The sequence below is a fragment of the Ahaetulla prasina genome, chromosome 12, assembly GCF_028640845.1.
Source record: "Ahaetulla prasina isolate Xishuangbanna chromosome 12, ASM2864084v1, whole genome shotgun sequence".
NCBI classification, from domain to species: domain Eukaryota; kingdom Metazoa; phylum Chordata; class Lepidosauria; order Squamata; family Colubridae; genus Ahaetulla; species Ahaetulla prasina.
The window spans coordinates 29,297,713-29,524,378 of NC_080550.1; the positions used below are offsets into that span (position 1 = coordinate 29,297,713).

At 43.9% G+C, this 226,666-nt stretch overlaps 5 protein-coding genes across 12 annotated transcripts; 2 read left to right on the forward strand and 3 right to left on the reverse strand.

Annotated features, from left to right (window-relative positions):
- Positions 1-29,183: 29,183 nt before the first annotated feature.
- CFDP1 (craniofacial development protein 1) lies at positions 29,184-64,979 on the reverse strand. Of its 2 annotated transcripts, none has more exons than XM_058155245.1 (7): positions 64,768-64,895; positions 62,064-62,187; positions 60,472-60,700; positions 53,215-53,312; positions 47,586-47,687; positions 33,793-33,951; positions 29,184-31,082 (listed from the first exon to the last, which is right to left on the reverse strand). In XM_058155245.1, exons 1-7 carry the CDS (start codon positions 64,820-64,822, stop codon positions 30,992-30,994), a joined length of 858 nt encoding a protein of 285 aa, XP_058011228.1. In that variant the 5' UTR covers positions 64,823-64,895; the 3' UTR covers positions 29,184-30,991. The 2 variants fall into 2 exon arrangements, with proteins under 2 accessions (XP_058011228.1, XP_058011227.1); XM_058155244.1 differs by having other exon boundaries at positions 29,188-31,082; positions 53,210-53,316; positions 64,768-64,979.
- On the forward strand, positions 64,926-72,931 carry TMEM170A (transmembrane protein 170A). 2 transcript variants are annotated; one of them, XM_058155246.1, is made up of 3 exons: positions 64,926-65,573; positions 69,777-69,947; positions 70,132-72,931. In XM_058155246.1, the coding sequence occupies exons 1-3, from the start codon at positions 65,441-65,443 to the stop codon at positions 70,260-70,262; spliced, it is 435 nt and encodes a 144-aa protein (XP_058011229.1). In that variant the 5' UTR covers positions 64,926-65,440; the 3' UTR covers positions 70,263-72,931. The 2 variants fall into 2 exon arrangements, with proteins under 2 accessions (XP_058011229.1, XP_058011230.1); XM_058155247.1 differs by having other exon boundaries at positions 65,077-65,573; positions 69,840-69,947.
- Positions 72,932-78,910: 5,979 nt separating this feature from the next.
- Positions 78,911-100,068, reverse strand: CIAPIN1 (cytokine induced apoptosis inhibitor 1). 3 transcript variants are annotated; one of them, XM_058155240.1, is made up of 9 exons: positions 99,925-100,068; positions 96,615-96,791; positions 94,792-94,944; positions 92,130-92,206; positions 91,597-91,762; positions 90,961-91,034; positions 84,458-84,573; positions 81,351-81,420; positions 78,911-79,681 (listed from the first exon to the last, which is right to left on the reverse strand). In XM_058155240.1, exons 2-9 carry the CDS (start codon positions 96,769-96,771, stop codon positions 79,571-79,573), a joined length of 924 nt encoding a protein of 307 aa, XP_058011223.1. In that variant the 5' UTR covers positions 96,772-96,791; positions 99,925-100,068; the 3' UTR covers positions 78,911-79,570. The 3 variants fall into 3 exon arrangements, with proteins under 3 accessions (XP_058011223.1, XP_058011224.1, XP_058011226.1); XM_058155241.1 differs by lacking the exon at positions 99,925-100,068 and adding an exon at positions 99,762-99,910; XM_058155243.1 differs by lacking the exon at positions 99,925-100,068 and adding an exon at positions 97,060-97,211.
- On the forward strand, positions 100,062-125,895 carry COQ9 (coenzyme Q9). The gene is made up of 9 exons (XM_058155235.1): positions 100,062-100,343; positions 104,169-104,328; positions 104,842-104,977; positions 112,834-112,976; positions 113,184-113,268; positions 116,168-116,272; positions 119,985-120,140; positions 124,294-124,347; positions 125,302-125,895. The coding sequence occupies exons 1-9, from the start codon at positions 100,220-100,222 to the stop codon at positions 125,335-125,337; spliced, it is 999 nt and encodes a 332-aa protein (XP_058011218.1). The 5' UTR covers positions 100,062-100,219; the 3' UTR covers positions 125,338-125,895.
- Positions 125,896-129,773: 3,878 nt separating this feature from the next.
- Positions 129,774-214,372, reverse strand: DOK4 (docking protein 4). 4 transcript variants are annotated; one of them, XM_058155238.1, is made up of 10 exons: positions 214,180-214,372; positions 183,467-183,558; positions 182,837-183,131; positions 149,523-149,630; positions 148,281-148,395; positions 148,032-148,151; positions 145,218-145,407; positions 141,204-141,345; positions 137,854-137,977; positions 129,774-132,307 (listed from the first exon to the last, which is right to left on the reverse strand). In XM_058155238.1, the coding sequence occupies exons 3-10, from the start codon at positions 182,900-182,902 to the stop codon at positions 132,180-132,182; spliced, it is 993 nt and encodes a 330-aa protein (XP_058011221.1). In that variant the 5' UTR covers positions 182,903-183,131; positions 183,467-183,558; positions 214,180-214,372; the 3' UTR covers positions 129,774-132,179. The 4 variants fall into 4 exon arrangements, with proteins under 4 accessions (XP_058011221.1, XP_058011222.1, XP_058011219.1 ...); XM_058155239.1 differs by lacking the exon at positions 183,467-183,558 and having other exon boundaries at positions 141,204-141,342; XM_058155236.1 differs by lacking the exon at positions 183,467-183,558.
- Between the last annotated feature and the right edge of the window lie 12,294 nt (positions 214,373-226,666).

Consider the following 226,666-nt stretch of genomic DNA (forward strand, 5'->3'; position numbering starts at 1 on the left):
AGCGAGTCACCCGAAACAGGGCGGCCGGGCGGTTATCTGCCGACGCAATGAGGGAGGAGACGTAGCAATGTCTCGCTTCCCTCATTGCCACTAGGTAGGTCCTAGTATAGGACCTAACTAGTGTCTGATCAGCCTCCGAACGACTGGACCTCCAGGAACTCTCTAGGCGTCTTCTCCGGCGTTTCATCCCCCTCAGCTCCTCGGAGAACCAGGGAGCTGGTTGAGACCTACGCCAGGTCAGAGGCCGCAAAGGCACGACACGGTCCAAGGCCCCCGCCGCGGCCCGTTCCCAAGCCGCGACAAGTTCTTCGGCCGTGCCGTGAGCCAGACCCTCAGGAAACGGCCCAAGCTCCATCTGGAACCTCTCCGGGTCCATCAGGCGCCTGGGATGGAACCAACGTATTGGTTCCGTCTCCCTGCGGTGTTGAGTGGCGGTCAGAAAGTCCAGGCGAAGGAGGGAGTGATCTGACCATGACAAAGGTTCGATGACTAAATCCCTCAAATCCAGATCCTTCAACCACTGACCAGAGATGAAAATCAAATCCAGTGTGCCACCCCCACTGTGAGTAGGGCCATCAACTACTTGAGTCAGGTCCAAGGCCGTCATGGAAGCCGTGAACTCCCGAGCAATTGAAGAAGACATGCCGGTCGATGGCAAGTTAAAGTCCCCCATGACAATAAGTCTGGGGGTCTCCACCGCCACTCCAGCAAGCACCTCCAGGAGCTCGGGCAGGGCTGCTGTCACACCGCAAGGAGCCAGGTACGTGACAAACAAGCCCATCTGACATCTATGACCCCACCTCACAAAGAGGGATTCACACCCGGCAATCTGAGGTACAGTGGTCTCCCTCGGCTCCAGACTCCAAATAGTATTTGATTCATCAGGTGCCCAGATTCTAATCCTAATATTTTTATGAAAATTATTAGATTAGATTAGATTAACAGAGTTGGAAGGGACCTTCTAGGTCATCTAGTCCAACCCCCCACCCAAGCAGGAGACCCCAAACCATTTCTGACAGATGGCAGTCCAATCTCTTTTTGAAAGCTTCCAGTGATGAAGCTCCCATAACTTCCGAAGGCAACTTCTGTTCCATGGGTTGATTGTTCTCACTGTCAGAAAATTTCTCCTTATTTCCAGGTTGAATCTCTCCTTGATCAGTTTCCATCCATTATTCCTTGTCTGGCCTTCAGATGCTTTGGAAAATAGCATGACCCCCTCCTCTCTGGGGCAGCCCCTCAAATATTGGAAGACGGCTATCCTCTCTCCCCTGGTTCTTCTCTTCACTAGACTAGCCAGGCCCAGTTCATATAACCATTCATTGTATGTTTTAGCCTCCAGTCCCCTAATCATCCTGGTTGCTCTTCTCTGCACTCTTTCTAGAGCCTCAACATATTTTTTATAGTGTGGTGACCAAAACTGGATGCAGTATTCTAGGTGTGGTCTTACTAAGGCTTTATCGAGTGGTATTAGTACCTTACTTGATCTTGATTATATCCCTCTGTTAATGCAAATTAGGATTGTATTGGCTTTTTGGGCTGCCCCTACACAGTGTTGGCTCATATTTAACTAGTTTTTTTTTAATTTCATTTTGTCACAACAGTATATACAATCATCAATATAAACAATAACCCATCATGAGAGAAAAAGTATATATAAGTAAAAGTATAAGTAAAAGTATGCATATAATACTATAATGAAGAGAACAATAGGACAGGAACGGTAGGCACTTTTGTGCTCTTATGGACGTCCCTTAGTTGTCCACTAAGACTCCAGGATCCCTCTCACAGTTACTGCTATTAGACCTTTTTGTATAAATGTTTTGCTTACAATACCCCGTGTTATTTTTAATAGTGCTTTCACCAGGAGGTTTGATGCAGCCTCTGAATGACAGCCAGGTGTGACTGAGGAGTGGCACCATCTCCCTGATGTTCAGAGATCAACATGCCTCAGGCTAACAACATGAGGATATTTTTCAAAGTAAAATGCGTGGCACGTGCCAGACAACATTCTTATCATGCCAGTCTGACAGGGCCTCATGCAACCTGCGCCATCAGCCAGCTGTGCCTGACTTCCAGAGGGCCCATGATGGACAATCAGGCTGATCTGATCTGCTTTAAAGCGGCCCAGCGCAATACAGGTAGTCCTCAACTTACAACCACAACTGAGACCAACATTTCTACTGCTAAGCAAGGCAGTTTTGCTCCATTTAAAGGCCTTTCTGGCCACAGTTGAATCACGCGATTATTCCGTTTGTAAAATGGTTGCTAAATAAATCTGGCTTCCCATTTGACTTTGCTTGTCAGAAGGTTACAAAAGGGGATCATGTGATATTGGAACCATCATAAATATCAGTCAATTGCCAAGCATCTGAATTTTGATCATGTGACCAGGGGGATTCTGCAATGGTTGTGTGAAAAATGGCCATAAGTCAGTTTTTTCAGTACCGTTGTAACTATGAAGGGTCACTAAACAAACTCTTGTAAGTCAAGGACTCCCTGTACTGCTATATTTGATGAAATCTGGGGAAACTCAGTGCTTACAAGCATTTTTAGATATCGGAAAGTCTGTTTTGGGTTTCAAAGAGAGAGAAGTAGAGGCATTATTGGGGCTCCCGGCTCAAGGAGGCTGTTACAAGGTCTGGTTTTATGGGCAGAGAAATTCAGCTTTTACACCCAGAACAGCGGTGAAATCCCCCGGTTCAATTCGGTTCACTGAACCGGTAGCACCAGAGGCAGAAGGCTCTGCCCACCTGCCAGGACATCATTATGTCCTATTGTTTTACCATCTGCGCATGCGCAGAAGAGGTGTGTGCGCGCATAGCGCACATGAGCTCCCGTGTACTCCTGTTCCTGAACCAGTAGTGAAGGTAAGTGGATTTCACCGCTGATCCAGAATACTTACTTGCTTCATCCTTTTAAGGTGGAGTTAGTGGGACCTTTTTGGAGAACAAGTGGGTTTAGCTCTTCCCTTATGCCTACAATTTAAAACATTAAAACATGTTGTATATAAGTTTAGTGCAATCAGAACAGAGCTGGAAGGGACCTTGGAGTATTCTAGTCCAACCCCTTGCTCAAGCGTGAGAACCTATATCATTTCAGACAAGTGACTGTCCAGTCTCTTCTTAAAAACCTCCAGTGATGAAGTACCAACAACTTCTGAAGGCAACTTCCGTTCCACTGGTTGAGTGTCCTCACTGTTAGGAAGTTTCTCCTTAGTTCCAGGTTGCTTTTTACCTTGATTAGTTTCCGCCGGGGTGAAATCTACCTACCTTCCCTACCAGTTCGGAAGTGCATATGGCGCGTGTGTTATCTGCACGCTTGGACCCTCTGCACATGCACAAACCCTTCTGTGCATGCGCAGAGGGTAAAAAACAGGTTACTTCCTGGTTAAAACCAGGAAATGATGACCGGGGGGATGGGTGGAGCCTCGCGCTGCCATCACTACCGGTTTGGCCGAACTGGGCCGAACCGGTAGCATTTCACCCCTGGTTTCTACCCATTGTTTCTTGTCCTGCCTTCTGGTGCTTTGGAGAATAATTAGACCCTCTCTTCTTTGTGGCAGCCCCTCAAATGCTGGAATCCTGCTATCATGTCACCCCTAGTCCTTCTTTCCTTTAGACGAGCCAAACCCAAATCCTGTTTAAGCCAATTACATGCTACTCATCTCACTACTGTGACTCTGGGATGCTATTGATTATCTGCCATCAGTCAGTGTCAGCTCTTAGCAACCATATAGATTGATTTTCTGCCCGATGTTCTGTCCCTAAACTGGTCTTCTGATGATGCCCCCTCCTCACTGCAGCTGAGTCCCTCCCCCTGGCTCTGGTGTCCTTCTTGTTGTCTTCCCTTCCCCCCCTTCCCTTTCCCAGCACCACAGAGACCTGGGTCTTTCCCATGACTGATGGATTGATTATGTCCTGAAAGCCAGGGCTGACACCTAGTAACACCATACAAGTAGTCCTTGCTTAATAACTGATCATTTAGCAATGGTTCAAAGTTATGATGAACACCCTAAAAGATGATATAGAAGTTCGAACGGCTGCATTCCCCTGCCTGTGGTCACGTGATCACGTTTTGGGAACTCAGCACAGCCAGCTCACCTTCATGGTCATTTGCAGCATCCCACAGTCACATGACCGTGTTTTTCAATTTTGGGGGTTTCTTTTTTCCCCAACATCCACTTTCAGTTTTCGGCAAAACCTGCCCCTCCCCCCTTTTATAAAACAGATTTGCTTAATGAAGACAGTTGCTTGAGGATCATCACAAAAATAGTGGTAAAATCAAGGTGGTTATTTTATTTTTATTTAATTTATTAAAATTTGTCAAACAGAAACAAAAACAAGAATAATATAAAAATACAATAACAGGGACAATAGACACGTTAGTGCGCTTATGCGTGCCCCCTCTACAGACCTCTTAAGTATGACGTGAGGTCCACGGAAGTCAATTTGTGACTAAAACTGTGAAAATTTGTAGCTGAGACGACTGAAATCGGGTAAAGCAGATTTCCAGACTTCAACAGGGCCTCTGTGGCTCAGACTGGTAAGACAGTCTGTTATTAACAGCAGCTGCTTGCAATTATTGCAGGTTCAAGCCCCACCAGGCCCAAGGTTGACTCAGCCTTCCATCCTTTATAAGGTAGGTAAAATGAGGACCCAGATTGTTGGGGGCAATAAGTTGACTTCGTATATAATATACAAATGGATGACGACTATTGCTTAACACAGTGTAAGCCGCCCTGAGTCTTCGGAGAAGGGTGGGATATAAAATGCAAATAAAAAAAAACAGTTATGTCACTTATTTAATTTACTTAACAACTGCAACAACTTACTACCATAATTCCAGTTGCGGTCATATGTTAAGGACTGTTACAAAAACTTCTTGCCTGAACCTGACTGGTTGCACAGGGGTGAAAATGTGGGGTAGTTAAGGGAAGGAAAAGTTGAATTAGCAATAGCTAAGCATGTAGACTTATATACCACTTTACGGTGCTTTACAGCCCTCTCTAAGCAGTTTACAAATGTCGACATATTGCCTCCAACCATCTAGGTCCATGATGACGAGTTATGGCACAGGTGCCAGAGGTGGCATGCAAAGCCCTCTCTGTGGGCATGTGCACCATCCTCCCAGCTCAGCCAGCTGGTCGTTAGGTGTGCCGCCCAGCTGTTTGTCGGGTTTCCCTTTCCTGTCTGGGCACTCTGTGCAAAAAAGTTTCGCCATCACTGATCTAGGTCCTCATTTTACCGACTTTGGAAGGATGGAAGGCTGAGTCGACCTTTAGCCAGTCAGGATTGAACTGCTAGCAGGGAGCAGGGAGTTAACTTGCAGTAATGCATTCCAACCACTAATGATCTTGGAGGATGATTCTCAGTTCTGGCCTTGCGTATACTGCATTATGCTTGGCTTCTAATAAAACTATACCTTACTCAACAAATGTAGCCAAGGATTGTGTCTATTTAGAGGTTTGAGTGTTGGCAGTTCTGACAGCAGGGCTGATATGGCAGCTTCCACATAGGCTGCCCGATCTCCTAGAGGAGAGCTGCACAGTCAGGGAACTAAGATGAAATACGCCAATTGCCCAAGGAGGCATTCGGTCTTGCAATGAGCAGCCTTTTGCTTCTGTAAGCTCATCCCATCACCCACTCAATGGACCCAGGGAGGCAGGAGGGGGCTATCTGTTCTGCATCCCCGCCAGTGGCATGCAGCTGAAAGGGTTGCTAGCTAAGTCCTGGGTGTTGTCACGGCAACCCTCTTCGCCCCCACCACCCCTCCAGGGACCTCTTCCTGTGGGGCTTGAACAGATGCAGTGGATTGGAGCAATGAATCTGTTTGCAATGGAGAGGAAAAAATGGAGAGAACCTCTTTCTGCAGCTGGAGTCAAAAGGGCACCACTGATTCTTGGAGTCCCCCATTCTGCATTCGGTGCATTCATTAGGGGCACAAGTCCAGCCATTCTCCCTCTTCTTCCTCCGTTTTACTGCCCCAGATGGCTGCAGCTGGGGATGATCAGAGCTGGGCTGCAAAAACCCCAGTAGATGCAAGAAGGCAGCCATGGGCCGCAGTGGCACAGTGGTTAGAATGCAGTACTGCTGCTACTTCTGCTGACTGCCTGCAGTTTGCCAGTTTGAATCTCACCAGGCTCAAAGCTGACTCAGCCTTCCATCCATCTGAGGTGTGTAAAATGAGGAGCCAGATTGCTGGGGGCAAGAGGCTGACATTTGTAAACCACTTGGAGACAGATGTAAAGCACTGTGGAGCTATCGCTAAATGCTATGAGCCAGGATTTTCTATGTCTCTTTACCACCATCTAGTGACAACAGAGAGTATTGCAACTAGGATGCAGCAACCTCCAACTACTTGTATGGTAGGGATCTTAGACTTCAACTCCCAGCAGGTTGAGCAGGACTTTCAGTGGAATGCCAGGGAGAGGGGAAGTCTCTAAAAAAATAAGTGGGTGAAAGCATCAGAAAAGTGCATGAGCAGTAAACTCTAGGGCAGAATTTCTCAATTTTGTCAACTTTAAGATAGGTGGACTTCAACTCCCAGAATTCCCCAGGTTGAGAAACCAAAATAACAATAACAAAATAACAGGTGAAGGTGAAGGAATTAAATGCAACAATATCATGATGGTCCATAAATCTAATAATTGTCCTCTTTTCTTATTTTAGTGGCTACCTCTAGAGTGGAAGGGCCTTTTGTGGCCATAGACATACAGCCCCATAGGGGCTCCAAAATCGGCCAAATTTGAATGATTCAAAGATTTTGGGACGTGAATACATTTTGCACCGGCAAGATTAGCAAAAATGTATAAAGACAGATCTGCCAAATGTTGGAAATATAATCAGTCATCTGGTTCATATTACCATATGTGGTGGACATGCCCAAAAGCAAGAAAATACTGGATGAAAAATCACATGTAACTGGAAAACATGACAAAACAACATGTAGATTTAAAACCAGAGATATTTTTGTTGGGCATTCTGCCAGAAAAATATGATAAAAAGACTACATACTTGATCTTGCATATACTAACTGCAACTAGAATTGCATTTGCGCAACAACAGGAAAATGATGAGACCCTTCTCTGAGGGGAATGTAATTGAGAAAATATTAGAATGTGCAGAAATGGACAGATTAACACTTAGTATTAAGGCTAAAGAAGAAACTGAATATTTTTTAATATGTATGGCTGGATAACAGAAACAGAAGTTAGTGTTACATTCGGGCAATAACGAGGGAGGAGACCAGATGAGTAACAACAGCTCTTTAGTTTAATAATAATAATAATAATATTTTAATTTGTATGGCTGGATAACAGATAAAGTGCATTTTGCACCGGCAAGATTAGCAAAATGTATAAAGACAGATCTGCCAAATGTTGGAAATATAATCAGTCATCTGGTTCATATTACCATATGTGGTGGACATGCCCAAAAGCAAGAAAATACTGGATGAAAATCACATGTAACTGGAAAACATGACAAAACAACCTGTAGATTTAAAACCAGAGATATTTTGTTGGGCCAGAAAATATGATAAAAGACTACATACTTGATCTTGCATATACTGCATTATGCTTGGCTTCTAATAAAACTATACCTTACTCAACAAATGTAGCCAAGGATTGTGTCTATTTAGAGGTTTGAGTGTTGGCAGTTCTGACAGCAGGGCTGATATGGCAGCTTCACATAGGCTGCCCGATCTCCTAGAGGAGAGCTGCACAGTCAGGGAACTAAGATGAAATACGCCAATTGCCCAAGGAGGCATTCGGTCTTGCAATGAGCAGCCTTTTGCTTCTGTAAGCTCATCCCATCACCCACTCAATGGACCCAGGGAGGCAGGAGGGGCTATCTGTTCTGCATCCCGCCAGTGGCATGCAGCTGAAAGGGTTGCTAGCTAAGTCCTGGGTGTTGTCACGGCAACCTCTTCGCCCCCACCACCCGCCAAGCAGGAGACCCTACACCTAAACCATTTCTGACAGATGGCAGTCCAGTCTCTTCTTGAAAGCTTCCAGTGCTGAAGCTCCAACAACTTCTGAAGGCAACTTCTGTTCCATGGGTTGATTGTTCTATCAGAAAATTTCTCCTTATTTCCAGGTTGGCTCTCTCTGATGAGCTTCCACATAGGCTGCCCGATCTCCTAGAGGAGAGCTGCACAGTCAGGGAACTAAGATGAAATACGCCAATTGCCCAAGGAGGCATTCGGTCTTGCAATGAGCAGCCTTTTGCTTCTGTAAGCTCATCCCATCACCCACTCAATGGACCCAGGGAGGCAGGAGGGGCTATCTGTTCTGCATCCCGCCAGTGGCATGCAGCTGAAAGGGTTGCTAGCTAAGTCCTGGGTGTTGTCACGGCAACCTCTTCGCCCCCACCACCCGCCAAGCAGGAGACCCTACACCTAAACCATTTCTGACAGATGGCAGTCCAGTCTCTTCTTGAAAGCTTCCAGTGCTGAAGCTCCAACAACTTCTGAAGGCAACTTCTGTTCCATGGGTTGATTGTTCTATCAGAAAATTTCTCCTTATTTCCAGGTTGAATCTCTCCTTGATCAGTTTCCATCCATTATTCCTTATCTGGCCTTCAGATGCTTTGGAGAATAGCTTGACCCCTGCTCTCTATGGCATTAAATGAGAAGAATAGAGTTCCGTGAAATTCAGCAACTGACCTACTTCCATTTAAAACCAGAGATATTTTGTTGGGCCAGAAAATATGATAAAAGACTACATACTTGATCTTGCATATACTGCATTATGCTTGGCTTCTAATAAAACTATACCTTACTCAACAAATGTAGCCAAGGATTGTGTCTATTTAGAGGTTTGAGTGTTGGCAGTTCTGACAGCAGGGCTGATATGGCAGCTTCCACATAGGCTGCCCGATCTCCTAGAGGAGAGCTGCACAGTCAGGGAACTAAGATGAAATACGCCAATTGCCCAAGGAGGCATTCGGTCTTGCAATGAGCAGCCTTTTGCTTCTGTAAGCTCATCCCATCACCCATTCAATGGACCCAGGGAGGCAGGAGGGGCTATCTGTTCTGCATCCCGCCAGTGGCATGCAGCTGAAAGGGTTGCTAGCTAAGTCCTGGGTGTTGTCACGGCAACCTCTTCGCCCCCACCACCCGCCAAGCAGGAGACCCTACACCTAAACCATTTCTGACAGATGGCAGTCCAGTCTCTTCTTGAAAGCTTCCAGTGCTGAAGCTCCAACAACTTCTGAAGGCAACTTCTGTTCCATGGGTTGATTGTTCTATCAGAAAATTTCTCCTTATTTCCAGGTTGGCTCTCTCTGATGAGCTTCCACATAGGCTGCCCGATCTCCTAGAGGAGAGCTGCACAGTCAGGGAACTAAGATGAAATACGCCAATTGCCCAAGGAGGCATTCGGTCTTGCAATGAGCAGCCTTTTGCTTCTGTAAGCTCATCCCATCACCCATTCAATGGACCCAGGGAGGCAGGAGGGGGCTATCTGTTCTGCATCCCCGCCAGTGGCATGCAGCTGAAAGGGTTGCTAGCTAAGTCCTGGGTGTTGTCACGGCAACCCTCTTCGCCCCCACCACCCGCCAAGCAGGAGACCCTACACCTAAACCATTTCTGACAGATGGCAGTCCAGTCTCTTCTTGAAAGCTTCCAGTGCTGAAGCTCCAACAACTTCTGAAGGCAACTTCTGTTCCATGGGTTGATTGTTCTATCAGAAAATTTCTCCTTATTTCCAGGTTGGCTCTCTCTGATGAGCTTCCACATATTGCTTCTTGTCCTGCCATCAGTTGCTTTGGAAAATAAGTCAACCCCTGTTCCTGGGACAGCCCTTCAAATTTTGGAAGACAGCTATCACTTCACCCTGAGCCTTCATTTCATTCTACTGAGTTCCCTTAGCCATTGTTTCTACAATTTAGCCTTCAAGCCTTGAATCATCTTTGTTGCTCTGCTCTACATTCTTTCTAGGGTCTCAGCATTTTTGAGAGATGTTGAGATTGACAGATTAACACTTAGTATTAAGGCTAAAGAAGAAACTGAATATTTTTTAATATGTATGGCTGGATAACAGAAACAGAAGTTAGAAAGCAGGAAATATAAAAAGAGGAAATAGTAAAGTGGAGAGTTGTTAGAGAAGATGATGTTAAGTGTTAAGTATTAATGTTATTGAGTCACTGAAGCAGTCGGCCTTGAGCATCAATTGACTCCAGTGGATGGAAGGCTGAGTCGACCTTTAGCCAGTCAGGATTGAACTGCTAGCAGGGAGCAGGGAGTTAACTTGCAGTAATGCATTCCAACCACTAATGATCTTGGAGGATGATTCTCAGTTCTAGCCTTGCATATACTGCATTATGCTTGGCTTCTAATAAAACTATACCTTACTCAACAAATGTAGCCAAGGATTGTGTCTATTTAGAGGTTTGAGTGTTGGCAGTTCTGACAGCAGGGCTGATATGGCAGCTTCCACATAGGCTGCCCGATCTCCTAGAGGAGAGCTGCACAGTCAGGGAACTAAGATGAAATACGCCAATTGCCCAAGGAGGCATTCGGTCTTGCAATGAGCAGCCTTTTGCTTCTGTAAGCTCATCCCATCACCCACTCAATGGACCCAGGGAGGCAGGAGGGGGCTATCTGTTCTGCATCCCCGCCAGTGGCATGCAGCTGAAAGGGTTGCTAGCTAAGTCCTGGGTGTTGTCACGGCAACCCTCTTCGCCCCCACCACCCGCCAAGCAGGAGACCCTACACCTAAACCATTTCTGACAGATGGCAGTCCAGTCTCTTCTTGAAAGCTTCCAGTGCTGAAGCTCCAACAACTTCTGAAGGCAACTTCTGTTCCATGGGTTGATTGTTCTATCAGAAAATTTCTCCTTATTTCCAGGTTGAATCTCTCCTTGATCAGTTTCCATCCATTATTCCTTGTCTGGCCTTCAGATGCTTTGGAAAATAGCTTGACCCCCTGCTCTCTATGGCATGAGATGAGAAGAATAGAGTTCCGTGAAATTCAGCAACTGACCTACTTCCCATTTAAAACCAGAGATATTTTTGTTGGGCCAGAAAATATGATAAAAGACTACATACTTGATCTTGCATATACTAACTGCAACTAGAATTGCATTTGCAACAACAGGAAAATGATGAGACCCTTCTCTGAGGGAATGTAATTGAGAAAATATTAGAATGTGCAGAAATGGACAGATTAACAGAGTTGGAAGAGATCCAACCCCCACCACCCGCCAAGCAGGAGACCCTACACCTAAACCATTTCTGACAGATGGCAGTCCAGTCTCTTCTTGAAAGCTTCCAGTGCTGAAGCTCCAACAACTTCTGAAGGCAACTTCTGTTCCATGGGTTGATTGTTCTATCAGAAAATTTCTCCTTATTTCCAGGTTGGCTCTCTCTGATGAGCTTCCACATAGGCTGCCCGATCTCCTAGAGGAGAGCTGCACAGTCAGGGAACTAAGATGAAATACGCCAATTGCCCAAGGAGGCATTCGGTCTTGCAATGAGCAGCCTTTTGCTTCTGTAAGCTCATCCCATCACCCATTCAATGGACCCAGGGAGGCAGGAGGGGGCTATCTGTTCTGCATCCCCGCCAGTGGCATGCAGCTGAAAGGGTTGCTAGCTAAGTCCTGGGTGTTGTCACGGCAACCCTCTTCGCCCCCACCACCCCTCCAGGGACCTCTTCCTGTGGGGCTTGAACAGATGCAGTGGATTGGAGCAATGAATCTGTTTGCAATAGAGAGGAAAAAATGGAGAGAACCTCTTTCTGCAGCTGGAGTCAAAAGGGCACCACTGATTCTTGGAATCCCCCATTCTGCTTTTGGTGCATTCATTAGAGGCACAAGTCCAGCCATTCTCCCTCTTCTTCCTCCGTTTTACTGCCCCAGATGGCTGCAGCTGGGGATGATCAGAGCTGGGCTGCAAAAACCCCAGTAGATGCAAGTGGCACAGTGGTTAGAATGCAGTACTGCTGCAACTTCTGCTGACTGCCTGCAATTTGCCAGTTTGAATCTCACCAGGCTCAAAGCTGACTCAGCCTTCCATCCATCTGAGGTGTGTAAAATGAGGAGCCAGATTGCTGGGGGCAAGAGGCTGACATTTGTAAACCACTTGGAGACAGATGTAAAGCACTGTGGAGCTATCGCTAAATGCTATGAGCCAGGATTTTCTATGTCTCTTTACCACCATCTAGTGACAACAGAGAGTATTGCAACTAGGATGCAGCAACCTCCAACTACTTGTATGGTAGGGATCTTAGACTTCAACTCCCAGCAGGTTGAGCAGGACTTTCAGTGGAATGCCAGGGAGAGGGGAAGTCTCTAAAAAAATAAGTGGGTGAAAGCATCAGAAAAGTGCATGAGCAGTAAACTCTAGGGCAGAATTTCTCAATTTTGTCAACTTTAAGATAGGTGGACTTCAACTCCCAGAATTCCCCAGGTTGAGAAACCAAAATAACAATAACAAAATAACAGGTGAAGGTGAAGGAATTAAATGCAACAATATCATGATGGTCCATAAATCTAATAATTGTCCTCTTTTCTTATTTTAGTGGCTACCTCTAGAGTGGAAGGGCCTTTTGTGGCCATAGACATACAGCCCCATAGGGGCTCCAAAATCGGCCAAATTTGAATGATTCAAAGATTTTGGGACGTGAATACATTTTGCACCGGCAAGATTAGCAAAAATGTATAAAGACAGATCTGCCAAATGTTGGAAATATAATCAGTCATCTGGTTCATATTACCATATGTGGTGGACATGCCCAAAAGCAAGAAAATACTGGATGAAAAATCACATGTAACTGGAAAACACGACAAAACAACCTGTAGATTTAAAACCAGAGATATTTTTGTTGGGCCAGAAAAATATGATAAAAAGACTACATACTTGATCTTGCATATACTAACTGCAACTAGAATTGCATTTGCGCAACAACAGGAAAATGATGAGACCCTTCTCTGAGGGGAATGTAATTGAGAAAATATTAGAATGTGCAGAAATGGACAGATTAACACTTAGTATTAAGGCTAAAGAAGAAACTGAATATTTTTTAATATGTATGGCTGGATAACAGAAACAGAAGTTAGAAAGCAGGAAATATAAAAAGAGGAAATAGTAAAGTGGAGAGTTGTTAGAGAAGATGATGTTAAGTGTTAAGTATTAATGTTATTGAGTCACTGAAGCAGTCGGCCTTGAGCTTCAATGGACTCCAGAGGATGGTAGAGGATAGGAAGGCCTGGAGGAACGTTGTCCATGGCGTTGCGATGGGTTGGACACGACTTCACAACTAACAACAACAAATTAATGTTTGTTAACAGGGGGAGGGCCTTCTCTGCCTTGATTGGGCCTTGATTGTTCTATCAGAAAATTTCTCCTTATTTCCAGGTTGAATCTCTCCTTGATCAGTTTCCATCCATTATTCCTTGTCTGGCCTTCAGATGCTTTGGAAAATAGCTTGACCCCCTGCTCTCTATGGCATTAAATGAGAAGAATAGAGTTCCGTGAAATTCAGCAACTGACCTACTTCCCATTTAAAACCAATATATTTCATGAAAATTGTAACTTTCTGATTTTTCTTCTAGCAGCCTCTCTAGGATCCAGGAAGCAGGCAGGTCTTTTTACTGATAATCTAAAACATGCAGCTGGTTGTTGGGATAACAGATAAAGTGCATTTTTGTACCTGTTCAGCATTCCTGGCTGAAGAATAGAAGAACCTGCTGAGTCTGTCAAACACAGCCCCTTATCTGAGGCTGTGAACTCACCTGTGGAGTTCACAGCCCTCTTACCATATTTGTTTCAGATGAAAGGCTAGCATTTATTTTTATTTACAAGTCAGTAAAGAGTGGTGTAAAAGACCTGGTGGCTCAGGGGCTAGGAGGTTGAGCATGTCAATTGAAAGGTCGGCAGCTCAGTGGTTCGAATCCCTAGTGCTGCTGTGTAATGGGGTGAGCTCCCGTTACTTGTCCCAGCTTCTGCCAATCTAGCAATTTCGAAAGCACGTAAAAATGCAAGTAGAAAAAATAGGGACCACCTTTGGTGGGAAAATAACAGCGTTCCGTGCATCTTTGGTATCTAGTCATGCCGGCCACATGACCATGGAGACGTCTTTGGACAGCGCTGGCTCTTCGGCTTTGAAACGGAGATGAGCACCGCCCCCTAGAGTCGGCAATGACTAGGTTGTATGTGTGAGGGGAACCTTTACCTTTACCTAAAGAGTCTAAGTGGTTTGGAAGTAGCCAGGGTTGTAAACTATCTATAAGTACTTGCAACGCCACAGGAATTTTCTCCATTGGCTTGTAAACTAGAGCTTCACGAAGAGTAAGTAGAAGGTTGACCAACTGTGGTATCTTCCACAAATCATGAGCTGATCAGCTATAACAGCGCAAGGTGCCATTTCAGCCTCTTAACCTTGAGAGAATATTTACCTTTTCTTTTTATGGCTCAGTACTGCTTTTCATTGAAGTTGCCCCTATTTTCCAACTGTTGCCTCACCTCTTCTGGCCTACTTAAAGCGCGCCTCTAAGGAGACCTTCATGTGGGACTAAGCCTTCGTGAAGACTTTGCTCTTTATCTCCCATGTTTTTTTTTCCACTGAACCAATTATTTTATCAAAGAAGGGAAACTAAACTGGCCTAACATAATTAGTTTCTAATAAAAGCATGCTAGCAGCCTGTAATCACCTAATTTCCCTCTGGGCGCTTGGCAATTAATTGTTTTCTTATTGTATCTTCGTAGATTCCGAAGTCAGGCTAACATGCCATGACTGTTCTTGCTTTATCTTCTTCCCTTTTATAAAAAGAGATTGCTTGAGTAGATTTCTCTCTTCCCCCTGCCCTGCAGTTTCTAGGAATCAGACTGGTTATCAACACATATATATCAGTACAATGGTTTTTGAGGGTCACTGATAAAGCGTAACATCTCCCAGGAATTTCTTGATCAATTGAAGCTTCCCTTGAACAGAGGGAAAGACATGTGGGACTAAGCCAAAAATGTGCCTCTTAAAATTGGAAAGCAAATCTTTCTTGAATCCTACAAATGACTTCCTCACAGTGAGAGCAATCCAAGGGTGAACCAAATATGGTCAAGTGGAGGGTTAGGTGGCCACCTGCCGGAGATGCTTTCATGATCCTAGCTCCAGGCAAGAGTTGGACTCCACATCTCATTCTAGGAATCTCTGATTCTAGGAAAACTCAGTTTAATGCCTATTTAAAACTAATATTAGAACAGAATAGAATTAATAGAGTTGGAATGAACTTTCAAGGTCATCTAGTCTGGAGGTCTCCAACCTTGGCAATTTTAAGACTTGTGGACTTCAAGTCCCAGAATTCCTCAACCAGCTTTGCTGGCTGAGGAATTCTGGGACTTGACGTTCACAAGTCTTAAAGTTGCCAAGGTTGGAGACCTCTGATCTAGTCCAGGTTCCTTTTCTTCTTGATTAGTTTCCATCCGTTGCGTCCGATCAGAGAGGTAGGAGGAGAACCACCGATAAACGGTGCCTCCCACTCCCAACCCCTCCAACCGCCCGCAGCAGGATACCATGGTCGATGGTATCAAAAGCCGCTGAGAGGTCTAATAGGACCAGGGCAGAGGAGTAACCCCTATCCCTGGCCCTCCAGAGATCATCCACCAGCGACCAAAGCTGTCTCCGTACTGTATCCGGGCCGGAAGCCGGACTGGAACGGGTCTAGATAGACAGCTTCATCCAGGTACTGGGGTAGCTGACATGCCACCACACTCTCTACAACCTTCGCCGTAAAGCGAAGATTGGAGACTGGCCGGTAGTTCCTAAAACAGCTGGGTCCAGGAAGGCTTGAGGAGGGTCTCACCACAGCCTCTTTCAAGGCCGCGGGAAAGACCCCTCCCGCAGAGAAGCATTTGTAATCCCTGAGCCAGCCTCGTGTCACCTCCTGAGTAGCCAGTACTAACCAGGAGGCACGGATCCAGTAAACATGTGGTGGCTCAGCCTGCCCAGCAACCTGTCCATGTCCTCGGAGTCACAGGATCAAAGTCATCCCAAACCACCTCAACAAGACGGGCCTCGAACCTCGCCTGGATCTACCCAATTTTGATCCAATCCGTCCGAAGCTGAACGATTTTGTCGATAGATAACCGTTAAACTCCTCGGCACGCCTGTAGGGGTCCTCCCGCCTCCTGTTGGAGGAGCGAGCGGTCACCCAAACAGGGCGGCCGGGCGGTTATCTGCCGACGCAATGAGGGAGGAACGAGAACGTCAGAACCTCATTGCCACTAGGTAGGTCCTACTATAGGACCTAACTAGTGTCCGTCAGCCTCAGAGCGGCTGGATCTCCAGGCACTCTCTAGGCGTCTTCTCCGGCGCTTCATCTCCCTCAGCTCCTCGGAGAACCAAGGAGCTGGTTGAGACTGGCGCCGGGTCAGAGGCCGCAAAGGCACGACACGGTCCAAAGCTCCAGCCGCGGCCCGTTCCCAGGCCGCAACTAGCTCTTCAGTCGCGTCGTGGGAGAGGTGTTCGGGAAACGCCCCAAGCCCCGCCAGGAACCTCTCCGGGTCCATCAGGCGCCTGGGACGGAACCAACGCATTGGTTCCGTCTCCCTGCGATGGTGGGTAGCGGTCAGAAAGTCTAGACGAAGGAGAAAATGATCTGACCATGACAAAGGTTCCACAACTAAATCATTTAAAACCAGATCATTAAACCACTGGCCAGAGATAAAAATCAGGTCTAGGGTACCTCCCCCGACGTGGGTAGGGCCGTCAATTAACTGAATCAGGTCCATGGCGTCATGGAAGCCATGAACTCCTGAGCTGTCGAGGATGCTACGCTGATGGCAAATTGAAATCCCCCATGACCAGCAGTCTGGGGGTCTCAACTGCCAACCCGGCCAGCAACTCCAACAACTCAGGCAGGGCTGTAGTCACGCAGCAAGGAGCCAGGTACGTGATCAACAAGCCCACCTGAGTTCTACGACCCCACTTCACGAAGAGGGATTCACACCCAGCTATCTGAGGCACAGTGGTCTCCCTCGGCTCCAGACTCTCCTTGATGATAACCGCCACCCCTCCACCCCTACCCTGGGCCCTCGGCTGATGGAATGCTCGGAAGCCTGGTGGGCACATCTCCACTAGGGGAACCCCCCCTTCAGTGCCCAACCAGGTCTCCGTAACGCCCATAACGTCCGCGGTCCCTTCCTGAATAAGATCTGAAATCAGGGGGGCTTTATTAACCGCGGACCTGGCATTACATAACATCAGCCGGAGGCCCAGGTCCCGATTATCCTGGCCACTCGGGTCACAGGAAATTTCTGGGGGGCCGGAGCACGCAATCGTCAGAAACAGCGAGGGCGAGCCCCGAAACCTGATGTGGCCCCCCCCTTCCGTCATATCTGCCTCTCCCACTTACCGTAATAATAGCTCGACCCTGACAAACTGGAACGACACCCCTCGCCATAACCCCAGGACCTATTAAGTTACCACAACACATGGTGGACCTAGCCCTTCCTGATGGGCCCATCCACCCCAGAACCAAACCCGTCAGTTTCCTCCCCTTAAAATTCCCTTAAAACTCCCTGGTAAAAAACGATTAAAACAGTTCATTAAAAATCCCCTAAGCCTCCTAGATTTCGCATGCCAACTCTCGGGGTTGTTTATAGTGAACCCAGCAGCGAACAACAGAAAAACCCCTCTTTATATACAGTTCAGTCGGAGGCAGCGGCCGATCAGCAACGTGCTATTTCCTGCTCTAATTTCCCTCCAAAACTCTTAAAGATACATTACAGTTAGAAAGCAGGAAATATAAAAAGAGGAAATAGTAAAGTGGAGAGTTGTTACAGAAGATGATGTTAAGTGTTAAGTATTAATGTTATTGAGTCACTAAAGCAGTCGGCCTTGAGCTTCAATGGACTCCAGAGGATGGTAGAGGACAGGAAGGCCTGGAGGAACCTTGTCCATGGCGTTGCGATGGGTTGGACACGACTTCACAACTAACAACAACAAATTAATGTTTGTTAACAGGGGGAGGGCCTTCTCTGTGGGGGCACCAACCCTCTGGAACAAGTTACCACCAGGTGTCCGTCAACTCCCTGATCTTCGGACCTTTCGACGCGAGCTGAAAACATTTTTGTTTCACTGTGCAGGACTGGCCTAGTGGGGTTTTAATAAGGGGTTTTATTGGTTTTAAGTTCTTCAACCAACTCTAAATTTTCCTTTTAAACTGGTCCTAAAAATTGTACTAACTGTCTTTACTTTGGCTGTAAACCGCCCTGAGTCCTTTGGGAGAAGGGCGGTATAGAAATTGAAACAATAAAATAAATAAATAAATGTTATTATATTATTAATACGATGGAGATAAATTATTGCAACAAAGATGTGTAATATGATTATCTAAACATAACTAAACTCAGAGCATACACTGTTTGATGAAAAGTGAATGTTATATAAATAAAACAATAAAACGGTTTTTTAAAAAAAAGATTTTAGGGCGTGTTGCATGGGAATGTTCCACAACTAAATGAGATGAAAATGCCATCCTCATCTTTGCCTTCCCAACCCCTCTAGCAAAATTTCCACAGCCTTCCAGGCTAAGAGGCAGAACTGTGGTTCCACCATCCATTTCAGAGATTTCGACCTTCCAGGCAATCTTCGGGGTGGGTGGGCAGGAAGCCTTCAAATTGTTCTTCTAACAATTTGCTGTTGCAGTAACTATATCTGTGTTGTTTAACTTCCTTGCCTAAAACCCAAAGTTATTCTTTGCCTGACAAGATTCTCACTGAGTTTTCTTTATTGAGATTTCATAGAATTATAGAGCTGGAAGGGACCTTGGAGGTCTTCTAGTCAGGGTCTCTCCTTTAAGACTTGTGGACTTCAACTCCCAGAGTCCTCAGCCAGCAAAGGCTGAGGGACTCTGGGAGTTGAAGTCCACAAGTCTTAAAGGGACCAAGGTTGAGACCCTGTTCTAGTCCAACCTTCAGCTCAAGTCAGGTGTCCTTCTACCATCCTGGACAAATCTGTTTTTGAAAACCTCCAGAGATGGAGTTTTCACAACTGTGGAGAGAAGCTGTTCCAGTGGTGGAATTCAATTTTTTTTACTACCAGTTCTGTGGGTGTGGCTTGATGGGCGTGGCAGGAAGGATACTGCAAAATCCCATTCCTCCCCACTCCTGGGGAAGAATATGGCAAACCTCCATTCCCACCCCACCCTGGGGCCAGTCAGAGGTGGTATTTACGGATCTACTCAAAATTTCCATTACGGTTCTCAGAACCGTCAGAATTTGCTGAATAGCACTTGAGCTGTTCCACTGACTAATAGTTCTCACTGTCAGGAAATCCCTCCTTATTTCCAGGATGGCTCTCTCTCTGATGAGCTTCCACATATTGCTTCTTGTCCTGCCATCAGTTGCTTTGGCAAATAAGTCAACCCCCTGTTCCCTGGGACAGCCTCTTCAAATTTTGGAAGACAGCTATCACTTCACCCTGAGCCTTCATTTCATTCTACTGAGTTCCCTTAGCCATTGTTTCTACAATTTAGCCTTCAAGCCTTGAATCATCTTTGTTGCTCTGCTCTACATTCTTTCTAGGGTCTCAGCATTTTTGAGAGATGTTGAGATTGACAGATTAACAGAGTTGGAAGAGATCCAACCCCCACCACCCCTCCAGGGACCTCTTCCTGTGGGGCTTGAACAGATGCAGTGGATTGGAGCAATGAATCTGTTTGCAATGGAGAGGAAAAAATGGAGAGAACCTCTTTCTGCAGCTGGAGTCAAAAGGGCACCACTGATTCTTGGAGTCCCCCATTCTGCATTCGGTGCATTCATTAGGGGCACAAGTCCAGCCATTCTCCCTCTTCTTCCTCCGTTTTACTGCCCCAGATGGCTGCAGCTGGGGATGATCAGAGCTGGGCTGCAAAAACCCCAGTAGATGCAAGAAGGCAGCCATGGGCCGCAGTGGCACAGTGGTTAGAATGCAGTACTGCTGCTACTTCTGCTGACTGCCTGCAGTTTGCCAGTTTGAATCTCACCAGGCTCAAAGCTGACTCAGCCTTCCATCCTTTATAAGGTAGATAAAATGAGGAGCCAGATTGCTGGGGGCAAGAGGCTGACATTTGTAAACCACTTGGAGACAGATGTAAAGCACTGTGGAGCTATCGCTAAATGCTATGAGCCAGGATTTTCTATGTCTCTTTACCACCATCTAGTGACAACAGAGAGTATTGCAACTAGGATGCAGCAACCTCCAACTACTTGTATGGTAGGGATCTTAGACTTCAACTCCCAGAATTCCCCAGGTTGAGAAACCAAAATAACAATAACAAAATAACAGGTGAAGGTGAAGGAATTAAATGCAACAATATCATGATGGTCCATAAATCTAATAATTGTCCTCTTTTCTTATTTTAGTGGCTACCTCTAGAGTGGAAGGGCCTTTTGTGGCCATAGACATACAGCCCCATAGGGGCTCCAAAATCGGCCAAATTTGAATGATTCAAAGATTTTGGGACGTGAATACATTTTGCACCGGCAAGATTAGCAAAAATGTATAAAGACAGATCTGCCAAATGTTGGAAATATAATCAGTCATCTGGTTCATATTACCATATGTGGTGGACATGCCCAAAAGCAAGAAAATACTGGATGAAAAATCACATGTAACTGGAAAACACGACAAAACAACCTGTAGATTTAAAACCAGAGATATTTTTGTTGGGCCAGAAAAATATGATAAAAAGACTACATACTTGATCTTGCATATACTGCATTATGCTTGGCTTCTAATAAAACTATACCTTACTCAACAAATGTAGCCAAGGATTGTGTCTATTTAGAGGTTTGAGTGTTGGCAGTTCTGACAGCAGGGCTGATATGGCAGCTTCCACATAGGCTGCCCGATCTCCTAGAGGAGAGCTGCACAGTCAGGGAACTAAGATGAAATACGCCAATTGCCCAAGGAGGCATTCGGTCTTGCAATGAGCAGCCTTTTGCTTCTGTAAGCTCATCCCATCACCCACTCAATGGACCCAGGGAGGCAGGAGGGGGCTATCTGTTCTGCATCCCCGCCAGTGGCATGCAGCTGAAAGGGTTGCTAGCTAAGTCCTGGGTGTTGTCACGGCAACCCTCTTCGCCCCCACCACCCCTCCAGGGACCTCTTCCTGTGGGGCTTGAACAGATGCAGTGGATTGGAGCAATGAATCTGTTTGCAATGGAGAGGAAAAAATGGAGAGAACCTCTTTCTGCAGCTGGAGTCAAAAGGGCACCACTGATTCTTGGAGTCCCCCATTCTGCATTCGGTGCATTCATTAGGGGCACAAGTCCAGCCATTCTCCCTCTTCTTCCTCCGTTTTACTGCCCCAGATGGCTGCAGCTGGGGATGATCAGAGCTGGGCTGCAAAAACCCCAGTAGATGCAAGAAGGCAGCCATGGGCCGCAGTGGCACAGTGGTTAGAATGCAGTACTGCTGCTACTTCTGCTGACTGCCTGCAGTTTGCCAGTTTGAATCTCACCAGGCTCAAAGCTGACTCAGCCTTCCATCCATCTGAGGTGTGTAAAATAAGGACCCAGATTGTTGGGGCAATAAGTTGACTTCATATATAATATACAAATGGATGACGACTATTGCTTAACACAGTGTAAGCCGCCCTGAGTCCTTTGGGAGAAGGGTATAGAAATTGAAACAATAAAACGGTTTTTTAAAAAAAAGATTTTAGGGCGTGTTGCATGGGAATGTTCCACAACTAAATGAGATGAAAATGCCATCCTCATCTTTGCCTTCCCAACCCCTCTAGCAAAATTTCCACAGCCTTCCAGGCTAAGAGGCAGAACTGTGGTTCCACCATCCATTTCAGAGATTTCGACCTTCCAGGCAATCTTCGGGGTGGGTGGGCAGGAAGCCTTCAAATTGTTCTTCTAACAATTTGCTGTTGCAGTAACTATATCTGTGTTGTTTAACTTCCTTGCCTAAAACCCAAAGTTATTCTTTGCCTGACAAGATTCTCACTGAGTTTTCTTTATTGAGATTTCATAGAATTATAGAGCTGGAAGGGACCTTGGAGGTCTTCTAGTCCAGGGGTCTCCAACCTTGGTCCCTTTAAGACTTGTGGACTTCAACTCCCAGAGTCCCTCAGCCAGCAAAGGCTGAGGGACTCTGGGAGTTGAAGTCCACAAGTCTTAAAGGGACCAAGGTTGGAGACCCCTGTTCTAGTCCAACCTTCAGCTCAAGTCAGGTGTCCTTCTACCATCCTGGACAAATCTGTTTTTGAAAACCTCCAGAGATGGAGTTTTCACAACTGTGGAGAGAAGCTGTTCCAGTGGTGGAATTCAATTTTTTTTACTACCAGTTCTGTGGGTGTGGCTTGATGGGCGTGGCAGGGGAAGGATACTGCAAAATCCCCATTCCCTCCCCACTCCTGGGGGAAGAATATGGCAAAACCTCCATTCCCACCCCACCCTGGGGCCAGTCAGAGGTGGTATTTACGGGATCTACTCAAAATTTCCATTACCGGTTCTCCAGAACCGGTCAGAATTTGCTGAATAGCACTTCTGAGCTGTTCCACTGACTAATAGTTCTCACTGTCAGGAAATCCCTCCTTATTTCCAGGTTGGCTCTCTCTCTGATGAGCTTCCACATATTGCTTCTTGTCCTGCCATCAGTTGCTTTGGAAAATAAGTCAACCCCCTGTTCCCTGGGACAGCCCTTCAAATTTTGGAAGACAGCTATCACTTCACCCCTGAGCCTTCATTTCATTCTACTGAGTTCCCTTAGCCATTGTTTCTACAATTTAGCCTTCAAGCCTTGAATCATCTTTGTTGCTCTGCTCTACATTCTTTCTAGGGTCTCAGCATTTTTGAGAGATGTTGAGATTGACAGATTAACAGAGTTGGAAGAGATCCAACCCCCCACCACCCGCCAAGCAGGAGACCCTACACCTAAACCATTTCTGACAGATGGCAGTCCAGTCTCTTCTTGAAAGCTTCCAGTGCTGAAGCTCCAACAACTTCTGAAGGCAACTTCTGTTCCATGGGTTGATTGTTCTATCAGAAAATTTCTCCTTATTTCCAGGTTGAATCTCTCCTTGATCAGTTTCCATCCATTATTCCTTGTCTGGCCTTCAGATGCTTTGGAAAATAGCTTGACCCCCTGCTCTCTATGGCATGAGATGAGAAGAATAGAGTTCCGTGAAATTCAGCAACTGACCTACTTCCCATTTAAAACCAATATATTTCATGAAAATTGTAACTTTCTGATTTTTCTTCTAGCAGCCTCTCTAGGATCCAGGAAGCAGGCAGGTCTTTTTACTGATAATCTAAAACATGCAGCTGGTTGTTGGGATAACAGATAAAGTGCATTTTTGCACCTGTTCAGCATTCCTGGCTGAAGAATAGAAGAACCTGCTGAGTCTGTCAAACACAGCCCCTTACCTGAGGCTGTGAACTCACCTGTGGAGTTCACAGCCCTCTTACCATATTTGTTTCAGATGAAAGGCTAGCATTTATTTTTATTTACAAGTCAGTAAAGAGTGGTGTAAAAGACCTGGTGGCTCAGGGGCTAGGAGGTTGAGCATGTCAATTGAAAGGTCGGCAGCTCAGTGGTTCGAATCCCTAGTGCTGCTGTGTAATGGGGTGAGCTCCTATTACTTGTCCCAGCTTCTGCCAATCTAGCAGTTTCGAAAGCACGTAAAAATGCAAGTAGAAAAAATAGGGACCACCTTTGGTGGGAAAATAACAGCGTTCCGTGCGTCTTTGGTATCTAGTCATGCCGGCCACATGACCATGGAGACATCTTTGGACAGCGCTGGCTCTTCGGCTTTGAAACGGAGATGAGCACCGCCCCCTAGAGTCGGCAATGACTAGGTTGTATGTGTGAGGGGAACCTTTACCTTTACCTAAAGAGTCTAAGTGGTTTGGAAGTAGCCAGGGTTGTAAACTATCTATAAGTACTTGCAACGCCACAGGAATTTTCTCCATTGGCTTGTAAACTAGAGCTTCACGAAGAGTAAGTAGAAGGTTGACCAACTGTGGTATCTTCCACAAATCATGAGCTGATCAGCTATAACAGCGCAAGGTGCCATTTCAGCCTCTTAACCTTGAGAGAATATTTACCTTTTCTTTTTATGGCTCAGTACTGCTTTTCATTGAAGTTGCCCCTATTTTCCAACTGTTGCCTCACCTCTTCTGGCCTACTTAAAGCGCGCCTCTAAGGAGACCTTCATGTGGGACTAAGCCTTCGTGAAGACTTTGCTCTTTATCTCCCATGTTTTTTTTTCCACTGAACCAATTATTTTATCAAAGAAGGGAAACTAAACTGGCCTAACATAATTAGTTTCTAATAAAAGCATGCTAGCAGCCTGTAATCACCTAATTTCCCTCTGGGCGCTTGGCAATTAATTGTTTTCTTATTGTATCTTCGTAGATTCCGAAGTCAGGCTAACATGCCATGACTGTTCTTGCTTTATCTTCTTCCCTTTTATAAAAAGAGATTGCTTGAGTAGATTTCTCTCTTCCCCCTGCCCTGCAGTTTCTAGGAATCAGACTGGTTATCAACACATATATATCAGTACAATGGTTTTTGAGGGTCACTGATAAAGCGTAACATCTCCCAGGAATTTCTTGATCAATTGAAGCTTCCCTTGAACAGAGGGAAAGACATGTGGGACTAAGCCAAAAATGTGCCTCTTAAAATTGGAAAGCAAATCTTTCTTGAATCCTACAAATGACTTCCTCACAGTGAGAGCAATCCAAGGGTGAACCAAATATGGTCAAGTGGAGGGTTAGGTGGCCACCTGCCGGAGATGCTTTCATGATCCTAGCTCCAGGCAAGAGTTGGACTCCACATCTCATTCTAGGAATCTCTGATTCTAGGAAAACTCAGTTTAATGCCTATTTAAAACTAATATTAGAACAGAATAGAATTAATAGAGTTGGAATGAACTTTCAAGGTCATCTAGTCTGGAGGTCTCCAACCTTGGCAATTTTAAGACTTAGGATTGTCCCAGAATTCCTCAACCAGCTTTGCTGGCTGAGGAATTCTGGGACTTGACGTTCACAAGTCTTAAAGTTGCCAAGGTTGGAGACCTCTGATCTAGTCCAGGTTCCTTTTCTTCTTGATTAGTTTCCATCCGTTGCTTCTTGTCTAGCCTTCTGGTGTTTTGAAGAATAGGTTGTCCCTCTCTTCTTTGTGGCAGCCCCTCAAATATTGGAAGACTGCTATCATGTCACCCCAGTCCTTCTTTTCACTAGATAGTCATACCCAGTTCCTGCAACCATTCTTTGTGTTTTAGTCTCCAAGCCCTTAATCATCTTTGTTGCTTCTTTATATTCTTTCTCTACACTTTTTTATAATGTGGCGACCGAAACTGGATGCAGTATTCCAGGTGTGGTCTTACTAAAGTTTTATAAAGTGGTACTAATACTTCATGTGATCTTGATTCTATCCCTCTGTTTATTCAAATATTAATATCATAGTATGATATTTCATTTTTTCTTGGTTGTATGAAATATTGCTATTTGAGAGCCATTTGGAAGCCATCAGAAGATCACCAGAGGCGGCTTCCAAAGATAGACTAGATTGTTTATTATGTCCAAGACACTCAGTTTGTTTCGAAGAAGCCTTCAGAAACACAATCTCCCCCTTCTTCTGAGAAAAGTCATTGTTTATGGACTAAAGCTATGTCTCATTCTTTCCCATCCTGGTTCACTTATCAGCATGTAGTTTGGTTGATGATGCAATCATGTTTGTGAGAGTGTGGCTCTTGGTATGACACACCCATGGTTAACTGAACCATGGATGACTCAAGCAACCACATTTTCTGAGTTTCTACTCCACACTGAGCCGCAACCTAATCACATTGGTTATGTTTTCATAACATGCAAGAATTAAATGTGACTTGCTGGTCTCGGGACAATAGTTCAAAAATAAGTATGGGGAGCAAAGCCTTGGACGAGAAGGTATTAAAATGACTTCATTCTGGTTTGAATCTTGCCTGATGTTAAGTCAGTCCCCAAACATAATGGGCTGTTAGCAAACTATGGAAAGTGTTCTGTTGTGGGTTTTAATGACTTTCTAGAGCAGGGGTATAGGGGACATGATGGCTCAGTGGGTAAGACGCTGAGCTTGGCAATAGAAAGATCGGCAGTTCAGCGGTTCGAATCCCTAGTGCTGTGTAACGGGGTGAGCTCCCGTTACTTGTCCCAGCTTCTGCCGACCTAGCAGTTCGAAAGCATGTAAAAAATGCAAGTAGAAAAATAGGTGGGAAGGTAACAGTGTTCCGTGCGCCTTTGGCATTTAGTCATGCCGGCCTCATGACTATGGAGACGTCTTTGGACAGCGCTGGCTCTTTGGCTTTGAAATGGAGATGAGCACCACCCTTAGAGTCTGGAATGACTAGCACATATGTGCAAGGGGAACCTTTACCTTTACTTAGAGCAGGGGTGGGCAACAATGGCCTCTTTACAACTTGTGGACCAACTTCCAGAATTCCTGAGATGGTGCAATCATGGCAATTCCTGGGCATGGCTGGGACAGGAATTCTGGGAGCTGAAGTCCACAGGTCGTAAAGGGACCATAGCGGCCCACCCGTTCTAGAACAAGGATGTACTAATCAAATGGCTTCCAGGTCTCTCCCAATGGGTCTCTGTACATGACGTTGGCTACCACTTTTGAAGGTACTAAAAAATCCTGCATGCCCTCTTGCACACGTATATCCTAGGCTGGATGGGAGAACAGTAAACATCTCTGTCACAATTTCCTCCAATAGTTTCCCATAAACAGACTCAGGAAGCAAGCGTAGAAATCATAAAATCATTGGACATTGAGCAAACATAGCCAGTCGAACTAACAGGCTGAAAAATAGCTTCTATCCATAGGCTATCAGGCTGCTGAATGCAACACACCATAACTACTTAGTACGATACACTTGCAGGCCCAGCACAACGTGCAACATGTCTACACTGGTGTAATATAATATAATTTAATGTTATGCACATATGTGTATAAAAAGAATTGTGTGTCTGTTAGTATGAACTATTGCAGGGGTTTTCAACCTTGGCAACTTTTAAGACTTGTGGACTTCAACTCCAGAATTCCTCAGCCAGCTTCTGAAAATTGAAATCCACAAGTCTTAAAGTTGCCAAGGTTGGAGACCCCTGATCTATTGGGTTAGGGTTTTTTCTTTCTTTCTTCTTCTTTCACTTATGAGTCATTGAGATGTATTTTGTGTTTGGGGGGACTGCACTAAGGGAGGCTCATCCAATCTCATTGTACACATGTTGTGCATTGACAATAAAGGTTTGAATTTGAATTGAAAAGGGTAGCGTCAGAAAAGTGCAGTCTGAAATCTCGTCTAGAGTCAGGCGAAGGAAGGAAAGGGATGTGCAGAAACAAGGGAGTGAACAGGTACAGGTAGTCCTTTGCTTACGACTACAATGGAACCCCAAGTCTGTAGAGATTCTCTGTCATCCAGGTCATGGTTGTCCCAAAGGTTTTTTTTTCAAGAGGCAACTGGACTTTCTTGCTTTTTTCTTTGAAGACGTTTTGCATCCTTTGAGAGGGTCATTGAAGCACTTGGAGGTTTATCTGTGTCCTCAGGGTCACCTGTGTGGTGCAAATGGTTCCTGTAGTTCCTCTAAAAGGATGCAAATGAGCAGCTGCCTGCAAGGAATATAAATCCTTCCATTCCCCACCATCCAATCAGAGCTGAAGAAGCTTCTTGGATGAGAAGCAAAACATCTTCAAAGAAAAAACAAGGAAGTCCTCTGGAAAAAGCACCTTTGGGACAACGAAGCCCAGAATTTCTGTTGCCGAGTGAGACATTTGCTAAGTGAGTTTTGTCCCATTGTATGACTTTTCTTGCCACGGTTGTTAAGTAGAATAACCTGGTTAAGTGAATCTGGCTTCCCGCATGGACTTTGCTTGTCAGAAGGCTGTAAAAGGGGATCACGTGACCCTGGGACACTGCAACCCTCATAAATGTGAGTCAGTTGCCAAGTGCCCGAATTTTGATCACGTGACCCTGGGGATGCTGCAATGGTGTGAAGAACGACCATAAGTCACTTTTTCCAGTGCTGTTGTAACTGAAGTGATTCACTTAACAACTATGGCAAGAAAACTCATAAAATGGGGCAAAATTCTCTTAACAAATGTTTCATTTAGCAACAGAAATTTTGGGTTCAATTGTGGTCATAAGTCGAGGACTACCTGCATTAAGGCAAGCCATCCTTTAATATCCTATAGCAAAGTCACCAGAAAGGAATCCTGCCAAAACCATCTTAAATTCTCCGCTCCTCCAAGGCGATAAAATATGAAATGCATTCTTTCTGAAGTGCCCCTTTTCCTCAGCATTTTCTATTACTTCATGTTAATTGGTTGCTGTCATGGGATTGACACTCCTAAAGCTGGGTTGCAGGACTAAAGCTAGAGGAATCACTAGGGATCCTTTATCAGGTCATGGATGATTTAAATCAGTGCGGACCTGAAAGTAAACATTTTAAGCAGCCTGCATGCCCAAGGACATCCTGAGACTAAAAATAACACTTAAAAATTATAGTAGTTGATGAACTCTTTTCTTCCTAAAGGGAACTGCCACAGAGCCTGGAAAATAGGACAAGCCTTTTCATTTTTCCCAGACAGAAATGTGAATAAATTTCGACTTCATTTACACTTGCAAAGAAATGCATCCTCCTGTTGTGGCCTGTTGGCTCCTGGCCTCTCCAACAGCCCAATTGGAGGAGGAGGCGATGGTGGGGGAGTCATCAAGGCAACCTGAGAGCTTTGAGGGGAAAAAGGGAATGGAGCTGGCAGAGAGAGAGAGACAGAGACAGAGACAGAGAGATAGAGGTGGAGCCTGGGTCGCTCGTCAGCCCTCAGATGGAGAGTCAACAGCCCCCAGGTCTGGAGGTGGCTGATGAGGAAGAGGAGGAACAGCTGGGTCCAGTGCCTGACATGCATGGATGTACAGAAGGCAGAGGAGAGGAGAGCAGTGGAAATTTACGGGCCGATCCTTAGGAAGGAAGAACGACTGCTGCTAGCAAAGCCCCTCCCTAGCTCTGGGGATAAAAGGCAGGGAGAAGAGATGAATAGGTGTGGCAGACAACCATTCATCTCCCTGCTGGACAGACTTCTTAGCCTGCGGTGAGAGAGAAAGTTTTTGCCTAAATAATTATTAGGTGCTCTTAATAAAGGAATCATTGCTTCAACTACAGAGGGTTTGTCGTGTTTGGGGAGCTGGGTCAGAAAACCTCCAAGATTTAAGAGACCACTCAATCCATTTTGTTTTAAAAATGTTAATGTTTACTGAAGTCACTTATTTTATTAAAAGGTGTACAGTGATGTTCTTTCCCCCCTTTTAGACTGATACGAGAAGATCTCCCGCCATCAACTGCCCTGCAAGAGATCTCTTCTTGATCCTGCGTGCTGCACAGACGTTCGATTACTCGATGGGCAGGATCAGACTGAGGCTGGGATAGACAGGTTAGGATATAGTACAACAGACAATTGGGGGACAAACATGATAAATTAGATATTAAAAACAAACAGCCAAGTTTTCAGTAACATGTTTAAGAGAATTTCCTCAGAGTATTAAGTGAAGAAAAAACTCTGTTCAAAACTCTTTAGGGATTCAACCACAGGTAGTCCTTGATTTACAACCATTCATTCAGTGACCCTTTGAAATTACCATGGCAGTGAAAAAGGTGAGCTATGACCAGAGGTGGGCTTCAGATAATTTAACAACCAGTTCACACCAGCACCAAAATTATAGGTGTGCGCGCTTGCACACGCCTGGCTTAAAACAATGCAGCTCCAGAGGACGGCATAGCGCCTGGGCGGGTGGGCAGGCCCCCCCCACAGGTCACAACTGCCGGTTCCCCCAAACCTGTATGAACCGGCTGAATCCCACCCCCTGGTTATGACCATTTTTCTCACTTATGACCTTTGCAGCATCCCTGTGGTCATATCAAAATTCAGATGCTTTGACACCTGGCTCACATTTATGACGGTTGGTGTCCTGGGATCATGTGATCCCCTTTTGCGATCTTCCGACTAGCGAAGTCAATGGGGAATCCAAATTCATTTAACGACTGTCTCACTAACTTAATAACTGCAGTGATTCACTTATGAACTCTGGGAGGACAGGTCATAAAAATGGGGGCATAGCTGTCTTGCTTAGCCACGGAAATCTGGGGCTCATGCACGGTCATAAATCGAAGACTACCTTATGACAGCTTTCAACGCTGTCTGTCCTAGAACGAGAGATTGGGATGGAGAGAATGAGTTTGCAAAGTGCCTTCTGGGGAGGGAAGTGGAGTTCCTCTCGAGTCCCAGGAGGCTGCCTGGCCTCCTTGGCCAAGAGGGGAAGAAAGACACACTTGCCAGAACCGATTTAACACTTATTCAAGGGAAGAAAGGAGATGCTGGCTCGCCTCCCTCCCTCCCTCCTTCCCAGGCAGGCTGCTGCTCTTAGGAGATTTCTGCAGGGCCTGAGAGCTCAGAGCGGCTGCTTTAAAATTAAAAAAACACCTGGGAAAAAAGGAATTAGAAAAAAAGAAGGAAGCTTGTGGATTCCTGAATGGGAAAGTCTCTTAGGAAAGCAGGCTGGGGGTGGGGGTGGGGCTGCTACTTTACTCCCCAGAACCCGAGACTGGTCCGATGCAAGACTGCGTGTGTGCGCGTGTGTGTTGTGTGGGGCTCTTTTCAGTGGCACAAGGGGGCCACTGGTGCCAGCAACGTGGGGGATCCCAGGGCTGGTGTCATGCAGAACCAGCGCCCAGGCGACGGGCACAAGCAGGAGGGGATGGCAGCAACTCCACAATCCGAGTCTGCTGTGTTCTTCCAAACTACCAAAAACGTGGACAAGCTGGGAATCGGCCTTGCAGCCCCTTTTCCCCCGGCCGAGAAACGGGCAACAGGATGTGCCCAGTTAAACTAACTATCTGCTGCCCGGAGCTGCCCCTTGCCTGGCAAAGTCCTCAGTTCACCTATTGACTATTGCGGTGGGAGAGAAGTCCCGGAGAGGCCATGCTGGGGATGGCTGGATTCGGAGAGTCGGACTCGGCCCCTGGTTCAAGGTTTCATGTTGCTCAGGCGGAGATCTCGCTCGTGCTCAAACTGACGATAATCCACTCTTTCCAGGAAGGCTCGTCTCTCCAGGTACCTGCAGGGAGGAAGCACAGAGTCAGCTCCCCAGAGAGAAGAGGGCAGATTTTGGATGAGCCGGGAGGCAGGATAGCCAGAAAGAGGGCACTGCCCCTCCTGGGTTTATTTCCCTTCCTTCCTCTTGACTTCCCTTGCACCAGGAATTCCTTGCCACATCTCCGAATTAAGCTTCTCAACTACGCCTTTCACTGTTTCAGTTGCCCATGACCAGAACAGCCTCCCTACCTCAAAGGAGCACATGCTGGCAATACCAGCTGTTCTGACCTAGGCTACCCCAGCAGCACGAAGCTGAGTCCTCGTCCCGATAAACCCCTTTTCAGTTTTGGAAGGCAATTTTCTTTTTGCTTCTTAACTGCCACATATTTTAGCTGGGGAAGTTGGGAGGGGGTTGTTGTTGCAGCAATAGAAAGTTAGTCATAACAACATTCCGTATTCAAGGACTTTTGCCTGCGTCTGATGGAGACTGCCTGAAGACTGTATCCAATTGAGTGTGAAGAGTTGATTGGACAATGTGATGAACTTGTGGATAGGGCTGTGAACTGTCAACTGGGTGTGGAAAACCTGGAAGCTTTCAGTTTCGGGTTTTCCCAGCTGTGCTAACATGACATCTCTAATAAATTGGAACTTTGAGGAATCTCAAGCCTCAGAGCCTTATTTTGTTGGGGTGTCCCTTGGAACCCTGACATTTATTTCATGTACAGTGAATTCCTCTTCAGCAAAGTCTTTCCTCTCCCACAGTCTTTCAAGATAGTTCACAATTACCAACCTTTATCAGGTTTGGAGAGTGGCCAGGCCGATATCTTTCAGTCTCCACACTGTAATGGACAATATTTGGCAAGAATGCAGGAACAGATCTTCACCCAAATTAACTCACTGTCTCCTGCAAACACCCCTCCCCTTCACTCCTCTTTATTCCCTAAGGGAGGGGCCATTCACCATCCACCTGTGGCTTTACTGCTGTTCCCTTCTCCTGGCAGCTCTGCGCATGCGTACACTGGAAACAAGATCCAGCTGTTCTTTTGCCTCACTGATGTCCGATTCTGAAGGCAGCTGACAGCTATCAGACGGTCCTGGCCCCACCTCTGCCTCCAACGCAGAGCCCTCGTCAGCCTTCCCCAGACTCCAGGACTGGCCCACCTTCCTCCCCAACCTCCTCACTGTCTGAATCTGCTGCAAGATCCACTGGCCGGCCACAACAACCACAGGCATCTTTATATATGGCTAGAAAAGACTGAGAATGCTTCTGGAAAGCTCCTACTTTCCAGAATATAACCTGGGTTGCCCAGGTGGTTATCAGATACAAATCACTTTTTCAATAATGCCGGTGAGGGCAAATGCCATGGAAGTCAATGCAGGCACTGAGCCGTGGTGGGGTAGTGGTTAGAATGCAGTATTGCAGGCAAACTCTGCCCACTGCCTGGAGTTCCATCCTGACCAAAGACTCATGGTTGACTCAGCCTTCCATCCTTCTGAGGTCAGTAAAATAAGGAGCCAGATTGTTGGGGACAATATACTGACATTGTAAACCACCCAGAGAGTGCTGTAAAACATTATGGAGCGGTATATAAATCTAAGTGCTGTGGCTTTATGGTCCTGGGGGAAGAGCTTTCTAAGGCTCCCTGCACCCCGAAACTGAAGGTGTTCCGAAGATTTGTCCCATAGTAGGCCAGAAATGTAGGAGATGGCTGAGCCCGAGGGAGGGGTCAAGCAGGTCATCAGTCTGGAGTCCTTTCGGGCCCACAAGAGATCTAAGCCCAGCCCACCTTAAATTCTGTTGATTCTTATCTACCACCAATTTGCTTTGACTGTTAGTAGTTCAGATCCTTGTAGAGAACTAGCATGGAATAAACTTGTACTCATTTGAACAATCCTGGTTCCTAAATTTTTCCACCAAGATAAGGCTTGTGTTTCTTTTGCCATTCTGGAACATCCAAATCAGGCCACAGAAAGGCCAGGCTTGGTTTACCCAGAACAGCCAAACTATTGTGTAATATTTGTGTGTTTTACTTATAGTGTCAACTCTGAAGCTGGCCTGATTTAGGCCATCTTGGAGGCTTCAGTGCTGCCACAATGGTGCTGAGGGATGTGGGGGGGAATAGAGATGGCTGGGTTTTTGTAGCCAAAACAAAATAATTGCACCTGAGAATCAAGGACATTCCCACAGGTGGCTGAAGAGAGGAGTGAAGTTTCCAAGCAACCGGAGAGCACCTTGTGACCATGTGACTGACTGTTTGGGAAAAGGGGGAAAATTTTTACTTTTAATTAGGTGAAAATTGTGGGAACCTTTGGAGTCGGTTTTCACCAGTCTGTGCCAATATGCTATATTCAATAAACGTGTTCTTTGAAGAACCTGCTTGCATGGGAGTTCTGTTTGCTATGGGTGTATTACTTGGAACCCTGACATTAAACTGATGCCAAGGCAAGTAGGTTCCTTACATATAGGTTGCGTCAACTCAAGCAAAGGGTTAACAAACCCACGATTTGTCCCAAATTCTACTTCTGCTTGCTAAAGCCAAACCCAAGTGGAATGCCTGCATCTTGGTCCCAGAAACGTGAGGAACTGGTTGGAACAGCGAGTGGAGCATCAAGGTTCTTAAGGAATCTCACAGACATTAAAAAAAAGGGGGAAAATAATGCTGCTTCTGGGAGCATGAGCAGCGAGTGTCATTAATAAAGCAGTTGCCAAGGGAACAGAATATTTATCTTACCCATCTTTCCCTCTGTTGTGGATGGCCAGCTCATCACCGATGCCTTCTTCTTCTTTGAAGTTCTCCCAGTCCAGCTTGGACTTCTCCAGCGTGCTCATTTTCTGCTTTTTAGAGCCAATCTTCCCCAGAAGGCTGTTAATGCTGCTAGGCCGCTTCACTCTGCCAAGGTAAAGCAGAAGATAAGGACAACTCTGAGATGATGGACTGGCCCATTTCTCCAACTGTTGGACAAGATGCCACCCTGGCACTTCTGCAGAACATCCTCCCTGTTAGTTCATCACAACTCCCGTTTCCAGAGAGAAGGTTGGGAATTCCCAGTCTAGTGAAGAGAAGGACGAGGGGAGACACGATAGCAGTCTTCCAACCTTTGAGGGTTTGTCACAAAGAGGAGGGGGTCAACCTGTTTTCCAAAGCACCTAAAGGTGCTTTGACAAGGAACAATGGATGGAAACTGAACAAGGAGAGATTCAGCCTAGAAATAAGCAGGAATTTCCTGACAGTGAGAACAATCAACTTGTGGAACAGAAGTTGTGGGAGCTTCATCACTGGAGGCTTTCAAGAAGAGACTGGGCTGCCATCTGTCAGAAATGCTGTAGGGTTTCCTGCTTGGGTGGGGGGGTTGGACTAGATGACCTTCAGGGTCCCTTCCAACTCTGTTAATCTGTAACTTCAGTAACGAGGACATCTTTAGAGCCAATGCTGCACTGCGGCTCTAACTAGCTCAGCTCTACAACTGACAGTGATTCAGCTTGAGCTGAAATGCCGAGAGCAGCCTGTGACAGAGGCGAGCCAGGAGCAACCTTTGCCTTGTTCTCACACCATGTTTATCCACATCTCTGAATGATTAACCAAGACAGAGATGAGACCCAGTTCTGAACGATTCTAAAGTGTGAACTGTGGTTCGCATCATCAATTTTATGGCTACTGTATAGAGAGAATACTCTAAATTTTATTTCATGAGCTTCACCGCAAAGCAAGGGTTAATGCAAGAAATTTGATTGTTCTAAATGTTATCTAATTGTTAAGTCACACAGCCACGTGGTCAAAATTCGGGTGCTTGCCAACTGGCTCTCATTTATGACAACTGCACGGTCTCCCGGGTCATGTGATCACCATTTGTGATCTTCCCAGATGGCTTCTGACAGGCAAAATAATGGGGGAAGCTGGATTCGTTTAATGATTCGCAGTGTTTCGCTTAATGGTGGTGAAAAAGGTCATAAAATGGGGCACGACTCACTTAACAACTGCCTTGCTTAGCAATGGAAATTTTTAGATTTTGGACTCAGTTGTGATCATACATCAAGGACACCAAAGCACAAGAAGCAATAGATGGAACCTAATCAAAGAAAGAAGCAACCCAGGACTAAGGAGAAATTTCCTGACAGTGACAAAAGTTAATCAGTAGGACGGTTTGCCTCCAGAAGTTGTGGGAGCTTCATCAGTGGAGGTTTTTAGGAAGAGACTGGATAGCCATTTGTCTGGAATGATAGAGGGTTTCCTGCTTGAGCAGAGGGTTGGACTAGAAGACCTCCAAGGTCCCTTCCAATTCTGTCATTCTGTTACTTTAACTTCCTATACGTAACTCTTCAGTGTCAAAAGCCTACCATCCACAGTATCCTTTGTGAAACAGCAGCAAGATTTTAAGCCACCCAAATTGCAGTATCCATTTGTATCCAACAAGTGGATTCCTAATCCCATTGGAGAGGCTTAATATAAAAAGCAAAGCACTTGAAATGCAGGATAAACAAACCTAAAATACCATTTCTGTGGGGCCCTGCACTAAAACCGGCTCCCCACCGCTTGCCAAATGCCACCGTCGCTGATTCTTCAGCACAACTGGCTCAAGAAAGGGTAACCACGAAGGAGCTTGGCTCTTCCCTAGTGAAACATGGCCATCCTCTAAGTGACAACAGTGTAGCCCTGAGGGCAGACAGAAAGCACCACACAATCTCACAGGCTCCACTGCGGATCAATCACAAAATCCGTGAAGCGCAAAGTCGTGTTGTCCATTAGCAGAGGCTTTACATCTGTACAGTAGATTTTGTTTTGCATTCCCAGGAGAACTTCCCTTCAATCGACCTCAGGCCATTCTGAAACTCTGGAGAGGAAATGACTGGCATTCTTAAGCAGATGAAATAAGATGGGAAGCTGCGACACGCACATACATCCCCAAAGTTCAGGATATTTTAATGAACCACTCAAGGAAAAAAAAAAAGAGACTTTTCCAAGCCTAGTTTTTTCAGTTTTCAGTTAGAAACTCTTTCTCCATGAACCAGAGGCAAAGTTTAAAGGAATGAGGTCTGTGTTCAGATGAGCAGCCCGGCTAAATGTTGATAAAAAACGTTTATTTCCTCGCTTCCTTCGAGTGCCAAATAGCAAAAGCACTTAGACTTATATACTGCTTCACAATGCTTTACAGCCCTCTCTAAGTGGTTTACCGAGTCAGCCTCTTGCCCCTAACAATCTGAGTCCTCATTTTTACCGACCTCGGAAGGATGGAAGGCTGAGTCAACCATGAGCCTAGTGAGAATTGAACTTCTGGCAGTGGGCAGAATCAGCCTGCAATACTACATTTTAACCACTGCAAACTATGGATAGATGGATGGACGGAAGGATGGAAGGAAGGAAAATAGCAATAGCACTTAGACTTACAGACCGCTTCACAGTGCTTTTCCAGCCCTCTTTAAGCGGTTTACAGAGTCAGCCTCTTGCCCCCAACAATCTGGGTCCTCATTTTACTCACCTTGGAAGGTCTGTAAATATAACACTTTTCCACTCCAAAATAAGGGGAGGCCTTGATGGACAACCTTAATGGAGCCTGTCCATTACAGTTGCAGCATCATGGTTGTAAAACAGATCTACCACACAACCAACTTGTTTCTGGTAGTTGTTAAGTGAACCCATGGTTTCCTATGGGTGCAGCTTTCCTGAAAACCGGAAATGCTGGTTTGGGGCAAAACGTCTTAAAATGTGATCGTGGGACACTGCAAACAGCTGTAAATGCCGCCTGTTGGCAAATTCGGTCGGTGACTGCAGAGGGGTGGGTGGGTTTGATTGTCAGACCTTCAAATCTGGGCCTTAAGTCCTCCCTTTCAGGGCAGTCGTAACTTCGAACGGTCTCTAAGTGACCGGTCGTAAATGAAGAATTTAATTTATTTATTTATTTTGCCTGAAAAACCAGCTTCCTCCCACCTGTTGGACCATTGGGCTTTGTATCTCATGATGATGCGGTTTTATTGTCTTTGCATCTGGAGGATGCATGCCAAGAAAGGCTGAAAAGGAGGCGGATCAGATGCATCACACGGGATCTCAAGAGATTCTTGTTGTCAGCCTGGCTGCGAAGTCCTTTCACTTGCCAGGAAGAAAGCCCTCCATCTCCACTCCCAGGCTCTCTACTGCCTTCCCCCTTCCCCCTCTACCGCCACCTCCCCCAGAGAGAGATGCGTGTTTATTCTGAACTCACCAGGCGGAGTTCAGCGGGGGCTTTCCCCAAAAATTGTTCATAGGACTACAGCTCTAAACTGCAGTTCTTTAAGTGACTCAGTTAGGACGCACTGGCTCAGTGCATCCCAACGCTGAGTCACTTAAACACTGAGCTTGTCAATCAAGAGGTCAGCAGTTCAGCGGTTTGAATCCCTAGTGCTGCCGTGTAACGGGGTGAGCTCCCGTTACTTGTCCCAGCTTCTGCCAACCTAGCAGTTTCGAAAGCACGTAAAAATGCAAGTAGAAAAAATAGGGACCACCTCTGGTGGGAAGGTAACAGCGTTCCGTGCGCCTTTGTCATTGAGTCACGCCGGCCACATGACCACGGAGACGTCTTCGGACAGCGCTGGCTTTGAAACGGAGATGAGCACTGCCCCCTAGAGTCAGGAACGACCAGCATGCATGTCCGAGGGGAACCTTTTCTCCATTGACTTCGCTTTTTGGAAGCCCTAAACTCAGCAATATAGATACGTTTCTATATGTCTTTCTATACAGCCAGTCCTAGACATGTGACAGTTCATTTAGTGACCCAAGTTACAACGGCTCTGAAAAAAAGTGACTTAGGACCATTTTTCACACCTACAACTGTTACAGGCTCCTCATGGTCACGTGATCAAAATTTGGGCGCTTGAATGATACATGGATTGATTATTAATGTACAGTAATGTTTGAAGATATGAAATTAAAATTTAAAATGATACTGGGGCTGCCCGACTGCCATTTCAGAAAGAAAAGGAGAGAGGAGTAGAAGGAGGGAAGAAAGTAGGTAGGAAAGAGTTGAGAAGGAGGAGGGGAATAAGAAGGCTAGATAGGGTGGAAGAAGGGAGGAGTGGAGAAGGAGGAGAGGAAGTAGTAAAGTTAAGGAGATGAGGATGGATGTGAAAGTAGTAGAGGGTAGAGAGGGAGGTTGTGAAGAAAGGAAGTAGCAGTCGGGCAGGCCTGAATCAGTAATAAATAAAAATTAATGATTAATGATGGATAATAGTTTGTACATAAATATGATGTTGGAAAATGGAAATAAAAATTATTAAAAAAAAAAATTTGGGCGCTTGGCAGCTGGTTCATACTTATGACCGTTGCTGTGCCCCAGAGTCAGGTGATCCCCTTCTGCGACCTTCTGACAAGCAAAGTCAATGGGGGAGCCAGATCTGCTTAACAACCAGGTTACTAACTTATCAATTGCAGTGATTCACTTAACAACTGTGACACGAAAGGTCGTAAAATGGGGCAAAACTCACTTTAAAAATGTTTCACTTAACAACAGGAATTTTGGGCTCAATAATGGTTATAAGCTGAGGACCATCTGTATGATACACACAGCCTGAATTGTACAGGGAAGACAGCAAACCTCCTTCCTGGTGGCAGATTAAGAGCCATGACATGCCAAGCGACTTCGTTTAAATGCTCTTGGGCCAGTTTAAAAGCAGCAGCTCTTCACCTTTGCCACAAAGCAGAACAAAAGTGACAATTCGGCCGAGCACAGTCACAAAACAAGCAAATTGTGCAAACCCATAAACCACAGACCAAAATCTTGCAATTGCTGTGAACTCCCCAAGTTAGGACAAAGCAGGCCCTCTCAAACCTCAGCTCCTTCCTACAGAAATATTTATGGTTATTTTAATGATATTCCTGGGAAAACCATCTACTTCTCCTGGAAAACGCTGCAGGCCCCCTAACCAAATCTCTGGGTTAAAAAAGTCCCACTATGGCCTGAAATTCGGAAGGCCTGCTGTGGGCAAACCACAATAAGCCAAGTTGTTTTAACCATGGCTTGTCACATCAAGCCACAAATGGAGGAGTCCATGCACCACAATAACTAATGACAAGATGGTTTAATAGGATGCATCAAACCAGGCACAAAAACAAGCTCCCAGGTTAAAATGGTCTGGTTTTGGTATAGGGAACTTATCATGTAATTTCTGCAAAGTGCTTGGATGAGAACGATTGCAGTGATACCCTGGGATGCTCCTTTGAGGGGAAATTCATTGCGGAATCTAGTAATAAAAAAATGATAGATATCAGCTGACCCTCATGTGCACAGCTTTCTCCAGGAATGAAGCCGCTTGTCAGGATTGCCATCCCGCTATGCCATGCATACTTCCATATTTCCACCTCTCACAATACTAGACAACACAGTATCAACAGTAGAAACCTTTAAATTTCTAGGTTCGCAAGATCTAAAATGGATAGCTAACATCAAAAACATCATCAAAAAAGGACAACAAAGAACGTTCTTTCTGTGCCAACTCAGTAAGCTCAAACTGCCCAAGGAGCTGCTGATTCAGTTCTACAGAGGAATTATTGAGTCTGTCATTTGCACCTCTATAACTGTCTGGTTCAGTTCTGCAACTCAACAAGAAAAACACAGACTTCAGAGGATAATTAGAACAGCAGAAAAAATAATTGCTACCAACCTGCCTTCCATTGAGGACCTGTATACTGCACGAGTCAAAAAGTCACATCCTGGACATAAACTGTTTCAACTCCTACCCTCAAAACGACACTATAGAGCACTGCACACCAGAACAACTAGACACAAGAACAGTTTTTTCCCGAAGGCCATCACTCTGCTAAACAAATAATTCCCTCAACACTGTCAAACTATTTACTGAATCTGCACTACTATTAATCTTCTCATCGTTCCCATCACCCATCTCCTTCCACTTATGACTGTATGACTATAACTTTGTTGCTGGTAATCCTTATGATTTATATTGATATATTGACCATCAATTGTGTTGTAAATGTTGTACCTTGATGAACGTATCTTTTCTTTTATGTACACTGAGAGCATATGCACCAAGAAAATTCCTTGTGTGTCCAATCACACTTGGCCAATAAAAAATTCTATTCTATTCTATTCTATTCTATTCTATTCTATTCTATTCTATTCTATTCTATTCTATTCTATTCTAGAATACAATAGTGCAGGGTATTTCTGCTGACTGCCAGCTGCCACCATTTCAGCAGTTCGAGTCTCACCGGCTCAAGGATGACTCAGCCTTCCGCCTTTCCAAGGTTGGTAAAATGAGAAGCCAGATTGTTGGGGGCAAGAGGCTGACTCTGGAAACTGCTCAGAGAAGCACCATGAAGCAATATTTAAGTCTAAGTGCTTGTCAGCCTCCATTCCAATCCTCACTTCTATTTGTACAATCTATATTCAGTAGTTAGATTGCAATGTCATTATGTTTAATGTAAAATAGCTCACAGACTTAAGATGTATTAGTATCCTATCCAGGTTAAGAGAAGAGGGCCCTTTAAGAGCGTCGTCTGACATAAAAGAAGAATGGAGGGGGGAGGAAAGGTTTGAAATCAGCATGAATGCCAGACAGGGGGGGGGGGGGCTCTCCAACAACCCTGCATTCCTGAGATGATAAACTGCCGGAGACCTTCGGAAGAAGATTGGGGCGGGGGGGGGGGGGGGAGAAGGAGCTGGCATTGGACCAGGCCTGCCTGACCTTTTGTGGGGAGGAGGGACTAACGAGGGGATATGGGATGTTAGCCATATTTTGTCTCAGATTCGACTTTATACGGCTGCAGTCCAGATGTATTTAGTAAAAGTACTTTTCTTTATTTTCAAATGAAGTCAAGGTGTTTTCTTTCCTAAATATAATCAGAGACAGTCTGACAGTGCTATTGCTACCGTCCTTCCTTCCTCCCTCCCCCTCTTCCTGTCTATTAGAATGCAGTATTGCAGGCTAACTCTGCCCACTATCATGACTTCGATTATCACTGGCTCAGGATTGACTCAGCCTTCCGTCCTTCCAAGGTCAGTAAAATGAGGACCCAGATTGTTTGTTGGCAATAGGCTGACTCTGTAAACCGCTTAGAGAGGGCTGGAAAGCACTATGAAGCTGTATCAAAGTCTAAGGGCTATTGCTATTGCCTGCTATCAGCCTGCCATGCTTGAAGGGGAGGGAGAGCTGTGGGGTGGGATAAAGGGGAGGGGGGTTTGCATCAGAGGAAACAAAGCTATGCATCATGCCGTCCTGTGATAGTTGCTGGCTGTTGCAAGGTTGAACTATGGAATGCAGAACCATCCACCCCACAAACCCAGGGACCATTACCCAAACAACTGGTTAGCGCCTAATTGGACGCTGACCGATAACCTGGGGAGGAAGATGGTGGGAACAAGGGGATGTTAACCATGAATCTGGGCGCGAAAATCCCAGATCCGGCTTTGCTTCCACTGTAACCATTTGGCTTTAGTAAAATGCACTTTTGGCTAACCATGGGTCCGAGAGTCTTTCTTTTCGAACTGAGCGAGTGGGACGTTTGACACCACTTCTGGGGCCTTTATTAGCAACAAGAATGAAGACGGAGGCTTTGGAAAACAGGACCATTCTTCCAGATGGGAAATGGGGTTTGTTTAGATGAGGAATCTGGTGACCACCATAGATGCTGCTCTCGGGGGTGAAGGACATCCCAGCAACCTTTCTCATCCTAGGCTGCCAGGCTCCCTGGACTTTCAAAGCCCCCCAGTGAGGAATTTAGCACTTAGCATCTGGTTTGCTCTCAAAAGATCTGACAATTGGAAGAGAATGTTTTTGCCTTCCCTTACAAAGCCATGGGTTGTGGGCAGTCCTCGACTTACAACCAAAATTGAACTCCACATTTCCACATTGCTAAGCAAGGCAGTTAAGTGCAGGGGTCCCCAACCCCAGGCCCATGAAAGCAGCGGGTGAGCATGTGCACAGCTCCACTTGTACAAGCAGCGGGTGAGGGCACGCAACTCTATTTGTGGGAGTGGCAAACGTGTGCCTGCCGCTTGCGCAAATGGAGCTGTGTGTGCAGGTGTGCACTTGCCCACTGCTCACCTGTAACCATTCCCTCTCCCCTCCCCCCGGCTGGGCCGCAAAGGATGGGGATCGTTGGTTAAGTGAGTTTTGCTCCATTTTATAACCTTTTACCCCCACTACTGGTAAGCAAATCATGATAGCAGTCTTCCAATATTTGAGGGGCTGCCACAGAGAGAATGCGGGTGGGTGGGTGTCAAGCTGTTTTCCAAGGCACCTGAAGGCCAGACAAGGAATAATGGATGGAAACTGATCAAGGAGAGATTCAACCTGGAAATAAGGAAAAATAAGGACAGAACAATCAACCCATGGAACAGAAGTTCTCTTCAGAAGTTGTGGGAGCTTCAGCACTGGAAGCTTTCAAGAACAGACTGGACTCCTTCTGTCCGAAATGGTGTAGGGTCTCCTGCTTGGGCGGGGAGTTGGACTAGATGACCTACAAGGTCCCTTCCAACTCTGTTGTTATTCTGTTGTTATTGTTATTATTATTAGGTTATTATTAAATCACTGCAATTGTTAAGTGACTCAGGCCGTCGTTAAGTCAATCTGGCTTCCTCCATTGACTTTGCTTGTTGGAAGCCGGCTGGCAAGGTTACAAATTGGGATCATGTGACCGTGGCACAGTACAATTGTCATGCCAGTTGCCAAGTGCCCGAATTTTGATCACATGACCATGGGGATGCTGCAACAATCGTATGTGTGAAAACCGGCCACAATCACCTTTTTCAGCACCGTTGTAACTTTGAAAAGTTACTAACCAAATGGTTCTAAATGTAGGACGATCTGTATTGCTTCTGCCAATGCATTGCTGAACTGAGCGCCGGTGCTACCTTCCAGAACTGCTCCAAGTCAGGGTTGCCCAAACCAGCTGCAGGATTCCTGCTCTGGGGCTGCCCCTTGGAGTCTAGCACTGTGTCTTCGAGGAAAATCCCTGTAAGTACAGAAGCTGGATTTCGTTCCGAGGTGCATTTCCCAGAGCGGGTTCAAGCTCCCCTTTTGGCTGGTGATCTGTGCTTTGCAGCTGGTTCCCAGTTTCCACAAAGCGCTGAGCAGTTTAATGAAGGACAGATGCTCGACGCAGTTCCCCTCTTCCTCCTCCGTGGCTGCTACTGCTTGAATGAGTCAGCTACTCCTTGTCCAGGTTGGAATGGCATCAAGGAGTTGCAGCCCCGAGCCGAACCCACTAAATCAGAGGTGTTAAAATCAATTTCATTGAGGGCCGCATCAGGGCTGTGGTTGATCTCGGGGGGGCCAGGCGGGCATGGCCGACTGGGTGAGCGTGGCCAGCTTGGTTCCACTCCCCAAACTGAGGGCATGTTTCCTCTTCGCATTGGGTAAACCGGGCCGATGCCGCGTGGGCCATCCGCTTACATTTTCTAGGACAGCCCTGTGGGCCAGACCGAACCACATCACAGGCTAGATCTGGCCCGTGGGCCTTGTGTTTGACACCCCCGCACTAAATCAAGATTTGTCCAAGATCTGGGGATTAAGATTTGTGGACTTCAAATTCCAGATTTCCTTCTGGGAGTTGAAGTCCACAAGTCTTAAAGCTGCCAAGGTTGGAGACCCCTGCTTTAAATCCATGAAAGGCCAAGTGGACAGGATTAACTTACCTCCAGAAATCGTGGGCGCTCCATCACGGGGGGTTTTAAGACGAGACTGGACAGCCACCTGTCTGAGATGGCACAGTTTCTCCTGCTTGAGCAGGGGGCTGGACTAGAAGACCACCAAGGTCCCTTCCAGCTCTAATCTGTTCTAAATTCTAAACCCGAATCCAGCAAAAACAATGAGTGAACCCAAAGCAGTTCACAGAAGGAGCCATGGTTTGCTAAACCTACAGGAAATGAATTGCACAGATGGACACCAGCCGGGACAGCCAAAACAAAACAAAAACCCCCAGCTCCAAAATAGATTCCTCAAAAATGAAGCGAGCTCAGAATGAAACAGCTAGACTGTCTCAGAAATCCTGCAACTGGACTCTGGGTTTAGACTTCAAGGCTCTGTCCTGGGGTCTTTCCTTAGTAAAGAGACCCTCTCACAAGCTAACAAGGTGCTGCATCTCTCATCCAGAACAACCTCTTCAATTAATCAATTTTGTTCCTTTGCAGAACGGGTCCGATTGTGCAGCTGATGGACACAGAGGTCCACTCTAGCTTGACAAACACTTGGACCAACACTCTTCATATTATACATTAATGATCTCTGTGACCATATTACAAGTAATTGTGTTGTCTTTGCTGACGATGTCAAACTATTTAACACCACCAACAATACAGCTACCCTTCAAAAAGACCTTGACTTTATATCTGAATGGTCTAAAACTTGGCAACTCCAAATTTCAACCAGCAAATGCTCAGTCCTACATATTGGAAAAAAAGAACCCAAACACTAAGTACAAGCTTGATGGACATTACCTTATACATGACCCCCACCCTGTCAAAGACCTTGGAGTTTTCATATCCAATGATCTAAGTGCCAAAGCCCACTGCAACTACATAGCAAAAAAGGCTTTAAGAGTTGTAAACCTAATCTTGCGTAGCTTCTTCTCCAGAAATACTACACTACTAACCAGAGCATATAAAACATTTGCTAGACCAATTCTTGAATACAGCTCGACTGTCTGGAACCCTCACCACATTTCTGACATCAATACAATTGAACGTGTCCAGAAATATTTTACAAGAAGAGTTCTCCATTCCTCTGAATACAACAAAATACCTTATGCCACCAGACTTGAAATCTTGAATTTAGAAAACTTAGAACTCCGCTGCCTTAGACATGACCTGAGTTTAACTCATAGAATCATCCATTACAATGTCCTTCCTGTTGAAGACTATTTCAGCTTCAATCGCAACAATACACGAGCACACAATAGATTTAAGCTTAATGTTAACCGCTCCAATCTTGATTGCAGAAAATATGACTTCAGTAACAGAGTTGTTAATGCTTGGAATACAGTACCTGACTCTGTGGTCTCTTCCCAAAATCCCCAAAGCTTCAACTGTCTACTATTGACCTCACCCCATTCCTAAGAGGTCTGTAAGGGGCGTGCATAAGAGCACAAGCGTGCCTACTGTTCCTGTCCTATTGTTTCCTTTCATTATATCCAATTAATATAGTTATTACACACTCATACTTATATATATGCTTATATATTGTATAGTTATTTCATGCTTATGCTTATATATACTGTGTGACAAAAATAAATAAAAACAAAAAAACAAAAAACAAAAGAGATTTCCAATAGTAATTAAATCTGGATGGCTTGTGAGTCGTGATGTCACTGGGCCAATAGATGCCTTAAAGGCTCAGAAGACCAGGCCAGGTCTTGCGCCCCCTGGTGGCTGGCGCTTCTTTTTCTTCTTATGCCATATCCGTCATCGGACGTTGGCGATCATGTTGGTGATCCTATTTTTAACAACAGCCACACGAAAAAATGCTGCTGAGTTTTGTCCCTTAGATTTTGAAGCCATAATGTTCTTCTTCTGCCTGGACCTCACTTGCCTTCAATCTTTCCCTGGAGGATTAAGTGAAGGATGCCGTATTTTTTCAGGTGTCACATCACATATCCAATATATTCTAACTTTCGTTTTTTTATGATTTTGATGATTTCCCTTGGCCTTCCCAGGTGGCTTATCACCTCCTCTTTTCGAATTTGTTAACCCAACTTGTACGTAACAATCGCCTGTAAATCCACATTTCAGATGCTTCTAGTCTCTTCAAGTGGCTTTCTGTCAGAGACCAACTCTCCACTCCGTAGGACAGGAATGTATTCATTGCACAGACCCCACGTTCCATATGCCGTGAGGATTTCCACAAACACCTGGGCGGGGTTCCTGATAAGACTACCAGTAGCCCTTGACTTACAATGCCAAACTGGCTCTCAAATTATGTTCTGTTAATTAGTATTTGAGAGCCAGTTTGGCATTGTGGTTAAGGCCTCAGGCTAGAAACCGAGAAACCCTGAGTTCTAATCTTGAGTTAGGCACAAAGCCAGCTGGATGATCTTGGGCCAGTCACTTCTCTCGGCCCTAGGAAGGAAGCAATGGCAAACCACTTCTGGAAAACCTTGGCAAGAAAACTGCAGGGACTTGTCCCAGCAGTATCTACTGCTGGAGAATTGGATACAAGGGAATTGAAAGAAAAGAAACCTAGTATTTAGCATGCTCTGTGACCCCAGCCTTAGATTATATCAGCTAACTGCCTAAGTTATTTGCAAATTCAGAAGGTTGCAACTGTTTTAAGTTGCATTAGGACATTTGAAAACCATATTTGGTTTAGTGTTTAACGCACTGGATTAGAAAGTGGAAAACTGTGAGTTCATGTCCCATTTTAGCAAGCCAGTTGCGTGACTTTGGGCCAACCACCAGGAAACAGCGAGTTCAATTCCCGCCTTAGTCATGAAAACCAACTGGGTGACTGGGTCAGTAGCTTTTTCTCAGCCCAACCCAGAGGGTTAATGTTGTAGGGAAAATAGGAGGAAAGTCTTTGTTCACTGCTTTGAGTTTTTTGTAAAAATAATAAAGGCAGGATACAAAGAAATTCTCAGGCTCGTGCCCTACAAATATCTGGCTACAATTTCCATCAATCATAAGCAGCCGTTTGGGATAAGGATACTGGCAAATGTAAGATAGGATCCAGCACTCAGGCTAACTAGGATTATCCAAACTGAGCAGGATTAGATGGAACATGACTGAACCAGTGGTGGGCTGTCTGCAAGAACCAGTAGTAAAACCGGCAGGAGGCGCTGCCCACCAATTCGGACGTCGGCAGAAAGCTTCTGCGCATGCGTGTGCGGTCCCGTTGCGAACCGGTAGTAAAGGTAAGTAGAACCCACCCATGGACTGAACTCTTTTCCTAATTGCAATCTCATTAGTGGGAAGGTTCTACTTATTATAGAAACAGGGCCTGCGGTCGAAAGACACCTGCAATATTTGGAAATACAAATGATGAAGTCTTTGTCCTGCCTCTGAAACATTAATGATTAGAGCACTGGAGACTAAAACATAAGGTATGCCTAGTTTAATGAAAAGAAGGACTAGGGGTGACATGATAGCAGCGTTCCAGTATCTCAGGGGTTGCCACAAAGAAGAGGGAGTCAAGCTATTCTCCAAAGCACCTGAGGGTAGAACAAGAAGCAACGGGTGGAAACTCATCAAGGAGAGAAAAAACCTAGAACTCAGGAAGAATGGAAGGGAAGAAGGTGGGGAGAAGGAAAGAGTTAACCAAATGCTTTTGGTGTGAAAAACCAGATTCAGCTTTGCTTCTTCTGTAACCATTTTGCTTTAGTAAAGTGTACTTTCACTACAGATGGAATCAAGAGTCTTTCTTGTCTAACTCACCAAGTTGGGCTGGCTGACAATACCAGGGAACTACTCCTCTGCATCCATCCATTTCCTTTCTAGGTTGGGTGAGGAAGAAGGAACCGCTGGGTCTAAAGATGCCATTGCAATTCCCTCAATTCCCATATTTGAGTGATCTGCACCGGATGAACAGAGTTTCTCAGGATCTTACCCCGAAACAGTCGGATGAGATGTCTGGGTCGCCACGTTCGGCTCCAGCTGTTTCCGAAAGCGCTGGGCTTCCTTTGAAGCAACGTCAACTTCCTTGGTGACCCTGCCAGAGGGATGAAAGACAGAAAAGGAAACAGGACATTAAAGCAGAAGCCATTCCTTCCGTCCTTCCGATTCGGTCCCCATTTTGAATTCTGACTGCAGAATCTCTGGAAGTGGGGCCTGGACTTGTCTGCATTGCATGCACAATTAAAAAAAAAGCTTCAGCTAAGAAGATGCAGAATGATTCTTACCCTCCTTCAACCAGCCAAGGAAGGCGGCAAGTAAGGAAACCTATTCAATCAACTCTTGAAAGGCTCCAAGCACATCAATATATATACTGCAGATGTTACTTAATCATGAAATGTCTGCAAGAAAACAACCAAGCCAGTGGTGGTTTCACATATTCTTACTACTGGTTTGTCCTGCATGTGCACGCTCGTTTCACGCGTGCCTTCCATGTATGCGCCTGGCCTTCTGCACATGCGCTTTGCCCACATGTATGCCTTCTGTGCATGCGCCAGGCCTCAGAAACGTGGCTAAACAGAATGGCATTACACCAGAGTCGCCACTACCGGTTTGCCCAAATTGGTCTGAACTGGCTGAATACCACCTCTGAACCAAGCTCAGAGAGCATCAAGGATCCCACAGAACTTCTCGTCTTCCTCCTCCACTCTTCCGCAACCTCCTTCCTTCTAGCACTGATGATGTTACTTAGTTGGGTAATGAAACATTTGCAAGAAAACAACTAAGCTCAGGGAGCACCAAGGACACCTCAGTTCAACCCCAAATATTCTCCTTTATTTTATATACACAATCATCACGAACTTGCTTCTCAATTTCATGACTGGAATTCAAATCCCAAATGCTTATATAGAGAGGCGTGTTGGGAAAGTTGTAATATCTAGTGCCAAAATTTTTCCTAACTCTGCATTTCGCTAGTGTACTCAGGCTATCGAGTTTCTCTATACATCAGTCTGAAATTCATAAATTCCATACAGCAGAATTCTTGTATTTCTACAATCCTCATATTGAGAAACAATACCTTCCCTAAAAGTAGGTAATACATTTATTTGTAGTGAGTTGGACTTTTCACTGGGCCAATTCTATATTATGAGCCAGTTTGGCTTAGCGGTTAAAGCACCAGGCTACATAGAAACTGGCAGTTGTGAGTTCTAGTTCTAACTTAGGCACAAAGCCAGCTGGGTGACCTTGGGCCAGTCACTCTCTCTCAACCCTGGGAAGAAGGCAATGGCAAACCATTTCCAAAATCTTGCTAAGAAAACTGCAGGGACTTGTCCAGGCAGTTGCCAGGAGTCAATAATGTCTCAAAAATGAAAAAAAGAATAAGAAAAAAGAAAAAGAAAAAGAAAAAAACGCATCCACACTGCCTACTTTTAACTTCAAACTGTTTTCCAATCCCAGCTTAATGTTTGACATCCTCTGAAAACACAGCATTCACTGAAAATTCTCTTCAACAAAAAGGGAACTGTGGGATAAACAGACCAACACATGCTACCAATGGAAATAGAATAGAATAGAAGAAAAGAATGTAGACAGAAGATCAGACAGAATCTTTCCCAGGAAAGTCAAAAATGTTTGGACTTCAGGTAGTTTAAAAGTAATGGAGACATGATAGAGGGATATTCTCTATTGCACTGTGCAGAGAATACACAATGTCTGTTTTCCATGTCTAGAGAACCCAAGGACACCCAGTTAAACTGGACGATGGGAAATTCTGAAGATTAATAAAAAGGAAAATTATCTAGGACAGTGATGGCTAACCTTTTTCTCTTCGTGTGCCAAAAGCGTGTGCGTGCCGACACCCATAATGAAATGTGCGCTCCCCTGCACATGCACACACGAAACCCCCCACGCATGCAAGGGAGGGCGAAAATGGCCTCCTCTGGGCTCCAGAGGTTGGAAACAGGCCTGTTTCCAGACTTCCGGAAGGCCTGTTTTTTGCCCTCCCCAGGCTCTGGAGGCTTCTCTTGAGTCTCTGGGAGGGCAAAAACGGCCTTCCCCAGGCTCTGGAGGCCGGAAACAGCCCTGTTTCTGGACTTCTGGAAGGTTTGTTTTTTGCTCTCCCCAGGCTCCGTGCGGGCCCTGCCCTTACCTGGCATCCAAAACGGGCCGCGTGGAGACTCCTGGGAGCCTCCTGGCCACAAAAAAGGGCCGTGGGGGCAAGCCGCACCCCGCCGCCCTCCACCTATGTGTGTGTGACCCCTGCCCCCGCGTGTGACCTCCTCGTCCATGCACACACATCTCCTGCATGCACCCTGTCCCCTGCACATCCCAAAAATCAACTGGCCGGTGGGAGACGCGAGCACGCATGCGCAGTACAGCTGAGTTGGGCAATGGCTCACGTGCCCACAGAGAAGGCTCTGTGTGCCAGCTGTGGCATGCATTCCATAGGTTTGCCATCCCAGACCTAGGAGATACGTGGACTCTGGAATTTGCTATTCAGAAAACGGAACAGCTGCCAACTGGGATAACTCAGAAGTGGTATCTCTCTCTCCCTCTGTGTGTGCGTGCGTGTGTGTGTGTGTGTGTGTGTGTGTGTGTGTGTGTGTGTAGGAAATAAACCAAACACCTAGTTATGAATGCCTGCTAAGGTCACCTTCAGAGCAGAAACAGCCTGTCTCTGAATCTAGACTCTGGAGAACACAATTGGGAAAGTTTTCCGAAGCACATACCCTAATTATTGTGAGTTTCCAGATGGCTGCAGGGAAACAGAACGGCGACTGGTATATTTGTTTGATCCAACATGGTCCCTATGCTATGCAGCCAAAATACGATGGGACTTGTTTTCTTTTAATCTGCCCAAGAGCACATGCTCTCTGAGCAGATTAAAATGCACGACAACCACCAACAATAATCACACACACACACACACACACCCAAAATTACAAAGCTGTTCTAGGCGTTGAAGTTTTTCCCAATTTATAGAATGAGGAATAGCTGCCAAAAAGTGGCAGGCAGAAAGGTTTGACTGAACAAATTTGTACCCCTGGCTTGAATTCCAAAAAGGCAGAGAACGAATATATTTTTCTCCAGGAAACTAAAAAGCAGCAGTAAGTTTTGGGGCTTATCAAACGGTTGTGCTTGAAGAAGCAAATTAGCATTTCCTCTCTGTGAAGGAATGGATAACTGCCAAGGAACGGATTTGCAGAGACACAGAGCACAGGGTAAAAAGGTCAAGTTGGGGGGGAAAAAGCAGTGGTTAATCTCAAAAACATAATCTTTTTCCAATTACAAGTCAGATACTGGCTTCTGAATGCCGGTGGGAACTTGTTTGAAAAGTAATTCCTTGAGTTTAATAACCACATTTGAGATAAAGACTAAATAAACCATCCACGTAAATTGATCTTTCTCATGTTGTTTTACTCCCGTCTGTTTTTTCCTTTCTGCATGACCTTGTAAGGGATTTGCCTCACCCCTCCGTTTTCAACATCCTTAACAGATTTGTGCTTTCATTTTTCCCTGTGCAACAAAATTTCATTTTAATGTATGCCGATTAGTGGTCATTCAAAGTGACAATAAAGTTATTCCATTCCATATCATTCCATTCCATTCCTGTCCTGTCCTGTCCTATTCCGTTCTATTCCTAATTCCATTTCATTCCAATATTCTGTTCTATCCTATCCTATCCTATTTGTCCAGGGAGGAACCATAGCGTCTCTCTAGGACAGAGGTGGGCAAGAATGGCCCCTTTTATGATTTGTGGACTGCAACTCCCAGAATTCCTGAGCCAGCCATGGCTCAGGAATTCTGGGAGTTGAAGTCCACAAGTCATAAAGGGGCCATGGTTCCCTACCTCTGCTCTAGGAAGATGACTTTATCCCAGTCTGAATCTTTTATTTAGGGAACTCTGCTTAATGCAAAACTCAATACCACTTTCTTGTTACGCAAAGCCTTCACTTCCCAAAGCAACTGGCCTAGTTTCCTTCTGAAACCTCTAAGGAAGAGCAACAAGCTACCCTCTCTTCAGTCCCAGATTTTCAAGCTTCTCCATGGCCCTCATCGAGGTTGCTCTGAATATTTCTCAGAGGTTTGGGCATTTTTCTGGACTTTCAGCTCCCCAAACTGAATGGAGCCATTTCCTTCCCAGGCCTTGGAACTAAAACTGGTGGACATTTAAAGGACAGTGCAGCCCTTACCGATCAGATTCTGAATTATTTTTCAGAATTTCTGAAGGACTACTGGGATTGCTCCCCAATTTCTCACTGGGGTTTTGAAGAGCTTCCTGGTGAGACTTGAAATAGGAGCCCAAAACGGGCTCACCCACCAGCTCTGAGTATCTATGGAGATCCTCAGTCATCAAGGTCATGGTTGTCCCAAGGGTGCTTTTTCAAAAGGCAACTTGTCGTGTCCCCCTCCCCCTCCGATGACCAGGTCTAGGAAGTCCGTATCCAGCGTGGCCACGAAGCCTCTGCAGCTTTGCCAAATTCCTTTCAGATTTCTCAGGGCAGGCAGGAATCCAAGTTGTGACTTCAGCAAACCAGATGAGACTTTGCTTGACTCAAAAAGTTGCTTGACTCAAGCTGATCCTTTATATAGACTGTGGGGTGTGGCTCCATGACTCAGCACTTATCAAGACCTGCCCCTACCTTCCTTCTGCTGACGTCGCCTCTCAGATCTCCGGAAGCGGGGATCCGTCCACTGTGAATTCTCTTCCTCTGGATCTGCTGCCGGTAATTCCAGCACGTGGCTGGCTCCCTGCTCACACGCTGTAGGAGTGAGGTTTGTTTGTTCATTCCCGACATTCTGTCCGGGCATGGGGCCAGGGCTGGGGGCTGGATGCATGCCAGGCCGTTCCTCTTCATTATCAGACTCTGAATCTGATAGCAGGCCCGGAAGGCGACAGGAGGGGCCCGGCTGAGGAGAGGAGGGAGGACGAGGCACAACACAACTGGACTGTTTTTCCTTGAAGACATTTCGCTTCTCATCCAAGCAGCTCTACAACATTTCCAAAGAAAATGCTGAGAAAGTCCAGTTGCCTTTTGCAAAAAGCACTTTTGGGTCTTAAAACAGAATTTAAGGTGATCAGTTCAATCAAAAGGAGCTCCTTGGATGAGAAGCGAAACGTTTTCAAGGAAAAACAAAGTGGAGTTGCCTTTGGAAAAAGCACCTTGGGGACACCAGCTTTGCGGAAACTCAAACAGGCACTTATCTGCCTATTGTATCATCTTCTTTTAACAACCCCATAATCCCTTGAGGGGTGGAGTCTGGGCAACTGAATGGAACTAGCAGAGTGTTCTAGTGGCCAGATGCCCTTCCTGACGCCAATGTGGAGCTTTGTTCAGCAGATATATTCTCATTGTGCCCAGAGAGAGAAATATCTGCCTCTACCTAGGATCGAACTCACAGCCTCCTGATTGTGAGGTGAGAGCTCCACCTCTAGGCCACCACACCACTCCTATCTGCCTATTGTATGTGTATCTTAATACAACTCTGCTGTTTTACAATCCTGTGAAATGTTTTAAGGTTTAAATGTTTTGCAACAAAAAGCAATTTATAACACGGTCCTTGTCCCCTGCTATTTGAATGGAGCAACTGAATGCAAAGGAAAGAGGCCGAACTTACCTCACCTCTTCGCCAGCAAAGTCAAACACTTTGGTGACAGTGATTTTGTTGCTCTCAGTTTCCTTTGGTTCCCCTTGAGACTTGCACATATTCTTCTCATCGGCTGACTAAGCAAAAGAGGAAATAAAAAAATAAAAAAGACACATTTGTTTGAGCGTTGGAAGTACCTCAGGCGCTTTCAATGCATGCAACATATTAAATAGTTTAGACCTTCCACTCATCTACAATGTGATTTGCTAAGGTTTTGTCTTAGCTGGGCTTTATGATCCATTGTTGGTTTAGCACAATACGGGTAGTCTTTGACTTACAATCATTCCTTTTAGCGATTGTTTGAAGTTACAGCGTGTCTGAAGTTACAGTGGCACTGAAAAAAGTGACTTATGACCGTTTTTCACACTTACAACCATTGCAGCATCCCCAGGGTCATGTGATGAGAATTCAGCAACTGGCATAGATTTATGACAATTGTAATATCCCGGGGTCAGGGGACCATCTTTTGCAACTTTCTGACGAGCAAAGTCCATGGGGAAGCCAGATTCACTTAACAACCGTGCGACTAACTTAACAATTGCAGTGGTTCACTTAACAGCTGTGGCAAGAAAGGTCGTAAAACGGGGCAAACTCACTTAATGACCGTCTTGCTTAGCAATGGAAGTGTTGGGCTCAATTGTGGTCGAGAACCACCTGTATGTAAATCCATCTTGGATTATTCAGTAAAACCTGATCAAAAGAAAACATAGTTTAGTGAGGTACAAGAATGTCGTTCTCTTGTCAGTAGTTGCAATGGGCTGTGCGAATAACCTTGTGGGACAGGAAAAGGAGGGCTGAGATGGAGGAAGGATCTCTGAAAGAGACCTTTCCGAGTTCTCTGGAAAGTAAAGGCGAGGGAAGGTGGGTGGGAGCGTGCTTTCAGATTCTGTTACTTAGAAATTTATAATAAAAGAGGTAATTAATGTTCACAGTCTGGGCTTCCTGTCTGGGTTACCTCAGAGGGCTGACAATACGGGGCCCTCACTTAATGACAAGTGGTTCAGCGACCGTTCAAACTTACAACAGGGCTGAATGAGAGACAGTTATGAGCAGTGTCCTGGGGCCACGTGATAACCATTTGCAACCTTCTTCGACAACTTCCTGCAAGCAGTCAACGGAGAAGCTGGCAGGAGCTCACAAATGGCTGCCACATGATTGTCTCTGCTTAACAACCTGTGATTTGCTTAGTGAGGGCAACCGGGAGAGCCACAATGTCCGTCACTAAGTGGCGGGTCATGTGACATTGTGCTTTCCAACTGTGTCCCTCCACTCCCCATTGCCATAATTAACCAAATATTGCCTGAAGTCCTTCCTTGTAAATTCAACCCAGCTTTTCAATCACATTTTGTTTGATGAAACCCAGCAAATCTCATTCCTAGTTTTTACAGTTTCAGGTCCTTCCTGCCCATGTACAGAAGCACAGAGGCAGCTGCTCGGAAAACTTATTTTCAGCGAAAATGTGTCTGCATGGAGGGATTGTTACAGATCAAAGTCTCATTCTCATCACTCCTTACCATTTCATTACCATAACAGAAGAGCACTGAAAGGGACATTGTTATATGGTTCTAACAACCTGAAGTTGTTATTATACAAACCTCAAGTGATAAGACAAAGGCCCAACATTCTCACAGCCACTTTAAATTCAGTAAAAGTTGAGGTAGAAGGTAGGTATTTCTGGCTAATAAGATAGTTCTTGAGTTATGATTGTAATGGACCCTGCCCATTACGGTCATAAACCATGACAGTTGTAAGAACTGGTTGCGGCCTGGGAACGGGCCACGGCTGGGGCTTTGGACCGTGTCGTGCCTTTGCGGCCTCCGACCCAGCGTAGATCTCAATTGGCTCCCTGGTTTTCCGAGGAGCTGAGAGAGATGAAACGCTGGAGAAGACGCCTAGAGAGTACTTGGAGGTCTAGCCGTTCCGAGGCTGATCGGACACTAGTGAGGTCTTATACTAAGACCTACCTAGTGGCAATGAGGGAGGCGAAACGTTCCTACGTTTCCACCCTCGTTGCATCGGCAGATAACCGCCCGGCCGCCTTGTTTTGGGTGACCCGTTCCCTTCTTCATCAAGGGGGACGGGATGACCCCTTACAGGGACGAGCTGAGGAGTTTAACAGTTATCTATACGATAAAATCGTTCAACTTCGGGATAGTTTGGACCAAGATTGCGATGATCCAACCGAGATGACAGAGTCGCGTCTTGTTGAGGTTATTTGGGATGAGTTTGATTCTGTGGCTCTCGAGGACGTGGACAGGTTGCTGGGGAGGTTACATGCAACTACATGTTTACTGGACCCGTGTCCTTCCTGGTTAGTGCTGGCTGCTCAGGAAGTGACACGAGGCTGGCTCCAGGGGATTATAAATGCTTCTTTGGTGGAAGGGGTTTTCCCCGCCGCCTTGAAAGAGGCGGTGGTGAGACCTCTCCTCAAGAAGCCTTCCCTGGACCCAGCTATTTTGGGAAATTATCGTCCAGTCTCCAACCTTCGCTTTGTGGCGAAGGTTGTAGAGAGTGTGGTTGCATGGCAGCTCCCTCGGCACCTGGAGGAAGCTGTCTATCTAGACCCGTTCCAGTCCGGCTTCCAACCCGGTTATAGCATGGAGACGGCTTTGGTCACATTGGTGGATGACCTCTGGAGGGCCAGGGCCAGGGGTTGTTCCTCTGCCTTGGTCCTATTAGATCTCTCAGCAGCTTTTGATACCATCAACCATGGTATCCTGCTGCGCCGGTTGGAGGGATTGGGAGTGGGGGGCACCGTTTATCGGTGGTTCTCCTCCTATCTCTCTGACCGGTTGCAGACGGTGTTGACAGGGGGGCAGAGGTCATCCTCGAGGCGCCTCACTTGTGGGGTGCCCCAGGGGTCGATTCTCTCGCCTACCCTGTTCAACATCTATATGAAGCCACTGGGCGAGGTCATCAGTGGTTTCGGGGTGAGTTATCATCTGTACGCTGATGATACTCAGCTGTACTTTTCCACCCCGGACCACCCCAACGAAGCGGTCGAAGTGCTGTCCCGGTGTTTGGAGGCTGTACGGGTCTGGATGGGGAGAAACAGACTCAAGCTCAATCCCTCCAAGACGGAGTGGCTGTGGATGCCGGCACCCCGGTACAGTCAGCTGCATCCACAGCTGACTGTCGGGGGCGAGTTAGTGGCCCCAAAGGAGGTGGTTCACAACTTGGGCGTCCTCCTGGATGGACGGCTGTCCTTTGATGAACATCTGGCAGCCGTCTCCAGGAGGGCCTTTCACCAAGTTCGCTTGGTTCGCCTTCCTTGACCGGAATGCCTTATGCACGGTCACTCACACTCTGGTTACATCTAGGTTGGATTACTGCAATGCTCTCTACATGGGGCTGCCCTTGAGGTGCACCCGGAGGCTACAGTTAGTCCAGAATAGTAGTAGTAGTAACGGGAGCCGCTCATGGCTCCCACGTAACATCACTACTCCGTAGTCTGCACTGGCTTCCTGTGGTTTTTCGGGTGCGCTTCAAGATCTTGGTTACCACCTTTAAAGCGCTCCATGGCTTAGGACCCGGGTACTTACGAGACCGCCTGCTGTTAGCCTTTGCCTCCCACCGACCCGTACGCTCTCACAGAGAGGGTCTCCTCAGGGTGCCGTCCGCCAAACAGTGTCGGCTGGCGGCCACCAGGAGTAGGGCCTTCTCTGTTGGAGAATCGACGCTCTGGAATGAACTCCCCCCTGGCCTACGTCAAGTGCCTGATCTTCGGACGTTCCGTTGTGAGCTCAAAACACACTTATTCAAGCGGGACTGGCATAATAGTGTTGGATTTTAAATTTGGGGTTTTGCTAATATTTTAAAATTTTAAAATCTAAATTTTTAATTATCAGCCTTTTATAATCTGCTATGTTTTAAATGTTGTTTTAATTGTATATATTTTGTGTTTTACCTTTGGCTGTACACCGCCCTGAGTCCTTCGGGAGAAGGGCGGTATAAAAATTTAATAAATAATAATAATAATAATAATAATAATAAACTGGATCATCCATGTGACCGATCTGATTTTGCAATCTTTTTTCCCCCCAGCGGTCATAAAGTGTAAGCTGTGGCCATTAAGTGAAATAGTGGCTTCCTATGGGCTGGTTTTGCTGAAAACCAGAAGTAAAATGCCAGATTTTGGCAAAACGACTGTAAAATGGTGGGAAGCTGTTCCACTGGTTAATTGTCCACATAGTTAGAAAGTTTCTCCTTAATTGCAGGTTGCTTCTCTCTTTGGTTAGTTTCCATCGTTTCTTGTCCTGCCTTCACATGCTTTGGAGAATAGGTTGATGTGAGCCCCTCTTCTTTGTGGCAGCCCCGCAAATAGAAGGAATACTGCTATCATGTTGCCCCTAATTCTTCTTTTCTTTAGACTAGCCAGACCCAAAACGGCAGCCATTCTTCATATGGTTTAGTCTCCAGGCCTTTCATCATCTTAGTTACTCTTCTCTGAACTTTTTCCAAAGTCCCAACAGCTTTTTTGTAGTATGGTGACCAAATTGGTTGCAGTATTCCAGATATGGCCTTACTAGGTTTTGTAAAGTGGCACTAAGACATCACGTGATCTTGATTCTATGCCTCTAAATGAGGGCTGGAAGTTCTCTTTGCAGTGTCCGAGATTCCAGGATACCTTCTGGATTCTCTTTAGTACTAGTTTCATTCATCTTGCCCAGCTCCATAGGGTTTAATAGTTTCTTTACGACCATACGGGAAGCCATTAATCCAAATTCTAAACAAACGTTATCATAGATTAGAGCCGGGGGTGGGCTGCTGGGGGTTCTCAGAGCTAAGATTCTGTGCAGTTCGAAGAACCCCCAAATCCCACTCCTGGCTGGCCCTGCCCACCCCACCCATTTTGGATGCGGGTAAGTGCAGGGTGCACACAGAGGCTCGGGGAAGGAGAAAAATGGGTCTACCGGAAGTACGGGAAGGCCGGAAACAGGCCCGTTTCCTGCCTTGAGAGGGCCTCTGGAGCCTGGGGAAGCTGTTTTTGCCCTATTGGAGGCTCGAGGAAAGCCTCAGGAGCCCGGGGAGGGCAAAAATGACACACACACCCCACCGTGGTGCAGGAGGCCGACTAGGCCATGCCCACCCAGCAACTGGGCAGAGAACTTCTTGCTAAAATTTTGGAAGCCCACCCGACTAGAGCAAACAGCTAGTGTGGCTATGAAATCAGGAGAGATTTAGCTGTCTCCCCTTCTCCTGCATCCACAATAGATGTGATCCTGATGGAAGCCATGATGGGTTTAAGAAAACCATCAATTCAAATAAAGGGAAGGGAATAAAGCAAGTTTTGTAAGGCATTCACTGCTAAGGCCATTACCCAGAATTCACCTCAAAGTGCTGGAACAATTGGCTATACTTCATGGCCAAACAATTCATGGTTAGTACCAAATTTATCATGTTGTGAGAATATACAAGTGCAGATCTTTTTAAGCCAATTAACCTAATTAGGACAATACTCTCAATGCAGTGGTGCTTAAAATACCATTCAGGAATGCACTAATGGCTTGTCAGAACTCTAGTTCTCATATTTATTCCTATAATCTTTCTAGGGGAAATTAACTACATTATATCTTCATTCACAAATCAAATTACATATTTTTATTATGGTCTTTGATCAGCCTTTTATTATTAAAAAAAATACAATTAAAAAGAGAACAATTTAATATAACAATTAATATTTTTTGTATTAAAGAGCTACGGTGGTGCAGTGGTTAGAGTGCAGTACTGCAGGCTACTTCTGCTGATCACCGGCTGCCAGCAGTTTGGCAGATTGAATCTCACCAGGCTCCAGGTTGACTTAGCCTTCTGTCCTTCCGAGGTCGGTAAAATGAGGAGCCAGATGGTTGGGGGCAAGAGGCTGACTCTGAAAACTGTTTAGAGTGGGCTGTAAAGCACTGTGAAGCTGTCTATAAGTTTAAGTGCTATTGTTATTGCTAGTTTTTAGGGAAAGGGAAAAAAAGTGACAATAAAACAGCATGTTAAAATGTTTGTGCAATTATGTGACTTGGTAAAAAAAATGGCCACCTGAGGCTTAGAGTCCCTTAAAAATAGTACACGAAATTTATCTGCATGGCCCTCGTATTTGGAAATGACTGATGCAATCAAAAACCAAGCCAAGCCTAAGTAGGACAATACAGATAAGTCCTCGAGTTATGACAATTGAGCCCAAGATTTATGTTGCTATATGAAACATTGGTTAAATGAGTTTTGCCCCATTTTACAAGCTTTCTTGCCGGAGTTGTTAAGTGAATTACTTCAGTTGTTAGGTTAATAACATGGTTGTTAAGTGAATCTGGATTCCCCCTTGACTTTGCTTGTCAGAAGTTTGCAGAAGTGACCCGGACGCTGCAACCGTCATAAGTATGAACCAGTTACTATCAATCTCAATTTTGATCATGCGACCATAGGGGTGCTGCAACAGTCTTAAGGGCCTCTGGTGGCTCAGCAGACTAAGTCTGTCTGTTATTAACACAGCTGCTTGCAATTACTGCAAGTTCAAGTCCCACCAGGCCCAAGGTTGACTCAGCCTTCCATCCTTTATAAGGTAGGTAAAATGAGGACCCAGATTGTTGGGGGGCAATAAGTTGACTTTGTATATAAATATTTGTATATACAAATGGATGAAGACTATTGCTTAACACAATGTAAGCCGCCCTGAGTCTTCGGAGAAGGGCGGGATATAAATTCAAATTTAAAAAAAAGTGTGAAAAACTGTCATAAGACTTTTTTTCAGTGCCTTTGAACTAATTCAGTGTCACTAAATTAATTGTTGTAAGTCGAGGGCTACCTATACTATCCATGTAGCAATGGTTAAAATATCATTCAGGAGTTGACTAAGGACTTGCCAGAATCCTAGCAAGAATCTTTCTATGGGAGATGAAAAGACACCATTTCAACTGAATTACATTATTTTCATTCATATAATTTCATATAGCCTTAAATCCTTTTATTGTTAACCCTTTTATCATCCACAAAGGTCTCTATTTTGAGTTAACATCCTTTTAAACTAAACTAACCTTCTGATTATGATGGTGAAGGGGTAACGTCAACATACATGGACAGAAATACAGCTTATTGTAGTTCGGATGATTTCGGAGACCTTTGATTAAAGATTTGTTGAAATCCAGTCATATTCTTTGGAGCAAGGAGATACATAATTGAACAAACCGTAATGGAAATTTTCCTTTTTGTTTCAAACAGCGCTGTCTGAATGGCAATTTTCTCCTTACCGTGTGTTTCTGGTTGCAGGGAGCTGGTTCTGCAGAAATGACTTTGGGTTTCTGGCCAACATCACTGAGAAAGCTGGCCCACAATGCCTCCTCCTTTTTTCTTTCCTCGTTTTCGTTTATATGCGTGTTATGACTTTCTCCCGGTTCACTGTCCTCGTCGCTTTTATTGTCTTTCGAAGATTCTCCTTCAGCCACGTCTAAGAAAAGCCTGCCTTGTTTCTTTCTTTTCCTAGGGAAAAAGTCTATCGTTATCGGCAAATAAATTACCATTCAAGAACCTAAAATGGTGGCAAAGATTATTTGGGAGTCCTGGGAAACAACCAGAAGCGACTGCAGGGTTTGGCTAAAAAAAGTGAAGATGGCTGCGAGAACAGCACAACTGAGGTGCCACTCCTTGTGGTCGCCATGTTGATTTTTTTTAACAACATCCTGTGGACACACCTTGTGCCTGTGAGCAATCTGGTGTTAAGTAGAAAGGGCAACAGGTAAGGCACTATTGGCATTTTATACGGGCAAGAAAAGGAAACAATTTTTGAAATATGGGCTAAGACAATTAGTTTATACCTGGGTTTATATAGGTAGACCTCGACTTATGACTACAATTGAGCCCAAAATTTGGGTTACTAAGTGAGACATTTGTTAAGTGAATTTTGTTTTAATTTACAACCTTTCTTGCCACAGTTGTTAAGTGAATCACTCCAGTTGTCAAGTTGGTAACCCAGTTGTTAAATGAATCTTGCTTGTCAGAAGGATCTCAAAAGGGGATCACGTGACGCTGGGACACTGCAACCATCATAAATATGAGACAGTTTTGCCAAGCATCTGAATTTTGTTCATGTGCCTATGGGGACGCTGGTATGGCTGTAAGTGTGAAAAACGGTTATAAGTCACTTGTTTCAGTGCCCTTGTAACTTTGAATGGTCACTAAGTGAAGTGTTATAAATTGAGGACTACCTGTACATGGGCTACTTTAACTCCCAGAATTCCTCAGCTAAACATGCTGAATATAGTGCTATTCATGCTGGCTGGGGAATTCTGGGAGTTGAAGTCTGCATGTCTTAAAGTGGCCAAGGTTAGGAAACCCTGGTTTATACTAATCCCAAAGAGATAACAGGCCTATCTCAAAGCTAATCCCAAGCTTGACCAGAATTGATGCGAGTCTTCACACAGCTCTTCATCTCTTTCGATGAAACTGCTCTCCTTATTCATCACCGGGGCCGGGATAGCTCAGGCAATAGAGAAGCCTGTTATTAAAAACACAGAGCCTGCAATTACTGCAGGTTCGAGCCCAGCCCAAGGTTGACTCAGCCTTCCATCCTTTATAAGGTAGGTAAAATGAGGACCCAGATTGTTGGGGGGGCAATAAGTTGACTTTGTAAAAAAATATACAAATAGAATGAGACTATTGCCTTATAAGCCGCCCTGAGTCTTCGGAGAAGGGCGGGGTATAAATGTAAACAAAAAAAAATCACTTTCTACAAATAAAACACCTCATTGAAAAAATACAGTTTTAGACAGAATCTCAAAAAGGAAGCAAAACAATATATTCTTGTCTTTCTTTTCCTCTTATGCAAATTCCCTCTTATGCTTACCGAGGTGCGATTCCTTTAGCGTCCTTTTTGCATTTCTTCCAGTCTGGCGGCTGCTGCTTCTGCTCCTCTACTTCTTCTTCTTCTTTTATCAGCTCACTGACATCATCTTCACTGTATTCTTCCCCTGCATCAACACAACCCAAAAGGTACAGGTTGTCACTAGGAAGGTGGGGGGACTGTGTGTTACCCAAGCAGCCAAGCCTGAGCAAAAAGGGAGCACTCTCATTGGAGGGAAAGCTGAAAAAGAATCCACCAACGAAGCTTTTATCCTTCATCTATCTTTCGGCAAACCGGAGATACGCAGGGCCAGCGGGGGTGCTGCAAAATTTGAAAAAAAAAACCCCGTTTCTTGGTTTCTTTCTCCATCCTGTTGATTTAAAAATATGAAAACAGCAGCAATAAGAAAGTACGTCGCCAGCCTCGGTCTTGAGAAGTAGCTGCTTGTGACTCCATGCCACCCTCAAGAACCATGGCTCTCATTGGTCTAGTGGGGTGCCTAGAAACCAGGGGCCTTGGAGTTCTAGTTGCACCTTAGGCATGACAGCTGCCTGGGTGACTTTGAGCCAATCACCAGGAGACTCACCAGGTGAGTTGTAGTCCTGCCTTAGCATGAAAGCCAGTCCAGCTCAGTCCAACCCATTTCACAAGGTTGCTGTTGGGGGCAAAATAAGTGGAGCAAGGAATATTAGGAATGCTTGCTGCCTTGAATTATTTATTTAAAAAGATTGGATAATTTTTTTTAAAAAAAGTGCTTTCATATAGAACAGCTCTTTCCATTATTCTAATTACAAAACAGTGTTTCTTAACCTTGGGTGCTTGAAGATGTGTGGACTTGAAATCCCAGAATTTCCCAGCCAGCATGAAAAACACCATGCTAGGCAGATTGCACCAAAAAATCCCCATTGGACTCAGTTTAAGATAGCAGAAAATTCTTCAATTGCCCAAGAAATGCAATTGCCAAGAAAGAAATGCACCTCCTAAGATTACAGTTCAGGATAAAGAGTGAAATGGGAGAACTGTACAAACACCAGAGCACTACAAATAAAATAAGTAAAAACACTGAGTACAGAGACTTTCTATTCAGGAGTCCCAATTCATAACATCACTAATAAAAAGCTGCCAAAAGAAAATCCAATGAAGGCTCCGTCTCCTGCTTTAGGATTCACATTGGGAGCAAAGCTAGGGTTGATCCTGTGAAAATAGGCTGTTTTATCTTGGATGGGAGACCACCAGGAAACCCCCAAAGAAAAGCTCTGCAGTCAGAAGGAAGGTCTGGGAAATCTCCATCCCATCCCAAAGCAAGCAGCATCGCCAGAAGTCTGGCTGCAGGGAACTTTTACCTTTCCAGGGCACTTAGAAGGGAAGGGAGCCAGCAGTTCCTGCAAAGACTACACCAGGGGTTTTCAAACTTGGCAGCTTTAAGTTGGAGGCGAATCATTGGCCCCAATGGAGAGGGTGCGCAATCTGGGTGTTCTCCTGGATGGACGGTTGTCCTTTGAAGATCACGTGGCGACCATCTCCAGGAGAGCTTTTTACCAGGTTCGCCTGGTCCGCCAGTTGCGCCCCTTTCTAGACCGGGATGCCTTATGCACGGTCACTCATGCCCTCGTCACTTCTCGCCTGGACTACTGCAATGCTCTCTACATGGGGCTCCCCTTGAGGTGCACCCGGAGACTTCAGTTGGTTCAGAATGCAGCCGCGCGGGTGATAGAGGGAGCCACTCGTGGCTCCCATATAACACCGATCCTGCACAGGCTGCCCTGGCTACCTGTGGTTTTCCGAGTGCACTTCAAGGTGCTGGTTACCACCTTTAAAGCGCTCCATGGCATAGGACCGGGATACCTTCGGGACCGCCTTCTGCCACCACATGCCTCCCACCGGCCGGTACGCTCTCATAGAGAGGGTCTCCTCAGGGTGCCGTCAGCCAAACAGTGCAGGCTGGCGACCCCCCGGGGGAGAGCCTTCTCTGTGGGGGCACCTACCCTCTGGAATGAGCTTCCCCCAGGACTTCGACAACTTCCTGACCTCCGGACCTTTCGCCGCGAGCTGAAGACACATCTATTCTTTCGAGCAGGACTGGCTTAAACGGGGTTTTTTTAAATATGGATTTTAGTGGGGTTTATTTTATATTTTGTATTGTATTTTAAATTTTAGGCCATTGAATAAGTTTTTTAAAGAGTGTTTTTATTGTAATATATTGCATTATTTTATCTGCCTGTTCACCGCCCTGAGTCCTTCGGGAGAAGGGCGGTATAAAAATTAAATTATTATTATTATTATTAAGGCAAGGGTGACTTCAACTCCCAGAATTCCATGCCCAGGAAAGCTTGCCGACTTTATAGTTTGCTGCGCAGGGAATTCTGGGAGTCGAAGTCTCCCGGCTTTAAAGTTTCCGAGACACGCGGATCTATTATTTCATGCAGCCGATGAAAAGCGGTGCCGGCCTGCAATCAGGCGAGCAGAAACGGTTAGGGTGGTACATCCCTGGGCCATCCCGTGTTCCCCCCTCCTCCAGCAACCCGCGTTGGAATCGCCCATCAGAAGCGTTGCCGGGCCGATGTCACGTGACACCCTCAGCGCGTAGCCCGGATGTTGGGAGCCTCCGGACAGGCCTTGACCCGGAGGCTTCGCCATCCTGCGCCGCGTGCCCAAACCGCCTGCCCGCGGGTAGCGACGCGCTCTCTCCGAGGCCGGGAGTCCCCACCTGAGGGCAGGTAATCCTCGTCCTCCTCCGACGAAAAATCCTCCGAATCGGACATGGCTCTTCCGGCGCGACTCCGATCTTACAGATCACGCCCCGAGGCGACAACCCGGAAGTACACGCCCCCAGATCCTTTCTCCCGGAAGTAATTCCGGGCCCTACAGCACAAGCCTGCGGAAGACCTTTCTGCGCCTTTGGTGAACGGGAAGAGTTGATTATTTGAACGTTTTTAGTATTTGACCGATCCAGGCGTACGTATTCGGCGATAATTACGCCCGGACTCGCAAGAAAGACCGGTCAAGGAAAAAAAGGCGCTGCAAAAGAAGAAGTTGGGCTACTTGAGGTCCAGAAAGCCTGGAAAGATTCGGATGGCAAAGGCTACGAGAGCTTCGCGGGCCTTTGCGGGGTAACGAACGTATTGCGGGTGACCTTCCAGCCGTCGGTGAATTAACAGCTCCCGGCATCCTTCTTTCAACGGGAAGAATGGGCTTCTGGGTAGTGTAGTTTTCAAAGGGAAGGATGGAAAAAGAAGTTATTTTTTTAAACCGCAGAGCGCCGCGATCCTAGAGCGGCCGTAGCAGGCGGAAAGCGGCCCTTACCGGAAGTGCGTGTGGCGCCGCTCTGGGCGCTTTCCTCTCTGGCTTCGGCAACGGGATGCCGCGGCTGAGGCGGCGGGATGGCGGAAGGCGGCGGGGCGTCTCCGCCCGACTCCGGCGGCCTCTTGCAGCAGATCCTGAGCCTCCGCTTGATCCCGCGGCTGGGCAACGCCACCAGCCCCGCCTGCGCCGCCGCCCTCTGCCACTTCACAGGTAGGAGCTCCCTGGCTGGGGATACGACACCGCCCACCATCCCCTCCCGGTTGCCCGGAGCCTCTGGAGACTCACCTGGTCCTCGGCTCGTACCTGCAGGGGGAGGGGGGGAAAGGCCCAGACCGTCGCGGGGGGGGGCGGGTGTCTTTCCTGCCGAAGGGTGGGAGGAAACTGACCATCCCCCTCCGCGGGGAATCATGGGTGTTGGAGTCTGGAGGGCCCCAGAGCAGGAGCCTCCAACCTTAGCCACTTTAAGCCTGGAGGACTTCAACTCCCAGAATTCCCCAGCCAGCTTTGCTTTCTGGCAGTTGAGGTCCCCCTTGCCTTGAAGTTGGCAGCTGGGCAGGGAATTCTGGGAGTTGAAGTCCTCCAGGCTTAAAGTGGCTAAGGTTGGAGACAGACCCCTGCCCCACTCAGGTAACACAGAACGGCTACTCCGTTCTTTTTTGTTCTCTGGAGTCAAATTGGCATCACTCCCACAATCTAAACCAGGTAACATCAAACCTTATCTGAGGTTTTCGGTGTCTTGTTTTGGGGGTGGGGTGGGGGGGCAGTTTTCAGAAACAGCATTTACAACTGCTTCCATTTCTCCTTCTCCTGCCTCCCCATTTCTGCCCATTTGGCCATCCTGCACTGCCCCGCCCCCACAGCTGGCCTTTGCCCTCCTCCTGGGCTCACCTGCCTGGCCCTCCTGGAGGCAGCTGCTGCTGCCACCTGTCCAACCTTCCTGGAGCCCTGCCAAGGCTTCCGGGAAACAAGGTCTTAAGCATTTTTGATAGCCCGACATTAGGTGCCATGAACATACTTCAGGTTTTCAATTCAGTTCAAACCTTTATTGTCAGAGTGCAACATGTGTACTATGAGATTGGCTGAGCCTCCCTTCGTGCATCCCCCCTCCAACACAATACAACTCACAGTGAAAGACAGAAAGCCCTTATCCCAGTGAATCCTGCTAACAATCCTATTGCACCTTGTGGATTTATTGTACATCAAGCCAGCCCCGCAATGGTACTATGTTGTTATAGTTATTTCTCACTCAGCCCATGGATTAAAACTGTTCTTCAGCCTGTTTGTGCGGCTGGCTATGCTTTTCTATCTCCTTCTCGATGGCAGGAGGATAAAGAAGTGACCAGGGATCACTGAGAATTTTCCTCACTCTTCTAAGGCAGCGAGCCTTAGCAATCTCGTCTAGTGGTATCAGGGGACAGGCCATGATGTTTTGTGCTGTGCTCACAAATACTCATGCACTACACAATACTACACAAATACTCATCATACTTCAGGTTTTCCTATCTCAGATACTATTGGTTGGCTCCTATTTGGAAGGAAGAGTTATATATAATATCACATCATTAATCAAACATCAATGAGAAATGTAGATCATAGTTTGAACTGAGCACCGCTTCCAACTCTCGCTAGCAAAATTACAGCTGTAGATATAGTTAGTTAAGGTTCTTTTGAGTTGGATAAAAGAGCAGACATATCTGATAGTGGACGAAGGGGACTGAGAAAATAGCTGCAATCTATTAGTATATTTCAGCCCTCTTGTCCACCGTCCCAACTCGGTCAGTTAGAAAAGAAAGATTGTACCCATGGTTAGCCAAAGGTACATTTTACTATTTCCAAGAAGTATTTCTAGCAGGACTGCCAGATTCTGGAACAGCCATTCGTCTGGTAAACTCGCAAGATTTGTTTTTCTCGCCATATACATGTATACATCCGAACTAGACTGTGTTGTTTCTCTGTGTCATACAATGTATAAAACCATAGATTTTAGCATCTTTCTCATATCGAGATTGTATCTGCATTTGTGGCCACCATGCAGTGTCCATTCCTTGACTACTAAGTTCCTGCTTGGTTTTTAATCCTCCTTTTTCATTCAAAATATTTTTATATCTTACAATTTTTTTCATATTAATAATATTAGGATGTATCAATGCTTCCATTGTGGAAAGCCCGACTGGTATTTTCAAGTACTGTTGTTCTTTAATTTTAAGCCATACTAGTAACAGTGCATCTCTAATAATATCTAATAACGTCTTTGAAAGTAACTATGTATCTTATTCTTCCCATACCATAAAAAAGTATACCAACCTAGTTAAAGGTCATGTCCTTCTAAAGTTAATAGTATTTTATGCCTCAAATAGATGCATTCTTTCAGCCACGTAAATATTGAGGCCTGGTAGTACAATTCCCAATCTGGCAGCCCAAATCCCCTTCTTTTTTGGAGTCTTGCAACATATTCAAACCTATTCTTGCTTTTTTCCCTAGCCAAATATATCTTAATATTATTTTATTTAGTTCTTCAAAATATTTTTCCCCAATTTTATTGGAATTGTTTAGAATAAATATAATAGTCTTCGTAAAATATTCATTTTTCTAGTAGCTATTTTTCCTGTTAATGACAGTTGCAGATCTTTCTATTTCTCCAAAAACTAGTTTAATTTGTTGCATCAGTTTCATATAATTGTCCTCTTTAATTGTTGCACATTTTGCTGTTAACTGTATTCCTAGGTACTTCACTTTTTAAACTATCTATATATCAATTCTTTCCATCAATACTCTTTTGTGTATCTGAGATTTTTAACTAAAATCTTTGTCTTGTCATTTTCAGTCCTGCAACTTTCCCCATATTCTTCTATCTTTCTGATTAACTTTGGTCCAGTTTCTGATAGGTCTTCTAATATAAAGACCAAGCCATCTGCAAACACATGTAGCTTCTATTTCTCTTTTTTTATTTCCATTCCTTTTATTTCTTCATCTTGTTGAATATTTCTGGCTAACACTTCCAGAATTAGTATAAATAGCAGAGGGGACAGTGGACATCCCTGTCTGGTACCTTTTTTAATATCAAAGTTCTCTGTCATGTCCCCATTTACCATCACCTTCAAAATTTCGTTTTTAATGTATGCTGATTAGTGTACATTCAAAATTGCAATAAAGTTTTAAGTCTACTTAAGGCAAGTGGTTACAGAAGAGGCAAAGCTGGATCTGGGGTTTTCACACCCAAAGAATATGGTTAACTTTTCCCTTGTTCCCATCCAACACCCCACCATGTGTCCAATTAGGTGCTAACAAATTGTATGGGTAACGGTCCCTGTCTTCGCAGGCTGGATGGTTTTGCATTCCTTCGTGTGACCTTGGAAGGGTCAGTGATCCACAAGGCGTGATGCATAGTTTTGTTTCATCATGCTGACCCTCCCCCTATCCCACCCTGCCGATCTTTCCCCCTTCCCCATGGCAGGCTGACAGCAAGGAATGCATAATGTAGCTGAATGACAGTCCTGACACCCTCCCACTTTTCACCCCAGCAGCCTCCAGGTTGGGCTGTAGCAGCCTCTGACCTGTCCACAGAGGACTTGCTGCTTCCTGCCAGCTTCCCCATTGACACTGTGGAAAGCCGGCAGGAAGTCAGCTACTTCCTCACTCCACAAGCTCTGCTTAATGATGGTCCCTGAGCCTGCCAGGTTTGCCATTGCTTACTGATGGAAATTTCAGTCCCAATGACCAGTGTTAAACTGAGGAATACCTGTACACCAAAGTGGCTCACTAAAAGTGAGGTACCAGGAAAGACGTACAGGTAGTTCTTAACATATGAGCTTAATGGAGCCTGCTACTGACCCAATTTTACAGCTTTTTTTGCAGCGATCATTAAGCAAATGCAGCAATGGTTAAGTGAGCCCATGGTTTGCTATTGCTTCTGCTTTTGCCAAAAAGCATAAAATGCAATAAAGTGACCACAGGATGTTGCAAAGGGCAGTTAATGCTGGTTGGGGAATTCTGGGAGTTGAAGTTGAACGCATCTTGAATTTGCCAAGATTGAGAGACACTGGTCTAACCTGACTGGAATGTGGAATACCCTCCAGAACAAATCTCCTCCATCTGGAAGCTTCACCTTCTGGAATTCCCGGTTCTTCTGTCAGTTTCAAACTGTTGGAGGGTCCACCTAAGAAAAGCTAATTATGTTGCCACTTTGGAGAAATGGCTTGATCTTTGCTATGGGGAAAGCAACCACTGGAGCAGGGGTCTCCAACCTTGGCAACTTTAAGACTTGTGGACTTCAACTCCCAGAGTTCTTTGGGAGTTGAAATCCACAAGTCTTAAAGTTGCCAAGGTTGGAGACCCCTGCACTGGAAGGTTATTGGTGAAAGTCATTCCAAGGTTGTCCTTCTGAGCTCTTCTTCCCTCCTCTCCCAACTGCAGAGATGTGGTATGGAGTCTTCCTGTGGGCACTGGTATCGTCTCTCTTCTTCCACATTCCTGCAGGACTACTGTCTCTTTTCACTCTCCGGAGGCACCGATATGGCAGGTTCATGCCAGTGAGCATCTTCCTGATGGGCCTCGTTGGGCCGTTAGCTGCCGGGACCTTAACAAGTAGGTTGATTCTGGCAGGATTTGTTGGGTAGAGTTCTGGATCCTAGCAGGGGAAAGGTCTGGTTTACATGTCCCCCATTATGATCATACGTCAAGAACTACCTGTATTTGGGGAGAAATACCCCAAAGGTATGTGTCAGGCCAGTGAATATATTCTTTCTCCCGCCCCCCCTTTCCTGTACAGGTGCTGCAATTGCCGGCGTCTACCGAGCTGCTGGGAAGAAGATGATCCCCTTTGAGGCTCTGACTTGGGGAGTGGGACAGACCTTCTGCGTGGTGATGATTTCCTTCTTACGGATTTTGGCTACTCTTTAGCCCCTTCCCCCCTTGGTCCTGGAAGACCACCGCTAGAGAATCACGGAACAGGAGCTTCAAAAGTGTGAGAAAGACCACAAAATAGTTACGTGCAATACCTTTTTGAAAGAAAGAGAGCTTTGCAACAGCTTCGCTTAACTTGAGGTTGACTTGTTGAGAAGAAACCTTGCCCTGGATTGAGGCAAGGGGTCTCCCTGAAGGACCTCCCTCATCTAAGGTCAGCCAGCCAGTCAAGAGAGTGGTAGATCCTTCTACGCATCATCATCATCATCATCATCATCATCACTGACTTGGCTGCTTTCAATGTCCGCATTGTGATATTGTTGGAGGGATTGTCCTCGGGCTAAGAATAAGAAGAATGACCTACAAGGAAATGTGGAAATGTTCGTACTCACTGCTGTTGGTGAACGAGTGTTCAGGCGCCAGGTCTCAAACGAAAACTGATTCTGTGTTCATAAGTTGTGACATTTTTGTAACCTCAAGTGCCAACCTGAGCGTTTCTGTTTTTCTTTTTTTTAAAGTATGGTTATCTGATTTAGGTTGTGGGAGTGATGCCGATTTGACTCCAGAGAAGAAAAAAGAACGGGGTAACCATTCTGTTACCTGAGTGGGGTTTCTACGGGGGAGGGGATGCTTCACCCTGATGGTTTGAAGCTTTTCCTAGGGGAAAATGGGAAGGGGAGGCAGCCCGAGCAGCCGCATCAACCTGCCCCCTCCGATGGGAAGCGTTCGGCCTCCCTATTAGTGCTGAGTCCAAGAAAGAAAATTCTTTACTGCTACCTCAAGCGCACAGGACATATTTAAAATGTAATTTTGCTGGCAGGTGGTTTTACTGCAGGGGGCAGAGGAGTGGAGGCAAGGCCCGGAAACGCATTTTGAAACCTGGGAGGCTCTCTCTTAATTCGCTTCTGGTGGACTCCCAGAGAAACTGTGGGAAATTGTACAATTGATTGCTGGCTGGATTCGAAGGAAGGAAGGAAAGAAGGAAGAAGTGGCTGCACTTTTGGATATGCTTGTCTAGGAATCCTCCATTCCCTGCAGGCAAGAGGCTCGGATTGCTTTGGGGACCTCACAAGTGCCTGGGCGCAATGTTGCCCACCCTCCTGGGATCAGTTTTGCAACCCACCAGTGCCCTTTCTCAGTGGCAGCCATGCACTGTTGCCCAGGAGCTCACCAGTCTGCCTCACGGAGGCAGATCCCAGTATATTTACCCCAAGAGCATGAGAGGATTCATTTGCTGGGACTGAGGGAGGGAGGACATGTCCTTTAGGACTCAGATGGGACATACATGGTTAGACTGCCTCATTTATCAGGAATTTGACACCATCCCTCTCTCTCTCCCCAAAAGGTCCTGTCTCTGCACCCCACTTCTCCCCATCTCAATGCTTGTGAAGCCTCCTGGATGATTATCGGGGTGTCTTCTGAAACCCAATTTTCTCTGAGCTCGATTAATCCTTTTTTTAAAAAAAAAGAAATAAGTGCTGTGGACCACAGGCAGGCTACCTGCAAGCATTCCCCCTCCCCCATTTTTATCACTGTGAAGGATTCCCTCAATTGACCTGGTCAAATATGAGGTGTGTGTGAGCTTTTCCCCTCCATTTTACGAAAGGACACATGCCAAAAACGTGGTTTGTATCTTGACATAGGAGGCTTAACACAGCCCAGGGAAGCTTGCCTTGGCTCACAGGTGATGGGGCTCACCCTGCTTTGCCATATTCCCACTCACTGTGCCCCCTCCCCTAATTTAAGTGCATCTTACTGCTCTCGCAAGCTTGCCCATCAATACATTTTAAACAGTAAAGACTTAAAATGTGTGATTGTTCTCATTTTTAATGTATGGGTCGTGATTAAGTGGCCAGAATGTCAGAAAAAAAATTGTGATCTTTCAAACACTTGTCACTTTTGATGTGTTCCAGAACTGGTTGAATGTGATCACCCCACCTCTATGATCGTCCTTCCTTTGGCAAATTGCTCTCTTAGCTCTCTTATTTTATACTTTCACTTTAGTTTTGCCAGGCCTTTCTAACTTCCTTCTTGAGCCAGATGCTTGAGGAGGTAAAAACTGTCTTTTTCCCTCAGCCTCCTGAATTCACTTGATTGTTTGCCCTTGGTGGTTGGAATCCTAGCTTTAGTGAGCATGAAAGGATCAACCAAGTCAGGAAGAATTAAATCTGCAATCTCATTATTACCCAGCAGCAGGGAGCTTGGTGAAACTTGAAAAAAATAAAGAGTGAAAGCCCACTCAGACTCATCCAAATGCTAAGAACAGGATTGGCTGTTCCATTCACTGCCTTTACCAAATATCTACATTTACGAACACATTGACTTGCAATGGAGAAGGAGAGTCTCTCTCCCCCCCTCTCTCTCTTCGTACAACGGTGGAGAGGTTTGTTAGGAGCCTCCCACAAACTGGGTTTAAAGGCAGGGCTGATGGACTCCTTCCTTGCAGCAAATTTTTCCTTCGCACACCTGCCAGAGGTGCACCTGTTGTCTTGTTGGCAAATGCCCACAGCGTTTGCATGCCACTGATCCCTGAAACAAATGCAAACCAATCTTTGTACAGGGGGAGAATAAATCTCCCAATACCGGTTTTTATTTTTCTATTGACATTTCTGATTCTAACATTGGTATTTTAGCTAATAAAATCCCAGCTAAGTCTTCTAAACAAAGAGTGCTTTATATCTCATGATTTGGGGCTGTGGGGTTGGGGGTTGGGATTGATTTTAGAAGAACGTGGTTTCCTGCTGGCCGGGGACTTCTGGGAGTTGAAATCTACAAGTCTTAAAATTGCCCAAAATTGGACACTCCTGACTGACATTGTTGGCCAACACTTGTATCAGCACAAGCACAATTTATTTCAAAAAGGGGGAGTTATAAAAAGCTTAGAAGATTAAAAAGATAAACGTACCACGAGTATCTAATGAATGTTTTGGGGAAAAAATAAGTGCATGTTTTTAAAGTCAAGCTCACCTCGGATAACTCCAGTTTCCTTGGCAACATTTCCAAAATTGTCTGCTATCTTTGGGGTTTTTGTTTTCGTTTTTAAAGTTAACTTGGGAGTCCAGCCAAAATCAGATGAGAATAGAATAGAATTTTTTATCGGCCAAGTGTGATTGGACACACAAGGAATTTGTCTTGGTGCATATGCTCTCAGTGTACATAAAATAAAAGATACCTTCATCAAGATACAACACTTACAACACAAATGATGGTCAATATATCAATATAATAATATAAATCATAAGGATTACCAGCAACAAAGTTACAGTCATACAGTCATAAGTGGAAGGAGATGGGTGATGAGAATGATGAGAAGATTAATAGTGCAGATTTAGTAAATAGTTTGACATTGTTGAGGGAATTATTTGTTTAGCAGAGTGATGGCCTTCGGGAAAGAACTGTTCTGGTGTGCAGTGCTCTATAGCGTCGTTTTGAGGGTAGGCGTTGAAACAGTTGCCGATGGTTTGGTTAAAGTTCAGGATTTCCCCCATGTTCCATGGTGAACTCTTCACTTAACAGCACCTGCCAGCTGATCCAAGGTGACAATGATTGGCACTTTGGAGGTTGGAAAGGAATTTTCTCCAAGAATAGGTGGAATTTTTGGTCCTGGCAAGGATTACTTGCTTTGTGCTGGCCAATACAGCAATAGTAATATGGAAAAAAAATAATTTTTAATTACCGTAGTGCGTGCTTTTTTCTTTCTTGGGTTAATATATGCTTGGGGCTATTTATATTGTAAATATAAAGCCGATTACAGGTAGTCCTTGATTTATGACCACAATTGAGCCCAACATTTATGTTGTTAAGTGAGACATTTGTTAAGTGGGTTTTGCCCCATTTTACAACAGTTCTTGCCAGAGTTGTTAAGTGAATCACTGCAGGTGTTAAATTAGTAACAGTTAAGTGAATCTGGCTTCCCCATTGACTTTGCTTGTCAGAAGGTTGCAAAAGGTGATCCCATGACCCCGGGACACAGAGATGGTCATAAATATGAACCAGTTGCCAAACACCTGAATTTTGATCATGTGACCATGGGGATGCTGAAACAGTTGTGTGAAAACTGGTCATAAGTCACTTTTTTCAGGGCTGTTGTGACTTCGAACGGCCACTAAATGAACTGTTAGTCGACTGAACCACTAACTAGGATTCTAAGAGAAGCTGAATGACTGGGGATCCAAATTATGATCCTGCTTTTGTAACATCAGTAGACATAGAATATCTGAGTTGGAAGGGACCTTGAAGATCATCTAGTCCAATCCCCTGCTCGAGCAGGAGAGTCTACACCATTTTAGACAAATGGCTGTCCAATCTCTTCTTAAAAGCCTCCAGTGATGGATCACCCACAACTTCTGAAGGCAAATTGTTCCACTGGTTAATTGTTCTCACTATTAGGACTTTTCTTAATTCCAGATTTAGTTTCCTCCTTGTTTAGTTTCCATCCATTGCTCCTTGTCTGGCCTTCTGATGCTTTGAAGAATAAGTTGACTCCCTCCCCTTTGTGGTAGCCCCTCAAATACTGGAAAATGATGTCTGAAATATGCCTGTATGGCATTATTTCCTCCTCTCCTGGCATATGAACCCTGTAATTTTTTAAATTGCAACAATGATTGCAGAATATAATCTGGAATATTAGATGGGCTATTTGGGGATGGAATTTGCTTTTCATTCTCCTGAACTGCTGCTCCATTCTCCTGCTATTTTGTTATTTCCACTGTTTTTTTATAACTTATGCTGCTTCAGCCTGGGTTGTTTCCAGAGAATCCCCATCTTGGTATTGCATGTCTCCCAGACAATATGAACGTAAGAAAAAAAAGATTGCACTATGCCGTGAAGATAAATATCGTACTCTGCTGTTGATTATTATTAGAAACATTCTCTAAATTGAGACTAATATTTTTGCACTTGGTTCTTATTTATAAATTCAAAAAATCAGAGGTCATGAAACAATATAGGTGAAATGCTGAATGAATTCCAAAAGGGAAGCATAAAAAGAATTCCCCAAAAACAGGAGCTGTGATTTTTTCCCCTTATATCCTGCATACAGTAACAAAATAATAATTTTCCCTAAATTATAAAGTACAAAATGATGACAAACATCTAGGAAGTTCTGATCTATTTTATGTATAGTTATAAAATCAAAATAATGCAGCTTTCTTGAATGTAGCTATATCTATGTATATAAAAGCCAAATACCACTCACTCATCACGAAATATCCAGAACGGTAAAGTCTACAAATTTGAAATTTGGCATGTACGTTCTCTTGAAAAGGATTTGTCAAAATGACCACCAGATCATTAGTATTTCGTACACAGTATTATATTAACATGCTCTGATGCTAAGGAGCTAGACTTCTAAGCCCCCTCCCCATCTGAAAAGAACTCTGTTCCAACTGCCAGTTGCCTTATATTAACCCTCTCTGATGTTACCCCTTCGCTAAACCGGGTGTGGGCATGGCCAGCGCGTGACTCATCCGGCCTGTGGGCTGGGACATTCTACTCCCCCACTGTTCCAACTGCCAGTTGCCTTATATTAACATGCTTTGATGCTACGGAGTTACACATTCTACATTACATTTCAGGCTTTAAGTGTCAAGTTATCACGCCCAATCAGAGTTTCATAGCGAAGCACGGATGTCCAGCTAGTTTTCTTATAGACTGCCTATGAAATTAGATAGACTTTTGATTTCCTATTCATGCACCCACCACCAATTGTAATGCTTTGTTTTTGTTTTTAATGTGTTTTTGTTTAGAATTCTGCTCAGAGACCATAATAATTCTATTCCAATAGAAAAGAATCATACGCACAATATAAACATGTTAGGTACACGAATAGTCCTCTGTGAAGGCAGGGATGAGTAAGCTACGTACAAAGTGGTCAAATGTGATGCAGACATTCAGCCCTGCAGTCTTCCATGCTGTTCCTAGGAAGCATAAAGCCCTGATTCTCAACCTTTTGCATTTGAAATACCACTAACCGCTTTATCGAAGTAACTAGGTTCATCAGAATATGTAGAAACTCATTTTGCCAAGAAAAATATTTAAAAGTTTATAGGAGATCCGTTAGCATATTTATCCGAGAATGTGAATGTTTTGAATCTTGATTCCAAAGGAAAGTGCAAATGTTGCATCTCTCTGTTACTCTGAAACAATCTAGTCTTTTCCCAGTCAGGCATAGAAAGAAAGAAAGAAAAGCAAAGAATTCCAACACTTTGATTTTTCTTATACACAGTTAACCAAGTTGCAATTAAGATTAAATTAAAAATTTAACTTCAGAGATACTTAGAAGTATTAGAAACAAAAATATTTAAAGAAAACGAGGAAAAAAGTGACAAGTCAATAATTCATGTTTAAAGACTGGCGTCTGCATTATTTAACCTGCTAATTGGTTGCTGTTTAGATCTGCTCTTTGTAACCATGTGTTAACATGGTGCTTATTAATAATGCATCTTATGCAGCTGGTAGAGTTATGATATATAAACACACAAAGGGAGCTTTTCAAAGGACTAGCAACATTAAACAGTCATTTCAAGAGATCAGCTTGCACTGCAATGTGAACAGTTTAAAAAAACAAGAAGCAGCAAAGATCAGGTTTCTCTTGAAGTTATATCATTGTGTGGAAATTTCTTCACTCTTAATTAATCTGGTGGCCAGTATAAAATACCGCACCCAATTTTATGTCCTTTTCTGTGATCAAAAAAAAAAGGGTTCTGGGCTAGATTTTTCTGGAAAACAGATGTAAATGCTGGCTTCCAGCAAACACGATAAAATACGGTCACGACAGCTGGATGCTGCAAATAGTCAAAATGCAATTATGGGGGAGCGCCATCGGCAGGCACTAGAACGTCAAATCTGGGTTATAAGCCCCTTTTTTGGAATTCACTGTAACTAAGCAACTGGTTAAGGACTACGTACACCTAGTCACAGCACTAGCTTCAAAGCTTGTAGCCCATCTTTTGGTGTCCATCTTCAAGCCCTTATCATTTATTAGAGGGTTCAAATTATTGCAGAATGCTCTTCATTTCCATTGCTAGCAAAATGATGCTTAGACTAGATCAGGGGTGTCAAACTCAAGGCCTGTGGGCTGGATCTGGCCTGTGGGGCCAGCCTGGAAATATCAAAGGACCGGCCCATTTTTGGCCTCCCCAGCCTCCTGCAGCACTCTGCCTGCCAAAAATGGGCTGCGTGGAGGTCTCGTCTGTTTTGGCCGGTAAAGTGTTGCAGGAGGCTGTTCAGGCCGAAAACAGGGCAGACGTTGTGTGCCCCCCTGCCCCATTTTGGTCAGGAGGCATCTATGCCATCTCCCCTCCCCCTGCCGGCCCATGGAAAATTACAATGCTGATCTGGCCTGTGAAGAAATCCAGTTAGAGCCTCACATGGGAGAGGGGACAGATATTCAAGTTGGCTTTAGAAAAGGCCAGGAAACACTTTTTCTGATGCACACTGAATAATTCTTAGTGTCCTAAGGACCCTAAGCAAGATAGACAAGAAATGATCAACTCAGTAAAGTTCTCTTGTCTTCACCTTGGAAGATCAGCGTATGGACCTGTGATGACTGATGTTGCCAATGAGCAATCGCCTTGCCTCCCTCTTTGGAAGCCTTGTTCATCATCTGTTGTGTCTCGTCCGATCTCACCACAGCCGGGGTCTTCTTATCTGCTTCCGAACACGGAGGAATGTTCTAGTATGCCTCCCGGCCCCAGCCCTGGCTCCATGCCCAGACAGGCTGAAGAGGAAATACCTCCAGCCCCCAGCTCTGGCTCCATGCCCAGGCAAACGGAGCAACTAAACCCTTCCCCCTCCCCCACAGCATGTGAGCCTGAGGGAGGTCAATTGCCAACAGCTGCCGACTGGAGTGACCCTTGCGTCAGAAGACTTGATAGGCGGAGGCAACAGAAGGAAGGGAAGGGCAGGCCTGGATAAGTGCTGAGTCATGGAGCCACACCCCATGGCCTATATAAAGGATCTGCTTTCTGGCATTCTCTGAGTCAGGCAAAGTCTAACTTGGATTGCTGAAGTCACTTCTTGGTCTCCTGCCTGCCTTGAGAACTCTGATAGGACTTTGGCAGAGCTGCAGAGGCACGCCTGATTCAGATTTCCCTGACCCAGCCGTCAGCGGAGGAGTGGGACACGACATCATCTTCCATCTGGAATATGACCCATATATGGGTTTCACGCAAGAACGACGACATGTTGTGGGATTCTCATTTTTTTAAGGATCTTCCACACTTGTGATGGTCAACACAATGGAAGGCCTTTCTATAGTCAATGAAAGATATTTTTTTTTTGGTATTTGTTGGCTTTTTCAATCATTCAGTGAGCATCAGAAACAATGTTTTTGTGTTTCCTGGCCTTTTCTAAAATCAATCTGAATATCTGCCCCCGCTCCCTTCCCATGTGGGGCTCTAAGCTAAGCATTATTTTGCTCGCAATGAAAATGAAGGACATTCTGCAATAATTTGAACCCTCTAATAAATTAATCTTCTTTGGTATGTAGACTGATCCCTTACAATCTGCCATAATTAATCAACCAGCCAGGCAGCCAGCCAACCAACCAACCAACTTGCTGCTCTAATGCTCCATAATCCCCAGTCAATAGACGTCAAGCTCCAGATTGTACAAGCCTTTTCTACAGATGAGCCATGAAATAGTTTTGGAACAAACTTTTTATTACACTCACTTCAGAGACAGGATTTCCAGCAATCTGGATTCTCAAACTTTCTTAAAAAAAGGACGACGACCTGGAATAGCAACATCTGCATAAAACTCCTCAGGAAAATGATGGTCAAGAACTTTGTACGTCAAAGCAAAATAAAAGTAAGGTCAGAGTTTCACAAGTTTAATTTGGAATCCTCCCGTTGGCACAAAACTGGGAATGAAGACATACGATGCACTTTTGAGTACAAGCCAACGCCACCCACCCCGACCCACTCTTTGGGGTTTGGCAGACCCACATTTTGCAGGCAAAGTAAATGGAAAGGTTTCTCACATGCTGGCTCAGTAAGACAAGGTTGCCCTTTCAAATTCTGGGTAGTTCCAGGGCTGATGTTGATTACTAGCAAGATCTTTTTATCTGCAGGGTGCGTGATAACAGCCAAAATCTAGATGCAAACCTTTTCAAAAGAATGTCAGTCAAGGAATCTTGAAAGTGATGCCAACTGAGAAGGGAATCTGGAACACAACTTGCGTTGGTCCATCTATTTGTTTGCTGATCCCCCACCAAGTCCAGATTTCCTCTTTACTAGAGAAATGGCCGGTTGCGTCCAAACCATGAAGCACCGCCAAGGAAGCTGTGAGTTGCTGCTCCTCTTTCAGGAGTCCTGAAGGTTGTTTTCATTCAGGAGGATTTTCTCACCAGGCTTAAAGGCTGGCATGCCACGGTAAGGACAGCTGGCGCAGCGGAAGGCATCCCCCAGGTAGCACTAGAGAGAAACAAAAGTGGCGTCTGAAGAAGGCGAATCCATCAGACAAAGAGCAGCCAGCCTTCAGGGTGACCTGTGCTCTTAATTGTAGGAGACAACTAGGCTGAGCCCGAGGGTGGGGTCAAAGACATCATCAGTCTGGAGTCTCTAGGCCCTGTAAGAGACCTAACTCCAGCCACCCTTGAAGTCCACTAACTCTTATCTGGCGCCAATTCACCTGGACATTCAGTCATTCAGATTCTGGTGTATAGGTTGCATGGAATACCCTTGTAGGACTTTTGAACCCTATCCTGCCTTCTGACTTCTTGCACCAGGCATTAATGACAGGACAGGGAAATAAAACAGGCCAGATGTCTCTGGGAGCCAGATGCAAACTCGCTGAAGAGCCCAAAGGCTGCTTATGCTGTTCTTATTCCATCCAAGGAACCATCAGAGTCCTGATTTTATGCCACCCAGCCACCTTGCAGGGGAGATGGGTTGCATAAAAATGAATAAACAAATCCATGAATGAAGCAGCCCAACCATTACAGTTGGGCAGAGTGGGTGTGCTCCAGGCCCCTTCTATTAAAATGCGGTCTTCTTCTGGGAGTGAGGAAGGGGGTCTTCTCTGTCACAGCCCCCAACCTCTGGAATTGCCTCACCCCAGAGATATGGTGGCGCCGACTCTACTGACATTCTGGAAAGCCTTTAAGACTGGTTCTGGTCGTAGGCCAGGGATTAACAATGGGGAGGGGAAGGACTGTCTGATTTTACAACTTTCGTGGTGGTGGTTAAGCAAACATTGCGGTCAATAAGCAAACAGAGTAGGTCTTGAGTGAATACAACTGGTAAACTGGTTTCTGGCGAAAAAATATAGATTTCAATCATGTGTCCACGGGATGCTGCAATGGCCATAAGTGTAGGCCAGTTCCCAAGCCCCCAAATTGTGATCACGTGATGTGGGAGGGTTGTTGGAACTTTGAAACTAAGTTGTAAAAGCTCTGGAGAGGTCTGTTGTAACCGCTAAGTCGAAAACTACCTGTATTATACTGTGTAAGCCACCCAGGGCCCACTGGGGTAGGCACCTCTATTAAATTTGATTGAAAATTTGATTGAAAAATGACTAATCCAGCTAGATGATGAATGGGAGGAATACTGTCACACAGCTGCTACCTCAATGCCTCCCAACAGAGAAGGGTGTCATCCAAATCCTGCTCTCCTGGATCTATATTGTGTTATGGCACCAAGATCCAAAATCCACCATGCTCCAAAACGCATGTCACATATGCAGATGATGAATGTGGATGATGGCTGCTGATTCCTCATATCAGAAGAATGATCCCTTTTTAAAAATCTAGTTAATTGCTTGAAATGCCATCAATCAAAAGCGCACACAAATCAAACCCAGCATCTCTGTTAAAACTTGAAATTAAACTGGAAGCATTCTAATGGGAAAGGCATTTCCTCCTATGAGGCAATAAATAGCATCCTCTAAAATAGCATTTCCTCCATATCTCTTACTTACTAAAAATATATTAAACCAACAACTAAAATTAGCAATGGCCTATTTGTTCATTAATAAAAATCCTTATTCTGTAAATTATCATTGTGGGACACATAGCCGGCATTATATTATAATTGCCGTTAGACAAAACAATGTCTGGCTTGAGAGTGGGGAAAAAATAATTACGTTGCCACATGCAGATTTTGGCTGTACGCCTTTCTTCTCCTGCTCTAGTTCTTCAGCAAGGCCGCAGGTGCTGAGGAGGAAAGAGATGCGGTAAGTTTAATAGGCATAAAGAGACCCTGAAGATTGCCTTGTCCTTGCAAATCCTCGCTGATGGAGGAAACATCTATGCATGTCCTTCCTTCTTTTTTGCTCATTTGTTCTCAAAAGGGGAAAACTTCAAGAATTGCCAAATTCATGTTGTCAATGTACCCATGTTTCCCCGAAAATAAGACCCTGTCTTATATATTTTTTGCCACCAAAAAAGGCACCAGGTCTTATTTTGGGGGGATGTCAGCCACTGACTTGAGCGTGTTGCCCCTGGCCTCCTTTTCGCTGTCAGAGGCCTTTAGGAACGACTTCTGCAGCCAGCAAAGCTTTCCTGAAGGCCTCTGCAGCTGATAACAGAGCTCCGGATCGATCTTTTTGATCAGGAAAGCTTTGCTGGCGTTGCCGGCCACAGAAGAAGTAAGCTGTCAAGGCAGGTGATGGGGAGTGTGAGGCCTGGCTGCAACTGTCTGAAGGTAAGTAGTATGGCAGCTCTACCCCACCCCTACCCTAGCTTAATTTTTACCCGTCCACCCAGGAGTGGGCAGGGTCTTAATTAGGGCTTATTTGGGTTTAGGGCTTATATTGGGCATATATGTAAAAATCAAGCTAGGCCTTATTTTTGGAGTAGGTTGTATTTTTTCAGGGAAACACAGTATGGACTACCCTGTTCCCTTGAAAATAAGCCATCCCCTGATAATAAGCCCAATTGAGCTTTCGAGTGCATGCACTAAAATAAACCTCCCCCGAAAATAAGCCCTCTCCAAAAATAAACACAGACCTGGAAATCAGGTAAGATGGCAAAAGGAGCCCATCTTGCTCCACGCGCCCCAAAATAATAAGACTTCCCCCAAAATAAGGCCAGGTGCTTATTTCAGGGTTCAAAAAAAATATAAGACAGGGTCTTATTTTCAGTATTAAATCTCTCCTGTCCCTTTGTAACCTTCAATTGTGTGAAACGGAGCATTGTAGGGCAACTATTTTTGAATCAAGTAGCTCAAATGGGCTAACTTAAAGCATGCATCCAAAATCAAAGACTTGTTACTCCCGTGGGATTGAAATTTCCAGATCTTCAGACCAGTTGTACAGGTAACCCTCGATGTACTACCACAATTGAGCCCACAATATATGTTACTAAGTAAGACATGTGTTGAGTTTTGCCCCATTTTATGACCTTGCCACAATTGTTAAGTGAATCACTGCAGTTGTTAATAACACAGTTGTTAAGTGAATCTGACTTCCCTGTTCACTTTGTTTGTCAGATGGTCGCAAAAAGGGACGATCAGATGACCCTGGGACAATGCAACCATCATAAATATGAGTCAATTGCCAAGCGGCTGAATTTTGATCAGGTGACTGTGGAGACATTGCAGTGGTCATAAAATGTGAAAAACAGGCGTAAATCATTTTTTTCAGTGCTGTTGTAATCACTAAATGAACTGCTGTAAATTGAGGACTACCTGTAGTGTCAAAATTGTGCCTGTTGCAACGTCCCTGTGGCTACATGAATGGGATTTCTGACATTCCAGCAAGGTTCCCACATGCAAAGCTGATGGGGAAACTGGTAGGAAGTTGGAACTCATTCCCACTGCTTTTTTCACCTGTAGTCATTCTGTTATCGCTTTAAGTAAGCATCTTGGAAAGGATAATCCAAGGGATTACAGATCAGCTAGTATTTAAATAACTTCAACTCCTCATTTAACCCCAAAGAAATGTGTTCACCCCATCGTAAGAATAATTTTAAATCAGAGTTTCTCAAACTTGGCAAGTGGGCTTCAACTCCAATTTCTGTCTGGGAAATTCTGGACTTCCACATCCACAATTCTGGAATTCCATCCACATCTTAAAATTGCCAATTTGAGAAACACTGATTTAGAAGGTTTCAACAGGATTGCAAACTAGTCTCTATTTTCTAGAGTTATTTTCTCTGCAGCATTTTTGTTATCATGCTTCAGGGATGTATGTACAGGTAAGTCCTTGACTTACCGTATTTTTAGGTGTATAAGACACACTGGAGTATAAAGTGCACCTAAAGTTTGGGGGAGGAAAACAAGAAAAAAAAAATTCTGCCTCTGCCTACCAGCATCAGGATCAGCAGCGTCCTCACTTCCATTCGGATTTTGATAACGGGTAGCATAGATCTTTTTATCAGTTTAAAACAAATCCTATCACTCTATTTAACTGGAGTGGGTAAGGTACGGTGGGGGATGATTTTAATAATAATAATAATTATTATTATTATTTAATTTTTATACCACCCTTCTCCCGAAGGAACGCCAGAAAACGCAATGTATGGAGGCAACGCTCTTTTTCCTCCCTGATTGCCCGAAGCAATTTGCAAAGCCGCGTGCCCTCCTCCTCTTTTTCTGAAGTTGGCTTCTGCTCCTGGCCTGGGAGGCAGATCTGGCCAGGAGGAAAGAGAAAGTAAGACTGCGGAAAAGGAGGAGGGGGGAACCTAGCTTTGCGAAGAGCGTTGCCTCCATGCATTGTGTTTTCCGGCGTTTTCCTCCTCAATTCCCTGAAGCAATTCGCAGAGCCGTGCGCCCTCCTCTTCCTCCTCCTTTTCCGCAGTCTCACTTTCTCTTTCCTCCTGGCCAGATCTGCCTCCCGGGCCAGGAGAAAAAGCCGACTGCCCTCAGCTGGGGTCATCTGGAGAAAGGGCAGTCCGGGCGGCGAGCCACCTAGCCTTACACCTCTCGTGCAGAAGCGCCCACTTTGCAACAGCACTGCCTCCATGCATTGCATTTTCCTCCCCGATGCAATTCGCAGAGCCGCGCATCCTCATGAAAATGCAGCAGCGGGCGTTTTAGGTCAGTTCCAAGCAGCACCCTAATGTGAGGATCCCTGCCGCCTGAAACCGCCGGAAAATGCAATGCACAGAGGCCGACAACCTCCGAAGAGTGGGGGGCGGCAAGTGGATGGGGCTACATTCGGCGTATAACACGCACCCAGAATTTCACCCTCTTTTTTGGGGTAAAAAGGTGTGTCTTATACACCGAAAAATACAGTATTATAACACTCACCAATTCTTACAGGCTTTCCTCTTTCCAGATTCCTTACAAGAAGGTGCTTTGAGAGATGCTGGATCTGGCTTTTTCAAATCCTCAGGATCTAGAAGCTCATCTGAATCCAGGAGATCCTGAAGACAATAAGGACCCAGAGAAAACAAATCCCAATCAATCCTTGATCCACAGGAAGCAAAGATCCCTGTAGTTACATTTGGGAAAGTTTGTTAATGCTTAGAGTTGCTGAACAGCTTTAAGACTTTTTAAAGAAAAGCAACAATAATAAAACAGAGTGCTGGGGTTTCCAGTGACATCACCGCTCCTGCAGGGTGCTCTAACAGGGCACTCCGCGTTAGAAGATCGTAAAAGTCAGTGAAACAGTATAAATCACTGTTCACTGACCTTAGCATACCCCTTGGGCATAAGGGGGTTTATGCAGAGCTGTGGGGGAGTGGTAGATCTATCCAGGGGGTTTGCTCTTAAGAGCGAATTTTTTTGGATTTATGATCCCACCGAACTTCATTATCTCCGACTTCAAACGTGCTCCTGTTTTTTTCAGGAAAAAGGAGTAGGAGTCACTTCTGCTCAAAAGGACTTGTTAAATTGATTGATTTTCTAAGCAGACGGGAATTTCACAAGCGTTCGATCTTTGAAGTAGAAACAACACGGCAAGTATACCGACTCCCCTTTTGAAACTTGAAACTTCTCTTTGTCTCTGATTAATTGACTTTTAAAATGGCGTCTGAAAGTGAAAGTGAACTTTTTTAGTACAACAAAGTAGCGTTATTTGTGGATTGTTACAAATGGAGTTCTCTTATACTGAAAGGAGTAAAGGAAAGTTAAGTTTAAATTCCTGATTCTTTTGAAGACAGAATGGCAGCTAAACCTTTAAAGCCTTCTGGAAGAAGGGGATCTGAACCAAGTCTTGAGGATATATTGAAAGTACAATTAAAACTTTCTGAAGATAGGCAAAAAGAGATGATGGAGAATTTTAATGCAAAAATAAGAGAAGATATTCTCATGGCTGTTCAAGGATTGAGTAAAAAAATTGAGGGATTGGAAGAAGAAATGCAACAGATCTCTCAGTCAAATAAGCATTTAGAAGACAAAATGCAAGGTGTTCAGAAAAAAGTGGATCAAAATGAAGATCAGGTTGTGATATTACAATATAAACTTATGGAAGGAGCTCTTAGAATCCGTTGTATGCAAGAACAGCGAGGAGAGGACTTAAGAAAAATTGTATCAGAAGCATTGGCTGAACTTATTGAAGTGGAACCCCAAGAGGTATCTTACCAAATTGATAAAATATATAGAGTTCCTGGATCGCAAGACAGAGAAAGCTTCCTCGGGACATTGTGGTTTATTTTGTGAAAAGGACTATGAGAAATCAGATTCTGCAAGTTTCATATCAGACAACTTTAAAAATTGGAGAACAGGAGCTGAAGGTGCTGAAAGAGATTCCTTCCAAGATGTTAAGAGATAGGAAGGAATTTGTTTTTTTTACACAAGAACTTAAAAAACATCAGATTCAATTCAGATGGGAGGTACCAGTTGGACTGACAGTATTTTATCAAGGAAGGAGATATAGAATTGACACTGTTTTAAAGGCAAAGGATTTTCTTTCTACAGTTTTGAAAGTCGAAATAGAAGTGATAGAAAAACTTCAAGAGATTCAAGAAGGCGTGGTGATCCAAGAGGCTTCATTGCTGCCAGCATCAGAGGAACCAGAGCAAAGGGTGACAAGAGGAGCTCTTAAGCGTAAAGAAGAGCAACAGTCTCAAAGTAAAAGTCAGGACCCCAGTATGGAAGCTGTGGGAGGAGCTAGACGGAAGATACCAGAGGAGGATCTTCCGTCGTTTGCTTCAAAGCTTCAGGAGGCCAGTAATGGCAAATAGAATTTTGTCATGGAATGTTAATGGCTTGAATTCAGCTCAGAAAAGAAGGAAAATATTTCACTACTTGAAACAATTTAAAAATGATGTGATTTGCCTGCAAGAGACACATATCAAATTATCAGACCAAAAATACTTAATTAACTCAAAATTAGGTAAACATTTTGCTGCATCAGCTTTGGAAAAGAAGCAAAATGGAATTGTTGTATATATCAGGAAAGATATACCAGCTAAGTTAATTGAGGCAGATATTCAAGGAAGATTTATTGCTATTGAACTGGTGATACATGCAAAAAAGACTTTGCTGATAGGTATTTATGCACCTAATCAGCAACAAGAAAAGTTTTATAAAATGTTACACGAGAGGTTGATCCCCTGGGATTATAGTTCGTTTATTTTATTAGGAGACTGGAATGGAGTAATTGATACAAGTGATAAGAGAACCTCTTCCAAGAAGATACCTATACATGCAAAACTACCAAAATCCTTTTTTGAAATGATGGAAGACTTTGAGTTTAGAGATATATGGAGGTTACGGAATCCAGATGAGAGAGATTTTACTTTTTTCTCTGATAGGCATCAATCTTTCTCACGTATTGATTTTATTTTAATTTCTAATGACTTGCTTTCTAGGGTGAAGAAAATGAAGATATTTCCGAGGTGTTTAACTGACCATAGCCCAGTATGGATGGAATTATTACAAGGAAAAAAAGGTGGTAGAACATGGAGGCTGAATGAAAATCTGTTTAGATATGAGGATAATGTAAATCATTGTAAGAAACAGTTGGAAGAATTTTTTGATTTTAATATGCACAAGGGGACACCTATAGGAACTGTGTGGGAGGCGAGTAAAGCTTTTATTAGAGGTATATTGATATACTTGGACAATAGGCAGAGGAATAATAAACAAAGGCAGCGTAGGTACTTGGAAGAAGAAATTCAAAAGAAGCAACAGTTATTAATTCAAAACCCACAAGATCACAAACTTAAAGAGGCTATAAGAATATTACAGAGTCAATTTAATATGTTAATGGCAGACCAGGTGGCAACGAATATACAATATGCTAAACATAATACCTTCTGTAATGCAAATAAACCTGGGAGATGGCTGGCATATAACTTAAGGAAAAAACAGAAAGCACGTGTCATACAAAAAATAGAATATAAAGGTAAAGAGATATATCAACAGGATAAAATTAAAAAGGCCTTCTCAGAATTTTACACTGCTCTATATGCAAAAGACAAAATATCGAATAGGGACATTTATGATTATTTGAAAGATTATAAGGTTAATATTCTAACATTAAAACAGAGGGAGGAGCTGAATCGGCCGATAGCTACTGGAGAAATAGTGGAGGCAATTAAACAATTAAAAATGGGGAAAACCCCTGGTACAGATGGTCTTACAGCAAGTTATTATAAAAAATTACAGGATGAAATATTATACCCACTTAAAGAATTATTTAATCAGATACAACTAGGAGTGGGAATACCCCCGTCATGGAAAACATCTTTTATTTCACTGATACCAAAAGAGGAGCAAGATTGCTCTGGGTACTTACGGGACCGCCTGCTGTTACCGCATGCCTCCCACCGACCCGTACGCTCTCACAGAGAGGGACTTCTCAGGGTGCCGTCCGCCAAGCAATGTCGGCTGGCGGCCCCCAGGGGAAGGTCCTTCTCTGTGGGGGCTCCCACACTCTGGAACGAGCTTCCCCCGGGTTTACGCCAAATACCTGACCTTCGGACCTTCTGCCGTGAACTGAAGACACATCTTTTCATTCGCGCGGGGCTGGCTTAAATTTTATTGATTTTAAATTATCTATTATTAATTTTAATGGGGTTTTAGTTTTATATATTTTAATGTTTTTTAGGCCAATTATAAAATAAGTTTTTTATTTGTATTTTAAATTGTATATTGTATTGTTTGTTTTTATTTTTGGCTGTACACCGCCCTGAGTCCTTCGGGAGAAGGGCGGTATAAAAAATCGAATAAATAAATAAATAAATAAATAAATAAACCTAAACTACAGGCCGATTTCACTTTTAAATAATGATTATAAGATTTTTGTTAAAATAATAGCAAATAGATTAATGTTAGTTTTACAACAAAGAATTCATACTGATCAATCTGGTTTTATAAAAGGGAGGCAGATGAGGAATAATGTTAGACAGATTATTAATATATTGGAATATTTGGAAAAGAAGAATACTTCAGCAGCACTTATTTTTTTGGATGCGGAGAAGGCCTTTGATCGATTGCATTGGGATTTTTTTATTTAAATTAATAGAGAAAATGCAATTTGGAGATTGTTTTGTTAGAATAATTAAAGCGATTTATGGAGAGCAAACAGCTCAGATTATAATAAATGGTAGTTTGACAAAAGTATTAAGATTGCGAAAGGAACGAGACAGGGATGTCCCTTATCACTATTGTTTGTTTTGACTCTGGAACCATTATTAGATAAAATACGTGAATTAACGAAAATAGAGGGAATTAAAATTAGACAATATGAGTACAAAGTTAGAGCTTTTGCAGACGATGTAGTAGTTACTTTAACAAATCCTATAAATTCAAGTAGATCTTTGTTGGAAGCAATTGATAAATATGGAAAGGTATCAGGATTTAAAATAAATCAGAATAAAACAAAAGTGATAATCAAAAATATGTCTATACAACAGAAACAAAAACTAGAGGAAATAACAGGATTTGAGGTGGTAAAAAAGGTTAAATACTTAGGGGTTTATATTAGTTCATCGAACAAGAAACTTTATAAGAATAATTATGACTTGTTATGGCAAAAAGTTCAGAATGATATGAGTGTCTGGAAAAAATTGCAGTTGTCGCTATTGGGGAGGATTGCGGCTATTAAAATGAATGTGTTACCTAGATTTTTGTTTCTGTTCCAGATGATACCAATAATTAAGAAAGATAAAAATTTGGAGGATTGGCAGATTGGGATTAATAAATTTATATGGCAGGGTAAAAAGGCGAGGGTTAAAATGAAAATAATACAGGACTCACGGGAAAGAGGTGGCTTAAAAATGCCTAATTTTAAACTATATTATGAAGCAGTAGCCCTTTCAGTAATAAGTGACTGGTTTAATTTAACGGAGGAAAGAATTTTGAATATAGAAGGTTATGACTTGTTATATGGATGGCATGCGATTTATTTTATGAAAAAAGTGGATAGGGCTTTTAAGAATCATGTGTTGAGAAGTGCTCTTTATGGTCTGGAAAAATATTCTTATAAATTAGATTACAAGATTCCTATATGGGCGAGCTCCAGACATGCAATAGAGAATATAAATATAGAACAGAAACAGGAAATGATTACTTATAAAGAACTTTTGTATGCTGAAGGAGGTAGATTGCAATTAAAATCATTACAGGTATTAAATGAAGAAGGGAGGAATTATACTTGGTTTCAATATGGGCAAATAAGTGCTAGATGGAAAGAGGATCAAAAAATTGGTATAATGCAAAGGGAGGAAAATTTAATAAAGCAAATTAGAAATCAGACCCAGGAGCATATAAAGAGATTGTATAATGTGTTGCTTGAAATAGATTCGGAAAAGGATTTAGTAAAGGATTGTATGATAAAATGGGCACAGAATATTCAGGAACCAATAATGTTGGAAACATGGGAGAAAATCTGGGTTAGAAATTTTAAGTTTACACAAGCACAAAATTATCATGTATGTATCCTGATATCCAAGCGAAATGTTGGAGGTGTGATTGTGATGACGCTACATACTTTCATATTTGGTGGACTTGCAAGAAAATTAAGGCCTTTTGGATAAGAATTTGGTGGATTATTCAAAATGTACTGAAGAAGAAGATAAAGTTCCTGCCGCAATTTTTCCTTTTGGGAATTATAACGGATTGTACAGGGATTGAGACTAAATTGATTCTGAATTTAATAACAGCAGCAAGACTGTTGATTGGACAATACTGGAAGAAAGAAGAGGTACCTACAATAGAAGAATGGATATTGAAAGTCATTAATTTGGCTGAGATGGCTAAAATCTCAGCTTTTTAAAAAGATAATACGCAGGAAAGATATTTAATTGAATGGAAAAAATGGATTGATTATCTACAAAACAGATATCAGATTAAGAAATATCAGATTGCCTTTGAATAATTAGGAAGTATTATTTTATGTAATGGGGGGGTTGGGAAATGAAAAGATTTGGATGAGGTTAATTGGATTAGAAGGGAAAATTTTACTCTATGTTTGGTTTATGTATAACAATACCTTGTGATTGACCCGGGAAGCCGGGGGTGGGGGGGAAGGGAGGGGGGAAGGGGGTTTTCTGGGAGGGAGGGGGGGAAAAAGGGGGGGAAATGTTTTTGTTTTTTAAAACTTTTTCAATAAAAAAAACAAAAAAACAGAGTGCTGCTACTATCAAAATAGGGGAACTGTATAAAATCCAGATTTTGGGGGAGAAACTATCGACATATAGTTTTAAAATTCCTCTTGGGTGGAGCTGCCCAACTTTACTTAGTCCCATTTTCCTGGCTTAGGAGACGGTTCAGGAAAAATGTGATATACAGAAAACATAATGTTACATATCACTTCCTGTGAGGTTGTCTGTCAGCCTTTGGAGGGGCCCTTCTGCACCTACCACGTCCTCGTCATCCATATCATTGGCTGAAAGAGTCCAGAGTTTTGCAGTCGTGGGATCCACCTTTGGTTTTTCTGAAACAACCAATTGACCACAGAGAACACAATTGTAAAGATGATGCAATAAGCCTCAAAACCTCTTCTTGGTCCTGTGATACAAAACAATCTCAGGGACTTTTGACACCTCTGAGCTAAGTGTATTCTTTAATAAGCAATTTAAACAAAAAAATTATAATCATGGAAAAATCTGATCAGTATTATTCTTTTCCCCTGAAAAGGCTCCAATGAGGTCTTTAACTGAGATGGGACCTGTTAATCAGCCAGGCTTTTCAGAACTAGTTTTGTGTGGAGGTGAAATTGTTGGACTGGGAGACTGGGAGTTATAGTCTTCCCTTAGGCATTAAACCAGCTAGGTGACTTTGGGCTAGTCCATTCTCTTAACCCAACCCACAAGGTGGTTGTGGTGAAAACAGGAGGTGGGGAAATTATATTCACTGCCTTGAACTGGACAAAATAATGGTAGGGTATACATTAAATCATAATTTACCCATACTTAGGATGGTTTCTACTGATGTGCATAAGTGAACCAAGGGGCAAGATCTGAGAAGATAAAAGCATCTGTCTATGGCTTTCTTACCAGTTGTTGGTTTCTTGACAGTAGAAAGCTTGAGCTGACTTGAAGATCCAATCTCAAAATTGGGCTTTTTGCCTTCCAACTGAACTGCGAGAATTTCATTGCACTGCAGATCCAGATGCTTCTGGATAGCCTGAATTTGTTCTGAGGTTAAAGTGTCCTTCTGCAGCTGGAAAGCAAGGGGGGGAAAACAAGTTACTTTACCAGTTAATCCATTCAGGCAGGGAAGACAAAGTGAGTATTATCAACAATGGCTAATTAAAAACAAAATAACATTTTCCCCTATTAAAGGAAGATTTTTCCAGAGGCATTTTTGCTTGTTCGCTATGTAAATCCAATCTTTTGCTTCTCAAATGTATTTTGTATTTCCTTTGAAGTATGAACTGAGTTTATAAGGTTGCTGTATTGCATATTTTATATATTCTTCTAGCAACCAGCTTTATAAAGCTGTAATTTTGAACAGCAGCATAAAGGCCTTTTTAAAGCGCAGAGTTTTTTAAAACGATCTCGTGAAAACTCAACATCAAAATGCTTACCTCTTTTACCTCAACCAAACCAGAGAGTGTTGCAATTGTTTGTAGTTTGCTTACTGTCTTGAGTTTGTCATCTTTATCTGAAAAATACAACAGATAGCAAATATCCATAAATAAAAGTTATGAGGAAACAAAAAAAACCTTGAGTTTTCCAAATCACTCCAGATAAAATAGATTGATTTAATAAAGGAATGCAATAGGATCAGGCTTCTCTTATGTACTTATGTACTTCCACAATTTTCAGAGCTACTAACGGTCCTATAGTTCACATTTGTGTCAAAAGGATCAGCCATTGCAATCACCTTACCTAATGTGTCCACCAAAGTGGTACCTATCTATCTACTTGCAACTGCACGCTTTCAAATTGCAGGAGCTAGAATGAATGATGGGAGCTTATCCCGCCACGCAGCAGCACTCTGGTCTTAAATGCGGGCTTGCTGATCATCAGTTCAACATCCTAATCACGTGGGACACGTTGTTCCTGTTCTTATCTTGATCTATAATTCTTAATTGTCATTTCATTTCCTTCACCATGTTTCACAGGAAAAAGACTTATACTTGCGTCAGGAAATTAGAGGGAACCTCAAGGATTCTTCCCAGCCCTCAAAAATCTCACATCAACTGCATTACATTATTTTCTTGTCTCAACTGAACAGTCAGGTTTTAATATTCAGGTGGTAAATAGTTTGAAGTGAGTTCACCTTTAATCCTCTATCAGCTTGTCTGGAATCAAATTGTCATTTGTTTGTTATTTATCCCTACCTTCCCTGCAATTTTCTGGTAGAGACAAAAGAGAAAGCACTTTCAATTGTAACACCACTACTACGGAGCCCACATAGACCCATTTTCAGATGTGGATTAATAGTATGCTGCTATAACATAATGTATCTTAATCTGCTGTCTTTCTTTTTTTCACTGTTTAAATGAGACTGCTTTGCTTTGTATTGTATCTGAATTCAAATTTTAAATGTTAAATGTTTCATCGAGCAGGATTAGCCTAATAGTTTTTAATAGTTTTAATTAGTTTTTAATGGGATTTAGCAGATTTTTATAATTTTGGCCAATTTAAAATTAGTTTTTTAAAATTGTTCTTAACTTTTGTATTATTGTTTTTTACTTGGCTGTAAACTGCCCTGAGTCCTTCGGGAGAAGGGCGGTATAAAAGTTGAAATAAATAAATAAATAAATAAATAAATAAATAAATAAATAAATAAATAAATAAATAAATAAATAAATAAATAAATAAATAAATAACTTTCTTAAAATAGAAAAAAGGAATAAAAAATAGCCACAGTACTGAAATCCAGATATGGGAATCAGAAGATGGAATTTAGGAGAGGTAAAATCAGTAGGGGTGCAGCTTTGGGGCCAGATAGTGACAAGAGAAACCAGGGGAAAATGCAAAGGATGGAATTGTTGGGGGCAAGAGGCTGACTCTGTAAACCGCTTAGAGAGGGCTGGAAAGCACCGTGAAGTGGTATATAAATCTAAGTGCTGTTGCTATTATGATAGACCAGTTCTAACCATGGCTGGCTGATGTCCTATTTTAAAAGCTGTTTCTCCCTGTTCAGAATGAGGAATTGTAACTGGATAAAATTAAACACTGCCCCTCTTCACACAGGTGCAACCTGGGCTACATGTGGTCTCAGCCAGTGACAGCATCAGTTTAATTTTGTCTGGCCCAGAAACTAAGCAGAGTCACACCAGCCTGTTCCTTTGGAGGGAGGTTTTCCATCTTAAGGTTACTGAGGCTGAACTGGAAAGCCAAAAACAATTCTTGGAAGAGACAGTTGCAGCCTATTTGCAGCTATTGTTAGGAAAACTCCATGGATGTACAGTATCTATGTAACCATCAAAAGTTAGGCCAAACTCAGAAAGAAATGATATTTTGGAGTACATATTTCCCCTCCCAAGGGATTTCCCCAGATACCATGGTTTAAACTTATGATCACAATACAGCCCTGAATTTTTGTTGTTAAGTGAGGTATTTGTTAAGTGTAATTTGCTCCATTTTACAGCCATTCCAGCCACAACTGTTAGGTGAATTTCTGCAGTTGTTAAATTAGTGACACAGTTAAGTTGTAAACTGGTTTCCTCACTGACTTTAGCAATAGCACTTAAGACGTATATACTGCTTCACAGTGCTTTACAGACTCTCTAAGCAGTTTACAGAGTTGGCCTATTGCCCCCAACAATCTGAGTCCTCATTTTACCGACCTCACCACGGAAGGATGGAAGGCTGAGTCAACCTTGAGCAGTTCAGAATCAAGCAATCAGCAGAAGTAGCATGCTCTACTGCATTTTAACCACTGAGCCACTACTTTGCTTGTTAGAAGATCATAAAATGTGATCGCATGATTCCTGGACACTGCAAGTGTTCTAAATATGTGTCAGTTGTCAAGTGTCTGAATTCTGATCACGTGGCTATGGAGATGCTGCAATAATTGTAAGTGTGAAAAACGATCGTAAGTCCCTTTTTTCAGTGCTGTTGTAACTTTGAACGGCCACTAAATGAACTGTGGTAAGTCGAAGGCTACCTGTACAAGTGGGTACATCAAGCAAGTCTTTACTAGCCTTTTATACTCCATAAGTGGAAAAGTGAGCGTGGCTTAGGTGATAGAGCTGCAATTAATGGCCGGAGGTTAGCGAAGGATTAAAGACTTACTTGTTTCGGGGGTCACCACTTCTTTCAAAAGGACACGACCTCGAGGCTTGACAATCCGAGCTATTTCAGCAAGAAGCTCTGCACTGTGCTGCGTTAGACTGCCAGGAACCAGCCCCGAAAGAACCACATCAAAGCTAGACTCTTTGTGGGATGCTGAGAAAATAAAATGGGAAGCATATACATGTACCAATGATGCTTAGCCGTTTCAGTATATGCGTGTACCCAACATGCTAGCTATGGAATTCTGGGAGTTGAAGTTTGTACAGCTTAAGGTTGCAAGTTCAAAAAACACTGCTTTAGTCACTGATGACTTCCATGCAACAAATAACCGTTTGTGGAGTTAGAATGACTGCTTGCAAGTGACCATGCTGGAAAACTCTTGTGGAGATTGATCTCCAGCTTGTACAAACTGAGGAAATATCCAGATTCCCTTTGTATACTCTCCCAACCAAGGACCCTGAGTTCCACAAAGAAAGTTACCTTATTCTGTGCCAAATATTGCTGTGGAAGTTGTGAGTTATGTTCTGCTTTCTGAGAATATGCTTTGCCTGCCTTGATTCTGGCCTTTCTGAATGAGACAACTGAGCCTCTGTCTTCAGGTAAACCTTTTACCCATCAGTTGGATGCAGCTTACCTTGAGTTTGATTCCTTTACTAGGCCTCTTATTTTACATTCTTATAGACCACATTCTATGGCCCCTATATAAAATTATGTTTCTCATACAATTTATGAGAAACAAAATAAGAGGTTTCTCTGGTAGATCTTTGATGTAAAGATCTGCAAGAGTTTTGTGCCAGAACACATCCTCCACTCCAAAATGGGCCACTACCCTTCCTCCTCCACTCCACAATGAGCTTTAACCTACATTTTATTAGGTTCTTTTTTTTAGTTCATGTTATTTCTTTGGTAACTTTCGGTATCTATCTGCATTTATACATTTCCTTTCCCCTTCTATTGTGTGGATAGCTATCTAAAACTTCTTTGGAACCATCTCTTCAGATGGAAAAAGGAATTTATTTTTCATTATTTGGAAAGTTAATTATCATCATTAACTTTGACTTGATTGTGAATATTGCCAGGTGGTAAGATGCAGCAGAAAGGAGATGAACTGGAGTATTTCTTTCTCTTATCAGTAAACTTATTTTGGCCATGCTGTTAGGAGGATGTATTTTTGATAGACTATTTTAATTATTGTTGAATAAAAAAAGCACCCCTCCGATACTCATTTAGGGTTTCTCTCTGCTGTCCCAGACTAAAGGAGTAATCTCAATACACAGTGTCTAAGCAATTTTACCTGTAATTACAGGTAGTCCACACTTAATAACCACTGTGTTGCTAAGCAACATGGCTGTAAGTAAAACACCATATGACTGTGCCAACTTACACCATTCTTGGTATTGTTAACCAAGTCACCCACAGTCATTAAGTGGGACATCATGTGACTGAAACTTGCAATTTGACTGCTGGCTTCTCTAGACTTTGCTTGTTGGAAGTTGGCTATGAAGTGCAAAAAATGTCAATCACATGATCGTAGGATGCAGTGAGTCATGAATGCACACCGGCTGCCAAGTGCTCAAACCTCAATCACGTGGCAGCAGGGATACTTTGACAGTAACAAGTTCAAAGACCTGCTAGAAGTCTCCTCATTAGGGACCAATCATCATTTCAATGCTCATTAAACAGGGCAGTCGTTAACCAAGGATCACCTTGCACAGAGCATAGCACTTAGCATACATTAGTTTTCTAATATATTAACAATAATGAAGAATTCTCCTTTATAAATGGCACATGTTATCTTTAACTGAGTACTTTTGAACACTCACAGTAAAGCAGCTGATTGACGTTTTCTACAGAAACCTGATTTTTAGCTCCAATAGCAGTTTGAACATCCTGGACAAATTTCTGAAGTGCCTTGGGAGAGGCATAACTATCGCAAACCACAGCCACTTGTTCACCAAGAGAGATCCCATACTCTGCCATACTGGAATTAATTCCAAGATCTGAAAGAAAGCAGACATTGTTCCCTAAAATAAAAGACACAAAATGTAGCAAATATAGGTTCTAATTAACACAATATATTTGAGGTACTCTGTGAGTTGCATCCAGAAAAAGCTTACATTTAGAAGGCATCATGTTGAAGAATTGCATGCTTTCCAATTATAGAGAGAACTAGAAAACACTGTGTGAAATATTTTACAAGTAGTCCTCATTTAACAACCAGTTAAATGGTTGAAGTTACAAATGGACTTCTGCAGAGCTGCTTACGACCTTATCTGATTTCCAGGTTCCAAAAGCAGCACACATCCCTGGTCACGTGATCCCATTTTGGGAGCTTGGCATCCGGCTCACAATTACAGTCGTGTGCAGTGTTCTGCAGTCACATGATCCCAATTTTTAGTGGCTTTTGCTAGTTTCTCACCTTTATTTCTGACAAAAAAAAAAGCCCATTGGGGAAAATGGGAAGACGGAAATGAGAAAATCCAAGATGAGACAGGCAATTAAGAAATATGAAATATAAATAAAGAACATGGGTTTGCAAGATCCAATCTGGGTCGGTCTCCGGGACCAGAGGTTTACTGTTTATAGCAAAGGAAGAAGGGGACGACAGAAAATGAGGTGGCTGGATGATCACTGAAGCAGTAGGTATGAGCTTAAATGGACTCCAGAGGATGGTAGAGGATAGGAAGGCCTGGAGGAACGTTGTTGATGGGGTCGCGATGGGTCGGACATGACTTCGCAACTAACAACAAACCTCTGGACCCAGTGACCAACCCAAATTGGTCTTGCAACATTGTCCTGGGACCCGTACATTTCCCTTCACTCATAAAATGGGTTTGACTTAATGACCACAGCATTTGCTTAACTACTTCCCCAAAAAAGGTCATACAATTGGGCCCAGTCAAATGGTGACCCACTTAATGCTCATCACTGCTTACGACCATAAATCCAGGCTCAATTACAGTTGTTAGTTGAGAATTACCTGTATTTTGCTTGAGTACTCATATTGAAAAATGTATATCTGAGTCCTTTCTTAAAGTGTAGGTAAGAAATGTTTAATGCCTTAAAGCAATATGCTTTTGAATAGCCAATAAAATAATGAATAATAGGAAATCTACTATCCTTGGTTCACATCAGCTGACAGGGGGAAAGGATCTTCCATTCTCAACAGTTATTTTGCTAAAGGCAAGATATGATAATTCGGACATAAATTTTAATTTCCTCCTCTTTTAAACTAAAATCTATTTCAAAATCTTTTCTTCATTTTCTGCCTCCAGTTACTGTCAGCTACAATAAGTATCCTTAAATATTTCTTTAAAACTGTGCTGTTTAACACAGAGCCTGTTTTATATGCAAACTGAGGTTTAAGGGGATAGAGCTATACCCATGTTAACAGTAATTGCAAGAAGATGAGAACAAGGATATATGCTCAATTCTTTTTCAGTGCCCCCAAAATGGCATTTTTGTCATTATGAGCAGTATAAGTACCAGTATAAAATAGTTTTAGCTGCATTTCCTTTTCTGTCCTGTCTTTAGTTATTATTTCTTGTGCATTCCATAACAAGGGGGTGGTGTGATAAGTATTCATTTGTTTATTCAATGTGCAATCATAGCCCAAACATTACAACACTAAAAAGGAAGATAAGCCTTACAGACCACAGCACAAAAGCCAGATAGAAAGAAAAGGCTCTGCAATACTTATTCAAGAAAAAAATATTTATGTTCCTGGGTCAGACCCCTGACCTTGAGAACAGAATTTGGTCACTGCCAAGGATGCAGAATCATAGTGACCAGCCAGCAGCAGTTTAATATAAAAACAATATCTGCATTCTGGGAACTCAGCTAACGGCAGTGCAGTGCATGTTTTATTATAGATATTAACTCTACAACAGAGGCACTATAATAAAACATGACTTAAGGATTCCATTACATTTGACCTGCAATGGCATAATAAGCCATTATTTTGAATTTTCCTTCTGGACAGCAGTAGGCAAGGTGTCACAGTTAATGTATGGTACCTATGGACACCAACTAAGGGGTCGGGGCTGCCTTATACAAAAGAAACAGAGAAACAGGACACTAAATCCGACCCAAAACTCCTTGTCCCCTCCTGTTCCTTCAGCCAAGCCTAGTTCCAGGAACAAGCATCAAATGTAGGAAAATAAGAAGGAAAACAGCCAGTTTGGTCAAACTTGGTGATTTTTAAGACTTGTGGACTTCTACTCCCAGAATCCCCCAGGCGGACCTGCGGACTTCAACTCCCAGAATTCACAAGGAGCTGAGGTCCACATTTCTGGCTGGGAAATTATGGGAGTTGAAGTCCAAGTTGAAATCTTAAAAGCCAAGGTTGGAGACCCCTGGTCTGGTGATTAAGGCACCGGGCTAGAAAGCGGGAGACCTCCCGTGAGTTCAAATCCCACCTTAGCCATCTTTACATTAAACCTTTAAATCAGGGGTCTCATCTGGCACTTTAAGCCTGGAGGACTTCAACTCCCAGAATTCCCCAGCCAGCTTTGCTGGGAGTTGAAGTCCTCCAGGCTTAAAGTTGCCAAGGTTGGAGACCCCTGATTTAAATGACACCACCTTTAAATTCTTTCACCAGGTTCATCCAGCAAGGGTATCAAACACGGAGTGTTTCTCTAAATTGACCCCCAAGTCCCTCCCAGGGGTCTGTGCAATCGAAATTATTTACCAGATATTGAATATTTTCCCCCCTATAATTTAAAACAAGGTCACTCTTCTCATCGGGTTAGGGGGAGGCGTGAAAAACAGGGATTTCCAACTTGATTTGATGTTTGATGTTTGTAAAGATCAAAATTGACACTTTCGTCGTGAGATTCAAGCTCCCCCACCCCAGACTTCACCTCATCCCTCCCCTCCAGCCCAGAGAGCAATTGTTAGGGTCACGTTGGAAGCCCTGAGGAAAACAAGGCCGATCGGGGGATTAAGAGGGCCGGCACGGTCGTCCTAACCTTCGCTGAGAACGAGCGTAGCCCGGCCCACCTCTCCGGGTTGTTGTGCGGGGGTCTCGGACAGACCCTGGAGCTCCCACGGAACAGGCGAGAAGGAAAAGGCCTCCACGGCGCAACGTCCCCCAGGCTAGCAAAGCCTCCCCGCTCCTTTCTCGCTACCTACCGTTCGCCCGTCGTGCTTCTCGGCCCGGCTGCCGTCCTGGTTTTCTCCTCAGCTTGGCCTGCCCTTTTCAAAGATGGCGCCGGAGCGCCGGTGGGAAAAGCTGCTCCCGCCCCCTCCGACCCGCTTCAAAGATGGCGCCTCCTGCAACGGGGGGCCCTGGAGTTCAAAAAGAATCGAGCGGAATCTCTGATTGGGTGGAGGCCGCCTGCGGGGGAAGCCGGGAGGCCTTAACCGTCGGTGGCGCCTCGCTCCCTCCTCCCTCCCCTGCGGGAGGCGGCCCCGCCCCGCTCCATAGATGGCGCCCGCGGCGGTTCGCCCCGCCTCCTTGTCCCGTCCCCGCTCGTCGCCCGACTCAAAGATGGCGGCGGCCGCGGCGGGGCTGAGGCGATCGGCCCGGGGGCTGCTGCGCTGCCCGGCGGGTGAGGTGCTCGGGGGGAGAGCGGGGCTCGGGCCGACGGGGTGTGGGGAAGGATGTCCTCGGCTTCCCCCGCTCCGGGATAGGCGGGACCGGGCTCCCTGCCATTCAGGAGGGAGGACGGGAAGGTGAGGTGAAGGGCGAGGGAGGCCCTTCAGCCCGGCTTATTTGCATACATCAACCTAGAATGCCCTCTTGAAGGAGTCCGGGGCGAGGCGAAGTGGGACTACACCCCCTATCATCCACGGCCGAGGCGACTGCAGGGCCCATCATCCACATAGTTCCCCCGCGGGGTGCACCCCTACTGCGCCTGCGCGGTAGGTTGGACAGAGGATCCCCATTGCAACTTGTGGGCCACCAAGGCGCTCTCGAACCCTGCTCCTCTTGACAGCTTGGACTGCAATACCCATAAGTCCCAGCCAGCAGCCTGTTAGAGAGATTCTGGGTTTGGGAGTCGAGTTCTGATTGTTTCCAGATCTTCTGTCAAATCTTGGTGTTTGCTTCCCAGGGAAGGAGCTTCTCGGCCTGGAGCAAAAGTCTGGCCTTGGATGGCCCGATTTTCTTGCAATTTTTTCACTCCTGAATTTGGAAGCGGTGAGATTGCAAAATGGCATCCTGTGCCCAATGCTTTCTTATTCCATTCATTCATTCATTGATCCTATTAGGCTTCGGTCACTTAGGCTCTTTAAGAAGCTTACAGATTTTCAAAATGGCAACAAGGTTAAAACTAATGAGTATAATAACTATTCAATAAAACAACATGGTCATATATAACATCACAGACTCAAAAAAAACCAACAACACCCCTGAAGACAATCTTCATTATCCCTTTAGCTTCAAAAGATTAGTGATCTATCTCTCTCTCTCTCTTTTGCTTCCAAGTTCCTTTTTGTCTGGCCAAATGCCTGCAGTTTTGTTGGCAAGGTTTTCAGAAATGGCTTGCCATTGTCCTTCCCAGAGCTGAGAGAGAGTGACTGGTCAAAGGCCCCCCAGCTGGCTTTGTGCCTAAGGCAAGACTAGAACTTACTCCCAATTTCTGGCCAATTGCTTCTGAAATCTTGCCAAGAAACCTGCAGGGACTTGTTTAGGCAGTCTTACAAGAACCAGATATGATTGAATGGAGGGGGGGCGGGGGAAGACAGCATTTGGTAGAGCAGCCAAGAATGTCTTGGAAAAAATGCTTGAGATCCGAAGTTGTGTGCCTGGTGACTATAAAGTAAGTTGGACTTAGAAGAAGCAGGAGGGGAAGAGTATTGGCATCTTTGAACTTTGATGTTGGAGAAAACAGAACTCCATGAGCAGTCAAGAAAGCAAACAAATGGATAATTAAACAAGCGTTGATCCAGAATGCTCCCTTGAGGCACATATGACTAGGCTCAAATTTTTCAGACACATTATGCAAAAACCCACCTCCTTGAAAAAGTATATAATATGGTGAAAGGTGGGATGAGGGACAAGGGAGAGGAGAAACAACAAGGCAGATGGACTCAATTACAATAACAGTATGTGCAGTGTTGAAGGATCAGGTTGGAGACCAATCATCTTGGAGATTGCTAGGAAGAGGTGACTTGATGGATGGCAAAGAATAGAATAGAATAGAATAGAATAGAATAGAATAGAATAGAATAGAATAGAACAGAACAGAACAGAACAGAACAGAACAGAACAGAATTTATTGGCCAAGTGTGATTGGACACACAAGGAATTTGTCTTGGTGCATATGCTCTCAGTGTACATTAAAAAAAAACCTTCATCAGGGTACAACATTTACAGCACAAATGATGGTCATAGGGTACAATTTAACCCTTAATGATAGCAACAAAAAGTTACAGTCATACAGTCATAAGTGGAAAGAGATTGGTGATGGAAACGATGAGAAGATTAATAGTAGTGTAGATTTAGTAAATAGTTTGACAGTGTTGAGGGAATTATTTGTTTAGCAGAGTGATGGCCTTTGGGAAAAAACTGTTCTTGTGTCTAGTTGTTCTGGTGTTCAGTGCTCTATAGCATCGTTTTGATGGAAGGAGTTGAAACAGTTTATGTTCAGGATGTGAGGGATCTGTAAATATTTTCACGGCCCTCTTCTTGATTCGTGCAGTATACAGGTCCTCCATGGAAGGCAGGTTGGTAGCAATTATTTTTTCTGCAGTTCTAATGATCCTCTGAAGTCCATGTCTGTCTTGTTGGGTTGCAGAACCAAACCAGACAGTTACAGACAGATTCAATAACTCTGTAGAACTGGATCAGTAGCTCCTTGGACAATTTGAGCTTTCTGAGTTGGCGCAGAAAGAACAGTCTTTGTTGTCCTTTTTTGATGATGTTTTTGATGTTAACTGTCCATTTTAGATCTTGCGATGTGATAGAACCTAGAAATTTGAAGGTTTCTACTGTTGATTGTGTTGTCAAGTATTGTGAGAGGTGGAAGTATGGAAGGGTTTCTCCTAAAGTCTATCACCATTTCTACAGTTTTGAGTGTGTTCAGTTCCAGATTGTTTCGGTTGTACCACAAGGCTAGTTGTTCGATCTCACGTCTATATGCCGATTCATCATTTTCTCGAATGAGACCAATCACTGTTTTGTCATCTGTGAACTTCAGTAGTTTAACAGATGGATCGTTGGAGATGCAGTCATTGGTATACAGAGAGAAGAGAAGTGGGGAGAGCACACAGCCTTGGGGGGGCCCTGTGCTAATTGTACAGGTATCTGATGTGATCCTGCTTAGCTTCACCTGCTGCTTCCTGTTTGTTAGGAAGCTTGTGATCCACTTACAAGTCTGTTCCGGTACCTGTAGCTGGTTTAGCTTAGTTAGAAGAATGTCTGGAATGATGGTATTGAATGCTGAACTAAAGTCTACAAAGAGGACCCTTGCATAGGTCTTTGGAGACTCAAGATGTTGTAGGATGTAGTGCAGAGCCATATTAACAGCATCATCTGTTGATCTATTTACTCGGTATGCAAATTGCAAGGGGTCTAACAGCGGATCCGTGATGGTTTTCAAGTAGGAAAGCACTAGCCTTTCAAAGGCTTTCATGACTACAGATGTTAAAGCAACTGGTCTGTAGTCATTCAGTTCCTTGATGGTGGGTTTCTTCAGCACTGGGATGATGGTAGAGCGTTTGAAGCAAGAAGGAACATAGCACATCTCTAGTGATTTATTGAAAATATGTGTGAAGATGGGGGCCAATTGGTCAGCACAGACTTTTAAGCAAGAAGGAGTTATCTTGTCTGGGCCTGGAGCTTTTCCTGACTTTTGTCTGTGAAATAGGTCCTGCACTTCTTTTTCTGTGATCACTAGGGGTTGTGAACCCAATGGGATGGAGTCAGTTGAAGGAGGCTTGGCTGTTGTTGGTGTGTCTGAGATGGGGGTTATGGAGATACATGGCTGTAGTTTCCTTTCAAACATGCAGTAAAACTCATTCAGGTCATCTGCCAGTTGTTGATTTCCTTGAGCCTGGGAGGGAGGTTTGCCATAGCCGGTGATATTTTTAAGAGTAATCTTAAAGTTAAGATTTAGCATAATCAGCAGTCAAGGAGAAAGAATATTTTAATGGGACTGGGGCTTTTTAGATAATGCCAGCCTCTGTTGAAAGTTATTAGATAACTTTCTTTGGCATGTTATGAAAGAAGACTTGGATTTTTAGACAATACTTGTCTGGCATACCAGTGACATATTTTGTAAAGGCACATATCTTACTTTTAGGCAGCGTGATTTTGCACATAGGTCTGTTGTAGGCTTTGGCTTCGAATTCTGAAATGTATAAGGGGGCTTTCACAGCATACAAGATGATTCAGTAAGTTTGCTTGTTACTCAACTAATTTCTTTTTTCAGTCTTTCGAAGCCAGCTGTATCAATCTCAGCGGGCCTTCCATCCTGCAGTGGCATTGCAAAGAGTTTCAGAAGAACAGAAACAGACCCCCTTCCCGTCTCCCAGTCAGCAATATTCAGCATCTTCCCCCCTGGATGAAAAGCAACCAGGCTCACACCCCAGGTAATTTGCATAATTTCTGTCCCAAATGACCGTGAGCTTTCTTCTTTCCCCAAAGTAGCAATTCTTTGCTTTGGAAAAGTATAATGAACACATTTTAATGAGTAATTTAGCAGCTGGTATTCTTCTGTCTTACTCCGAGGATGTTGCAAAGCAGGGTTCAAATTGACAACTGAGCAATTTTGTGAACCAGGCATCTCTAGAGTGATTGGGTGTGGTGTTCATGCGCTAGTAAACATCGATAGATAAATGCTGGCTAAATTTATAGAAATGCTAAGTCATAATGTAGTTTATTTGATGTACTGTATGTCTTAACTTTTTTTCTTATCAAAGCTGCCTATAATGTAACCAAAAATATTGTGTCTAAACAAACTATGTTAATCAACCATTTATCAAGTAAAGGCATGCCCTGTTTCATGATGGCATCAGTTATAATTAGGAAAAATAATAAAAGCTTTGGACTTTTCATGTTTAAAAGTGCTTGTAAGACATGCCTTCCTATGTTTTTATCCCTAGTTACACAGATCAAGGTAGTGAAGAATCAGAGGGCTATGAGAGTGAGGAGCAGATACAGAATCGGATCCTGACAGCAGCTCTGAAATTTGTGCCCACTTATGGCTGGACAGTGGATGCAATTGCAGAAGGAGCTAAGGTTTGTATCAAGAGAAGACTCAGAAGGATCGATGCTTTAGCTTAACTGAATTCCAAATTCACATTATTACTATTACTATTACATTTTTCAGTGCCGTTGTAACTTTGAACTAAATGTCACTAAATGAACTGTTGTAAGTCAACTATTTATATTTCCTTGTAGATTTACAATACAAAACAGAATTTCCTATTTTTATGACATGAAAATTACTGAGGACCTGGATTAAAATTGCTTGGTGGGTCAAGAGTGACATTAATGCAGCTGAAAAGGGGAAAAAAATGAAGGCTCCACATGCATTATCTCTGATCTTCTGAGAAACCCCTGGCAACTTGATCATTACAAGTACAGGTAGTCCTCGACTTACAACATTTCGTTTAGTGACCATCAAAGTTAAACCGGCACTGAAAAATGTGATTTAGGACCAGTTACAATCTTTGCAGCATCCCCATGGTCATGTGATCAAAATTCAGATGCTGGCAACAGGTTCATACTTATGACCGTTGATGTCTCCCAGGGTCATGTGATCCCTTTTGCGACTTTCTGTCAAGCGAAGTCAATGGGGAAGCCTGATTTCGCTTGGACTATTGCAATGCTCTCTACATGGGGCTCCCCTTGAAGAGCACCCGGAGACTCCAGTTAGTCCAGAATGCAGCTGCGCGGGTGATAGAGGGAGCGGTTTGGAGCTCCCATGTAACACCCATCCTGCGCAGACTGCACTGGCTGCCTGTTGTCTTCCGGGTGCGCTTCAAGGTATTGGTGACTACCTTCAAAGCGCTCCATGGCTTAGGACCAGGATATTTATGGGACTGTCTACTGCCATCTTCTATCTCCCAGTGACAGGTGTGTTCTCACAGAGAGGGACTCCTTAGGGTGCCGTCAGCCAAGCAATGTCGACTGGCGGCCCCCAGGGGGAGGACCTTCTCTATGGGGGCTCCTACCCTGTGGAACGAACTTCTCCCTGGACTTCGTCAACTATCCGACCTTCGGACCTTTCGCCGCGAACTTAAAACCTATTTATTCCGTCTAGCTGGACTGGCTTGATGTTAATTTTTTAATTTGCTTTTATGGGTTTTAAATTTTGTAAATTTTATAGGGTGTTATTGTATTTTAAATTTTGGCCAATTGAATAAGTTTTTTAAGGGGTTGTTCTTAATATTTTATGTGCTGTTCTTTTTGTATTTTATTCTGGCTGTGCACCGCCCTGAGTCCTTCGGGAGAAGGGAGGTATACAAATTAAATTATTATTATTATTATTATTATTATTATTATTATTATTATTATTATTATTATTATTATTATTATTATTATTATTATTATTATTATTATTATTATTATTCACCTAACAATCATGTAACTAACTTACCAACTGCAGTGATTCACTTAACAAATGTAGCAAGAAAAATTGTAAAATGGGGCAAAACTCAATATTAATTTCTTAGCACCATTAATTCTGGGCTCAATTCTGGTTGTAAATTGAGGATTACCTGTGCCAGTATACCACATCAGCCATGGACAGTCCTGAATAGGATTTGCACCTCACACGGTGCCCACCGGGACTTTCTAGCGTATAAAAGGGGCATAGTATTCTCCCCTCAGTGTGACTGCGGGGTCCCACACCAAACTTTTTTTTTTTTTTTTTTTATTCAAAAAGTTTTACAAAAAATTTTTTTTCCCCTTTCCCCCCCTCCCCCTTCCCTTCGCAACCCCCCCCCGACTTCCCGGAACGAGCACAAGGTATAGTTAAAAGTAAAACAAACATATGCTAAAAAGTTTTCGTCCCAACTTAATTATACCCCTACAATCATCAATTCCTAACTTCCCCCAAAAGCTATCAAAAATAATACATCATAATCATTCAAAAACAGTCTGATAACTCTTAGTCTGATATCTACGTTGAATATAGTCAATCCATTTTTTCCATTCCTTTAAGTATCTTTCTTGCGTATTGTCTTTCAAAAAGGCTGATATCTTCGCCATCTCAGCCAAATTGGCAACTTTCAATATCCATTCTTGTATTGTTGGTACTTCTTTTTTCTTCCAATATTGTCCTATTAGTAATCTTGCTGCAGTTATTAGATTTAAAATCAATTTAGTCTCAATTACTGTACAATCCGTAATAATTCCCAACAAGAAAAATTGCGGCAGGAACTTTATCTTCTTTTTCAGAACATTTTGTAAAATCCACCAAATTTTTATCCAAAAGGCCTTTATGACCTTACAAGTCCACCAAATGTGAAAATATGTAGCGTCATCACAATTACATCTCCAACATTTTGCTTGCATTTCTGGATACATACACGATAATTTTTTAGGATCTAGATGCCATCTATAAAACATTTTATAAAAATTTTCCCTCAGATTCTGTGCCTGTGTGAATTTAACATTTCTAACCCAAATTCTTTCCCACGTTTCCAATAATATTGGCTCCTGAAAATTTTGTGCCCACTTTATCATACAGTCCTTTACCAAGTCCCTTTCAGAATCTATTTCAAGTAACACATTATACAATCTCTTTATATGCTCCTGAGACTGATTTCTAATTTGCTTTACCAAATTTCCCTCGTTCTGCTCTATACCAATTTTTTGATCTCCCTTCCATCTAGCATGTAATTGCTCATATTGAAACCAAGTATAATTTTTCCCTTCCTCTCTTAATACTTGCAGAGATTTTAACTGCAAATTACCTCTTTCAGTATACAAAAGATCTTTATATGTAATCATTTCCTGATTCTGTTCTATGTTTATATTTTCTACTGTATGTCTAGGACATGCCCATATAGGAACCTTATAATTTAGTTTATAAGAGTATTTTTCCAAACACATGAAGGGCATTTCTTAGCACATGATTTTTAAAGGCCTTATCCACTTTTTTGTCATAAATTAAATATGCATGCCATCCATATAACAAATCATAACCTTCTATATTCAAAATTCTGTCCTCTGTTAAATTAAACCAATCACTTATTGCAGAGAGAGCAGCTGCTTCATAATATAATTTAAAATTAGGCATTTTAAACCTCCCTTTCCGAGAATCTTGAATTATTTTCATTTTAACCCTAGCTTTTTTACCTTCCCATATAAATTTGTTAATTCCCTTCTGCCATTCCTCAAGATTCTTATCTTTCTTAATTATTGGTATCATCTGAAAGAGGAATAAAAATCTAGGTAAAACATTCATTTTAATAGCAGCAATTCTCCCCAGCAAAGATAATTGCAATATTTCCAAACAATCAACTCCTTCTGAACTTTTTGCCATAAAACCTCATAGTTATTCTTATACAATTTCACATTTGATGACGTAATATAAACCCCTAAATACTTAACCTTCTTTACAATTTCAAATCCTGTTACTTCCTCTAGTTTTTCTTTCTGTTGTCTGGCCATATTTTTTATTATCACTTTTGTCTTTTCTGATTTACCTTAAACCCTGAGACATTCCCATATTGATCAATTATTTCCAACAAAGATTTACTAGAATTTATAGGGTTTGTTAAAGTAATCACCAAATCATCTGCAAAAGCTCTTAACTTATATTCATACTGTCTAACTCTAATTCCTCTATCTCCTTTACTTCGTATTTTATCCAATAATGGTTCTAGAGTTAAAATAAACAATAATGGTGATAAAGGACATCCCTGTCTTGTTCCTTTCGCAATCTTAAAAGGTTCTGTTAAGCTACCATTGATTATAATCTGTGCTGTTTGCTCTCCATAAATTGCCCTAATTATTCTTAAAAAACCATCTCCAAATTGCATCTTTTCTATTAATTTAAATAAAAAATCCCAATGCAATCGATCAAAAGCTTTCTCTGCATCGAGAAAAATAAATGCTGCTGGAATAAAATTTTTCTTTTCTAAGTACTCCAGTAAATTAACAATCTGCCTAACATTATTCCTCATCTGTCTCCCTTTTATAAATCCAGATTGATCATTATGAATTCTTCGCTGCAGAATCAACATTAATCTATTAGCTATTATTTTAACAAAATCTTATAATCATTATTTAAGAGTGAGATTGGCCTATAATTCCCAGGTTTAGAACAATCCTGTTCCTCTTTTGGTATCAATGAAATAAAAGAGGTTCTCCATGAGGGGAATTCTCCTAGTTGTATCTGATTAAATAATTCCTTAAGTGGACCTAACATCTCATCCTGTAAATTCCTATAATAACTAACTGTAAGCCCATCCGTACCAGGAGTTTTCCCATTTTAATTGTTTAATTACCAAAATAATTTCTTCCGAGGTTATAGGCCGATTCAATTCATCCGTTTGTTCTAAAGTTAAATTTTTAACCTTATATTCCTTCAAATAATTATCAATATCCCTATTCAATATATTATCTTTAAGATATAAATTTGTATAATATTCTAAAAAAGCTTTTTTAATTTTATCCTGTTGATATCTCTCTTTACCTTTGTATTCTATTTTTTCTATAGTACGTTGTTTTTGTCTTTTCCTTAAAGTGTATGCTAACCACCTACCAGGTCTATTTGCGTTACAAAAGTATTATGTTTGGCATATTGTATATTTGTTGCCACCTGATCAGCCATTATCATATTAAATTGATTCTGTAGTAACTTTATTGCATCTTTAAGTTTTTGATCATGTGGGTTATGTATTAATAATTGTTGTTTCTTATAAATTTCCTCTTCTAAATACCTACGCTGTCTTTGTTGCTTATTTCTCTGTCTATTATTAAGATATATTAATACACCTCTCATAAAAGCTTTACTGCAGTCCCAAACCATTTCTATCGATGTTTCATTATTCAAATTATAATCAAAAAATTCTTTCATCTGCTTTTTACATTGATTTACATTATCCTGATATCTAAACAAATTTTCATTTAATCTCCAAGTTCTTCTACCCTCTTTTCCATATTGCAATTCCATCCAAACAGGACTATGATCAGACAAACATCTTGGAAATATCTTAGTTTTCTTCACCCTAAAAAGCAAATCATTAGAAATTAAAATAAAATCAATACGTGAGAAGGATTGATGCCTATCAGAGAAAAAAGTATAGTCTCTTTCCTCCAGATTCCGCAGTCTCCATACATCTCTTAACTCAAAATCTTCTATCATATCAAAAAAGGATTTAGGCAGCTTTGCATGTGCAGGTATCTTCTTGGAAGAAGTTCTCTTGTCCTTTCGTGTATCTATTACTCCATTCCAATCGCCCAATATAATACACGATTTATAATCCCATAGGATCAACTTATCATATAACATTCTATAAAATTTTTCTTGTTGCTGGTTGGGTGCATATATACCAAGCAAGAGAGTCCTTTTTGTTTCTATTGTAAGTTCAATAGCAATATATCTTCCATAAATATCTGCCTCTATTAACTTGGCTGGTATATCTTTTCTCAAATAAACCACTATGCCATGTTTTTTCTCCAAAGCTGAAGCAACAAAATGTTTACCTAACTTTGAGTTTATTAGGTACTTTTGATCTGATAATTTAATATGCGTTTCTTGTAAGCAAATAACATCATTTTAAATTGTTTCAAATAATGAAATATTTTTCTTCTCTTCTGAGCTGAGTTCAAACCATTGACATTCCAAGTCAAGATTTTATTTGCCATTACTGGGCTGCTGAAGCCTTTGGGCAATCAACTGAAGATCGTCCTCCCGTATCTTCGGCCGTGCTCCTCCACCGCTTCTGTAGCAGAGTCCTGAACTTTACTTTGAGTTTGTTGCTCCTTTTCTTTACGCTTAAGGGCTCCCCTCGTCAGTCTTTGTTCTTGTGGTTGTTCCTCTGATGGTAACATCACTGGAATCACCTCAGCTTCCACACCCATTTGAGTCTCTTGAATTCTTTTTTCTATTATTTCTATTTCAAATTTCAGCACTGTAGAAAGAAAATCTTTGGCCTTAAGCACTGTGTCAATCGATATCTTCTTCCTGATAATACACTGTCAAGCCAACTGGAACCTCCCATCTAAATTGAATCTGGTATTTCTTAAGTTCTTGTGTAAAAATGTAAAGTCTTTTCTATCCCTTAACATCTTGGGAGGATCTCTTTCAAAACCTTCAACTCCTGTTCCCTATTTTCAAGTTTTTCTGAAAAGCAACTTGCAAAATTTGATTCCTCACTGTTCTTTTCAAAAATAAACCACAATGTCTCTAGGAAGTTTCTTTTGCCTAGCAATCCAAGAATTAACTCTATAAATTTTGTCAATTTGATAAGCAACCTCTTGTGGATCAAGTTCAATAAATTCAGCCAGAGCTTCTGATAAATTTTTAAATCTTCCCTTTGTCTTCATTCAAACCTCTAATTCTCAGAGCTCCTTCCATCATTCTATACTGCATCACCACCACTTGATCTTCATTTTTATCCAATTTGATTTGCATTCCCCATTCTATTTTCTATTTGTTGATTTGACTGAACAATTTCTTGCACCTCCTCCTCCACCACCTCCAGTCTTTTGCCAAACCTTGAAAAGCCATTAAGATATCTTCTCTTATTTTTTATTATTCTCTTATTTCTTCTCTTATTTTCTCATTATTATCCATAATCTCCTTAAACCTTTCTTCAGACACTTTCCTTGCTCTTTAATCAGATCTTCTAAAGCTGGTTCAGAACCCTTCTGCCCCCAGTCTTAGGTGGTTTAGTAGCCATTTCAGTTTTAAAATTCACAAAATATAAGTCTAGAAACTTCTCTTCTCCCTTTAAGTATAGGAGAGCTCAGTTCACTTCATTAAAATCCACACATAACATTTCTTATCTTCTTAGTTGCACAGACTGTTTAAAATTCCATTCGTCATTTTCACTCCCGTTCAGGCGCCATCTTAGAGTCAATTAGAACAAAGAAAAAAAAAATTCTCTTTTTTAGAAAGTAGAAGTCAGGAAATCAAAAATACTTGCAATCCAATAATCGTCCGCTTGCACTCATTCCGTCTGCTTAAAGAGATCCATAAAGATAAGACAATTAGCAGAGATGGACACCTTCTTCTTTTCCTGCTTTTGCAGACACGCACTGAAGTCGGAGATGGCAGAAATATTTATGGGACCCATCGACCCTTCGAAGCTCTGCTTAATTAAAACAAAGCCTCTGGGGAGGTCTACCAACATTCCTGCGCTCTTATCTTTCCTCTTTCATCCAGAGAAAAAGATTAAAGCCGGCTTTTCCTGGCTTTTACGATGTTCAGTGCGGAGCCCCTTTAATTAGGGCTCAGCGAAGAGGTGGAGCCACCCGGAAGTCCCCCACACCAAACTTTAAATCACATCGTGACCATCTGTAAACTGAGGGCATTTTTTAAAAAAAAAATATAAGCGATGCTGCACTTCAATGATTAGATGGCCTAGATGTTGATATTTAAACATAGATCTTTTTAACATTGGTTTTATTGGGTTCTACTAATCCAGGGGTCAGCAACCTGGAGCCACATGTGGCTCTTTCACCCCTCTGCTGCGGCTCCCTGTCACTCAAAATATGTGTCACAACCACCAATGTGCGACACCTGCACATTGAGTTTTTCGACTCCCGGTAGGCCGACCATGGATAAATCCAAGAAAAAAAAAGTTTCAGCAGAAAACAGAACATTTAATTCAACAACATATGCTAGCTCAAGAAATAGGCACGGGAAGGGTTTTGTGGCTCCCGGTGTTTTCTTTCTGTGGGAAACGGGTTCATATGGCTCTGAGTGTTTAAGGTTGCAGACCCCTGTACTAATCTAAATATAATGACCATATATATTTCTAATCAGTTTATGAAATGCCATTTGCTAAAATAAATACGTTTCCCAAAGGCCAAAATAGTGTTGCTTCATTTGTGATCCCTGCCTGTTTAAATTTGCAGAAATTTATTTCTGGGTGGGAATTGTTCAACTCGACTTCTCTCCTCCCTTCCAGTCCGTAGGTCTCTCTGTTGCTGCAGCAGGGCTGTTTCACAATGACGGCAGCGAACTGATTCTCCACTTTGTGTCCCGGAGCAACTCCAAACTCTCTGAACTTCTTGAGGAACAGCACAAGCTGGTACAACTTGGCCAACTGGAGTGAGTCCCAGGCAGAGCAAGGGGAGGGGCTGGGCTGTGTTAGCCTTCCAAATAGTAGTGTGTGGGATGGTAGCTGCACTGAGCACAAGGAAGGTTGCTCCAGAATGGTGCTTTGGCAGGTAACCTGCTTTTGGCATCTTGAGTACAGGTCTTGAGCGAGAGACAGGCAAGAGCAAATTGCACTAAATAATTCTTCTCTTTTGAAAGGAAGAAGAAGACAGACCAGTTTATAAAGGATGCTTTAGAAGCGAGGCTGAGAATGCTCATTCCCTATATTGAAAAATGGCCTCAGGTATAAAACTAAATTGCTTTTCTTGATGTTTCTTGCAATGTTCCTAGATTATCTCAGTGCGTTTAGAAAAGACCATGATGATGGTTGAATGCTTCTCTGTTTAGCAATCTACTTGGGAGACGCGGCAGGGAGAAATTACTTCTTTTTTCTCCCCTCTTATGCAAATGAACTCCCAACCCCAAGTCCGAACTGATCTTCTTCTCTTGCTTGGATGGATCCCTGAAGTGGTGCTTTTGTCTGGAGGGGGAAGACAGACAGCAGTGCCCCAGTTTTGATCCTTCCTGGCTCTTTTTTGTGTTTAGGTCTTTCTGGCTTTCTGAAACAAATTTTAAAAGACTTTTAGGCACTAAGGAATTCAGTGACATTCATCAAGTTAAAAAAGATTGTGTTTGTGTGTTAATACATACCACACACATATGGTTTGTGTGTATAGATGGCTGGATAGAGATAGATAAGATGTAAATGATAGATGACAGACAGATAGACAGACATCAGAATCAGAATAGAGTTGAAAGTAACCTTGGAGGTCTTTTACTCCAGCCCCAAGCTAAAGCAAGAGACCCTGCACCATTTCAGACAAGTGGCTGTCCAGTCTCTTCTTAAAAACCTCCAGTGATGGAGCACCCAGAACTTCTGGTGGCAAAGCTGTTCCACAGGTTAATTCCTCTCACCATTAGGAAATTTCTTCTTAGTTCTAGGTTGCTTCTCACTTTGGTTAATTTCTGTCCATTGTTTCTTGTCTTTCCTTCTGGTGCTTTGGAGAATAAATTGACCCCCTGCTCTTTGTAGTAGCCTGTCAAATACTGGAATACTGCTATCATGTTCCCCTAGTCCTTTCTCTAGACTAGCCAAACCAAAATCCTGCAACCGTTTTTCATATGTTTTAGTCTCCAGGCCCTTAATCATCTCTGCACTTTTTCCAAGTCAAAAGTCAACAGTTTTTTTTAAAATCAAGCTTTAAAAAAAGCTCTTCTTAATTCTGTGGTGCCTCGGGAATCTGGGTGACTTGTAAAATAACACTCCCTCCCAAGCAGTAGGAAATTGCTGATAGGGTGCCTGCTTTTATTTGCTTTCTTTATTAAATTTATTTATATGCTGCCCAATGCCCATCTCAGATGTTGAGCGACTCTGGGTAGCTGACATCATGATAAAACAATAACATAAAAATTTAAATGTTAAAACAGTAAAAACAAGAAGCTTTAAAAGGTTTAGCCATCCTCTCCCTTCTGCTTCAATGAGCAGAAGCTTATAGCCTCTTTCCCAAAGTTTCTGTTGCACTTGAAGGAAATTCTAATCATCCTAGTTGTTCTTCTCTGCACTATTTCCAATGTCTCAACATCTTTTTTGTAATGTGGTGACCAAAACTGGATGTAGTATCAGGTGTGGTCTTACTAAGCCTATATAAAGGCTAATACTTCATGTGATTTTGATTCTATGCCTCTGATTATACAACCAAGGATTGTAAGAGAGACAGAAAAGGATCTGAGAGAGAGGGAGAGAGAAAGAGAAAGGGAGAGAGAGAGATGATAGACAGACAGACAGGTAGGAAAGTCAGAGTGGTGTAATCTAAAACATGAGCTGGGAAGCACAAATCAAATCTGCCCTCAGCCATAGGAATCCTCTGGGGGAGGTTGGTCCTGTCCCTCTTCTCAGAGCCGTATGGTGGCAACAGTGCTGGACCAGGAGTAGAAAAATCCAGGTTCTAGTCCCCCGTCAATCCCAGAAGCTCCCTGGAGACTTTGGGCAAGTCCTTCCCTCTCGATGCCAGAACCAGGGTGGGGTAGCAGTGAAGGGACTGCCCTGGGAAGATGGAGGCCCTCGTTCCAGTCCCCCTTTAGATCAAGAAGTCTCTGGGGACTTTAAGCCAATCATTCTCAGCCCAGCCCTGCTTTACAGAGAGAGGCTGGTCTGAGAGAGGCTGCAGCTAGAGGTCTTTGGAGCTGGGTGGCCTATCAATTCAAGTAAACAAATAAAGATTTACTAATTAATTTTTCACGTTTCAGAACTGCCCATCTCCTCAAGGAGGGAGTCTTTGTTGTAGTGAAGGATAGGAAAATGGAGAACCATATCTGATACATTACGTTTCTGTACAAGGGGCTAGAATCTCATTCATGAATAACAAAAAAATATTCACTTGCCATCAGATCAAATTTGTCAGCCATCCAAGTCCTATTAGGAATCAGAATAACAGAAACAGAGGGTTGGAAGAGACCTTGGAGGTCTTCTAGTCCAACCCCCTGCTCTAGCAGGAGACCCTATCCACACAAATGCCTGTCCAATCGCTTCTTTAAAATCTCCAGTGATAGAGCACCCGTAGCTTCTGAAGGCAAGCCGTGCCACTGGTTAATTTTTCTCACTGGCAGAAATTTGCCTTCTGGTGCTTTGGAAAATATATTGACTCCCTTCCTCTCTGTGGCAGCTCCTCAAATATTGGAATATTGCTATCATGTCCTTCTTTTCAATAGATTATATATACCCAATTCAGACCTAGGAAAAAAGAAAGGCAAAAAGCCCACTGACTCTTCCTGCTTAAGCTCGTTGGGCTGAGAGTAAAAGACACTCTGGACGGCTCTAGGAACAGGAGTCTCCAAACTTGGCAACTTTTAGACTTGTGGACTTCAACTCCCAGAATGCTGGCTGGGGAATTCTGGGAGTTGGCGTCCACAAAGCTTAAAATTGCCAAGTTTAGAGATCCCTGCTGTAGAATAAAGGAGGAACTTCCATCTCCCTAGCCTAATTTATCTTATTTGGCTATCCGTTTAGTATCTTTGTTCATTTTCCCCCCTTCCTTTCCCTTTTCCCCAAAGTCTCATGTAATTCTTAGAATATTAAAACAACTGGAGCGTTGGAGGTTAAGAAAGGTTGTCTTTGCTTAACCCATTTCTCTGGTTTTCCCCAGGCTATGAGTGTGTTGCTGATGCCACACAATATTCCAGCCAGCTTCAACCTGCTTACCACCATGGTGGATGACATCTGGCACTATGCGGGAGATCAGTCCACCGATGTAAGTCTGGCATTTGAGATTTAGAAAGGCCATGGGGAGGTTTGAAATATGCTGCTTTGCAGGACAAATATATTTGGGGCTACCTTTGGGGGGAAATGTGCAGTTCAAGGTTCAAAGGAGGCGGACCTAGGACACACATTCGCTGGGTTCATATATTAAGCCATGGCTTTGGCTTAATATATTGTGACTTGTAAACCATGGCTTAGGGCAGGGGCCTCCAAACTTGGCAACTTTAAAGCTTGTGGACTTCCTTCCAGAATTCCCCAGCTATGGTGACTGGCTGAGGAAATCTGGGAGTTGAAGTCCACAGGTCGTAAAGTCATCATAATTGCCCATCCAAGGCTTAGAGTGGTGTTTCTCAACCTTTGCAACTTTAAGAGCTGTAGACTTCTGGGGATTCTGGAAGTTGAAGTCCACAGATCTTGAAGTTGCTAAGTTTGAGAAACACCAGCTTAAAAAAGATATCCCTATCCACCTGTTACAGCTGCAGTTGCTTAGTTCCTGGCACACGTCACCTTAAAATTATGCCCAGCAGAAATGGAAGCAATATGGGAGATGAGCAGGATTGGTGTGATTCCCTGAATTCAGGATTCAGGGCTACTGCTGGGTTCAAGCTGCTGTGGACTGCAGGGGAAGACATGTTCAGACTTCTTGTAGTTCAGAGTAGTCAGTGTTTCTAATCGTCCTGGCAAACCTGTTCTCCAGGAAACAGATAATTAAGTGAGATATTGTACACAATACTCATGCTTAGTTTCTAAAGAAAAACTGCTTAGGATCATGAGCAAAAGACGAGAGCAAAGGGACATCTATTAATCCATAAGAGTGGCTTGGGGATCATTAATACAGATAGTCCTTGATTTACGACAGTTCCTTTAGTGACCATTCAAAGTTACAATGCGACTGAAAAAAGTGATATGACTGTTTTTCAAACTTATGACAGTTGCTGGTCCCCCTGACCAGACCGGAAGCCAGATTCACTTAACAATCTGTTACTAACTTAACAACTGCAGTGATTCACTTAACAGCTGTGGGAAGAAAGGTTGTAAAATGGGGCAAAACAACTGTTTTGCTTAGGAACATAAATTTTGGGCTCACTTGTGGTTGTAAGTCGAGGACTACCTGTATCAAGGCTGCCATGGTTCTAGTTTAGAAAAGATACATTTTGTTTTCTAAATTAAAATCGGCCATTTCTATTCTGTACTACAGAAAGAGGCAGTACTGAAGTGATATACCAGATATGGCTACGTTTCTACTTTTGCCTGTCTTTCTAATATTTATGGATCACCATTTCTTTCTTGTAAAGTGTTGTTTAACGCAACCTTATAAAAACCATGAACGCTGCCAAACTGTAAATCATCAGATCGAAACAGATAATACTTTTACAATTGGTTTAATTCTGCCAATGAATAAATCCATGCTGCATTCAAATGTTCATCTTGGAACAGGTCTCGTTTGGTAGAAGTCAGCAAATAAGGGGTGGGGTGGGGTCTTTATCTTAGGGGTACCCAGAGTGGAACCGGGCATTTGCCCGGTTGAAACCTAGTTCTGCTCTTCAGCTTCCCTCCATCCAGGATAGAAGAAAAGGAAAGATTCTGCTTGGAAACTTTCTAAAGCAGTTACCTAAAATAGGTATGAGAGCCTATTAATGATGAGAACCATTGGATTTTTTTTGGCTGGAAATAAAAACAAAGTAAATTACTTCTTAATTAAAGCAATTAATGAACTACTTGACCTATTATAAAGAGAAGAAAGAGATAAGAGCTTAGCAGGTCCTTTTAATAAATGGTTTTAATAAACCTGTGCAAGAATAAAACAGCAGCTATTGCAGTAACAAATAAATGGCACACAGACAAATTAAAGGAATAAACCAGAAAACCAAATAAAAGACAGAGATCACACCAGGAAACTAAAGTTTTTTCTAAAGAGTATGCAAATTGTAGTGGAGCTTTTAAGAAATTCAGCTTCCACAAGAGAGTCTGGTTTACTTTTTTCTCCTGCTGCTGTCTTGGAAATTAGGGGGGGAAACTGGGGTGGTTTTTTTTTGCTGTTTCTAATTTATCAGTGCAGCGCTTTGGGGCAGCACAAGATGCAACATTTATAGAACTGAAAATGAATGCGTTTTTCCACACTGGATAGCATAGAATGGAAAGTGAAAGTCTGCTTGGAAACTACAGACTTGCTTCCAAGTTACTTGTGTCTGTCAATTCAATTCGGAATAGAGCTGGAAGGGACCTTGGAGGTCTTCTAGTCCAACCCCCTGCTCAAGCAGGAGAACCTGTACCATCTCAGACAAGTGACAATCCAGTCTCTTCTTCCAAACCTCCAATGATGGAGCACTCAAAGCTTCTGAAGGCAAAGCTGTTCCACTGGTTAATTGTACTCACTGTTAGGACATTTCTCCTTAATTCTAGGTTGATTCTTACCGTCTGGTGTTTTGGTAAATAAGTTGACCCCCTCCTCTTTGTGGCAGCCCCTCAGATATTGGAACACTGGAACTATCATGTCCCGTCCCGTCCCCCACCCCCCATCCTTCTTTCCTCTAGACTAGCCATACCTCTCGAGGAGTCCCTGGAGGCTTGGGATAGCAAAACATGTCACTTTCTGTCCAACCGGAAGTTGAGAAATGGGCTGTTTCTAGCCTCTGGAGGGCCTCCAGGTAGGGGAGGCTTTTTTTGCCTTCCCGAGACTCATAGAGAGGCTCTGGAACCAGGTGAGAGAGAAAAATGGGCCTACTGGGCCATCGCATGCCAGGAGTCGGGGGAGACCTGGGGGGGGCTCGTGCATGCAGGCGTGGGGGCAGGGTGCATAGAATTATGGGTGTGAGCATGCATGCAACCCCCCCTGCCCCCCACTCCTGGCACACAATGGCAAAAAGGTTAGCCATCATTGAGCTATACCATCTCAGACAAGTGACTGACTGTCCAGTCTCTTCTTAAAAACCTCCAGTGATGGATCATCCACAACCTCTGGAGGCAAGCTGTTAATTGTCCTCACTGTTAGGAAGTCTCTCCTTAATTCCAGGTTGCTTCTCTCTTTGATTAGTTTCCAATCATTATTTGTATTGTGTTGAGAGTATTGGGTTAATTGTGTTGCATTTCATGTATTTCATGCCTCTTAACAGCAAAGCGTTGCCTCCTGTGCATTCTTTCAGGCTTGTATTTTTCCATAAGGTTTTCTAGAGTGTGCTTATTAACTGACCAGAAACAAAATTATCTGACCAGATCTTGAAGTGTGATGTGTTAATTGCCAGATACAAAGATTAGGGCCAGATTGTTTTTCAGCTCAAGTGAAAACCATCACCTTCTGGTCTCTTCTCCAGACCAATCAGAATCATCTGGGACACATCCAGGAACTAGATGGTTTTTATTTGGAAAGTCAGCAAGCTCCATTTCAGGATAATATTTCAATGCTTTTGTAGATTTGTTCCTCTCAATGACTTAATAGCAGCAACATTACACCATGCAACATAAAAATAACATTTCCCTATTAATTTATTTTTAAAATTATTTTTCAGGTTTGTAGAACTCACTTTTCATGATACGTTCAACCAGAAATCTAAATGCATGTGTATGTGTTTTTATGGAATAGACAAATGACACTCCAATTGTGATTAAAAACATGGGTAGGAGTTTCATATCAACGCAGTTTGCAAAAACCTTAATTTGTTATTGAGACTCGCATCTTCTGAGTCTCTTAATTCCTGGTCTTGCAGATAAATTGGTACACTCGCCGAGTAATACTGGCCGGAATTTATAACACCACAGAACTGGTGATGATTCAGGATTCCTCCCCGGATTTTGAAGATACTTGGTCCTTCCTATACAACAGAGTTGCTGATGCAATGAACATGGGCCACACAGCTAAACAGGTGAGTTGTAATTGTGAATCTATGACCAGCTGACTCTTGTGCCACGCAGGTTTTCCAATGAGACAATCAAGCTCTCTTCCCCTCCTCCACCTCCAAGTCACAAAAGTAACCTAATGTCATTTTGTTTTCCGCCTTGATGTCCTCCAAAGGCTGGCTGGAAATTTTGGGAGCTGAAATTCCAGCCTATTTGGAGGGAAAAGCCGCAATAAACCAGGTAATTTTTGATCAAGCACATAGTTTATTTTTAGTATTACTTTTACCCAAATGTTTCTGGCACATGGTGTCCCAAGCACTTATAAAAAATATCACATTCCTCTTATTAGTACACATCTTTCAAGCAGTTTTCTTTAATTTTCCATTTTCTGGTGCCTAAAGTAATAATGAGCTCATTTTCTTCTGGTTTGAAGCTCTTATATGAAAATCCATGTATATTCCGAAGAAGTCTTCCTGCTCGCAGGATGGAGGTTGAACCTTGTAATCTTTTGGATCATTATGAGTTTAACACATGGCTTGGGGGCAGGATCCCATAATGGAGCAGGGGTTATGCAAAGGCATACAATAATTGTGTAGCATCTGCTATCTAGAGCTACCATTTCTCTCCCTCTGTCCAGTATATATTGTAATAGACATGCTGAAATCAGAAAATGGAGTGCTATGCGGTTCAAACCTCTCCTCCCAGAAATCCATCGGGAATTTGTATCCTGTCTCTACCTCCTGCTTTGAATTAACAACTTGCTAGGGGTTTACGACAACTTGCTATGTGACAACTTCTGCAGGACAAGAGTTACACTAATATCGAAGAAATAGTGGAATAGAATCATTAAGATGAGAATTGTAGTGGTGCAGTGGTTAGAATGTAGTACTGCAGGCTACTTCTGCTGATCACCAGCTGTCTACAATTTGGCAGTTCGAATCTCACCAGGCTCGAGGTTGACTCAGCCTTCCATTCTTCCAAGGGGGATAAAATGAGGACCCAGATTGTTGGAGGCAAGAGGCTGACTCGGAAAACTGCCTAGAGAGGGCTGGAAAGCACTGTGAAGCGGTGTATAAGTCTAAGTGCTCTTGCTATTGCTATTAAAGAAAGGATGCCAAAGGAGAGGCAAAATGAAATGTGAGTGACAAAAGTTAAAATATTTTTTTAATTATTTGAAATAATTAAATTGTTGAATTGTCCTGCAGCGAGTTGTCCCAAGGTGAATTGGCTGCAGCTAGTTATCCCATTCCGGCATGCTTTCCCCCGGTCTTCCCAGGAAGTGTTTCATCTACCTCCCTCAACCTCAGTGTGTATAAAGGATTACGGAGATGGCCTTCATGAAAAGATGCAGCAGCCATTAGGAAAACATGAACCTAGCCCAGGAAAACAGGAAAGGGAGAGAAGGAAAATCAAGATTGCCTCACCTTCTATTTACTCTCTATTAAAAGAGGGAAGGAAAGAGAAACACTTGTCAGATTCTCAATATTCTGTTACTGTAGTCCATGAAGGTTCCAGCTTTAATAATTCTTGTGCCTGTTTCCTGATCTGTTCTACCTCAAAGGGCTGACAAGGCTTTCACACTTTGGGCTTCCTTTCTAGAGATGACAAGATCAAAAAAAATCAAACATTGAAGTAATTTCAATGATGTTGCTTCTTAGCTGTATTACTAGAAGTTTCAGACTTCCCTTCCTTCTTTGAGGGATAGACTAATCTCATAAGAGAGAAATAAAAAGAAACTTCCTTTTTTTTAAAAAAAAGACATAAAATATCTTTCCCCCACAATTTTAAAGTTAACACGGATACATTTGGTGCTATAAGCAAAGACTTGCAGATTTGTTTTGATCAGAATTAGCTACTAAACAGAAAATCCAGAAGAAATTGGAAAATAAACTATCCAGGTTGACTACTGTGCTATAGGATAATGCTGGTTTGCTATAAATGAATATTTTCTCCCTTCGAGGGGATGATGTATTTTAACATCCTCCTAGAAGTTTGTGGATAAAATTAATATTTTTTCTTGCCCAGCCTGAAGAATGGAATAGCTGTTGGGTTCACTTAACAGTACACAGAAAAAGAATCTAAAGTTAATTTAAGCTAAGACATACATCTCCTTCTACAGAAGTAGCACACTGTGTTGAACTGTGCTATTTCCTTTTACCTCCACACATTTTTCAACCTTAGTCCGCAGCTTCTCTTTGGTCCCATCCTCCAGTTCTGCCGTTGTCTTTTTAAAAGATCGAAATTTTCAGTCCCCCAAATAAAGGACATCTCCAGGTCTGTGCGACAGAAAAGCAAGTCATTTATGAAAATGTGGATTGATCCTCTGGTGTTCACAGCCCATTCAGAAAGATGGCACATGGTCAGTTTTGCTTGAAAGCTGCCCCATGCCATGGTGAGACTGCCCATGCTTGTGTGGCTCATCGCAAGCGGTTGCCTGTGCTCCCATAATTTGGCAGTACATACCTTTGTGTGTGCTACATGGAGGATTTTTGTCTGTCTGTCTTATCTATCTATCTATCTATCATCTATCTATCTATCTATCTATCATCCATCCATTCATCTATCTATCTATATCTCTATCTGTCTATCATCCATCCGTCTATCTATCACATTTATTGGCCTCCCGTCTTACCACAAGGTAACTGTGGGCACCTTATAATATTAAAAAGATAAAACTATATAAATAAAACAATAATACAAAGTTCAGTACACAGTCATAGCTAAAAGATGGGGAGGGAGAGAGTAGGATCAGCAGGGGGAGGAAGAGGAGGTGATATTAATCTATCAGCCACCTCCTTTGGAGCCTCAGCCAACTAGCAGAGCCAGGTCTTTAGGTTTCTGCAGAAGGCCAGGAGGGTTGGAGAGGACCTCACTCCAGGAGACAAGATGTTTCAGAGGGCAGGTGCAACAGCAGAGAAGGCCCTTCTGGACCCCACCAGCTGGAATTCCCTGGTCGATGGGGCCCTCAACATGCCTCCTCTGCTGGCATGGGTGGGGCAGACCAATCCCAATGGGATGAGACCCATGGCATGAAGGGCCTTAAAGGTGATTACCAACACCTTGAATGGTAAGATATGTGTGTCTTGCTCCATTTAAAAAGGGGAGGGCACTATTCAGAATGCTTTATTGAGCTTCTGAATTAAATCAAGCTAATTTGCTTTCTCTGTTGGTTTCTGACAAGTTCTCTTTTAAGTCACAGCAGTAGCCCCAGAATTAATCTATTTTATTTCACCTCCACTTGTGTCTGTTTACATATATTTTTTTGGATCCTGCTAAGACCCTGAGCTTGAAGCTTCTCAAATATCTCCAACCAGATAAGGTGCTTAGTTATTTCTCTGGAGCAGCAGCGTCCTGCCCACTTCCCACTGTGCCTTAAGATAGATTGTGTACAGGTAGTCCTCAACTTACAACAAATTGCTTAGTGACTGTTTGAAGTTACAGTGGACCCAAATGGTATTTACGACTTGGTTCTGAAGTTCTGATGGCCGCAGGGCCTTCCCACGATCCCATGACCACATTTTGGGTTCTCCGCAACTGGCCTGCATTTATGGTAGTTTGGGGTGCCTGTGGTCATGTGACTGCAAAGCATCTGCTTTTGGTTTTCGGCAAAAATAGCAAACAATGGTTTGCTTAATGACCATGGTGTTTGCTTTACAACATCTGCATTCGCTTAAACATCTTCTAATGACCCCATAATCCCTTGCGGAGTGGAATCTGGGCAACTGAATGGAGCAGAGTGTTTACTGGCCGGATGCCCTTCCTGTCACCAATGCGGAGTTTTGTTCAGAAGATACATTCTCATTGTGCCCAGAGATAGAAATATCTGCCTCTACCTAGGATCGAACTCAAAGCCTCCTGATTGTGAGGTGAGAGTTCCCATCTCTAGGCCACCACACCGCTCACTGCATTCATTTAATGACTGCTGCAAATAAAAGCCCTACCATTGGGTCACGTGATGGCCTGCTTTATGACCAGGCAGGCGTATTAGGATCCATTACAATTGTAAGTCAAGGACTGCCTATATGCTAAGGCCATGTGGTGGGAAATACTGAGACTTCAGCACATCAGGAGAGCACTACTGTGGCTGGATTTAGGGTACTTCCTGATTGCTTTTCCCCCCGAAATGTAAAAGCCAGCTTGTAGTTGAAGTTTTCCATCTCTTTGGTTTTCTTCTTCTAGGTTAAGGCAACCGGAGAAGCCCTTCTTCAGGGACTTATGGGCGCTGCTGTTACTGTGAGTAATTCCAGACACAGGATTTTCCACAGCCTTTGCTCGGAAACAGTCTTTCCCTTGAGAATGTTTCTGCTGTTACAGAATGGAAAAACGCAGCAAAGTATCATGATTTCTTTAAAAGAGGGAGGGTGGGATATGGGAGCTGCCCTAAATAATGAATTTTCCCAAAATACGTAATTCCTAGGGATGACTAGTCTTAGCAGAATGCTTTTCATCTCAGAATAATCTTTGCAGAAACAGATAACAAATAACATGCAGCAAGCCCCTTTCTCTCAATTAATTTCCCAGTTAATTTAAAGGAAGAAACGTTCACTTTTTTTAATGGGGTTAGTTACTTAATAGCAGAATGTAGGAAGGGTGCTTTAATTCCAGCCTAATGTTTTGTTAAATTCCTTAGCCAGTTCGCTCAAGAAGTCCAGGAGTTTGCTATTCTTGGTATATTCTTGGCATTTTGATCTAGTGGTTAAGGCATCAGGCTGGAAACCACTAGACTGAGTTCTAGTCTTGTCTTAGGCATGAAAGCTGGTTGGGTGACTTGGGGCTAAACACCAGGAGACAGGGAGTTTTAGTCCCCTTAGGCATAAAAGCTGGTTGGGTGACTTTGGGTCAATCACCAGGAGATGGTGAGTTCTAGTCCCGTCTTAGGCACAAAAACTGACACATATTTGACATCAGATATTGTATTCCTGTTTCCCAAAGCAACCATCAGGTGTTTGGGGGATCCCTTAACATCCCCTATGAACTGGAACGCCAGAGCTAGTTTTGACAGATCGGTGGTTTTTAAGCAGTGGATCAACATTCAAGGTACCCTGCTTAAAAATCATTGCTTGGAAGGATCACTGCCACGAAATGACCAACAGTATTATCCCACTTTGCATGCTTGCAGCGTCTAACTTTCTTACGGTCCCCCTCACTTTTTTAAAAAAAATGTTTTATTGTTTTTGTATCTGACAGTTCAAGAACCTCAGCGGCCTGAACCAGCGTCGATGAATCAATTAGCCGTTAGTTAGGAGCATTTGAGCATCTCTTCTGAGACTAGCAAAGAAACGGTGTCCTGTAAATCTCGTCACAAGAACGTGAAACTGTCGCTTATTCTGTACCACCGTTAAAACAAATGCACCATTTTATCTGTCTAATGTGAAAACCTTGGCTTTTGGGGGAGCATGTGGAATCGCTGGCCATCCTGACTATCAATTCGACCAACAGCAACCTAAAAAATTAAATTCTGTTTTTAACCAAAAATGGGTTTAGTTTGAAAAAATGATAAGAAAGGTAATAGAAGTATTTGGGGTTCAAAATTCTTTTAGAAGACCCTTCTTTTCATTTTCTCCACCTGGACATCTTAGTGTGTCTTAGCCACAAACAGACTTACGTTGTATTGGTGGAATTGGCTAAATTATCTCCCAGCTTCAATGGCAGCCCTTCTCAGTTTAAAACCCAGGATTCTGCTCTGCTGTTTGTTGACAGTATATTTATGGCACTCTTGTGAATATATATTTTCCTGTACGTTTGGACACGTCTGTATGTTCATTAAAAATAGTGAGCATTTTTCAGTGTTACCATTTCCCATTCTGTAGAACAATGTCACGAGAGAGATGCAGGAGTGATGTCGTGTCCCACTCCTCCGCTGACGGCCGGGTCGGGGAAGTCCGTACCAAGCGTGCCTCTGCAGCTCTGCCAAAGTCCTATCAGAGTTCTCAAGGCAGGCAGGAGACCAAGAAGTGACTTCAGCAATCCAAGTTAGACTTTGCCTGACTCAGAATGCCAGAAAGCAGATCCTTTATATAGGCCATGGGGTGTGGCTCCATGACTCAGCACTTATCCAGGCCTGCCCTTCCCTTCCTTCTGCTGACGCCGCCTATCAATTCTCCTGAAGCGAGGGTCACTCCAGTCTGCAGCTGTTGGTAATCTGAGCTCATGACTGGCTTCACATTCTTCAGGCTCACATGCTGTGGGGGAGGGGTTTAGTTGCTCCGTTTGCCTGGGCATGGTGCCAGGACTGGGGGCTGAAGCCACGTCAGGCCCTTCGTCTTGCTCGGCCTGTCCGGGCATGGTGCCAGGGCTGGGGCCTGGAGGCATGCCAGGACATTCTTCCAAACTATCAGCGTCTAGCAGGAGATAAGAGGGGCCCGGCTGCGGCAGGGGGAGCGGACGAGACACAACAAGTATATAGGTCGTTGCAGAGAAGTAGTCCTCCACTTAGTGGCCGCTCAGATTTACAATGCCACTGAAAAAAGTTATGACCGTTTTTCACACTTACAACTATTCCAGCATCCCCATGGTCACATGATCAAAATTCAGATGCTTGGCAGCTGGTTCATATTTATGATATTGCCGTGTCCTGGGAGTCATGTGATCCTTTTTTGTGACCTTCTGACACACAAAGTCAATGGGGAAGCGAGATTTATTTAACAACCATACTACTATCTTAAGAACTGCAGGGGTTCACTTAATCACTGTGGCCAGAAAGGTCGTAAAATGGGGCAAAAGTCACTTAACAGCTGTTTCACTTAGCAACATAAATTTTGGGCTCAATTGTGCTCATAACTCAAGGACTACCTGTAGTTCTTGAAATACATTTCCAGTGGCCATTTCAGGTAAGGTATCGTTAATTAAATGGCTTCCTGAGGAAATGAATGGATCACCTTCAATTCTGTTTAGTGAAGGTATCTGTCTGTGGAGATTCTCAGCCATCCAAGTCATGATTGTGCCAAAGGTACTTTTTCCAAAAGGCCACTGGACTTTCTTGCTATTTTAAAAAACAAAACAAAACATTGTGGAGCTTCTTGGATGAGAAGCAAAACGTTTTCAAGAAAATACCAAGAAATTTTGGAAAATGCACCTTTGGGACAACCGTGAACTGGATGATTGAAAATCACCACAGCAATTTAGAAAAAGTGGCTTACACAGAATTGGCTAATCAGAGTAATTTCCTGAATTCTGTTCAATATCAGCCCAAATGGACCTAGATCGCTTTTAATTGAATTCCCCTGTTTCTTGAATGTTGAATCTCAGCTTACAACAGAACCTTTCATTACAACGGTTACAGTTCAGACCAAGTCTTTAAATATTGGGAGAGATTTTTGTGGGACACAAGCTGAGAATGTTAAATAATTCTGAATATGGAAGAATCTTCCATGGGAATTACTGGGAATGTGGGAAGGTTGATAAATCTTTGACCTGGCATATCCCGCTAGAAAATCCTTACAATTATTCCTGGGCTTCTGTAAGATTTGGAACATAATTAAGCTTACTCCAGAATAAATTGTATCAATAAGATTTCTCAAAAAGTACTCCATAAAATTCAGCTCTTTGCATTTCTGCTCTTTTTACTGAATGGATTTCATCCAGGATAAGAGTCCCAAGATTGTTTAAAAATTGCCAAGCATTTCTGGTTCTGGTCTCTAATTCAAATAAGCTTTGGTTTACTTACATGGTGAATTTTAGAACAAATGAAAAATGTCTCTGTCCATAATTATTCAAAAGGTTGTTTGGGACTTAAGGTTTTTTTTCCCTTTTTTATATGATGAATTCAAGCCTATAATATTAAGTGGATAAAGGTAAATATGCTAGTGTGATTTATCAGAATGATTTATGGCTCATTTTACTTTGGGGAATATTTTGAATGTTTGGCAACGTTATTAAAGAACTTCAAAAATGGATTTTCCAAATTCTCTTCCTTCACCTGTATCATAAATTGAGGGTCATTTTGTAAGATTTTGTTTTGACTGCTTGGGTTTCCACAGTCAGTACAGAACAGAATAACAGGGTTGGAAGGGGCCTAGGAGGTCTTCTAGTCTAACCCCCGGCTCAGGCAAAAAACATACCATTTCAGACAAGTGCCTGTCCAGTCTCTTCTTGGAAGCCTCCAGTGATGGGGCATCCACAACTTCTGCTGTTCCATTGATTAATTGTCCTCACCAGTGGTCAGTTGCCCATTTGTCAGTTTGGTCTGGTTCTTGCAAACTAGTAGTAAAACTGGTGGGAGGCTCCGCCCACCCACCCGGATATCACTTGACAATCTGTGCATGCGCAGAAGCGTGCACACGCATATGGTCCCATTGCGAACCAGTAGTAAAAGTAAGTAGAACCCACCCCTGGTCCACACTGTCAAGGAATTTCTCTTTAGTTCTAGGTTGCTTCTCTCCTTGATTAGTTCCCATCCATTGGTTCTTGTCCTGCCTTCAGGTTCTTTGGAATATAAGTTGACCCCCTCTTCTGTGTGGCAGCCTCTCAAATACTGGAACCCTGCTATCATGTCTCCCCTAGTCCTTTTCACTAAGCTAGACAAACCCAATTCCTGAAACCACTCTTAAGATGTTTTAGCTTCTAGCCCCCTAATCATCTTTATTGTTCTCTGCACTCTTTCCAGCATCTCAACAGCTTACTATTTGGGTCAACTGTTTATTGAGCAGTTCCATTAAAAAATAACCAACACCAAAAGCAATCAAAACATTGTTTTGGCAAAGCCCACCTGTGCCTCAAATAACCGTAGCTCAACTTTGTCTACCTCCGTTTTTCTCTTAAGCATCTACCTGTTTTACCCTTTATGCCAACTTGATGCTGTAATTGCACACTTAGCACTACCTGACTGTGGAAACGACTCTCTTTCAGTACTAACAGATTGCTAATCTGGATTAGGTGCCTTGCCCTTCTCACTGGCAGGGCATAAAATAGGTGCTGGAGGGTGATCATCCCCAACATCAGAGGTTCTCTCTGGTGGAAAGAGGTCTGTGGCCACCCCTCTTCAATGGAGGAAAGCCAAGAGACGAGAATCCATAGCCTTGATGGAATGGACAGTGGAGCACTGTGGTGGAATGTAGTCTGGATTCCCAGGAGGGAGGGGCACTTTCTAGAGGACAACTAGGCAGTGAAAGTTAGAGAGTTTGCTTAGGAGGAAGAGGGTTTAAATAGCTCCTCCCTAGCTTTTCCCAGAGTAGATCTGTAGTTCTGCAAATAGTTGCCGTACTCTGGCAAGATTCTCTCTATAGGTGAGGAACAATAAAGAAAGATACTTTTAAGTAATTCCATGTGTCGTTCCTGAGACCTGACAGGAGGGATGCTGTGATTGGTACCTTGGCAACATCTGAATGGCCGTTTGTTTCACCCCTTGCTAGTCCAGTACGGCATTTTTCAATCTTAGTAGCTTTCAGATGTGTAGATAACTCTAGTCAAACCCATGCTGGGTGAGGAATTCTGGAGTTGCAAGTCCATACCCCTTAAAATTTGCTGAGGTTGAGAAACGACTTCAGCCTTATCCATTTTCACTCAGACCAGAAAGCATTTGAAACCAGAAGCATTGCAAAGACAATCCCTGCCCACCTCCAGGCCCCAAATTTGCATTCACAATTTTGCTGTGTTTCGAGATCTCCTCTGCCCTTCCCGCCCCGCTTCACGAAAGAAATTGTAAGAGGCAACTCCTGAAGCAGTGGTGAGGCTGTGGCTAATTTAATCTCAGGCTCAGAATTGTGTTTCTGTTTTTGCAGATGGCCTTGGGAAGAGAAGAGCAAAGGAATTCTGGGAAAAAAAATCATCAGTTACAAAACATTTGGGTGCTTTCACTGCAGCTCTTGAATCCCGCAGTCCGTGGTCTCTTTTCCCTCCCCTCCCCATACATCGGCATTAATATAGATTTCAACTGGACTTGGAGCTGAGCTTAACATCGGCTGGTCCCTTCCATTCATTTCCATTGTTTTCTCTCTCCTGGCTTGGAAACGTCTCCCTTCTCTCACTTACACACAGGATCCAAAACATGGTTATTTACACATACAGAGCACAAGAGAGGGCAAATATCTCCAGCATTATTGAGAGAGGAAAAAAGAAAGGAACAAAGTAAAGAACACAAAAAACAACACTACCAATTGTACGACTATAAAAAGATAGCCCTTCTAAAAGTTATTCAATAAATAGTAAAACTAGAAAACCAATTGCTTCTGTTTAAAAAAAGTTCAGCATAGGAAATCCAGGTGCTCCGTGGAAGCATTTTACCAAGATGGCCCTTCCCAAGCTGGTGGCCCCCAAATCTACCGGGGTGTCAGTTCACATCATCCCCTTGGCAGTACGGGCTAACGATTATGGGATTTGGAGCGGTACATCCGGAGGGCACCAGCTTGGAGAAGACTGCCTTGACTAACTATACCGGGAAAGGAGGGAGAAGGTGGGACTGTGTTCTCAGGAGAGCCTTTTCAAGAAGGAAAGTCGAGAGGTTCCTTCAACAGAGTCCTTCAAAGCACTTGAAAGACACGTCCTCCACTGTGCTTCTGCCTGAAGGCCAAGCCATGGTCAAGGGGCCAGGCTAAAAGTGGACAACCTTTTCGACTGTCCAAGAAGAGAAGAAGAAGCCGGGAATTGAAATTAAGGGGCCTTCTGGAAACAAGCAATTGATTTGTCTCCTGCCAATCAAAAGAAGGCTGGGACTGACCGGTGGGACCCACAGCTTGCCTTGAGGACAGAGAAAGGAGGGAGTGGCCTTGGAGGTGGTTTGTTGGGTGGGGGGTAGAGGTAGGAGATAGACTTGAGGAGAGGCAAAACTTTCCAACTGGAATGTAACAAGAAATCTTCCAACAACCCCCTGCCTCAAGGAGGCCACCCCCAGCTGCTTCCCCTTTTGCAATTATCGCTTCTACATTGTGCTGAGGCAATGGTTGGCATGAACCACAGTTGGTTGAGTAAGCCACATGGGACTGAGTGTACCTGCTAAGCTATAAACCCTGCAAAGGTATAGCAAAGGCTTGGCAAAGAAACCACGGTGGCTGGGTTCACACCACACGCTAAGCCCAAATCTAAGGAGACTTGCGGCAAAACCCAGTCAATATCTCCTCCCTTCAGGAACAGCAGGGGTCTGTGCCGGGTGAAGAACTGACCTCCAATAGAGCACCCGTGTTTGAGGAGGGACACCCCTTGCAGCTCACGATTGGCCCCAAATAGCCCCAAGGAAAGCAGCTTTTGGGCACAGCGACAGAACCAAGGCCTCAAGCTCCCCACCCATCCCTCTTGTCCTGAGCTGGCAGCCCCGTGGAGAGAGCACAGCCAGAAGGAAATTTGTGCTACCGTTGCTGAGGGGAGGGGAAGCTGGAATCTCCAGGGAGGGCCGAAGGGTCTGTGAGGAAGCGTTGCTGAGCAAGCTGCATTTCTGAGGAGGGCAGGCAGAGGTCCCCAAGGATATCTTTTGTTGCTCTGCTTTCCCCTGCAGGGTTGCTGTGCCGAAGACAGGTTTATTTGGGGCCTCCCAAAGACCTGGTTGAGGTCTGCAGCATGGATCGGCAGAGCAATGAGGCTGTTTCTGAAAGCCTGGGCCAGCAGCCCCTCTTCCAGCCCCACAACCCCTCACAGGTCCATCCTTCGGCTCCCAAATGACGTGGGAAGACTTCAACCTGGCCCAGGTCCAAGGTGCTGTTCCCCTATGTGAGAAAGGAAGAGGCCCTCCCCCCTCGGGGCCGAATCCTCCCTCCGACCGTCTAAACTTCTGGCCTTGATGGCCAAAAGATGTGCATTCGGGGGAGACCCCCCCTCTCTGGATATATAGGATATGCATAAACAATACGATATATTGAAAATAGTTGTAATAATATATAGCTCGTCCTTTTCAGAAGATCTGGATGCCTGCTGACATCCTGGGCCAGGCCGGGTTCGTTGACCAGACGGTCCACAGCTCCTGGATCTAGAACGTTCGTGTTGGAGCCACCCCGGGGCAAAGCTTGCACTGTTCCCCTGCACAAAATGTCGTCCCTGGGCCTTTCGTGGAAGGGCAGGAGCAAGTAAAAAAAAACATCTTCGGTCCCTTGGCCTGAGTGGGCACCCCAACAGTTTTCCTCACTTGGTCTTGAGCGGCCTCACTGGGTAGCCGAGGTGGGGTCTTTGCCGTCACTTTTCCCACTCTTGGAAGAGTTTGGCTTCAGTAAGATTAGGCGGTTCAAGAGGTCAGTCTCTGAGCTGGCCTGGGGACCAGAGTAGCTGTCACCTGTGGGCAGAAAGAGATTTTGTCTGGTTCAAGACCCGAGTTCTTTCGTATCAAAGGCACCTACAAATTATAGACCTGTAACTTTCAACATTCAAGGGGGACGCGGTGGCTCAGACATTGAGCTTGTTGACTGAAAGGTCGGCAGTTCAGCGGTTCGAATCCCTAGTGCCGCATAACAGGGTGAGCTCCCATTACTTGTCCCAGCTTCTGCCAACCTAGCAGTTCGAAAGCCCGTAAAAAATGCAAGTAGAAAAATAAGGACCTCCTTTGGTGGGAAGGGAACAGCGTTCCATGCGCCTTTAGCATTGAGTCATGCCAGCCACATGACCACGGAGACGTCTTTGGACAGCGCTGGCTCTTCGGCTTAGAAACGGAGATGAACACCACCCCCTAGAGTCGGGAACGACTAGTACATATGTGCGAGGGGAACCTTTACCTTTACCTTTAACATTCAACACTGAACAAATAAAGTAGGTATAAAATAGGCCATAAAAATATAGCATGTGTAAAAAGGATACAGAATAAATAGGATTAAAAGTACAGGTAGTCCTTGGTTTACAACAGTTCATTTAGTGACTGTTCAAAATTACAACAGCACTTACAACCTTTGCAGCATCCCCCTGATCATGTGATCAAAATTCAGATGCTGGGCAACTGGTTCATATTTATGACCTTTGCTGTGTCCCAAAGTCATGTGAGATCCTTCTGACAAGCAAAGTCAATGGAGAAGCCAGATTCGCTTAACAACCGGGTGACTAACTTATCCGCTGCAGCGATTCACTTAACAACTGAGGCCAGAAAGCTCGTAAAATGGGGCAAAACTCACTTAACAAATGTCTCACTTAATAGCAGAAATGTTGGTCTCAATTGTGGTCATAAACCAGGGACTGTAGAGGGCATTTGCCTGGGATTGGGCCATATCATTTCCTCTTGCCAGCGTGAAGTCTGCCTCTGTGCATCTTAAAGGACATTATATACACCGTAGCATATGTGAGATGGATTGTTCTTCTGAATCCATCAGAGCATCTTCTATTGGGAAGTCAGATTTTTAATAGATTAACAGAGTTGGAAGGGATCTTGTAGGTCATCTAGTCTAATCTCCCTGCCCAAGCAGGAAATCCTACACCATTTCTGACAGATGGCAGTCCAATCTCTTCTTGAAAGTTTCCAGTGATGGAGTACCCAGAACTTCTGAAGGCAATCCGTTCCACTGGTTGATTGTTCTCACTGTCAGAAAATTTCTCCTTATTTCCAGATTGACTCTCTCCTTGTTCACTTTCCATCCATTAATTCCTTCTTTTAGATGGTCCTTTGATTTTCTTGTTGGTAACTAGGAAGAAGTTGCTTCCAGGCTATACAGTTCTTGACTTACAACCCTTTATTTAATGACCATTCAGAGTTACAACAGGACTGAACAAATGACTCATGACCAGTTCTCACACTTATGACTATTACAGAATCCCCAAGTGATGAGAATTTGAGCACTTGGCAACTGACATGTTCTTAAAAAGAGGTCTTTCCTGCAACGAAGGAGAAATTTCTTAGCAGTGAAAACAATAAACCAGTGGAACGGATTGCCTTCAGAAGTTCTGGGTACTTCACCACTGGAGGTCTTCAAAAAGAGACTGGACAGCCATTTATCTGGGATGAAATAAGAACTTTGATTTTGGGCAAGGAGCTGGACTAAAAGATCTTTGAGGTCCCTTCCAACCCCATGATTCTGTGCTCTCTGTATTTATGACAATTGCAGCATGCCAGGATCATATGATTGCCATTTGTGACCTTTGAGACAGGCTTCCAAGAAAGTGAATGAGGAAAGCCAGATTCACTTAATGACAGCATAATTCACTTCACTGTGGCAAAAAAGTTATAAAATTTGGGCACGATTCACTTAGCAACTGCCTTGGTTAGCAACAGAAATTCTGATCCCAATTGTGGCCATAAATTGAAGATTACCTGTACCTCTTTCTGAAAGAAAAAAAAAGTCTGCACCCAAAGTTATCTATCGGTGGCTGATAGCAACGAGAACTAAATGGAACCTCCAACTCAGGGGTGTCCAACGTGAGGTTATAACAAATGGCGGCCATGATGAGGTAATCAACATGAGCCTATAAGAAACTAGCAAAGTCAAGACATATTGCCCTTTGGGTGTGTGAGTTGCACGTGTGGCACACATTAAAAATGGTGGAATTTTGATTGCACCAATGTGGCCACCATCTTGAGGTATTTTTTATTATTATATCCTGCAGACACATTTGATCCAAATCCAAAATGGTCTACTGCTTACAATCAGGTTTGGGAAACTTTTCTCTCCAGATGTTGTTTAGAAGCTTCCCAGAATTCACCTGCTTATCTGTTTTTGAAAAGTGAATGCTGGAATAGACAAATCATTGAACAGATTTCAGCAATAGCTTCTGTTCTTGAAGGCAAGGCGGGTCACAGGTGGGTCTCTTGCAAGCAGATTTATCCCACTCTGCCAATATTGGAAGAGAGGAAATTGAGTCCTAGGGATAAACTGTCCTCTGCAGAGGAATCAAGAACTCCAGGGACCATCAGTTCATTTGCAACAAGGGAAAGGGACTCAAATAATTCTTGAAGAATGTGGGGGTGAGCAGAGAACTCACTGAGCCTCCAGGAACATAAAGGCCCAAAGACCCAAAGATGCAAAAGCAGAGAGCTGAGATGCAGAAAGAACAAAACAAAACAGAATAGCATAGCATAGCATAAAATAGAGTGGAGTGGAGTGGCATGGCATGGAATGGAATAGAATGGAACAGAATAGAGAAAAGATAGATTCCAAGGAAGAACCTGAAAGAACTTCATCTGTTCATGACATCTGGCTTAAAAGCAGTTCTTCTGAACTGCCACATTAGCGGTTCTAGCATTTGATTGACTTTATTTGAGCTCTGAAATGAAGCAGGATTGGGCCCAGTTAGAATGCCAAATAACCCCACAGCTGGCGGAGAAGTAGAAAAAACATCCAGCAAGAAGATAACTAACCATGTGCAGCTGTCAGGAAAATAATACGGAGAAGGACCACGTCAACAAGACTGGAAGCTCAACTCAAAAGTGTCCTTACATTTTCCCTCTTTTGTTAACTTTTTTTCAGAGTTAACAAACACAGGGCTACCTCTCCTCTTCAAGAGAATCTCAAATGCACCTTGCAAGGAAGCTATTCAGGTCTTGTTAAGAGCTATCTGTTTCTGCCATGTGGCCTGTTGCTTCAACCTCACCCCTGCCATGAAATCTCTAAGAGGTTATCCCAGTTCTTAACAGAAAATGGATTTTCCACCTCTGTTTCAGAATTGGAGCTTATCCTGGATGGAACCATTCTGGATAGAGCACCTAAGCCTTTGGTTTGCATCAGACCACTGTTTAAGGCAATGCTAGTGAACATTTTGGTTCCTCCCTCCGATTCTGGCCACCTGGTGCTGGACTATACTGTACTGGTTTCCTTGTCAGATGTAGAAACTGCAGCTTTGCTTTACGAAGTCCTTGGAAGATCACCTTTCAATCCTGGCAGCAAACAAGGGTCAACAAACAGAAAGTGACAAGTTCTCCAGATCTTCCTCCTGTTTTGACTGTTCTGACATATTTGCGGTGACCGGTTCCGGTTCAAAGATTAATGGACAGGTTTGACTAGATCCAGGTTTAAAGGTTAAAAGGCAGGTTTAACTAGGGTAGTGAGGTTAATGAAGCACCATGAAATTCTTGAAAGTTTCTAGGCGAACTTTTATCTCCCAGATCGAAATATGCATAAGAATATATCCTACCTTTCAGAACTCTTTTAAGCAGAAATGTATTATGCATTCATATTAGGACTCAGCAGGTGAAAGCACCTGGTCAGCTTTGCCTGGATTGGAAAGCTAGGTAGGATTGGTATTCCTACTCAAGAGGAAGATGGGACACCACCAATTCATCTCAGAAGTGGAAGTGAGACTGGAGACTCGTCCTCAGTCTTGTACTGTAAGTCAAGAAGAACATCTGGATGTCCATGAAGTCACCATGAAGCTCAAACTCAAGGAAGCTTCACGGTTTAGAAACATAGAAAACTGACAGCAGGGGAAAAAAACCCTAGTGGTCCATTCAGACTGCTCTTTGAATTTGCTATTTGTTTTCTTTTTAATTACTTAATTTATTTATAATAAAAATTATTAATTTTTATATCCAATTAATTTTTATTTTATTTTACTTTTGATTTTTGTCAGAGGACGGGACATGTAAACTCAGTTATTGAGGACGGACCCACTGCCTCCACTGGAAGTTGGTTCTGAGCTACTCTTTCTGTCAAGTAATCATTCCTTTTGAACTTCTCTCCTTAAGTTTATTTATTTAGTTTGGAAAATTTATATTGCCGCCTCCTCGCACATGGCGACTCAAGGCAGCTTATGCCCCCTTGTTCTAATTTAATGTAATTGAACAATCTAATTTCATAATTTAAATTATACGTAAAACTGATTGTTCCTACTGCTATTGTGAATCCTTTTATAACTACCTTATTATGACCACTATGAACTATTATCATACATCGGCAGCCTTGGATTCTTTGCTGTTACATTTGAATATTATAAATATCTATTCCCCTTGGGAGCTTTATAGAAGCCATCAGAGAGAACATCACAAATTCTTACAACAGAGGAATCGATCACCAAGATAGAGAACAATTCTGAATGAAGGAGCTTTTCAAATAAATGAATTCACTGGACAGGATCCAGACAAAATGGAGCTTTGCTTTTTTAGCTCCAGAGACAAAAGGGAAAGATGCTCTCTGGAAATCAATAGAGTTTCAAAGTGCCTAACTCTCTTTGGATTGAGCCCCTGTACATTATTATGCGAATGGAACACAGCACGCAGAATGATTGACTTCAGAATATCACTTTAATGTGGCATTAAATTAGAGCTGTCCTGTCAGGTTGCTTATATTTAGTAGTGTACAATCCAGAAAAAGCTTTTCATGTTCAAGAAGGATGCATGAGCAGTCAAAGAACAGAACACCAGAGTTGGAAGGGGCCTTGGAGATCTTCTAATCCAGCACTCTATACAAGCAGGAGACCCTATATCTTTTCAGACAAATGGCTGTCCAGTCTCTTCTTCTGGAGGCAAGTTGTTCCACAGATTAATTGTTCTAACTGACAGGAAATTTCTCTTTAGTTCTAGGTTGCTTGTCTCTTTGTTCAGTTTCCACCCATTGCTTCTTGTCCTGCCTTCAGGGGCTTCGGAAAATAAACTGACCCCCTCTTCTTTGTGGCAGCCCCTCAAATACTGGAATACTGCTATCATGTCAGCCTAGTCCTTCTTTTCACTAGACTAGACATACCTAATTCCTGCAATGGCTCTTCATATGTTTTAGCCTTTAGGACCCTAATCATGTTTGTTGATCTTCTCTGCACTCTATCTGAAGACCCTCAACATCTCTTTTGTATCACAGTGACCAGAATTGGATGCAATATTCCAAGGGTAGCCTCACCAGTGCAGTATAAAGTGGTATTATCACGTCACATGATCTCAAAACTACCCCTGTTAAATGGAATGAGATGCGCACTCACCCCCGTAGCTGGAAGACTCAGCGATGTTCTGTGAGCCGGTGATATGATGCCAGTAAGCACTGCGTGGCAACATGGTGGTAGGTGTGCAGGGATAGGAATAATGCTCTGTCCCCTTGTTCAACAACTGGAAAAGTAGAAAGAGCAGGAGGTGAGCTTCCAAAATCTGAACTGTTTTAAGGTTTTTCACTGGTTTTATTATTATTTCTGGCATATATTTTCTGAGCTGTAAGCTGCCCTGAGTCACTGACTGAGATGGGCAGCCATAGAAATTGAATGAATAAACGAACAAATAAACGAACAAACAAATGAATGAATGAATGAATGAATGAATGAATGAATGAATGAATGAATGAATCTGCAGATGGTAGCACTCAACAAAAGGGCTGTGTACAATGGGGCAGAGAATCAGTGTTAAAATACTTCAGAGTTCTCTTGAAGGAGTCTTATTTATCTCTGTTGGTCTGCCATAAAGGGGCCACTTTATTAATAGCAATAGCAATAACACTTGGACTTATATACCATTTCACAGTGCTTTACAGCCCTCTCTAAGTGGTTGATAGAGCTAGCCTCTTGCCCACAACAATCTAGGTCCTCATTTTACTGACCTTGGAAGGATGGAAGGCTGAGTCAACCTTAATGATGTTAGACCAGTTTCTCAAGCTTCTCAAACTTGGAAACTTTAAACTATGTGGACTTCAACTCCCAGAAATCCCTAGCCAGCATGCTGGCTGGAGAATTCTGGAAGTTGGAGTCCACCAGCTACGGTTAAGAAACACTGAGTTCCTTTGGTCCCTGTTGACTTTGGGAAGCTGGCAAGTTGTAGAAGATTTTTCTTTAGAAAACTGAATTAATTTCATGAAAAAGTGGTCAAAACTGCTATGTTTCCTTCATCCCACTCCTCCCAACCATATCCAGCAGGCAAAAGGCTTTGCTATCCTACATGCTCTATAGCAGCGTTTTTCAAATTTGGCACCTTTGAGATGGGAGGACTTCAACTCCCATAATTCCCCTGCCAACTATTTATCTCATGAAACGTCTCATTCATTGCATGATTTTTAGTTTTCATCTTCCCCTGGGAAAGCATTGGTGGTATAAAAAAGAAAGCAAGTGTGATACTATCTCACTTTGGATCAACCCCCCAAGGTGTGAGAGACAAGGGAAGATCAGACCAGGTTAGTGGACAGTAGGTTGGTGATCCACCCAAACTATAAGAGCCAGAACAATCTACATTTATGAAATCCTTATTCTTCTTGCTTGCTACAATCTGTGTTTTGGAAACTTGTTCAAGTGGGTGTCAGGAATGTTACGCTAAACAGTCTGGATATAAAGAGATAAAAGGTCCTCTAATGTGGACAATCCTGATAAAAGACAGGGTTTCCAATAATGGAAGGGTTTGTTTTTTATAGTGCCTTAATCTAGGCTCAAGGGCTGTGTACCGATCCAAAATAGTTCAGTTTTAATTTTTTTGCTCTGGGCTGGAGCTGAGGCACTCACCTCCCCCTTTAACTCCCCCTAACATTCAAGGCCCAACATGTCCTTTGGCCAATCTTGTGACATCATAATCATCATCTCACTCCTTGGAGTCCACACAGAGGGCCCAAAACCACTTGACAAAAAAAACCATAAACAAAGTCAATCTAAAGTAACTTAATTTGCTCCGTTCCATATGACCATCTCATGGCTGACGTTAGGCATGACAGGTGAATTAAGACAGTTATATCAATGATGTTAATGATGTTAGATCAAATTTCTCAACCTTGGCAACTTTGAGATGTGTGGACTTCAACTCTAAGCATGGCAGGCTGGCTGAGGAGTTCTGGAAGTTGAAGTCCACCAGTTTAAAGTTTCTAAGGTTACGAAACATGGAGTTAGACAAATGACACTCAGCACCTCTCTGATGCTTTAAAGAGGCTGAAATATGTTTGAATTAGTAGTAGCTCGGGTTGTAGTTGGGCTCCTGGTTTGAGCTTGGCAATTTGGTTGCAAATGTTTCGTCACCATTTGAGGAGACATCGTCAGTGTGCTTTGAATTGTGTTCGTCTGTCAGAACGCTGGCCTTTAAATCCCTTTTTATGTGAGGTCTCAAGAATCAACTTCCTTCCAGCTCAGATCCTCCCTCCCCCTTTTCTACTTCTGTTGTGAGCTATAGGCTGGATTTATACAGTTTGATTTTGCAAGAGATGGATGATTTCCAGATGGTGACTTCCCATCTGTAAAGAACAACCTTCTACTACCACTTGCCAGCTTCCCAAAACCAGCAGGGACCAGAAGAAACTCAGTGTTTCTTAAGCTGGTGGAATTCACCTCCCAGAATTCACCTCCCAGAATTGTTGGCTGGGGAATATACTCGTGACGTCTCGTCTGGATTACTGCAATGCTCTCTACATGGGGCTCCCCTTGAAGGGCATCCGGAGGCTGCAGTTAGTCCAGAATGCGGCTGCGCGGGTGATAGATGGAGCCCCCCGTGGCTCCCGTATAACACCCATCCTGCGCAGGCTGCACTGGCTACCTGTGGCTTTCCGGGTGCGCTTCAAGGTTTTGGTGACCACCTTTAAAGCGCTCCATGGCATTGGGCCGGGTTACTTACGGGACCGCCTACTGCTACCGAATATCTCTCACCGACCCTCACAGAGAGGGTCTCCTCAGGGTGCCGTCGGCGCGGCAATGTCGTCTGGCGACACCCAGGGGAAGGGCCTTCTCTGTGGGGGCCCCCACCCTCTGGAATGAACTACCCCCCGGACTTCGGCAGCTCGGACCTCGGACCTTCCGCTGGCTTAAAACGTATTTATTTAATTGTGCAGGGCTGAGCTAGATTTTAAATTATTGGTTTTAAATTGGGTTTTACTTGATATTTTAATTCTAAATTTACGGGCTTCTTAGAATCAGTTTTTTAATTGTTTTATATTGTATTTATATGTTTTTTAAATGCCTGTACACCGCCCTGAGTCCTTCGGGAGATAGGGCGGTATATAAATTTGAATAAATAAATAAATAAATAATAAATTGGGAGTTGAATCCCACATAGTTTAAAGCTGCTAAGGAGCTGAAGTCCACATAGTTTAAAGTTTCCAAGTTTGAGAAACTCGAGAAACTGGTCTAACATCATTAACTGATCCCAAGACATTTGGAACAGGGATCTCCAACCTTGGCCATTTTAAGCCTGGCGGACTTCAACTCCCAGAATTCCCCAGCCAGCAAAACAAAGCTGGCTGGGGAATTCTGGGAGTTTAAGTCCGCCAGGCTTAAAATAGCCAAGGTTGGAGACCCCTGGTCTGGAAGATGCCTTAGCAGTTGGCCTAGAAGCCAAAAAATGTCTGCCTTCCCCTCCACCAGCAGGAATGGACACTTACTCTCACGTTCTTCTCCATCTCCATCAGGACTCGCTTGTGCTGCTCGGCAATGGCTAAGGTGGCGCTGTGCACCCTCTGATAGATCTCCTCGCCCTCCTGGGTCTGGAAGGTGTACAGCCCTTCCCCTGCATCACACATCCTGCTAAGCAACAAGAAATATCCAGAGATCAAGACGGAGATTGCTGCACAAGGGCCCTGTTTTTCCCCCCTCTTGGATACAGGGACTCATGTGCAGCTCATATGCGCCTCTCTTTTTGTCAGCCCCAAAGCTGACAATGGCACCTGGTGAATCTTCCAAGCCAAGTTCTTGAAGTCTGCAGAGATTCTTGGTCATCCACATCATGGTTGTCCCAAAAGTGCTTTTTTCAGGAGCCAACTGGACTTGTTTTTTTTCTTTGAAGAAAAGAAAAAAACCAGAAAGTCCAGTTGGCTCCTGAAAAAAAGCAACTTTGGGACATGTTATTGAAGGTTTCACACCTATAGACAAAATCTTGCCTCTACTATTTGCACCCACAATATACAAGTAGTCCTTGTTTAATGACCACAATTAGGATCTGCAGCTTGGTCATGGAGTGAAGCAGTCACTAAGTAAAACTGCTCCCCTCTCATAACACCTCCCCTGATAAAATATCTGGGAAACACCAAACTTCTTAATGTTATCAACTGCTGTTATCGGATGTCTGATGTAGTCGCTGAAGGTAGCCAAGTTTTGTTATACTTTCTGCAAAACTAGGCAGACTTTGACTGCCCACTGACAATCCACCATCAATTGTTGAATATTATATCATCTTTTTTATTACTTTATTTTAGTTATTTAGTTTGATTTGATTTGATTTGCCAGTTGGGTCCAGTCCAACTCCACCATGTATTCATTGCCTGCTCCAGTTGGTATGAGTGTTAATTTTCTCCGCAAGCCTTGAACTTCAACTGGAAAACCAGCATTCACAATCGTTGAGGGTGTGTTCTAGTTCAGGGATCTCCAACCGTGGCAAATTTAAGCCTGGTGGACTTCAACTCCCAGAATTCCCCAGCCAGCAAAGCTTTGCTGGCTGGGGAATTCTGAGAGTTGAAGTCTGCCAGGCTTAAAGTTGCCAAGGTTGGAGACCCTTGATCTAGTTGCAGAGAGGCCAGGAGACCAGGGCACCTTAGTAGACTTAGCCCACCTGCCCTTCACATCCCTGCCCCCCAAGCCTGCCATGTAGTTTTAAAACTACCTAAAGTTGATCCCCACGATTGTGCCAATGCTTTATTAATCATCAATTAATAAAATAATATAATAAAATAATAAAAGAAAAAATAAAAGCATATGCACCAAGACAAATTCCTTGTGTGTCCAATCACACTTGGCCAATAAAAAGAATTCAATTCAATTCTATTCTATTCTAGATAGAATTAAAAGCAGATTACAAATAAAGTTACAGTAGTGGCCAAAATTGTGGAAACCTTTTGGGAAAGGTATATTTTCTAAAACTAGCTAATAACACCACTTTTGTTTTGGAGTAGTACCATAAAATTATATATCAATGGAAAGATTATTTATTTATTTATTTATTTATTATTTTTTATGGAAAGATAATTTAATCAAGAATGTAATGCAATAACTTTTATGAAGGATTTGCCATTAGAATAATAACAGTTACAGTATAAAGAAGAAAAGTGAAACACATAGAAAAAACAAGATAGACAAAAATTATCACCATGTCAGTTAATACTTTGTTGGGTAACCTTTAGCATGAATTATGGCCTTACAACGTCTTCCTATGGAGTGATCCAAGTCTTTTAGTTCTGCAGCTGTTATTGTGTGAAACCAAGATTGAATGATTGCTTCTATTAACTGGGTTTTATTGCTGAATTGCTTCTGACTAACAAGTTTCTTTAGTTGGCTCCATAGATTTTCAATTGGTTGAAGGTCTGGGCTATTCCCAGGCCATTTCAGCAATGGAATAGGATTATCTTGAAACTCAAAAAAAAAAAATGGTGTTATTAGGCATCAAACCTCAAAAATGCACTTTTTCCAAAGGATTTCCACAATTTTGGCCACTACTGTAGAAAAAGATTTGCAAACTGCGGCGTGGGACAGATATATCCAGCAATAACAGCGGTACAGAGAGTGAAATAGAGTTAATATGCATGGTCTAACTGAGAAGGTGGGAACAGATTCTTCATTGCACAGGGTTAAGCTTTTCCACAGATCCCAGATTTGTCCTTTCAAGATCTGAAACCCTCCCACAAGAGCAAAGGAGGGGAGAGAAATGGAGCCTGTCTTTTCTTGGAGGATTTTATCTCTGGCAGGGTGGTGATGATTGGGGGGGGGGGCGTTATTCCTTTGCTTTCTCTGCCAGCAAAAGAGCTTTATCGTTAGAACAGAGTCCCGCTGCCTCAGAGCAGGTGTGGTGGTGGTGCTGGAAAAACCCTCTAATCATGGCATAAAAAGGCAGGCTAAGTGAGTCAGGGAAGGTCTGGAATAAAAGAGAAAGATCCTATTTCTTGTAGATGGTAATTAGTTGGAGGACTCACTCATAGGTGCAGACAGGGGAAGTCTAAACTGGGGTTCCTCAACCTTGGCAACTTTAAGATGTGTGGACCTCAACTCCCAGATGTCAACTTCCAGAATCCCAGGAGTTGAAATCCACACACCTTAAAAGTTGCCAAGGTTGAGAAATACTGATTGAAAGCAACTTGCAAAAAAAATTAATGAGAGTGGCCTATAAAAGGAGAAAGCCAAAAGGTTCTGGAAACGGGCTTCACATGGATGAGACTGAAAGGCTTAAAATACACCAAGTATTACAAAATTTCGTTTAGTGACTGTTCAACGTTACAACGGCACTGAAAAAAAGGTGACTTACAGGCAGTTTTTCACACTGATGACCGTTATAGTATCCCCATGGTCAAAATTTAGACTGGGTGGTTGACTCATGTTTATGACAGCTGCAAAGGAGACATGATCTCCTTTTGAGACCTTCTGACAAACAAAAGTCCATGGGGAAGCCAACGGTTTGACTAATTTATCAATTGCAGTAATTCACTTGACAATTGAAAAGTCATAAAATGGGGCAAAGCTCATTTAACAAATGTTTCACTTAGCAACAGAAATTTTGGGCTCCAATGTAAGCCGGGGACTGTCTGTACATCACAGCAAACAGTTCTCTACTTTGAGTAGCGAGAAGCGCCAGGAAGTTTTCATATCTAACTTTCTGCTTAAGCGCAGGTTGCCTGTAAGCACAACCAACCTGTCCTAGCCATGGTTTCTGCTGTACCCAGGGTTACATCCTGCCCCCAGTCCATGAATATCGGTAGGAAGCAAGGGAGAATGGAGAGGGCAAAAAATAAAATGTGCTTTACATTACATTGTGAAGAATTTGGCCTAATGGTTAAGGCACCAGGTTAGAAGGCAAGAGGTTGTGAGCTAAAGTCCACCTCAGCCATGGAAGGCAGCTGGTTGGCCTTGGGCAAATCACCACCAGACACTGATTTCTAGTCCTGCCTTAGCCATGAAAGCTTTCTGGGTGACTTTGCGCCAATCATCAGGTGACAGTGGGTTCTAGTCCTGCCTTAGACATGAAAGCTGCCTAGGTGACTTTGCGCCAATCACCAGGAGACAGTAAGTTCTAGCCCCACCTTAGCTGTCTGGGTTATTTGGGGCCAATAACCAGGAGACAGCAAGTTCTAGTCTAGTCCTGCCTTAGCCATGAAAGCTGGCTGGATGACTTTGGGCGAACCATCAGGAGGCTGTGAGTTCTAGTCCCGCTCTAGGCATGACATTTTCCACAGCTCCTTTATAGCCTTGTAAAATAGACTTGAGTTCACAAGAGGGACTGCTTCAAACTCACCTACAGATCTTCTGTGTCACATCCATACTTGGAAACTTGGAAATCCATACTTTCATACACCCTGCAAGTACTTTACTTCACCCTGCATGCCAGCACCTTCAAGATGACCTGCTTTCTGGGCCAAAGGAAGATGTGCCACACAAGTGCCAAACCCCCCCCCCAGAAGATCCAGCTGCAGACATACCGGCCAGCTTCAAAGGTGAACCGTGTGGCATCTCTTCCGTAGCGGCGCAGGGAACACAAAGGCCAGGAAACGAGCTTGATCCGGGGATTGTGCATATCCCAGAGGTAAATGTTTTCATGAGTGATCTGCAATTTGCATTCACCATAGATGTCCAGGTTGGGGCAGGGCAGGAGGAAGACATTGAACCGGTCTGCAGAAGGAGATGCAAAAATGGCTCAAGACCTTAATCTGTCTTCCACCCAACACTTGATTTAGGCAACAGTGAAATCCTCCCTCCTTTCATTTCCACTCCAAGTTGGGGGGCCAAAATGGATAGGATAGGATAGGATAGGATAGGATAGGATAGGATAGGATAAGGATAAGGATAAGGATAAGGATAAGGAAAAGGAAAATGATGGAATGGGATAGGATTAGGATTAGGATTAGGATTAGGATTAAGAGTAGGATAGGATAGGATAGGATAGGATAGGATAGGATAGGATAGGAAAAGGAAAAGGAAAAGGAAAAGGATGGAATGGGGTAGGATTAGGATTAGGATTAAGAGTAGGATAGGATAGGATAGGATAGAAATAGAAATAGAACAGAACAGAACAGAACAGAACAGAGAGTTGGAAGAGACCTTGGAAGTCTTCTAATCCACCCCCACCCCCCGCTCAGGCAGGAAACTCTGTACCATTTCAGACAAATGGTTGTCCAATCTAAAATCACTAATGGAGCACTCACAATTTCTAGAAGCAAGCCATTCCACTGATTAATTCACAGTCAGACTGTCACCATCGCAAAATTCCTCCTTATTTCTAGCTTGCTTCTCTCCTTGGTTCATCACTTGAGGCTTTCAAGAAAAGATTGGGCTGCCATTTGTCAGAAATGGTGTAGGGTCTCCTGCTTGAGCAGAGGGTTGGACTAGATGGTTCCTTCCAACTCTGTTAATCTGTTAATCTAGTTTCCATCCATTGCTTCTTGTCCTGCCTTGAGGTGCTTTGGAGAGTAGCTCTCTTCTTTGTGGCAGCCTCCCAAATACTGGAAGACTGCTATCATGTTACCCTTAGTCCTTCTTTTCATTCAACTACTCAAACCCAATTCCTGCAACCATTCTTTGTACGATTTAGCCTCCAGTCCCTTAATCATCTTTGTTGCTGTTCTCTGCACTATTTCTAGAGTCTCCACATCTTTTTTCCATTGTGGCGACCAAAACTGGATGCAGGATTTCAAGTGTGGCCTTACCAAGGCATTATTAGTTGTACTTTAATTTTGATTCTTTTCACTTTGTCTGTTCTTTGGCAACAGTGAAAATTTTAGTTAAGGCCCACATCTTGATCTGTGTACCCACACTTTGTCATTCTTCACTGCCCAGCACAATTCCCAAAATTCTTCTAGCAACTGTTTTTCCTGAGCCTTTTAAAAAGCAGTTTGTAGGTTCTACTGTTTGCCTACCCCCTTTTTCTTTTCTACTTTTTTTTTACATAAACAAACATTAAAATAGAAATTAACATAAAAGGGAAAAAAGGAGAATAACAGGACAGATTAAAAAGTGACAAAAAATGCAGAGCAAATAAAAAACAAATGTGACCTCCAGATTTTTTCAGTACAAAGGTAAATTTGATCTCACCCCATTTCTAAGAGATCTGTAAGGGGCGTGCATAAGAGCACAAGCGTGCCTACCGTTCCTTCCCTATTGTTTCCTTTTGTTATATCCAATTAATATAGTTATTACATACTCATACTTATATATATATGCTTATATATTGTATAGTTATTACATGCTTATGCTCATATATACTGTGTGACAAAATAAATAAATAAATAAAATAAATATAAATAAATAAATAAGACAACAACCTCTTTCTGGTTTAAATGAACAGTCAATAGTTAAATTAACATAAAGAACTAATAGTCAACACTAAAAAAAACCCGCAATGATCGTATTATATTCTTTTCCCAATTTTAATCTAACATATAACAAGCAGGACTGGCCTGACTTTTTAAATTCTAAATTTAAATTTTAAACTTTTAATGGTAATTTTATTGGGTATTTTTATGGTCAATCGACGGTTTTAATTTGGCCTTTTATTGAATAAGTTTTTTAATGGTTATTTTAATATGTATATTAATTGTTTTAAATGAAGGCTGTACACCGCCCTGAGTCCTTCGGGAGAAGGGCGGTATAGAAGTTTGATAAATAAATAAATAAATAAATAAATATAATTGTCAAATATGAATCATCAGATATTTCAAAAAAAAATCTAACCTTAACCCTAACCCCAAATTTCTCCAATCAAATCACATTTAATCCTCAAATCCCAAAATCAAAAGCTGATTTTTCTCCTTATCGTGTAAGAAATCTAACAGTGGTCTCCAAGTTGCAAGCGATTTATTTGTCTTGGATCAGAGCAATCAGTTTTGCCATCTCAGCCAGCTCCATCATTTCCAAAGCTCATCCTTCCACCACCACCACCCTTCCTCTTTCCAAGACAGGAGACATGAATCTTTTAGGATTATAACCACCTTGGGTCTTCCTGGAGCATACCATGAATGGCCTTCCAAAGTAGGTAGTAGGAGGGAGGGGAGGCAGGACTGACACCCGAGGACTGACTTTTAGGTGGGTAAAAGCAAACTTCACATTCACATTCATTTTACTTTAACCCAAATAATATTAAATGCAACGAACAAGTGGCTCCACTCCTTATATAATCTTCCTCTTCTAGACAGCACATTGAAAATTACAGTTTGGGGATAAAAGGCCTGAAGGCTGCATTAAAAGCAAAAATTGCACTCCCAGGTTTGCACTGACCGAGGGAAGGGCACCTGCCTTACCTGTTTGCTCACACTGAACTCCGGGCGCCAGCAGATCTGGCTCACCGAGGCTGATGTCGTTGAGCCGGGCCCCCAGGCATTCAACGGACAGCGTTTTGTACCATTCTTCGGCTTCCAGTTCTGCAGAGACAAACAAACAGCATTCAGGCTCATGGTTATTCAATGTGACCCCACCCGATCCTGTCCAGCTTTGTCAGCCATCGCTCCAAAGCAAATAGAAATTCCGCCACTCTAGCAGCAGTTTCCCACCTGATTCACAGGTGAACGTCCGAGCTGAGTCGTCCATAAATATGATTGCCACAGCTTGGCGTTTGGTCTCCTTGGGCAACCTCGTGATACATTTCACATTGCTGATCTCTGTGACCTGGAAGAGAAACCAGATTCTGTATGAAAGCTCCTTTTTTTGAGGTACCTCCCAGCAACTTCTAGCACTGCCTACCCTAACTTGGTGCTCCCCAAACTGTGTTTGGACTGGGTCTGGAGAAGAAGGTTGCCATTACGATTTCAGTTCCAGCACAAAGAAAAGGATAAAGACTTTAGTTCTGCTTAGCTCCTTGGATCATTGTCCAAGGACATCCAAAAGGCATGGGTGGAAGGGATGATTATATGCTGAACAAAATAGACAGCTTTGCTGGGATAAGCCACTGGAACTAGAAGTCTTTATTTTCAGCTATTCTAGCTTTAGAATTTGAGTGAGTTTGAAAACAATTATTTCAAAGTTAGCAGCCACGGCTCAGCATGGAGTGAATATCTAGTTGGATGATTTTCAAAAGCTAGGCAATGGATGGATCCACTTAGTACTTGGATGAGAAATCAGGCTGGGTTCCAGAGGCAGTACCAAACCCCTTCCTGGTATTGTGCTCTCAAAGCCACCAGCAACAACTTTACCTTACCACTTAGGATCTCCTTAAGTCAACCTGGAGCCATTTTGGCCAGAAGGACCTTAGGTTAGTCTGGACACAAACTTTCAAGCTCATGGGGCAAAGACTAGAGACTTGGCTCCATTTTCTAGGAGGCTGAGGGCACCAGAAGGGAGTTGGGATGCCCAGAGTTTGGGTCTGAAGAAGCCAGAACACACTGGCATTGAGAAGGGATATTATGAAAGGCCCACTCCCTGTAACACATAAACAAGGTTATTTTTGCCACAATGCTTCCCTTGGGCAAGTATGTTTTTCCAGCCGGCACCGTCACATGAACCACAATGGTGCCCCAGGGAAGCATTTAATGGTAATGAGAATGTCACCGAATGAGGCAATGATGCTGAATTGGAGCAGGCAAATTGCAAATTGGCTCTGAGGAGGAGTCTGCCTGCTCCTACCACTCTTATCTTATCTTATGCAGGGGCACTTCCAGATATCCTCCACCAATGGTCCCCAACCTGGAGCCTTCCAGATGTGTTTGGATGATACTGATGGTGAGGCACAGTTCTAAGACATCCAGAAGGAAGTTGGCAATGGCTCTTCTAGATCAAGCAAGTTGGGGAGAGCTCACCTTTGGGCTTCCTCGTAAACACACTGACTTCTCATCTGGGTATTTCTCCAACCTCTGGGGACCTTTGCTGGAAGATTTCCGAAACACCAGCCAGCAACGCCGATAAATCTGAGTCAAAGAGAGAAAGGGGAGGGAGGAGGAGAGGAGGAGGAAGTGTTTATATGAGTAAGGTAAAACTCAAGGGAACAATACCTGTCCCGCCATCATGAAGAGTTGGACATACCCCTGTCATGAAATGCACCTTCAGGAATATATTTGCATTACCAACAGCCACAGAGATTCTGAAGCAGCCAGAGGTTGAGTGTTCCAACATCTTCACGTGCCCTAAATATTAACTGTGCTTTTATGCACATGATTGCATAGCTCCAGAGTTGTGAATCCAAAGTCATTAATTTCACTGAATTATTTTTTTGCACTTTTTTCATTTCCCAATTCATTTTCCCAGAGTTTGAGGATCTGTTGGCTAGGGAATTCTGGGAAGTGAAGTCCACTCATCTTAAAGTTGCATGGTTGAGAAAGACTTTCTAGCAATCTAGTCACTCCAGGAATGTTGGATTGCAATGCCCATCATCTGATACCCTAGCTTGGGGGAAGGAAGGCATTTCTAAATGCTAACCATTCACTGAACTGCCTTTGGCCACCATGAATAGTCAGTCTCTTGCCCTCTAGTGCCTAACCCATTATCTCATTTCATACTATATCAGAATAAATGGCATTGGGATCTCTAAAACAGGCCAAGTCTTCAAAAGCACAAAGGAAATTAAATGAGCCACGGTGGCACAGTGGTTAGAGTGCATACTGCAGGCTACTTCTGCTGGCTGCCAGCAATTTGGCAGTTCAAATCTCACCAGGCTCAAGGTTGACTCAGCCTTCTGTCTTTCTGAGGTGGGTAAAATGAGGACCCAGATTGTTGGGGGCAAGAGCTGACGCTGTAAACCAGTTAGAAAGGACTGTAAAGCAGTGTAAAACGTATATAAGTCTAAGTGCTATTGCTGTTGCTAAAGGATGGCACAGACAAGGTCAGATATGCACATCATGGCATCCACATCCAACCGATGGGGCTCACATACTTGCACCAAATTATCCAACTGATGCAAATTGCCCATTGCAATAAGATCATGATGAGTTTATCCTTAGAGATCCCAATGCTATTTATTCTGGTATAATATGAGATGAGATAGTAGACTCGTCATTATAAGGCAAGAGATCGGCTATCCGTGGAGGTCAATGGCTCCATGGTTAACGTTTAGAAATGCATTCCTCCAAGCTAGGGTATCAGATGATAGGCACTTTGTCAGGACACTTAAGGTTGTCACGCGTAAAAGACCAGGTCCACACTAAGGCTCAATTAAGCTGATTCCTTGCTAAAAGTCTATGCACAGGAATCTTCTCAACGAATGATTAGCATCTGCTTGGAGTTAGATAATGGTCAACGGCACTCAAGCAAGTTTGGACATACTACGCTTGTGGCTACATAGGGATTCTAGTCTGGTCCCTCTTGTCACACTGACCCCAGATTCTGCCACTCCTTCTACAGGTGGATACACAGGATTGTATGCAGGCTAAAGGTGTGAGCTGTGTAGCTCAGAAGTTCTACATCTCAGCAAGAACATTTTCTGGAGGCAGAGACTTAGCTGCACCAGGAAATGGCTCCTGCCATTCCGATATCCATCTTTTCTCCCCACATTTGACTGACACCTAATGGAAAGATACGGTGGACTGGGCTCATTTCACTTCTCATGATAACAGAATACAAATGATATTACAAGATAAAACGAATCAGCCAAAAAGCAACCTTTAAGGGAAAGTGGCAGATAGAAAAACAGCAAAATGATGCCTGTCTAAAGAATGCACAGAACTACCTTTCTATGGTGATCTCCTTTTTATTGTTTTAAATAAATTAATCATCTGATCAAAGAACTTTGATTAAAGATATGATTGTAATAGTAATAGCAATATTAATAATAATAGCTATTAATATAATATATAATATAATAAAACAGTATATATAGTATAATATATAATAATATATATTATGCTATAATAACAATAATATATACATTTAACTATAGTAATCACTATTAAGCTATAATAATAACTATTAAGCTATTTTAACAACTCTTAGGTCCTTGGTTAGGATTTGAACTGTTAAGTTTTTACCAGTCAAAGACTGAATCAAATTGAAGATTAAATCTTAATAATAATAATAATAACAACAACAACAATAATAACAACAACAATGAAGAGAAACAGCTAGAAAAAAAATAAAATATTGTGGCTTGCAAATCGAAGTTGAGCGATTGTGGAGGAAGAAATCAACGGTTGTACCAATAGTAATAGGAGTCCTTGGAGCAATACCCAAAGGGTTGCCAAGATACATGGAAATTCTGAACTTATTAGACCAGAATATTCTGAGGTTGCAAAAAAACTGCTCTACTCAGAACTGCCTATATACTTAGATGTTCCCTTAACAACTCTTAGGTCTTTGGCTAAAACTTGAATTGATAATTTTTACCAGTCTCAGACTGTGAATTGAACTGAAAATTAACCCAATAACAACAGCAAAAACAATAACCACAAATTCCAATTGCACACTGTAGGCAGAATCGCCAGTGAGCCAGTCAAACCCTGACAAAGAACAAACAGTGGAGTTCTGGGCCCAGCTATGGAACAGCCCAAAGAAATACAACAAGACTGCAGCTTGGATAAAGCTGATGGATGAGAATAAAAAATAAATTTGAAAGGAAAGAACCTGTAGTAACAGCAGGAATGGTGGAGAAAAGGGCAAGGAGAATCAGGATCAGTAAATGAACTCCACAGATCTGACTGGTCTACATCTACTCATTGCCAATTAGTTTAATAACATGCTGATAATGAAAGATCTAACAAAATGAACCTCATTGGAGGTTTTCGAGAAAAGATTGGACATCCATTTGTCTGGGATGGTATAAGGATTCCTTCCTTGGGCAGAGGACTGGACTAGAAGCAGAGCGGGTATTCAGCCGGTTCGGACAGGTTCCCCTGAACCAGTAGCAGAAATCGCAAGTGGATCCACCCACCCACCTTGGCTCTATGCCATCCTATTTAGGCATGTTTTTGAGCCCAGCACGTGTGGAAGGCGGGCGTGCATGTGAACTGGGCATGCACAAAGTGAGCATGTATGCAAGTGGCGAACCGGTAGTAACATAATGTGAAACCTACCACTGAGTAGAACAGGGGTCTCCAACCTTGGCAACTTTAAGCCTGGCGGACTTCAACTCCCAGAATGCCCCAGCCAGCAAAGCTGGCTGGGGTTTTCTGGGAGTTGAAGTCCGCCAGGCTTAAAGTTGCCAAGGTTGGAGACTCCTGGACTAGAAGACCTCCAAGGTACCTTTCAGCCCTATAGTTCAATGAAAAGAGGCAGTGCCAGGAAACTGCAGGTCAATTACCTGCTTACCCAACAACTTTCAAATTGCTAACTGGAATGGTAGCTGATGCAGTGGAACAGCATCTAGTTGAAAACAAGCTCTTTCCACCTGAGCAGGTAGGAAATCCACAAACAGCAGAGGAACGAAAGATCAGCTCCTGGTTGACCAGATGATTTTGGAAAACTGCAAGAGAATGAAGACCAACCTGAACTTGGATTCATTCAGCTTGGATGGATTACAAGGAGGCGTTCCATTCCTGCCACATGATTGGATAATCAAGTGTCTAGAAATAACAGTAGAAGCAGCAGAAGCTTTTGAACAAAGATTAATGATGCAAAAGAAGATGTGGTTGGTTGTCAATGGTGACAGATTGAGAGAAGTTAATATCAAGAGAGGAATCTATCAAGGAGACTCGCTCTACTGCCACTGTTCGTCATTACACTGAATTCTCTGTCAACAATGCTGAACGAGTCAGGCCACCCCTATCAAATACAAAAATATCCCCTCCTTTATATGGATGATCTGAAGCTGTATGGAAAAACACCGTTTAAAATAGAATTGCTGCTCAATGTTGTCTATCTACTATGTCTTATATTAATTTTTGCTCCAAAAGACACATTAGAGCGTATTTTCTGATTAGGCCTTATTTCTGGGGGAAATACAATGCTAAATGTAGACTAAATGTATCCATCTGGCTGACAATCTTATCTGGGACTTATTTTGGGGGTAGGGCTTATATTATGAGCATCCCGAAAAATCATGCTAGCACTTATTTTCCTGTTGGGTCTTATTTGTACCCAAGATTGCAATGGAGTTTGGACTGGACAAAGAAACCATCCTCACCATCAACAAGTAGAAAATGGTGAAAATTAAAAGAATCAAGATATCTTGTAGAAATAACATCAAGAGTCTGAATGAAGATGATCACTACAAATACCCAGGCATCCTTCCAGCTGAAAACATCTAGCACACTGCATTCCAGAAGAAGGTTAGTAGTGAACATATCATGAGAGTGAAGAAGATCTTAAAGTCCAAACTCAGGGGCAAAAATACTATTAAGGCAATTAACACCTGGGCAATTCCACTCATTAGATACACAGTTGGATCAGCAGACTGGACTCAGGCAGAACTAAAAGCCTTGAATAGGAAAACCAGAAAAATAATGACAGTGAATCATGCCCTTCATCCTCGCAGTGACATCCTCCCAGTGACTGCTTACCAAAGAAAATAAGTGGGCGTGGAATGTTTGCAAGTACGCCAGACTGTTGAAGAAGAAAAAAAGAGCATTGAAGGATATCTGAAGGACAGTGAAGAAGGAGATGCACTGAAGGTAACATACCATGAAGATTTACTGAGTACCAGAGAGATGAAAGGGGCCTACAAGAAAGATCAAATGAGGAATAGAAAAAACCCATCGAAAGGCAAACTATATATCACCAGTACATCCAAAAAAAACAAAAACCTAGCAGGAAAAGCAGATAACAATACGGCCTGGCTAAGAGCAGGAAAATTGAGGAAAGAAACAGAAGGACTAATTCTTGTTGCAAAAGACTTAAATCTTAAGAACAAACACACACAAAGCCAGAATGGAGAAAATAGCCACACACACAAAATGTCGCCTCTGCAAAGAAGCTGAAGAAACAGTGGACTAATTGCTGCAAGAAGTTTTTTTCTCATCAGAAGGTTGCAAAAGGGGTCACAGACTGCAGGACAATGCAACCATCATAATTATGAACCAGTTGCCAAGCATCTGAATTTTGATCACGTGACCGTGGGGATGCTGCGATAGTCATTAGTGTGAAAAACGATCAAAAATCACTTTTTTTGATGCTGTTGTAACTTAGGTGAACTGTTGTAAGTCAAGGTCTACCTGTAGTTCAGAACGGGTGGACATTAAGTTCTATATCAGGAATGGGCAAACTTTTGATAGTGAAGAATCACCCTAGGGGGTGTGAGCACATCACCCACAAGGATAGGTGGTATGAGTTAAAAACAACAACAAAAATCCCGATTAGGCCTGTTTGGCTTCAGTAGATGGTGGCATCTCTCCAACCTTGGCTGGCCACAGAAGGTAAGCAGTGTTGGACCTACTGTAGTTAGTATTGGAAAGCGAGCTTCCCAGGAAATCCCAGGGTTTAGGCTCCACCAGATGAAGGTTATGGCATGCCACAACTGCATCGCTTCCAAGAAAACTATTAGGATGCATCCATTAAGTCACCAGATCAATTTGGATGAAACCTAGGCCCATTTTAAGTTTCTTCTCTTCTTCTTGTGCCATATCCGTTATTGGACGTTGGCGATCATGTTGGCGATCCTATTTTTATCAACAGCTGCACAAAAGAATGCTGCTGAGTTTTGTCCAAACCAGTCCCTTACATTTTGAAGCCATTATGTTCTTCTTCTGCCTGGACCTCACTTGCCTTCAATCTTTTCCCGGTAAATGTTAAGTGTATCCAGGGATGAAATGCTCCCGGTTTGGACCAGATCGGGCGATCCGGTAGCGATGGGGGCAGGTAGTTCGGAGAACCGGTAACAAAAATCCCTGCCTCCCCCCTCCATGCCCATCCAATCGCCCGGTCTCCACTTGCCTACTTGGCAGCTTGCTTTTGGGCTTGCTTTTGGGCTTGCTTGCTATTCTTGCCTTGCTTCAGCTGCTGCAATCAATTGCATCAGCTAGCAACTCAATCTGCCTGCCTGCAATCCATCTCATCGGTGAGCAACTCAATCTGCCTGCCTTGTCCCTTCAACTGGGTAAGTAACTGGGGGTTATTTTTGGGGGGAGGGGGAAAGCTTTAAAAAAATAGTTAATTGGGATTTTTTTTAGGAGTTTTACTTTTTTTAGACAGCAATTTAAAGTTACGGAAGTTTTAAATTTAGCTGCTTTTACCTAAAAATATAAATAAAATAAAATAATAAAATAAAATGTTAGTGCAGCTTTCTGAGATTTGGTGTGTTTCTGTAGTGTTTCACTCTAACTACACAAACACACAAAATCTCACAAAGCTGTATGTGGCATTTTGTGTGTGTGTGTAAGTCAGTTGTGTTGTGTTGTGTGTGTGTAAAGTGTGAAAGTTGGTTTTTGAGCTTTTTGTGGCTATGTGAAGTTCCTGCTTGTTGCAGGGGCCATTTTGGGTGAAGTGCAGCTGCTTTTACATCGTGTAAGTTACATTGTGTAAATAAAAGTTGGTTTTTGGTACCTCTTATTATTTTGTGCACTTTGTTTATTATTTTTATTATTTATTGTTATTGGCCACGCCCACCCGGTCACCTGAACACCAAGCCATGCCCACCAATTAAGCCACACCCACAGTAGGGAAAATTTTTAGATTTCACCCCTGAGTGTACCGTTTGGTTAACAGTCTAGGGCCGTGATGGTCAACCTATGGCACGCATGCCAGAGGTGGCACGCAGAGCCTTCTCTGTGGCCACGCACGCCGTCACCACCTGCTCTCCTGGTTTCCAGCACGCCGGCCACCTGGTCTTTGCCTGAAAAATGGCCCAAAACCCAGCCTGAAAATGGCCTGAAAAACGGCCCGAGAAATGGCCAAAAAACAGGCATGTGCACGCTGGCCAGTTGGTCTTTGGGTTTCCGGCGCTCCAGCGTGAACATGTGCACATGCACATGCATGAATGCATGTTCCGGTTTGGGCCCTTGGTGCCGAAAAGATTCACCATCACTGGTATAGGACGTGTACCTGTGTCTCACCTCAAAATGTTGGGAAATCAGCATAATCTCCACTCTACCATTACAATTCCTCCTTGTGGTTGTCTCATTTTGTGGATTCTTCGATTGCTTTTAAGGATGTCACACTGATACCCTTGGCCTTCTCTAGGAGCTGAAGGACATCTTTACAGGAAGGGCGTCTCCTAATTTCATTCTCCCAGCAGCATCCTCGTGAGAAAGCATGGCCGTCCACAATTCCCTCAGCAGCCTCTGTGCTTCAATGGGGATTTAAAAGAAGGCCCAGCTCCAACATCAACCGCAGCACAGACGCTGCCTCTGAATCATTAGCCCACCTTGGTTTTCCTTCATTCGTAGAGAATTGATCCGTCACAGAAGGAAATTGTGGCATTTTCCTTGCAGCGCAGCAGAAGGAACCTCCTGACTGACAGCGTCCTGGGACCATAATCGGGATTTGGAGACCCCCGAAGGGCACGAAACAAAACCAAGAGGCTGCACCAGCAGGCTACAGATTAACCAGGATTGAGCCTTTGTTTTCTACCTCCAAAGCCATCCCTTTTCCCAGCTGGTGGCAGGCCCTTGGCAGAGGAATGGCAAACTTTTCCTGGGTGGGCTTAACCATCAACCCAACATTTTGGCCAACTGCCGACCAGAAGAATGCTGTTATCCATTCAGTCACGTCTGACTCTTGGCAATTCTCTGGGCCGGATCTCTCCACATTTTCCGATCTTACACTGCTTCTTTGAATTGTTCTGGTTGGTGTCTGTTTTGATAGTGTTGTGGGCTGATGGCTGACGGCCCCTCCAGCAGCTGAATCAGAGGAGGAGGAGGAGGCGTGGTCAGCATCAAGGCAACCTGAGAGCTCCGAGGGGGAAGATGGAATGGAGCTGTCACTGAGAGAGAAACAGAGGCAGAGTCTGGGCCATCTGTCAGCCCTCAGATGGAGAGTCAACAGCCCCCAGGTCTGGAGGTGGCTGATGAGGAAGAGAAGGAACAGCTGGGTCCAGTGCCTGACGCACAGATGCACAGAAGGCAGAGGAGAGGAGAGCAGTGGAAATCTATGGGCCAGTCCTTGGGACGGAAGAGCCACGCTGCTAGCAAAGCCCCACCCTAGCTCTGGGGAGAAAAGGCAGGGGGTGAGGATGAATAGATGTGGCAGAGAACTATTCATCTCCCAGCCGGACTTGTTAGCCTGCGATAAGAGAGCTTTTTGCCGGAGCTGCTGGCACTCCTAATAAAGGAATCTATGAGTTAACTTCAGAGGGTTTGTCATGTTTGGGGAGCTGGGTCAGAACAGATAAGGTCCAGCCATTGTGTTCTTTGGTGGCCTGGTTTCCTTATATCACTAATTCTTTCAAGCATAATTGCTTTCTTCAGTGAAATCTGACATAGCCAAAATGAGTGAGATGCAATGTTGTGATTTTTAGCCTACCAGAAACCTGCCCCCAACCTCCATTTGTTGACTTCTCTTTTCTAGTCCAACTTGGGCTGCATGGATGCTGATGCTTTCCATTTGCAGACCTCCTTAAGTCTGTTTTATTCATAAGATGCTCAGTCCATTAAAGAAAGAAGCAATTAGCAGACCGCAGAAGTGAAGGTTGCCGAGCTCAGGGCACATTGGCCTGCAACTTCAAGGTTTTCACCTACTTGGGGTCTCCTGAAGGAAAGTCAAAATTGCTGGGGGAAAAGGGAAAATCCAGGCTGGGTGAGAAAGCCATGTAATCACCCTACTACAGGTAGTTCTCGGCAAGCAACAGTTCATTTAGTGACCATTCAAAGTACAAGGGCACTGAAAAAAGTGACTTTTCAGAGTTCCAACCTTTGCAGCATCCCCATGATCATATGATCAAAATCCAGATGCTTGGCAACCGGTTCATACTTATAACCCTTGCTGTGTCTCAGGATCATGTGATCCCCTTTTGCGAACTTTTGACAAGCAAAATCAACAGGGAAGCCAGATTCACTTAACAACCAGCTAACATTAATTGCAATTATTCACTTAACAACTGTGGCCAGAAAGATCATAAAACGGGGCAAAACTCACTTAACAACATAAATATTGGGCTCAATTGTGGTCGTACGTTGAGGACTAGCTGTAGTCAGAAGGCAGCGACATTGAATCACTAGGCTTACATTGGAAAGCTTAGACTGGGGTGGATATTCCCCTTTATATCAAGCCAACAAGATAAATTATTTGCAGGGGGGAAAAACAGCTTAATAGTTCTGATTGGAAAAATATGGCACTGAAAGACAATCATGAATTATCGGAAGTAACAAGACACAAGAGAAAGAAATATGCTAAGCTCACTTCCCCATGGATACATCAGTAGGATACCCCCAGGGGTGAAATGCTCCTGATTTGGATCGCATTGCCCGATCCAGTAGCGATGGCAGTGGGTGGTTCGGAGAACTGATAGCAAAAATCTCTCCCCCCTGCCCATGCCCAGCTGAGCTTCACAATCATCAGATATATATTTTTTTACTTTTAAAAACATTTTTTTCTTCGGCCGAAAAAATGCTTTTAAAAGTAAAAAAAAAGCCTCTGATGATCGCGCGGCTCAGCTGGGATCGTCAGAACCTTTTAAAAGCATTTTTTCTACAACCTCTTCAGCTGAAGAGATTGTAAAAAATGCTTTAAAAAGCCTTGTTGTTGTTAGTTGCGAAGTTGCAACCCCATGGACAACGTTCCTCCAGGCCTTCCTGTCCTGTACCATCCTCTGGAGTCCATTTAAGCTCATGCCGGCTGCTTCAGTGATTCCATCCAGCCACCTCGTTCTCTGTCATCCCATTCTTCTTTTGCCCTCAATCGTTCCCAGCATTAGGCTCTTCTCCAGGGAGTCCTTCCTTCTCATTAGGTGGCCAAAGTATTTGAGTTTCATCTTCAGGATCTGGCCTTCTAAAGAGCAGTCAGGGTTGATCTCCTCTAGGACTGAATTGTTTGTTCGCCTTGCAGTCCAAGGGACTCGCAGGAGTCTTCTCCAGCACCAGAGTTCAAAGGCCTCAATTCTTTGGCGCTCAGCCTTTCTTATGGTCCAACTTTCACAACTACACATTGCAACTGGGAAAACCATAGCCTTGACTATATGCATGTCAATTTCATCCTCTTCAACACCAGTGGTTGGGGCATAGACTTGGACTACGTGATATTGAATGGTTTGCCTTGGATTCGAACTAAGATCATTCTGTCATTTTGGGGATTGTATCCCAGTATTGCTTTTCCTACTCTTTTATTGATTATGAAGGCTACTCCATTTCTTATGAGGGATTCTTGCCCGCAGTAGTATACCTGATAGTCATCTGAATTAAATTCACCCATTCCTGCCCATTTTAGTTCACTGATTCCTAAGATGTCGATGTTCAATCTTGTCATCTCTTGTTTGACCACGTCCAGCTTACCTTGATTCATGGATCTTACATTCCAGGTTCCTAGGGAGAAAAAAATCTTTACAGCATCAGACTTTTCTTTCACCACCAGATATATCCACAGCTGAGCGTCCTTTCAGCTTTGGCCCAGTCGCTTCATTCTTTCTGGTGCTACTAGTACGAGCCCTCTGCTCTTCCCCAGTAGCATATTGGACATCTTCCGACCTGAGGGGCTCATCTTCCGGCGTCATATCTTTTTTCCTTTTTTGTACTGTCCATGGGGTTTTCATGGCAAAGATACTGGAGTGGGTTGCCATTTCCTTCTCCAGTGGATCATGTTTTGTCAGAACTCTCTGCTATGACTGTCCGTCCGCTCTGCACGGCATAGCTCATAGCTTCATTGAGCTATGCAAGCCCCTTTGCCACGACAAGGCAGTAATCCATGAAGGGGAAAAGCCTCTGATGATCAGGCAACTCAGCTGGGATCATCAGAGCCTTTTAAAAGCATTTTTTTACAATCTCTTCGGCCGAAAAGGTTGTAGAAAAAATGCTTTTAAAAGTAAAAAAAAGAGTTGGCCACATCCACCCAGTCACATTACCCTCCCCATCAAGCCACACCCACAGAAATGGTAGTAACAAATGTTACATTTCACCCCTGGGTACCCCCAACAAACTTAACTGGGTTAGATACTTCAAATTGTATCTGTGCTACATGTTAAGCTCATTTTAACCCTGGCTTGTTTCCATGGCCTTGTTCTGCAAAGGTCCAGCCTTTGGTTCAGAAGATAATTTGAGGAAACATCTTTAAAAACTTATCTGGTTCACATGAAGATAAAGTGAGAGAGGCAGAAAATCATTGAGACTTATAAGATTGATGTCATCTCTACAAGGTAGACAGACTAAAAAAACAAACAAACGAGGCCATATGGATCAGGATTACTTTAGTGTAACAGGTGCAACACTAGAATCTCACAAGTTTGAATGCGCTTGAACACACACACACACAAGCAAACACAACACCTTACTTTAGTTTCCTGTGAGCAAAATATTTTCTTATTACATTCTTGGCCCGAGCTGAAGTCCCTCTTATCTGATCCTTGTCTTGATAATGGCATTTCCTCCAGTACTCCAAGGCCATTCTCTCTCCCCCCTCTACACTGAATACAAGGGTCGTCCTTGACTTCTTTACCTATCTGGCAAAGAGTCATTCGGTAGGTCCTGTTCGTTAAACAGTGTCATCTGCAAGGCCCATAAAGCACCTTCTTCAGTCACAGCCCCTGCTTTTTGGAACCCCTAATGCAGGAAGAACCGTAAGATGTCCAAATGCATCAGGACTGGCATTTGGAAATATTTAAAATGTTTGTTTGGGGGTTTCTGTAAAGACGATTTAGAGTGTCAAACTCGATTTCATTGAGGGCCGCATCAGGGTTGTGTTTGACCGCAGGGGACTGGGGGGAGCATGGTTAGGGTGGGCTCAACATCACTCATTGAGGCTCCGTTTTTGGCCATGACAGCCCACCCGAGCTCAGTTTTTGGCCACAATGACCTCCTGCAGGCTTCTTGCACCAAAAATAGAGCTCGGGGAGGCCACACTCAGCCAGCAAACACGGAACTTGGGAAGATTGCGAAAGGCCTTCCCAAGCTCCATTTTTGCTGGCAGAGGCACTATGGGCCAGTCCTTTGCTGTTTCCAGGGTGGGCCTTCCGAGGTCGATAAAATGAGGATCCAGATTGTGGGGGGCAATAGGCTGATTCTGTAAACTGCTTAGAGAGAGCTGTAAAGTACTATGAAAAGGTATGTAAATCTAAGTGCTCCTCCTTCCTTCCTTCCTTCCTGATTCAAGTTTGACTCAGCTTTCCATCCTTCCGAGGTGGGTAAAATGAGGACCCAGATTGTTGGGAGCGAGAGGCTGACTCTGCAAATTGCTAAGAGAGGGCTGCAAAGCACTGTGAAAAATATGTTGAGACCAGTAGTGGGTTTCAATTTAGTTTGCTACTGGTCCGCTCCTGCGCACGTGCTCGCATGCGCAGAAGCACCGGGCAGGTGGGCAGAGTCTCCCGCCGCTGCCACTACTGATTTGCCTGATCAGGGCGAACTTGTAGCAACCTGCCACTGGTTGAGAGCAGGGGTGAAATCCAGCAGGTTCTGACAGGTTCTGGAGAACTGGTAGCGGAAATTTTGGGTAGTTCAGAGAACCGGCAAATACCACCTCTGGCTGGCCCCAGAGTGGGGAAGGAACGGGGATTTTGCAGTATCCTTCCCCTGCCACGCCCACCAAGCCACGCCCACAGAACTAGTAGTAAAAAAAATTGGATTTCACCACTGGTTGAGAGTCTAGAAAGTCCCAGCCAATAAAGCAACTAAGTTCCAGCCATTGGAAGTTTACTGAAACCTCCATCCGTGGTTGCCTACCAAAGCCGTTCCACTCAGAGCCAAGAGAAGTTCCAGCTTGATAGCATGTCCTGGCCCTTGTCAGCATTACTGCAAGCACGTGTCTTCTTCACCCACAGAGAAACACAGTCATGGGATTCTCCAGCAATGCTGACCTGAGAACTTTCATATCGGAAGCCACCCTGAGTTAGAGACTGGAGCCACATAGGAAGCCAATTAATTCCATACATAAATTATACATTGCTTCTGACAGAATGCTCGGATTGTCCTGCATTACTGGCTTGGGTTTCTCAGCAGGAACCGTCTCTCTCTAAGGGAACAAGACTTCAGACTCCAAAGCTGGGGTGTGTACGAGGTGTGGTGAAAAAGAAATCAAGATGGCAGCCCCAAACTGTGACTGAAGATCCACCTCTTGACCATTTCTGTTCTAGATAGCCAGCTAGAAACCAGATAGTTTCATGGCACCTTAGGGACTCACTGTCAGGCCTGCCATCTTCAGTTTTGGGGTTTTGAACTGTAACTGTCTCTCCTTTTTTGTCTCCTTTTCTATGGGACTAACATCTTTTTCAGGGGGTGGGGGAGAATGTCAGGCCTGCCATCTTTAGCGTGCTTCGCTGGCAGCCTGCCATAAAATACAAGGGAGGGGGGAAGAAATTGGGAAATGTACAAGAAAGCGGAAAAGGAATGACAGGGTGACAGGAACCAGAGATGTCAATCTGGAATAAATCAACTGATCAAGGACACACAACCTGAGAATGGAATTTAGAACTACACCACAGAGGCACCAAACCTCAAAGCCATTTCCAAAACATCAAAAACAAATATGATTGGACACTGATGGACTGGTCAAGGGGGGGAGGGCCTCTGGTGGCTCAAAGGACTAAGTCTATCTGTTATTAACACAGCTGCTTGCAATTATTGCAAGTTCAAGTCCCACCAGGCCCAAGGTTGACTCAGCCTTCCATCCTTTATAAGGTAGGTAAAATGAAGACCCAGATTGTTGGGGGCAGTAAGTTGACTTTGTATATAATATACAAATGGATGAAGACTATTGCTTGACACAGTGTAAGCCGCCCTGAGTCTTCGGAGAAGGGCGGGATATAAATTCAAAATAAAAAAAGGGGGGGGGAATTGCAACTTTGCGCAGGGATGCTCAGATCCGACTTTGCTTATGCTATAACCGTTTGACGTTAGTAAAAGAACCTTTCATGTCAAAGAATGGAGTCGAGGGTCTTTCTTTCCTAAATGTCCAAGTTGGGACAAGCCTGACATTAACATTCATCAGCTTTTTGTGGATCATAGCTCTCTCTGTAAGATGTATTTTGAGGGGGTGATCACAAAAACATCTGCAGTGTTGAGAAGGAGAGTCATCCTTTATATCATTATGCAAATATCAGGACCTTATATCCCAATATTAGATGTTTGGATATAAAGCGGTCATGTGCATACTTGTGTCATGGAGTACATGTGATGATTTTGGCATTACTGAAGATTGCTGAGGAGGCTACAGTCCTGATCAGGGTGGACTTCAACTTTTGGACTTCTCAATCAACCCTTCAACTCAATTCTGAAAGTTGACAAAAGCACATCTGGCGCCCGGTTAAACCAGGCTGTTTTCAAGGTTCTTTCTCATTTGAATCTTGTCACGTCTGGCAAGTTTCTCAACTGATTCCTTCGCATCAGTCAGTGATTTTGTGCAAAAAATCTGCATGGGATTCACTTACATTTTTCAGCACCATTCTCATATAGGTCTGTGGTACAAATCTTTCTTAGCATTGGCACTTTGGGATAATATTGAGGGCATGATGTGTGTTTCAATTTGCATAGTGTTTCTCAAACTTGACAACTTTTACAATGTGTGGCCTTCAGTTCCCAGAATTCCCAAGGTGGGAGACTTCTGGGAACTAAAATCCATGCATCTTCAAGATGCTGAGGCTGAGAATCACTGCTGTAAATGAAGACCATCAGTTCACTTCAATTCCTAGAATTCCCCAGTCATCGCACATGGTGGCTGGGGAATTCTGGGAGCTGAAAGCCACATAGCTGAAAATTGCCAAATTTGAGAAACAGAGGCACAGATGTTTGAGGAAAAAACCTAGGGAAATGAACATTAAAAAAACCCCAGAATTAATGTTTATCCCCCCCCCTCTCAACCTGATTCCAAGTCTTCAAGGAAACACCGTTGAGGTGGGGCAACTATTGCTGCGAACATCTGCAGAAGGAAGCGGGGCTGGCCTGATTGATTTTAGTATGGGGATTTTAGTGGGTTTTTTATAGGGTTTTACCTAGGTTTTAGTTTAGGTAAATTTTAGCTAATATTTTAATGTTACAGCGATTGAATCAGTTTTTTAAATTTGATAGTGTATTTTAAATTTTGGGGGATTTTTGTTGTTTTATTGGCTGTACACCGCCCTGAGTCTTCGGAGAAGGGCGGTATAAAAATATGAATAAATAAATAAATAAAATACTAGAGTTGGTTGCCCAGAATTAGAAGTTGAGACTTTGGAAAAATTGCAGAGAAGAGCAACCAAGATGATTAAAGGCCTGGAGATTAAAACATATGAAGAACAGTTGCAGGATTTGGATATGGGTAGTCTAGAGGAAAGAAGGACTGGTGGGGGGACATGATAGTTCCACAGTGTTCCAGCATTTGAGGGGCTGCCACAAAGAAGAGAAGGTCAACTTATTTTCTAAAGCATCAGCGGGCAAGACAAGAAACAATGGATGGAAACTAATCAAGGAGAGAAACAGCCTGGAATTAAGGAGAAACTTCCTAATGGTGAGAACAATTAATCAGTGGGCAGCTGGTCTTCAGAGACCGTGGGTGCTCCATCACTGGAAACTTTTAAGAAGAGACTGGACAGTGACTTGTTGGAAATGGTATAGGACTGGACTAGAAGACCTTCAAGGTCTCTTCCAGCTTTCTTTTGATTGAATAGGAAGCCAATCTTTCTCCAGGGCTCCAATGCCAGACATAGACCCAGTCCCTGAGGAGACCAACATCTGCTTGCATGCAGCACTGTTTCCGGCAAGCCCACTCCCCTGGCCTGGCCACCTCCGGTTCTTTGAAAGGACCCCCTTCTTAAAAGGAAACACCCTCCAACCGGCTGTCTGCAAGCCAAGCCTCAATCAGGGACTTCAAAGGCCAGGCCAGCTGCCACCTGCCCGGCTCAGAGGAGCTTCCCAGAAGATGCTTCCCGTGGGATCCAGCAGTAAACATGGTCCATCCCCATGGAGGAGGTTTCCTTCCTTCCTCGTCAGGAGCTAGCCATGAGGCTGGTTCAGCTTTCGGAGAGCGCTGGTTCAGCAAACAGAGTCTGGGAAAGAGCATTCCCAGCTCGGGATATTGCATACCTGGGTGAATAAAGAGTGAGCTGGGAGGACCTGAGAGAAATTTTGCCTTAGGTAAGCGGCCCTGGATGGCTCCACTCTCCCCCTCAAATCCCTTGGGAGCCTCTCTTCCCTTGCTACTCAGGAATTTCCTCGGCTTAATGAAAGGCCCAGAAACCTGTTTAAGCAGGGGTCCTTCCCACCCCCTGATTTTGCAGGAACCCCAAAGTGGGGATTAATTTAGCTTGATTTGGCAAACTGCTACAAGATCGTGGTGAAAATGGAGAGATGCTGTACCAGTTTGGGCCAATTCCTTGTCATTGGAGTAACAGAATAACAGAGTTGGAAGGGACCTTGGAGATCTTCTAGTCCAATTCCCTGCTCAAGTAGGAGACCCTATCCCATTTCAGACAGATGGTTGTGCAAACCTCCAGTGATGGAGGATCCACAATTTCTGGAGGCAAGCCGTTCCACTAATTAATTGTCCTCACTGTTAGAAAGTTTCTCCTTAATTCCAGGTTGCTTCTCTCCTTGATTAGTTTCCATCCATTGTTTCTTGTCCTACCCTCAGGTGCTTTGGAGAATAGCTTGACTCCTTCATCTTTGGGGCAGCCCCTGAGATATTGGAAGGCTGCTCTCATGTCACCCCTAGTCCTTCTTTTCATTAAACTAGACATACCTAATTCCAGGAATCGATCTTTATATCTTTTAGCCTCCAGTCCTCTAATCGTCTTTGTTGCTCTCTTTCTAGAGTCTCAACATCTTTTTTACACCATGGAGACCAAACTGGATGCAGTATTTCAAGTGTGGTCTTACAAGGCTTTATAAAGCAGTACTAACACTTCACATGAACTTGATTCTATCCCTATTTTTTTTTTTTTTTAAATGGAGATTTTAGCAGAGTCGACTGATGTTATGCGTCTGACATTTGGCTTCATAAAATTGTCTTCTGGAGCTCTCTGCTGTCTGCAACGCCTCTTTGGAAGCGTCTCAGCCATCATGCTGGGCTTCCTTACTCAAGTAAACAAACCCAATCATTCTGGATAGGCCAAAAGTATATGAAAATATGAAATATAAAATATGAAAAATAAAAATAAAATAAATAAATTTCTGGCCCTAAATCAGTGTTCCAGCATGTTAAATGGCCAAGACCATCCTGATAAGCTACAACTCAATATCTTTGACCATTGTGTGCTATGGAATACAGTCAAGAAGTCAGTTCATGGGGCTATCTAGAGCAGGGGTGTCAGACTCAAGGCCCTGGAAACAGTGAAGGAACGGCCCACGGTGCCTCTGCCAGCGAAAATGGAGCTCAGGGAGGGCTGTAGGAGGCTGTCGTGGCTGAAAACAGAGCTCGGGAGCCTGTTTTTGCTGGCAGAGCCACCACAGGTGCCTCCAGCATGAGTGACCTCAAGCTGGCCATGCCCACCCAGACCCCCAAGGTCAAACACAATCCTGATGCGGCCCTCAATAAAAATCGAGTTTGACGCCCCTGGACTAGAGCAATATCGAGCAGCATTTCCCAAGATTTCCGGGGTTCACAATTCTGACCACTGGTTGCCTGAGCCATGGAGGAACACAAAGGATGTCGTGACAAGGGCCATGCTTAGTGGCCCTTGACCATTATCATAATGCAATGCCATCATTGTGGCTGACAGACATTTAAAAGACACCCCACTGCAGCAATACAGGGAGCTGTACATTAGAAGCTAGAAGAATAAAATGAAAGAAGAGAAAAAGAAAGTAAAATAAAGTTTACAGGGCTAGGTAAAAGGTAAAGGTTCCCCTCGCTCATATGTACTAGTCGTTGCCAACTCTAGGGGGCGGTGCTCATCTCCGTTTCAAAGCCGAAGAGCCAGCGCTGTCCGAAGACGTCTCCGTGGTCATGTGGCCGGCATGACTCAACGCCAAAGGCGGGTGGAACGCTGTTACCTTCCCACCAAAGATGGCCCCTATTTTTCTATTTGCATTTTTTACATGCTTTCAAACTGGTAGGTTGGCAGAAGCTGGGACAAGTAACGGGAGTTCACCCCGTTACACAGCAGCATTAGGGATTTGAACCGCTAAGCTGCCGACCTTTCGATCGACAAGCTCAACGTCCTAGCCCCTGAGCCACCGCGTCCCTCATTTATAGGGTTAACCACCATTCTATTTCAAGGCCTGGAAGAATAACCAGGCTTTCCAGAACATTACGAGAGGCATACTGACCCCTGGGAGGAGAACACTGGGGACAGCACAGGGGAACCGATGGATCTGGTCCTTTTTCATACAGGTAGTCCACGACTTACAACCATCGTTTGAAGTTATAACGGCACCAGAGGTGGTATTCAGTCAGTTCGGACCGGTTCAGGCAAAGCAATAGTGGAAATCGTGGGTGGTTCTGCCCTCCTGCCCGGCTCTATGCTGTCCTATTTAAGCATGTTTTTGAGGCCGGGCGTGTTCTGTCTCCGTCCTCACTCTGGAGTAACGAGCTGGCCTACAGCCAGTGGGTTCATAGCTCCTATCAGTCCGGGCCGAGAAAATGCAGCTGCCTGCCAAAACGTTCAAACAGATTAGACTTCAGCTCACTTCGACACGGTTCAGCTAATTTGCTTCCCGTGGAACTGAGAGCAGTCCCAAAGCTCCTTATATATCCTTCCCTTTGATGACGCTGCCTCTCTAATCTTCTGAAGCGCGGGTCGATCCAGGCTTGATTACTATGGTTATCAGCTGCTTCTGAGGGCATAGCCTGAGGAAGGGAAGAATCAGGGGATGTCGACCTCATTACGTCCTCCGACTGGCCTGGTTCTGGCTCCTGGAACTGGGCCAAAGGAATCAGTGCTTCTGAGGTAAGCCTTACCGGCCCTTCCCCCTCACTCTCAGAGTCACTTTTGGGCATGGGGCCAGGTTCGGGGGCTGGAGCCACAACAGGGCGCATGAGCAAAAGGTGTGCGCGCAAGCAAAATAAAGTGCATGCATGCAGTCACATTTTCGATGCTGGGCGAACCGGTAGGTAAATTATGTGAATCCCGCCTCTGAACGGCACTGAAAAAAGTGACTTGCAACTGGTCCTTGCAGCATGATTGCTGCAGCATCCCCACTTCGGGTGCTTGGGATATTGGCAACCAATATGTACTCACAACAGTTGCAGCATCCTAGTGAATGATCACTATTTGCGACCTTCCCAGCTGCCTTCGAAGAAACAAAGTCAATGGAAGATGCTGGTTTTGCTTAACAACAGCACAATTCACTTCACAACTGCAGTGACTCGCTTAATGACCATGGCAAAAAAAATCATAAAATCAGATGCAACTGACTCAACAACTTGCTTGTTTAGCAACGGAAATTCTGGTCCATGTTGTGATTATACGTGAAGAACTACAATTCGCCTGGGTTTGCACCAAGGTGTTGCAATTGTGTTTTACAACAGGCCCTACAGAGCTGGTCCCTCTATGCCCCGTTTGGATTTATTATCAGAAAATTTGTTGCTATATAGCAGGTGTCTCCAAACTTGGCAGCTTTAAGACTTGTGGACGTCAACTCCCAGAATTCTCCAGCCAGCTATATAGTTTCAGGAAGAATAAAATGATTTCAGGATGTGATTCTAAATTATATGCCAACAATGTGGATCCTTGTTTTATCTAAGAAAGTACAGGGGCAGCACTTTTGAATGTAAATTTGGGCATGTCACCAAGAATTGAATTACTGATTCTGGTGGAAAAATGGGATATAAATGAAACAAAAAAGGAATTGATTGTAAATTTGATAATGGCAGCTATATACGTGATGGCTATATATTGGAGACGAAATTGGGATATTCAAAGAAATGAGTGATATAATAAAATTTGGAGAACGGCAACAAATGATAAATTAGCAACAGAAATTAAATTTAAAAAAGGGATGATCAAAGCAAACAATTATAATGAAATATTGGGGGATTTTATAAAAACAATGTTGGTGGGAGGCAAAGGGAAAAACCTATTAGAGAATATACGTTGTTTTGGCGGTGATAAAGGCACAATCGCAATATATTATATATCTTTTAGTTGTTATAGATGAAGAAATATAAGGGGGAAAATAGTCTCCAGGGGGGATGGGGGTGCACTGTAATATTTTTATTTTTTTCCTTTTTCTTTTTTCTTTTTTTTTTTTTTTGTATTTAGATGTATATGTACTATACATATTTGTATTGTTTGTATTTAATATGTGTGTGTGTGTGTGTGTGTATACAGGTGCCACAGTACACATTAAAAAAAGATCATTTTATCAGAGCAAGAGAGGCCGCCTGGACGGAATACTGTCATCTTAGAGGGATGATCTGTGTCCCATCTTTACTCGTGAGCCGTCTATCACCAGAATGGAAAGACTGATCAATATTCTAAATTCTAAAGCTGTGTTTAAAAATGGAGCTGCCTTTCCCGCCCCCCCCAAGGTGAAGTCTTCTTGTTTTGTGTTTGCTTTGATTTCCCTTTGAGGTTTCTTTTCTCCTGTTTTTTGTGTTCTAAAGCAATACTTGGAGGAAAAAAACCTGTTTCTCTTCACTGCTGTAGAATCCACCCCTCTCCTAGAAGAATGAAATATTTTGAGAAACGTTAAAAAGGCAGAATATTATATTTCCCTAGATGAAAAATGGAGAAACATGCTCGCAAGAGACAGAAAGCAGCCCCCACCTTCCTTAATAACCCACAGCATATGTCAGCACTTAAGAGATAAAGAGATAGCTAGCTCTATTCATAAGCAAATACCCTTACTCAAGATCCAAACCAGGACAAAGCCATTAAGCCATAATAGGTATTGCCCAACACCATTTCAGAACACAAGCCCCTTCACTGCACCATCTCAGTTGCACCACCACCCCAGCAAACTTGAACCAAACCTGGGAGCTCAGACAACCTACAGAGCCAGTTATGTTCCCTACATAACCCCTACAACAGCCAATAGAATACATGTTCTTGCACAGGAACAGGAAGCTTAAGTGCAAAGCTCAGAGAAGATATAACCCCCCACCTCAACTCCATGTGGTCCAGTGGTAGGTTGCTACCGGTTTGCCCTGGTTCGGGCGAACTGGTAGCAGCGGCAGCGGGAGGCTCCGCCCACCCACCTGGATGTCATTAAATATGCTCTGCGCATGCGAGCGAATGGGTAGCAAAGGTAAGGGAAACCCATCACTGATGTGGTCAGTTACCCAGAGCCATATGTGGTTCTGCTTCATCCTTAAACCCTCTTTCCAACCAGCCTCCATGTTTCTAGTGTCTTTCTCCCAATTCGGAACTGAACTGGATGGATATTTCTTCCAACACTGCCATCAAAACGTAGCCTGGAATTTGGAAGCTGAATCTGGTGATTTTCCAATGGCATTGCCAAAAATGCCGGGGGTGGGGGGTAGAAGATGCAGGGGGCTCTGCAGGAAGAGCCCTGCTGCTGTGCCCCAATGCAGGGTTGTGTGGCACAAAAATAAAACCAGTGGCTCAGTTTGCCCCAGGTCCCATCTGTCATGAATTTACGCATGATTTTCTACCACTACGCAGCTCCCACCCACTCAGGTCTCCCAACTGGCAATTTGGGGGGAAAAAATGAGTTACTTTTGAAATCTGTCGGTGGAATTCCTCCCCAGGACAACTGGAAAATACTTTGAGAACCTGAATTCAATAAGAATTAAAACTGAATAAGCAAGCTTTTTTTTCCTGTTACCAATTCTACGCCACGAATGAATCTTCCCTGATCATTTTTTTTTTTTCTATCTCAGGTGCCACCAATATTTTCCTCTGCCAGTTTGCCATATCGGGGAGAAGAGGACCACTGATTTCCTATTTTATTTTGATTTGGCAAGCCCACTCTTTTACAGCAATAATGGGCATTCCTTTCCACAAGACTGTGGTGCCTCTCAGAATCCCTTAAATATCGTAAGAGTTGTTATTAAACATAGCGGAGGTGAAATGTTAATTGCCCCGTTCTCAACACCCTAATATAAGCAGAATTCAGGCCATAAAGATAGGAAGATGAATAAAACACCATCAATGGCATGACTCAACCTCTACCACTGGCACATCTTGTTAATTTCTATATATGTCAGCTTTAAACGGTGTTTTATGCAAGTCTGTAAAAGAGATAAATGCTGAACCTGCTGTGTTGGCTGAAAAACAGATAAAAATCTAAGGGCACCAACTTGGCCAAGGAAATCAATTCAACGTAGAATAAAGTTGATCCTATGCTTTGTGCTCTCCTGTAAAAAATCAATACAATTATTTAAAAATGTCCTTGTTCTTCCAAGGCACCTAACTGGGTCAGCAGGAAGGTTAATATGCTGTGGGGACTTTAAAAAGCAGTTGGTTAACAAAGGTAACCAATCACAGTGCATTCAAATTCGATGCAATCCTAAACAAACCCCACCTCGCACCGGATGAAGTCACTCCAGCCAGTTAAGTAGGAGCATCGAAGCCCACCTCCGTTGAGTCATTTGCCCACTGAACCCTCCACCTTCTCCAAAACACCTGAGGGCAAGACAAGAAGTAACAGTAACAGAGTTGGAAGGGACTATGGAGATCATCTAGTCCAATCCCCTGCAAGAGACCTGTACTAGGAATTTGAACCACCAAACTGTCGATCTTTCTGATCGACAAGCTCAGTGTCTTAGCCACTGAGCCACCTAGTCAAAACCCAATAACTAACGGGTGGAAGCTTAAATCTGCACTACTATTAATCTTCTCATTGTACCCATCACCCATCTCCTTCCGTTTATGACTGTAACTTTGCTGCTTGTATCCTTATGATTTATACTGATATTGTTTCCTGATTGCTTATTTGTATCCTATGACTATCAGTAAGTGTTGTATCATTAAGTGTTAAATTTGTACCCTATGACTATCATTAAGTGTTGTAAGTGTTGTACCTTGATGAAGGTATCTTTTCTTTTATGTACACTGAGGGCATATGCACCAAGACAAATTCCTTGTGTGTCCAATCACACTTAGCTAATAAAGAATTCTATTCTATTCTATTCTATTCTTATCAAAGAAAGATCCAACCTCAAATTAAGGAGAAACTTCCCGACAGTGAGAACAATTCATCATTGGAGGCACTTCCACCGCCTCTGGAAGTGGTGGTGCTCCATCATTGGAGACTTTCAAGAAGAGAATGGACAGCCATTTGTTCAGAATGGGGCTCACAGTCTTAGAAGAGTGAGAAAAATTCTCAGGAATGACTCTCACCCTGGTCACCACTTCTTTACCCTCCTACCATCGGAAATGAGATATAGAAGTATAGCCAGCCGCACAAACAGGCTGAAGAACAGTTTTTAACCATGGGCTGTCAGACTCCTGAATGAGAAATAACATCATAACTACGTAGTATGATGGACTGCAGGGCCAGCGCAACGTGTAACATGTTCACACTGGTGCAATAGGACTGGGTGTTTGTTAATATGATTTATTGGGTTAGGGATTTTCTGTCTTCACTCTGAGTTGTATTGTGTTGGGGGGAGGGGTGCACTGAGGGAGCTCAACCAGTCTCATTGTACATATGAGTGTACATATGTGCACTGACAATAAAGATTTGAATTTGAGAATAATATAAGGTCTACTGCTTGAGCAGGGATTGGACTAGAAGACCTCCAAGGTCCTGTCCAATTCTGTCATTCTATAATTCAGTAAGATATAGAGCTGGAAGGAAAGAAGGGTAGCCCTCTATCATAGAATTCACTCACAAATACTGATTAACTGTTTAGTTTGAATTATTGTGGCTTGCCAGCCAATGGGGCTGGTTATGTCCTGACGTCAGACTTGATGGGTGCAGAATTCTGAGAGTTGAAATCCACCTTAAAAGTTGTCAAGGTTGAGAAACAGTGTTATAGTGCAGAGGTCTCCAACTTTGGCAACTTTAAGCCTGGCGGACTTCAACTCCCAGAATTCCCCAGCCAGCTTTGCTTTGAATTTCTTTGAAGAGAGCAGAAGAAGCTTCTTGGATGTGAAGAGAAACATCTTCAAAGAAAAACCAGAAAGTCCAGTTGCCTCTTGAAAAAAAGCACCTTTGGGACACAAATAAGGTTCTAGCGATTCCATGGAGCCTGAGGGTTTCTCACTTGTTTTGAATTCAGTCCTTGTCATTTTTGTTTCTACCACCCATCAATAGGACTTATGACCACAACTGAGCCCAATTGTTAAGTGAATGTTGCCCCATTTTATAACCTTTCTTGCCACAGTTAAACGAATCACTGCAGCTGTTAATTTAGGAACAAGGTTATTAAGTGATTCTGGCTTCCCCATTGACTTTGCTTGTCAGAAGGTTGCAAAAGAGAATCACATGACATTGCAACCGTCATAAGTACATGCCAGTTGCCAAGCATCTGAATTCTGATCACATGAACACAAGGGATGTTGCAATGGTATGTAAAATGGTCATAGGTCACGTTTTTCACAGCACTTTTTTCAGTGCTGTTGTAACTTTGAATTGTCATTAAATGAATGTAAGTTGTAAGTTGGGGACTATCTGTACAACCACGCAATCTCCAAATTCAAATTCCCCATGAAATTACATTTAAGGAAATCACAAGATTCAGTCTGAATCCACTTCATTGGGTTTTTCCTGAAGACGAAGCAAATCAATGGAAGGGATCTTGTAGGTCATCTAGTCCAACCCCCCCCCCCCAAGCAGGAGATCTTATACCATTTCAGACAAGTGGCTGTCCAGTCTCTTCTTAAAAACCTCCAGTGATGAAGCTCCCACAACTTCCAAAGGCAACTTCTGTTCCATTGGTTATTTGTTCTCACTATCAGAAAATTCCTCCTTATTTCCAGGTTGAATCTCTCCTTGTTCAGTTTCCATCCATTATTCCTTGTCTGGCCTTCAGGTGCCTTGGAAAATAGCTTGACCCCCTTCCTCCTCTCTGTGACAGCCCCTCAAATATTGGAAGACTGATATCCTGCCTCCCCTGGTCCTTCTCTTCACTAGACTAGCCGTGCCAGTTCCTGCAACTGTTCCTTGTATGTTTTAGCCTCCAGTCCCCTAATCGTCTTTGCTGCTCTTCTCTGCACTCTTTCCAGATATTTAGCTCATGATATCTGAGAGAAACATATTCAAGGGAAGGTGCACTTCCCCTGCCTTAATTCATTTAAGCCTTGAAATGCTCTAAACACATCCTCCCCCCAAAAAAGAAATAATCAGCAAAATGCCAAACACTTCACATTGATCCACACCGCTCCTATAGAAGGCAGACAGAAGCAAATATTCCGATATTTTCATCCTGTGGTTTTTGCTGACAGGCTTAAACCGAAACATGTTTGCTGGCTTTCAAAATCACCCGTTCTTCGAAAACCACTCAGAGAGGACAAAGCTTCTTCTAAACTGTGCTGGCATTCCCCCTGTGGTTAAAACGTTCTCCCTCCTTATTATTTGTAACATCGCAGATAGAGTTTTAGGAACATTGCCAAGGGCGGCCTCCCATAAATTTTGCATCCTTGCTTTAAAAGCATCAGCAAGTCATTTCCTAGGGCAGCATCGTTCAGTGTAACCCCTGATGCAGCTGGCCGGGAATCCTAGAGTTGTACGCCGGTCTGGCCAAGGCTGCCCTTTGGAAAAATAACCACGCACGCGGAATGATGCGCACGCTCTCCTTTTTCCATGTTGCAAAGCGACAAAATGCACGTAAGAGGAAGCATTGCAATGAAGACAGATGGGCCTTCCTTCCTGACTGCTGAACGCCGAGCCTCCCAAAACTGGAGCACTGCCCTGGATCTGGAGAAGAACCCCTGGGGGCCTAAAGGCTAATGGAGCAGAAGTTAAATCAACAGAGGGATACAATCACGATCAAGTGAGGTCCTAATACCACTCTATAAAGCCCTAGTAAGACCACACCTAGAATACTGCATCCAGTTTTGGTTACCACACTATAAAAAAGATGTTGAGACTCTAGAAATAGTGCAGAGAAGAGCAACCAGGATGATGAGGGGACTGGAGGCTAAAACATACGAAGAACGGTTGCAGGAACTGGGCCTGGCTAGTCTAGTGAAGAGAAGGACCAGGGGAGACAGGATAGAAGTCTTCCAATACTTGAGGGGCTGCCACAGAGAGGAGGGGATCAAGCTGTTTTTCAAGGCACCTGAAGGCCAGAAAAGGAATAATGGATGGAAAATGATTAAGGAAACTGATTCAACCTGGAAATAAGGAGAAATTTCCTGACAGTGAGAGCCATCAACTGAAGGAACAGAAGTTGCCTTCAGAAGTTGTGGGAGCTTCATCCCTGGAAGCTTTCAAGAAGAGACTGGACTGCCATCTGTCAGAAACGATATAGGGTCTCCTGCTTTGGCGGAGGGTGTGTGTGTTGGACTAGATGACCTACAAGGTCCCTTCCAACTCTGTTAATCTAATCTAAAGCCAGAGCCACACAGGATCAGCGTGCTTTGACGAGAGATCCAGAGAGAGAACATGAGTGAGGCTGCAATGGAAACTTGCTTTCTGGATGTGGATTGGGCAGCAGATGGATTGACTGACTTGGGCCAATCAATTTAATTCTGGTGTGCACAGGGGATACCTATCCAAAGCAAAGTTCCTCTAGAGTTGCCCAATTATCTCTTCCACCACCAGAAAATAGAGGCACCAAGAGGACCTCCACAACCACTTTCTCATTTCCTATTTCCCACACCAAGCAACTGTGCAGACAAGGACACAGGCACACAGACACACACAAGGCCCATTCTTGCTCCCCAGAACATGTAACTTGTCTCCTACATGGTGGATAGCACTTTGCCTTTATGATTAGCAAAGACATCGAGCTTTTGGCCCCTTGATTGTGTCTGATCTCCCTTTAAAACCATCTCAGGTAGTAGCCATAACTGTAAGGTACTCCTTACAATAGGGAGTAGGTGGCTCGGTGGCTAAGATGCTGAACTTGTCAATCAAAAGGTCAGCAGTTCGAATCCTAGTGCCACATAACAGGGTGAGCTCCCATTATTTGTCCCAGCTTCTGCCACCCTAGCAGTTCGAAAGCACCTAAAAAAGGCAAGTAGAAAACTAGGGACCACCTTTGGTGGGAGGGTAACAGCGTTCTGTGTGCCTTTGGCATTGAGTCATGCCGGCCACATGACCACAGAGACGTCTTCGGACAGCGCTGGCTCTTCGGCTTTGAAATGGAGATGAGCACTGCTTCCTAAAGTCGGGAACAACTAGCATATATGTGTGAGGGGAACCTTTACCTTTACCTTAAAGTTACTATGGACCCTCCAAAAGGTACTTATGACCGTGCCCGCAGTCACATGAATGCATTTTGGACATTCAGCAACTGGCTCACATTTACAATGTCCTGCAGTCATACAACTACCATTTAGATTTTTGCGGAAAAATTGCCATTACTTCCAGTTTCGGACAAAAACTGCTCAGAACAACCCAATGGGTTCACTTAATGACCACTGCAAAAAACAAATCTGATGACCTGCTTTATGGCTGTCATGACTTACATTCTCAGTTACAGTCATAAATCATGGACTATCAGTATCTTGTGCCAGTGAATTCCCTACCTCCTCTCTGAAGATGCTGTTCCTCTCCTTTGCCATACCTTTCTTCTACTGGTCAGTTTTATTGGATTACAAGTTCATTTCATTAAAGTATTAAAAGAAAATTATGTACCTATAGAGAGACCTTGGCTTTGTTTGAAGGGAGTAGTCTGGTCCTGAAAATCTCATCCAGCGGCTCAAATTACTGGCTCAATTCAGAATAATGAAAGCAATATCCTGAATTTGATAAGGTGTGGGTTCGGGAGAGGCTTAGGGGAATCAGTGTAGGAAAAGAACAGGCAGAACTGCAGGCGGAGTCAAGGGAGGAATCAGCCTAGAATTGTTACATGTTCACAAATGCTCAAAGTCTGGCTCCTCTTGAATTCCATTAACTCATATCTAATGCCAATTTAAGAGATGTGGTGGCTCTGTGGCTAAGACGCTGAGATTGTCAATTGAAAGGTCAGCAGTTCAGCGGTTCGAATCCCTAGTGCTGCATAACGGCTGAGCTCCTGTTACTTGTTCCAGCTTCTGCCAACCTAGTAGTTCAAAAGCACATAAAAATGCAAGTAGAAAAATAGGGACCAGCTTTGGTGGGAAGGTCACAGCATTCCATGTACCTTTGGCATTTAGTCATGCCGGCCACATGACCACAGAGACGTCTTCGGACAGTGCTGGCTCTTTGGCTTAGAAATGGAGATGAGCACCGCTCCCTAAAGTTGGGAACGACTAGCATATATATGCGAGGGGAACCTTTACCTTTAGTGCCAATTTAGTGTGAACTGTTAATTGACTAGATTCTTGTGTATAGGCAGGAGTAATAAATTAGCTTGACTGGAACTTAATGTGTGCTCCTGATTTTTTTGCCCATGATAATGATGCATATAACAGAAATTTCTGAAAAAGGAATCTTTAAGCTGGTTCAAGGCCAGTTTGCATAGTATTTTTTCATCCTCCCCCATAGGCACACACCGGATGTAAGACAATCTCTTCTCCATCAATTGTCTTCCAGGCCATGGCCACAAGCAGAAACATGAATGTGGGAGCTAGCAGATTGGGAAAGCAGCTGGTGGCAATTTTTGCAATCACAGCAACACACTCTTACAATGGGAGAAATTGTTGCTAGCCGGACTGCTGTTTGATCAACTGGTCGGCTGCAAAATATAAGCAAGAAGGCCACAGAAGAGCTGTGGCAGCACCGTGGTTAGAACTTAGGACCATTTTTCACACTTACGATCTTTGTAGCAGCCCCATGATCATGTGGTCAAAATTCAGATGCTTGACAACTGACCCATACTTATGACCGTTGCTGTGTTGTGTCCCAAGCTCATGATCACCTTTTAAAAAGCAAAATCAATGGGGAAACAGATTCACTTAACAACTGTGGTACTAACTTATCAACTGCAGGGATTCAATGAACAACTATGCCAAGAAATGTCATAAAGTGGAGCAAAACTCATTTAACAAATGTCTCAATAACAGAACGTTTGGGCTCCATTGTGGACTTAAGTCAAGGCCTACCTGTAGAAGATTCTCCCCCCTCACCAGAGGCTATTGAGAAAATATTGGACAATATTTGTCCGGCATAGTATACCTCTCCTGCCTTCAGGGGTTGGAGTAGAAGACCTCTAGAATCGCCTCCAGCCCTCTGAGTCTACCGTATGTCATTTGATGTACTTCCGCTGCCCTTTCTGTCTTTGCCATTAAATTCTCTTGGAATCAACATCTCTTCAGTGTCTTCAACTGTGGTGGAAAATGACATCAGTAGAAGACACCGGAGGAACCATGTTAGTCTACGATAGAAAAAAGGCTACAGGAGTTTGGTAGTATCTTTTTTCACTTACTAATTTTATTAACAGCCACCAGACTTCTTCTCATCCTTCAAAAGAAGCAGCAACAGCTGACCCTGAATTTATTGGTTTGAGTAGTTAAAAGGGCCTTTTAGTTTGCTCAATCAATCAATCAATCAATCAATCAGAATAGAGCTGAAGGGACCTTGGGAGTCTTATAGTTCAACACCCTGCTCAAGCAGGAGACCCTGGACCAGTGATGGTGCCGAAAGCGTGCATGCACACCCAGATGCAATGCGCATGCAACCCCCACAAGCCCTGGCCCAGTGTATGTGTGCATGACCCCCGTGTGCACCCTGCCCCCAGTGCATGCACATTCATCTCCCACATGTGCCCCATCCAGCGTGCATGCATGGTAGAGACCCGAAAACCACCTGGCTGGCAGTCGGTGCTCACGCATGTACAGCAGAGCTGAGCTGGGGCGAGGGCTTGCATGCCCAGAGAGAGGGCTCTGCGTGCCACCTGTGGTACATGTGCCATAGGTTCACCATCATGACCCTGCACCATTTCAGACAAGTGGCTGTCCAGTCTCTTCTTAAAAACCTCCAGTGATGAAGCACCCATTAAAGGAACTTTCATTTATGGCACATATCTGAATTTTTCAGTGATAAAACACATGTATCAAAAACTGTGCTTCAGATGAAAGTGATTCCCCACAATACATTTATTTGAGGCATACAAATATACAAAAAAGCTTTTAACCACCATCACAACAACAAAAATTGTTCACAAAGGCAAGGGAGTTTTGATGCCTACAACATCCACTCGAATTTCTGCTCAAACGTCCCAATTTGTGTACCATTGTGTGTGAGTTGGGCAGCCATATAAATTTGCTGAATGAATGAATGAGTGAATGAATGAATGAACCGCTGTATAAAATCTACAATTTTGTGTTTGAAATTTTGCAGATAGGGAAAGAGATAGATCTGTCCATCTTCCCACAATAGGAGACAAACTGTAGGAAAAGACCAGCTGAGCCCGAGAGGGGGGTCAAACATGTCATCGGTCTCGAGTCCCTTCAAACCTACAAGAGATCTAAGCCCACCCACCTTGAATTCCATTGATTCTGATCTCCCACCAATTTGCTTGGTCCGTTAGGAGTTCAGATTCTTAAAGTTGCAATAAATCTTCATACCCATTTGGAACAGCCTAGATCTCCTGATTTCCCTGGCACCTGACACAAAATTTAAGATCACCTCCTGATATGCACATAAGCAGTCACTGATTGCTATTATGGGTAACAAGGGTAGCATTGTCTGGTCCTCACGAGGGTACCTGGGGATTATTAGCATCGTCCTTGACACCTACCAAGCTCCCTAATGTATGTAATTTTATTGTTTCAATTATTTTAATTAAAATGAGCAGGAAGCTACCATCCTCCAAGTCTCATGAATATTCGTCTTGCCTCTAAGCCCCTCACAGATATTGGAAGCATTCTTAGAAAGTAAAAATATGAGTGACTGCAGGCCAGCACTTCACTTATCTTGTGGGAAATGGGAGGTTTGGGGTTTGGCCATGCTCACCGTAACAGCCATTTTGTGAGAGTGCGCACAAGATACTCTCAGATTCCTGAATGTATTTATTGGCTCCAAACAGTTGTGGACCCTCTGACCATTCCATAGTGATTCTGGTGACACACCAAGAGCTCAGTATCTTGAGAGATACGGTATCTATGCAGGAAACTTTTTATCAAATATGCGGTCTTTGGTGGAAGCAGCTTTGGCTGAGATGATGGCAACCTTGCTGTCTTCCTATTGAAGAAACCCTCAGCACTTCGACATCTCCCCGAAGAACAGATCTCAATGGTTTTCAACCATCCACAAAAGAGGTACAACCAGGACAGCAACGGAGACCGTCACCTGGGCCTGACAAGATGTTACCCATCTTGCTATCCAAAGATGATGATCTACCAACAATACCCAACCTTACTTCCCTCTAACTGGGAAAGATATTTTTCAAACAGTCAAAATAACATGCGTCCATCACATGCTTCAATGCCTCTAGGTACAAATCCCAATTTACTGAATTTATATTTCTTAATATGAATCAAGAGAAGGGACGTCTTGCAGCAGAGAGATAAGGTGGGAAGAGAAAGGCAGATGCTGGGCCTGCTGCGGCCACCCAAATGACCTCCTGTGGCTTTGAGGTTTTTCTGCAACCAACAAAACAGTTCCAAATGGCCCTTCCTTCTCAAGGGTCTGGCCAAAACCTTCACCGGAACCAAAAACCTAAGTCAACTTTCCCCAAACTGGGCCCCTCCAAATGCTTGGGACTACATTTCCCAGAATCCCTTTGACCATGCCAACTGGAACTTCTCACAGCTACAACCCTAAGCACTGTAAGGGATCAGGTGGAAGAAAGCTGGCCTGTGAGTGATCATTAATATAATAGATGGGAATCCTGCAGGATGTAGAGTCAGTGCTCAAGGATCCTTTTGAAAGCACCCACCCAAGGACAGAGAAACAGAAGTTTCCATCATGCTACTTGACCCAACCATGGATGCCCAACACGTCTGTACCCCCAGTTTTTCTGCATCCTTTACAAAGGTGGTTTCTCGGTTCTGTTGTCTTTTTGAAACCTCTAACAATATTGGATTCTGGGGACAGATTGAAGGCAGTATTAAAATATTCATTGGGCTGCTTTTTTTTTCCATGGTGGAGAAAATAACACTCAGTGAAGAATGAGAAAGGGAGGTGTTGGCTTCCATGAAAGATGTTGCTGGATGCCAGGGGCAGCTAAGAGGCTCCCAAGTCTGGGTCCAGAGTCATTTAGCAAGAACCCAGATGGGGAAGAAATCTTGCTGGGCTTTGGGCTGGCATCCTGAAGGATCTGCCCAGAGGCAGCCACTGTAAGAGGACAGCTGTGTTAAGTCGGTGGCAGCAACGAACCAGAAGGGACATCTTTTCTGATTCCATGTTTTTATGAAGAGGCAACATCTGTAACTCAAGAACGCTGCTGCCTTCTAAGAATGTTTGCTAGTTGCAAAAGGTGCCAGCTGACCCCTTTCTGAAGGAATGCAGCCCTCTGGATTCTGCATCTCTCAACAGCATTTCTGCTTGTATTCAAATCTTTTGCATTTCTGCACAAATCGCGCTCCACCGATTTCAAAAGCACAGGAAAGCAGTTTAGAACCAGAGAGCCCCAAAGGCATCTCTTTATCAAAAATAACTGAGGGCTGAGGAGAACCCCCCCTCCCGCAGCCTATGCCATAGATAATAAAATAAAATAATGAGCCTGCTACCAATTTCCTCCGAGCCACACAATCGGAAAGATTTGCCTACACTTGCATCAACTGTTCCGGTCAAGCTTTTTTTGGCATCCTGAGGAAAAGAGATGCTACACCAGGCCATTCAAAACCATCCCTAGAGCCCAAGTGGATTTATCAGGCTAGGCAACACACACACACACACACACACACACAAGGACACACAGATACAACCACACACGGAGGGATCCTCCATTAAAAAGCTTTATAAAAAAAAAAAAGGAGCTGTACCAATCAGCAGTCGGCAACTCTCCCCCATGGAAACACCGGTTTGCCTGGAGAGATGCTCAGCCTTTATGCAGCAATGCCAGAAGGGACCCACACAATTCCAGCCACCCCCACCCCCACCTCTGGCAGACTGGGGGGCGGGGGTGATGAGGGTCTGTCTAGGAGGGAGGCTCTGAGAATCAAGAGCTGTTTCCCCCCTTCCCCGTGCAAATTCTTCTGCACAAAAGCAGTGGCTCCCCCTCTCCCCCTCCCCTTGCACTTCGCCCCTGCCAGCATCTCACCCAAGTCCCCAACCTGCCCACGGAGAGAGACCCGGCCATACAGGCTTCCACTTACCCCAAGTTTCCTGCTCTTCATCTTCACATACCCTTGCTTGACGATGTCACTGAAATTGGTAGCCATGGCTCAGCCGCCAGCCTGCCTGCCAAGGGTTTGACTCTTCCACTCCTCTTTTTTTCTCCCCCCTCCAAGCTGGCTTCCTCTAGGGCAGCGTCTAGGTCAGCGCCAACCTCGCCCTGCCCTCCTCTTCGCCCGTTGTTCACCTGTTCTCAGACTTGGGCTGGCACGCCACCTCGCCTGCCCTCCAGCATTGTTCTAGTCGGAAGGGGAAGCGGCTTTTTCTGCCTGGGCGCTGAAAAATAAAAATGACAGATAGATTAGAAAGGGTGACATCTTTCTCGTGCTCGCCTGGCCCCCCCCACCCCCCACCCCTCCCCTCTCTTCCTCCCCTCCCTCCCCCCCTTTTCCATCACTCACCCCCCCCCACCCCCCCCGACTCAACCATTCAGGAGAATCGTAGGTGGCTGGTATGGGTGTGAAGGAATGGAACCGTCTGGTGTTTAACTCAGCGGGCGCTTCGGCTCTGTAATTCATAAAGAGAAGCTCCCACAGCTAGCTCCAAGAACAAAAGAGAAGAGAGGCAGCATTTCGCTTTTTCAAAGAAGAGAAGAAGACTCGCACACCTACCATTCAAGTGAGCTTCTAAAGTTGCCTTCTGTGTCCCTTATTCTATCTGACCAGGATAACTTAATAGGACCTTCTCAATTCTTTTCCTCGCTCTGCAACAACACAAAGCAGGACTTAAGAAGCGGAGCCTCCGAAGAAGACACCGGTTCCAAGGAGCAAAGCTTTAGAAGACTTTATTGAATTCCTCCTGTGGCTTCCCCAGCTCCTCTCTCTTTCTCTCGCCTGCTGGATCGCCACCTTGCAAACAACGTTGGAGAAACCCAGATGGTTTTGCATCAAAGTGAGACACCTGCCAATAGACGAGGGAGGGAGTCGTGGCTCCTTGACGAACGGAGGAGAGCTTATATGCCTACTAATTTGACTTGGCTGGTTAATTAAATCCCAAGAGCCGACATGCGCAGGAGGCTACACGTACTATGAGTTTCCTCATGTTGACATCCCTGCCTAATTACCTGGTTTGGCCACTCCAGTTTGATTATCCTGGACTTTTTTTTAAAATCGCAGTCGGCACAAATAAAGATAATGCAGACGGGTCAAATGTTAAAAGACCATTTTTGCTGCTGGATGCAATAAATGTACTGCAGGGGAGGGAATATATCCCCCGCCCTCCATTGGTACATGAAACAAATGAAAGCATGCATCTTTTTATTGAGCCTGTCCTAAATGGAGGCTTACAGGCTGCTGGATGCCCACTTAAGTCCTGTTTTGGCTAACCTGATGCAGCTGCCATGTCCAGAGGGACTTACTGGTGCGGCTCAAACTGCTTTTCTCTGCCCTATACCAGGCAGTGTATGATTGTATCCACCCAACCTCCAGCATTTAAAAATAAGTAGCAAAAATGCAGAGCTTGCATGTAAAATGAGCACAGGTTGTTTGTTGTTAATACTTCCTGGCGCTTTAGTCTGTTTTTGTTCCATTTGGAGAACATCCTCCAAAACGTTTGTAGGCACCTCTGTTCTTAACGGCCAAGGCCAGGGATGGAGGGGGGGAGGGGGGTCATTCCTGCTGACCATAATATCTTCCCACCATATCTCTGACCTGGCAATGGAGGGACTGGGCTGGGTTGCAATGCCAGCCTCCCCACCGCCTCACAATCTGTAATTTCATTTCCCAAACTCCAGCAGGGCCTGCCTTTTGATTCACAACCGTTTCCTGGCTCCGTTTCCTCTTATCTTTTTTTTTTTTTGCTACTAAGAATAATCTCCAGCTGTACAGGTAGTCCTCGACATACGACTACGACTGAGCCCAAAATTTAGGTTGCTAAGGGAGACACTGGTTAAGGGAGTTTTGCCACATGTTACAACCTTCCCTGCCACCGTTGTTAAGTGAATCACTGCAGCTCTTAATTTAGTAGCATTGTTGTTAAGCGAAACTGTGTTCCCCGTCGACGTTCCTTGCAAAACAAGATCACATGACCCCGAGATACCACAACCGTCATAAATGTGAATCAGTTGCCAGGCCTCTGAATGTAAATAGGGGGCTCGGAGATGCTGCAACGGTCATAAGTGTAAAAAATGATCCTAAGTCCTCTTTTTTCAGTGCCGGTCCAACTTCAAACAGTCACTAAATGAACTGTTGTAAATCAGGCACTACCTGTACTGACTTTTTTTAAAAAAATATTTTTTTAAAAATTGATTTTCTATTAAATACATTTCTTAATGCTCAAGAAACATCATGTTGTCTGGGTATTTAGTTTGCTTGACAACGCAGATCACTTTCTTAATCTCCACTCCTTTTTTCCAACCACTGGTAAAATAGATTCCATGTTTGATAATATTCTATGTCTTCTTTCTGTTTAATTTTCAATGTTAATCTATCCATTTCTGCACAATCTCGCATCTTCCTGACTGCCTCTTCATATCACAGTCTATCTTCATTTTTCCAGTATTGTGCACAACAATACAAGAGCAAAACTTAATGTTAACCGCTTCAATCTTGATTGCAGAAAATATGACTTCAGTAACAGAGTTGTTAACGCTTGGAACACAATACCTGACTCTGTGGTCTCTTTTCAAAGTCCCCAAAGGGTCTCTGGTGGCTCAACAGACTAATGCAGTCTGTTATTAACAGCAGCTGCTTGCAATTACTGCAGGTTCAAGTCCCACCAGGCCCAAGGTTGACTCAGCCTTCCATCCTTTATAAGGTAGGTAAAATGAGGACCCAGATTGTTGGGGGCAATAAGTTGACTTTGTATATAATATACAAATGGATGAAGACTTGCTAACATAGTGTAAGCCGCCCTGAGTCTTCGGAGAAGGGCGGGATATAAATGCAAAAAAACAAACAAAAAACAACAACACCAAAAACTGTCTACTATTGACCTCACCCCATTCCTAAGAGGTCTTTAAGGGGTGTGCATAAGAGCACAAACCTGCCTACCGTTCCTGTCCTACTTCTTTCCTTTCATTATATACAATTCATACAGTTATTACATGCTTATACTCATATATATGCTTATATGTTGTATAGTTACTTCATGCTTATGCTTATGTATGCTGTTATGACAAATAAAATAAAATAAATAAATAAAAATAAATAAATAAATAGCTCTACTGACTTCTTAGGGGGTGGGACTGGGCTGGGTTGCAATGCCAGCCTCCCCACTGTCCCACAATCCATAATATTTCCCAAACTCCAGCAGGGCCTGCCTTTTCAGCCACAACCGTTTCCTGGCTCCTCTTATCTCCTTTTTTCTGCTACTAAAAATAAACTCCAGTTGTAAATTTGACATGAAAGGAAGAAAGGATGATTCCGGCTTGGCCCCGCCTGAGCTGCAGCTGAGTCGGCAGCTAAGCCTGCCACGACTAGCTGCCCCCCCCCGGGGATAGGAAGCACCCGTCACCCTCCCCTCCCCACCTTGCTGTGTCTGCACCCCCTCCGTGTGCCACACTAACCCACTGATGTCAGCGAAAGCATTGCAAAAGGAAGCCCTTGCGCAAGGCATCCCATAGTAGCTGCTTTGCATTGTTAAGCTCTGGGATGTTTGTCTGAACGTTACTGCTGACTCTTGACCGGCCGCATCCTGAAGGCTGGCTAGTGGGCAGACCTGGGAGATTAAATGTGTTCCTCCCACAACTGGCATCATGTTCTTTGCATAACAGCACTCTTCATGCCTTCCCAGCTGTTGAGACCATGGGTGTTTTGTTTTTTTTTAGAATTTAGGATAGAATGAGCTGGAAGGGACCTTGGAGACCTCTAGTCAAGCCATCAGCTCGAGCAGGAGATCCTACATGTATATCGTTTCAGACAAGTGACTGTCCAGTCTCTTCTTAAAAACCTCCAGTCATGGAGCACCCACAATGAAGGCAACTTCCGTTCCACTGGTGAATTGTCCTCACTGTTAGGAAGTTTCTCCTTAATTTCAGGTTGCTTCTCTCATGGAGTTGAGTGGAATGGAATGGAATAGAAGCTGGAAGGGACCTGTTGTTTCAAATGGAGGGAAATACTTAGATTAATTTTTTTTCAACTTCACCTTTATGAAGGAAAGTTACTGCTGACATACAGGTAATCTTAATCTTCAACTTCCAACAACACTTAGACCCAGACTTTCTGTGGCTAAGCAAGCGGATGGTTAAGCGAATTGAGCCTGATTTTATGACCTTTTTGGCCATAATGAATCACTGCAATTGTTAAGTGAACCATGCAGTTGCTAAGTGAATCTAGCTTCCTCCATTGACTTTGCTTATTGGAAACTGGCTGGGAAGGTCGCAAATATGGGTCACACGACCCGGGACGCTGCAACCATTGGAAATCAAAGCACCTGAGCTTTGATCATGTGACTGGGGGATGCAGCAACAATCATAATTGTGAGGACAAACCACATTTTTCAGTGCTTTGAGGGATCACTAAATGAATGGTTAAAGTCGAGGTCGAAAGAGAATCTCTTATGAATGAAGGCGAATATACGTAACCCAGGATAATGTTGCAGGATCCAATCTGGGTTGGTCACCAGGACCAGACATTTTGTCTTCTGAGCTGTTGAACTGATGTTGGAACTTTCCTCTACCAGAATGTGTGCTTTGCTTTCTTTCTTCTTCCTCTTCTTCTTATGACCCCATAATCCCCTAGAAAGTGGAGCCTGGCCAACTGAATGGAGTTAGCAGAGTGTTGTAATGGCTGGATGCCCTTCCTGTCACCAACGTGGAGCTTTGTTCAGCAGATAAATTCTCAGTGTGCCCAGAGAGAGAAATATCTGCCTCTACCTAGGATCGAACTCACAGCCTCCTGATTGTGAGGTGAGAGCTCCACCTCTAGGCCACCACACCACTCCAATGTGTGCTTTGCTATATTATGCATAAAATAGCTCAAAGCACACGTTCTGGTAGAGGGAAGTTCCCTAAGGATGGGCTCCAGCACAAATCCAATAGCTGAGAAGACTTATACCTCCGATCCCAGTGACTGACCCAGACTGGATCCTGAAGAATCTGTTACATTCAGGGCTGAGTGTCCAGTGCCGGCTTTCACTGGGTCAATCTTGACTTTTCCAGCCGACAAAGCGGGATGCACAGAAAAGGAGAGGGAAAGCAAGCAGGGCTGAAGAAAAAGGAGATTAAAATCAGAATCCCTGAGTGGAAAATGATGGAAATTATGAAACAGTGAAGTTTATTCCATGGAGAAGAGCTTTCACAGCAACCCCGGTCTCCAGGGTGATGCTTGAACTCCCTCCCCGCCCAGACAATTTCTTCACTTCGCCCCTGAGAATGCTCCCAATCAGTGTCAACATCTTTTATTCACACTAAGCTTCCTTGCCCTGGGAAGGCACACCAAAATGTGAGAAAGATTTGCAACATTGCCTGGCAATTCTTCACACCTCGCACTTAAGTCACACAAACGCTCAGCATCATATGGCGGCATCAACCCTCCACAGTTAGCGCTTCAAATATGTAGAATGAAATAGAAATTCATGCTGGAGACTTTACAACAGGAGTGTCAAACTTGATTTCATTGAGGGCTGCATCAGGGTTGTGTTTGGCTTCATGGCAGCTGGGGTGGGCATGCCCAGGGTGGGCGTGGCCAGTTCAATGTCACTCATCTTGGAGGCGCCTGTGGCGGCCCGAGTGCTCTGCCAGAGAAAATGGGCTCCCAAGCTCCATTTTCAGCTGCGATGGCCTCCTTTAACCCTCTGCCAGCAAAAATGGAGCTCGGGAGGGTCTTCTGCAGCCCTCACAAGCTCCGTTTTTGCTGGCAGAAGCACCACGGGCCAGGCCTTTGCTGTTTCCAGGGTGGCCCTGTGGGCCAGATCTAAGCACCCTATGGGCTGGATCTGGTCTGTGGGCCTTGAATTTGACACCCATGCTCTACAATGTCAAGAGAAAAGATGCAAGTTTCTACATACAAAAATGGAGTCTAGGACAATTCGCCACGGCCAACTCACCACAACTAACTTGCTACTGCCAACTCATCATAGGACAAGAATTGAATTGTTCAATTTTCCCGCGGTGAGTTGGCCATGACAAGTTGGCCATTGTGACAGTAATGATCCAAGAAGTTAAAATGATCTCTCTTTTTCAAGAAACAATTGCTTTAAATCTGTGCAGAAAAAGATCAGATGATTGTCGCTGTTCATGATTTGCAGCAAAAAACTCTGTATGCTGAATTACAAACAAATTGTTGGCTTGGTGTCTGAATTTTGATCATGTGACCATGGGGATGCTGCAATGGTCATAAGTATGAAACCCAGTCATAAGTCACTTTTTCCAATGCCGCTGTAACTTTGAACAATCACTAAACGGATGATTGTAAGCCGGGGACTACTTGTATTTATAGTTATTCAAATAGCTGCTTTAGTCTGGCAAGATTCCATCTTTAGGCATATAACAGACGCGGCCAACAGGATACTACAAGTGTCAAAAATGTTCGTCACTTTTTTTTCAGTGCCATTGTAATTTCAAACAGTCACTAAATGATTGATCGCAAATCAAGGACTACCTGTAGTCTGCTTTTGATTCTACACCCCACCCAAAAACTCTAATTTCTTTCCCCAATCTCTATCTACTCATTGCCAATTGATTCTATTCAATCGCTTTGGTCTTAAAAATATATTTCAGGAAAGCTTTCCTAACAATAGTTTGTGCGCAGTTCTTTCAAATGAAAACCCAAATGATAAAAGTTAAAGTTGTAAAGCGGAGGCATGTCAGGGACAGCCCAAGTACAGGTAGTCCTTAACTTATGACCTCAACTGAGCCCAAGGTTTCTGTTGCTAAATGAGACATTTGAGTTTTGACCACTTTACAACCTTTCTTGCCAGAGTTAAGTGAATCACTGCAGTTGATAAGGCATAACCCACGAAATTGCTCCATTGGTGAATGTGACTGATGACTCGCCCTGGAAGTCAAACAGGGTCAAGTCTGGGCCATAAATTCCATGGGGTCAGAGCTGGCTTGCTGTCAGGGTTCCAAGGATACCCTAATTAAACCATGAGCCTCGAGCCAAGCTTCAAAAGAAATCCAGTTATTTATTAGGAGCTTCACTTTGGCAGATTCCAAGAGAAGCCAACTCTGACCCTATGTAAATTACAGCCCGACTTGACCCTGTTTCCCCCCTCCCCCCAGGGCATATCATCAGTCACATTCACCAATGGAGCAATTTGCAGGTTGTAAAAATCACTCCCCTCCGGCCGCTGTGGGTAACCCTGGGAGATAGTCTTGAGAGATATGTCTGGAATGTGCTTTTGTTTTTGGCTGCCATGCTGCTTCGCCGTTTTCCCATCGCTCTTGCCTATGACAACTCAAGAGCAGGCCAGGGATGCTTTGTGAGTTGACATTAGTGACACAGTTGTTAAGTGAATCTGGCTTTGCTTGTCAGAAGGTCACAAAATATGAGCACATGATCCCCAGACGCTGCAACCATCATAAATAGGAGTCGGTTGCCAATCATCTGTATATTGATCACATGACTGTGGGGATGCTGCAGTGTGGGAAATGGTCACAACTTTGAACAGTCATTAAGCAAATTGTTGTAAGTCAAGGACTACATGTACAGTCACGGCAAGGAGAAGGTATGACTTACAAAAGGCTGGATGAATTGGGGGATTTCGGTGGATGCCAAAACCTTTCTGGACTCAGCGCTTGCCATCGCCAAGCAAGGGAGAGGATGTCGAACACAGCACTTCCAAGTCCTAATCCTCACTTACAAGATTGCCAGAGGAAAAGTAAGAAAATCTCCAATAAAAAGCAAAAATTTGCAGACTAAATCAGGAAGGAATGAAGGCAGGTTGGTCTCATACAGATAGCAATTTAACAGGTCCATTTGGTGTTCATGACAGTCCCACAAGGAGATCACACACATATTTGACAAGTGCTGATAGCATTAAATGGTCCAGGTGGTTCCTGATGACCCTGATTGGCTGTCTAAGGGCTGGTAAAACCAGTTTTTCTACCTAGGAAAGTAGGAATCTGAACAGAAGCTTCTGTATGCCCTGCAATCAGCTGATATTTGCTCGCTTTCTCTCCAATTAAAAAAAAAAGATTCAATTAACTTGGCAAAACCTCCAAAGCATTAAATCAGAGAATCAGTGTAGGAGGGAAAGTTTTAGATCATTTCATCTAACCTCCCATCTGTGCAGGAATCTCCTACTATAGAAATTGCTATCTGACAAAACATAGTTTTAAACAGACTCTGTTTAAACAGTTTCTGTTTAAAACAACTTAAAGGAAGATAAGCCACCAGGTTCCACGTAAGTCTGTCCCATTTTATTCTTCTTGTTGTCCCACCAATGTTTGAACCAGAGGTTTCCAAATTTGGCAACTTTAAGACTTGTGGAGTTCAACTCCCAACATGGCTGGGTGAGGAATTCTGGAAGTTGAAATCCACAAGTCTTAAAGTTGCCAAGTTTGGAGAGTCCATTGTTTCTGGTCTTGTCTTCTGGAACTGTGTCAAATAGTTGTGGCTGGTCTTCTCCATGCCAGTCCTTCAGCCAAACCTGAACAACTACTACATCTCCCCACATTCTTCTCTTATTTCTGAGCTGCCCTTCTCTGGACATGTTCTTATTTGTTAGGCCTTGTTAACACACAATCCCAAAACCAGCTACAATATTCTAGAGGTGGTCTGCTCAATCAGAAGAGAGAGTTAGTTCTTGACTTATAACCATTCATTTAGTGATCTCAGTACTGGACCACAGTAAGAAAAATGTGTCCAGTTCTGGTCACCATGACACACACACACAAAATGCTTAGGCCCTGGAAAGAGGACAGAAAAGAGCAACAAAGATGATTAGTGATCTGGAGATTAAACCACATGATGAACATCTGAGAGAACTGGGTATGTCTAGTTTAATGAAAAGAAGGAGTAGCAGTCTTTCAATATTTGAGGGGCTGATACAAGAAGAGGGAGTCAATCTATTCTCCGAAGCATCTTTAAGGCAGGACAAGAAGTAACAGGTGGAAGATCATTAAAGAGAGATGCAACCAAAAAGTAAGGAGAAATTTTCTGGTGGTGAGATCGTTTAATCAGTGGAACCACTGACTTCCAGAAGTTGTGGGGATGCCATTATTGGAGGTTTTCAAGAAGCGATTGGACAGCCATTTGTCCAGAATAGTACACACGCTCTTGCCATGGGCAGCGGGGGTTGGATTAAATAACCTCCAAGGTCCTGTAATTCTGTATTATGTATTCAGTTTCTCTGATCACAAATAGACAAGGAACCAGTAGTGTGAGAAAATTGCTAAGAAGGTAAATTTGGGGCTGTACAAGGAATGAAGATTCTAAATCATGGAAAATAATCATTCCACTAATTCTCCATTGATTAGATCCCACCATGAATACCAGTGGGAGGCATCACATACGGTAACAACCGGTGTGCCATCCACACATGCATGTGGCATCACAAAACATGGCAATTCACGCACAAGCACCTTTGCGTGCGTGCGGCATAAAAAACACAGCGATGTAGGAAGGGATTGCATCTGGGTGGCACCTGCAGGTAGCAAGTATTGGTTTGCCCGAACCAGTCTGAACCGGCAGCAGCCCACCATTGATGAGTACCCACTTAGAGCTCCAGGTTTTAATCAGTATTTAGACAGATTAAAATGAGGAATGAAGATGTCCAGGGATGAAAAACAAAGCTCCTTACGTGGAGAAACTGAACTGGGTGTGGTGAAAAGACAGTGGGAGCATTCGTAGCTCAAGGTCAGGATCTGTTTTCTATTGTCCCAGAATTCAGGACGTGGAAGAATGGATCTCAGTTACAGGAACTGAATCTTAAGAAAAACATCCTAACAGGAAGAGCAGCTCCTGAGTGAAACCAGGGCGATGAGGCCTCTTCTTCTTTCCTGTCGAAGCAGAGACTAAACAGCCACCTGTGGAGGATGCTCTAATTGGGATTTTGGCACCAAGTAAAAGGGTGGCCCCTGGGGCCTTCCACGTCAAGATTCTCTGGGCCATGTCATAACTGTCTCCATCCATCTGGGCTGATCAGATGACAGGAAAACCCTGAAGAGGAAGGGGCTGCAGATATTGTTCTTCAGAGGGTGAACGGAAAAGGATTCCAGAACAATGTTGCTGAACTCTCTCTCTCTCTCTCTCTCTAGGAATCCTTGCAAAAAGATATATATGGCCAAGGTCCACACCGTGGCTAAGACACTTGTGATTGAAAACCTGCCCTGAAGGGGAAGGGGGAAGAGGGGAGGAGGAGGAGGAAGAAGAAGAGAAAATGGGGAAAGGAGGAGGGGGGAAGAAGGAAGAGAAGGAGGAGGAGGATGGGAAGGAGAAGGAGGAGGCGGGGAAAGGAGGAAGAGGAGGAAAAGGAGAAGAAGGAGGAGGAAGAGGAGAAGGAAAAAGAGATGGGGAAGGAGAGAGGAGGAGGAGGAGGAGATGGGGAAGGAGGAGGGGAAGGAGAAGGAGATGGGGAAGGAGTAGGAGTAGGCAGGGAAAGGAGGAAGAGGAGGAGAAGGAGAAGAAGGAGGAGGGAGGAAGGAGAAGGGGAGGAGAAGGAGAAGAGAAGGAAAGGGAAGGAGGGGAAGCAGGAAGAAGAAAGATTTTGCAATAGGGCCCTCAAGGGCTCTAGCAGTTGTCTAATGGTGCCCGCATTTGAGGTCAACCTGGTGGATGCAGAAGCTTCTTTGAAGCACAAATGGGGATGGGTCCAAGAGTTTTTCCACTTTAGTAACTTAAAGATGCGTGGAATTCAACTCCCAGAATTGCCCCTCCAGCCTTGCAGAATTCTGGGTGGTGGTGGTAGGGTTGAAGTCCATTGCTTTTTAAGTTGCCAAGCTTGAGAAACGCTGCTTTATTGTTGAGAAGACCATGGGACCCACCCATCGATTAGCAAGTTGGCTGAACCAGGCCATCGCTTGAAGTCAAAATTGGATTTCTTTCGGCACAGTGTATCGGTCACACCTTGAGTCGCTTCATTTGCCAGGGTCCTAGCAAGGGTTGCAACATTTCTCACTTTGAAGTCCACAACCTTGCTTGCTTGCATCCATGGCTCCTGGCTGTCTCATGCCCACCCTCTGTCCCTCTTTTCTCCCCACAAAGCAAATGGTTTCAGAATCGGGGAGCCATCCTCTCCCTCTGCCTCTGCTCTCCCTCCTGGATGAGTCACATCCACAGCCCAGCCCAGCTGGAGCCTTGCTGCGCCCAGAAAGTTGCAGAGTCTCCCAACAGAACAGTTCAGGCAGGATGCAGAAGGTGGTTTATGTATTATAATTACAGATAATCCACAACTTACAAGCGTTTGTTTAGTGACCGTTCGAAGTTACAACGGCACTGAAAAAAGTGACTTATGATGGATTTTCATACTTAGAACCACAGCAGCATCCCCAGGGTCATGTCATCAAATTTTGGGTCCTTGGCAACTCGAGATCATGTGACCACCATTTGTAACCTTCCCGATTGGCTTCCGAAAATTGAAGTCATGGGGCAAGACAGATTCACTTAGAGACTGCATGATTCACTAAACAACTGTGGCAAAAAGGCCACAAAATGGTGCAAACCTCAACTTAACTGTCTTGCTTGGCAGCAGAATTTTTGTGCTTAATTGTGGTCGTAAGTCAAAGACTCCCTGAATTTATGCCTTTACTGCAGCATGTATGCCCCTCCCCTATTTAACAAACTGAGCAGCCACAGCCTTCTTCTCAGATGACATTTCAACATCCAAGCCTTCTGGTTTGGGATCTCCTCATGGTGTCCCATCCATGCCTCCAAGTCCAACTCCAGTTAGCTTCCTCTTAGTTTAACCAAGTTCAGTTAATGCTCTATCAGGAAGCAGGATGCTCACAAACATATCCCAAAGCTCTCTTCTGTATCCAGCTGAAAAACAGTATTGTATTGGTATTGTATGTTCGATCCTAACCGGCTCAATATTGACTCAGCCTTTCATCCTTCTGAGGTGGGTAAAATGAGGACTCAGATTGTTGGGGGCAGTTTACAGTTGACTCTGTAAACTGCTTAGAAAGGGCTTTAAAGCACTATGAAGCAGCATATAAATCTAAGTGCTATTGCTATCTAGCTCTATATCTGTCTGTTTATTATATCTATCCATCCATCCATCCATCCATCCATCCATCCATCCATCCATCCATCCATCCATCCATCCATCATCTCTAAATCTATCTTAAGCCATGGTGGTGTACCGGTTAAGAATGCAATATTGCAGGCTAAACTCTGCCCACTGCCAGGAGTTCAATCCTCACCAGTTCACGGTGGACTCAGCCTTTCATCTTTCTGAGGTGGGTAAAATGAAGACTCAGATTGTTAAGGCAAGATGCCGATTCTGTAAACTGCTATAAACGGGCTGTAAAGCACTGTAAAGCAGTATATAAGTCTAAGTACTATTGCTATTGACTCAACCTTCCATCCTTCCGAGGTGGGTAAAATGAGGACCCAGACAGTTGGGGACAAGAGGCTGACTCTGTAAACCGCTTAGCGAGAGCTGGGAAGCACTGTGAAATGGAATATAAGTCTAAGTGGTATTACTATTTTCCTTCCTTCCTTCCTTCCTTCCTTCCTTCCTTCCTTCCTTCCTTCCTTCCATCCATCCATCCATCCATCCATCCATCATTTGCGTGGTTAGAATGCAGTATTGCAGACTGACTCTGCCCACTGTCAGAAGTTTAATTCTCACCAGGCTCAAGGTTGACTCATCTTTCCATCCTTCCAAAGTGGATAAAATGAGGACCCAGATTGTTGGGGGCATTAAGTTGACTCTGTAAACCGCTTAGAGAGGGCTGGGAAGCACTGTAAAGTAGTATATATGTCTAAGTGCTATTATGCTGCAAATTGATCAGAACCACACCTTACACAAGCCTTGGAGAAACGAACCGAGATGTCCAAAGGATGTTTGTGCCTTGCACAATTTTATTCCTCCGGTGTTTCTGTTCTTGATGTTTGCATTGTGGCTGCCGTTGTTCGGGTGAATCGGTCCGAACTGGCTGAATACCACCTCTGCTTGGAGGTCTTCAAGTTGAGAGGCCTCCAACATTTTGGGCACCAGGGACCGGTTCCATGGTCTACAGTCACATGATCAGCAAGCAGAGGAGAAGCCTAACAATTGCATGATTCACTTAACAGCTGCAGTGATTTGTTTAACAACCAGGGCAAAAACGGTCATAAAATCGGGCATGACTCACTTAACAACAACCTTCTTAGTGATGGAAATTCTGCTCCCAAGTGGTTATAAGTTCAGCACCACCTGTAAATCAGTGTTTCTTAACCACAACAACCAATGAATCAGGAGAGAGCTGGAAGGGACCTTGGAGGTCTTCTAGTCCAACTCCCTACTCAAGCAGGAAACCCTCGACCAATGCAGGTGAACCTTTTACTCACCGAGGGCCAAACAGGTACGTGCTTCGCTTACGCGGCTCCCCGTGTGCTGCGCGTACAACCACACCATCTGCACATGCACACGGCCTGCACACAGCTCCCCCGTGCCCTGCGCATGCAACCACACCATCTGAGCATGTGTATGCAATGCACGTTGCGTGAATGCGCAAACGCCTACATGCACAGGAGAGCTCTAAAGACCAGCTGGGTCTCTGGAATTGTGTGCATGCACACCAGAGGCCAGAACACCAACTGGGGCGTGTGCGCTTGCGCAGCTGCAGGTGAGCTGGGCAACAGCTCGCATGTCCAGAAAGATGGCTCTTTGTGCCACCTCGGGCAGGTGTGCCATAGGTTCGCCATCACAGCCCTATACCATTCCAGACAAAGCTTCTGGAGCTACCCGGAATGCTTTGTCCTGTCCCGAGATTTGTGCTTGTTTTCCCAAAGGACCAGGGACTGAGCACTGAAAACTTGCTTTCTCCCAATCTGACTGGCCAGCAGGACAGGCGTCTTGCGGTGGGCTACGGTGCGTATTCCAGAGGAAAACAGAGACTTCTCATTACAGGTAGTCCTCAACTTACAATGGTTCATTTAGTGACTGTTTCAAATTGTGCTCGTAAGTCAAGGACTACCCTGTAACTAAGGATGTTTTAGGTCTGATATGTATTCTACCATTGTATTTCATTCTCCCATGTTCTATGGTTTTTATTCTTTGAAAAAAATGCTTAATGAAAAAAAAAAGAATGTAACACGGGGGATATTTGCAAAGATGAAGTAAAAAAAAAAATCAGGATAGTACACGTGTCCGAGCAACTGAATCCATCCCCCTGTTTTATGTGGGTCACACAATAGGCAGGACTTCCCTTGCACACTTTTTTGACTGCACATCCCTGCCTCTTGCAAATAAATTAAAAAATAAAATAAAATTGGAAAATCTGGAGGTGATTCACACTAAATTAAAGAAGAATTTATAGCCCAGCCCAACGGTTGATGAATTATGATCATGGTGATTTAGATTTATTAGAGCTGTCTGCTGCATAAGACATCTTGGTGAAATTGCAATGGTTTTTTTCTTCCCTTTTCCTACTGAATTTTGACGGTGAGAATTGCAATAAAGCTTTAACAAAAGACTTCTTCAGCCTCCCAGACATGAGACACAAACCTCCATTAGCTTTACCGCATGAGGCATCCTTATCACAGTGAAAAAGAGAATGTTTTAGGGCAGGGGTCTCTAACCTTGGCAACTTTAAGCCTGGAGGACTTCAACTCCCAGAATTCAAAATCCAGAAGTAAAGCTGGCTGGGGAATTCTGGGAGTTGAAGTCCACCAGTTGCCAAAGTTGCCAAGGTTGGAGACAAAAACTTTGACATAAATGGTTCAGGGTGGGATAGGGGACTTTCTGAAGGCTGCTGGGCTGGACTTCAGATTCTGTGGGTGGTCAGAGCCACTGGGGATGGCAGATCATGCCAGAAGCTGCATTCTCTTAATTTTTTTTCTCCTTGAGTTTGGTGCCACGGGGTTTCTTTGCTTACTTTACGTTTTGTGCTTCCTGTCTCCAAGTGGCGAGAAACCATATCAAGGGTAGCTCCATAATCCACCCCAAAATGGATACAGATGATTTCAGGTTGCCCATCATGGTTTGGGTTAAGTTTTAAACCCTTCTCTTTGTAGGATCTTCAGTTCAAACCCTGGCTGTTTCCACCCAGCAAATTCTGCAGAGAAAACATGACAAGGGCCAATCATTTCAAAGGCTCCGAAAAATATTTTCCAACCAATCCGGGAAAGCCACAATCCCAATTCCACCCCCCTCCGGGTCTGGTTCCTCACAAGTTTATGTTTGTTTCTCTTTTAAAACCATCCACCATCACTCCAAATATTATTTTGCCGTTTTCTCACAGCTCCTCTTCGAATGTGGCTTTTCCTGCCTAGCTCATTAAATTTCGCCGGCCTGCAAAAATTAAAACATTCATAATCCAGTGCAGCTTTACAGCCTAACTCATTAAGTTTCGCCAGCCCGCAAAAAAAATTAAAACCTTCATCCCAAGCAACTCGGTGCAAATCGATGAACGGTTTGAAAATATCTACAAACCCTTCACATCCTGGACATAAACTGTTTCAACTCCTACCCTCAAAGCGATGCTACAGAGCCCTGCACACCAGAACAACTAGACACAAGAACCGTTTTTTCCCAAACGCCATCACTCTGCTAAACAAATAATTCCCTCAACACTGTCCAACTATTTACTAAATCTGCACTACTATTAATCTTTTCATCGTTCCCATCACCCGTCTCCTTCCACTTATGACTGTATGATTGTAACTTTGTTTCTGGCAATCCTTATGATTTATATTGATAATGATTGTTTCCCGATTGCTTATTTGTACCCTATGACTCTCATTAAGTGTTGTACCTTATGATTCTTGATGAATGTATCTTTTATTTTATGTACGCTGAGAGCATCTGCACCAAGACAAATTCCTTGTGTGTCCAATCACACTTGGCCAATAAAAATTCTATTCTATTCTTCTATTCTAAACAAAAGAAGGTGGGGGGAGGGGAAACAGACAGGGCGGTGTTGTTAGAAGCAGGAAGCGCCTTTTCACCTGCAGCTTAAAAGCAGCCGTGTGTGTTTGTGTGGGGTCACATTCTTACATTGTTTGCAGGACAAGCTCTTTCAAAAGTGTCCCACAGGGTTAAGGAATAACCTTGCCAGACCAAGCAAAGACAGATGAGGCTATCTTATCTGTGCCCCACCACCGGCCGGCCTGGAGGGAGCATAAACATTCCCCTTGTAGGCTCCCCCTCCCGTGATCTTATCAGGTCCTCCTTGCTTAGCGTCAGAAAAACAGCCCTGTGGGGATCCCCATCCAGCTAAGCCCTTATCAAAGGGGCAGGCATTGCCCTCTTGCAAGGCAGTAGCCAACCTTATCAGCATTTCTTGGGGTGGGAAGGGGGAGGCAGCTCCAGGGTGGAGGAAGGAGCCCCACACGGCCAGCCTCATCTCCCCAAATGGAAAGGAATGTATTCTGTGCCCTTGGGCGGAAATCTTTCCCGCTTGTGGGTCACAAACACACTCCCCACCTACAAACACATCAACTGAAGACACGGAAGGCAGACCAAGACCCTTCCCTTTTGAGACTTACATCTGAGCAGAATTCTGGGTGGTTGTTTTTTTTTCCTTCCTCCCAAATGCTTGAAGTCGAAGCCTCTATAGCTTGGAAATTATTTTTCAGCTAAATAAATTACGCAAAGCAAACATTTACAGGTTTTGGTGTCTCAACCAGAAAAGATTCTGTGCTGTCGCCAGGTGGGGACTAGGCAGGGCCAATAAACCAAGATCAGATCCTGAGCAAGCCGAAATCTGGAAGGCGGGCAATTAGGAGGATTATCTTCCCGGCCAAAGAAAGAAAGCGCCTGATGGCCGCTCATGGTCAAAAAATGATTTTGCCATGGCGAGCCCCTATGCTACAATTCCTGCAACGCACTCTGTTTATGCACAAAAGTTGCCACTCTTGCAAAATGCAGCAGCAATGCTGTTCAGGATGTGCCTCCATGGCATTATGGTCAAAAGACCTCTGCCCCCAAGCAATCTGTCACCGGGCTGAACAAAACGAAGGCAATCAAAGCAATATGTGTGCGTGCGCGCACATAAGTAAGTACGTGCACGTACATCAAACTGTATACATACAGGCAGTCCTCAATTTACGACCACAATTGAACCCACAATTTCTGTTGCTAAGACAGACAGCTGTTAAGTGTTTGGCCCCATTTTATGGCCTTTCTTGCCACAGTTGTAAAGTGAACCACTGCAGTTGTGAAGTTAGTTACACAGTGAATATGTTTTTCCAATTGACTTTGCTTGTCGGGAGGTCTCTAAAGGTCATCCCATGAGCCCGGAACACTGCAACTGTCGTAAATATGAATCAGTTGCCAAGTATTTGAATTTTGATCACATGACCATGGGGATGTTGCAATGTGTAAGTGTGGTCATAAGTCACTTTTTCAGTGCCATTGCAACTTTGACAAATGGTTGTAAGACAAGGGCTACCTATACACACCTCTGATCCGATTAAGAACTGCTAAAGCCTTGAAATCTGTGGTTGGAGGCCCAGCTGCTCAGCTCCTATTCATGTGGTGGCACTTGGCTTACAAAGATGTTAGGGTTCATTCTTCAGAATAAAATTAGGCCAGAATCCTAATCGAGGTGCCTGCTGAAAAGATTTCCTTTGCTTTAGCACCTGACGCTCTACCCAATTTTACGTCTTTTAATTTTTATTTTCTACTGGAGAAAGGTATTGTTCTGTCCTAGGCTTCCTTAGAAAGTATACAGCACAAACTTAGTCCCGGCAAACCTCTTTAATTCATACGGCTGTAAATTATTATCAGTCCCAGTCTGAAAGGCTTATCAAACAGTCTTGCAGGGGAGTGTTTATAAACACCCACCTTATCTCCCTTGGAATGCTGCCAGAGAACTAATTGCCACACGCAGGGCAAGGCCAAACTTAGCACAGAGTCAAACAGAACTGTTCCACAGCATTAACCAACCAGATGAACTAACTGCTTCCTGCAAAAGCTCACGTCTCATTAGCTTCTCTTTTATGTCTTATGGGAGTGGCCAACCATCTCCAAGCCTTACTCCCAAGTTAACACTGTTTTCTCAATTCCCTGTAATATGTTTTGTTTTAATTTTGTTTTAATGTGTATATTGTGGATTTTTTATCCGGCTGTACACCGCCCTGAGTCCTTCGGGAGAAGGGCGGTATAAAAATCGAATAAAATAAAATAATAAATAAATAATTGTTCCTGTCTCCTGGCAGCTCTGCGCACACTGGGAACAGGCTCACACTGTTCTTCTGCCTCACTGATGTCAGACTCCGGAGACTCCAGAGGCAGCAAAGAACTACCAGATGGGCTTGGCCCCCTCTTTGCCTCCAACTCAGAGCCATCGTCAGAGCCTTCCCCAGACTCCAGGACTGGACCACGTTCCTCCCCAACCTCCTCACTGTCTGAATCTGCTGCCAGCTCTTCTGGCCACCGGTGGGCCACAATAGGTATAAAAGTCCATAGGCTCAGAAATCTGGTAGCACTTTTTCTGACTAATAAACGTTATTGGAAGACAGAAGCTCTACCTTTTAAGAAAAAACTATTACAATAGTTGGAAAAGGTGTCCCAATCTCCTGATATATATTTTTTTGTCATCAGACTGGGACGCGACTCTCCTCCTAGAACAGGTCACAGAGAAATTATTTAAGGAAATAATGGAAAGAATGCAAGATGGATCGAATGAACAAAAATGCAGGGGACAAATCAAATGGTTACCATTAATAACAGCCACCATCGTCCTGCTTTCTATCAGCACAGCTGAAGAACAGCTGCCTCTTCATTGGTGATTTTAAAAACGAGGGCCACTTTATATCCAAATTCTTCATGGTTTGGTTTTTTCAGCTCCCGTGGTTGTGTTTTATACACTAATATCGTAAATGAATCTTGGCAGCACTCCCCAAATCAGCAGTTTATCTTGAAAAATGATTTCCTGCTCCTTTATATTTGACAGTCCCTCCCCCACCACTTGCAATCAAAGAAAAGTCCAAGAAGGAAGCAGATAAAAATCACAGAGAAAATTCTTCCATCTCCTATCATGAGGGCTACAGCGGCAGCTTCCAAGGACCAATTGAAAAGACAGTTTCTCAACAATCCCAGCTGAAAAAGAAACGTGCGCCCACACCAACGTAAGACATTTAATTTGGAAAATAATCAAAGCCCCTCCTGCCATTTTTTGATGCTCATAACACATTTGCATTAGGCTCCCCCCCCCAAAAAACAAAAAAAACCATCCTACTCTAGACAGGCGTTTTCCCAGCAGCGAAATCTTATCAATTTAAAATGCAAGAAAATCGATTCTTCACTGCTGCTTCTCTCGCCCTGTTAATTTTGCACAATCCTCGCTCAGCAATTTTTCTATTTCAGCCACAGTCTGTCACTGCCAGCTCTAACTCCAGAGTTACTATCACAACCGGCACTGAAAAGTTAGCTTTACGGAGCCACTCCATGGTAATTAAGTCTTTGCTGTACAAACACGGCTGGCACCAGACACATCACCATTTGGGAGCTATTTCCAAGAGAGAGGGAGGGAGGGAGGGTGGGAGGCAGGACCAGTTTCTGAGACACAGGAGGGGTGTGTGTTTGTTGCCAAACGGTCTGCTGTGTGTGTAGGGCAAACAGACCCTTTCCAGGCTTGTTCTCTATCTCCCAAACTGATACATAATAAAGGGGAAATCATAAGCCACGTTCCACCTCCAGGAAATGTTCTTCAGAACATAGGCAGTGTCTCAAAGTGTTGGAAAACTCAGTGGTAAACCAAAATTTACCTTCTGACTAGGATTCCCAGTGGTTATAGCCAGTTCGGCTCTAGGCAGCCCTCACCAACTTGATACTGTCTCGAGAGTCTGGAATATAAGTTGCATACTGGAATTCTCAGGTGGCACAGACAAGAAGAGACACCAACTTGGCAAAGGCTGGCTGAGACCTGGGCACCAGTAAAGTAGACATACACCATTAAGAGAATAGCAAAGCAGTCCAGATTGCTTGTGAGATAGGTGGCTATATTAGATGACAGATAAGAAAGATAGAAAGATAGATAATAGAAGATGGATGGATGGATGGATGGATGGACAGAAGAGACAGAGAGAGAGGATAATGATAGATAGATAGATAGATAGATAGATAGATAGATAGATAGATAGATAGATAGGTAGGTAGGTAGGTAGGTAGAAGTTGGATAGATAGATGATGGATAGATAGATGATGGATGGATGGAGGGACAGAAGAGAGAGAATGACCACTCCGCTTGACCCTGCCCAGGAGACATGGGGAATATATATGACCCGCTTCGAAAGTTTCCTGGAGGCAAACGAGCTACAGGAGTCTCCGACAACCGCAAACGGGCTTACTTCATAAGCCACTGTGGGTCAGCAGTCATCGCCGCCGCAGAAGCCCTAGCGGAGCCAACACCGCTACACTCAGATCGTGGCAGACCCTTCAGACCCTCCTGAAGAATCACTACGCACCAGCCCCGTCCAAATACGCTCGACGGCACGAGTTTGGGAGCGAGGCAACAAGAAGGCGAGTCTATCAGCGACTACATGGCAGCCCTGAGACAAGCCTCCAAGCATTGCAGTACCGCGATCTGGACGAAGAGCTGCTGGAACAACTTATACGGGGGTCAGAGACATCCGTTTGAGGAGACGGTTGCTAGCCAAGAGCAACCTGACATTGGCAAACGCCTGGACGAAGCCAGAGCCCATGAGATGTCCAACCATGCAGCAGACACCTTACAAAAGCGACTCACGCCGATGGCGGGCGCAAAGCCGAGCACAGTCCACCACGAAGAAACCTATCGTGAGTCAACCAGCGAAGAGGAGGAAGAAGTCCACTACACCGGAAAATCGACAAGGAAGACCCGGAGGAATGCGGAAGTTGCGGGCGACATCAGCGCCAAAGATGTAAGTTCAGGGACGCCATTTGCCGGCGGTGTGAAAGGAAGGGGCACCTGGCTCAAGTCTGCCGAGCACCCCAACCTTCCCGCCGAAAATTCAAATCGGCCAATCAGAGCGGCTCTGAGTCAGAGATGCAAACCCCACATTCCCGCCGAAATTTCAAACCAGCCAATCAGAGCGCGAGATCGGCGAGGCGACCCGCGATTGGCCAGGAAAGAAGGAGCGGGAAGGGAAACCGAATGACTGTTACCATAGACCAGGCAGCTACCCGCAGGGAAGAAAAGATCTTCACAAACCCGACAATTGAAGGCGTACCGTGCCGACTGGAAGTAGACACAGGATCAGCTATCACAATCATGTCCTGGGACACTGTTGTGAAAGCCTTGCCGCCCATCGCAAAGCGCAAGCTACAGAAACAACGGCCGCGGGTGCAGGATTACGAGGGGAACCGCATCCCTGTTCGAGGGACAACGACCGTCGAGGGCAAGTACGGGACATACGAAAAGACCCTGCCCATCACGTTAGTCGAGGGAACCTTGCCAAGCTTGCTGGGGCTAGACTGGTTCCGGGCGTTGGGAATGGGGGTGACTGGCGTCCACCGGAGCGGATGCAACCTGCAAACGCCCTAATGGAGGAATTCGCAGACGATTCGAGGACCGTTTAGGCAAGTACAAGGGGACCCCTATCTCCTTCAATTTAGACCCCAAATAGCTCCCATTAGGTTAAAGGCAAGGAGGGTTCCTTTGCACTCAAACCTAAAATCGACAAAGAGTTAGATAAATTAGTCAGCCAGGGATACTAGTGCCAGTTGACCATGCCAAATGGGAGACGCCAATCGTCACCCTATAAAACCAGACGGGTCCATAAGAATTTGCGCTGATTACAAGGCTACCTTGAACAAAGCATTGCAAAAGAGCGCCTACCCAGTTCCAGTAGTGCAACACTTATTGCACTCACTAGGCACGGACAAGTTTTCGCCAAATTAGACTTGGCACAAGCGTACCAACAGCTACCCGTAGATGCTAGCACAGCTGAGGCCCAGACCATTGTAACGCACCGGGTGCCTTTAAGTGCACCCGTTACAGTTCGGGTGAGTGTGGCCCGGGCTATTCCAAAATTTGATGGAGCGGCTCCTACAAGGGTTACCGGAGTCGTACCCTATTTCGATGATGTGTTGGTATCAGGGAAGATTTAAGAGAACTGGGGAAGCGATTAAGGAAAGTTTTGGCCATTTTAGGTCGGCAGGATTAAAAGTCAAAGCAAGCAAGTGTCAGATAGGGGTCGAATCTGTTGAATTTTGGGCTATAGAATAGACAAAAAGGGATTCACCCCACTGAGAGCAAAGTCAAGGCGATAAAGAGAGCCCCAGCACCCAAAAACAAGACAGAACTCCAGGCTTTCCTGGGTCTGGTAAACTTTACGCCGTGTTTTTAAAAGACAAGGCAACCGTTGCTGAACCGCTGCATAAATTGCTTGGAAAAACACTGCTTGGTCGTGGGGAAGTCAGAGAATAGGGCATTTGAGGCAGTAAAAGTTTGCTATCAAGCGATAGCCTGTTAATACAATACAACAACAGACTGCCGTTAGTATTGGTTTGTGATGCGTCCCCTATGGAGTAGGAGCTGTACTTAGCCACAGACTCCCAAACGGCACTGAAGCCCCTATAGCGTTCTATTCACGAACGATGTCCCGGCTGAGAGGAATTACAGCCAGCTAGATAGGGAGGCTCGCAATAGTGTCAGGGGTGAAAAATTTCACGAATACGCTTTTGGGAGAGATTTGAAATTGTCACTGATCACAGACCGCTATTGGGGTTACTGGCTGGCGACCGCCCAACGCCAGTAGCACTCTCACCTAGACTGACCAGATGGACTATTTTTGACCGCATACTCCTACAAGCTGCAGCATCGGCCTGGAAAGGAGCTGGGGCATGCGGACGCATTGAGCAGATGCCCATTGCCAGGGGAAATCGAGGACCCCACCCCGGGCACACCCGTTCTACTAATTGACTCTTTGGACTCGGGGCCAGTCACATCGCAGGAAGTGGCTCGGCCTCCTACCGGGACGTTGTTTTAAGGACTGTAATCAGTTGGGTTCAGGGATGGCCGCTGCGCCAACGCTTTCAAGGAATTTGTAAAGAAAAAGGGAATTGTCTGTGCAAGGGGTGCCTGCTCTGGGGGGATAGGGTGGTAGTTCCAGAGAAGCTGAGAAAAAAAGTTCTGGAACTCCTGCATGAGGGTCACCCAGGAATTGTGAGGATGAAGGGTTTGGCTAGGAGCTATGTCTGGTGGCCCCTAATGGACAGGGAAATCAGTGACAGGGTTGGCCGATGCCAAGTATGTCAGGAATCCAGACCACTACCACCCACGGCCCCAGTTTTGGAGTGGGAGAAACCCCAAGGCCCTTGGTCCCGCATACACATTGATTTTGCCGCCCTTCCACGGCCAAACATTTCTAATTGTGGTGGATGCATTCTCCAAATGGCTGGAGATCATCCTAATGAAATCCACAACCGCTGGAGCTGTCATCTCAGCACTAAAACACCTTTTCGCCACGCACGGGCTACCGGACACCCTCGTGTCCGATAACGCCCACAGTTCACCGCAGCATTATTTGAAGGGTACCTGGCTGAAGAGGGCATCCGACATGCCTCTCAGCGCCTGCTCCACCCTGCGTCGAACGGCCTTGCTGAACGCTTTGTCCGGAGTGCGAAAGAAGCGCTATCACGAAGCGGCCCGGCGATTGGCAGGCACAAATCGACGCATTCCTAACCGTCCAACACAGGACCCCTGTGTGGCCACCGCCGCAGCCCAGCCGAGCTATTAATGGGCGGAAGCTACGGTGCCCGCTAGACCGGCTACACCGAACTACGTACAGGACGGGTTCAAAACAAAACCAGATAGAATCCGAGAGTTAAACATAGGAGACTCAGTGTGGGCACATAATTACAGCGACGGCCCTAACTGGAAGAGGGGATAGTCATAGACAAACGGGCCCCAAATCTTATCTAGTGGAACTAGACGATGGCAGAATCTGGAGGCGCCACATAGATCAATTAAGAAACAGATTGAGCGATAAGGCAGAATTAGGCGAGAACAGCCCTGACTATGATTTAATTAACCCCACAGCTGACCGGTGCCAAGAACAAACAGAAAGCGTAAGCAAAGAACCAAACAGAGACTTATCTGAGTCAGGCGAGGTCCAGCGACACCCTCCGGTCTCTCTAGAGGACAGCAGGTCCGAGCCGGCGAATAATCCAGGGCCGGATGGCGGGAGGAGGAGCTCAGAGGAACGAAAAGTCCCTCCGGCAAGCTCGACTCAACTCCAGAAAGTGAACTGCGCAGGTCCGGGAGAGTCAGGAGACGCCCCACGTACCTGCAGGACTACGTAGAGAAGTAATATGCAAATATTGGCAAAGTGCCTTCTGGGAGGGAAGGAGTGTAATGTATTACTGTAAGTTTTGGCGGGAGTTTTAGGCGGGAAATATCTCGTTTCTGATTGGATGCAGCCTCAGGCTGAAGTGTATATAAGGAGAGGTTTTTCTCCAGAGTTTTGCTGGGTCACACTATATTAAAGAGCTGTTGTCACTAACCTGGTCTCCTGCCTCGTCAATACCCAAACTTAACAGTTTTGATTTTACCATCCTGAATAATTTGCTGCCACAGACAAACTGGGCCACTTCCGTTGCTCACACCAAACTCCAAGTCATTTGCAATAATACATCGAGTTGTACAAATCCGGATGCAAATTTGGGAGACGTGCCAAGAGATGACAAGATACCCAAAAGGTCGGATTCCCCAAACACTATTTTGAGATACAACCCAGCTCTGCTGACCCTCTATCGCTGTAGGGCACAGCCTCGGACAGCATTTGTTGTACATGTAGTCCTCGACTTACAACAGTTCATTTAGTGACCATTCAAATTTGCATTGGGCACTGAAATAAGAGACTTAGACCGTTTTTCACAGTTACGACCTTTGCAGCATTCCAATGTGATCAAAATTTAGATGCTTGGCAACTGGTTCATATTTATGGCTGTCGCCATGTCCCGGGGTCAAGTGATCCCCTTTTGCAACCTTCTCACAAGCCAAATCAATGGGGAAGCAAGATTCACTTAACAACTGAGTTACTAACTTATCCACTGCAATGATTCACTTAACAATGGAAGCAAGAAAGGTCATAAAATGGAGCAAACTCACTTAACCCATGTCTCACTTAACAACAGAAATTTTGGGCTGAGTTTTGGCCGTAAGTCAAGGACTACCTGTACCGAAGACAGAAAGGGAGGTCAAGTGTTAAGCTCCAGTAGGTCATCATTGCTGTTGGATGCAGTAGCAAAGAAAATCAACAATATCTCGTATGTGCCTGGACAAGACAAGAAGCAGCATCTGGAGGAGAAATCTCCTTCTAGCCAACCCACCAACCTTGGGATGCTGGTGTCCCAATTCATATTATTTGACTCCTCTAAAGAGCTATTTCATTCTCTTTTTTAAAAGAGCAACATTTTTATTAAGTTATTAAGCATTATAAAATTCAAAATACAAAAGTAAATAAAAGAGGAGTGAGGGGAAAGAGAAGTGAGGAAAGGTAGGGAAAAGAAAAGACAGATGCAGTAGAATAAGGCATTAGCATCAAATCACAGCGTTTTGTTTTCCCATAATGATAAGAACAAATCATTTCTATAAAGATCTATCAATCTAATCTGTAAAACCCAAAGTCAAAGTTTCATTCTTTTCAACATCAAGCATGAAGTTCAGAAGTGGTTTCCATGTGGAAACAAAAGTACTTATGCTCTTTTCTTTAATCTGAGCTCTTTCATTCTCAAAGACCTCAAAGATCTGGGAATCGGTTCTCCAGGGTCCAGGACCCCATAAAAAGGGGAGAGAAAACAAGCAGACTTACAACCATTTAATCATTTAAGTGATCATTCAAACTTACGACTGCACTGAAAAAAAGTGATTTAGGGTCATTTTTTCAGCCTTACAATTGTTGCAGCATCCCTGATGGTCACATGTTCGAAATTCAGATGCTTGGCAACTTGCAGGGATCCTGTGATCCTCATCTGAGATCTTCTGATGTGCAAAATCAATGCACCTAGCAACCGTGTTAGTAACTTAACAACCCCAGTGCTTCACTTAACAACTACCACAAGAAAGGTCATAAAACGGGACAAAATTCACTTCATGGCACCTAGCGATAGAAATGGTGGGCCCAATTGGGGTCGTACATTGAGGACTAACAATATCCTTCTCAAAATATTTTCTCCTTTGTTTCCTCTTTACACACGATTTTAAATTGATCCTCTTGAAGAATGAGGGGGACATGATAGCCGTATTCCAGTATTTGAGGGGCTGCCCCAAAGAAGATGGGGGTCAAATTATTCTCCAAAGCACCAGAGGGCAGGACAGGAAACACTGGATGGAAACTAATCAAAGAGAAAAGCAACCTCAAATTAAGGAAAAACTTCTTAACAGTGAGGACAATTAACCGGTGGAACCGCTTGCCTCCAGAAGTTGTGGGTGGTTCATCACTAGAGATTTTTAAGAAGAGACTGGACAGTCAGTTGTCTGAAATGGTATGGGGTCTCCTCCTTGAGGAGAGGGCTGGACTAGAAGGTCCCTTCCAATTCCTATTCCATTCCATTCCATTCCCGTAATGAAATTGTCCTCCAATTATGGACCTTCAAGACTATAAGATGGAAAACTCCCAAGTTCCCAGTTGGAAAGTAAGTCACGCAAACAAGCTGGTCTCTCCTGCTGGCTAATTTCCTGCATCTCCATTTCTTTTTTCCCTTCATCAGCAATGCAACTTTACTATTTGATGTAAATGCTCTATTATGCATCAGGGCGTATTTTATGGACTTTCCTATAATGGGTTACAGCCACACGGCCATTGACTTGCTACAGCTCTGCTTCCTTCTGAGAGGAAGGCAGATTTCAGAACGTAAATATACAGGTGGTCCTTGACTTATGGCCACAATTGAATCCAAAATTTCTGTTGCTAGGGAAGACAGTTGTTAAATGAGTTTTTACCCCCATTTTACAACTTCCTTGCCACAATGCAGATTTTAGGTTTGGTTAGTCTAGGGAAAAGAAGAACTAGGGGTAACATGATAGCAGTCTTCCAATATTAGAGGGGCTGCTAGAAAGAGGAGGGGGTCAACTTATTTTCCAAAGCACCAGAAAGGAACAATGGATGGAAGCTGATCAAGGAGAGAAGCAACCTGGAATTAAGGAGAAATTTCCTAACAGTGAGGATAATGAACTAGTGGAACTGCTTTGCCTCCAGAAGTTGTGGGTACATCATCACTGGAGGCTTTTAAGAAGAGACTGGACAGTCACTTTGTTTGAAATGGTATAGGGTCTCCTGCTTGAGCAGGGGGCTGGACTAGAAGATCTTCAAAGTCCAAGGTCACTTCCAGCTCTGTTCTTCTGTTCTGTTCTGTTCTGTTCTGTTCTGTTCTGTTCTGCCTTCCCCATTGATTTTGCTGGTCAGAAAGTTGCAAAAGAAAATCACATGACCCTGGGACACTGCAACCATCATAAATGCAGGGAGTCTTCGATGTACGACCACAACTACACGGATTACCAGGGCATGCCTTTTTTTCCCTATTCACCCAGACTGTGCAATGTGGCATATTAACAGAGAATGAAAAATGGGCTGTTTTAAGACTTTAGGAATTCAACTAAGCTGGCTGGGGAATTCTTCAAGTTGCCAAGGTTGGACACCCCTGTTTTAAGCGATTTAATACCAGCTTTTCTTCGACCTTATTAAACCTGCTAAATTCTTCCTAACAAAAAGGAAATAAAGGGGTCCATTTCACAACAATAGTAGTAACTGTGAGAGGGATCTTTGAGTCTTAGTGGACAACCAGTTAAATATGAGCCAGCAGTGTGCAGCGGCAGCCAAAAAAGCCAACCCTAAATTGCATTAACAGAGTGATACAATCAAGATCAAGTGAGGTACTAATACCACTCTGCAAAGCCTTAGTAAGACCAAACCTAGAGTATTGCATCAAGTTTTGGTCATCACACTATAAAAAGGGTGTTGAGACTCCAGAAAAAGTGCAGAGAAGAATAACCAGGATGATGAGGGGACTGGAGACTAAAATATATGAAGAATGGTTGCAGGAACTGGGCCTGGCTAGTCTAGTCAAGAGAAGGACCAGGGGAGACAGGATAGAAGTCTTCCAATATCTGAGGGGCTGCCACAGAGAGGAGGGGGAGTTGACCTGTTTTCCAAAGCCCCTGAAGGCCAGGAAAGGAATAATACATGGAAACTGAACAAAGAGAAATTCAACCTAGAAGTAAGGAGGAATTTCCTGACAGTGAGAACAATCAACCAATGGAACAGAAGCTGCCTTCAGAAGTTGTGGGAGCTTCATCACTTCATCACAGCTTTCCAGAAGAGACTGTCAGAAATGCTGTAGAGCAGGGGTGAAATGTAAAATTTGTTACTACCGGTTCTGTGGGCGTGGCTTGTTGGGGGGAGTAATGTGACTGGGTGGGTGTGGCCACCTTTTTTTACCTTTAAAAGCATTTTTTCAGCTGAAGAAAAAATGCTTTTAAAAGTAAAAAAAAAAACCTCTGATGATTGCGCGGCTCAGCTGGGGTGGGGGTGGGGCAGGGATTTTTGCAACTGGTTCTCCAAACCACCTGCCGCCACCGGATCAGGAGCATTTCACCCCTGATGTAGGCTCTCCTGTTTGGGGAGGGGGTTGGGGTAGATGACCTACAATGTTCCTTCCAATTCTGTTAATCTGTTATTTACACGGTTTTATAAGGCTGCCCATCTTAAGTGACTCTGAGTGGCTTATAACACCCATGAAACAAAAAATATGAAACAATTGCCAAAACAATCAAACCAACATGTTTCCTGCTTGGGTGGGGGGTTGGACTGGATGACCTCCAAGGTCTCTTCCAACTCTGTTAATCTGTATCTGATCTCAGATTGTGATCCTTTCCAAGCATCTTCCCCAACCTCAACCAGCATCCTTCATCATTCAAGGTTTATCAACTCCAACCCCTTGGCATGAATGCAGAGAGGAGGCTGCTGACCCTAGCCCACCCCCAGAGAGACTCTGAATGTATAAAGCGCTTTATTCACTCTGGTGGAAAGAGTCACAGCCAAGCTGTGGCAGGCAGCACCGCCCAGATGGGCAGCAGTTGGCAAAAGGTGAGGGGTTCCAGGCTGCTCAGAAAGACTTGGAAAAACAGGATAAAAAAGAAAACTTAACATATACAGTTGGTCCTCGACTTACAACCGTTCATTTAGTGACCGTTCAAAGTTACGCTGGCATTGAAAAAAGTGACTTAGAACTGTTTTTCACACTTACGACCGCTGCAGCATCCCCCCGATCAAAATTCAGACTCTTTTCCCAATGAAACTCAGTGAAAATGAAATGTAATAACTATGAGTAATAATATTATGTCTATTTGTATTAAAATGTATGATACCTAGGTATCACATGATTGATGCATTGATATGTATAAAAAGGTGAAGGTTCCCCTCGCACATACATGCTAGTCATTCCCAACTCTAGGGGGCGGTGCTCATCTCCATTTCAAAGGCAAAGAGCCAGCGCTGTCCGAAGACGTCTCCGTGGTCATGTGGCCAGAATGACTCAATGCCAAAGGCGGATGGAATGCTGTGACCTTCTCACCAAAGGTGGTCCCTATTTTTCTAATTGCATTTCTTACATGCTTTCGAACTTCTAGGTTGGCAGAAGCTGGGACAGGGAACAGGAGCTCACCCCATTACGCGGCACTAGGGATTTGAACCGCTGAACTGTCAACCTTTCAATCAACAAGCTCAGCATCTTAGCCACTAAGCCACCGCGTCCCTATATTGATATGTATAAATAGTATAAAATAAAAAACTCGGGGGGAAAAATTCACTCTTGGCAACTGACTCCTATTTATGACGGTCTCAATGTCCCGGGGTCATGTGATCTCCTTTTGTGACCTTCTGACAAGTAAAGTCAAGGGAGAAGCCAGGTTCACTTAACAACTGCAGCGATTCACTTAATGGCTGTGGCAAGAAAAGTCGTAAAACGGAGCAAATTCACTTAAACGTTTTAAGCAAAAGAAATGTTGGGCTCAATTATGTCGAGGATTGAGAGGTTGCCCCCAAGAAACTCCAGTTCCTTTTCTCTGGAAAGAAGGCTGCCATGTTAGGGTACACAGTAACTTTTGCATTCTTTACATGCATTAATGTTCCCCCACCCCAATAACACAACAGATGAGCATAAAAGAAGAACTATTGGCTTCTGCCTGCATGAGAATTGACTTGACTTGAATTAATGAATTCATTATTTGTTTACCGTAATTATTTATTCGATATTTATGCTGCTCATCTCTACTGTAATGTGATTGACAGCAGGTCCCAAGATGATTTTTGCATGTTTCCAAATGCTGCCTGGAGTCACTGGGGAAAACCCAGAGAAAAATTACAGTGACCTGGGATGAGTTTTCTCTGAGAAATTGTCCTCCGATGATGGACCTTCAAGGCTACTGAAGCTTCAAGATGCCACGTGAACCAGCCCATCCCTGAAACCTTCATGGTGTGTGTGCGTGAATGTCTGCGTGGTTTTGTTAACATTGCTTGTGCTAAGAACAGTAGTATTAGCACCAAGACTTATATTATATATATTTCTCTTTGTCACAACAGTATACACAAACATTGTCATAAATAAAACAACATATCTTGAAGAAAATATATATATATAAAGAAGTAAAAAAATATGCATCAACTATATTAATTTGATATAATGAAGGAAACAATAGGACAGGAACAGTAGGCACTTTTGTGCTCTTATGCACGCCCCTTATATATATTGATTTCCAGTGCTTTCCAGTCCTTCTAAGCAGTTTACAGAGTCAGCATATTGCACCCCAACAATCTGGGTCCTCATTTTACCCACCTTGGAAGGACAGAAGGCTGAATCAACCTTCAGCTGGTCAGGATTGAACTCCTGGCAGTGGGCAGAATCAGCCTGCAATACTGCACTCTTAACCACTACCCCACCATGGCTCTTAGAAAGATTAGATGGGTGGATAGGCAGGCAGACAGAGAGACAGAGAGCAATAGCACTTAGACTTATCTACCGCTTCACACTGCTTTATAGACCCCTCTAAGCGGTTTACAGAGTCAGCAAATTAACCCCAGCAATCTGGGTCCTCAGTTTACCCACCTGGGAAGGATGGAAGGCTGAGCCAACCTGGAGCCTGGTGAGGTTCGAACTGGCAAATCGCAGGCAGCCGGCAGAAGGCGCCTCCCCTCCCCAGGGACCCAGCTTTTGGGGAAGAGCAAGTGAGGTGAGACCCGGGTTGGCCGCGCCAGCCAAGCTCCCCTTCTAGGTTGGCTCCATCTCGGGCAGGATTGGGGTTCCTGGAAAGGGAGCGAGGGTCGGAGGGGAGCCCTCCTTGTGCCCCGTGCCAAGCGCCCGGGCTTACCTGCCGGCGTCCGGGAAGCTCAGGATCCGGCCGGGCGGAGCGGGCTGCTGGTGGCCAGCGGGCGCCGGGGTTTGCTCGCTTGGCTTCGGGGCTGCAGCCAGCCGAGCCTGGCGCCAGGGCGGGCGCCGAGTGACCCAGCGCTGGCGGCGCTCGCTGTTCCTCGCCTTGCTCGCTCGCTCCCCCAGCCCAGGCACGTCGGAACCCGCCCCTTGCAAGCGGAGGGCGGGCTAGCCTAGCCTCGCCCCGTCTCGGGGGCTGCGGCGGCCTTTGCTAAGGGGCGGCGGGGTGGGCGAGGATACAGAGAGGAGGAGGAAGAGGAGGAGGGGGGAGGAGGAAGAAGAGAAGGAGAAAGAGGAAGAAGAGGAGGAGGAAGAAGATTAGGAGGAGGGGAAAGGAGGAAGACGAGGAGGAGGAGCAGGGATTCCTCCCCCCTCCAGCTGAAAGACTGGCACGGGATGATGGAAAGGGGCCGATTTTGGCTTGGCACCAACCCCGGGCGAGAGGGAGGTGGGCTGCACGGAGCCTCCAGCGGCAGCGCAGTCTACCTCTCCCGGGCGGGGGCTGGGAGGGCGAGACCCCTGGTCTGCTCAGGTGAGCGAGACCCAGGTGAAGGTTGTTCCTCAACCTTGGCAGCTGGAAGATGGGTAGACTTCAATTCCCCTAATTCCCCAGCTAGCATAGGTACAGGTCGTCCTTGACTTCGACGGTTTATTTAGTGACCATTCAAAGTTATAGAGGCACTGAAAAAAGCAACCTATTTTTCACACTTATGACCCTTGCAGCATCCTCATGGACATGTGACCAAAATTCAGACGCTTGAGAACTGACTCACATTTATGACAGTTGCAGTATCCTGGAGTCATGTAATGTCCCTTTTTGGGACCACATGACAAGCAAAGTCAACTGGGAAGTTGAATTTGCTTAATGACTCTGTGACTCACTTAACAACCACATTGATTTGCTTAACAGCGGTGGCAAGAAAGATTGTAAAATTCACTGAACAATTGTCTCGCTTAGCAGCCAAAATGTTGGGCTCAATTGTGGTCGTAAGTTGAGGACTAGCTGCACCAAGGTTGAGAAACGCTGCCCTAGACCTAGGTTTTAATTGTTTTGCAGTCACCACATTATTTATTTATTTTTAATTTATTTATTTTTGTCACAACAATATACACAAGCCTCACACAAAATGATTATATAGTATATAAACATATATATGAGGAAATATAAGGAAGTATAAGCATATATAAGAAAAAACAATAGGACAGGAACGGTAGGCACGTTTGTGCTCTTATGCATGCAAAACAATGATTAATAAACAATTAAATTAAATTAAAACAATGATTAATAATGTCGGGTTAAGTGGTTGTGTGAAGCAGGCCAATGCATGGGGGCAGAATTTGGGGGAATTTAAGCCCTCTTCCACCCCTCCCCCCTTGCATTCTAATCTCTATGATGCATCTGTGGGTAGAATTACAAACTGGCCTATACCTGCTTTGTTGTAATGTTGGGTTTGTTTATTTAAGGTGCTTTTCAGGTTTAGTAGAAATCAACTTTTCTCTGGCCTCCCAAATAAAATGCAATCCCGGAAACTCAGCTTTTGTCTTTGTTTTAATTCCTGGGGTAGTTAGAACCGTTCGGATTCTTTTTTAAACATTTTATTCTGTTTTTTTTTATATACCCAGGAAGTCAAAAAATATAATTTGTTGAAAGCATGCCACTCGTGGACTTAAATGGTAGCTATTTCCTGAACTGCTGGGAAATTCAAGGTGGAATTGGTCCCTTTTCCATTGACTGAGTTGGCTTTTTTCCTTCTCCTTTTTAATTACAGCTCCTTTTCTCTTTGAAATTGTACGGTGTGGTTTTTGACTAACCTTAATTATGCTGAAGTTGGAGCCTGGAAGAGTTGCAAAAGACTGTAACTTCTTTGAGACGGAGGTAGCCGAGGGCCAGGTCTGGCCTTTAAAGGGCTCTTCATTCCTGAAACTTGGCAGAGGAATCGAAGAAGCTAAATTGGCATTTAGTTTAAATTGCATTCATTTAAGAAATGAATAGGATTTTGGTGTCCTTGATGCTCTCTGAGCTTGACTTGCGCAGTTCAACCCTCAACTAGGACAAACGGTTGAGAGAACTACATATGTTTACTCTATTGAAGAGAAAGATCTGATCAAGGAGAGATCAAGGAGAGATTCAACCTGGAAATAAGGAGGAATTTTCTGACAGTGAGAACAATCAACCCAGGGAACAGAAGTTGCCTTTGGAAGTTGTGGGAGCTTCACCCCTGGAAGTTTTCAAGAAGGACTGGACTCCATCTGTCCGAAATGGTGCAGGACTGTGATGGCGAACCTAAGGCACGTGTGCCAGAGGTGGCATGCAGAGCCCTCTCTGTGGTCACGTGCGCCATTGCCATCGCCAGCTGTCTTCTGGTCTTCGAAGGTGCCTGAGCAACAGAAAACAGCCCCCAAACGGCCAAAACCTAGGCATGAGTGAGCTGGCCAGCTGGTCTTTGGGTTTCTCCGGTGCGCATGAAGACCAGCTAGCCAGCATGCATGCGTGCGCGTGCCGGAAACCCAAAGACCAGCTGGCTGGCGCGCACATGTGAACTGGGCAGTTGGTCTTCAGGTTTCCAGCGCTCCGATGCGCGCACTTGCAGGCGCATGCATGCACGTTCCAGTTTGGGCACTTGGTGCTGAAAAGGGTCCTCATCACTGGTGTAGGGTCTCCTCCTTGGGCGGCGGGGGTTGGACTAGATGACCTACAGGGTCCCTTCCAACTCTGTTTCTATTCTATTCCCATTCCCATTCCCATTCCCATTCCCATTCCCATTCCCTATTCTATTCTATTCTATTCTATTCTATTCTATTCTATTCTATTCTATTCATATTCATATTCATATTCATACTCTACCGTACCCTATCCTACCCTATTGTCTCCTACTGTAGAAGGATTAGGGGGACATGACAGCTGTCTTCCAGTACAGGTAGTCCTTGACTTACAACAGTTCATTTAGTGACCATTCAAAGTTACAACAGAACTGTAAAATACGACTTACAATCATTTTTCATAGTTACAACCTTTGCAGCATCCCCATGATCTTGTGACAAAATTCAGATGCTTGGTAACTGGTTCATATTTATGACCGTTGATGTGTCCCATGGTCACGTCGTCCCCTTTTGAGATCTTCTGACAAGTGAAGTCAGTGAGGAAGCCAGATTCACTTAACAACCAGGTTACTAACTTAATAACTTAAGCGATTCACTTAATTGTGGCAAGAAAAGTCGTAAAATGAGGAAAAACTCACCTTAACCAATGTCTCACTTCACAACATAAATGTTGGGCTCAATTGTGGTCATAAGTCAAGGTCCATCTGCATTGTAGCCAAGAAGCTGCATAGATGCCTGTCAAGGCTTGAGACGACTAGGGGAGTCTTCAACCGAGTTAGTCGTCTCCTCTCTAAAGGAGTGTTTACTTAATGCCATGTATTAATATATAATAAGTCTTACAGTATGTACACTGCATATTAATATTTATTATTCATGAATACGCAATATTAAGGCATTTAATCATTTTCACCAGTCAAATTGAAAAGAGAGTTTTGTGCCAGTTTGTGGAAGGAGTCTTTGGCTATGGGTCACACAGTGATGGGGTAAAAAAAAATGTTAGGATGATACCTGCTTGATCAAAGCACCATCTTGTTCACCTGTCCTCCCGCGTTTCCCCAGGAAAGGGGTTAAAAACAGTCAAGAGAACAGCCACAACCACACAGTTTTCCATCACCCCCACCCTGTAGGTACAGAAGGCAGAAAAGCAGATTTGAAAGGGACCTTGGAGATCTTCTAGTCGGAGCCCCTATCAAGGCAGGTGTCTTTATTTCAGCCTGGACAAATGGTTGTGCAATCTTTTCTTGAAAACCTCCAGTGAACATCCACAACTTACTGGTGTTTTGGTGGGCTATGAAGAGCTGGCTCTTTGCCCAGGCTTATCAGACTAGAGCTGGAAGGGACCTTGGAGGTCTTCTAGTCCAGCCCCCTGCTCAAGCAGGAGACCTTGCACCATTTCAGACAGATGACTGTTCAGTGTCTTTTTAAAAACCTCGAGTTATGGAGCACCCACAATGACTGAAGGCAAGCTGGATAATTGTCCTCACTGTTAGGAAGTTTCTTCTCAATTCCAGATTGCTTCTCTCTGATTAGTTTCCATCCAGTCTGGTTAGCATGGCTGCAGCCCCTTGTGTGTGCTAGGGGGGAGGTGTCTTTGCTTCTTTGTTTTAAAGGCTTATATTTTCTTACAAACTAAGAAAACATTCCTGTGAAGTGTTGGGGAGAGTTGGGTGTTGCACAAATTGTATTAATTAATTTGCTAAGCAAATGATGCACGTGAATGCTTCAATTGCTGTGAACAAAGGCGCTTGGGCATTTGTTAATAATTCCCTATTGGAGTCCCTCATTTTGTGATTACACAATTCTCACAGAAGAAGGTGGAATTTTGAAATCAGAGGGACACCAACTCCATGATGTTGGGATTATTGGGCAGATAGAATAAAAGTAAAATAAAATAAGCCAGGTCTGCTATCAAGTTTGATTCCTGGTGACATTGTGAAGGCATCTATGCAGTCTTCATGAAGACAGTATGGAAGTGGCTTGGCTATTGCCTTCTTGGTCTTCTCCAATCTAGAAGCTAAAGAGTGTTGGCCCCATTTGGTTTTCTGAGCTCAACCAAGGTTGATGGGTGCTGCTGCCACCTGCCAAAGGTTGAACTACCTAAATGAGCCTAAACTTGTAGCCAGCAATGCCTTCGACCAGCAAGGCAAGAATAGTCTAACCATGCAGAGGGCAGAGAAGAGCAACCAAGATGATGAGGGGACTGGAGGCTAAAACATATGATGAATGGTTGCAGGAACAGGGCCTGGCTAGTCTAGTGAAGAGAAGGATCAGGATATGATAGCAGTCTTCCAATATTTGAGGGGCTGCCACAGAGAGGAGGAAGGGGGTCAAGCTATTTTCCAAGGCACCTGAAAGCCAGACAAGGAATAATTCCATCCACTAGACTGGATGGAAACTGAACAAGGAGAGATTCAACCTAGAAATAAGGCAGAATTTTCTGACAGTGAGAACAATCAACCAATGGAACAGAAGTTGCCTTCAGAAGTTGTGGGAGTTTCATCACTGGAAGCTTTTAAGAAAAGACTGGACTGCCATCTGTCAGAAATCCTGCTTGGGCAGGGGAGTTGGACTAGATGACCTACAAGGTCCCTTCCAACTCTGTGTGACTCAATTAACAACTGTGGTGAGAAATATCATAAAATGAGACAAAACTCACTTAAATCCTCACTTAACAACATACATTTTGGGCTCAATTGTACTCGTAAGTTGAGGATACCTGTCGTTAGCTTCCACAATGGTTCATTTGGGGCTGGCTTAATCGGTTTGGTTGCACCTTGAGAGTCTCTGCAGAAATTGCAAATATTCCTGTCTGTCCAAAAAGCAGCTTGCATGATGTGAACCGACCTCCAGATCTGCTGTGTGAGCACACTCGCCCTCTCGCCTCTGGATTTGATTTACTTGGCTGTAGAAATATTAATGACCGCTACACATTTAAACAACAGTAACAACAACCCTCCTGAAGTAGGACAGGCCCTTGTCTTTTAGGCAATCGATGAAAAAGTAGAGCCAGCAGAACGATCTTGCTGGAATATCAATTTTTAATACTCTTGCATCTCCAAATTCTTTTTGGTGCATGCTCAGCTGCAGGCCTGTTTCATCCTTTTCTCATGGCTTCTGGATGAGAAGCGTTCTCTGCAAGGAAGGGAAAAGAATTTGAGCAGAAATGCCAACAGCTGGCATTTAAGTGTCTCTCAAAGCTCCATCTCAAAAACCCCGTGTTGTTTCTGTCAACGGAACCTTTATAGCTCACCCCCCACCCTGAATGGGTTCAAAGCCTTGAGGGAAACCATCTTTTGTTCTTCTTCCTCCATAACTTTTATACAAATGTCTCCCCTTCCCTTCCCTTCTTCCTTCCTTCCTTCCTTCTTCCTTCTCCTCTTCCTCTATTTCTTCTACTTATGCATCTGTCTTTACGCAAAAGAAAATATTTGTTCAACCTGTCGAAACCAGCACTGCGGGAGATCAAATAGAAGAATAGAATATAATTTTTATTGGCCAAGTGTGATTGGACACACAAGGAATTTGTCTTGGTGCATATGCTCTCATATATATGCAGGTGGAAATAAGCTTCCTTCCTCCCTTCTCTCTCTGATCTATCTACCTACCTACCTACCTACCTACCTACCTACCTACCTATCTATCTATCTATCTATCCATCCATCCATCCATCCATCCATCCTCCCTCCCTCTCCCTTTGTTCCCTCCCCTTCCCAAATTAAAACAACTTTGTAAAAAGAAATATAGAGGTGCTGTCAAATTGCGCTGGACTTCTTGCATCCACACAATTTTCTTGGCAGCATGACCTAATTTGTTTGCAATCTCTCTCTTCTCCCCCCTCCTGCCCACCCCACACCCTGGCCAACTGTCTGGTCCAGTTTATAGTCCTGGAATCATTCCTGATCTCCCAACCAAACGCTAAGGCCGCCCCCAGCTTAGCTTCCAGAGTCCAGACCAAATGGATAGATCTCTCTTGAAAGATGAGATCTTCCTTCAAGGATCCAGCTGAGGCAGCCTAAAACTGAATTTCTCTTTTACAGATCGTGGTCTTGACTCAAAGCAGTTTGTGACCAGTTACAATTCCAAAATCCTTTCCAGGCATATAATTAGTAAGCAGGACTTCCTCTTCTCACCTTGTGCACTTATTTTTCCTAAATGAATGCCTTTTTCTCCCCATTTCTTTTTCCTATCTTAGTTTCAACCCATTTCTCCAGCTTTTAGAGACGAGAAAGGAGTATTGGGTGTTGTTGTTTTTTGGCCATCTATACTATTAGCTTTCTTAACAATTTTGTGTCATCTGCAAATTTGATCAGCATTCGTCCTGCCTCTCAATACAGGACTTGGGTGAAAAGGTTGAAAGATAATGAGCCTAGAATGAAAATCTGGGGGTCACTTCTGGGACCCTTTCTGCAATTTCATGAGCCTATTCCAGCAAATATTCAGGGAGAACAATTTTCAAGCCAGCTCCTCAGCCAGCTAGCAGCCATGCCAGCCCTCTCCTCTTTAGCTACTTTGCTAGTTAGAATAATCATAAGCTACTTTGTTAAATTATTTGGTAAATCAAGATTGATTCTGTCCACAGTTCACACAATTCATTAAGGACATTTTTTAGCTAATTGGTTTGCCTGCTGATGATTGCAAGTGTTTGGTCTTTTCTTGCTGGTGATTGAAGTGCTAATTAACTATCCTTAAGTCAGATAAAACGATACCAGCGTGAAATCTGAGGCACCCTAAGTCCTAACCTTATCCTGTCTTGGTTACCTCTATTTGTTACTCACTGCAACCTCCTGATTTAGATTAGAGAATAACAGAGTTGGGACCTAGGAGGTCTTCTAGTCCAGGGGTCTCCAACCTTAGCAACTTTAAGACTTGTGGACTCCAAATCCCAGAATTCCTCAACCAGCAAAGCTAGTTCTAGAATCCCAGAATTCCTCAACCAGCAACCTGTTCTAGTCCAACCCCCTGCTCAAGCAGGAGACATCATTCCAGATAAGTAGCTGTGCAATCTCTTATTAAAAACCTCCAGTGATGGAGCACACACAACTTTGGGAGGCAAGCAAGCTGTTCCGCTGATTAATTCTTCTCACCTTCAGGAAATTTCTCCTTAGTTCTAGGTTGGATCTCTCTTTAGCAAAAACAGTAGCACTTAGACTTACATACTGCTTCACATTCTTTCCAGCCCTGTCTAAGCGGTTTACGTATTTTGTTGGGGGTGTTCCTTGGAACCCTAACATTACGTATACGAGTCAGCATATTGCCCCAACATTCTGGGTCCTCGTTTTGCTGATCTCAGAAGGATGGAAGATTGAATCAATCTTGAGCCGGTCAGGATCGAACTGCTGGCAATTGGCAGAGTTTGCCTGCGATACCACATTCTAACCACTGCGCCACCACGGCTCTGGAGCTTCCATCCATTACTTCTTGCCCTGTCCTCAGCTGCTATGGGGAATAGGTTGACCCCTTCGTTTCTATGACCGCCCCTCAAATATTGGAAAACTGAAGTCCATACATTTTTAAGTTGCTAGGTGGAGAGACACTGATATAAGTAGTCCTCAACTTACAACAGTTCATTTGGTGACCATTCAATGTTACAACAGCACTGAAAAAAATGACCTATGACCATTTTTTCACACTTATGGCTGTGGCAGCAATTTGGATGCTTGGCAAATGGTTCATTTTATGATGGTTGCCGTGTCTGGGGTCATACGGTCCCCTTTTGCGTCCTTCTGACAAGCAAAGTCAATGGGGAAGCCAGATTCACTTAACAACCGTGTTCCTAACTTAACAGCTGCAATGATTTACTTAACAACTGTGGGAAGAAAGGTCGTAAAATGGCGCAAAACTCACTTAACAAACATTTCATTTAGCAACATAAATGTTGGGCTCAATTGTGAACATAAGTCAAGGACTCCCCGTACAGATGTTCTCAACCAGTCACCAATGTCATTCACTTGGATTTCTATGCAAAAGAGGATCTTTTTGGTGGAAAATGGATCCCTTCCTTCCTTCCTATTATTTACATTCCTTTTGAATGCGTTACAGTACAGCTTTCAGTTGCTGTCTTCAAATTGTAAGAATTGCTCCACTAGGCCTCCTAAATTTACTAAAAGATATTTGCCTTCCTGTAAACTTATCTTATTTTTCACATTTACAGTCCACTGTGATGTATAAAGGCTGTGAGATAATATATTTATTAATCCTTAAGGTTCCCCAAGACTCAACTCTTCTGAAAAATAAATGTAGGTGCTGCATGCACTAAGGGACCAGGCATTTTTCTCCTAAAAAATTAAGATCCTGAATGTAGGGAGTCCTTGACGTACGACCTCAACTGAACCCAACATTCCTGTTTGTTAAGTGAAACATTTGTTAGGCAGGTTTTGCTCCATTTTACAGCCTTTCTTTCCACATTTGTTAAATGAACCACTGCAGTTGTTAAATTAGTAACATGGTTATTAAGTGAATCTTGTTTCCTCATTGACTTTGCTTGTCAGAAAAAGGATTCAAAAGTAGATTGCATGTCCTGAAGACACTGCAATCGTCATAAGTATGAACCAGTTGCCAAGTGCCTGAATTTTGATCACATGACCATGAAGATGCTGTAACGGTCATAAGTGTGAAAAAAAGTCATAAATCACATTTTTAAGTGATGTTGTAACTTCGAACAGTCAACTAAACGTTGTAAGTTGAGAGCTACCTGTACTTTTGACATTGGCAGGCTATGGAATTGCGGCACTATGTTTCAGAGATTAGAAACTGGAAGTCCTCTATTTTTTTTGTCCCAAATGGGAATTGTAAATGAAGAACAATCCAGCTGATCTATTGTTTAATAGATTAACACAGTTGGAAGGGACCTTGTAGGTCATCTAGTCCAACCCCCACTGCCCAAACAGGAGACTTTACACCATTTCTGACAAATGGTAGTCCAGTCTCTTCTTGAAAGCTTCCAGTGATGAAGCTCCCACAACTTCTGAAGGCAGCTTCTGTTCCGTTGGTTGATTGTTCTCACTGTCAGAAAATCCCTCCTTATTTCTAGGTTGAATCCCTCCTGGATCAGTTTCCATCCACTGTTCCTTGTCTGGCCTTCGGGTGCTTTGGAGAATAGGTTGACCCCCTCCTCTCTGTGGCAGCCCTTCAGATATTGGAAGACGGCTATCCTGTCTTCCCTGGTCCTTCTCTTCACTAGACTAGCCAGGCCCAGTTCCTGTAACTCTCCATCGTATGTTTTAGTCTCCAGTCCCCTAATCATCCTGGTTGCTCTTCTCTGCACTTAGTGTGGTGACTGAAACTGGATGCAGTACTCTAGGTGGGGCCTTATTAAGGCTTTAAAGAAGAACACCTAAATAAAGGGAGCCTTGGAATTTTTGGAATGGGGATGATGGACTCATCCAATACATCCAGACAAAGAATGGGAGGCAAGACAGATCTTGAATTTAGAGAGACAGATAAAGACATAAAAGGCAGGTTAGACTATGGCTCCCTACTTGATAATTTGCTGCGGAATTAATTCAAGAATCCTATTTCCCAGGTGGGCAATTGTTTAGCCTTCTTTGCAGTCAAAGGGACACGAGGCACCTTGAACACAAACTCATTTATTACACAACAGCCAGAGTTGCTATTGATTATAGCCCAGCGCTGATCAGATACTTGGAATTGTCTCCTTTGAGAGGGGTGTAACTCTAGCTCAGGTTTCTGAAGGGAAGATAGTAAACCCTGAGGTCAGAGAGAAAATGAAAGGTGGGTGTGACATTTCTTACAGAGAGTGGCCTTCATAAACTAGCTGGGTGTGACACAGGCTTCCTGCGGTTGTCTATCTCCCCTCCCTTTATATTTGGTCCTTTCTGCGTGAATGCTTCCCTGAAAAAGATGAAAAAAAGACCCAGCAGTTCCTGCTCCCACACTTGCAATCTAACCAGATACTTCACACAGCAGGAAAAGGGATATGCGAGGAAACAGCAAACAGAAAAATAACATGAAATTCAAATTCAGAATAGAACTGGGAGGGACCTTGGAGGTCTTCTAGTCCAACCCTATACAATTTGACACAAGTGTCTGTCTGGTCTCTTCTTAAAAACATCCAGTGACAAAACACCCACAACTTCTGAAGGCAACTTCTGTTCCACTGGTTAATTGTCCTCACTGTTAGGAGGTTTCTCCCTAGTTCTAGCTTTGTTTTCTCCTTGATTAGAATAGAGTAGTATAGAGCTGGGAGGGACCTTGGAGGTCTTCTAGTCCAACCCCCTGCTCGAGCAGGAGAACCTATACCATCTCAGACAAGTGACTGTGCAGTCTTTTCTTAAAAGCCTCCAGTAATGAAGCACTCACAACTTCTGGTGGCAAGCAGTTCCACTGGTTAATTGTCCCCACTGTTACGAGGTTTCCCTTAATTCCAGGTTGCTTCTCTTTTGATTGGTTTCCATCCATTGTTTCCTGTCCTGCCCTCTGGTGCTTTGGAGAATAATTTGACCCCCCTCTTCTTTGGGGCAGCCCCTCAGATACTGGAATCCTGCTACCACGTCCCCCCTAGTCCTCCTTTCCTCTACCAGCCATAGTCCCCAATTCAGACATTTAAAGATTCCTGTAATGAGCAGTTATAAAAACACAGGCAGCTCGGAAGCCCAGAGGACTATCCCAAGGGTGGCCTTGTCCTCTCGCTTAGGCCAGCTAGATAGAACTACAGGTAGTCCTCGACTTTGCAACAGTTCATTCAGTGACCGTTCAAAGTTAAAACGGCCCTGAAAAAAGAGACTTATGAACATTTTTCACATTTATGACCGTCGCAGCATCCCCTCGGTCACATGATCAAAATTCAGACGCTTGGCAACTGTCATGCACAGACAGTCCTCGACTTATGACCACAACTGAGCCCAACATTTAGGTTGCTAAGGGAATTTTGCCCCATTTTATGACCTTTCTTGCCACCATTGTTAAGTGATTGACTGCAGTAGTTAAGTTGGCAACAAGGTTGTTAAGTGAATCTGGCTTTCCCATCGACTTGGCTTGTCAGAAGGTCACAAGAGGGGGGACCCCAGGGGACACCGCAACCGTCATAAATATGAGTCAGTTGCCAAGTGTTGGAATTTTGATCACGTGATTACGGAGATGCTGCAACGATTGTGGAGAAACAGTCAGAAGTCACTTTTTTCAGTGCCATCGTAATTTTGAACGGTCGCTAAATGAACTGTTGTACACCGAGGACTACCTGTGTTTATGAGTTGCATCAACATCTTGGGGTCACACCCAGTGGTCAAATCCATTTCTTTTACTACTGGTTCTGTGGGCGTGGCTTGGTGGGCGTGGCAGGGGAAGGATACTGCAAAATCTCCATTCCCACCCTACTGTGGGGCCAGCCAGAGGTGGCATTTGCCGGTTCTCTGAACTGCTCAAAATTTCCGCTACCGGTTCTCCAGAACCTGTCAGAACCTGCTGGATTTCACCCCTGGTTACACCCCTTGGGGGCAAAGTCAACGGAGAAGCCGGATTCACTTAAGAACCATGTGACTAACTTAAGAACTGCGGTGATTCACTTAACAACGGTGGCAAGAGAGATCATAAAATGGGGCAAAATTCCCTTAACAAATGTCTCACTTAGCAACATAAATCTTGGGCTCAATTGTGATCATAAGTCGAGGACTATCTGTGCATGCCAGTTGCCAAGCATCTGAATTTTGATCACGTGACCGAGGGGAAGCTGCGATGGTCATAAGTGTGAAAAATGTTCATAAGTCCCTTTTTTCACTGCCGTTGTAACTTCAAACCATCACTAAATGAACTGTTGTAAGTCAAGGACTACCTGGAGTTCTGTCCAGCTGGCCTAAGCAAGAAGACAAAAA

What these genes read in the sequence shown, in the direction of transcription:
- CFDP1 (XM_058155244.1), bottom strand. Translation starts at nt 64,822, where the DNA reads ATGTCCGATTCGGAGGATTTTTCGTCGGAGGAGGACGAGGATTACCTG. An exon ending in GCTAAAGGAATCGCACCTCG is followed by an intron (nt 60,701 to 62,063) that starts GTAAGCATAAGA and finishes CTTTTTCCCTAG; the next exon opens with GAAAAGAAAGAAACAAGGCA. An exon ending in CACAACAGAGGGAAAGATGG is followed by an intron (nt 31,083 to 33,792) that starts GTAAGATAAATA and finishes TCCTCCCTGCAG; the next exon opens with GTACCTGGAGAGACGAGCCT.
- TMEM170A (XM_058155246.1), top strand. Translation starts at nt 65,441, where the DNA reads ATGGCGGAAGGCGGCGGGGCGTCTCCGCCCGACTCCGGCGGCCTCTTG. An exon ending in CGCCCTCTGCCACTTCACAG is followed by an intron (nt 65,574 to 69,776) that starts GTAGGAGCTCCC and finishes TCCCAACTGCAG; the next exon opens with AGATGTGGTATGGAGTCTTC. An exon ending in AGCTGCCGGGACCTTAACAA is followed by an intron (nt 69,948 to 70,131) that starts GTAGGTTGATTC and finishes TTTCCTGTACAG; the next exon opens with GTGCTGCAATTGCCGGCGTC.
- CIAPIN1 (XM_058155240.1), bottom strand. Translation starts at nt 96,771, where the DNA reads ATGGCAGAGTATGGGATCTCTCTTGGTGAACAAGTGGCTGTGGTTTGC. An exon ending in CGTCAATCAGCTGCTTTACT is followed by an intron (nt 94,945 to 96,614) that starts GTGAGTGTTCAA and finishes TTATTTTCTCAG; the next exon opens with CATCCCACAAAGAGTCTAGC. An exon ending in TGTCAAGAAACCAACAACTG is followed by an intron (nt 91,035 to 91,596) that starts GTAAGAAAGCCA and finishes TGGTTGTTTCAG; the next exon opens with AAAAACCAAAGGTGGATCCC.
- COQ9 (XM_058155235.1), top strand. Translation starts at nt 100,220, where the DNA reads ATGGCGCCCGCGGCGGTTCGCCCCGCCTCCTTGTCCCGTCCCCGCTCG. An exon ending in GCTGCTGCGCTGCCCGGCGG is followed by an intron (nt 100,344 to 104,168) that starts GTGAGGTGCTCG and finishes TTCTTTTTTCAG; the next exon opens with TCTTTCGAAGCCAGCTGTAT. An exon ending in CAACCAGGCTCACACCCCAG is followed by an intron (nt 104,329 to 104,841) that starts GTAATTTGCATA and finishes TTTTATCCCTAG; the next exon opens with TTACACAGATCAAGGTAGTG.
- DOK4 (XM_058155236.1), bottom strand. Translation starts at nt 182,902, where the DNA reads ATGGCTACCAATTTCAGTGACATCGTCAAGCAAGGGTATGTGAAGATG. An exon ending in AGTTCAGTGTGAGCAAACAG is followed by an intron (nt 145,408 to 148,031) that starts GTAAGGCAGGTG and finishes CTCCTTCTGCAG; the next exon opens with ACCGGTTCAATGTCTTCCTC. An exon ending in TGAGTCTTCCAGCTACGGGG is followed by an intron (nt 132,308 to 137,853) that starts GTGAGTGCGCAT and finishes TTCTGCCCACAG; the next exon opens with GTGACAGCTACTCTGGTCCC.